The sequence below is a fragment of the Dunckerocampus dactyliophorus genome, chromosome 17, assembly GCF_027744805.1.
Source record: "Dunckerocampus dactyliophorus isolate RoL2022-P2 chromosome 17, RoL_Ddac_1.1, whole genome shotgun sequence".
In the NCBI taxonomy this organism is placed as follows: Eukaryota; Metazoa; Chordata; class Actinopteri; order Syngnathiformes; family Syngnathidae; genus Dunckerocampus; species Dunckerocampus dactyliophorus.
This window is the reverse complement of record NC_072835.1, coordinates 662,459-946,328: the sequence shown is the minus strand read 5'-3', so window position 1 is coordinate 946,328 and position 283,870 is coordinate 662,459. Positions and strand designations below refer to the sequence as shown.

The 283,870-nt window shown below is 45.0% G+C and overlaps 18 protein-coding genes across 45 annotated transcripts in view; 11 read left to right on the top strand and 7 right to left on the bottom strand.

Moving 5' to 3' along the window:
* LOC129169731 (membrane-associated phosphatidylinositol transfer protein 2) overlaps positions 1 to 1,827 on the top strand; it is a 49,185-nt gene extending 47,358 nt beyond the window's left edge. Inside the window, exon 26 of the mRNA XM_054756414.1 lies at positions 1 to 1,827. This exon is cut by the window's left edge and continues 1,328 nt beyond it. The gene's annotated coding sequence lies outside the window, so the exon portion shown is untranslated.
* Positions 1,828 to 9,427: 7,600 nt separating this feature from the next.
* Positions 9,428 to 24,530, bottom strand: LOC129169734 (kinesin-like protein KIF2A). The gene is made up of 21 exons (XM_054756420.1): positions 24,305 to 24,530; positions 23,062 to 23,156; positions 22,869 to 22,988; positions 22,724 to 22,778; positions 20,460 to 20,582; positions 20,069 to 20,169; positions 19,906 to 20,001; positions 15,813 to 15,867; positions 15,580 to 15,742; positions 15,416 to 15,506; positions 15,254 to 15,317; positions 15,098 to 15,189; positions 14,880 to 15,022; positions 14,586 to 14,790; positions 14,410 to 14,520; positions 14,262 to 14,329; positions 14,089 to 14,169; positions 13,220 to 13,364; positions 13,035 to 13,136; positions 12,831 to 12,966; positions 9,428 to 12,769 (listed from the first exon to the last, which is right to left on the bottom strand). The coding sequence occupies exons 1-21, from the start codon at positions 24,366 to 24,368 to the stop codon at positions 12,684 to 12,686; spliced, it is 2,196 nt and encodes a 731-aa protein (XP_054612395.1). The 5' UTR covers positions 24,369 to 24,530; the 3' UTR covers positions 9,428 to 12,683.
* A 5,709-nt stretch (positions 24,531 to 30,239) lies between these two features.
* On the bottom strand, positions 30,240 to 55,221 carry zswim6 (zinc finger, SWIM-type containing 6). Its single transcript, XM_054756419.1, has 14 exons — positions 54,373 to 55,221; positions 45,868 to 46,224; positions 45,649 to 45,797; positions 44,573 to 44,723; positions 42,592 to 42,771; positions 42,149 to 42,325; positions 41,934 to 42,080; positions 38,820 to 38,966; positions 38,039 to 38,302; positions 33,962 to 34,097; positions 33,641 to 33,798; positions 33,391 to 33,554; positions 33,245 to 33,326; positions 30,240 to 33,179 (listed from the first exon to the last, which is right to left on the bottom strand). Exons 1-14 carry the CDS (start codon positions 54,788 to 54,790, stop codon positions 32,317 to 32,319), a joined length of 3,393 nt encoding a protein of 1,130 aa, XP_054612394.1. The 5' UTR covers positions 54,791 to 55,221; the 3' UTR covers positions 30,240 to 32,316.
* A 4,711-nt stretch (positions 55,222 to 59,932) lies between these two features.
* Positions 59,933 to 72,947, top strand: lin54 (lin-54 DREAM MuvB core complex component). 5 transcript variants are annotated; one of them, XM_054758107.1, is made up of 13 exons: positions 59,933 to 61,532; positions 63,600 to 64,327; positions 67,437 to 67,539; positions 67,626 to 67,756; positions 68,381 to 68,539; positions 68,627 to 68,819; positions 69,214 to 69,287; positions 69,358 to 69,650; positions 69,724 to 69,795; positions 69,866 to 69,968; positions 70,035 to 70,172; positions 70,250 to 70,452; positions 71,914 to 72,947. In XM_054758107.1, the coding sequence occupies exons 2-13, from the start codon at positions 63,650 to 63,652 to the stop codon at positions 72,113 to 72,115; spliced, it is 2,349 nt and encodes a 782-aa protein (XP_054614082.1). In that variant the 5' UTR covers positions 59,933 to 61,532; positions 63,600 to 63,649; the 3' UTR covers positions 72,116 to 72,947. The 5 variants fall into 5 exon arrangements, with proteins under 5 accessions (XP_054614082.1, XP_054614085.1, XP_054614081.1 ...); XM_054758110.1 differs by having other exon boundaries at positions 59,936 to 61,532; positions 63,630 to 64,327; positions 68,384 to 68,539; XM_054758106.1 differs by having other exon boundaries at positions 59,940 to 61,532; positions 63,630 to 64,327; positions 71,914 to 72,946.
* Positions 72,948 to 73,186: 239 nt separating this feature from the next.
* Positions 73,187 to 94,379, top strand: sec31a (SEC31 homolog A, COPII coat complex component). Of its 7 annotated transcripts, none has more exons than XM_054758093.1 (30): positions 73,219 to 73,259; positions 73,369 to 73,569; positions 74,585 to 74,621; positions 74,844 to 75,444; positions 76,010 to 76,089; positions 76,170 to 76,293; positions 76,373 to 76,571; positions 76,660 to 76,755; positions 82,474 to 82,614; positions 82,680 to 82,822; positions 82,895 to 83,156; positions 83,493 to 83,645; positions 83,714 to 83,935; positions 84,368 to 84,442; positions 84,524 to 84,565; positions 84,630 to 84,803; positions 84,867 to 84,978; positions 85,722 to 85,900; positions 86,569 to 86,695; positions 86,756 to 86,901; positions 86,981 to 87,154; positions 87,223 to 87,429; positions 87,573 to 87,674; positions 89,067 to 89,172; positions 89,295 to 89,600; positions 91,984 to 92,039; positions 92,117 to 92,347; positions 92,405 to 92,524; positions 92,599 to 92,670; positions 92,833 to 94,379. In XM_054758093.1, the coding sequence occupies exons 5-30, from the start codon at positions 76,011 to 76,013 to the stop codon at positions 93,010 to 93,012; spliced, it is 3,828 nt and encodes a 1,275-aa protein (XP_054614068.1). In that variant the 5' UTR covers positions 73,219 to 73,259; positions 73,369 to 73,569; positions 74,585 to 74,621; positions 74,844 to 75,444; position 76,010; the 3' UTR covers positions 93,013 to 94,379. The 7 variants fall into 7 exon arrangements, with proteins under 7 accessions (XP_054614070.1, XP_054614065.1, XP_054614071.1 ...); XM_054758091.1 differs by having other exon boundaries at positions 74,585 to 74,625; XM_054758095.1 differs by lacking the exon at positions 73,369 to 73,569 and having other exon boundaries at positions 73,187 to 73,259; positions 74,585 to 74,625; positions 87,573 to 87,650.
* A 150-nt stretch (positions 94,380 to 94,529) lies between these two features.
* tmem150c (transmembrane protein 150C) lies at positions 94,530 to 99,611 on the top strand. Its single transcript, XM_054757698.1, is given in 6 exon segments — positions 94,530 to 94,714; positions 95,085 to 95,149; positions 95,151 to 95,173; positions 97,974 to 98,027; positions 99,120 to 99,371; positions 99,452 to 99,611. Coding segments are annotated over 5 exon segments (543 nt in total). The 5' UTR covers positions 94,530 to 94,714; positions 95,085 to 95,095.
* enoph1 (enolase-phosphatase 1) lies at positions 98,696 to 104,721 on the bottom strand. Of its 2 annotated transcripts, none has more exons than XM_054758113.1 (6): positions 104,486 to 104,721; positions 102,500 to 102,601; positions 102,180 to 102,382; positions 101,952 to 102,084; positions 101,749 to 101,872; positions 98,696 to 100,160 (listed from the first exon to the last, which is right to left on the bottom strand). In XM_054758113.1, the coding sequence occupies exons 3-6, from the start codon at positions 102,368 to 102,370 to the stop codon at positions 100,021 to 100,023; spliced, it is 588 nt and encodes a 195-aa protein (XP_054614088.1). In that variant the 5' UTR covers positions 102,371 to 102,382; positions 102,500 to 102,601; positions 104,486 to 104,721; the 3' UTR covers positions 98,696 to 100,020. The 2 variants fall into 2 exon arrangements, with proteins under 2 accessions (XP_054614088.1, XP_054614087.1); XM_054758112.1 differs by lacking the exon at positions 104,486 to 104,721 and adding an exon at positions 102,960 to 104,214 and having other exon boundaries at positions 98,699 to 100,160.
* Positions 103,753 to 112,321, top strand: LOC129170471 (heterogeneous nuclear ribonucleoprotein D0-like). The gene is made up of 7 exons (XM_054758111.1): positions 103,753 to 104,219; positions 108,935 to 109,103; positions 109,174 to 109,335; positions 109,402 to 109,533; positions 109,605 to 109,704; positions 109,761 to 109,907; positions 110,659 to 112,321. Exons 1-7 carry the CDS (start codon positions 104,047 to 104,049, stop codon positions 110,724 to 110,726), a joined length of 951 nt encoding a protein of 316 aa, XP_054614086.1. The 5' UTR covers positions 103,753 to 104,046; the 3' UTR covers positions 110,727 to 112,321.
* On the top strand, positions 111,791 to 130,005 carry LOC129170469 (aryl hydrocarbon receptor-like). 7 transcript variants are annotated; one of them, XM_054758100.1, is made up of 12 exons: positions 111,791 to 111,925; positions 112,521 to 117,742; positions 118,615 to 118,793; positions 122,821 to 122,915; positions 122,994 to 123,083; positions 123,255 to 123,366; positions 123,438 to 123,553; positions 124,004 to 124,191; positions 124,351 to 124,460; positions 124,540 to 124,681; positions 126,252 to 127,473; positions 128,763 to 130,005. In XM_054758100.1, exons 2-12 carry the CDS (start codon positions 117,684 to 117,686, stop codon positions 128,838 to 128,840), a joined length of 2,391 nt encoding a protein of 796 aa, XP_054614075.1. In that variant the 5' UTR covers positions 111,791 to 111,925; positions 112,521 to 117,683; the 3' UTR covers positions 128,841 to 130,005. The 7 variants fall into 7 exon arrangements, with proteins under 7 accessions (XP_054614075.1, XP_054614079.1, XP_054614074.1 ...); XM_054758104.1 differs by lacking the exon at positions 128,763 to 130,005 and adding an exon at positions 117,878 to 117,949 and having other exon boundaries at positions 126,252 to 128,734; XM_054758099.1 differs by lacking the exon at positions 128,763 to 130,005 and having other exon boundaries at positions 112,521 to 112,851; positions 112,960 to 117,742; positions 126,252 to 128,733.
* On the bottom strand, positions 112,092 to 114,399 carry si:ch73-234b20.5 (uncharacterized protein LOC449923 homolog). The gene is made up of 3 exons (XM_054758114.1): positions 114,194 to 114,399; positions 112,646 to 112,810; positions 112,092 to 112,564 (listed from the first exon to the last, which is right to left on the bottom strand). The coding sequence occupies exons 1-3, from the start codon at positions 114,194 to 114,196 to the stop codon at positions 112,427 to 112,429; spliced, it is 306 nt and encodes a 101-aa protein (XP_054614089.1). The 5' UTR covers positions 114,197 to 114,399; the 3' UTR covers positions 112,092 to 112,426.
* A 3,417-nt stretch (positions 130,006 to 133,422) lies between the features above and the next one.
* Positions 133,423 to 138,336, top strand: cops4 (COP9 constitutive photomorphogenic homolog subunit 4 (Arabidopsis)). The gene is made up of 10 exons (XM_054756668.1): positions 133,423 to 133,579; positions 133,982 to 134,061; positions 134,154 to 134,305; positions 134,865 to 134,968; positions 135,032 to 135,185; positions 135,421 to 135,571; positions 135,628 to 135,798; positions 135,866 to 135,981; positions 136,188 to 136,272; positions 137,983 to 138,336. The coding sequence occupies exons 1-10, from the start codon at positions 133,506 to 133,508 to the stop codon at positions 138,114 to 138,116; spliced, it is 1,221 nt and encodes a 406-aa protein (XP_054612643.1). The 5' UTR covers positions 133,423 to 133,505; the 3' UTR covers positions 138,117 to 138,336.
* Positions 138,337 to 138,961: 625 nt separating this feature from the next.
* Positions 138,962 to 140,657, bottom strand: LOC129169835 (placenta-specific gene 8 protein-like). Its single transcript, XM_054756670.1, has 3 exons — positions 140,382 to 140,657; positions 140,009 to 140,133; positions 138,962 to 139,284 (listed from the first exon to the last, which is right to left on the bottom strand). Exons 1-3 carry the CDS (start codon positions 140,464 to 140,466, stop codon positions 139,180 to 139,182), a joined length of 315 nt encoding a protein of 104 aa, XP_054612645.1. The 5' UTR covers positions 140,467 to 140,657; the 3' UTR covers positions 138,962 to 139,179.
* A 3,037-nt stretch (positions 140,658 to 143,694) lies between these two features.
* On the top strand, positions 143,695 to 233,702 carry adamts6 (ADAM metallopeptidase with thrombospondin type 1 motif, 6). 3 transcript variants are annotated; one of them, XM_054756666.1, is made up of 25 exons: positions 143,701 to 144,183; positions 144,995 to 145,414; positions 148,197 to 148,576; positions 157,289 to 157,457; positions 159,945 to 160,171; positions 160,270 to 160,353; positions 166,087 to 166,232; positions 167,336 to 167,379; positions 173,715 to 173,820; positions 176,464 to 176,610; positions 192,610 to 192,689; positions 196,331 to 196,434; positions 198,978 to 199,123; positions 201,489 to 201,552; positions 203,502 to 203,604; positions 203,712 to 203,845; positions 204,793 to 204,916; positions 205,104 to 205,184; positions 205,820 to 205,983; positions 206,398 to 206,536; positions 211,143 to 211,272; positions 216,802 to 217,006; positions 217,082 to 217,258; positions 226,590 to 226,746; positions 228,700 to 233,702. In XM_054756666.1, the coding sequence occupies exons 2-25, from the start codon at positions 145,315 to 145,317 to the stop codon at positions 228,807 to 228,809; spliced, it is 3,321 nt and encodes a 1,106-aa protein (XP_054612641.1). In that variant the 5' UTR covers positions 143,701 to 144,183; positions 144,995 to 145,314; the 3' UTR covers positions 228,810 to 233,702. The 3 variants fall into 3 exon arrangements, with proteins under 3 accessions (XP_054612642.1, XP_054612641.1, XP_054612640.1); XM_054756665.1 differs by having other exon boundaries at positions 192,548 to 192,689; positions 196,327 to 196,434; XM_054756667.1 differs by lacking the exons at positions 211,143 to 211,272; positions 216,802 to 217,006; positions 217,082 to 217,258; positions 226,590 to 226,746; positions 228,700 to 233,702 and adding an exon at positions 209,128 to 210,037 and having other exon boundaries at positions 143,695 to 144,183; positions 192,548 to 192,689; positions 196,327 to 196,434.
* Positions 233,703 to 238,664: 4,962 nt separating this feature from the next.
* cwc27 (CWC27 spliceosome associated cyclophilin) lies at positions 238,665 to 258,855 on the bottom strand. Of its 3 annotated transcripts, none has more exons than XM_054757897.1 (14): positions 258,460 to 258,851; positions 258,287 to 258,383; positions 258,073 to 258,185; positions 257,836 to 257,979; positions 257,669 to 257,767; positions 257,109 to 257,212; positions 256,950 to 257,019; positions 256,800 to 256,879; positions 256,689 to 256,719; positions 256,506 to 256,618; positions 247,417 to 247,517; positions 240,687 to 240,796; positions 240,446 to 240,555; positions 238,665 to 239,002 (listed from the first exon to the last, which is right to left on the bottom strand). In XM_054757897.1, exons 2-14 carry the CDS (start codon positions 258,375 to 258,377, stop codon positions 238,840 to 238,842), a joined length of 1,329 nt encoding a protein of 442 aa, XP_054613872.1. In that variant the 5' UTR covers positions 258,378 to 258,383; positions 258,460 to 258,851; the 3' UTR covers positions 238,665 to 238,839. The 3 variants fall into 3 exon arrangements, with proteins under 3 accessions (XP_054613872.1, XP_054613871.1, XP_054613873.1); XM_054757896.1 differs by having other exon boundaries at positions 258,499 to 258,843; XM_054757898.1 differs by lacking the exons at positions 257,669 to 257,767; positions 257,836 to 257,979 and having other exon boundaries at positions 258,499 to 258,855.
* Positions 258,856 to 258,946: 91 nt separating this feature from the next.
* On the top strand, positions 258,947 to 270,355 carry ppwd1 (peptidylprolyl isomerase domain and WD repeat containing 1). 6 transcript variants are annotated; one of them, XR_008566598.1, is made up of 16 exons: positions 258,947 to 259,147; positions 259,863 to 259,965; positions 260,072 to 260,175; positions 260,258 to 260,378; positions 260,454 to 260,901; positions 260,967 to 261,157; positions 261,221 to 261,410; positions 262,283 to 262,464; positions 262,535 to 262,616; positions 262,680 to 262,862; positions 262,946 to 263,157; positions 266,384 to 266,445; positions 266,968 to 267,089; positions 267,182 to 267,351; positions 267,496 to 268,837; positions 268,957 to 270,355. XR_008566598.1 is itself a non-coding variant. In XM_054757890.1 (11 exons), exons 1-11 carry the CDS (start codon positions 259,064 to 259,066, stop codon positions 263,087 to 263,089), a joined length of 1,869 nt encoding a protein of 622 aa, XP_054613865.1. In that variant the 5' UTR covers positions 258,947 to 259,063; the 3' UTR covers positions 263,090 to 266,870. The 6 variants fall into 6 exon arrangements, 2 of the variants coding, with proteins under 2 accessions (XP_054613865.1, XP_054613864.1); XR_008566597.1 differs by having other exon boundaries at positions 266,846 to 267,089; XR_008566596.1 differs by having other exon boundaries at positions 258,948 to 259,147; positions 262,946 to 266,445.
* trim23 (tripartite motif containing 23) lies at positions 263,154 to 269,349 on the bottom strand. Its single transcript, XM_054757895.1, has 11 exons — positions 269,207 to 269,349; positions 268,630 to 268,792; positions 267,478 to 267,599; positions 267,142 to 267,420; positions 266,890 to 267,072; positions 265,367 to 265,582; positions 265,168 to 265,302; positions 264,962 to 265,091; positions 264,772 to 264,882; positions 264,532 to 264,656; positions 263,154 to 264,455 (listed from the first exon to the last, which is right to left on the bottom strand). The coding sequence occupies exons 1-11, from the start codon at positions 269,303 to 269,305 to the stop codon at positions 264,276 to 264,278; spliced, it is 1,743 nt and encodes a 580-aa protein (XP_054613870.1). The 5' UTR covers positions 269,306 to 269,349; the 3' UTR covers positions 263,154 to 264,275.
* A 146-nt stretch (positions 270,356 to 270,501) lies between the features above and the next one.
* LOC129170405 (fructose-1,6-bisphosphatase 1-like) lies at positions 270,502 to 275,499 on the top strand. Of its 2 annotated transcripts, none has more exons than XM_054757899.1 (8): positions 270,502 to 270,737; positions 272,513 to 272,675; positions 272,739 to 272,831; positions 272,888 to 273,028; positions 273,092 to 273,229; positions 273,301 to 273,420; positions 275,110 to 275,299; positions 275,362 to 275,499. In XM_054757899.1, the coding sequence occupies exons 1-7, from the start codon at positions 270,568 to 270,570 to the stop codon at positions 275,296 to 275,298; spliced, it is 1,014 nt and encodes a 337-aa protein (XP_054613874.1). In that variant the 5' UTR covers positions 270,502 to 270,567; the 3' UTR covers position 275,299; positions 275,362 to 275,499. The 2 variants fall into 2 exon arrangements, with proteins under 2 accessions (XP_054613874.1, XP_054613875.1); XM_054757900.1 differs by lacking the exon at positions 270,502 to 270,737 and adding an exon at positions 270,774 to 270,953.
* A 3,662-nt stretch (positions 275,500 to 279,161) lies between these two features.
* Positions 279,162 to 281,894, top strand: LOC129170407 (growth arrest-specific protein 1-like). Its single transcript, XM_054757901.1, has one exon. The coding sequence runs from the start codon at positions 279,311 to 279,313 to the stop codon at positions 280,088 to 280,090; it is 780 nt and encodes a 259-aa protein (XP_054613876.1). The 5' UTR covers positions 279,162 to 279,310; the 3' UTR covers positions 280,091 to 281,894.
* Positions 281,895 to 283,870: the final 1,976 nt, after the last annotated feature.

Here is a 283,870-nt window from a genome sequence, read left to right as displayed (position 1 = left end):
AGGCTGTAAATGTCAGAGGGAGCCTACCTGACATGAGTAAGCCCGCCATTAGCTTGGCGAAGTGCTCCGGGCAAAATGCTCCCCGAGTCGCCCTTTAAAGTTAAAATATTTTTGACGACCGATTGTGGACAATGACACCGAAATTAGTGACGTACAGTCACGGCAAGATTGTGGACGGTGGAACTGCCAGTGGCGACGGTGGACTAGACGCCACCACTACTACTCTTAAACAGGTAAACATTTAATACATTTATCATGGCTCAGTGAAGTCTTAAGTTTTACCGGAACTAGCTTTCACACAAAAACATTTATTCGGTAATTAGAAGTAGCCGAGTTATAGTTTTTCACGTTGGCGCTGTCATTCTTCAGTATTCTTGCCTCCTATTGGTGGTACGATTATTGGCATCCCTCACGTGGGGTTTTCTCTAACAAGTCATTAATTGTTTATCCTACCGTCAAGTTATTTTTACTTTACGTTTTGTCACTCCCAGTGTGAAGGTGTTGAAAAACATACATATATAAACATTTCTGCGCCATCCCATTAAAACTGTCCAGACTGTAACGATTCACTTACGCTTTTGGAGTGTAATGTCTTAAAGTGCAATCATAAAGCACTTGTTGCATCTATCGCATAAAAATGTTACCATCAATGTATGTATTCATGCACATGTATTTATCCATTTTCTTCCACTCCACCTGCTATTTCCTCTTCCTCTTAAACCTCCATCCATTTCGCCCCACAATCCACAGCAGCCATCCCTTTAGCTTGCAATACCTCTGATCTACCTGGTGGTGGCGTTGTGCCACCTCCCTCCCATATGTACTGATTCTGCTGCTACTTATAGATTTGAATGTTAAACCCCTCCCAACATCTGCTTGCAAAACCAATAGCAAAACCATCTCAGTGATTACGCTGTTTGCGTGGTTGCACGGAACAAGCTAGCACCTTGTAGTTTACACTCCTGGCCAACAAGGGGCAGTAGCTTGCGGCTAAAGATGTGTTTGCGTTTGAGAAGTTGCTCGTCCCCCTGAGGAGAAAGGTGGTATTACGGTGCTAGCTTGTTCATACGTACGCAAACTTACAAAATGTACCTTTTTTAACGCCTTAAAAATGAATGCATTCCCTGCTCACTCCATCGAACAAGCCAAATGATTCCTCTGTCAAACTGTAGTTAAATCAACTGCCTAACCTCACTTTAAAAAAGGAATAATCGTTACATGTCTCTCGTGTAGCTTTGTTTAAAAAACACCTCTTGTAGTGCATGTCTTATTTACATTTATTTAGGGGCAGCAGGAGAAAAATAATGAATGTAAACGTGCCAAATAGTGGATATTTATTTGATTGGAGTTGATTGTGGACACGTTGCGTGTCAGAGTGTGTACATATGTGTAAAGATGTATAATGTTATTTGTTTACCTGTAACTATACCACGATACATTTCAGGTGACTATATAGACTGTATATATTTGAAATATGTAGCAAATCCCTTCCGTCTGTCCGTTAGAGCAACACACTGGAGGTAGCAGAGGTACCATCCTGACATTTTTTTACGGAATTTCACACAACTTTTCCAGTGTAAATCCGGTGCACAATGGAGGGAGAAGGCCTGCGAATAAAGCAGGTTGGACATAACCTTTAATGAAAATGTATCCCAACATGTGATGGATCATATGTGAGGCTGCTTTATTGCTTTACCTAAAGGTCTTCTCAGACAACACACTCAGTATTCCGACTGTTTTTACGTTCAAATGGGATTACAAGGTTACAAGCAAATACATGCTGAGAAAATCAATAAAAACACGTCCAACCACAGGAAGTAGCCTTTTTTATTATTTTTTATAGCAAATGGCATTTATGAGGGAAAGGCTTCTTGAGACGTCATCTGTACTTCTGTGAAAAGGTGTCGGACGTTTCGCTCCTCATCCGAAGAGTTTCGTCAGCGAACTAACAAGTGCTGGTAGCCTAGGCCTTAAATACAGTAAGAGTGGGCGGAATTGGTGTGCCAACACCCTCCTCCTATTGGTTCCTTACACTAAGACTGGGAGGAGTTATGGTCTAATCCTCTCCTGCTATTAACACCTCCGATCAAAGGGAAGTGTCGCTCCCTGTAGTTGGGTATGAATGACTCTGATACTGGCTCGTTAGCATCTATTGTTCTGTATTGTTCTCTTACTGTATTTAAGGCCTAGGCTACCAGCACTTGTTAGTTCGCTGACGAAGCTCTTCAGATGAGGAGCGAAACGTCCTTCTTCACAGAAGTAAAGATGACGTCTCAAGAAGCCTTTCCCTCGTTGGACAACTCCTGTACGACTGAGAGCCTACACAGACAAATGGCATTTATGTTCGACTCTTGAGTGTGAAAACGTTTGATTACAGCGACCCCCGGTGGCCAGTTGATGCAATGCGAGCCCTTCAGCTCATCATTGAGGTTCAGGATCAATGTAAACACAGTGGCTCTTACGGTTTTCCCTTTTTTGAATCCTCAGGGGTCCCTTTCATTTATTACCCTTTTGAGGTCCAGAGAGGACAAAAAACCCATCTCCCCAAAAATCCTAAAACAACAGATTTAGATTTTTTCAACTTTTTTGCTTAAATGTTCGATATGGTACCGATATCTTTTTTTATATCTACTTTTTGATTGAGGTGTAAGTGTAGCGTGTGCACACGTGGAGGTAAGAAGGACTGGAACAAACGAGGATGTGACCAAGTGTACCTGTTGAAATATCATGACATCACTACTATCAGGAGAACCAGAGTATAGAGGGGGAGGAGCCACCTGCTGTGGCCCAGCAAGGTGCACTGTATTCGGGCACATGCTCTGAGCGACCAGTGTGACGCCACGGAGGTCTCTGGCAAACCTTTTTGCACTTTTCAAACGCTGCGGCGCTGGCGTTTCAGGGGGCTGATAGGTTTTTTTGTTTACTCCATGGGGTTTTTCTCTCTTCATCACAGAGCATTTGGTAGGGGAAGTTATGACAGGCCGTTAATGTCAGGGGCAGGAGAAAAAAGGAGCACTTGATTGGTTCACTGGCACAGTACGGGCAATCTTGCCTCTTTTTTTTAATCTGTTATCAGAGCTATTTTTAATGTTATGGGATTTACCGGTATGACGTCATAATTCCCTCATAACGGCCCGATAATTACTGTGCACCCCGAAAAAAAAAATACTAAAAGTGTAATTATTTGATCTTATTTAGATGATGTCTCTGTGCCATATAATAAATGTTGGGCTGGAGATTATTATTATTTGTTTTTAGGACTGAAGGAGCAAGATCAGAGCAAAGAAAGTAGAAGAAAAAAATGTTATGTTTTTATAGCCGTTTTTAGAAGAACACTTTATTATCTGGTAGTCTATCGAGGGAAAGGCTTCTTGAGACGTCATCTGTACTTCTGTGAAGAAGGTGTCAGACGTTTCGCTCCTCATCCGAAGAGCTTCGTCAGCGAACTAATAAGTGCTGGTAGCCTAGGCCTTAAATACAGTAAGAGTGGGCGGAATTGGTGTGGCAATGCCCTCCTCCTATTGGTTCCTTACACTAAGACTGGGCGGAGTTGTGGTCTAATCCTCTCCTGCCATTAGCACCTCCGATCAAAGGGAAGTGTAGCTCCCTGTAGTTGGGTATGAACGACTCTGATACTGGCTCGTTAGCATCTATTGTTCTGGATCGGCCCTGGCTCCACCTCATTTGCATGACTAAGAGCTGTGGGTTTTGGTCTCAGTAACCTGCTGAACACAGGGTCCAAATTAAACCTCAAACCACCATTCTGATTTAATGATGGGTTCTGTTGTTTGACAAAAACAGCTTCCTTTACTCCTCTTTCAAACCATCTGTTTTCTTTGGCCAAAATCTTTACCTCGCTGTCCTCAAAAGAGTGATTGGTTGCTTTAAGGTGTAGATGTACTGCTGATTGAGGACCACTAGAATTGTCCCTGCGATGTTGATAAAGCCTTTTTTTGGAGCATTTGCTTAGTTTCCCCAATGTAGTGCTCTTTGCATTCCTCATCTTTACAGTGGATGGAATAGACCACATTGCTCTGTTTTTGGTTTGGAGCCTTGTCTTTAGGATGCACTCATTTTTGTCTCAGGGTATTTACTGGTTTAAAATAGGTTGGAATTTTGTGTTGCCATAAGATCCTCTGGAGTTTTTCGGAGACCCCAGCTACATAAGGGACTACCACTCCTCTCCTTTTTGCTTCTGTGGGCTTTTGGGTTTCTTTCCCTACTCTCTTCTTTTGACATTTGTTAAAAGCCCACCGCGGGTACCCACAGGTTGAGAGCGCTCTCTGGACATGTTGTGTCTCCTTTTTCCTTCCCTCAGCACTAGTTGGTATTTGTTCCGCTCTATGTTGGAGGGTCCTAATAACCCCTAGTTTATGTTGTAGTGGATGGTTTGATTCAAAAAGCAGGTATTGGTCAGTGTGTGTGGCCTTTCTAAAGACCTCTGGAAGTAGCTGTCTGTGCTCTCCTATAATTACCTTGCAGTCTAAGAAGGCTAGTTGGTTCTCTTTAGCGTCCTCGCGAGTAAATTTGATATTGGTGTCCACCGCATTGATGTGATCTGTAAAAGACTGAATTTCTTGTTTTTTGATTATGACAAAGGTGTCATCCACGTATCTAAACCAGTGCCTTGGTTTTGTTCCTGAGAAGGATGTGAGAGCCTGTTTCTCCATCTCTTCCATGTACAGATTCGCCACTATGGGTGAGACTGGTGAGCCCATAGCTCAACCATGAATTTGTCTGTAAAATTTCCCTCTAAACTGAAAATATGTAGTGTTAAGGCAAATTTCCAATAATTGGCAGATGTGGTCAGCACTAAGTTTTGTTCTCCGATGCAGAGTTGAGTCCTCGAGCAGTCTCTTCCTCACCACCGAGACTGCTGCTGAGGTGGGGACAGATGTGAAAAGTGAAGTCACATCATAAGACACCAAAGTTTCCTCTGGCTCCAATCTGAGGTCTTTGATACTCTCCACAAACCCTTTTGTTCTCTCTATATGATGATCAGTGTTGCCTACTAATGGGGATAAGACTGTTTTTACATATTTAGCTACATTGTACGTGGTAGAGTCAATGCTACAGACAATGGGTCTGAGGGGAAACCCTTCCTTGTGAATTTTTGGAAGGCCATAGATACATGGTGTAGCCTCCCCAGGGTATAACCTATGATACATCTGTCTGTCAATTAGTTCTTCCTTCTCTAACTTTTGGAGACAGTCTGATTTCTTTCTTATACCTATTGGATGGGTCCCTTTTAAGTTGCTCATATGTGTTGGCATCACTAATTAGACTTTTTATTTTTTCTTCATAGTCCAATGTGTTGAGAACCACTGTGTATCTGCCCTTATCAGCTGGTAAGATGGTGATGCTCTCATCTTTCTGCAGAGCCGCTAATGCTTTCCTCTCACCTACCGTGATATTGGACGGTGGTGGTTTAGCACTACTGAGAAGGGCCAACATTCTCAGACGAAGGTCCCCTGCCTCTGTTCTAGAAAGGTTATTGTTCCTGATGGCCGATTCAGCTGCTGTGACATACAGACCCTTTCCAAAAATTTAGAATGTCATGGAAAAGTTGTTTAATTTCCATAATTCCATTCAAAAAGTTAAACTTTCATAGATTATAGATTCAGGGCCCACAATTTAAACGATTTCAAGTATTTATTTGTTTATTTTTACATAATTTGGGCTTCCAGCTCATTAAACCCACGAAAACAGGAATTCAAAAAATTAGAATACTGTGAAGAAATCACCATTTACTTCTCAGTTTTTGCAGGAAAAAAAAGAAAGAAATTAGAATCACATCAAATCAATCAAAATATGGTACTTTCAAAACGATATGTCAATCTTCAATACTTGGTTGGGAATCCCTTTGCCTTAATCACTGCCTCGATGCCACGTGGCATTGAAGCAATCAGCCCGTGGCATTGCCTGGGAGTTATGGAAGCCCAGATTTCCTTGATGCTTGCTGTCAGCTCTTCTTTGTTGTTGGGTCTGGTGCCCCTCATTTTCCTCTTGAGAATACCCCATAGATTCTCAATGGGGTTTAGGTCCGGTGAGTTGGCTGGCCAGTCAAGCACTGTGATGGCATGGGCATTAAACCAGGTTTTGGTGCTTCTGGCGGTATGGGCAGGGGCCAGGTCCTGCTGGAAGATGAAATCTGCATCTCCATACAGATCCTCAGCAGAAGGAATCATGAAGTCCTCTAAAACATTCTGGTAGACTGTTGCGGTGACCTTGGATTTAAGAAAGCAGAGTTTACCAACACCTGCACCGGACATTGCACCCCAAATCATGACGGACTGTGGATATTTCACACTGGACCTCAGGCAGCTTGGGTTCTGTTCCTCACCCGTCTTCCTCCAAACCCTTGGACCTTGATTCCCAAATGAAAGGCACACTTTACTTTCATGGGAAAAGAGGACCTTGGACCACTGGCCAACAGTCCGGTCCTTCTTCTCCTTGGCCCAGTGGAGACGCTTCCTATGTTGGCTCAGGTTTAGAAGTGGCTTGACCCGAGGAACCCGACAGTGGTAGCCCATCTCCCGGATGCGTCTGAATGTGGTGGTTTTTGAAGCTGCGACTCCCGCCTCATTCCACTCTTTCTGGATCTCTGCCAGATTCTTGAATCTTCCCTTTTTGATAATCTGCTGAAGCCCACGGTCATCTCTTTTGCTGGTGCATCTTCTCCTGCCACATTTTGCCCTTCCTCTAGACTTTCCATTGATATGCTTGGACACAGCACTCTGTGAACAACCAGCCTCCTTAGCTATGAACTTTTGTGGCTTACCCATCCTATGGAGGGTATCAATGATGGTCTTCTGGCCAGTTGTCATGTCTGCAGTCTTCCCCATATTGAACCCAACTGAGACAATTGAACCAAACTGAAGCAATTTAATGACACCTGGGGAAGCCCGTGCAGGTGATTTGAGCTTAGTAGATGATTAGTGTGTGACACTCAGTTTAAAACATTCATGCCCTGCAAAATTTGGGCTGATTTCTTCACAGTATTCTAATTTTTTGAATTCCTGTTTTCGTGGGTTTAATGAGCTGGAAGCCCAAATTATGTAAAAATAAACAAATAAATACTTGAAATCGTTTAAATTGTGGGCCCTGAATCTATAATCTATGAAAGTTTAACTTTTTGAATGGAATTATGGAAATTAAACAACTTTTCCATGACATTCTAATTTTTTGGAAAGGGTCTGTAGTCTACTGTGGGTATTGTTTTAGGAGTCACTGAGAAGTTGAGACCCTTGGTTAATACTGCCTTCTCTGTCTCCGAGAGGCTTCTGTCTGACAGATTTTTGATCCAATTTTCTTTAGTATTGGTCTGATTTCCCCCCCCTCCTTAGTGTTTACGACAAGCTGTGGTCGATTTTCCAATAGAAGTTTCTGGAATTTTCCCTTATGCCTTTCTTTGGTTTTGCTAAGGTGCTTCATATAACCCGATTTAATAAATTCACAAACCTCCTGATAGATTTCGTGCGTCAGCTTGGTTTGCAATCTCTGATAGAAGGTTTCTACTTCAGACTGTTTATTTTTTATCTCTATGTTAAGTCTCCTAATTCTCAAATTCTGTATTTTTCTGATGTAGTTGAGTTGCATTTTCCTTGCCAAGTGTCCTTGCTCAAGGGACGCTTGCCTCATGCATTTGGGGATTAACCTACTCTGCCTGCATCTAAGATTGAATTTGAGGTGGTTCCTTAAATCTGCTAATTTAAGAGTGGCCTTTTCTAAGCTACGTACCAGCAGAAGGATGTCTCTCCCAAAGTTGGTAGCAATGCGTCTGTGTAGGCTCTCAGTCGTACAGGAGTTGTCCATCGAGGAAAAGGCTTCTTGAGACGTCATCTGTACTTCTGTGAAGAATGTGTCGGACGTTTTGCTCCTCATCCGAAGAGCTTCATCAGCGAACTAATAAGTGCTGGTAGCCTAGGCCTTAAATACAGTAAGAGTGGGCGGAGAACATCGGAGAGCATCGGAGAACAAAACTTAGTGCTGACCACATCTGCCAATCATTGGAAATTTGCCTTAACACTACATATTTTCAGTTTAGAGGGAAGTTTTACAGACAAATTCATGGTTGTGCTATGGGCTCACCAGCCTCACCCATAGTGGCAAAGCTGTACATGGAAGAGATGGAGAAACAGGCTCTCACATCCTTCTCAAGGACAAAACCAAGGCACTGGTTTAGATACGTGGATGACACCTTTGTCATAATCAAAAAACAGGAAATTCAGTCTTTCACAGATCACATCAATGCGGTGGACACCAATATCAAATTTACTCGCGAGGACGCTAAAGAGAACCAACTAGCCTTCTTAGACTGCAAGGTAATTATAGGAGAGGACAGACAGCTACTTCCAGAGGTCTTTAGAAAGGCCACACACACTGACCAATACCTGCTTTTTGAATCAAACCATCCACTACAACATCAACTAGGAGTTATTAGGACCCTCCAACATAGAGCGGAACAAATACCAACTAGTGCTGAGGGAAGGAAAAAGGAGACACAACATGTCCAGAGAGCGCTCTCAACCTGTGGGTACCCGCGGTGTGCTTTTAACAAATGTCAAAAGAAGAGAGTAGGGAAAAAAACCCAAAAGCCCACAGAAGCAAAAAGGAGAGGAGTGGTAGTCCCTTATGTAGCTGGGGTCTCCGAAAAACTCCAGAGGATCTTATGGCAACACAAAATTCCAACCTATTTTAAACCAGTAAATACCCTGAGACAAAAATGAGTGCATCCTAAAGACAAGGCTCCAAACCAAAAACAGAGCAATGTGGTCTATTCCATCCACTGTAAAGATGAGGAATGCAAAGAGCACTACATTGGGGAAACTAAGCAAATGCTCCAAAAAAGGCTTTATCAACACCGCAGGGACAATTCTAGAGGTCCTCAATCAGCAGTACATCTACACCTTAAAGCTACCAATCACTCTTTTGAGGACAGCGAGGTAAAGATTTTGGCCAAAGAAAACAGATGGTTTGAAAGAGGAGTAAAGGAAGCTATTTTTGTCAAACAGAACCCATCATTGAATCGGAATGGTGGTTTGAGGTTTAATTTGGACCCTGTGTTCAGCAGGTTACTGAGACCAAAACCCACAGCTCTTAGTCTTGCAAATGAGGTGGAGCCAGGGCCGAGCCAGAACAATAGATGCTAACGAGCCAGTATCAGAGTCGTTCATACCCAACTACAGGGAGCTACACTTCCCTTTTATCGGAGGTGTTAATAGCAGGAGAGGATTAGACCACAACTCCGCCCAGGCTTAGTGTAAGGAACCAATAGGAGGAGGGCATTGCCACACCAATTCCGCCCACTCTTACTGTATTTAAGGCCTAAGCTACCAGCACTTGTTAGTTCGCTGACAAAGCTCTTCGGATGAGGAGCGAAACGTCCGACACCTTCTTCACAGAAGTACAGATGACGTCTCAAGAAGCCTTTCCCTCGATGGACAACTCCTGTACAACTGAGAGCCTACACAGACATACTGTATCTGGTAGTCTGTTTGCCCCTGATGTCCGGTTGAACTATGAACAAATTTGCAATTACATTTTTGTGATTTTTCAAGATTTTTATGGGGAAAAAAATAATTCCATATGGAGTAACACAATCAAAATTATGAGTAAAGAATGAGCAAAAATTTACCTAAAAGGCCCTGGGGAACCTCGACGGTTAATCTCCCTCTCCCTGCACACTTTTTTTTTTTATCAAATTGGGCCAGTCATGTCTATAAAAGTTGATTTTAAATTTTTTTAAAAAAAGACACAGTCACACATAGCATCCATAAATACGCCCCTTTTCCACTGCTTGGTACCTGATGGTCACGGCTCTACTCACTATTGACCAGGTACTAGTTCTAGTTTATATAAGGGGATGGAAACAACTGCAGGTCCAGCACATTTTGAGGATACAAAAAATAACCCCCCATGTTAACATTAGAATTAAACTCCTAAGTCTCTGCTTTGCCGCAGCTGCCCTCAGATTCTCAAATAAAAAAAGTAATCTCCTGTCGAAAATCTCCTCTGTGTTTGGTGTGTTGCATTTCAATGCGGTTTGCTGTTTTGACACCCCCACCCCAACCAAAACCAACATCAGCCAGAAATCCAGTGGAGTAGCGTTAAAGTCTGCATTCAGTCATCCACATTTATCACACACGTGCGACTCAAACCAAGTGGGTTTTTTTATTCTAGCAAATTACATTTTTGTTTGACTGTGTGAGTGTGAAAATGTTTGATTACAGCGACCCCCAAAGGCCAGTTGATGCAATGCAAGCTCTAAGCTCATCAGTGAAGGACAGGATCAATGTAAACACAGCAGCTCTTTTTTAAAATGAGCCAAACTTCATGTCCCTCCCCTGCACACTTCTTATAAAATCAGCCCAAAAGTGACTCGAAAAGCTCACGTACCGTACATAAATACTTAAAAATACATAAATACGCCCTTTTTCCACTACCTAACCGACTGGTCACGGCTCTACTCGTTATTATTGACCAGGTACTAGTTCTAGCACAGGTGGGCCGAGTTGATACCATGCAGGGGACGTAAACGACTGCAAGTCCAGGAGGACAATTTAAGGATACACGGCAAAAAATGACCAAAAATTAGGGATGCTTCGATCAGGGTTTTATTTATTTATTATTATTATTATTCCGATACCGATCATCCTTGAGTGAGATCGGCCAATACCGATCACATGGATTAAGTGTAGATTTATCAATATATTTCTGATGGGTGGTATTGATCAGGGCCGCCGTTAAGACAATTCCAAGGACTTGTCTTGAAAAGGACAAATAGGTCATAAAAAAAAAAAAATTAACTTTTGGCCAAATTGTCTTTTTTTCTATAATATTAGAAAAGAATAGAAATAAGTTTTTATGGTGTGGTGTTTAAGTGAAAAGAGAATCAACACAAAATGATGACTGCCAACATTTCAATTAGGGATGTCCCGATCCACATTTTTTTGGCTTCCTATCTGGTCATTCCAATCCGATCCGGTAACGATCCTTGTTGGTCATCAGTATCATCCTGTGTTGGAGTGTGGCCCAGAGTTACCAACGTGATACGGCAATTGGATTGGCCCAAGCCCGTGGCGGAAGCTGATATTATCCGATCTTCAAAATACAGCGGCTCGGCAGCTGATCCCGATCCTGAAGATGGGATTGGTCCATCCCTAATTTCAACTGTACACTACTTTATCTACCAAGCACATCTCCATGAAAAAGAGTCTTTATGTTATTTTGTACTCATTTGTCATTATATAAAGACATCAAGTATGAGTTCAACACTTGTGATAAAAAACTACTAAGAAACAAATATTCTTAGAGCCTCATAAGGCTGGACACGCTACGTGTTTATGTTCATTTAACAAGCACACCCAAATAGCGTCTGGAGGACAAGACCTCATTAAGCCCTGTCCACATGGGAACATTCTTGGGATTTTATTTTTGGCGGGCTGAAAAAAGGTTGCGTGCACACTGTGCCAGATTAGTAAATTCCTGCATCCAGACGGGAACGGATAACTGAGTGAAAATGTCGTAAGGCAAGGCACACCTACGTGTGGCGCTGTGAACAGATACGCGGACGGAACCACGTGACACACCAAACCACAGAAGAAAGTGGATTTGTTAGTCCATACGGAAACGGCGAGCTGGCATTGTCAGATTTCCCCACTCTCCGTTTTCAAAAAATACTATTCCAGGGCGCCATTCCCGTGTGGATGAGAGGCTGAAACCATCATAAAACTTTGCCGCTGCCGTTGGATAGCCCCTTGGTATCATGACAACAAGATAGTCAAATTGTTCAGTGACACTTGAAAAAGTTAGTACGTACCCCATGAACGTGATTCACGTCCCCGTGGGACAAAAAGGAACACCCAACAAACCACATTGCTTGTTTGTTTTAAAAACAAAATGTCACTGTGCTAAAAAGTCACATTTGGAGTCCCAAGACCAGAAGATAGCTAGCTAGCTAGCCCGCAGCCAGTGACATCTAGGCAAAGCATGTCAACAAACATGCAAGAAAAGTCAAACAGCAACAAGTTTGATAAGGGAGAGATCAAGCACTCTGGCATAGATTGGTGTAGTCTGTGTCAAGCTCAATACGAGATGCGTCATTTTGTTGGCAGCGCTACGTGATACAGCAGACATGTAGGACTTGCCGCTGCACACCGATCTGTTTTTGTGATCGGCTGTGAAAGGCTTTTATTGGCAAACGCAGATCACGTGTTTTCTACGGAAATCGGCCGATACTGACGGGTGGTCTATCGATTGGAGCATCCGTACAAAAAAACCCCATGGTAACGTTAGCTTAACCCTGCTTACCTTGGCCCACAGTCTCCTCTGGGATAAAATATTTGTTTGTTTTTGACTGATATGTCCAATGCCGTTTGCAGTTTTAGCGCCCCCCCTAAATCGAGGCAGGTAGGGTAGAGCTGGTACTTTGCAATGGAAAAGTGACAAATGCAGTACTTTTTAACTTTCTTTTTTGCCTTATTAGATAAAAAAACAATACCTTTAAAATGTTAGGTGTGATGGGGGCTAAAAGGGGCAAGATGGCTGCAAGCCAGAAGACGCACGCAAGACGACGCACACAAGACGAAGAGGACAACTTGAGCTCTGAAATCAGGTGTGAGCATGAAGGCGAGGTTGTGGCCTTCCTTTGGATGTTTCACTGGCGTTCAGCGTTTGTGTGTCTAAAGTGCACGAGGCCTCTTGGGGGTGATTTGTTTGCTAGCTTGCTCCTCCTCCTGCAGTGCACAGCGGAAGGACTTGACTTTATCTGAAAGGGCAAAGAAGACAGCTCAAGAGATGCAAGACCAACACGGTCAACATGGTTTTACCTCTCAGTTCAGTCAGAATGTCGATCTTCTGGTCCAGAATCTGTTCCAGCTGCGTAGCGTAAGACTCCACGTCATAGTCCACCTCCTCTGTCATCTCCAACAGGACCTTCTCGTCCTCCAGGCAGCGGATGGACTCCTGGAATTTCAGACATTTAAAGCATTTACTGCATTTGTCCAAACACATGTGTCTTCACTCTTACTTACCTGGAAGACAGCCCTGTGGTCCTCCAGAACCTGCTCCTCCATCTCCACCAGCTGAGAGACGGCCTCGTGGAAGGTGAAGAGCTGCGGGGAGACCTCCTCCTCCTGCACACGCCACAAAATAACACAAAGAATTACATCAAGTGTCCTCACCCGGACTGCCACCCCTTGCCGTGTTGTTGACCCACGTTCTGTTCGCAGAGCAGCTTTAGGTCGTCTCTCTGCGGGGAACTCCCCACGCCCCACTGGGCCTCCAGGACCTCCAACTGGTTGATGTGTTCCTCATGGTGGGTGTCCATGGCGGCCGCTGGCTCCACCGTCAGCTCCTTCACCCTGCCGAAACAAAGCGGACAAACGTGAACGTCCAAATGTAAACTAGCCCGCATCGGGTGGGACAGAAAGTACCGGCGACACAGGACAGGAAGTAGAGGAAGAGGAGACGAGGTGCCAGTGACAGGAAGTGTCAGTATTATTGCACTGGACAGGAAGTAGCAGCAAGGTGAAACTACAGGAAGTGTCATGATACATAACAGGACAAGTAGTAGCTGTTAGCCAGGAAGTGCTAGGATAAAAATGATACAGGAAGTAGCAGCAAAAGGAGTCAAGATGCGGTAGAGTGACTGGTGGGATAGGGAGTAGCAGCAACACAAGTAGTACCAGTCAGACACGACCCGAAGTGGTATGAAACACGACAGGAAGTAGCATTGAAATGAGACAGGAAGTGCAGGGGAGAAACTATGTAGCAGTGATACAGTACGGGAACTACAGTAGCAGTGAGACAGAACAGCAATACCCGGTAGGACAGGAAGTGGCAATGTGGTGGGACGATACAGGAAATAGTAGCCAAGTGAGACAGGAAGTGCCACAGTAAGACAGGATATGACAGGAAGTGGCTGTGTGGTCAGACAAGAAGACAGGACAGGAAGTGCTGGGACACAGAACGGAAGTGCCAGTGAGGCGGGAAAGGAGGTGGCATAAGACAGGAAGTGGTCGTGTGACGGTACAGGACAAGAAGTGGCCTTGACACAGGACAGGAAGTGTTGCGTAGTTGTTGTACTCGTAAGTAGGAGAAAGCTCAGCGCGTCCACCGCTCTGCGAGAAGGGAATGTCGGAGGGACTGATCCCAAATTCCTTCACTCTGGAAGCACGGAAAGGACACGTGTTACAGAGGGACGACGACAGGAAAGTTTCGTCCTAAACTCAGTATCACTGATGTCCAAAACGCTTCACCTGTTGGCGTATCGGAGCGTGTTCAAGGTGTTTTCACAGGATGCCATCCCGGGAGAGATTGTGGCTATCTGCAGAGGAGGGACGACATTCCCAGAATCATTCATTCTGATCCCGTAATGAAGACTTTGAAGACAGAACCAGAACTTACCATGCATGTCCGAGAGTTCTCCCCGATGAAGGAGTCTCTGAGCACCTGGGTCAGCTTGCTGGCTCGGAAGGGAGTGTGAGGTTTGTTCCGACCCAGCGCTCGGATGCACTCCTACGGAACCGCAGAGTCAGTGTGTGAACATGATGTCTTTACGCTGGGGTGGGGGTGTTGCCTACCTTGAGGGCCAGTAGGCTCTTATTGATCTCAGCTCCTTCAAGACGGGTCTGGCGGTCGGCGCTGGACGTGTCGGCGCCCCTCTCGTTGCCCGCCAGGTCGATGAGGGAGAACTTTCCGTGCATCTTGCCCCGGCGCCGCAAGATGATCTGGAAGACGGCGTGGCTGCGGGAGGAGTGGGCATTGGCTGAGGTCTGACCGGACGTCCTGAAGAAGAAGTAGGGAGACAAAGGGACCAGCCCTCATTTAGCTGCTGTTCCCAGATGCTTGATAGGTTAACTGTGATGGCTTCGCACCGACAGCTGTTCCCCACTTCGATGAGCTTGAGGACGTCCTCCGTGCATTTGACCTCGCGCTCCTGCAGCCCCACCACCTGCACCTGCTGCTTACCGTCCTCCAGGACCCGCAGCTTGGCTTTACGGTTCAGCAGGTCGAACACCTTGGGAGGCAAAACAAACAAACACGGGACCAGGTTATCTTCATGGACTGCTGAAAAACGTCATCTTTCACTTGCCTTCCCGCTATAGATCTCGAAAAACGTGGCAAAGACTTGGAGGTCCAGCTTCTTGTAGATTGGCTTCTTCAGCATAAGAAAGACGTCTCTCGCTGACAAAACATTCCAAAGAAATTAGGGTGTGTCGTGATTACGGAAGCGGATAAGAGGCAGTACCCGACAAGGCGTAGATCCCTTTGGAGCAGTCTTGGTTTTTCCCGGAAAAGTCTCCTCCCATCGTCTACAAGAAGACACCAGTCAGAACATCAGTGGGAAGTCTGCGACCCATGGGCCATGTACGGTCCGGCAAAGAATTTGATCTGCGCTCAGGTTACTCACGTGCGTTTTCCCACTTCCTGTTTGCCCGTACGCGAAGCAGGTCGCCATTCCTCGCTCGAAGATGGTCTCCACCAGCGGCTGAGCGGTGAACCTGCAAGCATTTTAGCAACATTATTTATAAGCTGATCACGGTTCTGCAGAACATGCCTGCACTCATTACGAACCTGTACACCATTTCGTTGGTGGAGTTCTCGTCAAAGGCGTAGTCAAAGCGGAACGTCTGGTTCTCCAGGTAACGGGTCAGGTCCACTTTCTGCTTGGGCTCGTGTACCATCACCACATCCTTACTGGGAATGGTGATCACGTCCAAATCTTTGACAGACAACTCTAAATGGGGACAGACAGCTCTTCAAGTCTTGTGTTCAAACTGGAGGTTCTGACGCGAGGGTCCACGTACCTTTTTTGTTGAGGGGTCGTGCACGTACACAAACGCATATCCGATGTTCCTCAATCTGAAACAACAAAAAGGGTTGAAAAGATATGAAACATTCAGAAAACAGATCAGTGGGACAAATATCAATATTGTGATATCACATACCTATTTACAAAACCTACTTCCTTTCCTGTTCTATGGTTGTCATCACCTTTTCCCTTTTTGCCATCACTTGTATACATCTGTGTTGTATCACACAAACAATGCCAAAAAAGGCCAAAGGAAAAGCAAAACACCCTCGTGGAGGCAGGGTTTCCACTACATGTAACTTATCGTGGAGCGCCACCACGGCAAAACAAAAGCCGCCACACCTTAAAAATGAGGGTTTTTTTTATAACGTGAAAACAATGTTAAGTAATACGTTAAGTAATACATCGTATGAATGGATATGAACAGAGTAAGAATTTCATTGCTTAGTATAACTGTCCGTTTTACTATGCATATGACAATAAAACTCTTGAATATATTGTATATGCTACTGTATATCAGGGGTGCCCATTGTGGCGATCGCCAAGGGAGTGTAGTGTGGGTCCCACATCACCCACATCATAAATGTCACCTTGTAGATGTCATATGACATCAGTCGGCTGACATTACCCCCCCTCCCGATTTGCTCTTGTGCCTCCACGGCAAAGTAAGCAGATGTCCACAGTGACAGAAGAATAATGCTACTTTCATCTTTATTATTCCGATTACGAATAAACTAAATGAATGGTAAGATGCCTAATCTATAATAAAAGTTGTAGCGGCTAGTTATGTCGAAAAAGTCAATGGTTTGATGGCTTTGCTTCACGTCCTGAACTCCACTATGGAAATGTGTGTTTTCGACACTTCTGCCTGTTAGTTTCACGATGAATTGGAAAATGTGCCCATTGCTGAAAGCTTTTGAATATCTTGCCTTGACTTTGGCTGCATTGTCTTTTGCATCATTTATTTTCATTTCTTCTATATCTGTCATGTTTGATAGCAAATGCTAACATAACATACTACTCAGGTTATGTGAGGAATTAGGTGTAATTATCTTTATTGTCATATTGAATGATAAAGATTGAAACATTGAAACTGTGAGTGTAATCATTAGTATTTAGTATAGCAGTTTCAAAGTTTACTGGTTAGATTTTATACATGTTATACAGTAATTATTTTCATGCTGAAAAAGTGTGTGCACCGCTGATAGACATGTACATCCATCCATTTTCTATGCCGCTTCTCCTCTTTAGGGTGGCAGGGGCATGCTGGAGCCTATCCCAGCTGACTTGGGGCGACAGGCGGGGTACACCCTGGACTGGTGTCCAGCCAATGGCAGGGCACATTCATACCTATGGACAATTTAGAGTCTCCAATGAAGCTAATATTGTTTTTTGGAATGTGGGAGGAAACCGGAGTACCCAGAGAAAAACGAAGAAGAAGAACATGCAAACTCCACACAGAAATGTCCAACGGAGAATTGAACCCAGGTCTTCCTGATCTCCAGACTGTGACTGTGTGGCCAACATGCTAACCACTAGACCACCGTGTACAAAAATAACGTAAATATATATATTCTTTATGTTGACAGTCGGGGTAGATCTTTGGGACATGGCCGTATCAAAAGTAGCTTGAAGTAGGCTGAAAGAGTGTGAGCACCCCGGTGCTATTGTGCTGCATGGATACATACAGACCCTTTCCAAAAAATTTGAATGTCATGGAAAAGTTGTTTAATTTCCATAATTCCATTCAAAAAGTTAAACTTTCATAGATTATAGATTCAGGGCCCACAATTTAAACGATTTCAAGTATTTATTTGTTTATTTTTACATAATTTGGGCTTCCAGCTCATTAAACCCACGAAAACAGGAATTCAAAAAATTAGAATACTGTGAAGAAATCAGCCCAAATTTTGCAGGGCATGAATGTTTTAAACTGAGTGTCACACACTAATCATCTACTAAGCTCAAATCACCTGCACGGGCTTCCCCAGGTGTCATTAAATTGCTTCAGTTTGGTTCAATTGTCTCAGTTGGGTTCAATATGGGGAAGACTGCAGACATGACAACTGGCCAGAAGACCATCATTGATACCCTCCATAGGATGGGTAAGCCACAAAAGTTCATAGCTAAGGAGGCTGGTTGTTCACAGAGTGCTGTGTCCAAGCATATCAATGGAAAGTCTAGAGGAAGGGCAAAATGTGGCAGGAGAAGATGCACCAGCAAAAGAGATGACCGTGGGCTTCAGCAGATTATCAAAAAGGGAAGATTCAAGAATCTGGCAGAGATCCAGAAAGAGTGGAATGAGGCGGGAGTCGCAGCTTCAAAAACCACCACATTCAGACGCATCCGGGAGATGGGCTACCACTGTCGGGTTCCTCGGGTCAAGCCACTTCTAAACCTGAGCCAACATAGGAAGCGTCTCCACTGGGCCAAGGAGAAGAAGGACCGGACTGTTGGCCAGTGGTCCAAGGTCCTCTTTTCCCATGAAAGTAAAGTGTGCCTTTCATTTGGGAATCAAGGTCCAAGGGTTTGGAGGAAGACGGGTGAGGAACAGAACCCAAGCTGCCTGAGGTCCAGTGTGAAATATCCACAGTCCGTCATGATTTGGGGTGCAATGTCCGGTGCAGGTGTTGGTAAACTCTGCTTTCTTAAATCCAAGGTCACCGCAACAGTCTACCAGAATGTTTTAGAGGACTTCATGATTCCTTCTGCTGAGGATCTGTATGGAGATGCAGATTTCATCTTCCAGCAGGACCTGGCCCCTGCCCATACCGCCAGAAGCACCAAAACCTGGTTTGATGCCCATGCCATCACAGTGCTTGACTGGCCAGCCAACTCAGCGGACCTAAACCCCATTGAGAATCTATGGGGTATTCTCAAGAGGAAAATGAGGGGCACCAGACCCAACAACAAAGAAGAGCTGACAGCAAGCATCAAGGAAATCTGGGCTTCCATAACTCCCAGGCAATGCCACGGGCTGATTGCTTCAATGCCACGTGGCATCGAGGCAGTGATTAAGGCAAAGGGATTCCCAACCAAGTATTGAAGATTGACATATCGTTTTGAAAGTACCATATTTTGATTGATTTGATGTGATCCTAATTTCTTTCTTTTTTTCCTGCAAAAACTGAGAAGTAAATGGTGATTTCTTCACAGTATTCTAATTTTTTGAATTCCTGTTTTCGTGGGTTTTATGAGCTGGAAGCCCAAATTACATAAATAAACAAATAAACACTTGAAATTGTTTAAATTGTGGGCCCTGAATCTATAATCTATGAAAGTTTAACTTTTTAAATGGAATTATGGAAATTAAACAACTTTTCCATGACATTCTAATTTTTTGGAAAGGGTCTGTATATAGCCTATTATTTACGCACATATTGACCACAATTAGTTGGAAATAAAATATCAAAACAAATCATAAAAACGTTTCACTACGCTTTGTTTTGAAAAACGTGCACTGGAGTCGCCCGTCTGCCCTGGTGGCATTTGGCAGATAAGGAGAGGAAGAAAAGGCGGAGAAAAAAGGTAAAGTTAATGAATGTATTTCTTCTCCAAGCCTGTGAAAAGGATGCTAATGTTGACATTATTATTTGACAGTCAATTGAAATATATTTTTTTTTAAATCCCTGCCACAGCTGCTTCCATGCAGCCCACCACCACAGCTTCAAAAGAGCTGCAGGGGAAACCCTGTGAAGTTTCACAAGGTTCAAGTCTTTGACTTTTGAGGCATATTTTTCCAGAAAGTGTAGGTTGAACTCCAAATTGTACCACCTTTGGGTCATTTTATGTTGGATTGAACATATCAGCCCGTTATCAGATTATTATTGCGGAAATATTAAAAGAGAAAAGTGTACAGTATTTTTGCATGACATGCTATTGTGTTGTGTATGCTTAATGTGCGACTGGACTGTTTTTCCATTTACGTACTGTAGATATCAGCATGCATCTTTGATGTTTTTACCTTCCAGTATCGCATCGATATGGTTTGCGATATCATGCAATATCATATTGTGAGTTACTCTGTCTCGAGGTGTTCACATACATGCAAACGCTATTCGTTTGTTGGTTGTGCACGTTGATCGTACCAGATCGTTGGAGGTCAAAGGTCTGTAGTCCAGACTGGCCCGGAAGTCGCGGATCATGCACATGATCTCATAGTTTGGCAAGTTGACATCCACTTCCTGAAACAAGAAAGACATCCTGTGTTGGGTCATGCATTTGTGTGTGTGTGTGTGTGCGCACACTGACTTGTGCTCTTTTCTCCCGAAGTTCCTGTTGCTGAAGTCGGCGCTTCTCTCGCTTCTCCTGCAGCTTCTCCACTTCCTTCACGCAGTTGGACTTACGTCGTGCTGCAGAACCAAGAGCAGTGTGGTCATCAAACATTATCGGACCTGCCCGCCTCATCCCAGGTCCACTAAACACTCACACACTCTTCCCGATGAATGGGATTGCTATTGTGTCCATGATGAAAAGCACGTATGTCCCCGTTTATTCTTGCATGTGTGTGTGTGTGTGTGTGTGTGTGTGTGTCCCCACTTTCCCTAAAAGGCTCTTTTGACGCGGCCCCATCCAGCTGTGGTCATGACCTCACTGGTCGCTGCTGAAACACTGCGTTTGTGTGTTTGTGTGTGTCGCTTACCGTTCTGCTGCTGGATCAGCGATTGGTTGGCCGCAGGCTGGGCGGCGATGGACGGGGGAGGGGGCTCTGTGGGCTGGCTGTGCTGGCTCGGACGGGCCCGGGTGGTTCCCACACTTGTGTGTGCTGAGGGAACACACACAAGAATCTAAGGGACAACCAAGATATTTTGCAAATGATGTTCTAACAGTAACGTCCATCCATAGCGCCTGTTTATGATCTTGTTCGTCCAATAACGACAGCATGTCCATCCAATGAGGACATCCTGTTCGTCCAATACATCCCGTTCGTCCAATAACGACAGCATGTCCATCCAATGAGGACATCCTGTTCGTCCAATACATCCCGTTCGTCCAATAACGACAGCATGTCCATCCAATGAGGACATCCTGTTCGTCCAATAAGGACAGCATGTCCATCCAATAATGACACCATGTCCAACCAATAATGACATCTTGTCCGTCCAATAATGACATCATGTCCAACCAATGACATCATGTCCGTCCAATAATGACATCATGTCCAACCAATGACATCATGTCCATCCAATAATGACATGTCCGTCCAATAAGGACATCATGTCCGTCCAATAATGAAATCATGTCCGTCCAATAATGACATCATGTCCAACCAATGACATCATGTCCGTCCAATAATGACATCATGTCCGTCCAATAATGACATCATGTCCAACCAATGACATCATGTCCGTCCAATAATGACATCATGTCCGTCCAATAATGACATCATGTCCGTCCAATGACATCATGTCCGTCCAATAATGACATCATGTCCAACCAATGACATCATGTCCAACCAATGACATCATGTCCATCCAATAATGACATCATGTTCGTCCAATAACGACAGCATGTCCATCCAATGAGGACATCCTGTTCGTCCAATACATCTTGTTCGTCCAATAACGACAGCATGTCCATCCAATGAGGACATCCTGTTCGTCCAATAAGGACAGCATGTCCATCCAATAATGACACCATGTCCAACCAATAATGACATCTTGTCCGTCCAATAATGACATCATGTCCAACCAATGACATCATGTCCGTCCAATAATGACATCATGTCCAACCAATGACATCATGTCCGTCCAATAATGACATGTCCGTCCAATAATGACATCATGTCCAACCAATGACATCATGTCCGTCCAATAATGAAATCATGTCCGTCCAATAATGACATCATGTCCAACCAATGACATCATGTCCGTCCAATAATGACATCATGTCCGTCCAATAATGACATCATGTCCAACCAATGACATCATGTCCAACCAATGACATCATGTCCGTCCAATAATGACATCATGTCCGTCCAATAATGACATCATGTCCAACCAATGACATCATGTCCAACCAATAATGACATCATGTCCGTCCAATAATGACATCATGTCCAACCAATGACATCATGTCCATCCAATAATGACATCATGTCCGTCCAATAATGACATGTCCATCCAATAAGGACATCATGTCCAACCAATGACATCATGTCCATCCAATAATGACATCATGTCCGTCCAATAATGACATCATGTCTATCCAATAATGACATCATGTCCAACCAATGACATCATGTCCATCCAATAATGACATCATGTCCGTCCAATAATGACTCATGTCCGTCCAATAATGACATCATGTCCAACCAGTGACATCATGTCCGTCCAATAATGACATCATGTCCGTCCAATAATGACATCATGTCCAACCAATGACATCATGTCCGTCCAATAAGGACATCATGTCCAACCAATGACATCATGTCCATCCAATAATGACATCATGTCCAAACAATAATGACATCATGTCCATCCAATAATGACATCATGTCCAACCAATGACATCATGTCCGTCCAATAATGACATCATGTCTGTCCAATCAGGACATCATGTCCGTCCAATAAGGACATCATGTCCATCCAATAAGGACATCATGTCCGTCCAATAATGACATCATGTCCGTCCAATAATGACATCATGTCCAAACAATAAGGACATCATGTCCATCCAATAAGGACATCCTGTCCAAACAATAATAACATCATGTCCAACCAAATACGGACATCATGTCCGTCCAATAAGAACATCATGTCCATACAATAATGACATGTCCGTCCAATAAGGACATCATGTCCGTCCAATAAGAACATCATGTCCATACAATAATGACATGTCCGTCCAATAAGGACATCATGTTATCGTGATGATGGTGTGCTTCACATTTGCAATCAGATGTACCTCGGTTCTCCCGCGGGGTGTTCTCTGGTTTGGGTATGGCTGTGACTCGTCGGGTCTGTAAAAACATTCGGGGACACTTTAAAGCTACATTTTGGAAACCAAGCAAACAACAAAGATTGTTTAAGCAAAAGATGACAGAGTGGACCTTGGGCACTTTGCTGGTCTTGGCCACACTGGAAGGAGGAAGAGGAGCCTCTGGACTGGGTGGTACCTCCTCCTCAGGGGCTAGGTCTGGGTTCAGGGCAAAGATGCTCTCCAAGTCAATCTGCGGGGTGGAGGAATTAGCAAAGATTATCACGGGCTCACTCTTGAAAACGCCTCAAATCTGGAGGACGTACTTCCTTTCCTTTGGTGTCGCCGTTCTCAATCCACTCGACCGTCACGCTCTCGTTGTCTTCATGCAGTGAGGTGACCATCGCCTGGTGGATTCGTCCTGGTGGGGGGAGGGAGGACCAGCAACACAGACATTGATGAAAACACATTTCAAAATGAAAAAGTCACATCATATACATCAGCCCACTCACACTACGGGAAATATGGACGTCCTTGCTCGGCTATTCTATCCTAAAGGCACCTGCACCACCTGATCAAAGATCTTCTATATGACACCAGCACTCTGTTCTTCTAAAGGACCTATTACAAAAATGCCAGGCAAAGATCCCCTATATGACACGGGCACTCTGCTGTTTTTAAGAACCTACGTTCTCTATACTCATCTCATATAGACATGAATCACACATCCTCATTCTCACTGTAGAGCGTTTGACTGTCTGACTGGTGTTTTGGAATGTGCCGCAAAAATGCTCATCATAGAATGTCTATCTGGCAGAAGCACTCCGCTGTTGTTAAGAACATACTGCAAAAACACTCATCAAAGATCCCCCATCTGACACAAGCACTCTGCTGTTCTTTTGGAATGTGCTGCAAAACCGCTAGCCAAAGATCCTCTATTTGACGGCGCTATTGCAGGGACGTTCAAAGTGTGGCTTGTTTTTTTTTTCTTTTAGCCGTGGCACATTAAAGAAACAAAATGCAACCATAAAAATAGAAAGGGGGGGGGGGGTGGAATAGAGCAAAAATGCACAATGTAAGGAGAAAAAGCTGAACTGTAGTATACTATAGTTCATAGTATAGTATATTGTGTACATACAGAACTTGTATTTAGCATTTATAGAAAATAAAAGCATCATGGTGGATCTATGAAGCCCTCACTGGAAAAAGCTTGGGCACCCCTCCTCTAGTGTTTGTAACAGCAAAAATACGAGCCAAAGATCCTCATATGACAGAGTGCGCTGCTGTTTTTGGGAGTCTGCTGCAAAAATGTGAGTTGCCCCCATTACGGGTCCACCTGATGTCATACTTGAGCCAGATTTGGCCCGTGGGCTGCCAGTTGAAGCCCCCTGGCCTAATGGGGGCCAAAAGCCTCCAAAATTCCAAATGAATGAATGATCGTAGATGAAAAGAGGCAGTGAGGATGAGGATGCTTCGGAGGAGGATGGGAGGTTGTGTCCGCTTGTTAGCTGCGGTCATCGTTAGCTCGTCCATCCCAGCCGGACCGGCTCCCCGTTCGTCTGTACGTACCGTCACTCCGTTTGATCTCCACGTAGATGCCCACAAAGATCCTCCCGTAGATCATGGCGGCCATCGCCCCCTCCCGACTCTTGCCCCCGTCCTTTACGTATGTACGTATGTATGTATGTGTGAATGTGTGAAATGACAGTGCTATCCGGTGATCTTGCGCCTTTCAAGTTGCTACTGCAGGTCACCAGGCAGAGGCAGGGAGGGGCGGCAGTGCGCAGGCGCGGGTGTTGCCCACCCAACGTCACTGACTGACAGCACTACGTTTACATGTCATCCTAAATATAATATTGTGATTTCAAAATGATAATAGCGGAGTAGATGAATTCGCATTTTATTTCATGAAGTCATTTTGCCGTCTTGTGAAACAAAGTAGGAGAGCAAATGCATCAACGACGCTTCATTTCATTGACATTTACATCACACTACATACTTCATTTGCGCATTCATTTCATTGTTTTTAAATGATTTTTACGTACTCACTGGTTCCGTAATCCGTAAGAGAACGAAAACGAGGTCATTCATAATGAAAACAATCATAATAATAACAATAATAATCTGCTTCAACCTCCTCCTTTTGACCACAAGATGGCAGCAGAACACTGGAGAACACAACAATGACGTCACCTCCAAGCCTTAAATCACTCAATCAAACAACTGGGCAGTTCACCTATTCTTCTTCTTCTTCTTCTTGTGCTTAGAAATAAGAGTGTTTATGTGATGAATTGTGTGTTTGATTCTATTGAGTAAATACTGTACTGACCAGAATATATAATGGTATTTTTCTCCTCCAAAAAAGTGTGAAAAAGATGCAACAGTAATCCCTCGCAGTATCACCGTTCAATTATCGCTCCCTCACTATATTGAGTTTTTTTTTCCAAAAATGAATGAATGAATAAATGATCACTGTTTGGTGGTTGAATACAGCCTCTCATTAGTTAAAAAAATATCAATATTTAAGCAAATTATATTTAGTCTTGGCCTAAATGAAGCATTTTCAAGCATAAAAATGGCTGAATGATCTGGCCAAATGAAGTAAAATACAAAAACACGGCGGAAGAAGCGTTGTAATTGTGATTGTAGTATTCTACGTTGGCCACTAGGTGTCGGTGTTTGGTGAGACAGACACTAGACTCCTCATTGAGGTTTCCTGGGGAACACATTTACTGTGACACTGCTCCAGCTGGACTTTAATTTACGGCTTACATGGCTTATTTACTCTTATTCTATCTTCTATATTGGCTAGTAGGAGTCTAAAGCCATTAAAAGCCAACATTACAATACATGGACGAGGCAATAGCCACCTCAGGAGGTACACTGTCCAGAAAAAAAACAACAAGGAATTGCTGACGTTTGAGTCTGTTATCTTATTTATGCCTAATAAGTCTTATTTTCTCTTATTATGTCTACTATATTGGGTAAGTGGAGAGTAAAGGTGACCATAGGGGTGTTATGTCATGTCTAGAGGGCTCTAATTATGTTAAAAAGCATATTTAGAAGGTTGTAAACAGGTATTCTATGTCATAACTACAAAAATATTCTGTTTATTAATGTTGACTCCTACTTGGTGGAAATTCTGTTAGTGTTAGATGTTAGATGTGAAAAAGGGTCGCCCTTGATGGTTATTTCAGCTGAACGCGGGACAGCGCCTGACATCATTTGAACAAACGATGGAGGCCAAATGAGCGCGAAAAGAAATGAGTTGTTATTGCTTCATTTCTCTGTTGTCACTTCGTGAACTTCTGGATCTGTTTTTGCAATTTTATCTTGAATCTCTTTATTTATTTGGAATTTCTTTTATTTTTGTATTTAATTGTATTTTCTATTCATGGTATTTCTTTACATTTGTTATTTGTATTTTTAACACTTTTTTCTGTTGGAGAAGAGGCGGGGTTGAACAAGCGTCTTCCTATTTTTTTTTACTTCCTATTTGACTTATTTTTTTCAGCGTCTGCATTTGTCAGTGAGTTCAAGCCGTTGCAACATGAAACCATCTGACACGTTCAGCACAACCAGGCCAGCTCTTATGCAGATGACAGTATTTTTTGTTTTATGCGAAATTGTCACTTTCCGTAAAATGCTATCAGTTGGTTCCTACTAAGACATTTCTAAACCCATTCAACACTGAACGGGACATTGGATGCTTTCCTGCTCATTTTTGCTTTTTTCCCCTTCATCCCTTCATTCAGCTCACACATTCACACGCAATTTCTCCCGACATTGCAGTCCTCTAGTTCATTAGGAAATGATGAATTTATTTCACTGATTGAATTAGTGGTCTTGTATTCTTCATGCCATGTTCTGAAACTCGAACATTTATCAGACACAGTATCAGCATCAGTATCGCCGATACCAGCCTGAATTTTCTTCAGTATGGGATTGGAAACTAAATCATGTTCTACATAAATGAAACCATACGCCATAACCCCCCAAATGTGAAACCCCGGGCCAGAAAGGATGATATCATTTGGCTTGCCAGTGACCCATATGTTTTTGTTTTTTTTGTTGCATCCCTTTGTACGCAACAGAAGCCCATTTTTTCCATTTAATGGTGGAACGGCATCAAGAGGAGATATGAAAGTGCCAAAGTAAGCCTGGGGGGGTCTGTAGGGAGGGAGGTGGGTACTGTGGTCTTGCAGCTCCACTGAGCAGGACGAAGGGCCGCGTGCCTCGTTGCCACAAAGCATTAAGGCCAAGAAGATGCTGATTTCATTTCCAGGGTGGTCAGTAAAATAGGCCCTAATTTCATCCTGGTCCTTTTTGTGGCCTGCCAGAGCTCAGACCACCGCCCATCACACACACACACACACATTACATGTTTGAGACCTAAAATGAGGACAATTAGAAGCCACAAAGTCTTCTGCTTGTTAGTCAACCCCATGACCTTGGCTTGAACGGATTAGCAAGGTCATTAGTGCTGATTGCATCATCAAATCAACAATGAATGCTTGTGGCTGTTTTTACCTAAATGAAGAATCAAGTGAATTGACGCTTAACTTGACTGAGATCTTCTGTCCAGGTGGTGGGGTGTTGCGGTGGAGCACATTGTGGTGGGACACGGGGGCTCCTCCTTCCTTGAAGCCCCCACACGTGTGGAAGTTGATGCAGCCGCTTCAAAGTGCAACCTTTTACTTGCAGCTGCAGCGCACGGCAGACATGGATGGAGGAGGCGGAAGAGGGGGTCACGATGGCCCAATGACTTCGGCTGGTTTTGTCTCCAAGGACGAAACGCCAAAAGGCCACACAGGAGGGGCGGAGTCACGCATTCCTCATCAAGTGCTGGTGCTGACATTTAGAGGTCAAGGTGAGCCACTCTTCCTCCGTGTTCGTGTTGTTAAAGCGGGAGCCCGCCCCGACCCCATGCTTACAAATGTTTGCACGTGCACCCCTGTGTGTGTGTTCTAACGGCGACCCTGGGCCTGATCCCACCCATCAAGGACATCCGACCAGCACACCACCACAACTCTTATGTATAAAGCAGGGGGGCCATTACATCGATGGCGAGCTACCGGTAGATCGCCAAGGTAGTTTGGGTCGATGGCGTAAACGTCACTTTGTAGTTGTCATATGACATCAGTCAGCTGACATTAAGCTCCCCTCCTGATTGGCGCTCGCTCCCCCGCAGCGTTTCAAGCTAACAGGAAGATGCAACTTTCATCTTTATGATTGTGATGATGGATGAACTAACTCTGCAGTAAGATGTCTATATCTATAAGTTATCTATTCACTTGTAGCGGCTAGCTACGTAGAAAAAAAGTGTATTGTTGACTGGCTTTGCTTGGCATCATGAACTCTACTACAGAAATCAGTGTTTTCTACACGTTGGCTTCTTAAACTATTATTTCATGATGAAATTAAAAATGTGCCCATTAGTGGAAACCTTTTCAATATGTTGCCTTGACTTGGGCTGCATTGTCTTTTGCATCATCATTTTCCATTCTTGTATATGGATAATGTTTGATAGCAAATGCTAACTGGATGTAATACATGAAGTGTGTGTGCTAATGAACGTTACGTAGCTAATGTGACTGACATATTACCAGTACTCACTCACTAGTACACAACTATTTAGCAGTTATGTGGAATGATCTTTATTTCCATATTGAAGGGAATTATGATAGCAACTACTTTGATGACCTGGAAACTCTGAAAATGTGAATGTGAAATACTAATCATGAATGTTTACAATAGAATTTCACAGTTTACTGCTTACATTTTGTATGAAGAAAGAGGTAGATCATTTGGACTTGTACTTGCATGCTGAGAAAGTGCGGGCACTCCTGATATAGTACATGTATAACCTACATAAATACATACGCATATTTTATGAAATAAATATAGTAAATATATATACTTTCTATATTTAGAGTAGTAGGTAGATCTTTGGGACTTGGTCATTTTAAAAGTAACTCACAGGCTAAAAAAGTGTGAGCACCCCTGTTATAAAGGATCTTTGACTCGCCATTTTGCACTAGAGTGGTCCTGCCTTACACACTAGAGGATCTTTGATTAGCATTTTGCAGTAGGTTCTTCCAAACAGCACATCCTTCTCGTCAAATAGAGGCTAGGTCCTTAAATACAGTAGCACACTCCTGTCACATAGACAATCTTTGACTCATGTTTGTAGTAGGTCCTTCAAAACAGCAGAGTGCTCCCGTCACATTGAGGATCTTTGATTAGTCATTTTGATCCAGGTGAAAATGATTCATTGATTATATAAGATATTTAGAATTAAGATTATTGTTAAGGCAAATACTTCAATTTTATGCTACGGCTATAAAAAGAAATGGATTTAAAAATAAAAGCTACTGCAAGTGCTACTACGACTGTCGCTATTGTTATTATTAAGAGTTGTCGTGTGCAATGTGTTTCGGCATCATGATTGTCAACAAGAATAAGAAAATCCACTGAAGAGGTTCCTTGGTAGAGCATCAGGAAGAACAAAAAGGAAGTGGAATGAAAATCCAAATGAAGTAGTTTATATCAAAGAGTGATTTAATTCCATAAATAAAGTGAGCAGTGTATCAAATATCAGTTTCAAGGTCATGAGCATGTTGATGCCACGGTACAATCATTTCTTCAGCTAGCTTAATAAATAAAAGGATGTAAAAAAACACACGGAGAACATCAACATGAGCTTTTCAAGCTGAAAGAAAAGGTTTGCTTGTTTTAAAGCGTTAAGAAGACAAGGCAAGAAAGAAGAAGGCTGCTCCCGTGTGACCACAAGGACAGCGTAGGGGAAGTTGGACGTGGACGTGGAGCCACTCGTTTCCCACCTAGCACTTTGCTTGGCCGCTCACGTCCTGATAGATATGTTTTCTACGACATCATTCATTCCAAACACACACAAAGTACTGCAGCTTCAAGTATAAAGTCTTCTCATAAATTAACATACATTTCTTGACCATATACTTTCATATTTACACCGCCTGCAGCGCTTCCCTCCTCTTTTTGTCTTGCTTTGTTTTGTCCAAAAAAGAGACAGAAATCCCTGAGAATGTTTTGGTGACGAGCGAGCAGACCCGGACCAGGACCGGGACCGGGGCCGGGACCAGGACCGGGACTCGGAGTGAGGAGGACGAGGAGGAGGATGCGGTAAATCTGGATGAAAAAAAAAAGAAGACAAAAAGGTACTGGTCGCTCCATTTGGTTTAAAACTGCTCGTCTTGTCTTTGAGGCCGTTAGCGAAGGGGATGTTACGCAGTCAGTGTATAAAACAAAATGGCTGCCAGTCACATGCAGCCATGTCAAGCAGGGGTGTCCAAAATTTTTCCACTGGGGACCACATACGGACAAATGGAAGGATGCCGGTGGCGGGGAGGGGGCTACTTTTTACATTTTGCGCATGAAAGTTTCTAAGACCAATCCAATGTAGTGCTATATAGGCTAAGCTAACGTTAGCTTTGTGTGACAGGTTAGTGTAGTATATTGCAATTCATTCACAATACATTGATTTTATTTTCACAATAAGCCCAAGGACAACAGAGAAGGAGCTGCGTGCCGAAAGTGGCCCCCGGACCACGCTTTGGACACCCCTGATGTAGCGTTGTTATTCTTTCAAAGAAAAGTGCACTTTCTTTGGAATGTTGTCCATCAGCCACAATCCTCATGTGAGACATCAACACACGTTTCTCTTTACTGTGCCTTCTAAAGATATAAAAACAGGTAAAAAGAGGCAGCTAATGAATGCACGTAACGGAACACACCTATGAAAACACCTCCAACAAGGTTTAGTGGTTTTCCATCCATGCTGTGAGCGTGTAGTAACAGCTACGTTCATGGTAACATGTCATACATGTCATACTATTTTGGCAACTTCCTTCCTGGGGGCATTGATTTTTCTGTGGTGTGGTGAGGTGTCACTACACCAGTAAGGTAGTTCTTGGGTGTAACAATGTTAATAACAATAATAATAACACTAATGTGCTTCATATGCAGCTCACATGATGGACATGTAGACTTGTTGGTGCTTTTTGGAGGTTTTTTCCATTACGTGCATTCATTAGCTGCCTGTTTTTATATCTTTAGAAGGCACAGAAAAGAGAAAGACACCTCACGTAAGGATTGTGGATGATGGGCAACATTCCAAATAAAGTCTACTTTTCCTTTAAGGCTGCGTTCACACTTGTGGTTCGATACTCTGGTCTGGACCCAAAAACAAAACATACTTGTTGCGGTTCGCTATTTTCAGTATATAATATCATATGCTATAATATCAGCTTTTGTGACGTTAACTAAAGACTATTTTTTGACAGTCAAACCTTTTCATATGGTTCATTTTTTGTTGTACACACGTATGGTACGTAACAAACAGATCCGTTTGCCTGGTACTGTATCGCTCTGCCAAATGGAATGCCTAAACAAAGCATCCTGCGCAACTGCTAAATAATCCACCACGGGGCCAAAGAAAGTTGCACGTGACGTTTGATAACGAAGACGAGAAAAACTATTAACTTCCATCTCGCCAGGATGTACGGTAAATGCATCACATTGTTTTTTTGGCGATATCTACTTTTTTAAGTGTAGTGTGTGCACACGTGGAGGTAAGAAGGACTGCAACAAACGAGGATGTGACCAAGTGTACCTGTTGAAATATCATGACATCACTACTATCAGGAGAACCAGAGTATAGAGGGGGAGGAGCCACCTGCTGTGGCCCAGCAAGGTGCACTGTATTCGGGCACACGCTCCGAGCGGCCGCTGTGACGCCACGGAGGTCTCTGGCACACCTTTTGCACTTTTCAAACGCTGCGGCGCTGGCGTTTCAGGGGGCTGATGAGGTTTTTCCTCTTAAAGTGAATGTTTGTCTCCATGTGAGCTCAGGGGAAGGTACGACAGGCTGTTAACGTCACAAAAAAAGGAGTGCTTGATTTGCTCCCCTGCAGACTACGAGTAATCTCCCCTCATTGGAGCATTTTTTTTAAATGATTGGTTATTGGATCTATTTTAATGTTATTGGATTTGTTGGTATGATGTCCTAATTCCATCATAGTCTGGTAAGTATCGTGCAGCCCTGTAATAATTCTCTATAAATGTATTTTTTGTTCATATTTTTGGGTGTCTGGAAGGGATGAATTGCCTTTCGATGGTTTGCTTTTGGTATGTTTGGGTTTTGGCTGAGGTACCACTGTATGTTCTGCTATGGTTACCACATTAGATTTCATGAAAAGCTTCTAAAAGATACTTGGAAAGAGCGACGGGCAAGAGACAGCGTTTCCTCTTCCAAATTTGTGTTCTTTTTAAATACGTGTCTGTTCATGCGGCATTGACATGGGAGCTGACGGGAGCACCCCGAGGTTGGGATAATGGCGTCCACACGAGACCCAACGAACCACGCTGGTTCCTTTGAACCCGAGCAGACATGACAAGTGTGAAGGCAGCTTTTGGGGTCCCCGAGGCAACACAGTGGCGTCCCATCCTGGCTCGCTGGTGTGAAATGTTGAGTGGAGTAAGACTTTGGGTTTTCACTTCAAGTTAGCGGATACGAGCTCAAGTAAGAAGCGGCCGTTGTGGCGTCAGCCGAATCGTTCCCGCACGAGCATCATGAGTTTCTTTTTGCCCTTGTAGATCTGCTTGAGGTTGTCGATGAACTGCGTGAACTGCACGTGCCCGTCGTGTGCCATGAGGAAGGTCTCCCGCGCCTTGCTGAGGAACTCGATGAACTCGGCGTAGTGGCGTGGGCTGATGTGCGTCAGCCGCGAGTGTGTGGTGTTGATGTAGGCACCGATGGTGGCGTCCAGCAGCTGCCGCAGCGGCGCCTTGTCCAGCGACATCATCTTGCCGGAGTTCCTGCGGCCGTGCGGCGTCACCACGCCAGGCGTGGTCAGCGTGCATCGGCGCAGGATGTCCGACAGCACGGTGGCGCACTTGACGCTCTTCACCACCAGGGGGATGACGGCGGCCAGCTCGTTCTTGCCCAGCGAGTGGCTGAGGGCGCACGCCCACAGGACGTCGTTGATGGCGGGGTGCGTGTCCTGGTTGTAGCTGAGGTTCAGGTGAGTCATGGCCAGCGTCGCCAGCTTGTACGACCTCATGGGGTAGCTGCGGTGCTCCATGTAGCGCGCGATGGTGAACAACTGCGTGTAGTTCATGCCCGTGGCGGCGGCGTCCAGCACGATCTGGTAGGCCGTCTCGAAGGCGATGTGGTCCTTCTCGCAGAGCGTCAGCGCCGACAGGGCACAGTTCTGCGGGTCCTTCATGGCGCACTGCAGTGCCAGCGTGCGCGCCGAGTTGGCCAGGTTCTCCTGCTGGTGCGAGTCCAGGTGGAGGCGCACGATGGTGGCGTTGGACATGACGGTGCTCGCCACCACGCCGGTGGCCTCGGTGGGCGTGAAGAGGGTGAACCAGCTTTGCATGATGCTGTCCAGCGCAAACACGCCTGCAACACGCAAACAAGTCAAACATTTGGCACCTGCTTCGTCTTCTCCTTCAACGTCTACTCACCGACTTCCGTGGCACACGTGACGAGCCATCGCACCATCTCTCTTCTCCGCCAGTTGAGGGTGGACAGAGTCATCCTCATCACCTGGAAGACAGAGGCGGGGATGAGCTCTTCTCTGTAGGAGGAACATGGCGGCGGATGTTCTGACCTGGAGGCCCAACTCCAGCGACACTTTGAGCAGCATGAGGTCGGGCAGGCTGTCCATCATGGTGGCGATCTTGAAGGCGTCCTGTGCCAGTTTGAAGATGTGGGACGAGGAGTAGATGTTCTTCTGGATGGACTCCAGCACCGTTTGCAGCTTGTGAGAGTCGCCTGCACACACGCAGCAAACACCACGCTCACACTCATTGCCGAGGAGGCCGGGGGCACACCCTCACACCTGGGGGAGTCTTTCCCACCTTTGGCGGCGGTCAGCATGGTGGAGGCCAGTTCACACTGCTGGGACTCAATGTGGCTTAGCGTGAACCAGCGAGGGTAACGATTGGCCACCACCGACACCATGTGGTGCGAGCGGGACAGGTCGCCGGATGCCACACTGGACTCCAGGACGGGCAGCCTGGAACACACATGACCCTTCTCAACGCAAATACACTACGTCTTCAAGGAAGTGGTGCCCATCATCCACAACACACGTCCTTCTCTTTTCTCCAGGAAAAAGAGGGTCGGTTATTGACCAAAGCCCTTAAATCTGCACAATCATCATCATCATGGCCGCTCACCTCATGGCCCTCAGTGCAATCTTGTACGCCAACTCGGCGTCGTGAAGTAGCAGCGAGGTGAAGAGATACTTAGCAAAGGTGTGCATGGGGACGCTCTCCCTGTAGAGCAACTCGCCCAGGCCGCTGTAAGGACCAGCTGGAAGACACACACCACCAAAGACTGTGTCAGCACAAAACTAAAGATGTTTACTATTTCACTCATAGGTAATACTGCCACCGTCCACCAGGGGGGCTCACATTTTTTTCCACTGAGGTGGCATACAGAGAAAGTGTCAAGTGTGTGGGGGCCACGTCCTTCCTGTGCCACTGCACCACCTCACATATATATAGGACTTTGGGGGGTGGCCTGTGGTCGGGCGTGGTTGGGGAGGGGAGCTGCCTTGCGGGGCTCCTTTGCTCCTGCCGTGCCACTGACCTGTTGCCCCCCAATTTTAATCGCAGAGTAGACACTTAGGGTTTGGGGGGGCTGGTCAGGTGAGGGGCCCTCCGAGCGGCAGCTGTCCCCCGATTTTAATTGCACCATTAGCTATCATCCACATACACCCCATATACATGCACACAGATACACCATCCTCTTTTATTTTATTTCCTCTTTTATTTTATTTTATTTATTTTTTTTATTTTAAATTGCATTATAGACACAATCACACCTTATCACATACACGGGTGGGGCGGGCTGGATTGGGGTGCCTCGTGCACCTCGGCGTCTGCCCGCCAGGGTCGGCGGTGTGGCCGGGGGCCTGGCTGTCGCAGTGGCTCGCCTGGGGCGGCCTGGCCTGTGGGGTGCCCTTGTCTGGTTCGCCTGCCCTTCCCTGGGGTGGCCCTCTGGGGCCTGTTGATGCCGGGGCTTGCGCCAGGGGGGGCGGCTTGCGGTGCTTCCCCTGGACTGACACGTGCTGCGGGCGCCTCTGCGCTCTTGGGGCGGGTTCGGCGGTCTCCGGGGGGCGGTGCCGGTGCTGCGGGTGGCCCGTGTGCCGCCGCGGCGGCTGGTGGTTGCTGCACTGTGGCGGCTGCTGGGGCGCCGGGCCAGCTGGTGGGTTGGGGCTTGGTCATGCTTGCGGGTACTGTGGGCCTGGGTGGCTGGGTGGGGGTGGGTGGGCGGGTGCCCTGGGGCCGGGCCCGCTGGGGGGGGTTGTGCTCTGCCGGGCGCTTGGGCGTTTGTCGCCGTTGCGCTTTGTGCTCTGCCGGGCCGCTGTCTGTGTCCTCGCCTCCCCCGGTCTGTCTGTGGGCTTGTCGGGGGTGGGGCTCCGGTGCGCGGGTGGTGCGCTGTCGGCTCTGGTGGCATGTGGCTGGTCTGGCTTCTGGTGGTTTGTGGGGGCCGTCGGCTGGTCTGCTGCTGGTCTCGCCTTCTCGGCTCTGGTGCTTGGCCTCCCTGCGGCTTGGAGTGTGGTGCTCCCGCTCCCTCTTCCGGGTTTGCTGGCCCGCGGGTGTCGGTTGGTGCTTTGTGGTGGTTCGCCTGGCTGTTCGCCCGTTTTCCCGCCTGCCTGCTCAGTTTCCCGCTTTCCTCCTCGCTGGCGGCGTCCTAACCTTGGGAGGGTGTGGCCTGGTGTCTTCCTGCTCCCCGGCGGTCCGCGCTCTCCGCGCCTGGGTTCTGGATCGTATGTCTGGGACCCCGGGGTCCCCGGCTCCGCTGCTCCTTGGGTTACCAACGGGGGATAGGGTGGGGCTTCCGGGTGTCGGGCAGTCGACCACTGTGTGTGTGTGTGTGTGTGTGTGTGTGTGTGTGTGTGTGTGTGTGTGTGTGCGCGCGCTTGAGTAAGTAGGTGTGTGTATGAGCGTGCGCGTAGGGGTGTGTATGTGCGTAGGAGTGTGTATGTGTGTGCGTGTGGGTGCGTAGGAGTGTGTACAGTATGTGCGTGCGTGTGTGCACTTTTATTTATTTATTTATTTTAGTTATTTATTTTGGGGGGGGCATACAGGGGTTTGCTCCGTGGGGTCGGGTGCTGGGTGATACATCTCTGCCGCCCGTACCTCCGCCGGGTGGGTGGAGGGTGTGCCTCCTGCATCCCTTGGCGGGGCGGCCCTGTGTCGGGGGTCGGGCGGGGGTTGGCCCGGGGCGGGCTGGGCTCCGCTCCCTGGGGGTGTGGGGGGGGCGGTGGGCTGGAATTGGCGCTTCCGGCGCGGGCGGGCTTCTTTCCGGTTGTGGAGGCGTCTCTGGGCCTGCCGGTTTGTGGCCCCCGGTACCCGTCTGCCTTTGTGGGGTGTGATCTCTCGCTGGTCTCAGGGGTTGGCAGTCCTCCGGCCCGCTGGCGTCCTGTCCTTGGCTGGGATTGCCTCTCTTCGGCCCCTTGCTGGTCTTCCCGGGGGGGGGGGGGGCCCTCTGGGCTGGCTCTTGGGGCACTGATCTTTGTGCTGCCTGCCCCTATGGGCCTGGTGACCTTCTGGCGGCCGGGGCCCGGCCTGGCTATTTGGGGCGGGGCTCTCTGGGGGGTGAAGGCGGCCCCTTTCCTTTCATGCATTCTCAGTGACAATTACACGCCCACACATTTCTGCACCTTTACATATATATGAAGTCTTCCTATATGCACACTCACAGTACATACGTACTTCCCCACATTACTCACTGAGTTAACCAGGGTGTTATTATGTTGTTGGTTTTATTACAGCGACGGTGATATCAGCAGTATGACTATATATATATATATATATTTATTTTTTTTTTTACAATGATGTGCATTACAGTACTTTTCATTCTGTTCACTATCATGGATAATCATTTCATTACTACAATTATGTGTGACTGTTTCAATGCAGTATTGTCATTGTGATCACTATCATAGTTCATCATTTCATGACTGCTATTATGTGTGATTGTCATTGACAGCTTCGTCATTGTGGTTGTTGATATTGTTTTGTCCTTATGTCCTTGTTCGTCTTTATAGTTGTCACAGACATTTATTTGCTGATGTCGTTCTGTATGTTTCTGTTGTTCTGTCACTATTGTTGTTGTTGCTGCTGTTGTCCTTGTCTCTTGTCTCTTTTTTTGTTTTTGTCCCCCTCTCGTTCCCCCCCCCCCCCCACTGTTTCCTTTTCTCTTCTTCTCTGTCCCCTCCTGCTCCGGTCCGGTCGCTCCAAATATGCTTTATAACAAGCATCAAGGTCGAATAAATTTTGTATGACAGGGGAAGTGTATATCACACTTCTTCCTGGCAGAGTAAATCTGTTGAGCAGTGTGTGGGGGCCACATTTTCATTGACAAAACACAAGATACACGAAGCTGGCCACTAGGTGTCAGTCATGTTACTGTAATGTTGGCTGAGACACACAAGCACCAGACTTGATGGCTTTTATTGCAGCTTTCAATGATCTCACAACAGCCACAATAATCTAACACGGCCTACTGGTGCCACTGTAACTCAACTCTGCACCCTCGACGTCACTTCACGTCCGTCCCCCTCCTCGGCTCCCCGGGCACCAGAACACATTAACAGCCACACATGAGCACCAGTCTTATTTATGTCTTATTTTCTCTTATTATGTCTACAACATTGGGTAAGTGGAGTGTAAAGGTGACTATAGGGGTGTTATTTCATGTCTAGAGGGCTCTAATTACGTTAAAAAGCATACTTAGAAGGTGGTAAACAGGTTTTCTATGCCATAACTATGAAAATATTGAATCCTACTTTGTGGTGGTCTGTGGAACCAATGAACCACCATAAAGGAGGGATTAGTGTACACCATACAAGCTGTAGAAGAAGTGCCAAAATGCTGCATGTGACTCCGAGTGATTCCTCCTGAGGTGTGATATTAGATTATTAGAAGTATGGAAGGAAAACACCTTACGGCCCCCCCTCATAAGCACATCTTTATGTCACGTTGGGCATGGTGTGCTGATATCACCCCTGGTAGCAAGTGTTGACCTTTGAGAAAGGCTTTCATATGTCTTTGCCTTTTAACTGCATGAAGGCCACCCTAGTGATGCTTTCATGCACCTGTGAGTTAGAACAGGTGAGAACATCTGCAAGATGTCCTTCGGGACACATTGCATTCGTCTACAATGATGTTTTTTTCAGTTCCTCCCAGCGCCGCCCAGCTCATAAAGTCTTATCTTACGTACAGTAGCCAAGCTTCACTGACCCTCCAGCAGGATGAGGGCTTGCTTCCGGAAGACTCTGACCAGCGCGTCGTCCAGCTCCACCTGTTGCAGTTTGGCCAACAGCTGCTCTTCGTTGCGACACACCTTCTCCTGCGCGTACAGGCCGTCGGGCATCACCCTCTGCTGCCCCAGCCCCATCAGCGCCGTCTCCACCGCCAGCGCCGTCAGCGTCTCCCCTTCGTCCAGGAAGTGATGGGCGGGGACTGGGGCGGGATGCTCCGCCCGCCGCCCCATGGCTGGAGACCCTGGAAGTAGAGATGGTGAGTCCCTCTGGCATGCAGTATTGATCAGGCTATTGATCCAGTTCTTATCCTGGTGTTCAGTATTCAGAGTGTGTGCTCTCTGAGGGATGCCAATCATGCCTTTTAGTGACTTAACCACGCCTTGGCGGAGCTCACGCCTCATCCCAGGGGATATGATGGTGTCCCTCAGTAACACATACACACTCATTCACGCACGCATGCATGCAGGTATCAGACTTTCAATTGAAAACTTTCACAAGTTACTCCTTGGAAGTGATGTGTGAAATTCCTGCATAATTGATGCCTTTTAATTGGAGTGTTTTCCCCACCACATGTCTTATTCATGAGCTGTTATTGGAGCGCGACTGGAGGACCATCCCGCCCCCGCCGCAGCCGGAAGACATGTAGAGGGGGAAACCCCCACACGCTTTGCACTGTAAATAATCATCTCGTCTTTCTGAACTGATGTTTTCTTGTGCGTGACAGAGGGAGAGCATGTGCGTCATCGTCGTGTTCTCACCTGAGAGGTTGAGCAAGACGGTGGCTCCGTCCTCGCTGCTTCGCCCCGTCTCCATAAGGGTGCTGAAGAGAGTGCCGATGGGGTCCAGAGGGTGTCCCACCCAGCCTTCCAGGTTGGTTATGGATGTCATGCCCTTGTGAAGAACCTCTGTAAACACACACACACTTAACATATTTCATGTGTATATGTGCGTGTGTGCGCGTGAAAAGATTGCACCACTTATGTGTGTGTATAGTGTGTATGGTGTATATAGTGTATACGGTGTATATACTGCGTATGGTGTATATAGTGTGTATGGTGTATATGGTGTATATACTGTATAGTGTATACGGTGTATATTGTATGTATGGTGTGTATGGTGTATATAGTGCGTATGATGTATAGTGTGTATAGTGGGTACGGTGTATAGTGTGTATGGTGTATAGTGTGTACGGTGTATAGTGTGTATGGTGTATATAGTGTATAGTGTATAGTAGTGTGTATAATATATAGTTTGTATGGTACATATAGTGTGTATGGTGTATATATAGTGTGTATGGTGTATTTTGTGTGCATGGTGTGTTGTGTGTATGGTGTATGTAGTGTGTATAGCAGCACACCGGCCATGATGTTGCTTTTTCGTGTTTATTTATTTATTTATTTATTTTTCCCCAGTCCTGTCCAGCCTTTCAGGCAGATAGAATTGTAGATCTCAATGCCCTCAAGTGACAACAATAAGAGAAGAACAGAAACATACAGAACTACATCAGCAAATAAATGTCTGTGATGACTATATACACCCTGACGGAAAGGACAAAATAATAACAACCACAATGACAATACTGCATTGAAACAGTCACACATAATAGTAATGAAATGATGAACTATGATAGTGATCACAATGACAATACTGCATTGAAACAGTCACACATAATTGTAGTAATGAAATGATTATCTATTATAGTGAACAGAATGATAATTACTGTAATGCACATCATTGTAAAAAAAACTATAATCATACTGCTGATATCACCGTAGCTGCTTCCTTTGCTTTTATTTGTTTATAAATAAATAAAAGCACGCACACACACATACATACACGCACGCACGCACGCACACACACACACGGTGGTCGACTGCCCGACACCTGGAAGCCTCGCTGCCAGACGTCCTCCACCGGGGACCCAGGCCGCAGCGGAGCTGGGGACCCCAGTGTCCCAGACACACAACCCAGAACCCGAGGCACGGAGAACGCGGACCACCGGGGAGCAGGAAGACCCCAGGCCACCCCATCCCAACGCCAGGAGGCAGCAAGGCAGACAGAGGAGCCGGCAAGGAGGAAAGCCGGCAAATGAGCAAGCGGGCGGGCAACCGGGAGAGCAGCCAGGCGAACCATCACCCAGCGCCAGCAGACACCCACGGGGCAGCAAATCCCGGAGAGGGAGTGGGAGTGCCGCACCCCAAGCCGCAGGGAGGCCAAGCACCAGAACCGAGAAGGCAAGACCAGCAGCTGACCAGCCGCCGGACCCCACCAGCCACCGGGAGCCCCACCCCCGACAAGCCCGCGGACAGACTGGGGGAGGCAGGCAACGGTCCAGCAGAGCACAAAGACCAACAGCGACAAATGCCCAAGCGCCTGGCAGAGCGCCCCCACCACCCCCCACCCCCCCCAGCAGGCCCGGCCCCAGGGCACACGCCCCCCGCCCGTCACCCAGGCCCACAGTACCCGCGAGCAGGACAAAGCCCCGCCCCACCCCACCAGACAGCCCAGCGCCCCAGCCAGCAGCCATCACAAGCCCCCCGAAGACTGCCGATTCCGCCCCACAGGCACAGATGCTCACGGCCCATGTCAGTCTAAGGGAAGCACCGCAAGCCGCCCCCCACCCCACGCAAGCCCCAGCATCAACAGACCCCGACAGGTCAGTGGCATGGCAGGGGCAAAGGAGCCTCCGCAAGGCAACTCCCCTCCCCGACCACGCTTGACCGTAGACCACCCCCCAAAGTCCTATATGTATGTGAGGTTGTGCAGCGGAACAGGGTGGGGGCCAAGGACACATGATCGACAGGCCACCAACCGTAGCCCAGGCTCGGGCAAGCCACGGGCCGCAGGACACACCACAGGCCCTATCCGGCCCGCCAGGACGCCCAATCCGGTCCACCCAACCCCCCCAGAGGGGACACCCCCAGTGCCCCCAACACCGGGGCCCCATCGGAGGCAGCGTCCACAGCGCAACCCCCAAACACCCCACAAAGAGCAGAGCACGGCCACACCCACAAAGCACGCAAGCCAGAGGCACCAAGGAGGGACAGAGAAGCAAGCACCGCACGACAGGACCCACGAGAGGAGCGATCCCCCGACGGGCGTCGAAGCACACGCCCCCACCCACCCCCCGCCCATCCACCAACACGCCAAGGGAGATACCCCAGAGGCAGGCAGACAACCGCCAGCCAGGAAACAGAGACTAGCCAGACACCAGCAAGTAGCAGGGAACGCCCGCCAGCCCCCCACCAGACCCAACCCAGAGTAAGCATTCCCCCGCCGATCCCAGCCAGCGTCACGAAGAAGAACACCCCGCCCCCCGCTCCCAAACCAAACCACAGCGGCCCTGTCCCTGAAGGGAGAAAGGAGGGGATCCCCCCACCCCAGCACCACGCACCACCCATCCCAAGCCCAAACTGCACATCCGAGACCCCCACTTCCGCACACACCGGGCATCCCAGCATGCAGGCCACAAAGAGCCAGAGCAATCTGCGACGCCCAAAAGCTCCCAGTCACTGGGAGGATAGCCATAAGAGCTGAAGGGTAGCAAGCAGTCCCCACATGTCACACATACAATACATAAATAAAAATCGATAAAATACAATAAAATAAGTAATAAATTTATTTTAAAAATAATAATAATAATAAAATAAAACCGAAAAATTAAAAACCGCCCTCCCTCAACCCACCCTCCCATCCAGGGGAGATAGCTCCGCAGGGGCAGCTGGGCTCAAGCACCTGTGCCCCCACCGAGGGGAGAGGCCGCCCCCCACACCGGACGACTCCACACAGCAGCCTAGCAGGAGGGCCCAGGGCAGACCCCACCCCACACCCAGCTTTATTGTGTTTAAAAATCAACGAAATATTGTAACTACCTTTTTTTTGACTGCGGAAGACCTCCAGCTGTTTCTTCTGCTGCCGCCTCAGCGTGTTGACGATGGCCACGGCCAGCCGGAGCGCCTCCTTGGGGTACCCGTGCGACCTCAGCGCATCCACTCGGGCGCATGCAGTGGGGACGTGCTCTGCCCCGCATAACAGATTACAAATGACTTTAGTTGTTTTCTCTCGCCTTTTTTTGTTTTCCTCTCACCGTGCCACAGGGGCCACCCCTGGCCGTCGAAGAGGGTGGCGTCTGGGTCGTCGAGGTAACAGCGGTCGGCGTGGGGCTCTTCGGCGAGGATGTGCTGCAGGTGGGGGTCCTGCCAGTGGAGGTCGCAGGCCTCGATGGCTCGCGTGAACACCGTGCGGTGGCCTTCACTCAGTGGATCTTAGTGGAAGGAGGAAAAATAGACAAAATATTGATCGTATTGATCAATACGTTGTTGCAACCTAAAAACACAGTTGCCCCCTGTACTAGGGGGTTTGGGGTTTAAGAGTCAGCTGAGTGACTGAGCAACACGCCTGATTGGATTAGAAGCAGTGTTGAGGTGATGAGGCAGGAAGGTGCTGAGAATGAAGGAACTGGGCTTGATTAAATTGTGGGCGTAGGATGAAGACTTAATCGTGTCAATACGGGAGGAGGTGTGGTCTCACCTCGGTTGCCGGTGGGGCCGTGGGGCAGAACGTTGGTCAGGTGGGTCAGCTCGCCGCCGTGGTTACCGTCCTCCAGCGGGCACACGTCCACGACGTTCCACCGGCGAAGCTGCCGGAGCCATGAAGCCTTCTGGTCGGCCTTGCAGTGGGGGTTGAGGACGATGCACATCCACAGCGCCCCTGCAAACATTTACAGTCAACAAGGAGTTTATCCTGCATAGAAATGACCCGCATTTGACGAGAACAGCAGCAGGCTGCATGCAGGGCGGATGGGAGAACAATGGACCATGAGCAGGGATAAATAGAGGATGACAGATGACAACATGAAGTAAAACGCGGAGGTGATGACGAGGAGGACGGAGGGAAGGAGGCTGGTGAGATGAGCACAGGGAGGAGGGCTTCTTGTTTATCCCCCCCCACAATCTCTTTGTTAGGGCCGCACCAAGGACGACAACGCTGGAGTGGGGGTGTGGGGTGGGGTGTGATGTCAGGCACGAGTGACGAAATGCAGAGCAAGAATTTCCAAGGGGGTGGGGGGGTCGTTGTTGCCAGATAAGGTTACAAAAATAGGTTCTCCCCATTGATTCATGACTGTAAGATAAGAGCAGAAGATAGCATTTCCTTTCCAAACACCTCCCCTCCTGCTGTTTTGGGGGCTTAAGCACAAGGCACTAGCTTGTGAAATATGACTAGTGGGGTTGGGGGGGGGGGGGGGTATATAGGGGGGGTGTATAGTTGTACATCATAATATCACCATTCCATTAGCGCTCTCTCGTGTTTTTCAGAAATGAATGAATGAATAAATGATGGCTGTTTGGTGGTGGACTACGGCAGGGGTCACCAACACAGTGCCCGCGGGCACCAGGTAGCCTCCACGACCACATGAGGCGCCCGCAGGCCTGCTTTTCATTCAAGTTTTCAGTTAATCATGTGAGAACACTAGAAAGAAAAGTATTGTGAAACATAAAATGTGAGTTGTGGATACCAGAATTTTGTGAATGTTTTGGTAAAACAAGCATATTTGATTTGTTTGAGTTGAAATAAGCTATGAAAATCATTTCTACAAAAATGAGTAGCTGATGGCCATTTTCATTTTCTAAAAGTAGCTCTCGCAAGAAAAAACGTTGGTGGCCCCTGGACTATAGTCTCTAATCCAAGTGATATGTAGCATTGTGGTCACTAGGTGGCAGTAATGACACAAAACATGGAGACATTATCTTACATGACATTACCTTAACACTGCATGAAGGCAGCCATAGCATGTCCCACACCATAAATCATACCCTGCGTGGAAGTGCTAAGTGTTTGGCTTCTTAAGAAGAAATAAATTCAAGGCTAACTGGTTAGCTCGCTAGCTAGCAGCTATCTCAAGTCCCTGCAGCGTTAAGAGTTGCGCAATGTGTTGTAAACAATGAATTGGAGTGTAAAGGTGACTCTAGGGGTGTTATTTCATGTCTACAGGGCTCTAATCATGTTACAAACTATAAAAATAACATTGAATCCTACATCACGGAAATTTGCGTTCAGGTCTGGCACCAAACCACCGTTGTAAAGGAGGGACAACCGTATCTCCTCATAGGCTAATTTATAATTTCCAGTTAATGTTTTCCAAAACGTCCACATTAGCTAGGAAATATCTCTATGTCCCGCTAAAGCTAACTGAGGAAGCTAACCCAATTGAAAATGATGATACAATGTCAAGTTTTCCATTCAAACTGAAGGATCCGACTGAAATAAAGGCTAGGTAGGGTGAATACTTCATTATTTCTATTTATTTATAATACTCCATCTATTTATCAGTGCTCATGGCAAACTTTGATCAAATCTCACCATGCACAATCACATTTTTTTAACCACAATGACGTACTGTAAAACAAATGAACCAATGAATCATGTTGAATATTTCAAGTTAATGAAGATGAAATGTTTTTGAAGTGTGCAGGAGTGGGGGGGTCTACATGGCTGAAGGAGTTTAAAGTACCCAGTTCATCCCACAGCTGCCTGTACTTGTCGGTCATGGTGGTCCCCTGCTGTCTCCACAGCGCCAGTCTGGGGTCCCCCATGAACTGCTCCGTGATCAGTGTCAACATGCGGGCACCGTTGGAGTCCCTCATTTTCAGCATCTCTCTCACCTGCACAGACAAAGATGCCATTGTAGGTCAACTGCAGCCTAACGAGTCTAGTGGGGGCTTTAGGACACAGCGCACAAACTGGCGGACTGTGGTCCTAATCCAGACCCCGATGCCATCCTGTCCAGACCTGGACCTGCAGTCTAGAAATGATTTATGTTAGCTTTTCATGGGCCGCTCCTATTTTGAGAGGCGTAGCTTTTTAGATACGTGAGAGATACGGGAACGGAGAGAAACCACAAATAAGGAAAGGCGGCAGAGAGACAAGTGGGAAATGACAGCAATAGGGAAATAAAGGGGGGACACAGATGAGTGAGAGATATGAGGAAAGAAGACAAACCAGTTCGGGATACGCAGAGGGGACAGGTGGAGGGAAAGAAGACAAATGAGTGAGAGACACGGAGAGAGGGGACAGAGATGATGAAGAGAGGACAGAGGGACAAGTCAGCTGGAGGTAAGAGAAAAATAAATGGCCATGATGCTCTGTAAGAAGAGGAGGAGTTGACAGAGAAAATGGAGCTTTGGACCCAGAAGGGACTGACTCGTTTATGATCATCCTTCCCTCTGGAAACTCACAAGCCGTTTGTCTCGTGCTCACAGACATGAAACTGTCAGACAAAACAACGTTTTTAACCAAACATTCCCACTCAAGTCAGAGAAAATCAGCCGTCTCAGAGCCCAATATGAAGAATCCACCCCAATCCCAACCAACCCACCCAGCAGCTGCTCATGAACGTTCTCTCACAGCAACCCAGCCCAGGTTTCAAACCCTGGCGGGACAATGACTTGGTGATTCCATGCAGACGTTGATACTGCTACAATCTACAAAGCTACTTTGATATCACACATTGATCATCGCATCATCATGTCCTGGACCTTTGCTTGAGGACTGTGTCTCAATTGGACTTATTTGGATGTGGTCCCTCACCTTGCTGAAGAGGAGGTTGAGCTGCTTCCCTGACCCGTGGTAACCCCCCTGGGAGAGGAAGAGCTTGACCTGCTCCTGGACTTGCTCCTCGTCCAGATGCCAGCAGTTCTCGTCGTCCACGCTGGCGCCGGCTGTTGGATCGGGAGCGCCTGAGTGCATGAAATCCGGTAAGTCTACGTCCCAACTTGTGGCGCCAACCGATGTCACTCGTGCACTCACCGTGGACCTGGTTGATCTCGGAGTTCTGCAACAGGATCTCGTCGGCCAGCTTTTGCGCGGTGGGCAGAACCTCCGTGTGATGCACGGTGATCAGGTACTGAACAAACTTCTGCAGCTGGTCGCGGTTCATCTGGAAGAGCGTCTCCGAGATGGGCAGGCGCAGTTTGACCAGCTCAGGGCTGCGCACCCGGTAGAGGGAGAGCGCCACCACGTGTGCGCAGTAGAAGATGTCCTTGTTGCCGCAGCCGCACGTCACGGCCGTGATCTTGCAGCGATCAAAGCTGATGCTCACGTTGCATAGCGCCTCGGGCTCCGAGGACGTGGCGGGCTCACGCACGGTGCCGCTGAGGTGGAAGCCTGGGTAGTACAACAGAGAACGACTGTCAATCATCATTGGTAAGTTTCTGATGGCTGCTATTGGATCTCTGCTTTTTGCAGATGATGTGGTCCTGCTGGCTTCGTTGGGCCACGATCTTCAACTCCCAATGCATCGCTTCACAGCAGAGCGTGAGGCGGCCGGGATGAGAATCAGCATGGTTCCACCGGTCATCACCGTGTCAGGGATGCCACCTGTCCCAAGTGGAGGGGTTTAAGTACCTTGGGGTCTTGTTCACAAGTGAGGGATGGATGCAACGCAAGATGGACAGGCGGATTGGTGCGGCCCCTCCAGTGATGCGGACTCTGATGTTGAGCTGAAAGGCAAAGCTTTCAATTTACTGGTGGATCAACGTTTCTCCTATGGTCATGAGCTTTGGCTGGTGACCAAAAGGACAAGGTGGTGGGTACCAGCGGCCCAAATGAGCTTTCTCCGTAGGGTGGCTGGGCTCTCCCTTAGAGATAAGGGGGGAAGCACTGTCATCCGCATTGAGAGGAGCCACATGAGGTGGCTCAGGCATCTGGTCAGGATGCCTCCCGGACGCCTCCCTGGGGAGGTGTTCAGGGCATGTCTGACCAGGAGGAGACCTCAGGGAAGCCCCAGGACAGGTTGGAGAGACTATGTCTCCCAACTGGCCTGGGAACGCCTTGGGAGGAGCTGGACGAAGTCTGGGCTTCTCTGCTGCCCCCACAACCCCACCTCACATAAGCAGTGGAGGGAGGGGAGGGAGGGGTGGGTGGGTGGGTGGATGAATGGATGGATGGGTGGGTGGATGGATGGGTGTGTGGGTGGATGGATGGATGGGTGGGTGGATGGGTGGATAGATGGATGGGTGGGTGGATGGATGGGTGGGTGGATGGATGGATGGATGGGTGGATGGATGGGTGGGTGGATGGATGGGTGGGTGGATGGATGGATGGATGGATGGGTGGATGGATGGGTGGGTGGATGGGTGAATGGATGGATGGGTGGGTGGGTGGATGGGTGGATAGATGGATGGGTGGGTGGATGGATGGATAGATGGATGGGTGGATGGGTGGGTGGATGGATGGGTGGGTGGATGGGTGGATAGATGGATGGGTGGGTGGATGGATGGATAGATGGATGGATGGGTGGGTGGGTGGATGGATGGATGGGTGGATGGATGGGTGGATAGATGGATGGGTGGATAGATGGATGGGTGGGTGGATGGATGGATAGATGGATGGGTGGATGGGTGGGTGGATGGATGGGTGGGTGGATGGATGGGTGGGTGGATGGGTGGGTGGATGGATGGATAGATGGATGGGTGGGTGGGTGGATGGATCAAAGCTGTGTTTTGGTTTGTTTGTTAGGGATTGTGACATCCATCGAGTATTCATGTCGTGGGATACAACTACAACTTTGCAGCTTAGCTTCAACAGAAACGTACGTCACAGCAAAGGGGAACATGGCGTGTTGAGTTCACTTCCTGTCTATCAACACACTTCCTGTCTGTCAACCCTGTGTTGCTCCCCCCTGCTCGTCACAGCGGCCATGCTCCTCCAGTCACGCCTGGCCTGCAGCTGAACTGTTGATGTAACGAGCATGGAGGAGGCTGGGAGGAGGGGAGAAAAAAAACAGGAGAAAAAATGGGAATGCTCTCAGCTGAGCGCCGCGTCAGGAGGGTTGTCTTGGCGGCGAGCCAAAGCGCTGAGCTCAGCGTTCTGTCATGCACTTCCTCTATGAGTCGGCTTGCATAATACAACTGGGGTGCACCGCATGGCAACCCGACTTAACTCCTTCCTCCTCCCCTTCCTGACACGCCTCTCAATCGGTGATGCATCTCTTATTAACAGAGGGGGAGGACCCTCACCTGAGTTCAATGTCGGCCATTGCTGGCAATGTGGCCTTCATTTGAGGCACAAAAGGCCACATGGAAAGCTACTCCAAAGCATGCTAAGCACCCCAAAGCTGCCCGTTGAGGCGTGCAGCCTAGGTGTGCTTTGTGTGACTTGGCTCCAGTTCTTGTGATGACAATGGGGGAGGCTAATCTGTCACCCTTGGCAATGTGGAGGCACCTCTGGGGGGGCACTAGGAAGGAGACGTAAACAAGCAATCAATGGTCACGCTAGGCTGATTAGCGTCTTTCCTCTGTGGCTGCTTTTGCATCAGCGCTCCCAACATTTCACTTGCTCGTTATGCTAGCTGGTTGCCTCTTTCTGGGATCACATAAAACACCAAAAAAGCTAGGCAGCTGTTAGCACCTAAAAGCTTGGTGGCTAATTAGCTTGTAGCATCCTCCTGTTGCACTTTCACTGGGAAATGCTGTGAAATTAAATCTTTTAGACCAACTATTGAGCCAACAAATACAAAGCACTGTGACTGTGTAAGAAAATACCAAGCAGCAGGAGAATGGTGCTAGGTTACAAGCTAACATCACATCGACAGCGTGCCTCAATGACTAGCTAGCTAAAGGCTCGTGACATTTTATATGCCATGTTTAGCCCCACGTAATCAAGGAAGCTCATTAGATTGTAGCATTCTAGCAGTACTTTTCAGGCAACTGTTATTTATCAAGACAAAGCATAGCACCTACAAATAAAAACAACTATGACGTTACAAGAAAACAAAACAGTTAGTGGCAACATTTTGTCCCCTGAATAAGCGCTTGTGCTCGCCAGCTACAAGCTAACACAGCATTGACGGTTAGCTGACAAAAGGTTAATGCACTTTTATACTCAACTATCCATCCAGCTCCAATCACACGACATACACAAACACAACACGCAGCCATTTGATCAACAGTAAATAGTAGTACACAAGCTAGGCTAAACTAGGCTAATGTTGCAATCCAGCACCTTTCTGAATATATAACCATTTGTTATGAACAAATAGTACTTTTGACACTGTCAATGACACTGTATATTTATAAGAATAATGAAGATCGATGAACATAACACCTGGTGAAGATCTGGGTAAAGGTGTAAGTCAATCAAACACAAAAAATACAAGTTTTTCCCCACTTTTGTTAACAATTAGGACATTGTAGTGATAAAAGTGATAAATACACCCCCCCCCCCCGGTTGTTTTCCAGGTCTGTGATGAGCCTGATATTCTCCAGTGCAGGGGCCAACGTATGGAGGGGGGGGAGGGGTGTGGGGAACCAGTCAAGTGAGCGACGGTGCTACTAGTTAATGTGTGCTAAGGGAAGGGAAGGGGGCTGGGAAATTGAGGTCAGTGAGGATTTGGGTTAACTGGGTCAATCTGAGCTTCTTAGGGATGCTAGCATGCTAATCAACGTCATGGAACGCCACACTAACTCACTAGCGCTGTACAGCTACTTTATTGCCATTGAGCGTGCTGCGTTCAGGGACACCGGTGTCAGGTGACGCCTTGTTTGCCGACACAAAGAGGAAGTCCTGGACATGTGACAACACGTGCAGCCTCTTGTTTAAACGTTAAGATAAGACGTGTGGCGTGGCGTGGTGTTGTGGCTAGCATGCCGCGTGCGGCCCTACGAGGATTTTCCCTTCTCAGTCTTTCCTTTTTAAGAGCATCTGTAATCCTCCCCCAGGAGCGCCACACGGACGGGGCAGCCGGCACTCATCCATTTGTTTCCACTCCTGAGATCCTCGACGGTCGCGGCTAATGAGCGCCACTATTCCACAAAGGGGGTCAATAAAATCCTTTTAAGGAGTTGCTTGCGTATTGATCTGATTGCTGTTTTCCCCACTGATGACAGCACCGTGTTGCTTCTTGACTCCACTGCACATGCAGCTGGAAGTAGCTTAGCCTAGCATAGCATAACAAGAGCGAGCGAGCACTTTTCCTGTTTGTGTCATGGAAATGTCACGTTTGGTAAACATCAGTTTGAAGCATTGTCACAAGAGATGGCAGTTCAGCAAGAATTAGCATGATGGCGACAGTTTGACCCTGGAACAGACCATTTCCATGGAACAGACCATTTCCATGACTGAATGTGAAAATAGTTTCAAAGGCTGAACAGTCCCTTCGGGGGAGCTTAGAGAAGCTTGCTCTTTTCGGCTCTTCACGCACACCAGCCGAAAAACCACCATTGTGGTTTAGCATGTTAGCAATGTAGCCCTCGGTGGCCCCGCCCTGCATTACCAACCGTGCCAGTTACATCATGCCCGCAGGCCATGCACTAACGGGCAAAGTCAAAATGTAGGCGCCTGCCAGGCACACACCCGACAACTCAGTCACACTAATGACCGATTTATTCAACAATTCACTTTTAGGACGTTTGCTTTGGACAAAGTGGGCATTTCCTCTTCCTTGTTGACACAAAAACAAAGCACTCCCTTCTGTGCAGACAGCCAAGCTATCCTACCTTAACAAACGCTTTACGTCAACTGCTTTAAAGCAGGTTGGACTCGCAACGCAACAAATTAGACGAGCGGCGCCGCTTGCATGAGTCAACGGCGCGGGTCGGGACGAGCGTCCCGCCGTACCGTAACCGCGACGCGTGCGAAAGCCAGAACGATGAAAGTGAAACCCGTGGACACTTCATACCTTTGGTGTCCCCGTCTTCAAGCGGTTGAGGCAAAATGGATAATAATAATCTAGAATAAATCTACATAACTAGCAATGATGGCACAAATGAATAACGTCTACTAAACTCAGTCATGTCATATTTCTCAGCATTTCTGCGATCCAAATGTTAATCATGAAAAACAAAGTAATGTCTTGTTTCTTTGTATTATCAGAAAAGGCTAAAAATGATATGAAAATGCTAAATATAAAACTAATATCAATAGTTTCATTTGCACGGTGAATAAAATATATGAATAGTCGTGATTCTCAGTATTTTCTACCATCAAAGAATAATGAATACATGACATCATTTTCCCCCCATAGTAGAAAACAATGTGACTGCCCCCCTCCTTAGTGAACACAACGTGTCGGCCCCCGCCCTTCATGGAGGATAAAAACTTGAAGTTCACTCATGATTAGCTTGGACTTAGCAGTACTTCCAGGTGACTACAGACAAAGCATTGGGGAGGGGGGGACGTGCCCCTCAAGAAATGGCGGTGGGACAGGCTGTGACTTGCTGAGACAAAAGGATGGACAAGTCCTGAGTGAGTCCTCTTAAAGTGGTGGATGAAGTAAGCGCCTGGCTGGCGTCACAGCGTGTGAGCGCTGATGCAAATGAACACGGGGCTCTCGTCTCGCCCCGCCTCACCCCGTCTCATCTCATCTCGCCTCGCCTCGTCTCATCTCGCCTCGTCCCATCTCGTCTCGCCCCGTCTCGTTGCATCTCGTCTCGCCCCATCCCATCTAGTCTCGTGTCGTCTTGTCTCGCCTCATCTCATCTCGCCTCACCTCATCTCATCTCATCTCATCTAGCCTCGTCTCATCTCATCTCGCCTCGTCTCATCTCGCCTAGTCTCCGTGAAGAAGCTCTGAGGTCCAGGCCAGTGGCGTTCTGGCCGTGACAAGAAGCTGCTGGACTTCACGGTGTGGTGACGCTCTGCTCTGCTCGACATGTCACTCCAGATCTCCTTGCCGAGCAACAAGCGTCACTCTGAAGTCGGGCCAGGTTCTGTCGAGGCGGACTTGAGGGCCGGGTCTTAAATTCTGCACCTCGGTGCACAAAATGACAGCAATGTCCAACGTGACGTAGTGTCTCGCATAGGGACACGTTTCTACTGCTCCTGGAAACACAAACCATGACGCTGTGTCAACGCCCCTTTCCAATCTCCGAAGTCTGCTGTGAAGATTTTGGAAGCTCTTAGAGGAGCTTCCGAAGTCCCGATGCTCCAGAGTCCATTGTAGACCTTTGAGGTTGCTGCTGGACCCCTGGAAGCTGCTATAGAAAATCTAGAAACCACAACAGGAGCTCTTGAAGCTTTTGAGGAGGAGGTGGGAAGCTGTTTTATGGATCTACGAGGACTCTACTGGCCTTTGAAAGTCTGGAAGCCACACTACAACCTCCAGTCACTACTATGGACACTCGGGAAACTGAACAAGTTCTAAAAGCTGCTGAGGATGTAGGAACCGAGTGGGAACTCAGGGAGTATGGCTAAAAGCTCTAGAAGCTACTGGCCCTTGAAGCTGGCGAGTCTGTGGTACAAACTCTGGAAGTGAACAGCGGAGGACACTCTACAAGTTTGTCTGAAAGTTGTAGAAGCGTCTGGAGGCTACTCAAGAGGTGACTATAGGAACTCCAGTAGCTGTTCTTTCAACTCTGGAAGCTGATAAAGCTCAAGAAGCTACTGGCACGCCTACCTGTTCCAGTAACGTACGTGATGCAATGCTTATTCCTAAACAGGCTGTGCAAACTCAAAGCTGCTCTAGAAGCTTTACGAGCTGTTATACAAACTCTCAAAGCTACCATGTCTACTCCAGAAATTGCTTGACAAAGTTTAGAAGCTGGAGAGGGAGCTCTAGACACTGCTGTGGACATTCAGGAGCTTTTGGAACCCTGGCACCTCTGGATGGTGCTCCAGGAGCCAGTGAACAAGGAGCTGCTGCACGTGTTCTCCAAGCTGCTGCGGAATCTTAAGTTGCTGCTGCTGTTTACAAATCTACCACCCATACTCATACTCCGGACACTGCTAGACACCTTTAGAAGCGGTTGAAGGAGCTCCAGAAGCTGTTGTGGCAATTCGGGAGCTTTTTGGAGACTGCTCAAGAAGCTGCTGTACAAACTCTACAAGCCGCTGACTTGAGGCTGCTGAGGAATGACTGGATGCTGCTCTAGAAGATGCTGCGCCAACTCTACAAGCAACTGTTTGACAAGTTCTACAAGTAGTGGATTGAGCCCCCCCTGCCACTCAAGGCAGAAGTGGTTCAATCAGCAAAAATTCAAAAGCTTTTTGGAGCTCTGCAAAGCACTCTGGGAAAAATGTGAAGGCTGCTCTAGAAGGCGGAACCCCGCAGAGTCAGAAAGCGCTCAATAAACAAGAAGTGAATTTAGGAAAAAAAAGTGGTGCGGCGTAAGCGTCTCCGTGGCGACTAGGTGCCGACTCACTCCCCCCCCCCCAATGCTGTCAGACATGACATTTTTTATTTATCACGGCTTGGCTCGGTTATCAGCCAGGAAATCCTCGCTATGCTTCGTGCGTTCTTATCCTTCCACTCGCTGGAACACTTTGCTAATAAACCAGGAGATAGAATACTAGCACGTAGAAGCTTTAGGACATTCAAACGTGTATTGGGGGGTGTTGCTGAGACTACATTAGAATTGTAATGAAGTGTGCAGAGTAATAGAGTAATGGGATTACAGCGGCATGAAGGTGTCCCAGGTGACACAATCAAAAGAGCGGCGTCTGAGTGTGATGATGAGGCTGCAACCCAAAGGCCTTCCCTTAAAAAAAAAAAGTCAGCCACTTCTCCACGTCTGCTGCTTCCCTCCTAACGCTATCCCGTGTGACACACAAAAAAAGACTCCATCCCAAACCAGACTGGTGTGAATCACGACCCCTCTTAAGAAAGAAAAGAGAAGCTTTGTGCTCAAGACGCTTCTTCCTCCTCTCCAAAGAAAAAAGTCTCCCGTCTTCAGTGAAAAGGTGTTTAGCGGCGACAGGAAGCGGCAAAGACGCCAACGGACGTGGAAATAGGAGCGAAGGAACAAGCTCACAGTGGGCGGGGAAGGCTGAGTGATGACAAACATGCTGAAATAGCAAACTGCTGGTGCATCCCATGGCTTTCTAGCATGTAAACATGACTGCCTGACTATTCCTGCTCATAAAACACAACTTAGCTCATAGTAAAAAGTCCACACACAACACTTCAAGATACTATTCCACGTCTCTCTGAGCTGACACGTGACGAACGTATGGCGCTGCCACAGCCTTGAGCAGCCCAAATGTCTTCAAAATGTGCAAATTCAACATCAGAAGCACAACCAATGTCACTGAAGTTGAAGAAATGTGTCTCTGGGTTGCATTTTCATTCTCTTTAGGGCCTTGAAGGCTACACTGAAAATGCAAACTGCCTCCAGCAGAAGGAGCTTTAAAAAAAAAAAAAAAAGTCCCGGATACACCGTCCCATTGAGCGGATTTAAAGCCCCATTGTCGCCTCTCAGTGTGGCTGCACCTTTTGTGTCAGCTCTCCTCACACTTGGTCTACAATTCCACCTCAACTACAAACCTTGCTTATTCTTTTTTGACGTCCATAATTAAACTTTAACTGTCCCAACTCACCCACTTGCAGGACGTTGTCCACGCAGCCGCCCTCCAACAGAGCGACGCCGCGGCGGAAGGGCAGCCGCGTCTCGTCGCCGCTCTCCGGGCCGCCTCCGAGCTCCTCCGCGCCGCCGCTGAACGACGAGTACATACAAATCTCTCGTTCGCTCCTCGGGAAAGACCAGTACACAATCCGCCTCTGCACGGGCTCCGGGATCCGCTCGAAACGCTCCTCCACCCGCTGGAAGGGCCACTTTTCCGCCACCCTCCTCGCCGCGATGTCCAGCAGCGACTCGGGGCTCTGCGTTTTGCCCGACGACTCGCCATGACCGCCCGCCGGAGCCCCGGCTCGCTGGCCTTGCCGACACGTCGAGACGTAGCCAGGCCTGCAGCAGAGACGCTTGGCCGGGGGCTGCTGTGCCCCGCGCTCCGCCATGATAGCTCCGGAGGAAGTCAACGCACCATATGAAGGGGACGACGGGGAAGCGAGAATGTTGGCCAAACCATCCTTTTATGGCGGCGTGGGGGAAGGGCTTCAGCGGGCTTGTCAAACCCCTTTGTTGACAAATGAAGAGAAGGCGGGTCGCTCCGGTTAGCTCCCTGCTAAATGCGGACCACAGGCGCAATTCCCGCACGGCCGCTAAAGCCTTTTGTGATCCGCCGAATTAAAACGCTTTGAAACGGGGGGGGGTTATAATTGCCACTTCTCCCCCCGGTGGGCGTCGACAGAAGATGACAAGGAAGGGCGAGGAGGGACGCCTTTGTCTCGGCAGGGAGCTTCCTCGCTAGGCCGGGCCTCGCTGCCTGCCGCCTGCCTGGAGGCGGCCTGTCAACACCGGAGCCTCATGGTGTGGAAGTCGGGGGAGGGGCATTGAACGCAACACCGCCCCGTGTGACGTTTAGGGTCCACTGGAATGTCGGACACGTCCACTACATCCCGACTAATATCAATCACTCGGCATTAGGGGGCAAATCACCATTCTTTTAAAATCTTTAATTATCCATCCATCCATCCATCCATCCATTTTTTGCCTTTCTTCTTCTTCTTCTTCTTCTCTTTATTGTTATTATTCTTATTAATAATTATTATTATTATAGCACTCCTACAGCGAAAATGCTAGTCAAAGATCCTGACAGGAGTGACCTGCTGTTTTTAGAAATTTACTGCAAAAATGTGAGTTGAAGCTCCTCTATATGACAGGAATGATCTGCTGTTTTTAGGTGTCTGCTCAAAGAAATGTGAGTCAAAGATCCTCTATATAACAGGTATGCTCTGCTGTTTTTAAGGATGGACTGCAACATTGCTAGTCAAAGATCATCTACATGGGAGGAGCACTGTGCTGTTTATTGCAAAAGCATCATCAAAGATGGTGTATGTGACAGGAGCGCGGGTGTCCATGTGAGTGTAAATGGAAGGTGTCAGCTGGGTGATTGCGTTTGCCAGTGGGACGTTTGTGAATAAGATTTTAGGCGTTTGCTTCACGTAAAATCATACAGTTTGTCAGTGTCAGTAATGAGCTCACTGGTCTTTCTGCACCACCGCCCCCGCCCCCCTGCTTTGTGTGTGGGACAGAGTCATCAGCGGCATGCCGGCCCCCACGCTGTGTCAATGATTTAGACTCCCCGCTTGAATATCTTGGCTATTGTCTCTTTTTTTCCTTTGGCAGTGCAGGAGGGGCACAGTAATGGCTGAGCCTGTTGGCCCAGCATGCCGGTGACAGCGGGGGGGGGCTCAGAGAGACGGAATATCCCCTCTCACTGATGGCATTTACTCTCTTTTTCTTTTTGCTTTCCACGAAGACGGGAAAGAAGTAGTGATGGAAATCTGTTGATGGGAGATGATTCCATATGCAGACGCAGCATCCAAAACATCAAACAGCACCATTGCACAGCGTCTGTAAAGCATGCCATTCAAGACCATACCGCTCTATGGTTCCATTTGTACACAGGAACCTTACGCGGAGCAGTAAAGATCCTGTCCCCAAATGCTGTAAATTCTAAAAAAAGTAAATTCTAAGAAAAGAAAAAAGGAAATCATCTGGAAATAACTGCATCAAATTTGATGGAAACGGATATCAATTTTGGAAATATGGGGCATTAATTTGTTCCAAAAATATTACACATTTAGAAATCCCACACTTTTTGCATGTTTAATGCGAGTGGCAACTTGTCCCATGCGGTTGGACAGTCCTTGAACGCACCATGTAACTTTGTCCCACACTGCACAGACAGACAGACATACTGATCAATCTGACAACATTAAATAAAAAGCTCAAGTAATCATCGATAATAATAAAAAAAAACAAAAAACAATGAGGTGAGATTACTGTGCGGGAGAGCAAATCAAGCACTCCTTTTTTCTCCTGCCTGTGACGTTACAAACATTCACCTTGAGAGGAAGGACATTGTACCAAATGCTCCACAATGAAGGGAAAGCACACAAAAAAGCTGATCAGCCGCCTGAAACGCCAGCCCCGCAACGTTTGAAAAGTGCAAAAGGTTTGCCAGAGACCTCCGTGGCATCACAGCGGCCGCTCGGAGCGTGTGCCCGAATACAGTGCACCTTGCTGGGCCACAGCAGGTGGCTCCTCCCCCTCTATACTCTGGTTCTCCTGATAGTAGTGATGTCATGATATTTCAACAGGTACACTTGGTCACATCCTCGTTTGTTCCAGTCCTTCTTACCTCCACGTGTGCACACGCTACACTTACACCTCAATACAACAAGTAGATATCAGAAACTTACAATGAGTCTCTTCCAGCGCTGGGGAGGAATTTAGCAGAATTGTTGTCATTCAGCCGCATTGGAGGCTTTTCCTTTTGAAGGTCATGCCACAGCATGTCAGTAGGATTCAGGTCAGGACTTGGACTAGACCACTCCAAAGTCTTCAGTCATTCATGCTGGTGTGTTTTGGATCATTGTCCAAGCTGCTTTCAGCTTGAGGTCACCAACATTCTTCTTCAGCAGAATTCATGCTTCCATTTATCACAGCAAGTCTTCCAGGTCCTGAAGACCATCACGCTACCACCACCATATTTTACTGTTGCTGTGATGAAATGCGATTACTTTTACGCCAGATGTCATGGGACACACACCTTCCAAAAAGTTCAACCTTGGTCCCATCAGACCACAGAGTATTTTCCCAAAGGTCTTGGGGATCATCAAGATGTTTTCCTGCCTGAATGTTGTTTTTGTTCAGCAGTGGTTTTGGTCTTGGAACTCTGCCATGCAGGCCGTTTTTGCCCAGCGTCTTTCTTATGGTGGAGTCATGAACTCTGACCTTCACTGAGGCAAGTGAGGCCTGCACTTCTTTGGATGTTGTCGTGGGGTCTTTTGTGACCTTTTGTGACCTGTGGCTCTATAACCTTTTCCACACTGATAGATCTCAATTCATCTCACTTAAGTTATGTTTTAACAGGGGGGGCACCACTGTACATATGTATCTTTGTCAATGCAAACCGAGAAGTGAGGATGTGGGTAGGCCATGCAGGGGCACATATGATTGGTCAGCCAGATGACACGTGTGTTTGATGCGTGGATTGGCGCCATGGCAACATGAGGTAGTCCTGGAGGATGTGATTATCCTTAAAGCTACAGACACATGAAACAGTGTGCTCCCAGTGGACGTGCGTTCAAGCAACACACTTCCAATACACCATTGTGGCACCTCTGAGACTTATTTAAAATTGTTAAAAAATACAATAATAAGACACCTCTGACTTGTGGATCTTTCTACAAGCTTATTTTATTTGTCTAATTAGCAAGATTCTATGTACGAGCTGCTGTGCTCTGTGTGCTATATGCTATACCGTCATCTCTCCTGGGCATCACACACACACACACACTCATCACCGTGCACGCTCATTTGCATTCTCATCAGCATGCATGAACTTTAATAGCCTAACAGCCTCATAACACACTTTAATGAGCACAGAAGTGTGAGGACCACAATTAAACCTGACATTCAATCAGCCAGCACCGACGGGCGGGGCTGCAGAGTGGTGGGTGGGTGTGTGCGTTTGGGTTGGCGATGGCTGACGTTAGCAAAGGAAGAATGGAAGAAAGAGGATACAACGCCGCCACGGAAACAAAAAATGCAAGAAATGACGCACACTATCAAATGTTTTGTTAGTGTTTATCCTGCTGCCTGCTTCATGAAGCATGACCGCATGTCATACTTGGAGTATTTTGGCAACTTTGATTTCACATAGCAACATAGAAAGGAATGCTACACCTAGCATCAAAAACCAGCTCCAATATGTAGCATTACCTTGATGAAGCTAGTGGCTAGCCGGCTGGTAGCTAGCCGCTGTGGTGAGGTGTCACTACGCCAGTAAGGTAGTTCTTGGGTGTAACAATGTTAATAACAATAATATTAATAATAACAATGTGCTTCATATGCAGCTCACATGATGGACATGGAGCCTTGTTGGGGCTTTTTGGAGTTTTTTTCCAGGTGCGTCCCAGTACGAGCATTCTTAGCTGCCTCTTTGTGTCTGTTTTTATATCTTTAGAAGGCACAGAAAAGAGGGAGACGTGTGTTCATGTCTCATGTAAGGATTGTGGATGATGGACAACATTCCAAAGAAAGTGCACTTTTCCTTTAAAGGACTTGGAGTGTTGGCCTTGGTGGAGGTATCTGCTCTAGTATAGATTGTTCATGTGTTGTCCTTTTTGAAGTAGTTGATTAAAAATCTGCAGACTTACTTGTGTTTTGGAGCAAAGGAGTACATGATGAAACATTAACAGGGGTGTCCATGGGGTGGGGGGTGTTTATGGTGAATAATGAACATTACAGTGAGAAGGAGTGCTCATTTCAATGCACACGTCTTCAAGTGTGTGAAAAATAATAGAAGTGTCCGCACGCTGCTGAATATTTCATCTGCCCCGCCTGCCTGCCTCTTTCCCCAAATTTCACGGGCTGACGGATGACTTTTTCACCCCTCCCTTACCAAAAAACCCAGCAAGAAAATTAAAATTTGATGCATTTTTAATAATGAAGCTGAAAAGTGTTTGGGGTGTGAGTGTTAAAGCAATGCTAAACTGATCTGAGGGGAGGAAAAAGCCTGAGAGGGACATTAGGAATTTATTATTTTATCAGCAGCTATTTATTATTAATACAGAGCAGCAGCATTACCATTCATAGACATAAAAAGCAGGGACTCCTGGGGGGCTGCTTTTCAAGGTGAAACATTCAAAAGAAGATATTAGCATTAGCTTTGGGTGTTTTTGTGACACCGCCCTAGCGATGCTAACCATAGCACAGGAAAGCTGCGCATGCGTCGCTGTCCTGGCTGCTCAGTACAACATGGCAGAACACAAGCAGAATATGAAGTCATCTTAACTTATTTTTACACTTGTTAATTAAAAATTAAAAATAAAAATGTCTGGGCCGCCACCGTGAGAAACCAACCTGCTGTCTCCTTGACCTCCACCCGCCACGCACATGAAGAGCAGAGGATGACTGGGTAACGCCCGCGGGCCGCCGAGGCTCCTCCGCGGTCTCACATTCATCGCCGCGCGTCGCCCGCAAGCAATCCATTAATATTTCAATTGACTGCAAATAAGCCCCGGAATGATGAATAAATGCCTCGTACCCAAATTCAATTACCGCTACAAATTGCTGAGGAGGAGGAGGGCAAAGATGTGAGAAGAAAAGGTGGAATGAAATGTACTTACTTGATATTGTAGCCCTTTCCACCTTTCCAAGTTATTTAGTTACTTCCCTGCATGTTGAGTCTGCTAGCATCCATTCTTTGTTCAACAAAAAGCATGAGAGTGCTTCCTAGCTTTGAACTGCAGTACTATTTTCTACCACATGGTGGAGCCAAAGCTCCCAGTAAAACTACAGTACAGTGGTGGTGGTGGGACAGTAGGCCACATGTACAGGTATTCTTCTTGTAGTAATAACAGCTTGTTGGATAGATTGGATTTTGCCATAAAAATGTGCTTTATTTCATTTTATATTATTTCATTTCGACCTAGTAAAAGTATCAGACATACAGTACATACAGTTTGCATTCCTGACAATTCTAATGTTCCTCCCCGTTTATGGCCGTTCATTGCTTCCAGACCCGACAAAGTAGGCTTCATTATTACTAAGTGGAATATTGTCATTACAATCTTCTAGAGAGCTCTCGAGACATGAAATAACACCTCCATAGTCACCTTACATTTGTATTACCCAATGCAGTAGATGTAATCAAAGAAAATATGACGTAAACATTACACATAAATAAGATAACGTAGACTCACACGTTAGCAGTTCCTTGTTGATGTTTCTGAACAGTGTAGTTCCTTGCGGCTTTAAATGGCTTTACACTGGTATTAGCCAATATAGTAGACAGAATAAGAGTAAATAAGCCACGTAAAAAGCAAAACTCCTGCTTGCAGTGTCACAGTAAACGTGTTCCCTAGGAAACTTTCGTGATGAGTCTCATGCCTGTCTCAGTGAACACCGACACCTAGTGGCCAATGTGGAATACTACATTCTTAATTACAATGCTTCTTCGGCCTTGTATTTGTATTTTACTTCATTTACTTTGATCATTTGGGTATTTTTAGGCTTGAAAATACTTCATTTAGGCCAAGAATAAGTACAGTCTGCTTAAATATGCTTTTTTAAAACTACTGTAATAATAGGCCGTATTGAACCACAAAACAGTGATCTTTTAAATGATTCATTAATTTCTGAAAAATAGATATAGCGAGGGATTGGTGTACAATGTTGCAGCAATTAGCTTGCCAGCTAGCAGACACATTAACAAACAAACATTTGATTACACAACTGTGTGGTATTTGTCAGTGTATACATCCATCAGTATATCTCATGTGGACGCAACAAGCTGATATTTTGGTGGTTTTGATTTAATTTTGTTTTTTTAAGTGAGTTTTTAAGTTTTATGTGTACAACCTGGGTGTTAATGTAGGTGTAACGTACTGACACTAACGCTCAACAACAGAGGACCTTCTGGACTGTTTTTTTCGTAAACAGGCATGGTGAAGAACGGCGCTTCCTGTACCTTTAAGCGTGACGTGGTGATGACGTGATGGGAAGAAGGCGTGACCGACCTGTGAAATGTCAGGGAGGAATGGCGCTCGGCGCGGTATTTTGAACAATCCCCTTTTTGCTCTCCTCGGTTTGCCCGCAAAAGCTGGCCTGCGTGGAATAACTAAGGTAAGCGCCGCTTTATGTTGGACTGTTCCGCGGGTTTGCTGCATTGGAGCCCGCGGAAAACATGAAAAGGTGTTTAAAGTGGAGGAATAACGTAGTGCTAGCTAGCTTGGGGGGTTAGCAAGCTCAGCAAGTTTGCTAGTACAGTTGTCCGGATCGCCCAGCCTGCTGATGGGTAGACACCCATGTGGGTGTCCAGGGCCTCCCAAAACTACAAGTTCAAGCATTGTGTTATATTAAGTATTTATTATGATTATGTCATTTAATGTCACGATTAAGTTAGCAAAGTGAGGGCTAACGCTCCGTAGTAGCAATGGGAGAGTTGTTTTGTTTTGGCGATGTATTATAAGTGTAACTCTACTCTTGTATGCTTGGAATCTACACACGTATTTGAATCTTTTACATTTTTCCCACCTGTTGTCACGATTATGAACACCACAACAGACCTCTACATTCCATATTTAGATGAGCTGTACCCCTTGAAATATGTGCGTGTGTTCGGCCCAATGTTTATTTTCTTTTCTTTTAGTAGCCAAAAGCAAAGCTGAACATGCCTAATGTCAATTCAAAAAGAGTAATTGGAAAGGGTGTATTTGCATACATGTCTTAATGGAAGCTGCCTACAGTCGTGTTTATGCTAGCTAAGACTTATGAACACGTAGTTACTGGCATTGTTGGTGGCGTAATTACGTTTGGTCGTGTCTTGGAGGTCTTATGTAGTTGCGGCCGATTCATGTGATATTTCATTAAGAATACAAGCACTGCTCCTCCTCTTCGTAGCACGTCTCCACAGCTCGCTGTTAGCCGCACAACTAGCTTGCTTGCTAGCTGGGCTTGATGACGAGATAAAAATGGCGGATCTTTCGAAATCCGAAGCCCGGCCCGAAATAGTAAACGCAGCTCTCTCTCTCTCTCTCTCTCTCTCTCTCTCTCTCTCTCTCTCTCTCTCTCTCTCTCTCTCTCTCTCTCTCTCTCTCTCTCTCTCCTTCTCTCTCTCCTTCTCTCCCTCTCTCTCTCTCTATCTCTCTCTCTCTCTCCTTCTCTCTCTCTCTCCTTCTCTCCTTCCCCTAGCTGGAGCCTCTCTCCTTCCTTCCCATTTGATTTTTCCCATGCATAAAGTAATGTACCTCCACAACATTCCCGCTGGCTGCTTTTTTTGCGGACACCAAGACGAGGGGGCGATAAAGGGAGAGATCTCGGTCAGGTCGGCGGTGGGGCACACAAAGGTGCAGTGGAGATGAGCTTCTACTTAGCTGTCAGTCTTGGTTGTAAACGAGGAGAAGTGAATTGTCACATTTAGGGCCTTTCTTCTTGGATTTTATTGAAAATCTATGTAGTAATCGCCCACTTTTAAGTCAGAAAAGAGGGCGAATCCGGGTGCTAATACGCTAGCTGGTTTGTTTACTTTCTCCTAAAAGCTTCTAAACGGAACCATTTTTAAATCGAACATGACATTATTCCTCAATTACTATACTTGAATGCTCGCATTACAACATGAACACCATTGTGTACTAATAACATTGTGTTCCAGGCATAATAACATTCCTGTTGCTTGCTTTCTACTGCTTCTACTACTATTACTAGTACTGTTACTAGTACTATTGCTGTTACTGTTACTACACACCGTTGCAATGATTTGAAATATCTGTGTGAAAAGTCTGTGAGAATGATTTATGTAACAATTTAGGAATTTTGCAGTGAGCTGTTTCCAATGTTTTGATCATCTTTTGTACCTTCATTAGGTAACCAATATATTAGAAACAGCTCTTATTATGATGCAGTACTTAAAATACAAGTATGGATATTTGGGACTGCACACTTTTTACACTTTTTAAAATCAAACGAGTCATGTAATAAATGGAAAACAGCATCGTTTGCACACAGGAGAAGAAATGAAGCTGGAAAAAAGGAAGATATTTCTTTGAGTATTGGCTAAAGCGTGAGACATTCAAGTGTAATGTGTGGTGCTTTTAAAGGTGTACCAGAATGTTGTGATGATTTTATGAAGTGATTTTACCCTTCTTGTCTGTAAAGCACTTTGAATGACCTTGTGTATGAATTGTGCTCTAGAAATCAACTTGCCTTGCCTTGCCTTACCAGGCTGCTGAGTCCTCGCCAACATGGACGTGGTGCCGCCTGAGCTCAACAGCCTCCTTCCCGATGAGATCATGGACATGGAGGCCATTGAGGAGGTGGCTCACTCCCAGTCGGAGTCCGGTCAAGACACGTCTGTCCCCATGGAAACGGACACACCGCCAGCGCCCGAGAATGTGGGTGTGTCCACCTCCGCGGAATCTCAGCTTCCCGTCTCAGCCCCCAGCTTGACCTCCCAACTCCTTAACCTGAAACCGGCGGCGTTGGCCACCTCCATCGCCGTCACCAAAACCACAGACAGCGTCACAGGGACGACGGTCTCCACGAGTGGCTTGCAAAAGCTCACGGCGCCGTTCACCATCTCTGCCGCCAACCACCAGATCATCCTAAATAAGGTGGCTTCGTCGCAAGCCACGGAAGCGGCACGCTCGGCAGGGGTGGCGGCCGCCCCGCAGATCATCAAGCAGGACGGCCAGAAGCTCTTGGTGACCACCATTGGGAAGGCGGGACAACCCATAGTGCTGCAGCTGCCCCACACGGCGGCCGCCAAGGCGGGCGGGGCTCAGGGCGCGGCCGACGGAAAGTCGCCGGCGCCGCAGATCAAGGTGGTGACCATTGGGGGGAGGTCGGACCTGAAGCAAGTGGTTGGGACTGCAGCCGGGCAGATGACTGCACTACAAAGCCAGCAGCTCAAGACTGTGCAGGTGACTCACACCAGGACAATCATACGCTAATAAGGGTGTATACTCACACCAGGACAATCATACGCTAATAAGGGTGTATACTCACACCAGGACAATCATACGCTAATCAGGGTGTACTCACACCAGGACAATCATACGCTAATAAGGGTGTATACTCACACCAGGACAATCATACGCTAATAAGGGTGTATACTCACACCAGGACAATCATACGCTAATAAGGGTGTACTCACACCAGGACAATCATACGCTAATAAGGGTGTATACTCACACCAGGACAATCATACGCTAATAAGGGTGTACTCACACCAGAACAATCATACGCTAATAAGGGTGTATACTCACACCAGGACAATCATACGCTAATAAGGGTGTATACTCACACCAGGACAATCATACGCTAATAAGGGTGTATACTCACACCAGGACAATCATACGCTAATAAGGGTGTACTCACACCAGGACAATCATACGCTAATCAGGGTGTACTCACACCAGAACAATCATACGCTAATAAGGGTGTATACTCACACCAGGACAATCATACGCTAATAAGGGTGTATACTCACACCAGGACAATCATACGCTAATAAGTGTATACTCACACCAGGACAATCATACGCTAATCAGGGTGTACTCACACCAGGACAATCATACGCTAATAAGGGTGTACTCACACCAGGACAATCATACGCTAATAAGGGTGTACTCACACCAGGACAATCATACGCTAATCAGGGTGTACTCACACCAGGACAATCATACGCTGATAAGGGTGTACTCACACCAGGACAATCATACGCTAATCAGGGTGTATACACACACCAGGACAATCATACGCTAATCAGGGTGTACTCACACCAGGACAATCATACGCTAATAAGGGTGTATACTCACACCAGGACAATCATACGCTAATAAGGGTGTACTCACACCAGGACAATCATACGCTAATAAGGGTGTATACTCACACCAGGACAATCATACGCTAATAAGGGTGTATACTCACACCAGGACAATCATACGCTAATAAGGGTGTATACTCACACCAGGACAATCATACGCTAATAAGGGTGTATACTCACACCAGGACAATCATACGCTAATAAGGGTGTACTCACACCAGGACAATCATACGCTAATAAGGGTGTATACTCACACCAGGACAATCATACGCTAATAAGGGTGTATACTCACACCAGGACAATCATACGCTAATAAGGGTGTACTCACACCAGGACAATCATACGCTAATAAGGGTGTATACTCACACCAGGACAATCATACGCTAATAAGGGTGTACTCACACCAGAACAATCATACGCTAATAAGGGTGTATACTCACACCAGGACAATCATACGCTAATAAGGGTGTATACTCACACCAGGACAATCATACGCTAATAAGGGTGTATACTCACACCAGGACAATCATACGCTAATAAGGGTGTACTCACACCAGGACAATCATACGCTAATAAGGGTGTATACTCACACCAGGACAATCATACGCTAATAAGGGTGTACTCACACCAGGACAATCATACGCTAATCAGGGTGTACTCACACCAGAACAATCATACGCTAATAAGGGTGTATACTCACACCAGGACAATCATACGCTAATAAGGGTGTATACTCACACCAGGACAATCATACGCTAATAAGTGTATACTCACACCAGGACAATCATACGCTAATCAGGGTGTACTCACACCAGGACAATCATACGCTAATAAGGGTGTACTCACACCAGGACAATCATACGCTAATAAGGGTGTACTCACACCAGGACAATCATACGCTAATCAGGGTGTACTCACACCAGGACAATCATACGCTGATAAGGGTGTACTCACACCAGGACAATCATACGCTAATCAGGGTGTATACACACACCAGGACAATCATACGCTAATCAGGGTGTACTCACACCAGGACAATCATACGCTAATAAGGGTGTATACTCACACCAGGACAATCATACGCTAATAAGGGTGTACTCACACCAGGACAATCATACGCTAATAAGGGTGTATACTCACACCAGGACAATCATACGCTAATAAGGGTGTATACTCACACCAGGACAATCATACGCTAATAAGGGTGTATACTCACACCAGGACAATCATACGCTAATAAGGGTGTATACTCACACCAGGACAATCATACGCTAATAAGGGTGTACTCACACCAGGACAATCATACGCTAATAAGGGTGTATACTCACACCAGGACAATCATACGCTAATAAGGGTGTACTCACACCAGAACAATCATACGCTAATAAGGGTGTATACTCACACCAGGACAATCATACGCTAATAAGGGTGTATACTCACACCAGGACAATCATACGCTAATAAGGGTGTATACTCACACCAGGACAATCATACGCTAATAAGGGTGTACTCACACCAGGACAATCATACGCTAATAAGGGTGTATACTCACACCAGGACAATCATACGCTAATAAGGGTGTACTCACACCAGGACAATCATACGCTAATCAGGGTGTACTCACACCAGAACAATCATACGCTAATAAGGGTGTATACTCACACCAGGACAATCATACGCTAATAAGGGTGTATACTCACACCAGGACAATCATACGCTAATAAGTGTATACTCACACCAGGACAATCATACGCTAATCAGGGTGTACTCACACCAGGACAATCATACGCTAATAAGGGTGTACTCACACCAGGACAATCATACGCTAATAAGGGTGTACTCACACCAGGACAATCATACGCTAATAAGGGTGTATACTCACACCAGGACAATCATACGCTAATAAGGGTGTATACTCACACCAGGACAATCATACGCTAATAAGGGTGTACTCACATTTTCACCAATAAACTTAACAGAAAAAAAGGGGAGGAGAAAAAAACCCAAACAACACCTCCTGATTGGCAGTTGTCTTGTTCACCTCAAAGAGCTGATGATTCACCACCACAGTGAGATGCTTAGATGCAGGCATTGGGCCGTGACTGCCATCATCCACCAGTCAATGCTGTGAAATTGATTGTTGATGAATTGATGGTTTGATGCAAGGCTGTGACAAGTGTGGACGGGGTTGTTTGTCATAACAGCTCACAAAGAAAACACCAGCGTCCTCGGCTCCGCCCATCAAGTTCATCATCACAAAAGCCGTCAACAGCAAAGCTCAGACGTCTGGAGCTCCTGTCATCGCAGGTGAGGCCCTTTACCTTCATTTCAGTTTTTTATTAGCTGTTTTGTCCCCACCACTCACGCGTGCATTGTATCCCCTTCAATCTTAGGACGGGTCCTTGCCCAGAATTCGCCCGTGATGCCTCAGAGGACCATCACGCTGTCAGAGACCCACAACGCCAGCATCCAAAGCATCGCCGGCAAAAAGATCGCCATCTCTCCGCTCAAGACTCCCAGCAAGGTTGGTGCTTTGCGCTTCATCGACCGTTTTAACACCACTTGGAAATCACAAAACTCTTTAACACTACACATGACAGCCGTATCCTTGAGCATGTTATCTGGTCCTAGGAAAGTGACAGTAATAACGAGGGACGTCACGAGATCTTGCGAGACTAAAATGTGACAAGATTTCTGGTTCAGAAAAAACTGTCTCGTGGGCACCACAATAATCCCTAACATGGCCTACTGCTGCAGCTGTAACCCATACCAAGATACAGCTCAACTCTGAACCCCTGATGCCACTTACTCTCCACTCCCACTTTCTGCTCCCCTAGCACCACAACACATTTACAGCAACACTCACAAGTACAAGTCCTTTTTATGTCTTATTATGTCTACTATATTGGGTAATAGGAGTGGAAAGGTGACTACAGTATAGGGGTGTTATTTCATGTCTAGAGGGTTCTAATCATGTTAGAAAGGATATTTAGAAGGTTGAAAACAGGAAAATATTCCATTAATAAATAAGTAATCCTTGTTGTCTGGCACTAATTACTGCAGATTACTGCAGTACTAAACTGTACTACTAACTTTGGCAACTTGAAATCCATCCTCCCATTTTACCGATATGAGTGGACCCCTCCAGCAGGTGACTGTGGTGTCTGTGGCTTCGCCGACCTCCAGCGCTTCCCAGAAGTCCGTGACCCTTCCTGTCAGTGTTGCGCTGGGCCAGCAGATCCTCTCAGTCCAGCAGCCCACCTCTGTGTCGCCGGTGAAGGTGGCCACCAGCCAGTCTACAGCACAGGTGGGAGCCCATGGCGCAGCAGGAACCTATGCTAGACTGTACCCGAGGTACCATCTCTGACCCTGTATTCCACTTCCACTCCCTCAGAATATCAAACCAGTTCAGTCTGTGGCAGTGGGCGGCTCCCAGTTCAAGACCATCATCCCGCTGGCGACCCAGCCCAACGTGCAGCAGATTCAGGTGCCGGGAAGCCGGTTCCACTATGTGCGCCTGGTCACGGCCACCACGGCGAGCGGCGCGGTGCCACCCAGCGCCCCCAGCACCAGCACCATGCAGACAGGTGATGCTCTTGTGGCTTTGTCATAGTTAGGGGTTAGGCTTAACCCATTGGTCAACAGATGATATCTTTTGTAATGCACCTTGCTTGTCCCATCGCTCCTATTCTGCTGTATGACTGCAATTTCACTGGATTATTTCCAGTCTTATTTGGAGTAGTTGTGAGTATTTGTATTGTGCAAAGTGGCAACGGTCATGAATGACTTGAGAGGAGAAATCGTATGCGTGAAATGACATGTCTTTTTTGCGCACACAAATGTAGTTGCAGGTGAGCGAGCATGTGTACTGTAGGTTATCATTCAGAACACTAGAACAGCCATTCTGTGACTCGGCTACGCTGTGCTGGAATCAGAAACGGGTGTTCATTTGACATGGAATGATGTTTAAATATCCCACAGCCAAACCCATGGGGGTCAGTACAGGGGCGGTGAGGATGTCGGTCCCCATTGTGCCGGCACAAAGCGTCAAGCAGGTAAGGGTTGGCGTCAGCGCCTCTTTCTTCTCTGTTGGAAGGGAGCCTCACTTCAACGTTTTCGCCACAGATGGTGGCCAAGTCGCTGACGCCGGGCACCCAGGTGGTCACCAGCACGCCCACCCAGCAGCGCCTCATCATGCCCGCCACGGCGCTGCCCCAGATCCAGCCCAACTTCACCAACCTGCCGCCGGGCACCGTGCTGGCCCCAGCCCCGGTTGGAGGGAACGTGGGTTACGCCGTGGTACCGGCGCAGTACGTCACGCAGCTGCAGCAGGCGCCGATCGTGACCATTGCCAACAGCTCCGGTTATCCCGCCTCCACCGCCACCATCCAGACGCAGGCCCGGCTGCCCCTCAATGGGTGAGCAGCCCACTTTCTCTGTCGTATTTTTCGTATTTGTTCATGGCTCATATTTGGACTCACCCGTCACCAGCATGTCGACGGTGGACGCGAGCGCCAGGCCGAGGAAACCCTGCAACTGCACCAAATCTCAGTGTCTAAAGCTGTGAGTACGACCCTTCTGGATTGGTTTGCTTGGTTGATGGATGCTGCATGTGTGTGATGTTCCTGTCCAGATACTGCGACTGCTTTGCGAACGGGGAGTTCTGCAACAACTGCAACTGCAACAACTGCTTCAACAACCTGGAGCACGAAGCCGAGCGCTCCAAAGCCATCAAGGTCAGTGGGAGGTTTTTTCGTCTTTTAGTTGAGTCAGGCGCTTCATCGGAGGTGCTGTGTTCACAGACGTGTTTGGACCGCAACCCCGAGGCCTTCAAGCCCAAAATTGGCAAGGGCAAAGAGGGCGAGTCGGACCGGCGCCACAGTAAAGGCTGCAACTGCAAACGGTCGGGTTGCTTGAAGAACTATTGCGAGTGCTACGAGGTGGGCCCTGACTTATGCTTCCTGAGGCCTCAAAAAATGAGCAATTGTCCCGCTCACATCTTCTCCTCCTCGTCTAGGCCAAGATCATGTGCTCGTCCATCTGTAAGTGCGTCGGCTGCAAGAACTTCGAGGAGAGCCCGGAGAGGAAGACGCTGATGCACCTGGCCGACGCCGCCGAGGTGAGAGTCCAGCAGCAGACGGCCGCCAAGACCAAGCTCTCCTCGCAGATCTCGGACCTGCTCATGAGGACCACGCCCGTCATCGCAAGTGGAGGCGGCAGGTAGGAAAAACATCTATTACGCCGTGCTTGCACTACACCGGTCGTACCGCGGGAGTGCTCTCATCCACGCCTAACTAAGCACACTTCCTGTCCTTTGGCACCACTGGACCACGTGGGCCAGCACAGACAAGTCATAGAACAGCCAGAGCCACATCGTGAAAAAGCATTTTATTCATATCAACTTCATTCTTTCATCTTTTATTCCCTTTTTTCTCCATTTTCACCTTTCAACTTTCTTCGTAAGTCATTTTCTTCTCAGAATATTATGACTTTGCTCCCATAATAAATTGCCTGCATTTTTTCATAATATTGTAACTTTTTCCCCAACCAAATTTTTCAAAAATGACAACTTTATTTTGTTTTGTTTATTGACTTGAAACAAATGTCTTAGTTTTTCTTTAATATTTCAACTTTATGCTCCTAAAATGTTATTTTCCCACATAACATTACAGGTTTATGCCCATAAAATTGCAACTTTTTTTCCTCATTAGATTACAACTTTTTTCTTTTAATATTTGACTTTATTCTCGTAAAATGACTGTTTTCTCCATTTTTGCTGTATATCAACTTTCTTCTTGTAAATGTTCTTGTTGTAATATTATGATTTTATTCTCATATTATTTATTTCCCACAATATTCTAACTTTAATATTTCAGTTTTATGTTACTAAAATTATGTTACTTTTCCTCATAATATTATGACATTATTGTCATAAAATTACCACTTTTTCTTGTTAAATTACAACTTTTTTTTGTTAATATTTTGACTTTATTGTCGTAAAATTACAGCTGTTTTTTCCATTTGTGCTGTTGGTTTTTTTGGTATTTTTGGTATTTTATTCCCATGTTATTTTGACTTTATTCCCATAATGTTAGCTTTTCCCCATCCTAATTTTCTGAAAATTTCAGCTTTATTTTGTTTTGTTTTTTTGTTTCTCATAACTTAAAAAGTGTTTTTCTTGAATATTTCAGTTTTACGATACTAATATTATTTTATATTTCCTCATAACATTACGACGTTATTCTCTTAAAATAATGTTTTTTTTCTCGTTAGATTACAACTTTTTTCTCTTAATATTTTTGACTTTATTCTTGGAAAATTACTGCCAATTTTTCTATTTTGACTGTTATTGTTAGTTTGTTTTTTTATGTTAGTTGTTCTTTTTTTAGTTCAATTATATTTTTAGAATGTGCTGCAGGCCACGGGTCACTGTTGAATGACTGTAATGCAACCGTTCCTCGACACATTTGATAGTGGAATATAAAATGATCCATAAGTCTACCCCACTGCATGCTTGCTCACCTACATTTCACCTAGCGACCATATTTGTGTGCGTAATAAAAATGCGATCGCTCCTCCAGCTGGTAATGAATGACAGCCGCCACCTTGCAGAACAGGAATAATCAGAACGACTGGTGATATTATTTGAAACACATTCTCCCTTTTGCTTTCTTCCGCCAGGCTCCCGTACACGTTTGTGACGAAGGAGGTGTTGGAGGCGACGTGCGATTGTCTCCTAGAGCAGGCCAAGTGGGCCGAACAGACCCGGCAGCCTCACGTGGAGGCTGAGCGCAGGATCCTGGAGGAGTTCGGACACTGCCTCATGCGGATAATCAACTCGGCAGGCAAAGCCAAAGCGGACTGCGCATCCATCAACAGCTAGGTGGTGGTCTCCGGCTCTTCCCTCAGTCACGCCAAATGCGTCCCATACCCTCCTGTGGGTGGGCGGATGAGGTAAAAAGGTCACCCTTCCCCCACGCTCGACAAGAACAATGAGTGGACGCCTGAGTGAGCTGGAGCCAGTCGCAATATAAACTGAAGGACATCAGAGCATATCCGCCATCCACCCTCACACTTTTATTCCCCACTTTTATACTCTTTTCTGTCTTTTTTTTCCTATCTGATGACAAAAATTGGTGTCTAATGGTATATTTGTTCTCCGAGTAGACAAACAGGACATGTATCTTTTGATATTTATTTTGACAAGTATTTGTAATTACTGTTTAGCACTAATCTTGTGTTGCTTCCACTGATGATCATTCTTAACCAAGGCTAGGCTACACTCATTCAGTTCAATTGCTTATCTCACACAACACGCACGCATGCACGCATAGTATCAAGACAAATTCCTCAAGAAATAGTGCAGTACTGCTCCCTCATATTTGGGCATGAATCAAGAAATTGATTGACAGCAGCTCAACCCCATACAATCAAACATCACCATTCTGTTTGTGTGTCTTTTTTACAAGGCTGAATACGACACAAAAGCATTTTAACTGCTTCACAAACTTTATGGGACTAGAAGGAAGTACAGAAACCTCATTGTCACCAAGATACGGTCACCTCTTATTCAATCATTGCACAGCAGTGGGTAAAATACAAATCATTCACAAAAAAAATCTTGGGAAGCCTCATGAAAATTGTGTACAATTAATCAATTGTACAAAAATAAAGCTATTTAGCTATGTATTTCATTCAAACGCAGATATTTTCGCTTTTCTCTGCACGTGAAGTGTTATTTCTTGGCCTGTTGGTGGCGGTAAGGAGCACGAAATCTCGCGAAAATCTCAACAGGTGACGAAAAGAAGCATTACAGGTGATTTCTTTACTTAAAATTGCAGTGACCACATCGAGTAGGGAATTGTGTGGTGTTTTTTACTCTCAATAATCAAGTAACGTACTAAATTGGAGGCGTTTATGACCCGAGTGAGGTGGGCAGATTAAAATGGGGGGGGGTTAAAACAGTCGAAGAAGAAGAACGGGAAGCGGAAGTACATGTGAGTCGGTTGGAACACGTTGTAGCGGAGGTAAGTAGTTAGTAAGTTTTAGTGTGTTGTATTGCAATTTGATGTTAAAGTAAACTTGCTGTGGGTGTGTGTTGAATTTACGTTTATTATTATTCTAAATATACGCTAGAACCAGAACCAGATTTGGTCGCCGAAGACCAGGTCACTCAGGCGCCCGCCCTCGACCGCCACCCAAAACGCATAGCACCGGACTCTTCATGCTTGCCCCCGCAGGTGGTGGGTCTACAGGGGGGAGATCCTGTGTGGCTTCTCGGGCAGGGCTCGGCCGGGCCTCACGTGTGAATGCCCCTACCCCGGGCCTGCCTCCAGGGTGAGGCCCCACTCGGCACAACACCGTCCCCCCTCTTGTTATTAGTCATAGGGGCTTCTGATCACTCTTGGTCTAGCCCGGCGCCTAGGACCTGTTTGCCCTGGGAGCCCCTACCAGGGGCATATAGCTCCAGACAACAGGCTGTAGCTCCTCGGATCACTCGGGCACTCAAACCCCTCCACCGCGATAAGGTGACGACTCACGGAGGAATTGGGAATGAGGTCCTGCCCCAGGTGGAGGAGTTCAAGTATCTCGGGGTCTTCTTCACGAGTGAGGGACAGGCGTATCGGCGCAGTGTCTGCAGTAATGCGGTCGCCTTACCCGACCGTCGTGGTTACCGTCACTTTACCGGTCGATCTTTGTCAGGGGCGGATCTACCTTTTTTGGAAAGGGGGTGTGTGTGAGCCGGAGTTGGAGCGGGGGTTCGGGGGCCCTCCCCCAGGAAAATTTTTAAAATTAGACCTCATTTCCTGCAATCTGGTGATATCTGAGGCCAATTTTATGTCCTTAATTTCAAGAGTTTGTTGCTATTTTTATCCTTGAATTCGCGCCTGTTTGTCCCCCTCCCTCACCTATGGTCATAAGCTATGGTCGTGACCGAAAGAACGATATCGCGGATACAAGCGGCTGAAATGAGTTTCCTCCGTATGGTGGCTGGACTCACCCTAAGAAATGGGGTGAGAAGCTCAGTCATCTGGGAGGGGCTCAGAGTAGAGCCGCTGCTCCTTCACATGGAGAAGAGCCAGTTGAGAGGGCTGGAGGGATTATAACTGACAGCTGGCCTTGGTGTCTTCCTGGTGGAGCCGGAGGACGTGCCCGGGTACCGGGAAGTCTTCGCTTCATTACTGAGACTGCTGCCCCCGCGACCCGGACCCGGATAAGCGGAGGAAGATGGATGGATGGATGGATGGATGGATAAACATAGACTATGTTTACCACTACACGCGGTCACAATGAGCCGACATGACATGTCTTTTTGCTGTACATTTGTGATGTTTTCAATCTTGCTTTGCAGATGCAGCGATGGAGAGCGCAATCGCTGGATCGGATGAGTAAGTAAGTATACATTACATTTCTGGCATGATGATGATGATTATTATTATAGCGCCTATTATAACCTAATGATTATAGCAATCACTACCCATCTGATCCATTCGTACGTATGGGGAAGATTATCCATCAAGTATTGATGAGGGTTATGGCATTCAGCTCCCAATGAAGTAGCGTCAAATAAAAAAAGAAATGTTTTTAATCAGTTTTTTTTTCCCTTGCAGGGCCGCACAGGAGTGACTGCAGCTTGACCAGCGTGGTTTGCATTGTTTCAAGTGGAGGAATAAATTGCTTTTGTAAAACTGTTGTATGCACCCCATCGTATTCTATACACACACACACACACACACACACACACAAAATCTATTTGTATTCCAAAAATAACATGATTTTAGATTTAAGTTAAATAATTGTCTATTTTTAATCAACCACCTCTATATTATTTTTCAATATAATTGGTTACTAAGTTCTTCATGGCCTTACTGATGTACAGTACACTTTTATATAAAGTATAAAATAAAGAATTTTGTTCCCATTATTGACCCCTGTGTAAACTATAACTAAGCTTGATATTTAAGACGTGAAAAATAAAAGCAAAATGACTGCGCACCAAACTGCTGTACGTAAGGATTGTATTTTTCTGTAACGGTTGCTTTTTTTCCCTAAAGTAAGCTGCTGGCGCTAGCATGTTATGCCAGCAGCAAGGCCCTAGCACCGGAAGTGGCTCTTCTTCGTGGGTGGAGTCTTCCCCAGCCGCTGAGTGCCACGTTGATGGAGACCAGTGGAGACGTGGAAACTAGCAGTCGGGAGATATCTGCCCTGCAGGTGAGGCCGGTGCTTTCCTATTTTTGTGTGTTTTTCTGCTCGGTTCGTCGTTAGAAAGATGAACTTGTGTTTTACTGCATTTGTTTTGTTTGTTTTTGCTCATTGCAATCGCGTGCGTGTATGAAGGAACAAGATGGGCAACGTTTGTGGACTAAGAATCACTCAGCCAGGCTACAAAATAGTATTAATCATTACTATGATGCATTTAACAGCCTGTCAATCATACGCTGCTCAGTTAATGCGTCATTATTATCACTTGCCACACGTGTCAGTGTGATTTTTGTCGTCCTTTTGTGCCACTGAATCAGCTGTTAGCTTGATGCTAACTTCCTATGGTCTATGCTAGTTTTATGGCACTGAGGCAGGACAAATACAATCTCAGGACAAAAATATAATCATAAAAAATATATACTTGCACAACAATAAAAATATGTGAAAAATTATGGAACAGATAATATTTATCGCTGTGCTAAATGTGGCATTTACTGCAATTTATTGCAAGTCCATGAATATGCACGGTCCCACCCAAATAAACATGTGTAATACATACTGTGTTACCTTGCAGGATGAAACTAAAAGAGATCAACCGGACGGCCATCCAGAGCTGGAGCCCGGAACACCACCACCCCATCTACCTGGCCACAGGCATGATGAGCATGTGCCTGCCACTTTTGGTTCCCTCCATCACACTAATCTGTGTTTTCATATTTCAAATTGAACTGCAGGAACGTCAGCCCAGCAGCTGGATGCCTCCTTCAGCACCAACGCCTCCTTGGAGATCTTTGAGTTGGACTTGTCGGACCCGTCACTGGACATGAAATCATGCGGCAGCATCTCTTTGTCTCACAGGTGCAAAAAAAAAAAAAAAAAAAAAAAAGAGGATGTTTTTACTGACGTGAGTGATTCAGGGTGTCTTCTGTCCCAAAAGGTATCACAAGCTGGTCTGGGGTCCTTTCGGAACAGACTCTCAGGATCACTCGGCAGGTGTGATTGTTGCCGGGGGAGAGAACGGCAACGTCATCCTCTACGACGCCGCCAAGATCATGGCCGGGGCGAGCGACGTGATTATTGCGGAGAGCGACAGGCACACGGGGCCAGTGAGAGCTCTGGACGTCAATCCCTTCCAGGTATGACAACCGCAACGCCTTCTCGTACCGCCTTTCACCTTCTGAAGCGCTCTCCAGCTCTTCTTCTCGTTCTTCTTCTGTGGTGCAGACTAACCTTTTTGCATCCGGTGGGAACGAGTCTGAAATCTTCATCTGGGATATGAACAACTTCACCTCCCCCATGACACCAGGACCCAAAACTCAGGTACGATTATCATAGATTCACCACACATAGTGGCCTCCGGTCCACATACGTGTACATACAACGTAAGGCTAGTCTCATTCACTCAGATTAGATTAGAATAGAATTACAATATGATATTTGTGGGTATAATACGTATTGTAAAAAAATACAAAAAAAAAAAATAAAATAAATTTTATATATATATATATATATATATTGTTCAATTGTCTCAGTTGGGTTCAATATGGGGAAGACTGCAGACATGACAACTGGCCAGAAGACCATCATTGATACCCTCCATAGGATGGGTAAGCCACAAAAGTTCATAGCTAAGGAGGCTGGTTGTTCACAGAGTGCTGTGTCCAAGCATATCAATGGAAAGTCTAGAGGAAGGGCAAAATGTGGCAGGAGAAGATGCACCAGCCAAAGAGATGACCGTGGGCTTCAGCGGATTATCAAACAGGGAAGATTCAAGAATCTGGCAGAGATCCAGAAAGAGTGGAATGAGGCATTCAGACGCATCCGGGAGATGGGCTATCACTGTCGGGTTCCTCGGGTCAAGCCACTTCTGAACCTGAGCCAACGTAGGAAGCGTCTCCACTGGGCCAAGGAGAAGAAGGACTGGACTGTTGGCCAGTGGTCCAAGGTCCTCTTTTCCCATGAAAGTAAAGTGTGCCTTTCATTTGGGAATCAAGGTCCAAGGGTTTGGAGGAAGACGGGTGAGGAACAGAACCCAAGCTGCCTGAGGTCCAGTGTGAAATATCCACAGTCCGTCATGATTTGGGGTGCAATGTCCGGTGCAGGTGTTGGTAAACTCTGCTTTCTTAAATCCAAGGTCACCGCAACAGTCTACCAGAATGTTTTAGAGGACTTCATGATTCCTTCTGCTGAGGATCTGTATGGAGATGCAGATTTCATCTTCCAGCAGGACCTGGCCCCTGCCCATACCGCCAGAAGCACCAAAACCTGGTTTGATGCCCATGCCATCACAGTGCTTGACTGGCCAGCCAACTCACCGGACCTAAACCCCATTGAGAATCTATGGGGTATTCTCAAGAGGAAAATGAGGGGCACCAGACCCAACAACAAAGAAGAGCTGACAGCAAGCATCAAGGAAATCTGGGCTTCCATAACTCCCAGGCAATGCCACAGGCTGATTGCTTCAATGCCACGTGGCATCGAGGCAGTGATTAAGGCAAAGGGATTCCCAACCAAGTATTGAAGATTGACATATCGTTTTGAAAGTACCATATTTTGATTGATTTGATGTGATTCTAATTTCTTTCTTTTTTTTCCTGCAAAAACTGAGAAGTAAATGGTGATTTCTTCACAGTATTCTAATTTTTAGAATTCCTTTTTTCGTGGGTTTTATGAGCTGGAAGCCCAAATTACGTAAAAATAAACAAATACTTGAAATCGTTTAAATTGTGGGCCATGAATCTATGAAAGTTAAACTTTTTAAATGGAATTATGGAAATTAAACAACTTTTCCATGACATTCTAATTTTTTGGAAAGGGTCTGTATGTATGTATGTGTGTATATATATATATATATATATATATATATGTCTTAGCAGCCTCGTTTTATAGAACGGCCACCTGCCTATAGCAGCCACTGAAAAATCCCCCGCAGCAAATTGATGAATACATGTTATAGACCCTGTGTATAGCAGTCACCTGTCCAACGCGGCCAGCGGCCACCCATTTTGTCTCCCTTGGTCAATATCTGACCGCATATAGCGGCCAAATTACCAACTCAAGTAGAAGCTTCATGCACGAAAAAGTTTAGTTTTTCAATCAATGAAGCCGTCGTGTGTAGACTTTAATTACTGAGTCCTAGCTCAGTCACAATCATTCACAAGATCCACACAAACTGTCAGTTGTTCCACATAAAAAAGCCGTCTTCTTTTGAGCTTGCTATTTCCTGGTCAAACATGTAACTTTAAGAGCATTTGCACCAAAACAGGACGTGCTCCCAGCGACGCTACAATAAAAAAAAAAAAACATACGCTAGCATGCATGCGGCAGCGGGAGCAAAACTGAGTTGGGTTGTACTTAATTGAAGTATTTTAGAATGTACTCACGTTATTTTTCATCAATCCTCATCCACAAATCCATCAAAGTCCTCATCTTCTGTATTCGACACAAACAAAGCCGTCTTCTTTTCCGTTCGCTACTAGTCTGTTAACTTGTCAGTGTTATTCAGCTCCGAAGCAAAGAAGGAAACTTCTCCTGTTGCTTCTGCCAACTTTATTTCTTGAACGCGGCCACCAGACAGCAGCTCAGAACACACACACATCTCTCAGCATCGTCTCTCCTTCCTGCTTGCCCACAAGGCAAAGGTTAAACAAGCCCCACTACATAGCTGTCCAGCCAATGCCTGTAACATTTCGGCTTAGCACGCACTTCACCACAACAGGCCGATGTAAAGTCCGCATCACTGCAGACGCCGCGCCAATCCGCCTGTCCATCTCGCATTCCATCCTTCCCTCGCTTGTGAACAAGACCCCGAGGTACCTAAACTCCTCCACTTGGGGCAGGATCTCTTTCCCCACCCAGAGATGGCGTCGGACTTGTGGGTGCTGATTCTCATCCCGGCCACTTCACACCCGGCTGTGAACCTATCCAGTGATAGTTGAAGGTCATGGCTCAATGAAGCCAGCAGGACCACATCATCTGCAAAAAGCAGAGACTCAATCCTGCAGCCACCAATCCGGAACCCCTCAACGCCCTGGCTGCACCTAGAAATTCTGTCTGTCACCAATTCTGTTCATTATTTTTACAAAGGGCAGCCCTGGCGGAGTCCAACCTTCACTGGAAACGAGTCCGACTTTTGCCGGCAATGCGAACCAAACTCTGACACCGGTTATACAGGGAACGAACAGCCTGAATTAGTTGGTCCGGTACCCCATACTCCCGGAGTACTCTACATCAGAATTTCTGTAGGAACACGGAATGCCTTCTCCAAGTCCACAAAACACATGTAGACTGGTTGGGCAAACTCCCATGCACCCCTAAGGACCCTGCTGAGAGTGTAGAGCTGGTCCACAGTTCCCCGACCAGGACCAAAACCACACTGCTCCTCCTGAATCTTAGATTCAGCTATCCGGCGGATCCTCCTCTCCAGAATAGACCTTACCAGGGAGGCTGAGGAGTGTGATTCCACGATAGTTGTAACACACCCTCCAGTCCACCTTCTTAAAAAGGGGAACAACCACCCCGGTCTGCCAATCCAGAGGTAGTGCCCCTGATGTCCACGCGATGCTGCAGAGACGTGTCAACCAAGACACGCCCACAGCATCCAGAGCTTTAAGGCACTCTGGGCAGATATCATCCATCCATCTCCTGCCAACGAGGAGCTTTTTGACAACCTAAGCAACCTCAGCTCCAGAGATAGGAGAGCCCACTGTGGAGTCCCCAGGCTCTTCTTCCTCATAGGAAGACGTGTTGGTGGGATTGAGGAGGTCTTTGAAGTATTCTTTGCACCGATTCACAACATCTCGAGTTAAGGTCAGCAGCACAGCATCCCCACCGTACACTGTGTTGACCGTGCACTGCTTCCCCCTCCTGAGACACTGAATGGTGGTCCAGAATTTCTTTGAAGCCGTCCGGAAGTTGATCTTCATGGCTTCTCCGAACTCCTCCCATGTCCAAGGTTTTGCCTCAGCTGCTTTGTCTGCTGATACCTGTCAGCTGCTTCCGGAGTCCCATGAGCCAAAAAGGCCCGTTAGGACTCCTCCTTCACCTTGACGGCATCCCTCACCACTGGTGTGCACCAACGGGTTCTGGGATTACTGCCACAACAGGCACTGACCACCTTACGGCGACAGCTCCGATCAGTTGCCTCGACAATGGAGGCACGAAACATGGCCCATTCCGCCAGCTCCCTGGGAACATGGTCGAAGCTCTCCCGTAGGTGGGAGTTGAAACTGCTTCTGACAGGAGACTCTGCCACATGTTCCCAGCAGACCCTCACAATGCGTTTAGGCCTGCCAGGTCTGACCGGCATCCTCCCCCGCCACTGGAGCCAACTTACCACCAGGTGGTGATCAGTTGACAGCTCCGCTCCTCTCTTCACCCTAGTGTCCAAAACATATGGCCGCAAGTCCGATGATACGACCACAAAGTCAATCATGGAAGTGCGGCCTAGGTTGTCCTGGTGCCAAGTGCACATGTGGACACCCTTATGCTTGAACATTGTGTTTGTTATCGACATTCTGTGACGAGCACAGCAGTCCAATAACAAAGAACCGCTCGGGTTCAGATCAGGGGGGCCGTTCCTCCCAATCACGCCTCTCCAGGTCTCACTGTCACTGCCAACGTGAGCGTTGAAGTCCCCCAGCAGAATATGAGCCCCAGCAGAACAAGGGAATCCCCTGAGGGAGCACTCTCCAGTACTCCCTCTAGAGACTCCAAAAAGGGTGGGTATTCTAAACTGCTGTTTGGTGCATAAGTGCAAACAGTCAGGACTCATGCCCCCACCCGAAGGTGGAGGGAAACTACCTCCTCGTTCACCGGGTTAAACTCCAACATACTGGCCACAAGCCGGGGAGCAACAAGATTTCCCACCCCTGCTCGTCGCCTCTCACTGCTGGCAATGCCAGAGTGGAACAAAGTCCATCCCCTCTTGAGAGGACTGGTTCCAGAGCCCTTGCTGTGCGTTAAAGTGAGTCCGATCATATCTAGCCGGAACTTCTCAACCTCGTGCACCAGCTCAGGCTCCTTCCCTACTAGAGAGGTGACATTCCATGTGCCAAGAACTAGTTTCTCTAGCCGACGATCGGACCGCCAAGGTCCCTGCCTTCGGCTGCCACCCAGCTCACTATGCACATGACCCCTTTGGCCCCTGCCATGAGTGATGAGCTCATGGGGGGGGGGGCATGTCATCTCTTTGGGCTGTGCCTGGCCGGGCCCCATGAGTGTAGGCCCAGCCACCAGACGCTCACCATTGTGCCCTTCCTCCAGGCCTGGCTCCAGAGGGGGGCCTCGGTGACCCGCATCCGGGCAAGGGAAAACGTGGACCAATGGTTTGTTTCATCATATGGGTCTGTTGGGCCACTCTTTGTCTGGTCCCTCACCAAGGACCTGTTTGTCATGGGGGACCATCAGGGGCATAAAACCCCCGACAACTTAGCTCCTAGGATCATCGGGACATGCAAACTCCTCCACCATGATAGGGTGGTAGCTCAGGGAGGAGTTAGTTGGCCTCCAACTTATTTATTCTAAACTTAAAGTGTTTCAAAGGGAGTGGGTAAGGAGGACAAAGTAAGAAGCAAAAAAAGGTACCACTTCCACACGGAATGGGAGAGTGGCATGGCTGACCTCATGCGGTGTTAAGGTAATCTAACCGAAGATAATGTCTCATCAGTATAACGTTGCTGACACCTAGTGACCAGAATACTACATATAACTTATCTTTCAGTATTGTGACTAATAATAGTCCATAGTCAGCCATGAAGCAGCAGTCATTTATTCATGAATCCATTTTCACAAAAGCGTGATATCGCGAGGGATGACCTCACTATTGTAGAAATATAATATATATATTCACGCAGTGTATATTTGAATTTGCTTGATATATTTATATCATGTGTGTAGTATTATGAGAAGTAATAGTGCTCATAAAGGCCTCACCTCTAGTAAGTACGTAATGGTCTGAGCAGTTGAGGGTATTTTGCGGATGTGTTACGTACAAATGTTGAGGTACTGTACGTGAGGCAGTGTGCTGGTGTGTTGCAGTCTGTGGAGGACGTGGGCTGCGTGTCGTGGAACAAACAGGTCCAGCACATCCTGGCCTCAGCCAGCCCGAGCGGCCGCGCCTCCGTGTGGGACCTGCGCAAGAACGACCTCATCATTAAAGTCAGCGACCACAGCAACAGGGTACATAGGGCGCTTGTTTCATCCTTGGATGGATAACGGAGGTTCTAATGAGCCTTTGCTTCTAGATGCATTGCTCTGGCCTGGCTTGGAACCCGGAGGTGGCCACCCAGCTGGTCCTGGCCTCTGAGGACGACCGCATGCCCGTCATCCAGATGTGGGATTTACGTTTCGCTACCTCCCCTCTCAAGATTTTGGAGAATCACACGAGGTGTGGACGTCCTTGCTGAACACAAGCCAGATTTAGTCTCGCGTGTTCACCCGTGGCGTTCTTCCCCTGCAGAGGCGTCCTCGCCATCGCGTGGAGTCGGGCTGACCCAGAGCTGCTCCTCAGCTGCGGGAAGGACGGCAGGATTCTGTGCTGGAACCCGAACACGGCAGAGGTGGTCTACGAGCTGCCCACCAGCAGTCAGTGGTGCTTCGACATCCAGTGGTGCCCAAGGAATCCCGCCGTGCTGTCGGCCGCCTGCTTTGACGGACACATCGACATTTACTCCATCATGGGCGGCAGCAGCCACGCACATGGCCTTAGACACGCTGACCAGGTGACAACAACTCCTCCTCCTCCTCTTCCATCATCAACTTCTGCTTACTTTCACTTCTACTTATGTCAGTGGGTAGACTCTTCTTTACTTTGGATGGGAATGGACAGTCATGTGTTTATATTGTGTTTATGTTTGAATGGACAGACAATGGACATTTACTCCAAGTGTGCATGTGAATGGAAAAGAATGTTTATATTATATGTATGTGTGAATGGACAGGCAGGTGTTTACATACTGTGTGTATGTGAATGGATAGACATGTTTATGTTATGTATGTTTATGTATTGTGTCTACAGTACGTGAATGGATAGCCAGATGTTTTGCTGTGTGTTCCAGATCAGTAACTTGTTTGGCAACTTGGATCCTTTCGGTACGGGACAAACGTTGTCCCCGCTGCAGGTGCCTCAGCGCTCCGCCACCTCCACTAACGTCAACCCCCTGAAGAAGCCCCCAAAGTGGATCCGCAGGCCCGTGGGGGCATCGTTTGCTGTGAGTTTGTGGAGGTGATGGAATGCTTGGCTGCTCTGATGATGACGGTGCTTTTTGTGTCCTGGCAGTTTGGAGGTAAGCTGGTGTCGCTGGAGAACGGCGCACCCAACCCCCAGCAGACCAGTGTGCACGTGGTGCACATCAGCCAGGTGGTGACGGAGACCACCTTTTTGAGGCGCTCGGAGCAGCTGCAGGCCACTCTCAGCACCGGCACCTTCCAGGACTTCTGCCAGGAGAAGATCCATGCAGCGGAGAATGACTTGGACAAAACTCTTTGGTCTTTCCTTAAGGTAACAACACCTCTACGTGCTTTACTACCTGAATGGACACACGGGTGATGACACGGCATGTATGTGAATGGACACACGGGTGATAGCACGGCATGTATGTGAATGGACACACGGGTGATAGCACGGCATGTATGTGAATGGACACACGGGTGATGGCACGGCATGTATGTGAATGGACACACGGGTGATAGCACGGCATGTATGTGAATGGACACACGGGTGATGGCACGGCATGTATGTGAATGGACACACGGGTGATGGCACGGCATGTATGTGAATGGACACACGGGTGATGGCATGGCATGTATGTGAATGGACAAAGAAGTGAAATGATAGTGTTTCCAGATGAAGGTGAGTGTGTACGTGTAGTAAAGATATTGGTAGATTTACTTTGGGGATTTTACATTTTTTTTAATGATTGGATGTCTGCAGGCCAACTTTGAAGGTGATGCTCGCAGTAAGTTCCTGGAGCTTCTGGGCTACAGCAAAGAGGATGTGGTTTCCAAGGTGACACGTGCACACGCGTAGCAGGGTGTAGTTTGATGTTTGTACAGCAAGGGCGTGCTAAAGGTGCGACTGTGTTGGCAGATTTCAGCAGCTCTGAAGGTCAAGCCTGCTGAGGCTGTCCTGGTACGTATCCAGCTCTTCAGAAACACATGCTTGACTGTCAGCACCTGACTTATCTTATCTACAGGAGGATGTGTCTGCTCCAGCTAGCATGCCAGCTGACAATGCAGGGGCTGCCTTTGACATGATGGCTGCTACAAACCTGGATGCTGCAGGAGGTCCAGGCCAGGCTGGGGCGCCACAGGAAGATGAAGAGGAGGAGGAGGAGGAGGAGGAGGAGGAGAAGATTTCCTTGGAGGAGGTACGTATTGGTGCCTATGGAACCTCACACAAAGTCACGTCTGAATGTCTCTCTGTGGTTCAGGACGTCCCACTGGAGGAGGAGCAGGAGGAGCTGTGTCCTGCAGAGACCCCATCCCAGGTGGGGCAGCCCGTAGAGGCTCCTACAGGAGGAGTCAGCCTCAGCATCAGTCAAGGTGATGATAACCTTCACCAGGTTGTGGAGTGGACGGCTGTGTTAAAGATCAGATCCTTGTTGTGGCTCTTTCACTCATAACAAAATAAGGTGTTTTATTCATGGAAGTATTATCTATGTATTGGCCTGTCACAATAACATAATTGTGCTACAAATTATCATCTAATCGATTTTATCCACATTTTTGAGCCCATTTATCATTCATTGTCATGAGAGGTGTAAATCAATGAATTGATTCAATTAATCAATTTATCGGTTATCGTAATCTATTTGACTTTACATCTACAGGCCTATTTTACTTGGTTGATTGTAGATCTTTGAGTTTGAAGTGAAACTTTAACATCAAATGTTTAAAAATGTTTGTTTGGCTCTTGCTTTTACCTGCCAGCTTCTTGAGCGTACAATCCCTGTGGTAAGATGTTAAGATAACCATGAATACATCCCAAAAATAATCCTTCATCAATATGGCTGTGAGTCCCGTGTGAAGAGCAAAGTCTGATCTTACTGCCCCAACAAAGGAAAGCATCTCAAACACAAGTCATTTTCAACAGATGACAACACTAGCATTCAATGCCTAATTAGTTATTTGTCAGAAATAAACACACACCCGTCAAACATTCCTAAATTTATGTTTACTTTTTGTCAAAAAGTCATCATCTTGCACTTTTTTATCAAAAGTGGCTCATTTGATAGTAAAGGTTGCCGACCCCTGTCATACATAAATATTATTTGTCCCTATGCAAGATGTGGACGGGCTGATCACACAGGCCCTGCTGACCGGCGACTTTGAGGCAGCCGTGGAACTCTGTCTCCATGACAACCGCACGGCCGACGGCATCATCTTAGCCATCGTCGGTGGGTCCGAGCTCCTGGAGAAAACCCAGAGGAAGTATTTTAGGAAAAGCCACAGCAGGATCACCAAGGTAAGCCTGCCCCCACTCTTTTTGGAATGTTGCCCATCATCCACAATCCTCATGCGAGACATGAACACACCCCTTCTCTTTGCTGCGCCTTCTAAAGATATAAAAACAGGTAAAAAGAGGCAGCTAATGAATGCACATAACGGGACACACCTATGAAAACACCTCCTAAAAGCCCCAACAAGGTTTTCTGGTTACCTTTGGCTAGTGGCCTGAGGCGTTGTGAGTGTGTAGCGAAGCTAGTGGCTAGCCAGCTAGTAGCTAGTCACTGTGGTGTGGCAAGGTGTCACTACGCCAGTAAGGTAGTTCTTGGGCGTAACAATGTTAATAACAATAATAATAATAACAATGTGCTTCATATGCAGCTCACATGATGGACATGGAGTCTTGTTGGGGCTTTTTGGAGGTTTTTTCCAGGTGCGTCCCAGTACGAGCATTCTTAGCTGCCTCTTTGTGTCTGTTTTTATATCTTTAGAAGGCACAGAAAAGAGGGAGACGTGTGTTCATGTCTCACATAAGGATTGTGGCTGATGGACAACATAAAAAAAGGTGTACTTTTCCTTTAAAGCTGAGGGATGAAGCCAGTCACACGCTGCTTGGGTTCACTTCACACCTCCCACCTGTGCTGCTTCTCCATGACATTTGACGCATTTTTTGTTGTTGTCCCGCAGCTGATCAGCGCCGTGGTGATGAAGGACTGGCACGACATTCTGAAGACGTGCGACCTGCACAACTGGAAGGAAGCTCTGGCGGCCGTCATGACCTACGCACAGCCTGAGGAGTTCTCTTCGCTTTGTGGTGAGTTTAGCAACACACACTCGACCCCCACCCTTTTAACTCCCAGGTTATGCTGCTCAGATCTCCTCGGGGCCCGGCTGGAGGCGGCCAACGAAGCTCAGCTGCAAGTGCACGCCAGCCTGTGCTACATCTGTGCCGGCAACGTAGAGAAGTTGGTGTCATGCTGGACCAGAGCACTGGAGAGACACTGTCCGCTTTCCCTCCAGGTGTGGTTGCCTCCTGCAAGCTCATCGTATCTAATCCCCCTGCTTTAACTCCCAATAATACCGAATATCCGACACTCAGGACCTGGTGGAGAAGGTGGTGGTGCTGCAGCATGCGGTGGAGCAGATGCAGCGCTCGGGCCCCGCCGCCATTGGCGTCCTGCTGGCTGAGAAGATGGGCCAGTACACAGACCTTCTGGCCTCCCAGGGCAGCCTGTCCACCGCCATGGCCTACCTGCCTGACAACAGCAACCAGGTGGCTGTCGTAGCGTGAGATCAGCTACACTTTAAGAACGCGCCTAACACCTGCTCTCCTTCCGCCAGGTGGCCTTGCAGCAGCTCCGCCAGCGCCTTGGCCGGGCCCTGGGTCAGCAGCAGATTGAGACACACAGAGCTCAGCCTTCTTCCCACGGAGCCACTCAGCACCGCCATCCCTTCGCTCCGGTCCAGCCTCACGCCACCACCCCAATTCCCCCTGTAATCGCACCTGCACCCGCCTCTGTCCCACCAGCACCGCAGTTTTACCAGCCCGTATGTGCCACTTTGTTACTCTTGTCCTGTTCAACTTCATTGTGTTTGTGAACCCCCCCCCCCCAAAAAAAAATCCACCATCAACAGCGCGTGTGTGTGTGTGTGTGTGTGTGTGTGTGTGTGTGTGTGCGTGAATGCTTCAGGTGAGGGCTGCCTCCACTGTCACCTCCTGGAGTAACCAAACTCCAACAGCCCTCCCCAGTGCCCCGCCTCCACTGCAGGTGGGCCCCGCCTCCGAGCAGAAGGTACTTCCCATCCATGACCCTCTCAATGTCATGTGACCTGTGAACACATCCTCTTTGTCTGGCATCCCCGATTTGTTTGCTAGCACTGTACAAGCTTATGAAGAGGCTGTAAGGTACACATTTATTTCATTTTTCACCAAAACTAATACCTACCTTGCTACCTACCAAGTAACATGCTTAGTAAATCAAACATACACGTGTTAAACAATACTGTTTTATACTCCATGACCCCCTACACACACTTCCCAGCATGCCTTGTGGGTTATCAATGAGTTAAAAATGCTATTGATTTGCATATTTAATATTTGATTTTAATACTTGCATAGTCCATGTGGTGCAGTTACGTTGTGTGTCGCATGTTGATCTTGGTTGCACCGAGAGGGAGGGAGGGAGGGAGGGCGGCATTTGGTTTGATGACCTCCTCCTGTCTTAAAATGTACATTCTTATGGGCACCTCAGTCCTTCTCACATTTTGGCTGTTAGGCTTGGAAGGTAATCCCCGTGAAAAGATGTCAGCTGGGTTTCTAGCAGCTGTGGTACATTTGGGCATGGCTCGAGGGTTAGCGCTTGTAAGGTACACCGTGCTGTAAAAAAGTCAGGCTTTCAAAACCAATAAAATTGTGCGTCATAGTGTTTCTACGATGATATGAGAGACAGTGGGGGTCCGGCCACGACATGGAAATACTTTGTCACTTTGTCCTGTCTTATTCCTCACAGTCGGAACTAGACTGTGATGTGTTGAAACGAAAGATGCACCGTGTCCTTTTTGTTCCAAACCGATGATGCTAGTTCATATCAGATGATAATTATGGTGCACCCCTACTTGAAGCCTCGTTAGCACTGAGCGGTGCCGGTACGGCCGCGGTGTTGTGGGTGGACGTGTTGCACACGTGGAGGGAGGGTGGCCAAGTGTTTGGATGTGATGGGGAGCAGACCGGACTGGAGGATGCGTGCTATCAAACAACAACTGATAACAACCTCTCACTGGTTTGTGGAAAAATATGAGCTGCCACTATGAAATAAACTTTACGAGGTTGCCACCTTCTTGGGTCAATGGATTGCATTTATTAGCATTTTGATTTGTTTTTTGAACTAATAAAATACGATTAGCCACAGTAGACTGCATTGGATTTATTTGCAAAGAATTCACTTATTTCTTGAAATGGTGTCATATTATATTCTCCTTTCAATAAATATATTTGAAAACAAGACATGTTAGAGCTGTAGTGTTAATAATACAAATAATAATTGTACTGTGAAACCATGAAATGATATTTTGTCCCAAGGTTGTCCTAGCGTCCCATGTGTAGTTGCATTAGCATGTTAGCATGTCATTAGCCCATCTTGTAAAGTCTTACTGTGTTTTTTTATGTGTCATTTTTCCCTGGGCAGGTGGAGCCGCCAAAGCCTTTGTATGGGATGCCGGCGTCCAACCCCGCCGCCGCCCCGCTTGCGTCCTCGGCGGCTCCTGCGTACATGTTCCCCCAGCAGTACCAGCGTGAGTCTTTATCAGCAAAAACACCACCTGACAAGAAAGACAAGCATTTGGCTCTGGAAATGTTTGTGAGCATGTGGACGTGACTACTTCCGGGTGTACTAACAGCATGTGTTGGCTGTCAGCCCCCCAGGTCCAGCATTACACACCTGGAGCCTATCAGCCCCTTGACTACTCCTCAGCTCCTCCTCTTCCTCTTCCTGTGGAGCCCTCCTCCCCTCCTCACCCGCCCGGCTTCCTTTCTCATTACACCCAGCCTGTACCCCCCCGCAACCCGTGCCTGCCCCCGCCGTCCTCCTCTCTTCCTCCTTTCTTTCCCTCCTCTGACCGCGCTCAACATCCTCCATCCTCGTCCGGAGTGTCTTTCCAGCACGGCGTGCCGGGCTCTCCTGGGTCCTACGCCCCGCCCCCTCCGCCGTGCGGAGTCTCAGGTACGCAGCTTGACTCTGAGCTGACTCCCGCCTCGCAGATAACAGGTCCAGGTTGGCTCCCATCGCCCTGGCTCGTTTTCCTGTCGTTAATCACTTTCACTTCCTTCTCCGCCTCAATCAGCTTCTCTTTCATTCTCTTTGATTTCTGTTTTATTTCTTCATTTGCCAACTCAGCCCCCTCCTGCCGTACTGCCATACCTCCTCAAACAGGTGGCATTTATGTACTAAAACACAACAGAAAAGGAAAATGCTAATACATGTTATTTTTTATGTATTATTTGTATATATAATATTCATATTAATATATAAATAAAATCTATATATTTTTATATATATACAGTCAAACCTGTCTTAGTGGCCACCTTTATAGGACGGCCACCTCCCTATAGCAGCCACTGAAAAAAAATTCACCTGTCCAACGCGGCCAGCGGCCACCCATTTTGTCTCCCTTGGTCAATATCTGACTGCATATAGCGGCCAAATTACCAATTCAAGTAGAAGCTTCATGCACAAAAAAGTTTTGTTTTTCAATCAATGAAGCCGTCGTGTGTAGACTTTAATTACTGAGTCCTAGCTCAGTCACAATCATTCACAAGATCCACACAAACTGTCAGTTGTTGCACATAAAAAAGCCGTCTTCTTTTGAGCTTGCTATTTCCTGGTCAAACATGTAACTTTAAGAGCATTTGCACCAAAACATTACCGCAAAGTATGCTGGGAACAGGACGTGCTCCCGGCGACGCTACAAAAAAAAAAAAAAACATACGCTAGCATGCATGCGGCAGCGGGAGCAAAACTGAGTTGGGTTGTACTTAATTGAAGTATTTTAGAATGTACTCACGTTATTTTTCATCAATCCTCATCCACAAATCCATCAAAGTCCTCATCTTCTGTATTCGACACAAACAAAGCCGTCTTCTTTTCCGTTCGCTACGAGTCTGTTAACTTGTCAGTGTTATTCAGCTCCGAAGCAAAGAAGGAAACTTCTCCTGTTGCTTCTGCCAACTTTATTTCTTGAACGCGGCCACCAGACAGCAGCTCAGAACACACACACATCTCTCAGCATCGTCTCTCCTTCCTGCTTGCCCACAAGGCAAGGGTTAAACAAGCCCCACTACATAGCTGTCCAGCCAATGCCTGTAAGAAATGACAGCGTTTATTTCCTGGTGTGCACTGGTCAATACTGTAATGCCGCTTGTTGTGGGGAAGGAGAGACTCACGTCGCCGATGCACTTTAATGGCTTTATTAACAGCGGAGAACACTGCAGGACTTTACATCCACGCCAACATAAACACACTTCCCAACTCTCTCCAAACTCACAGCTAGCACTGAGCCTAGCTCTCCTGCTCGGGACGCCCACCGTCACTTCCCGTCACTTCCTGATGAACTAAAGCTGTAATGACACTGTGCCGTATAAAAAGTAAAATATTAAAAACAAGCGTAAGACATTACTAGCACAGCTTTGTTCTGTGGGTGGTGGATATATTCTATCAGTTATTATTAAGCCTCTAGCTTCCTTTTAGTAAGTAAAAACCTTGGCTATGATTGCACTACATTGTCATGTAGACCTACAAAGTACACTTGGAAGAACAAGAGGTGAATAAATGTATTGCAACTGATGTGAAACTGATGAGGGGTAGGATTAAATAAGCTTTGCTTCTTCCTACTCCTTTTTGGACATGCAAAATTGTGAATTGTACTATGTGATGTGCTACTGTTTGACTCATATGCATGTTCAGGATTAAAACCATGAACCATGATAATAACAAGCCTAGTAGTGCTGTACAACTTTTATCCGCAGTCCGCAGTGCCCTCTACTGGTCAACATTATTATTATTATTTCCCCTTTTTTTTTCTTTTTTTTCCTCTACTGGTCAACATTATTATTTAAAAAAAAAAAAATTCCCCCTTTTTTTTCTTTTTTTTCCTCTACTGGTCAACCTTCAAACTGGACGCCAACCTGTCTATAGAGGCCACCTGTCTATAGCGGCCACTTTTGCAGACTCCCTCTAATGGCCACTATAGACAAGTTTGACTGTATATATTAATATTTATTCTTTTATTTAATATAACATAAATAATTATGATTTATTTTATTTATAATTTACTTTTTTAAAAATTCATTTGCACAAATGAAGAGCTTTTGCCTTACCCCTCATAGACGCTTGGCACTCTCTGCAGTTGAGTAAAGAAAACACCCTCGGACTCTGTATAAGGACACTAATGCACGCATGAAGCAAATTCTTTCCTGTTTCCAGCATGTTGCATGCTATAATTTTATATTCATTATTCCATATATTCATTATTATTTTGCATGTATTTTATATTATTTTCTATATTAATCATTTGATATTATTTTGCATGGTGATGTTGTGAGTGTAGGTCCTCAGAATGGCTGGAATGACCCCCCAACCCTGAGCAGATCATCAAAGAAGAAGGTGACTACTTGTGCAAATGTATTTGAGAAAGAATGATTGACTAAACATTTGAAGTGAACGTGTCCACCTCTCCGCAGATGACGGACAACTTTACCCCGCCCACCCCCATCACTGCTCCCATCATGGCCCCCCTGGGCGCCGACCCTCATGTCCAACCCGTAGCCCCGCAGGGCGCGGCACCGGGCCCGCGCGGCATCCAGGCCTCTTACTCGGGCGTGCAGCAGATCCCGCCACAGCCCATGAACCCAACCGTGCCCAAGACCAGCATGGAGGGAGCACCCGGGGCCCCGACGGGTGACGCCACACAGGTACACCCTGCGTGATACATAATTGAAGAGAAATGACTAAATGTTGGCTCCATCCAGCCTCTGCACTCCATGCCTGCCGAGAAGATCCTGAAGAAGCCCATCCCTGACGAACACCTGGTACTGAAGACCACCTTTGAGGGACTCATCCAGAAGTGCTTGGTCGTGGCCACAGACCCGGTGAGTGAGGACGAGGGGGTGCAGCTTTGTTATGTCCCAACAGCAAGCTCATCTGCATTTTCAACGCTTTACAGCAAACCAGGAGGAAGCTGGACGACGCCAACAAACGCCTGGAGGCGCTCTACGACAAGCTGCGAGAACAGTCGGTGAGTGCAGAGTGTTGGTTACTCGCTCTAGGAGAGTCGTAGTACCTAATTACTATATTATTTTATATTTATGTGTTATGTAGTCATTATTATGATGCCTTGTATGGAAGTGCTGGTCCACACCTGGTACCAGTACGCCCTAACATGCTTTCTCCTCCCCAGCTCTCCCCCACCATCATCGGGGGTCTGCACGACATGGCGAGGAGCGTGGAGTCGCGCTCGTACGGCGAGGGCCTCAACATCCACACCCACATCGTCAGCAACAGCAACTTCAGCGAGACGTCAGCCTTCATGCCCGTCCTCAAGGTGGTGCTGACGCAGGCCAACAAGCTCGGCGTGTGAGCGGTGCCGCCTTCCTCCGCCAATCCACTGCTGGTTCGCTTCCTGTTGGTGCCGTCCATTTGAAAGGAAAAGTGCACTTTCTTTGGAATGTTGTCCATCAGCCACAATCCTCATGTGAGACATGAACACACGTTTCTCTTTTCTGTGCCTTCTAAAGATATAAAAACAGGTAAAAAGAGGCAGCTAATGAATGCACGTAACGGAACACACCTATGAAAACACCTCCAACAAGGTTTAGTGGTTTTCCATCCATGCTGTGAGCGTGTAGTAACAGCTACGTTCATGGTACCATGTCATACTTGGAGTATATTGGCAACTTTGATTTCACATAGCAACATAGAAAGGAACGCTACACCTAGCATCAAAAACAACAACACAACTCCAATATGTAGCGTTACCTTGGTGAGGCTAGTGGCTAGCCGCCGTGGTGTGGTGAGGTGTCACTACGCCAGTAAGGTAGTTCTTGGGCGTAACAATGTTAACAACAATAATAAGAACAATGTGCTTCATATGCAGCTCACATGATGGACATTTTTGGAGGTTTTTTTAGAAGGTTTTATAAGTGCAATAGATGCGTCACATTACGTGCATTCTTAGCTGCCTCTTTTTACCTGTTTTTCCATCTTTAGAAGGCACAGAAAAGAGAAAGATGTGTGTTCATGTCTCACATGAGGATTGTGGCTGATGGACAACATTCCAAACAAAAAGGGCACTTTTTCTTGAAGTGCGATGGCAGGCCGACCAATGAAGGGCTATTTTGAAGTTCCACTCCCAATCACTCTGATAACGTGATAACACACTTTTAAATCATTTTTTTATGAAGTGAAGCGCAATCATTTCAAACAAGGAACGCCCACACTGCTGATCAGGAATTAAAAAGGGAAGTTCAGGAATCCTGTGGGCATTTCCATCATCTAATGTAATAAGAGAATAGAATTAGGCTGATTCCCTCCCCTTCAAACTGCGCAATTACACGTTCATGTAATCCCTTTTGTTGTTTCTTTTTTTAACATCGGCGTTATTGCTTGTCTGCATTTCCTCCCACAAGCATGAATGCCAAAAATAAAGCAGCTAATCTGACGTGGTTAGCACCTTTTTTATTACACTCACGCTTTCTGTGCTCAATCACACTCAACGGACCACAGCACAGCAATGCAATCCCAGACTTTCTTTTATTTCATGATGCTCCGCTGAGTGCAATGGACTAGAATGAAGAAAACAACAAAGGTGTTGAAAGTGCACGCTTAAACACCTACCAGGCCAACATTCAGCGATGAGTCGGCCCGTCCTTCAGTTTATGTTGAAAAGGAAAACAAATCTGTTGTAGAACCACATGCAATATTTTCAATAAATAGTATTTATTTACATCGTGACGCATTTCATTTGGATGAATGTATGTATTTCTATCAACTGTACTGTACTGTAGCGTTGATGTATCATGTTAAACTTAATGATTACATTTTTTTACAACGTGCTCTTATTTCTTCACTCGCACTTTCGTCTTCTTATTTTGGAGGAGCCCCACCCACTGATCAGTGGCCCCACCTCTGCTTGAAGTTGTCTGACTGACGTCTGTGCTACGTAGTCACCGTAATATGTCCAATAAAGACACAAACGACAAAAGAAAGGTGCTTTAAAAAACGACGACGTTGTGGGACACATCCAACGAAGACTGCAGACGCCAAACGGGTGTAATTGACAGGTGAGCTTTGTGAATGAAGTCGACCATTTTTTAAGAATACTTCCTGGATTAGCTGCGCGCATGCGCGGAGCATGTGTTGTATGGTTGAGTCGCGTTAATCTTGGAATTCTACAGGTACTTTGACGCACAATCATCTAAACTATTGGACTCTGGAATATATATATATATATATATATATATATATATATATATATATATATATATATATATATATATAGCGGGTTTTTGACATGACACAATTATATTAAAATGATTAGAGAAATGCACTTAAATTTGTAAACACTACTTAGTAAGCATTTTTGCCTGGATTCATTTGTGCTGAAATGATGGAACATATGATAAATGTAAATTGTAACACTATTATTTCCAGAGGAGACCACAATGAGGACTCTCTCCTGGTGGGGTCTCTTGCCCCCCTTCTTCACTCTCTCCACCGACCGCCTCGGGACTTTGGCTGGTGTAAGTTCACTTCCTCCTGTGCACCTCATTTTTTAGTCTGGAAGCTGGCTGAAGTTTAATTAACATGGAAGGTGCAAAAGGTTTGAGGTGCTGGGGGTGTAGTACTACCCGGCCCTTACACAGAACTGCCATTCTTACGTTCTGCAGGTGGTGGGTGTGGTAGGTGGCGCCACCTGAAACCCCCCCAAAATTGGATTTAATAACATGAGAGGTGCAAGTTCCATTTTTATGTCAAATGATTTCAGGCACACACTAAATGCAAATCAGAAACGTAAGAATGGGAATTCTGGTGGAAAGATCACTAAAGAACGACGCTAATTAGCACAAATTAAGGTTTTAATTAACATGAAAGGTGCATGTACAAACCCAACTCAGGAATGTAGAGGGCAGCTGTCTGATTTAGAATCACTAACATAAGAATGACTATTGTGGTGGTTAGATCACTCAAGAAGAGGTCAAAGGTCACTAATTAAAATGGCCGTATCTCTCGACTTGCATCACACAGCAAGTTGTAATTGGTGTCAAAATGAAGAGGGTGTGAAGATGCACCACTGGGGTAGCAAAGGTTTCAAAAATCAGATAAAAAATGTACCAAATTGACCCCCTGGCCTAATTAGCAACTTAATTAACATGAAAGGTGCACGTACGAAACCACTGGGGATTTGTAGAGTGTGGATACCTGAATGTAAGTTACAGATGTAAGAATGGAAATTGTGGTGGAAAGGTCACTTAAGAATAGGTCAAAGGTCATACCACACCCAATGATCCCTAATTAACATGTTAATTAACATGGGAGGTGCACACTTAGAATCACACAGGTATTGTTGAGTGTCTCGCCCTGATCCAGAATCACTAACAGAAGAATGGAAATTGTGGTGGCAAGGTGACTTAAGAATAGTTGGTAGGGCAGAGTGCTCTCAGTATGAGCACTTAAAAAGGGCTGGACGAACATCATTTCAAATAAAATTGGCAATATTATTGTGAATGGTCTCCATTACTGTTAAGAGAAATGTTAATGAAGGAGTATACATCTCCCTCCCCCCATCCTAGTCATCATCCGATTCTCTTTGCTCATCTGATGAAGAAAGATCCTCCTCTTCAACCTTCTGTAAGTCAGAGGAATCCCTCTTGATTCGTGATCTGAGCAATTCTGCAGTTGTGTCTTCACGATTCGACATGCCGGCCAACTCCTGGGCTGTGGCAATGACGGCAGCACGAGCAGACTTGGTTATCATGCATCCAAGGTGTGCGCTGTAGTTGCTGGTGGAAGATTCAAACCTGTGCGTCTAGAAGCTGCGTCAGCATTCACCGTCTGCTCCAATGTTAAATCGACAGGAGATCTACTGAAGGCCTTTCCTGTTCTCTTGGCAGGAAAGGCACCATTCCGTAGGACAATGCGAAGTCCAGGGTGCGTGTTGTTGATGTTCACCAGGTCCAACTAGAATTTAGACAACCAACGGGAATAGTTGATGTGGTTCGTTGCAAAGAAGAGTTGGATCATTGGAGTGAGAGCATGTGTGGACAGGTCAATGTCATTTGTCCTAATAGCATGTTGTAGATTGTGCAAGTCATGGATGTAGTCAACATAATGAATCCAGAACTGTGCTGCCGCCCTGTGTACCCCAGAACGAGTCTCCTGTGTGTACTCCTCGTACCTTGTAATGCAAGAGGTAAAGATCTCAGAAGACTGTACTGCTTTCCATGTCTCCTCATCTGGGGTTGTGTCATCATCTGGAGCTCTCTCAAATGAACGCAACAAAGCTAAAAGTTCTTCATTCCCGTCAAGTGTTTCAAGAAACGCCTGGAAATGGAGAATCTCGAATGCCAATGCAAGAATGGGATGGACCCGTTTGCACCTGTTGAAGTGTTTGCCCGATATCAATCTATTCAATGAACCAGGGGCCAGGACATCACAATCAGTCAGAATTTGGGACCTCCCGACTCATCAATCACCTTTAAAATGGCTTTAAAAAAAGCCATTTCGACATGAAATGAGCCCAACATGACAAACACATCATCAAACCTTGGAGACTCTGTTACCTGGATCTGCATGGCTGGCTTGGCTGCATTTAGGTCATCTGATACCACCCCATACTGGGGTCCACACTCACGGGCACATTTTGTGTTGTGACGAGCGTTTCTTGTACGACATCCAGGTTTGTGATAGTTTGTTTCAAGTTCTTCATGTATAGAACAACCTGTTCAACTGAATTGTTGGGTTCTATCAGGGAATTAAATCCGACCCACATCGGTATGTTGGACATCCCCAACGCATGACACATCATCCACACCAAATCCTTGTTTCTGGCTTGGGGTCTGTCGTCAGGACGACTGCCATCCACTGTCTTTATGGCATAGTCGAACGTGCTCATACGTGGCTTCTTCCTGTAGGGTTCTAAGGGGTGCTCATGGACCTCTAGCTTCCGTTTCCGTGACCTTTTATCCGATGTGTGCTGCTGTGGAACAGTGTCACCTGATGCAGTCTGCAGTCTGGCTTGGATCCACTTTATTTTGGTACAAAATACCCATTGTGTCATGGAGTGTGTACGCTCCGGACAACGTCTCCGCCATTTCATCGAAATTGTCAAAGGCCAAACCCACGACCATCCCTTCAACAGTTCCTTCTGGACAAGCCTGTTGCTTATTCTGTATGGCCTCACCCAAAGATGTTTCAAGCTCTTCTATTGTGCTGTAATCTATGATATGCCCAAACCTGTTCAACAGCTGTACAATCTTTTTGCTTCCAGTCATATTTATTCATTTTCCCACCTGATATTCACTAATGTGGACGCTCCCGCAGATACTATGTCGCCGTCCAGGAGAGAAGGATCCTACTGCTGACTAGTAATCACTGGTAAGTAACACTTGTCACTTGAAGCAACATATTTATATTATATTATAAATAGCTACTATTAATAGTAGATATTTAAACCCAAACGTTATGTATCTATTGTGATGTATGCAACAATAAAATCCCCAAACTAATGATTGATTGTTTTCAGGAGAAATAATGGCTCCCTCCATCCTCCCTTACAAAAATGAGTAGCTCTTGGTCATTGTCATTTTGTACAAGTAGCTCTCACAAGGAAAAACCTTGGTGACCCCTGTTCTAACTGGTGTCCTGAGGTACCTCCAGCTGAAAGGTAGAACGGACACGCCACGTCTCAACTTGTGCAGCATGGCGGCGTTCTCGGCAGGCTGCTTCGGAATGACTCTGCTGGGAAACTTCCAGGTAAAAGCGCCCCAAAGTGTGCTTATTTCCAGTTGTGTGCCTTCAGTTCGGAAGTGTCACCAGTAGGACGACGTGCTAAAGTAGGGGCGTCAAACTGGTTTTCACGGCGGGCCACATTGCAGTTATGGTTGCCCTCAGAGGGCCGCCTGGAACTGGGAAACCATGTCAGTTCATAATAGCCTCATGATGTTATATTTACTTCCATTATTTATTTATTTGCTTACATTCAAATCACAAGTCAAGGTGCCAAGCAGAAATGGAATTCTGTTAAACGGGCTTTGACAAAAACAAAAAAAACAACTCCAAATTGCATGCGGTAGAAATGTTCTGTCAAAAAGGACACAAATAAATTTAATCAAAAAATACAAGAAAGGTTTCCAACTCTTTTGGATGGTTTAAAATTTAAATGATTTTTTATTGTAATAATACATAAAAGAAATAATCATATTAATGAAGATACAATCATTTAAAAATATATATTTTTTAAAGTGTTTTTTTGATGGGAGTAATTTTCAGGCTTTCTTGGGCCAAATACATTTAATTAAAAAATATACAAGAAAGAATATATTTGGGATTTTTTTTAATCATTTGAATTATTTATGTATATATGATTAATAAAAGAAATAATCGTAACATCTTTTTGATGTCTTTAAAACAATACGACGGACCGAATCTGGCCCCCGTACCTTGAGGTTGACACCTGTTTTATTAAAGGGTTTGGTTGCCGTTGCAGATGTTCACCGCAGAGGGCGTCCACATCCTTGGCACCGCCATGACGTTCGGCCTGGGCGGCGTGTACTGCTGGCTGCAGTCCTACATCACGCTCAGGGCCAACCTCAATGGCGAGGGTGAGAAGGTTGGCGCCATGCGCTTCCTGCTGTCTGCATGCATCACCGTCTGCATGATCCTGTGTATCCTTCAGCTGCTTCACTTCTTTTTACACTTGTACCTTTTTTTACATGCACAGTAAGGAAACAAGTTTGAATCTTAACTTGGCATCTCCAGACTTGTCTCATGTTTCAGCAGCACATCCACGCCGCATGAAGCCAGTGGACGCTGGTCATGCTCTTCCTCGTCTTCATCGGCACGTTTGCTGTGGAATTCCGTCACACGCGTTTTTATCTGCTCTGCACAAAAACCCCTGGCTCCCCTGCGGCGTTGAGGCATCAGCACGACCGACTCATCCAACGACAGGAAACATTGTGAGACGAGACGTTTATTTGGACTATACACTCGGTACGGCGCGACTATGAATATGAGAGCCGTTATGAGCAGGGTAGGCTAGCTTGTTTCATTTTGGTTGCAGTTCCTCTCCAGTCCTGTGGTGGCAGTGTTGCTGCCAATCAAATGAGAGTTGCTACAGCGCTTGGACCGGATGGCACATTTGAAAGAAGATGTCACTAGCATGAACACACAACAACAAACTAGTGAGGTTTGGACGTAACCAGGTTCCTTTCCAATGTCGAATAATAATATTAGTTTGAGGCAATGGTAGCCCCCGCCAGCAGGTGTCCCCACACCACGGTCACAGCATCTCATGCACATGGGACACACCCAAGGTGAGGCGTAAACGGTCGGGACACGGGGTGGGGGCGCTCTGCTCATTCATTTGCCGCTAAGTTCGTCCCGTCACTTCCAGCTGGCCAAAGGACGCGATGAGGTCGTAGTGAGCCCTCTCTTCGTCCGTCAGCTCCATGTTTCCCGGCCGCACCACCACCACCACGTTGACGCCAGCATCTTCCGCCGCTTTGGCCTCTGTTAAACACATCAAACATGGTACAATCACATGCTGGTCATGAAATCACGGCCTCCATGCCTCAAATAGAACGTGAATGTGATGAGCACATTTCATCAAGCAACACCATCAAATCACCTGACTTAACCCTTTAAGCACCAAATGCACAAAATAGCGACAAGCAACATTGCTGAATTGAAAGGGGACCTATTATGCTCTTTTTGGGGCCTTTGTGTTGAATTGTGGACTCCTACAGAGCAGCCACAAACGGTCTGTGTCATTTAATACACCCCCGGCCGTCCTCCAGGTACGCCTCCCGCTGAGCCCGCTCGGCTGTGATTGGTCACGCTCCTGAGGACTTGCAGACGGCTGTTGAACCCCTTTTGTCCTATGACTTACACAAAATAATCACAGTTTGGATGCTGATAAATTGTTACTTACAATTTGCTCTTCTAACTCTTCGACACGGCCAAGTAATGTTGGAAAGGCGTCGGACCTCAGCAGCAGTTTGGCGGATAGTCCGGCTTCGTATCGGTCCATGTTCACAACACAGTCCCGTGTGAAATGCCGTTGACACATGAGCATATTTTTCTCTTGCTGGCCGGGAATCAGCGACTCCAAGCACTTCTGCCTGATGCTCGCCTCTTTAGGCGCACCCCGACAAACATTTCCTGGGAGCCATACGTGCTAACACCATGAACAGAGCGAAGCAGAGCGGGAGTGCTGGGCATGCCCATATAAGGAAGTCCGGGTTGCACTGATGTCAATGGAACTTCGTGTTTGAAAAACTCTGTAAAACACAGCGTGCAGAGCGTCCAAAACTGCTTTCAGGTCTCACTTCCAAATGCAAACCTCATTATCGTTAACACCATAACACCAGAATGCAACATTTCTAGGACAGAAAAGAGGAAAAGCATCATAGGTCCCCTTTAACGAGCCATTTCTGCAAATATGTCACCTCTGCTGTACACCAGGAGATGGTGGACATCCGGAACTTCCATCTCAGCAACATTTGTGGGCGTTTCTATGCAAAGTTTACAATTTATAGACTTTGAAGCCCCGTGTGCGCGCGGCAGCACGTCGCTTGCAGCTTACTGGAGATGATGCTTTGCTTCACCGTGTTGGGGGTGGCAGGAGGGGATGTAGTTGGTTGTCAAAACACCGCTAATGGTGAGGGGGGGTAGCGGGAATGCAAAAAAAAAAAAAAAAAAAAAAGACACCTCAGCAGAAAACGCACTTCGATTTGCTGTCCTTGACACTACGGGTAATCTCACCTGAATGGAGCCTTTTTTCATGTTATCAGATTTATCAGTATGATGTCATAATTCCCTGATATCTGTCCGGTAATTTTATTTTTATACAATTTAATTTGAGTGTTTGTCTTTTACGTAATTACCGTGGACCCCTAATTTGAATATATGGTTCTTAATATTTGAATACATGGTTTGCTTGTGGGAACAAATGATGCAAAAGCATGACAGTGTTCATTGTTATTCATAGTACAAATAAAGGCAAAATACCTTACTCCTATGGATGCCAGGTACTCTCTGCAGGTGAGTAAACTAGCTCCCTTCATGTGAGGAAATGTGTGAAGTAAAAGCTTCAAACCTCGAGTGACATCTGTCAGAAATGTGATTTCCTCCGGCGGGCAGCCGATCCTCTCTGCGATTCTCTCGTAGCTTTTGGCGTCCACTTTGGCGCCGATGGCCGTGTCGAAGTGGCCGTCGAATAACTGGGAGGAGGCGGTGGTGTGAAAGGAGGATGTGATGTCACCAACAAAAAAATAATAGAGTGCGAGTGCGTGTACTCACATCCAAAACGTCGCCCTCGACAGAGTGTGCAAAGAGCAGCTTTTGGGCCTCCACACTGCCAGAGGAGTAGATGAAGACCTTGAGGCCCTGATCTCGCCACCTTTTGATGGACGGTGTGACGTCCTGGTAGATCCTGTTGGACACCAGCGAGACGTCAGAGCACGTGGACGCATTTTCTACATTTAAAGACGACGCTGCGGCGCCTTCAAGAAGAGCGGATCCACTTACTCGCCTTTGAGTCTCCCAGACGCGTACGCCGACCTCCACATGTGACCCTGGAGCTGCTTGAGCGCAGTCGACTTCCTGTCAGCCGCCATCTGCCACAGCACGTTGTCCACCACTTCCCTGATGGCCTTCTCCTCGTCCGTGTGAACCGTCTGGTCCACGGCGTGGATGGGACACGCCCGGTTCTGCCTCATGTCCTCTTCAATCTGCCGCACGCCACAGAGAAAATGAAAGATCTTGTATTACTGCAGTGCCTTTGCATGGAAACAGGGATGACCTGACTCAATAATAGCTTGAAATATGAACAATCAATACAAGCAAACCTGTTTTTTCAGAAGATGAACATCTTGCTTGCACTCGTCTTCCTCCCAGTGAGTGGACAGGTAGTCCTCAAGATGCTCCCTTATGTATGGAAATAGAATGTCCTGGTGGGGGCAAAAGAAATGTGCACATGTTTAGGTGTCACCGAGTTCAAAGTGGGTTTAATAATCCAAATATCTGGCTTGGTTTTGGGTCCAGTGACAGCTTTCCGGATGGAATTTGTAATCAAGGACGTAAATGTCGTATTTTCACGAGGAATGTAGTGGGATGGATCTTGTACCGATTTCTAACAGCTGCATCAAATGCCAATATAAACAACAACAGTGTTTACGTTTTCATCAACAAATCCCAACCTTTGCTAGCTCGTTGCCACCTGCCGGAGGATAGCTTTCCACAATTAGCAGCTCAACAAGTTAAGTCAAATTCACACAAAAAAAAAAACAACTGCCAACAAAAACCTACCTTTACAAAGGTTATTGGCGTCGTTGTACCTTCGATGTCCAGCAAAAGAGCGCTGGTGCATGCAGGAATCACCACAGTGGCCATTCTTATTCCTCAACAGATGCTGCTAGCGTTAGCTTAACTAGCTTCCACGGAAAGCTCGCTGTGATTAGCCGCTCCACCGAAAGCTCATAAATCAACTAGGAATAGCCAAATAATAATTTCAATTATTTATGTTTCTCTTTAGAGCGGATGTGTACTAACTCACTTTTAAAACCATAGCTTATGCCGCTAACGTCGACGAGCATCCACACATGTTGTGGCAGCACCCTAGCCAACTCCTCAGTAAGAAAAGTAGCTATTGGCTGTTTTTTAGAAGTCGCTAGATGACGCCATCGGCTAATTTGCATATGACTAACAGGTGCTGTAGGAAAAAAGTATAACATAGAGGGACAGAAAAAGCACCTTAATTACGTTCAGAACTACAAATAAACGTGATTGTCGAGAAGCTGACTGTGCACTGACGGCTTGTGATGATTTGGAACCGGCCTCTCAGCAGCACCCCCTGCTGCTCAGTGAGAACACAAACTGCTCAACAATACGTGCTTACAATTTTATGTTCCCAAATACCAGAAAACTCTCTAACGACACCAGAAAAACTCGCTAGATTTATCGCTAGTCGCTTTTGAGAATATGTCACCAAGAGGGTTTGGAAAGTCGCCAGATTCAGCGACAAAGTCGTCAGGCTGGCAACACTTGTGAGTTGGCAGGACGTCCTCCGATGCTGATGGTGGTGCTGTGGCACACTTGATGTTCTCCAACGAAGAAGACTTGGGATACAGGAAGAGCGGAAAACTGCTGCAAGGAAGGCAGGAAATTCGGAGTAAAAATAAACGAATTAAAAATTAAAGAAACGGATAGAAATTAGCCTCTTTTTTATACAAGCAATCGAATCAAAAGCCACGGCTTAAACATCTTAGGCGGCTAACCCGCTAGCTTCTCGTCTTGTAGTTAACGCGGTTGACTTGATTTTTTAGCTAGTTAGCTTAGCTTACGCTAACTCACGCGACGCCATCTGCTGCCAAATAACGCTAAAAAAGGAGCAAGCATGTCGGACGATTGCGAGTTCAGCGAAGACATGACCATCATGAGGATGGAGGAGGACGGCGAGGCGTACAGCGACGACCCCATGACGACGGCGGCGGCCGGCGACAGCGGCCTGACTGGAGGCGAGGCCGAGGGGGCGCGGATCGACGCCAGTAAGAATGAGGAGGATGAAGGGTAAGATGGAGTCAACTGGTAGACGTTATTGCTGTTGCTATAACGTTAAGGAATTCCGAATCGCCCATTTTACCCTCGCACAAAAACATAAATTTAGTGTGACTGTTAAAAAGCATAATTTCCTATCGTTTCTATGTCCACAATTTGTGGTCCTGCATCAAATTGTTGAATGGCTTATAGTAGCTCTTAAAGGGATAGTTGGGATATTTTGATATGAAGTTGTATGGCATCCCCATCAGCATTGTAGTCCAATAACAGCGACTAACCTCCCCTTGGTCTCCTAAATCCAGTTCTGGTCAGATTTCCGTGATGAAGAACGTAGTTCCACTTAGTTGCTGAGGAGAATTAAGTAAAGACTTTGGTTTCTCAGAACAATTTGCCTTCAAAAGATTAAAACATTTGCATCACAAAAATGCCTTCTCAAAAAGTCAAAGCCACATCCATCTTGTTAACGTGTGCGTGTTCCACAGCGGAAGAAGATGCGAGCGTCTTCATCACATTCACATGAATGCACAGGCGACAGTGCGCGGGGCTACGGTGGGAGACGATGTAACGCCGAGCGTTTCGTGGGGGAGGGGGGGGGGGGTTTAGTCGCTGTTATTGGACTACAGTGGTGATGGGGATATCATACAATTTATGTCAAAAATCCCAACTATCCCTTTAATGCGAAATGCTAAAATCCATATGCAACTCAAAATACAGAATCTGTACTTTTGATACTTACTTTTGATACTCATTTGAGGTAATATTTGCCAGAAACAATGGCCCATGGTAAACTGAGTCATGTGTGAATTGTAAACAAATGTTTCACTCTTAGAGTAGTTCTTAATAATTAACGGTTTATTTTAATGGTTTTATTATTTTACTTTTTTTGCTGTTTAAAATACCATTTTCACATATTTTACATGATTTTGTGGTCTTTTCTGTGGTTGCATTTTAGCTTGGCTACTCAGCTACCGCAATATACTTCAGGGCTTAAAATACATCAATACATTTGTAATTTATTACTTTTATTATTTGCATTAAGAATGTATTTAAAGTAAGTACTGAAATAATACATTAATTTAATTAATCAATTACTTATAGGTCTTGTATTTTTGATACTATAATATGAAGTACGCTACTTTTAAAAAATTTACTGGACATTCCATTCCATTTTCCTCCGCTTATCCGGGTCCGTGTTGCGGGGGCAGCAGTCTCAGTAGGGAAGGCCACACTTCCCGGTCCCCGACCACCTCCTCCAGCTCCACCGGGAGGACACCAAGGCGTTCCCAGGCCAGCTGTGAGACGTAATCGCTCCAGCGTGTCCTAGGTCTTCCCCAGGGCCTTCTCCCGGCAGGGCCTGCCCGAAACACCTCACTAGGGAGGCGTCCGGGAGGCATCCGGACTAGATGCCCGAGCCACCTCAGCTGGCTCCTCTCGATGTGAAGGACCAGCGGCTCTACTCTGAGCTCCTCCTGGATGACCGAGCTCCTCACCCTGTCTCTTAGGGTGAGTCCCGCTACCCTATGAGGAAAACTCATTTCAGCCGCTTGTATCCACGATCTCGTTCTTTCGGTCACGACCCAAAGCTCATGACCATAGGTGAGGGTGGGAACATAGATCGAACGGTAAATTGAGAGCTTTGCCTTCTGGCTCAGCTCTCTCTTCACCACGACGGTCCGGTACAGCGACCGCATTACTGCAGACGCTGCGCCGATCCGCCTATCGTCCTCACGCTCCAACCTTACTTGAACTCCTCCACCTGGGGCAGGACTTCATTCCCAACCCGGAGGGAGCAATCCTCACTTTTCCGACTGAGAACCATGGCCTCAGATTTGCAGGTGCTGAGTCTCATCCCAGAAGCTTCACACTCAGATGCAAACCGTCCCAGTAAACGCTGGAGGTCACAGCCCGATGAGGCCATCAGGACCACATTGTCTGCAAATAGCAGAGACGAGATCCTAAGGCCCCCGAACTGGACTCCCTCGACACCTTGGCTGCGCCTAGAAATTCTGTCCATGAAAATTATGAACAGAATCGGTGACAAAGGGCAGCCTTGGCGGAGGCCAACGTTTACCGGAAACAAGCTGGACTTACTACTGGCAATGCCAACCAGGCTCCTGCTCCGGTTGTACAAGGACCGAATGGCATGTAATAGCGCCACCAATCCGGTACTCCCAGAGCACCCCCCACAGGACACCATGAGGGACACGGTCGAATGCCTTTTCCAGGTCCACAAAGCACATGTAGACCGTTTGGGCAAACTCCCAAGTACCCTCCAGGACCCTTGCAAGGGTGTAGAGCTGGTCCAGTGTTCCGCGACCAGGACGAAAACCACATTGCACCTCCTGTAGCCGAGGTTCGATTAATGGTCGTACCCTTCTCTCCAGCACCCTGGAATAGACTTCCCAGGGAGGCTGAGGAGTGTGATCCCCCTATAGTTGGAACACACCCTCCAGTCACCCTTCTTGAAAAGGGGGACCACCACCACAGTCTGCCAATCCAGAGATACTGTTCCCGACTTCCACGCAATGTTGAAGAGACGTGTCAGCCAAGACAGTCCCGCAACATCCAGTGACTTGAGGAATTCAGGGCGAAACTCGTCCACCCCCGTAGCTTTGCCACTGGGGAGCATTTTGACTACCCCAGATACCTCAGCCACGGTGATGGAACTGTCCACGTTCATGTCCTCAGCCTCTGCTTCCTCTATGGAAGGTATGTCAGTGGGTTTGAGAAGGGCCTCAAAGTATTCCTTCCACCGTCCAACTATATCCTCAGTCGAGGTCAGCAGGCCCCCGTCCCCACTGTAAACAGTGTGGACCGGCCACTGCTTCCCCTTTCTGAGGCGCTGGACAGTTTGCCAGAACCTCTTCGAGGCCGACCGAAAGTCGTGTTCCATGGCCTCACCGAACTCCTGTGTGAGAAAGGGTGATGGGTTTGTGTTGTTCTGAACATTCATTTCCCAGGATACGAATGTGAGAAAGGGTTTGTGTTGTTCTGAATATTCACTTCCCACTGTATCTTGTTATTGTTATCTGCTGACCTTGCCTACCAGGTGCTTGTTATGTACTGAGGAAGACAGGACACTCATATAACCAAACTAGGTTGCCTGGTGCCTGTTTTGTTAAAAACAGTAACTCTGTGTGCGAATGCCTGAGTTTCGGGGCCGGCCACCCCGTTCTCACGCTCGCACGAACAGACTGGCATAAAGAGGGGTGAGCGAAAACACCTAGACAGTCTGCTGCGGGTTGTGATCGAACGCCCAGCCGATTGATGCGAACTCTTCCACGGGTGTTGGCTCTCCACTCTGTTGGTGTAGGTAAGAGGCTTTTTCGCTGCAATCATATATCTTGTGTGTTGATGCTTAAATAAATACGCCCTTGTTTAGGCTAAAATACCTTGATGTGTCTGTGTCATTCTGTGTGCCGACTGAACACGATCCTCTAAAAATATTCTAAAACATCCTCCCACACCCGAGTTTTTGCCTCGACCACCGTCGAAGCCGCGTGCCGCTTGGCCTGCCGGTACCTATCAGCTGCTTCAGGAGTCCCACAAGCCATCCATGCTCGATAGGACTCCTTCTTCAGCTTGACGGCAGCCCTAACCTCTGGTGTCCACCATCGAGTTTGGGGCTTGCCGCCACGACTGGCACTAACCACCTTGCGGCCATAGCTGCAATGGGCTGCCTCAGCAATGGAGGTACGGAATAGAGCCCATTCGGACTCAATATCCTCATCCTCCCCCGGGATGCAGGCGAAGCTCTGCCGGAGGTGAGAGCTGAAGACTCGATGAACAGGAGACTCTGCCAAACGTTCCCAGCACACCCTCACTACACGTTTGGGTCTCCCGGGTCTGTCCGGCATCCTCACCCGCCATCTAATCCAACTCATCACCAGGTGGTGATCAGTTGACAGCTCAGCCCCTCTCTTCACCCGCGTGTCCAGAACATGCAGACGCAGGTCTGATGATACGACTACAAAGTCCATCATAGACCTGTGGCCTAGGGTGTCCTGGTGCAATGTGCACTTATGGACATCCTTATGTTGGAACATGGTGTTTGTGATAGACAAACTGTGGTTCGCACAGAAGTCCAACAACATCACACCGCACGGGTTCAGATCTGGACACATTAGGTGAATTTGAGCTAAGTATCGGATGGGTATCACTGTTACCAGCCTAAATTTGACTCAGTACGGGATCGGAAAGGAAATGAGTGCTATGGCACATGACTAGCTTGTAGCATACATGGCAGGATGTGAGGAACATTTGGTAACATTGTGACCCCTAAAGGCTGGTTTATTCTCCTCCCCTGTCCAAACCCTCCATTTTTATGTATTATCTCCTGTGTGTCACGTGCGGTCATGTCATCGTGAAAATGAAATGAATAACATTTTTACGAATGGTATCTGTCCATTGAGCTATTTGGAATGTATTTTCTGTCTTTTAATGTAAGTGTGACATTTATTTATTTACAGTGGCTAGTTGTGCAATAAACTGTCATATTAATAAATTAAGTTGGAATGACTCTAACCTTGCCTGCATAAACTGTTGAGTATTATGAAACAATAAGCGAATAATATTGAAGTGCTTTGTTAAAATGTCTGTGTATGCAAGCTTCCGTTGAAGAATGTGTGGATGCCCCTGCTGTAAAGCGTGAAGGTGTACTTAATGAAGTGCAGTAATTAGCATCACAATCTGCAATGGGCAATTCTAACTTGCTGTTTGGACCAAAGGAAGGTGTTTGTCGGAGGTCTCAGCTGGGACACCACCAAGAAGGACCTGAAAGATTACTTCACCAAGTTTGGGGAGGTCATAGACTGTACCCTGAAACTGGACCCCATGACGGGCCGCTCCAGGGGGTTCGGCTTCGTGCTGTTCAAGGACGTGCAAAGCGTGGACAAGGTAATGCAGCGCGTGAGGCGAATTAGTCACTTACCAACGCTGACAATGACTGTATTGTCTTCTGACGCAGGTCACCTCTCAGAAGGAACACAAGCTCAATGGAAAGGTCATCGACCCCAAAAAGGCCAAGGCCATGAAGAGTAAAGAGGCCGTCAAGAAGATTTTTGTGGGCGGTCTCTCCCCGGATACCCCCGAGGAGAAAGTCAGAGAGTACTTTGCTGCCTTTGGAGAGGTTGGTCTCTTGCTTTTGTTTTTGTTCTTAAGCGTATAACGACACAATCGTGTGTGCTGCCGCCAGGTGGAGTCCATTGAGCTTCCCATGGAGAGCAAGACCAACAAAAGACGCGGCTTCTGCTTCATCACCTTCAAAGAGGAGGAGGCTGTGAAGACCATCATGGAGAAGAAGTACCACAACATCGGCCTGAGCAAGGTTCCTCTGCTTGCCGCGGTACCATGCATGAGCGGCTTGTGAAATAAATGACCTTCTTGGTTCCCCACCAGTGCGAAGTGAAGGTGGCCATGTCCAAGGAGCAGTACCAGCAGCAGCAGTACTGGGGTGGAAGAGGAGGATACTCCCCCAGGTCTCGAGGAAGAGGCAGCGGTGAGTCCACAGTGAATGCATCATGTTAGTACCGTACTAAAAGCACGTCCTCCCAGGTCCCGCTCAACATTGGAACCAGGGTTACAGCAACTACTGGAATCAAGGCTATGGCAACTATGGCTATGGCAACCAAGGATACGGAGGATACGGTGGCTACGATTACTCCGGATACGGCAGCTACTACGGATACGGTGACGACGGCAGTAAGTCAACCGCCCCTTTCATGTTGCCTGTCAAAAGCCATTTTGTCATTCAGTACACACAGCGGGGCCACCCAAGTGCCTCGCCAATATTTTGCCTTTGAACGGTAGGATAAGAGCGGTTGAAAACAGACCACTCCTGTCTACATCAGTCCTTTGCGTTTTTCTGTAATCCCTCGTTTATGGTGATTAATTGGTTCCAGACCCGTCCACGGTAAGTTCATTTCGGCAAAGTCGGATTCCTTATTCATAAATGGACTATTTTGGTAGTTACAGCATAGGAAATGTGTTTACCACCTTCTAAATACACTTTTTGACATTATTAGAGCCCTCTAGACATGAAATAACACCCCTGTAGTCACCTTTACACTCCTATTAGCCAATATAGTAGACATATTAAAAGAAAAAAAGACAAAAATAAGACATAATGCAGACTCCCACTGCATTAGCTTTGGGAGAGTTCCTTGTTCTTTTTTGTTTTTACTTTCTGCTATGCACAGAACTTCCTGCAGTAGCTGTTGTTTCATCAATGTAACATTACTGACACCTAGTTGCCACTGTAGAATACTGCATATCACCACAACATAGTCTTCTAAATGCCTTACATTTGTATTTTACTCCATGTATTGGTACCATATTGGTCTTGAGAAGCAGAAAGTTAACGGTATGGGTTTGAAAAAAAAAAAAGATATGGCGCACGCAATAGATATGGCGTTTTTTGTACGTGTTGTCTAATTTTGTATTTCCGCGGTAGATCCGTCTGCTGGCTACGGCAAGTCGCCACGGCGCCCTGTTCACAGCAACAGTTACAGGCCGTACTAAAGTGCGTGTGGAAAGCTTCCCAAGACAACAAGCAGGTATGCACAGAGCAAAGTTGCATCCCTCTCTGTAAAACGTAACCTAGTGACATTAATTAAGTGTTTGGTAATGTAATGTGTAATTTATACATTTTCTTTTTCTCAGCACCGTGAAAGTGCTTTACAGTAGTGGTAACATAGAGGCTAACCCCTGCAGCCTCTTATTGCACCAGTTTTTTTTTTGGTCCTTTTTTCTTTCTCTTTTAACTGTAAAGTTAACAGGTAAAGCACTACTACTACTACTACTACTACTACTACTACTACTACAAAGTTAAGGATGTACAAGGAAAGCGAAAAGGAAGTATGTTGTCTCCTAACTCTGACATACCTTGTTTGTACCTGCCAGCGGAGCTTCCTTGCAGGCCATGAGCTGACTCCCAGATACTCTCAGGGCCCGCTCAATGCGGACCGGGTACGAGAAGCATACGCTCTCGATTGCTGCCGTTTGGTATGGTCTCACAACATCCCTGTATCCGCATTTCTAAACTCAAACCATATGGGACAATACGTGCAGCTTTCACCTTCCTTTCCCGTTTTTGCTGTTTGGTTTTTGACTTGTTTACGAGTGTACAGTAATGTTGGTGTAAAGGTTAAATTCACGCACATGTAATGGTCATTCTTTACAGGCCCTTACTCCCCCCGACAAGTAATCATAATGTTATGCTCCTTAAAGGTTACTACAGCTGGACTTAATATTTGCACCGGTGATGTAAGCTGCTTGTTTGTTGTCCATGAGCTAACAGCTTGTATGGACGCTGCCGTTGTGTTGGGGGAAGAAGTGCTTTACGTTGTTCAACATGTCTTCTCTGTGTAACTGACTCCTGTAACCTTTTTTTTCTGATTAAAAAAAAAAAAATGTAACGCAAGAAGAATTGCAAGCGCATTTCGCAGAAACTTGCACGGAATGTTCCTTTTTTTTTTTTTTTTTGTAAATGTGCATCTTTTGACCAAATGTTTCCTTCTAGTTCACCTCCAGAACTTTGCTATTTAAAGTGTTTAAATGTTAATATATTTACTCTTTTACATGGTACTTCCTGTTAGCTTGTGGTATAAAGGTTGTCTGTATGAGCTGACGTGTGCGTGTCTTTTCTCAGGTGTCAGAGCAACGAGGCTGGCTGGCTGGCGGGTGGGCAGGGCTGCAGCAAAGATGCCCTCGTGCTGATTGTAAGAAAAAAAACTGAAGCGCACTGTCCCACATGTCTTCTTTATTTACCAGCGCTTTTTGGGATTATTATTATTATTTTTTTTTTTTAAGAAGAGTTTTAATACCCCCCCCCCTTTTTTTCTTTTTTTTTTTTTTGTATTTTAACATCGTCCCATGCTGTTTGTGAATCACTTCATTTATTAGAGACATAGAGACAGCACACACTTATTACAGCCCTGCGGTAGCATAGACACACATTAGGTTATGTTCATCAGTCCTATATAAAACATATATACAGTACATACATATATATATATATATATATATATATATATATATACACACACACATACACATGGATAATGTGTTCAACATAGGCAAGTGTGATAAAACAATAAAACAATTTGCTTTCTGAACCTTGGTAAAGGGATTCATTTAGTGGGAGAATGTGGCGTGGAGTGTTTACACAAGCAATCAAAAAGCATCTACAAGGCATAAACATTCTGCTAAGACTGCGTGAGTTAAATAACATTAGTAGCAAAGAGGATGATGACGATGAGGATCACCAGCACGACCACACCGATTAGGATCATCATTTTGATGTTTTTCCACCAGTACTTCCTGGCCACCCGTGTGGAGGTTCTTTGGAAGGAGTCGGCCTGGTGGAAGAACACAGGATCAAAACTCAAATCCAAACCTTGTGGACTGATTTCAAATAGCCAATGATGGTGGAAACTCACTGAGGCCTGCAAGTCGTCCGTCTTGCCGATCAGATCGTCCAGCCGGTCGCCTCTCTCCAGCACCTTGTCAATGTTGTCTTTCAGGATCACCTTCACCTCGTTCACCTGACCCTGCACGTGGTTCAGCTTGGATGCCGTGCCGGACGGCTGGAAGTTTGGGTTATCCTGCGAGGGGTTCAAGAAAAGTGGCCTCAAAGTACCCAAAAGTACAAGTTCTTGTACGCATTGACTCCTCAGCAAAGCCAACGTGCAATGTTTTCCCAAACATTTAGTCTTACACTAAACCTTCTGCTATTCTCTATTACTTCCTTTAGGATCACGGCTAAAGATGCTGGTCTAATAGAAACCAACGGAGAGCTGTCCTGTTACTCTATTGTTCTCTATTATTTTCTGTCATGCCCCCACTAGAGGACACAAATGTTTTCACGCCCGTTTCACGCACGTTGAAATATTATTGAGAAACTGACATCTATTTATCTGTACAGACTGAACTCGAAACTGAAACCAGCGAAATGCAACAAAATGGACAGCATTGAAGCATACAAGCGTATGCAAGAGTCAAATTGCATGCCGAGTACCACAAATTCAGACATGTTTGGCAGGTCTGCACTGATATTCAAGTTACTCCCTGGCCCCCCAGGGGACCTACCCCACTATTTGAGAAGCACTGCACTAAACTAACGTGCAAAGATCAAAGATAAAAACTACTTCTTAAAGGGATAGAGTTGCATGACATCCCTATCAGCAGTGTAGTACATCAATGGTGACTCCTCCCCCCCCGGCCACCCCTTGGTTCGTGAGCCCAGTTCTGATCAGATTTGGGGGATGAGGAACATAGTTTGGGTTAATGTTTTGAGAAGCTAAAGTCTTTACTTAAGTGTCCCCAAGTGGAACTGATCACCACCTGGTGATGAGTTAGTGGAAAACACTATTGTATGTTTTCATACATTTGGGGTACCAGTTTGAGTCTTCAACGGAACTAATGTACTTATTTGTAGATGCTGAAGACAATTCAGTCTTCAGCTATCCTACCGTAGACTTTGGTAGCACTTTAGTCTTGAGTCAACATATAAATTGTATGACTTTTCCTAAGCATTGAAGACAATGTAACACTAAAGACAATTTAGTCTTCACTTTCAACGTAATGTATGTTTTTGTAAACATTGAAGATAGTCCCTTCAGTCAAACGAATAGGTCAACCCGGAACCTTCCTTCTGCAAGGGTACAGTGCTAAATAACCGCACAACTGCTGCAACCTGATGACAGTGACCTGAATATAAAGTAATCTTTATGAAGTACCATAATCAAGAGGGCATGTGTCGCACTCCAGGAAGTTGTTTGTATAAGTATGTCAAACTACTCAAGCAGGGTCGATGGACCTCCTTGGCGGAAGCAGCTAGCACCAAAAAGTGGCGCTACTCTCACTTCCTTCAACTTTGTCAGCAGAATAGCGCTATCAACTAAGCCATGTTGCTGTCACATGAAAAGTTGTCATTAAACGGAGAGAAGCCACCTACCTACCTAACCTACCTGTGTGACATAACTCACCATAGTAGCGCTGGTAGGTGGTCCAACACAATAGGACCACCAATGGAATGAAGAAAGGCAGAGATCTTTTTGCTTCTTCTTGTGACTTCTTACTGAGTCACACAAACGCCCGCTGAAGGTTGCACCTCTGCTGGGTTACTCATTAACTCCCCCCATGGAAAGTCTTATTGGCTTCAGAGGAGCTGTCACTGGGGTTGGCCTGAATTCAGTCGCTGCACTTTCATTTCCTTGTTTCCTGAGCAAAACTCAGCAAAAAAACTACCAAGAAACTTTTGATTGTTTTAGCAACTCCTTGTGACTGCTCATCCAGGGGGAAGAATGTGTGAGGTCAAAGGTGCTTGAGACAGCTGATTGCGTTCTCTTGATTGCCTCTGTGAGCTTGATTACATTTACTTTTGCAACAATGCTCAGCATAGATAGTTGTGTGTTGTTTGGGGTGGTGGCAGTGTGATTTATTTCCACGCATTGGGGCCCAGAATTCTTGGTGGTGCTCCTGCGGTACAAGTGAACAATGTATCCTGGAGAAAACGATCAAGTATCCTACAGAATTCTACATTTAAAACTGCACATTTTCAAGATTCAAGAGTTTTATTGTCATGTGCATAGTAAAACAGGCAGTTCTTCTATGCAATGAAATTCTTATTCTGTTCATTCTCCCAAGAAAAGAAAGAAAACACAAGAAAATGAATAAGAACATAAGAAACATAAATACCAATAAATTAAGCAACAACAACAGAAGAGACATTAATACAAATAAATAAATAAAGTGCTATGAGTGTGTGCGTGCTTCGTTGAGAAGCCTGATGGCCTGTGGGTAAAAGCTGTTTGCCAGCCTTGTGGTCCTGGACTTCAAACTCCTGTAGCGTCTGCCTGACGGTAGGAGTGTGAATAATGAGTGTTGTGGATGTGTGCTGTCCTTGATGAGGTTGTGTGTTCTTCGTAGGACTCTAGTTTTATAAATGTCTTGCAGTGAGGGGAGGGCTGCCCCAACAATGTTCTGTGAGGTCTTGATCACCCGCTGGAGTGCCTTCCTATCACGTGTTGTACAGTTACCGTACCAAACAGTGATGGAGGCGGTAAGGACACTTTCCATAGTGCATCTGTAGAAGCAACTCAGGATTGTGGTGGACATGCCAAATTTCCTCAGTCTTCTCAGGAAGTACAGTCTCCTTTGGGACTTCTTCAGAATTTGTTGGGTGTTGTGAGACCAGGTGAGGTCCTCGCTGATGTGTGTGCCAAGGAACTTGAAGGTTTTCACCCTCTCCACCTCAGTCTCATCAATAAACAGGGGTCTATGCGGCTCCTTTTCCCTTGTTCTTGGGTCAATGATCATCTCTTTAGTCTTATCTGTATTGAGAAGGAGATTGTTATCACGACACCAAGCTATGAGGTCCGCCACCTCTCTTCTGTATGGTGTTTCAACACCACCAGTGATCAGGCCGATGACTGTAGTGTCATCCGCAAATTTAATGATGCTGGTGTTCTGGGAGGCCACGCAATCGTAGGTGAAGAGCGTGTAGAGGAGCGGACTCAGCACACACCCCTGTGGGGTCCCAGTGCTCACAATTCTTGAGCTGGAAGTGCGATTGTGGACTCTGACTGACTGGGGCCTGCCTGTTAGAAAGTTAAACACCCAGTTACAGAGGGAGGGTGACAGGCCAAGTGTGAGGAGCTTATTTGTGAGTTTGTGGGGGCTGACTGTATTAAAAGCAGAGCTATAGTCTATAAATAGCATTCTGACATATGTGTCCTGGCCCTGTAGGTGAGAAAGGGCTGTGTGGATGGCAGTGTTGACTGCATCATCCGTGGACCGGTTCTGGCGGTATGCAAACTGTAGAGGGTCCACAGTTGCCGCCGGGATGCTCTTTTTGATGTGGGTCATGACTATTCTTTCAAAGCACTTCATAACAATAGGAGTGAGTGCTATAGGGCGATAGTCATTCAAGCAGGTCACGTTGCTCTTCTTGGGTACGGGCACTATGGTGGTGGACTTAAAGCAGGTCGGTACAGATGCTTGTGCAAGCGACAGGTTAAATATGTCAGCAAGCACATCAGCTAGCTCTGATGAGCAAACTCGAAGTGCACGTCCTGAGATGTTGTCTGGGCCTGCTGCTTTTCGTGGGTTTGTTTTGTTCAGAACCCTGCGCACATCAGCTGATGTCACCATGAGAGGTGAGTCCTGTGTGCTCCCCAAGTCCAGCCACCCTCTCTGCTCATCAGGAGTTTGGGTGTCAAAGCGGGCGTAGAACTCATTCAGCTCATCAGGAAGTGTGGTTTGGCTGGACGTGGCTACGCTACTCCGCTGTCGATAGTCTGTGATGTGCTGGAGCCCCGCCCACATGCGCTGAGGGTCTGAGGTGGAATAGTAGCCCTCCAGCTTCTGTCTGTACTGTCTTTTGGCCTCTCGTATGGACCTCCTCAGGTCATATCTGGCCTTTTTGTAGTCCTCAGCGGTGCCCATGACAAATGCAGTTGAACGAGCGCGTAGCTTAGCCCTTACACCACAGTTCATCCACTGTTTTTGATTGGGGTTTTTTTGTAATACTTTCGGCCTTTCCAAAGTGGGGTCTTGGAACAGCCTTTCAAAGCACCTTTCATGTTGCTGTAAACTTGAAACTCTCGTGGGAAAGCTTACATGCTGGTAATATTTAGGGAAAACAGTCCTGAGGTTGCAGTGGTTGAAATCGCCCGATATAATGAATACAGCGTCCAGGCGTTTGATCTCGTGTTTATCAATGATGTCATGCAGGAGGCCCAGCGCGTTAGCTTGTGGTGGAATGTAAACAGCAGTTAAATACACAGCGCTAAACTCACGAGGTTTATACAATGCTTGTATAAACAGAAATGTGTTAATTAAACTATGTAGTATATTACATACTGTATTATAAAGTGTAGGCCTCGTTATTCAGATTGGCATCGGTTTTGACCTGCCATGAATACCCACTGCCACTAGGGGGAGGTATAGGCAACACTCCGCTCAAGCAGGCGGCAGGAAGAAGCGTCACTGTCGTAAAATCTACCCGAAAGGTTCCGCGGTTACTGTGGCGCAAATGTACAACATAAACTAAAAGGAACCGTTGGAAACTACTGGGGAAAAGACGGCATCGGGTTTAATGTGTACCTGTGACATTGGCTGATTTACGGGGACAAACAAAGGTGAGAGTTTGCACCAATCAGAGGCCGTGGCACAGCCTCGTGTTCGAGTATCGGGTGATGTGATTGGCTGAAGCGGGGGGCTGTTGCGCATTCACGAGCACATCAACTGAAAAAGTTAGCGAGATATTTTTCAAATCTTCTTTTTGTGCAAAGTACCGCGCGTCTTGAATTTGGATTATTTGCTCTTTTGGGTCGAAGGAAGAAGCCTACCGAGTCGGGAGCGCGTTATGATACCCTGACATCGACGTTAAATGCGAACTTATTTTAAAGGACATTATCAGCCTTCCTCCCCCGCTGAACCGAAGAGAAAGTTGACCGAAATCAGAGCGCCACCATGCTGGGAAATGTCGGCGTTTACACCGTGAAGAGGAGGAAGAAGCCCGTTCAGAAGAAGTATGTTCTAACGAGAGGTTCTAGTTTGGTGAAACGCGGCAGAATCAGCACCGTGTTGATGGATATTGTCCAGCAACACGGCTCCTTCAGATGAAATATTAGATTTCCATGTCATACTTTCCTGTTGTTATTTAGCCACTTCCGGACTACAGGTCTGGCAGGTGGGTGTCTGTTGCAGAAGGCCTTGACGTCACGACTATAGATAAGGTGGGCAGGTGATGGTGGTTGTGATTCAGGTCAAAGGTTACCTCGACTGACTAATGTCACAAATGCTAATCGTGTCATGTGACATGCGTTAATCACTGTCTTAGCACATAAAAATACTTTAGAGTAGAGTCAAGCATTCATTTATTATGATTTTATTCTGTCGGAACACTACGAGTGCCTTGTATCATTTTGCCAGGAGGGATGCATATTTGCATGGTATCTTGGGGCTCCTATGATGTGTGGTGATGTATTAACCATTGGTTATCGTTATAACAATAAAGCACAGCACACTCAAGACAAAACAGCCTTTTGGCGTCCCAAGCACAGTGTTATGATACCTAAAAGGCGGTCGTGTGAATTGCAATCTCTAGAGCACATGTGTCAAACTGGTGCCCTGGAGGGCTGAGACGCTGCAGGTTTTCTCTCCAACCAGTTTCTTCAGCAGGTGATTTAATTGATGAGCTCCTTACCTCAAACTGAAGGTGTTGATCATTAAGATCACCTGCTTTAGTGACTGGCTGGAAAGAAAACCTGCAGTGTCTCGGCTCTCCATGGCACCAGTTTGACACCCCTGCTATAGCATATTACATAATAGTACATCAGTGCACATACGCCTGCCTGTGTCCTTACATCTGTGTTTGGCGCTCCTCTGTGTTGTCATCCAGCACCCTGCAAGCGCCCACGAAGACCAACCCATCCAAGCGGCACCGGGACCGGCTCAACATGGAGCTGGAGCGCCTGACCTGCCTGCTGCCCTTCTCTGAGGAGGTCCGCAGCCGCCTGGACAAGCTGTCCGTGCTGCGGCTCAGTGTGGGATACCTCAAGGTCAAGCGCTACTTCCATGGTCAGTGTCACGCAGTCTTTGGAGCTTCTGCATTAGAGTGCCTTGATGAGCAAAGGTGTCCAAAGTCTGGCTCCCGGGACATTTGTGGCTCTTTTTTTCTGCTACTAAGCCACATTGTGAACATGAGCACATCCTGCATCAAGCATTTTGATTTACGCTGGGTTTCAGGGTGCAGGATTGTGCAGGTGTACCTAATGTTGTAGCTGTGAGTGTTGATTTGTACGTCAGGCCCGGCGATGCCACGACACGCATTTGCGCCATTGCTGGCGTGAATAATGGATGTGTGCCCTGCGTGGTGGAACGTGAGCTGGTAGCTGGGATGCGGCACCTTTCATGTCCAACAGAGCAAAACATAACTCCGCCCACATCCACTTGCTTCCCCTTTGACCTCAGACCACCACAACCCGATCGGTGGAGTATAGTCCCCATTTAGGAGGAATTTCCTGATGCATATCACGTGACTAATCGAGCGGTGTGGTTGACAGTTGCAGCTTTTTGGATTTGATGCAATTCTACACAAAGGATGCCACAGCATTGATGCTACGGTTGTCATCACCACTCTCCCCTAGCAACTACTTGCATCCTCCTGATAGTGCTAACGCTACGCTATTATGGTTCTATCTGGACGTATCGCAGCCAATTAGCGGTCTATCGTGACTATATCACAGCGATCTCATCACAAGTTACTTTGGGATGACCAACGTACTGTAGCTAATTCCAGTGTGTGAGCTCGCTAGGAGGTTTTACTGTATCTATACATCTATAGCACATCTATATCACGTACTCTATATCATATCTATACCACATTTATTATTTACTACACACTTAGCAAAGTGATGCAGTGATATCGTATCTAAAGTTACTAAGTGTTTCCCAACCCATTGTGATGTATTGCGAGGATATCGTTGGCAAGTGCCGCAGTGATATTATGTCCAAAGTCACTTAGTGCTTCCCAACCAATCATGCCGTAATATGATATCGTCATGCTGTAATGTGATGATATTGTTATGTCATTCTGTACTGTGATATCGTTATGCTGTATTGTGATGATATCATTGGTACAAATACCACACCTATACCACATTTATTATTTATCACACACTTAGAAAAGTGTTGCTGTGATATCGTATCTAAAGTTACTCAGTGATTCCCAACTGATCATGATGTATTGATGATATTGTCCTTCTTTATGATTCTTTATGATGACTTTGTCCTGCTGTATTGTGATGATAGTGAATCAATATATCGCATTGAAAATGGCGTGCACTTTCTCCTGGGTTAAGTTCTGGCTGATTCCAACAGATAAAGTTGTAGTAGAAGTGCGGGGGGGGTTGATCCCAAAGCTAGCTCCCTCTGCAATAACAAGTTGAAGGTTCTTGCAGTCATGTGACTCTCTCTCTTGACCAACATGTCAGGGGAAATTCCTGGGTTTTGCGGGGGGAGACGAGCGGCAGATCCAGTGGGTTTGTTTTGAAAAGTGAGGCGTAGGGAGGGGTCGAGCGCTTGGTTAGCATGCCATACAGTCATTACTGTAAGGAAAAGGAGGCTTTGTAGAGCCGATCACAGATTAGATTCAGGAGTGAAAGGTCACCTCGCTTTTCATTTCTTTCAAATATGAAATGCTGTCATGGGGCAGTGTGACCATGACCAACCCGCCGACCCCCTTTGCTAACATGCTGCACATGTTTTACTCTCACTGAAGCACATTTGAAGCTAGGTCACGTTTCAGCCTGCATGTTAACTCTGTGTGCACAACCTGAATCCAAACTCACAGTGACTCATCAATTTACTAACTAAACTGCTCTCCAGCTTTGCTTCTTCATCTTGAAGATGGCATTCTTTTAGCTCTTTGGCTTTAGAGCTTGATATTGAAATCCCACCGCAGGGAAAATGCTTGGCAAGCTTGCATACGAGGAGAGTAACGCTACACCGTAATCATGGTTCCGTACTACCCCCGCCAAATACACTGCTACCTCACTTTTCCTCATCAACCCCTTCCAAAAGGGCAGGCACCAACCAAAACGTACAAAAAACAAATCCACTTTCTCCCATAAGACGCCCAAAATATGAACAAAAAAACATTTGATAGAAAACAAAAGTACATACACTACCAGTCAAAAGTTTGGAGGCACTTTATCATGTTGGTGTATGACAAAGTGTCTCCAAACCTTTGACTGGTAGTGTATAAATGAGGAATGAAATGTATAAATGAACATTTACTATGACTCAAAGCTAAGGATGCAGATAAGGATAGATACAAATAATCACAGTGGCCCCTTTGATATTTTATAGACAGTTTTTCTTTTTATAAAACTTATTAAAGTTTTTTTTTTACATCAATTTAAAGGCAAAGCCTTTTTTTTTTTTTACATTATGACGTTTTTGCGCTCTTTTTTTCCCATGTTTGCTGGTTTTTTTTTTTGTTTTTTTAAATTTTATTTGTACAAGGTGCCGCTGGCCAATAATAACTGAGTCTTTGAGTCGCATGCTGCTAATGGCCCCCTGCCACGCTGTGGCCACCGCTGCTGTAATGTGTCTCTGTTAAAGCGTTCCCCCTGCAAACTCTGTGAACTAGGAACCTTTCCAATAGCATCCGCTCCCTTTATACTTTGCTACGAGTTCTTTCTTGAAGGCAGTGTTTCTCACCTTCTTCATCAAAGTTCTGGCACTTGCAACTTTTTTTTTTTTTTTTAAATCTAAAAAAAGCACAGATTCCTCTAACACTCACAAGTACACTGTGTACTTGAACGCATCACCAGCAAATAGTGCCCTGTCGTTAGGACAAAGAAAGGAGACAGATACGAGTTGTTCATTGTTGAGTGTGTGTTCTATGAACAAATAAACCACACATACATGGTAGCAATGATTAAAGGATTCCCTGGCCAGAATCTGTCTTTAGTGTCCCAACTGTAAAAGAACTACTATCCATTCTTCACAGAGACTGGTCGATGAACAGGTGAATGTAGGCCTGTCAAGATAACTAGTTGTGCTACAAATTATTGTCGATAATGGATGTTATCGACAACATTTTTGAGACAATTTTTTCATTAAGTATGGCATAAAATTGGTGCCATATAACCGTATTGAATGGTTGCATTTCTTTTACAATGTAGCGAGCAACACTGTCTGTGTGCATGCACCGTTTTGCACTATTTTGTTAACATCTACATTGCTGACCAAACACCTCAGTAAGTGTTGGCTGTCAGGACGAAGGCTCTGCTGCACCTCCACCGGTAGTTGTCTTTCCCAGTTGGGAAAACTGCCAAGGATGTTTGCTTTTCAGGTGTGTGTACAAGTTGGTTGTGTTCCTCATCTTCCTCCGCACTACTTTTGAACAAATGCGCTCACCTTGTTCATTCTGTTTAAAACCTAAACATTTCCACACTGGGGATGTTGCGTTCCCCTCAGAAACCATCGCTTGTGTGCCTTTGTTCAAGTTAGCCTGTGCTGGCTCACGAGGTTAACTGCTAGCACTCTATAGCCACTCACCAGGAGCCACGCCTCCACAAAGAGGCTGAATGAGAGGATAGGAGGGCTCACTCTCTCCGTTCATTCCACTACAGACCCAATGCGCACAGACTGATGCAGAGACGCGCATGAAACACGCATGCATGCACATGTCAATTTATTGAGGCCGGCATGATTATCGGCTTTGTTTTCTGATCGTTCCATTAAAGGATTTATCTTTATTGATTATCGTGACAGGCCTAGGTGAATTCCTTTTTTGGCCACTCAGCTTAGGTTGTTAGATGTATTTTTTGCAAGAAGCTTTTCAGGCTCTGGCCTTTCCTTGGCAGTATCACCAGCCATGACTCGTGCTAGCCAAAGGTTGGGCTGCATTGTATTTGCTTCCAGAGGAGACATGTGACTAGTACGTGTACTGTGTAGTGAGGCACTTACACTTCCTGTTCCTTGCTTGATGTGTTCCGTTTGGGTACTAATTGGGTACGCCTGTGTACCGTACCTAATGTACCGTACCCAAGAATCCAATTAGTAATACGTGTAGCGTTATTTTTGCATCTTTCAGATGGGTTCCACAGCAAAAGCACCGCACTCCCTCCTGACGCGGAGGCAGTGTCCCTGGACGGCGTCAGGTTCTCTGAGGGCAAGCTCCTCCTCAAGGTAACGGGCGGGACACACAAGCAGAAAAGTGCTTTGTCATTGTGACGATTTATTATCATCTTTGTTGTCATTTCCAAGTCTCTCAGAGGCTTCGTCTTGGTGGTGACGAGAGACGGCACCATCTTCTATGCATCGCCTACCATCCAGGACTTCCTGGGCTTCCATCAGGTAAGACACACCCACTGCACAGTCGCTCCTCGCCATCAATGCTTTTTGGTTGACAAACGTGAACGCTAACAGGCCTAAACCTGAGCATTCAAGGACAAGATTAAGCACACATAGAAATAATAAAATGGCTCTTCTTAAGTGGTGCACATCTTGTCTTTTGTGTGTCCTCAGTCTGATGTTGTGCAGCAGAGCGTGTTGGACCTGGTCCACATCGACGACAGAGAGCTGTTCAGCTGCCAGCTGCAGCTCGGCATCCACCTCAGTGACACGCAAGCCGTCCCCGGTGAGTGTCGGGGTCATGTGATGACAACCGTGATGATTGGCCTACATGGCGCTGATGTTTGTTTTTTTCAGGCTGTAAATCTACCAGCAGCCCCCACAGTCTGCTGCTTCCGGAGGACTCCTTCTTCCTGGAGAGAAGTTTCTGCTGTCGCCTTCGCTGCCTCCTGGACAACACATCTGGATTCCTGGTGACTAAAATCACAGAATAATACTTTGCTTTAGTTGTTCAGTTGGGTGTCATAAGAATTGCCCAATGTGTTGTAAATAAAGAATAATAAGAGTGTAAAGGTGACTATAGGGGTGTTATTTTATGTCTACGGGGCTCTAATCATGTTAAAACCTGTATTGTATTAACATTGAATCCTATATTGCGGAAATGTATTCATTGCAGTTGGGTCTGGAACCAATGAGCCGCTATATACGAGGGACGACTGTAAAAGTTTTTTTTTTTTTTTTTTTTTAAAAAGGACAAAAATGACGTAAATAAAGTGTGTTGCACCTTAATGGCCATTGGACAATGTGGGTCCTATGTAGAGACCCTTTTGAGAACCCCATCATCCATGCACTTTTTTACCTTTTCGATGCTGATGCCAGCATGGGAGCCTAACAGCCTTCCTCCTCCTCCTCCTCGTCTTCAGGCTCTAAAGTTCTCCGGCCATCTGAAGTACTTGCAGGGGAAAGCTGGGGCCGATGGGAGTCCTCGGCTGGCTCTCTTTGCCATCGCCACGCCTCTGCAGCCGCCCTCCGTCATGGAGATCCGCACCAAGACGCTGATATTCCAGACTAAACACCGCATGGACTTTGCTCCCATGGCCATCGACACCAGGTGAGCAATGTGGGAGTTCTCTAGCTACATGTTTGGAGCCAAGTTTGCTCAGGTTAGAGTAGGTTTTGGTTTGAGTTGGACCTCCTGGAATGGATTAATGATGCTAACCATTGTTCTCCTGTTGCTAGCATTCATCAGTCCACTCTTCTTGTTCTTCAGGGGCAAGCTGGTGTTGGGCTTCTCTGAGACAGAGTTGATCACCACGGGATCGGGATACCAGTTCATCCACGCCGCAGACATGATGTACTGCGCTGACAACCACCTCAGGAGTATGCCCTTTAAATGCTTCCCGCCTCACTTTCACATCTTCCTCCTCTCGATGTGTTTTGTGACGCTTCCCTCCCGCAGTGATCAAAACCGGAGACAGCGGCTTCACGTTCTTTCGTCTGCTCACCAAGACGGGACGATGGCTGTGGGTTCAGGCCAACGCCAGGGTGGTCTTCAAGGATGGAAGGCCCGACTTCATCATCGCTCGGCAGAAGCCTCTCACGTACGCATCCTTTCCTTCCTGAATCCAAAACCTCAACCCCTGTCCAAAATCTGCATCTGCGTTATGATTGTAACACAAGCATGCCTTATGCATGTACTTTGGTACCGCCCGAAATCTACATCCACATCATTGCTGAAACAAATGCCATTCAAATCCAAATTGTTTTATGATATATTTATCTGCAACTGGGCTGATATCAGCAAAAAAATTAGTATCAGCTTATTTTGGCCTGTGTCTAAAATGTCTGATATTGACACTCCGATACAAGTAGTCGAGTCCAGATTCCGCCTCGGCACGTCAGCCCACGTGATCACAACAGCGTGTGCTAACGTGCTAAGCGAGGAGTAGGAGTGATGTCAGCTGCATGCATTTTTCCTTAAAATTTGAAGACTACGTTGTAGCTGAGTGCAAAACTTATCATGCACAAGTTTCCCGTGGTGGCACAGAACCGGGGAACGCTTAATACGACCAACCTCATTGTGCATTTCAAACAGCATCACACGGGAAACTCTGACGGGATGACAAGAAGTCACTAGCTAGAACACTAGCTGTCGGTGGTGAGTAATGTCGGCTTGAAATGTTTAAACCTTGCTATATGATGCCTAGCTGCCGATACTATACAGGTACACCACATGCATAAGAAGTACACGTGTGACTTTCTCAAACCTACTGTTGCTGGTTATTGTTTGACTAATATCACCTGATCAAGCCTTTTCTGTTAAGATCGGCGAAGCTGTGAACTGGAGTCCAGCGCAGAGGCGAAGCAATTCATAACAACAAGTTTATTTAAACACAAGGTGTCCACGTAGTGGAAAAAGATACAACAAAGCTACAAAGTATAACAGAAAATACCTGGACCTAGTCACAGGGAAAAACTACACAAACTAAGGGTGCTGCGGAAAATACTAGCAGAGAGGGAAAAATACAAAACACAAAAACCAGGCAGAGGAAAAAGCTCAAAACTCAAAACGCTGCTGAATAATCAAGCAGGAAATGGCATATGAAAAAACTCACCGCTGCAGGGAACAACACAACTGCAGGAAGACAAAAGGCATACAAGGCTAGGCGAGACCAGAGAGTAGCAATACAAGAAACTAGATGCTGGGAAGAGCAGGCAGCTGGCGCAGGCTTGGCAACAATCTGGCACTGGACTTGCATCTGGCTGCAGCTTAAGTAGGCAGCCAAACTAATTGTCTGCAGGTGTGCCCAATTAGTCCCTCCTGCAGACTCAGAGGTGTGCTGCAAAGAAAAGCAGCCAGGGGGCAGCAGAGCAGCACACAGATCATGACATTTTCTAACATTCCACACTACTAAGGCATGGAATAGAGTAGGTATAAATGTATGTTTTGGTAAGAGAAGGTGGAATAGAGCAGGTATAAACGTATGTTTTGGTAAGAGAAGGTGGAATAGAGCAGGTATAAACGTATGTTTTGGTAAGAGAAGGTGGAATAGAGCAGGTATAAACGTATGTTTTGGTAAGAGAAGGTGGAATAGAGCAGGTATAAACGTATGTTTTGATCCACAATGCTGGATGTTCATAGGAATGATGGTTGCACTTTGTCCCTCACAGAAATGAAGAGGGAGAGGATCACTTCCAGCGGAGAAGACAGCAGCTTCCATTCAACGTGTCCACAGGAGAAGGAGTCCTCTATGACCTTGATACCTTCTCCATCCCTGCCCCTCCCAGTCCCCAGGACCTCCCCACAGACAAGCCACTGGATCCCAGCTCCATCCTGGGGTCCTTACACCACCAGGACCAGTCTCTGCACTCTCAGCCTCAGCATTGCGCCCCCCTACTCCCCATCTTCTCCCACGTGAATGATCGGGAGCCTGACCAATCCCAGCAGACTTTGGAGCGGGCCTTCCTGGACAGCCACGCCCTTCTCAGCGTGCCGGGTCAGCTGTGTCAGGAGGAGAGGCCCGCCGTTGGAGACTTCACGTCTCAGGCCATGCTGAACTCGCTGGAGCAGATCCTGGGAGACATCGGGGACGGGTTCCTGGAAGGTCTGGAGGTTGAGCAGAGCGAGCTAAGAGATTGGGAGAGCAACATCCTCAGGATGAATCACGACAGGGAATTCAATCACATCCTGGCCAATGACGTGTTCTCCTACGTGGAGGAGGCGCTCAGGAGAGAGTCGGGAGGAGAAACCTCAGGGGAAAGACCTCAGCTTCCTGCTTCCACAACCTTAGACTCGCCACAGCAGACTTCAACACACTTGGACAGTGGACAGGAAGTTCTGTCTCATCCAAACACTCACCTGGGCCGCATCTGGCCCGCCAGCGGCGCCACTCACCACGCGGTTCCTGCACACTCCTGCCATCTTGAAACGCCCACCCTGACCCATCAAACTTGGCTTCCTTTGGGAGCAAGCTCCACTTTTACCCACACTGGGTCACACGCCCACCCTCCCCAACGCACGGGGTCACACCCCCACCCTTCCCAACACACGGGGTCACACTCACATCCTTCCCAACAGATGGGGTCACACCCCCACTGTACCCAACGCACGGGGTCACACCCCCACCCTTCCGCCTCCTGGCCTCAGAGTCACAATGACAGCGTCACGCCACAGTTGTCCAGCAGCTGCGTGTTTGACCCTCACCTCCCTCAGGTGGGTTCAAACTCCGCCTCCACACACCCGCACGCGGCGGGAGAAGCTTGGAACGCCACTGCAGCTGAGACGCAGATTGACAGTAGTGCACTCAATCACGTGAGCGGCGAGATCCCTGGACGGCCTTTTGGAAACGGATCACTGCAGTCCACCTTCTTCTGCTGGAACGGTCAAGCTCAGGTAGCGGACACCAGCAGTCACCCAGCAACGCCATCCCTCACGCCAAAGTCACTCTTTGATCACCTTCCACCATACCTGCCAACATTTGCGTTATAAAACATGGCACATTTTCCACCAAAATAAAGACAGTTGGGATCTTCCACAATCATTTCCATTTGTATTCCTTTTGTGAGATCTCTAGGACTTAAAAAATACTCAAGTAATCCCTCGTCACTTTGCGCTTCCAATTTCACAGATTCACTCTATCACGCTTTTTGAACAATACATGAATGAATAAATCATGCTGTTTCATGGTTTGGTACAGGCTGCTATTAGTCTTAAAGTATGCATGTTTAAGCACCACCTTCTAAATACGCTTTTTAACATGATTAGAACCCTCTAGACATGAAGTAACACCCCTATAGTCACCTTACACTCCTATTACTTAATACAGTAGACATAATAAGAGACAATAAGACATAATACCTGTGTTCCACTTTTTGTACAGTACTTCCTGTGGTGGCTACTGTCTCATCAGTGTAACATTACTGACACCTAGTGACCGGTGTAGAACACCACATATCAAAACGGGTGCATTTTCTGAATGCTGTTGTTTAGTTCATTTAGCCATTGTTATTCATGAAAATGCTTAATAGAGGCCAAAAGGATATAAAATGTTCTTAAATATGCATTTACTAACAATAGGCTGTAGGCAACCACCAAACAGCCATGAATGACTAATTCATATTTACGGAAAAACCGTGATTTGAAGCCACAAAATTCTAAGTGCAATGAGGCGAGGGACGACTGTACACTGGCCACTAGGTGTCAGTCATGTTACTGTAGTGTTGGCTGGCACACACAAGCACCAGACTTGATGGCTTTTATTGCAGCTTGAATGATCTCACAACAGGCACAATAATCTAACACGGCCTACTGTCGCCACCGTAACCCACACCAAGATAAAACCCCCAACCTCATTTCATGTCCACCCACCACTTGCTCCCCTAGCACCGGAACACATTTACAGCAACACACACGAGCATGAGTCTTATTTATGTCTTACATGTCTTATTTTGTCTACTATATTGGGTAATAAGCGTGTAAAGGTGACTATAGGGATGTCATTTCGTATCTAGAGGGCTCTAATAATGTTAAAAGCGTGTTTAGAAGGTGGTAAACAGGTTTTCTATGCTCTACCAAAATATTCCATTAGGGGACCTTTAAACTTGACCTCAGTTTAACCAACCTCCTCCAGAACTCCAGATGGACCCACTTGTAAAATCTGTGCACTTTTCCTGCCTCCACAGATTCCCAAAGTGCCCCTGAACCCGTACATCTTCCCGGGTCATCCCGCGGGGAGCGTCAACTTCTCCCAGAACCCCTAGCCTCCTGCCTGAAGCGCTAAGCTGACCTCCGCCAGGAAAAAAAAAGCCTTCTCATTTCAAAGGGACTGTTGCTGTTTTATTTTTTTTTCTGGAATTCTGCTGAAGTCGTCATCTCCATCACGCGGATCAGGAAGCGCATTGGAGCCAACAGGACCTGTGGCGGTCAGGTTTTAGAGTCCAGAGCAGAAGGAAGCCTGTGATGACGTGATGTGGTTTGGTTCTGTGAGGTGTTATATGACTCGGCAATGTGCTTTTATCATTTTTTAGGCTGAGCCAGGTGGTTTTGTTTGAAACTCTGCTTGTTAAATTGCCAGTTATCTGGCAGATGTGAAATAGTCTAATGATAATAGCATATGTATCGTATTCAACACAGTGAGATGCATTTACAAGCCAAGTCATACTGTATCAAGACTTTCTATGTAATCTAACAAAAAGAAAAGATTATGTGGCGTGTGGAGGAAGACCATCCACTCAAAATGAAGCTTTGCTTGGTTTTCTTGCCACCATGTTTTATATTAAACCACTCCAGACCCAACATGGCAGCCATTTTTTACATGCACACAGGCCATATATGATTACGTCCAGCCAAACCACACTTCCTGATGAGCTGAATGAGTTCTACGCCCGCTTTGACACCCAAACTCCTGATGAGCAGAGAGGGTGGCTGGACTTGGGGAGCACACAGGACTCACCTCTCATGGTGACATCAGCTGATGTGCGCAGGGTTCTGAACAAAACAAACCCACGAAAAGCAGCAGGCCCAGACAACATCTCAGGACGTGCACTTCGAGTTTGCTCATCAGAGCTAGCTGATGTGCTTGCTGACATATTTAACCTGTCGCTTGCACAAGCATCTGTACCGACCTGCTTTAAGTCCACCACCATAGTGCCCGTACCCAAGAAGAGCAACGTGACCTGCTTGAATGACTATCGCCCTATAGCACTCACTCCTATTGTTATGAAGTGCTTTGAAAGAATAGTCATGACCCACATCAAAAAGAGCATCCCGACGGCAACTGTGGACCCTCTACGGTTTGCATATCGCCAGAACCGGTCCACGGATGATGCAGTCAACACTGCCATCCACACAGCCCTTTCTCACCTACAGGGCCAGGACACATATGTCAGAATGCTATTTATAGACTATAGCTCTGCTTTTAATACAGTCAGCCCCCACAAACTCACAAATAAGCTCCTCACACTTGGCCTGTCACCCTCCCTCTGTAACTGGGTGTTTAACTTTCTAACAGGCAGGCCCCAGTCAGTCAGAGTCCACAATCGCACATCCAGCTCAAGAATTGTGAGCACTGGGACCCCACAGGGGTGTGTGCTGAGTCCACTCCTCTACACGCTCTTCACCTACGATTGCGTGGCCTCCCAGAACAACACCAGCATCATTAAATTTGCGGATGACACTACAGTCATCGGACTGATCACTGGTGGTGTTGAAACATCATACAGAAGAGAGGTGGCGGACCTCATAGCTTGGTGTCGTGATAACAATCTCCTTCTCAATACAGATAAGACTAAAGAGATGATCATTGACCCAAGAACAAGGGAAAAGGAGCCGCATAGACCCCTGTTTATTGATGAGACTGAGGTGGAGAGGGTGAAAACCTTCAAGTTCCTTGGCACACACATCAGCGAGGACCTCACCTGGTCTCACAACACCCACCAAATTCTGAAGAAGTCCCAAAGGAGACTGTACTTCCTGAGAAGACTGAGGAAATTTGGCATGTCCACCACAATCCTGAGTTGCTTCTACAGATGCACTATGGAAAGTGTCCTTACCGCCTCCATCACTGTTTGGTACGGTAACTGTACAACACGTGATAGGAAGGCACTCCAGCGGGTGATCAAGACCTCACAGAACATTGTTGGGGCAGCCCTCCCCTCACTGCAAGACATTTATAAAACTAGAGTCCTACGAAGAACACACAACCTCATCAAGGACAGCACACATCCACAACACTCATTATTCACACTCCTACCGTCAGGCAGACGCTACAGGAGTTTGAAGTCCAGGACCACAAGGCTGGCAAACAGCTTTTACCCACAGGCCATCAGGCTTCTCAACGAAGCACTCACACACGCCGCACGCTACACACGCACACACTCATAGCACTTTATTTATTTATTTATTTGTATTATTTATTTGTATTAATGTCTCTTCTGTTTTTGTTGCTTAATTTATTGGTATATATGTTTATGTGTTTATGTTTCTTATGTTCTTATTCTTTCTTGTGTTTTCTTTCTTTTCTTGGGAGAATGAACAGAATAAGATTTTCATTGCATAGTATAACTGCTGTTTTACCATGCACATGACAATAAAACCCTCTTAAATCTCTTGAATCTCTTGAATGATAATCATACATTAAAGAACATCACCTTTCCACTTTACACCTCTGGCGAAAAGACAAGAAGTCCCCTTATTTTCAAATGCAAATGTTGACAGGTATGCTTTTTAAATACAAAAAGGTGATCAAATTTATGGAGTTTGGCGTTTTTACAATAATAAAATCAGAGTTGACGGAACATTGCTGGGTAATAAATGAGTACAGAAGGTGTAATAATACCTCAATGTTAAAAGAATGAAAAGGAAATAGGAGTAAAATGAACGTAAACATTGCATAATAGACAAATAAATACAAAATGCATCATCACTAATACATGACATTACATAAGGCTAAAATGAAAACATTATGCACATAAAACATTGTATAATGACTAAATACAAAATGTATAATAGATGAAAGTGACAGAAACATTGTAAATAAGTAAATATAAAAGAGTAAAGTGGCTACCCACACATTCCCGACTTACAATGTATGCTGACTTTTTTCTCCTAAAATATTTTTTTTCACAGAAATCTCATTAACCATAAGTCAATAATTTTTTTATAAAGAGGTGATAATTTGTGCCAATGTTAAAGAAAAAGTTTATATTTATGCTTCACTGATACATTTTTAAAAACATTTTGAATTACTTGTTAATTAATTTAAATAATTTTATTTGGTTGGGTCCCGGGAAGCAATACGTTGGAACAGCGGGGATCGACTGTAAATATGTGATAAATGGTAAATACTACTACTAATAATAATTAATTTCAGAATGAATGGTACACAACATAAGCACAACAAAATCCAACATAAAAGCGACAGTTTTCCTCCTTTTTTCCTGGCGTTTATTATTAGTGTTATTCACTGGCCTTGTGATTGGTCGCCTGACTGTATGATGTCACATCCGTCACCGGAACCCCGGAAGTTTGTTGGCCGGGGAAAGCGGTGCTGTTGACACACTGATCTGTATTATATATCTGGATAGCTCATACGTCGAACCCGCCCGTGCAAACTGCTGAAGCCAAAGAGACGCCATCTTATCACTCACATGTCGACTACATTGGCACAGCGTACATAGTGTACAAAGCAGATGAAGAGGCTAACAGAACATCTATATTTGACATTAAAAAGCGGGGAGATTCTCCCATTCCTTCAAGTAACGCAACCTTCGTCCCTTAAAAACCATTTGATACGTTATTCTCTATCTTTTGGCTATATTAAATGTACTTTTTCCCTTCCAATTCTCATTGCCTTTGGGACTAAATTGTACTGTGCACCCTGGCTCAGCACTCCCCTATAGCAATGATAGTTTTACTCCTCTAGAAAGAGATTTTCATTTGAACTGCATATCCCATCCCTTTTTTCCACTAAAATCCATGGTCATGATCCTTTACTTTTTATTCTTACTTTCATACAATTCACTATGCTCTCGTCTGTACAAAATATGAATCATAAAAGAGACAAGTTTTAAAATCTTTGTTTGTGTTATGAAATAGAAATAAGCTCTTTTCTGATAAAGAAATATATTTGAACAAAATTCACAGGAATAATATGTGATAACCATAATGTGTAATAACCATAAACACACACACACAGAAAAAAACCACAACACTGAAACAAAACCATATGCTTCGGGTAAGACAATACGTTGTTTGCAATCTCAAACATACCGGTATGCATGTTCAGTAATATTATTTTCCAGAACATATCATATGAATGAATCCTTTTACGTCAGTCATTCAGCATTGTTGTTTATCCAAATGAAGGGTCATGCCGGGTCAACTGTATGCAAACTGACTTGCTAACTGCACTGTATACAATGCCTGGTAAGCATCATGGAAGCACTGAGATTCTCCTTCCTTCAATAACGCAACCTTCGTCCCTTAAAGAAATACATTTATCATGATATAACAAAAAAGTAGGTACATTTCCTCTTAGCTATTATAGAGCTATATAAACCTATCAATTCTGGACATACATTTAATCAGAGGAATTTTACACGATCGAAAATATCTGAGAGATCAACAGTGCAAAACCCTTAAATGATCAATCATAAATCTACATTTCAATCATACTTACACGTGAAATGTTCGTCCACAGCCTTTGAACTGGCGATTTGTGCAGTTAATAGCTGCACATGCAGGCATCTTACGTCGAAATGTGTGTCCAATCCGAATTAATAAAAGTTCACCACGAATGCAAAAGCTTGTCCGAGAAGTGTTTCTTGCGAGTGGCAATATGGCGGCCATGTGGCTTCACAAGTCATCGCCAATGAGCTATCCAGATATATAATACAGATCAGTGGTTGACACTCGGACGGGCGACCATGGCTACCGACGTGCGGCAGGAGCTTGCACAGCTGATGAACTCCAGCGGCTCCCACAAAGATCTCGCGGCGAAGTGCGTGCCGTCTACTGTAGAAACACTTTAGTGAAACATCAGCAGTACTTTTAGCACACATGGAGCAGATATATAAGCGGATATGACAAAGCTAAGCTAATGTTAGCGCCTTGCTTAGCTAGCTGTGTTTTGTTTGTATTGTCTGCTGTACTGTATTTATTTAAGAATAAAACAAGATTATAGATTGTGGAAGTGTAACGTTATCGATACGGACAAGGAGTTACGCACACGTTAGCATGTTTTGGTTTTAAAAGTAGCTAGCGGATTTGTCTTGTGGTAGAGTATAGTAACACACACGATATCAGCATTCAATGTCTCTGGAATTGTTTATTGGTCCATGTAATGTCAGTTAGTGTCTTAGTTTTGATTTGCTGTTGACTGAATGAGTGGAACATCATCCAGATATCGACAAATCTTGGAAAAGGCGGTCCAGTTCACAGATGCAGATCAGCTGGAGTCCTTGAAGGCCTTTGTTGAAGCAAGTATGCAACGCTTTCATTCTGTCTTCACATGTTGACAGTCCACACGGTCGTCTTTTTCCAGAAGAATATCATTTGCTTGTTTCCAAACCCAGTGGTCAATGAAAACGTGAGCCTGGTCATCTCCAGACAGCTGCTCACCGACTTCTGCACGCATCTGCCCAACCTACCTGACGCCACAGCCAAAGCCGTGTACCACTTCACCTTGGAAAAGATCCAGCCTAGGGTCATTTCCTTTGAGGAACAAGTAAAGCCTTCACGTGCTTCTTGTGAAAGGGATAGTTGGGATTTCTTGACAAGAAGTTGTATGACATCACCATCAGCAGTGTAGCGCATCAACATGACTTAGTTCTGGTCGGATTTTGGTGAGGAGGAACGTCGTTGTGGTTAGTTGCTGGGGTCACTTAAGTAAAGAGTTTGGCTTCTCAAAACAATGCGTTCAAGATCAGTAATACATTTGCATCACAAAACCATTGCTAACAAAAAAGTCAGGCTGCTCGTTAGCTTGTGTGTGTTGCAGTGTGCAGCAGTCTCCATCTGCACATGGAAACACACAACAATGGACAGGCAAGAGCACGTAGTGGTACGAACGGAGAGAAAAATAATGCTGAGCGACTGAGAGGTTGGACTTTTTTGTTAGCAACTGTTTTGTGATGCAAATGTGTGACCCTTTTGAAAGCATACTGTTTTGAGTCACCGTTGAGACACGACACCGCTGATGGGGATGTCATACAACTTCATGTCACACTGTCCTTTTAACGCCTGCGTTAGCTCAATGTGAACGCCATGTTCTTAACCGTGCACAGGTCGCCTCCATCAGGCAGCACTTGGCCACCATTTACGAAAAGGAGGGCGACTGGAGGAACGCTGCCCAGGTTTTAGTTGGCATCCCTCTGGAGACGGGACAGAAGTAAGCAAGCTTTAAGCACCGACATCCTTTCTTGTCACTCAGCTTGTTTTCCCGCCAATTCAGGCAGTACAACGTTGACTACAAGTTGGATACGTACCTGAAAATTGCCCGCCTCTACCTGGAGGATGACGATCCGGTGCAGGCTGAGGCGTACATCAACAGAGCCTCATTGCTTCAGAACGAATCCTCCAATGAGCAGCTGCAGATACACTACAAGGTCAGCATGCTCTCGTGCCAGATGTTTGGCTCCTGTTTGCGCTCAGTTAGCATGCATCCCCTTTCTTGGCGCGTTTGGAAGAGGCGGGCCAGGACAAGTAAGTGTACAAGTGTTGGGACATGCAAATGGGCGGAGGCACGAATGCTGACTGTGAGTGCAGGTCAGCGGGGGCCTGGAGAGGGAAGGGCTCTAAGTACGTCCTCTGTGCGATGTCACGTTCTGTCTTCTGGCTCAGGTGTGCTACGCCAGAGTCCTAGATTTCAGGAGGAAGTTCATTGAGGCGGCGCAGAGATACAACGAGCTGTCCTATAAATCCATCGTCCATGAGAGCGAGCGTCTGGAAGCTCTCAAGCATGCGCTCAACTGCACCATCTTGGCATCGGCAGGTAGGACCGATACGGGTGGCTCTACCACGCCGAGGCTTATTTTGCGGATGTTCCAGGCCAGCAGCGTTCCCGCATGTTGGCCACCCTCTTCAAGGACGAGCGCTGCCAGCAGCTGGCCGCCTACGGGATCCTGGAGAAGATGTACCTGGACCGCATCATCAGGGGGAACCAGCTGCAGGAGTTTGCCGCCATGCTCATGCCGCACCAGAAGGCCACCACAGCGGATGGTGAGTCAGGCTGTAATATTAGGCACAGATGAAGTCATGGCGCTGTAAGTTTGCCTTCCTGTCTCAGGCTCCAGCATCCTGGACAGAGCCGTGATAGAACACAACCTGCTGTCTGCTAGCAAGCTCTACAACAACATCACCTTCGAGGAGCTGGGAGCGCTTTTGGAAATCCCACCAGCAAAAGTGCGCAATGTGGATCAAATTCATACTTTATTGCCATGTCAGCACCTTTTGTTTTAATGCTTTCAGCTCAACGAGAGAGCAGAAGAAAGCAAAATGTTCTGCTTGTGAACTAGATGGAATTACTAACTTGCTAATGATGCATCATTCTGTACACTTCTGTACACAATGCATTTCTGGATCTTTTATTCTTTTATTGATGCTTTCAGGCGGAGAAGATTGCCTCGCAGATGATCACCGAGGGCCGCATGAACGGCTTTATCGACCAGATCGATGGCATCGTGCACTTTGAGAGTGAGTGGAGCCACTTTTGACATTTTACAGTCAAACAATACACAATACACTGATAAAATACTTTATTCATGTTTTGGGGTTTCTGGACTGGATGAAATGGATTTACATGAATTCTTATGGCAGAAAACGCTTTGTTTTTTGTACGATTCGCTTTTTGTGTTAACTAATGAAAACCAAAGTACAGTAATTAATTGGTTAATTGGTTTTACACCAGACTGTCAAGGCAATTTCCACAAAGTAGGATTGTTTATTTATAAATGGAATATTTTGGAAGTTAGAGCATAGAAAACCTGTTTACCACCTTTTAAATACGCTTTTCAACGATATTAGAGACCTTTAAACATGAAATAACACCCTTATAGTCACCTTTACACTCCTATTGCCTAATATAGTAGACCTAATAAGAGAAAATAAGACTTATATGATGTGGAAAACGTGTTTACCACCTTCTAAATATGCTTTTTAACATTATTAGAACCCTCTAAACATGAAATAACACCCCTATAGTCAGCTTTACACTCCTATTGCCCAGTATAGTAGACATATTAAGAGAAAATAAGACATAGAAAACTTGTTTACCACCTTCTAAATAGGCTTTTTAACATGATTAGAGCCCTCTAAACATGAAATAACATCCCTATAGTCACCTTTACACTCCTATTACCCAATATAGTAGCCATAATATGATAAGACATGTAAAACATAAATAAGCCTTGTGCTCGTGTGTGTTGCTGTAAAGTGTTACCTGGGGGACCAGAGTGAGTGGCAGACAGGAAGTGATGTTGGAGGTTCAGAGTTGAGTTTTGTGTTGGCGTGGGTAAAAGTCACAACAGTAGCCTGTTTTGTTATGAGGGATTATTGTGGCTGTTGTGAGATCATTCAAAGCTGCAATAAAAGTCTGGTGCTTGTGTGTCTCAGCCAACATTACAGTAAGATTACTGACACCTAGTGACCGGTGTACAATACTACACATCACCACAACCTCTTTCAATGTGTCTTCTGAATGCCTTCTAATTTGGATTTGACTTCATTTAGACATTTTGCTTCATGTAGGCATCAAATATGCAACATTTGCTAATGTATGCATATTTTGAAGTAATAATATGCAGTATTCAACCATGAAAAAGCATGATTTATTTATTATTATGCTTTATTATTTATTAATCATAAATTATGAGTAATAGATAACATTATTATTATTTATTATTCTTATATGTATTTGATAAAAATTGAGCTAGAGTGAAGGTGTGAAATTGGAAGGCAAGGTGGTGATAGATTACTGGACGCATGTAGTGTGTGTAGTGTGTACGCGTGTAGTGTGTGATGTGTATGTGTGTGGTGTGTATGCGTGTACGCGTGTAGTGTGGTGTGTGGTGAGTATGCGTGTAGTGTGTACGTGTGTAGTATGTGGTGTGTACATGTGTAGTGTGTGGTGTGTACGCGTGTAGTGTGTGGTGTGTATGCATGTACGTGTGTATGTGTACGTGTATGTGTGTACACGTGTTGGGATTATAATAATTCATCTTTTTTTTGTTTATTATTACATATTTCTATTTATTATATATATTTCTGGAGGTATATCTTTGCATAAATTGTACCACTTGTAGAGGAAACAGTAACTAAAACAACATAATCAATGTCATTATACTTGTGGCCAGTAGGGGGCTCCCTCTTACTAAATGTGTGATGTGTGTGTGTGCGTGTGCACAGCGCGTGAGCCGCTTCCCACATGGGACAAGCAGATCCAGTCGCTGTGTTTCCAAGTCAACAACCTCCTGGAGAAGATCCGACAGGCGGCTCCTGAGTGGGCGGCGCAGGCCATGGAGACCCAGATGAGTCAGTAAAACGTCTTCCTGCTCAAAGGCATCGTCTCTCTGGTGCGCCAAAGGTCATAAATCCCTCCAGCGTTCGCATCCAATTGGCTGATATTCCCAGAGTTTGTGCGGACTTTGTTTTGATGGTGCCCACCAGCACATGTGATCTGTTAACATTTGACCTTTTATTTGCTACTCGTGTCATAATGCAGCCAATCTGACTAAACCATTAAAGGTGCACGTAACTTGACTTCTACTAAATAACCTCTTGGTTTTACACACATGGAGATTGTTTTGGGTGGTGTTGTCTTGGATTTAGGGTCCAGTATGATACCCAGAACTTTTTACAGCTACTATTTGTTTAGGATGTGACCAAGTGTCCCTGAGTACTACCACATCACTATTATCAGGAGAACCAGAGTATAGAGGGGGAGGAGCCACCTGGCGTGGCCCGCAAAGGTGCACTGTATTTGGGCACACGCTCCGCGCGGCTGATGGGACGCCATGGAGGTCTCTGGCAAACCTTTTGCACTTTTCAATTGGCGTTTCAGGTGGCTGATAAGGTTTTTTGCCCTTCATTTGGTACAACGTCCTTCCTCTTAATGTGAATGCTTGTTTTCAAGTGAGCTCAGGGGAAGTTACGACAGGCCGTTAACATCACGGGCAGGAGGAAAAAAGGGGCGCTTGATTTGCTCACCCACACAGTACAGATAATCTCACCTCGATGGAGCGTTTTTTAAAATGATGATTTATCAGAGCTATTTTTAATGTTATGGGATTTATTGATATGATGTCATAATTCCTTCATATTGTGCACCCCTAAAAAAATAAGCTGATAAAAAAAAGAGTTAAAGTGAAATATGAAGCCAGTTGAAATGTATTTTATTGAAAGACAGTCAATGATATGACACAGTGGGTGTGTCCTTATCACAGGTGATTATAGTTGAGAAAAATGTGTCATGTGTTTCCATACTTCATATCTCACTAAGGCTGTGGTCCATGACTGTAAATCCAGCATCACCACTGACTAATGTTTAACTGGAAAGGTCAAAAAGCCGCAACAGTGAGGGGGGGCACTTTGATCCCCCTTTTTTCAGAAGATGCCCTGTTCCTTCCGCCGGTCAATATCCCTCTTCAGCTGGCAGGTGGCACAGACCAGGCAGCATGTGGTCGCCATGAAGTCCCCACACAGGGAGCCCTGCAAACACAACAACGCTTTGTTTGACTTCTCAGGACGGGGTGGGGGGAGAACAATGGCGATACAATGGTATCACCCTCACTGAGCAAACACTCATTATGAGGAAGTAGCATTTTATATACTCATATGGACATGTCTAGTCACACTTCCTCTTTCAAACTAACTTTAATGTGGACTCATCCACCTTTACTTAGCTTCTGTTCATCCGTACACATAACCTAGCTAAACCTAACTTACCATGCTTTCCTAAACCTAACTTAGCTCGTGTTCATAAACAAGACAGTCGGAGAGGCCGTAGGCGTGAATTGGCAGCCACGTTTCCATCAGACTACCCCAGGGCAGCTGTGGCTACACACTCTTTCTCATAACTGTAGAAGACCGTTTCAAGTCTTTAACAAACCTAACGTTCGTGTTTTATTCGACATTGAAGATCATTTTGAGTCTTCAACGTTCCTAACTTACGTGTTTTCGCAAATACAGTCTTGAAAGAAACCAACCTCTGCCTTTTTGTAAACATTGAAGAAAATTTAGCGTCTTGGACGATCCTAACGTTCATGTTTCACAAACATTGGAGACAGAAATATGTCTTAAATGAAGCTAACTTACACTTTTTCATAACCATTGAAGGCAACTTACAGTCTTTAACTAACATACATGATTTTGTAGAACTTGAAGACTATTATGAGTGTTTGATGAAGAGAAGAAAAGTTTAGAGAGGGCATACGTTGATGTTGTATCGGGTGCGGTAGACGCTGCGGATGGCCATGCTGTGGCCGCACAGGCAGCACTCGTCCATGTTGTTGGCGATGGTACAGCCCAAACACGGGAAGCACCACAGGCCGTAGCAGCCTGCAGCGGGATGAAGATCACATGAGGACACTTGCACATACTGTACCGCCATAAGACTTACTATCCTTTTTTTCATTGGCTGACGTATTGCCATGTGACTTCTATCTGTAACTAACTCTAATTGTACTTTCAAATATTGTTTTAGTGTTTTTCCACCACACCAAAGATGGAATGATAAGCACAACACTTGATGGCCAAATCACATATTTGCATATTGACGCACTGCTAGAATTTTCTGCAGCACTTACAAGTTCCACAGTCGTCGCAGAAGTCGCAGAGGTTGGTCTGGAAGTCAGAAGGAGGATATCTGCCTGGTTGGTTGGTCACCGCCATGATGATGCCTTCTTCTCTGTGGGAGCAGAAGCATCTTACATTCTTCTGGGTTTAGGTACACCTCCCTTCCTGCACTGGAACATCATAATGCTTGCAATCTAAAAATATATTTATCTTCTACTGCACCCACCACAGTAAACATATTCTTGAACATACAGTATACTTGGATGGTGCAGTGTGGAGGCAGGGAATGTACTACTAACAGTGTGGTGTTGTCAGGCAAATCTTACCGTTTCCTGGCAGAGTTGGAGTGAAGTGACTAGCAAAGAATGTGTGCTACTTGACTTTGTCAAGGTAGGTTGCTTTTATTGATGCAAGGTCCCGCCCCTGCCTTGTCCTTACTGCTGCAACAAAGCACCACTAAACTAACCATGACACACAAAATTACCTTTAAAAATATATAGGGTTTATTAGGGCTGGCAAATCATTCAAAACTGTAATCAAATTAATCAGTTTTCAAATGAATTGATCGTGATTAAACACCATTTGCCACGATGTGTGAAATTTGCACATTTTTGGAGCATTTTATGAACAGAAAGGTAAATGACAGGACACAATTACGCAGTGTAAGCATGTATTAACAGCTCCAAACGAACAGGAAACTTAAATCAAGGTAAAAAGAAAATAGCACACATGTCTGAAAATATATTTGCCCAACACTAGTCACTTTAACATTTCTCACACTTCAGACCACGCATACTATACACGCATAATAGAGAGGTTGTTCTGTGATGTTCGGAGTGTCCTTGAATGCACCTCGCGGTCGTCTGGTGACAATGAGGAAGTGTGGTTCCGAGGCTGGACTATAGAGATGTGTTTGTGAGTTGTAGGTACATATATGCTGTTGAATGAAGTAAAAAAAAAAGAAAAAAAAAGCTTCAGGCTCTGTGTGACTGGGTGGGGGTGTAACAAGTGCCTCCTTCTGACGTCAGAGCGGATGTGTTCCTTGCCACGATGCGCATGCGTTAGTTACACTAAACTTTTTAAAGTAATTAATGAAATCAGTTAGTAATGAAATAAATGAAAACGCTATTTTTGACAGCCCTATACATTGACATGTAACGCATACATAAATGCAGCAAATTATACTTTTCTAGTAAGAGTTACGTTAGTGAGTGATAATAATATCCACTTATTGTTTTTATTTGTCTTTCTGTCTATTTAGACCACACATACACGCATAATGAAAACATTTTTGTGGCTTGGGAATGTCATTGAATGCATCTCGCGGTGGTCTAGTGACAATGAGTAAGTGTGGTTCCGAGTAGTGATGGAAATTTTGGCTCTAGTTCAGAGCCGGTTCTTTCGTCTCACTAAAAAAAAAGCCGACTCTTTCGGCTCCCAAGTGGCTCCTCAGATTTTTGTTTGTTTAAATTAAATTAGTCTTAAATTAGTATCTTACCAAATTATGTGTATTGTGTAAAATGAATTACTAATGTAAAAAATACACTATATCAAATGTTTATTGTTTAAATGGGTTTATTTAAACCTCAGTGAACAGCTACAAAAATTTAAGCCACACATTTTGACCAATGACGTTCCCCTACAAGGGAAAAAAAGACGAGGGGAAAATTAATCTGCTCCCAATTGGCTCCCAACTACGCAAACTGGCTCCTATCCTTCACTTCAAAGAGCCGGCACTTTGTGCCGATTCGTTCGCGAACCGACACCTCAATAGTTCCGGAGGACTAGGGAGGTGTTTAGTGAGGTGGCAATGCATATACACTGGTGATGTGTTCAGGTCAGAATAAAGTTATTAAAGAGCGGCAGGCTCTGTGTGAGGCTGTGTGCTGTCATCACAGAGAGGTGGCTTGACATGATGCGTTCATTGTGCTAAATAATCAGTGAAATAAATGAGTTGCCGCCATTAACGTGCTGGTTTTTGACAGCGGTGGTATTACTGCAATATTATTTATGGTTACGTTGATCAGTACCCTCCTTTCACTTGCTGTCATCACTATTTCTATATGGCTTATGGATAGCTTGATAGCCTTTTATTGCTTTTCCGTTATCAGGGGCATGAATTTGATACGGTGCTGATACCACGCCTTCACGAGTTCCCAAGGTTCACCCTTGTTAAAGGGAACTTCCACACGAGCAGTGATGAACATGTAATACACATGTATACACATACATTTTGGAGAGGCCTTTTATTGTGGCCAGTTGTGAAATAATCTAATCAGCATGAATGACGAATTCTTGCTAAGTCAAATTCAGAAAGATTTGGGAGAAACAGGTGTTCTGTGTGCATAGATGGGGTTTCCCTCCCCATGGCGGAACATTTGGTTCAACGTCCTTCCTGTTTGTTTACAAGTGAGCTCAGGGAAAGTTAATGTCACAGGCAGGAGAAAAAAAAAGGAGCGCTTGATTTGCTCACCCGCACAGTACGGGTAATCTCGCCTCATTGGAGCATTTTTTTGTTCACGTGTGTGTATCCTGTAGTATGATCATGTAATGTCTAACTAGTAATAGTACTTGCTCACGTGTGTCTATCCTGTAGTATGATCATGTAATGTGTATCTAGTAGTAGTACTTGCTCACGTGTGTGTATCCTGTAGTATGATCATGTAATGTGTATCTAGTAGTAGTAGTAGTAGTACTTGCTAATGTGTGTAATGTGTATCCTGCCGTATTATCATGTAATGTGTATCTAGTAGTAGTACTTGCTCACGTGTGTGTATCCTGTAGTATCATCATGTAATGTGTATCTAGTAGTAGTAGTAGTAGTAGTACTTGCTAATGTGTGTAATGTGTATCCTGTCGTATCATCATCACGTGCTCGTTAGGGACCAGTCCAGTTGCAGTTCCTCATTGGGACGCTGGGTGTCACTGCCGCCCGCACGTGGTCTGGCGTCGCAGCCACGCAGTTTTTTCCTTTTTTTTCTTTTTTACGGTGATGGAGGTTCCCCACATAATGAGCGGCTGTGTCTGCTGCAGCTCAGCAACAAGTCTGCGGAGGGAAATAAACCTGAAATATTCAGCAGGCAACCTGCTCATCAAACACGTGCAAATGTGGTGTTTCTACTTTTGTATTTCTATGAATCACGTGAAAGTGTACTTTTCCCTGCAGTTGTGTTCATTTGAAGTCAATGTACGACGAGTGACATGTCAGTCAACAATCACCATGGCAACTATGTCATCACGTGACACTGACGCTGATGCCTTATAATAAGTTTTGTATGGTTTTGTTATTTCATGCCAGCACTGATGGACATGCGCAAAGAGCTTTTTTTTTTTTTTTTAAAGAGAGGCACATCTGCCGTGACATCACACCTCCCTTAAAAAAAGAAGCTGGACTAGTAGTGGGACATACCCTGTCAGGGCGATGTGGAGGAGCAGCCAAGTCGTGCTTGCTTCTTCTTCTTCTTCTTTTTGCATGCGCTCCCCCACCCCCTCCCCCTCTCCTCTCCCCTCTCTCTCTCTGCAACCTCAGCTCACTTTTTAAGCCAGCCTGAGTGAAGATTATAACGGCGGCTGAAAATACAGCCTTCCCCGGGACACAACAACAGAGTTATGAAGTAATTAGGTTGTTTTTTGTGGAAGGGATGGAGAGGATGACAAAGCCCGCCAGGAGATGAGCAAAGAGGAGCGGCTGGGCCGGTGCTTCGTGGGCGGACAGCGAACACTGCACAAGTCTGCATGCAAGTTTCTTCTTCTTCTTCTTCTTTCTCTGCCTCCTCCTCCTGCACGCTTGGACCGGAGCTGACCGTGAAGATGGTAAATATCAGCACTCAGCACTTTTCACCTCCCAGTTGGACTCTTGTGTGAGACAACTTCGCAGTGACAAACTTGCAGAAAGTCCTGCACATGCTTCCTGCATGATGGCCACTTCATTAGGCACACCTGCTCTGAAGCTCCATGCAAATTTGCACAATAAATGTGAGATGCTGTTTGTAATATTTAGACCCTGTGATGAAGTCAAACAGACAAAGAGCTGCGAGCGTGATGCAGCCCAGCGCCTCCTGACACAGCATGCGAGCCTCTGCACGTGTACCTAATGATTTGGCCGGGTGAATGTCTCGGATTACATAATAAAAGCTCATTTCGTCTAAGATCCTGAGCCGTTCATCTGGAGGCAGAAAGTGAGCATCTGGAAGCGTCAAATGGCAGCAGAGCTCCTCGTTCATTCATTCATTCTTTGAGAGAATGACCGAGCAAACGATGTTACTTATGACAAATGAAATGACAATATTGACATCTACACATCACGTTGTTGATGTTTTGGTGGAAATGTCCCATCAGGACTCAAACAACCTCTCTATGGAAGCTAACCTCCCCAAAACTGAAGAGGTAGCTGGCTAGAGGCTGTCAAAAGGCATTTTTGTGAAGAGTTAACACTGACTTAATCTTTAATAATGTTATAGGGTGTATGAGAAAGTGGACCATTTATATAGAAGTATATTGGCCAACAGAGCAGCAACAGAACCAATGTTGTAATAGCAGTAAGGAGCTAAAATAGCTGATTTCAAATGAGTGATGTTGGACCAAGAAAAGAAAAACTTAACTCCTGCTTGCTTTCCTTTGGCAGGAATGCAGATGGACGGGCCGGGGCGAGCGTCCCATCTAGAAGCCTTCAGCACGGCACCTGAGCAGTCTGATGGCTGGCGAGCTGCGGACATGACTCCTAAGGCGTCCCAGACGTGGATGCCGCACTCGGGATAAAATCTCAGCATCCGGGCAGAACTTTTTAGTACACAAACCATGAAGTCGTTATGGTTTGGCCTCAAACTGAGCGCATGTTTGTAATCCCACTGTAGTGCCCTCATCCCCTCCTCCTCCTCCACCCTCCCGCCACCCGCCCTCATCCCCCCATCCCCCCCGCCCCATGTCACAACTTTCCCCAGAATTATGGAAATTTTGTGGAGGACGCTGACTTGGACGTTGAGCCTGGTGGTCATGGCTGCTCCCCAATTTCAGAGCGTCGAGCGACTTTCACACAACTCACAAGGTAGGATGACACGCTCTCTTACCAATATGCCTGTAGTATCCAGCACAGCATTACCGATACCGATATCAACCGATACCAATATAAGCAGCCGGTTCTTTGACTGGATGGATTATAATACAAATATTTAATAATACAAAATAATAGAAACACAGTTGTTCCACTTCACACTTCCAATGTCACGGCTTCATGGTCTTTAAAAAAATATATTCATTCATAAATCATCCTATTATTACTCCAAAACTATGCCTATTTATACAAATTTTACATATTTGATGCCTAAGTGGGGAATTTACAAGCATAAAAATGTCTAAATGAAGTAAAATCCAAGCATTGAAAGAGGTTGTGGTGATGTGTAGTATTGTACGCTGGCCACTAGGTGTCAGTAATCTTACTGTAATGTTGGCTGAGACACAAAAGCACCAGACATTTATTGCAGCTTTGAATGATCTCACAACAGCCACAATAATCCCTAACACGGCCTACGTTTGCTGCCGTAACCCACGCCAAGATAAAACTCAACTCTTAATCCCCAACGTCACTTCCTGTCCACCCACCACTAAGTTCCCCTACACATTTACAGCAACACACGAGCAGAAGTCTGATTTATGTCTTATTCTTTATTATTTTGTCTACTATATTGGGTAATAGGAGTGCAAAGGTGACTATAAGAGTGTTATTTCATGTCTAGAGGGCTCTAATCATGTTAAAAAGTAAACAGGTTTTCTCTGCTCTAAGTATGAAAATATTCCATTTATAAAGAAGGAATCCTACTTGGCTGAAATGGACTTATCGCAGTCGGGTCTGGAACCAATGGAGCGCCATAAATAAATGAGAGATTACTCTACTGCAAAGAAAACGTGCCAAAACACTGTGTGTGATTGTTCCTGAGGTGTGATAGTCGATTAGAAGTACTTCCTGACTACCTCCTGGTGTTTGAACCACAGCTTTATGTCAGGTTGTGACAGGTTGGACTTTTCACATTGCTTCCTGTTTTGGGCTCTTTTTTTGCTTTTGTCTTTCTTGTTTGGTGCAATGTGCAGATGCTTTGCTTTGCAAGGTCCCCACTCTTTCCTGGAATCATTTTCCAGACAGGACTGCTGGAGAGCTCTAAGGTCATATGGATCAATACTCTCAATATTTTGTCAACTTCCAATTGCTGGTGTTGTGTCGAGGCGCTCGGTCCTTAACGGTCTGAGAAGTGGCTAATGCTGGCAGCAAAGTCAGTGGGAAGCACTGGGTTGCAGAACTGCTCAACTGCGACTGGCCGGTAGCGTCACGTAGGGCGCTGTGCCGGGCCGAGAAGATAAGGGGACAACAGACATGCACGCGCTTCACTTTCAACACGTTCACATTCACAAAGCAGGGAAGGATAAATCTTTTCCCAGAATTTTTCCACGACGTTTTTCAATTCTCCATATGTTTTCAATGACTGGAAAATTTGTCAAAAATTGTCCAGGTTTTCTAGGACGTATGGGAACCCTGGTACATGAGTCCGTGTGACTATTTATTATCTATTGACTATCATGACACCCTGTAATGCTGATTTCTTTTCTTTAGTTTTTCTTGGTTGTGGTTCTTTGGAGCGCGTTGCTGTGGCAGAGATACTCAACGATCACACCACTGAAAAGTGTTACAAATGATATGAAAACATTATCAGCAATATGTCTGCTCACAGCGCCGGACTCTAGCATCAGTGAGGAAGAGAAAGTGCAGTCCATGACAAGTTGCCACGCCCCTCTAGAAAGTGAAAGTCAAGTTTGTGTAGAAGTGAAAGTTAAACTTGTGTGAGTGGGGTCACCATTTAAACTGCCCATTCATTTTCACAGAAAAGATTAAGTTACACTAAATCTGGAAATATTTTGAAGTCTGAATTGGTAGCACACTTGTCCCAAGTGAGCTGAACATTTTGATGTTAGATTATTTTGAATTGGTTAAGAAATGGAGGAGGAGTTAGCCAGCAAAAAATGAGGCGGAAGAAGAAGAAGTGGGAAGAAGAAGCGGAAGAATAAATAGATGAAAAATGGTGCACAATTTTATGTAATAATAATAGTAATATTAATAAAGTATCTAACAGCGCGAAAAGCTGAACATGTCTGCCGATGTCATTATTGGCAGAAAACCCATCCCAATACGATCCCATATCTCATTTGTATGCCAATATTGGCCGATAACATGGTTTGTTCAATATGATCGGATATCTCTAGTGTAAACACTAACGTTTCCTCAACAGCTCAAATGGTTTCAGAATACATACAATTCCCAGCAAAGGTGGTTTCTAAAGTCAAACACAAATCCAAATCCTTGTTGGTTCCTAGAGTCAAAGAAGAATCCAAACTCTGGTTGGTTCCGAGAGTCAAAGAAGGATCCAAAAGCTGGTTGGTTCCTATAGTCAAAAAAGAATCCAAAAGCTGGGTGATTGTTTTCAACACAGTGAGGTTGAAGTGTCAAATCCCGATTATACAGTACACAGGCATTGTCCCGCCTCTGTTGCGGCTCTGCTGCTGTTTCCAAATGCAGAAAGCTTTGTGCAATTGGTGGAGCTCATACAGAAGAGCGATACAACATAGGCAGGAACATGCTGGCTTTTCCAGGCTGTGTGAAAGTAGCTTTTTGTTCCATGAATCCAGTACTTGGTTTTTTAAACTTTGCGGCCACCGTAGTTTCTGCTGGTGTTTGGAAATGAGTCTGGCATAGAGGGATTGTGTTGGACTGGTACAGATGCTAAATGTAGCCGTGCTGTTGGAGGTAGGATCCCGTCCAACGTTCTTCTCTGCCTCCACAGAGGAGTTCCTGTCCTACCTGCAGCACTACCAGCTGACTGTCCCGGTTCGAGTGGACCAGAACGGAGAGTTCCTGAGCTACACTGTGAAGCACCACCGGCCCGGCCGACGGCGACGCGGCACGGTGGACCCCTCCCTGGGCCTGGAGGCACCGGAGGCGCCGGAGTCCCGGCTCTTCTACAGACTGTTCGCCTACGGCAAGCACTTCCACTTGAACTTGACTCTCAACCCCCGCCTGGTCTCCAAGCACTTCACAGTGGAGTACTGGGGCCGCGACGGGCTGGAGTGGCGCCACAACACGGTGGACAACTGCCACTATGTGGGCTTCTTGCAGAACCAGCACAGTGCCACCCGAGTGGTGCTCAGCAACTGCAACGGCCTGGTGAGTTCCCCGCTCCGCACAAAGGCGCCCAGCGGACGCCATCCTCACCTCGGCCAAGCGTAGCGGCACACAACACTGAGCGATTGTTGTGTGCCGGACAGAACCTTGGCGGGAGGAGACGCCGCTCGAAGGAGGTCATCTTTTAGTGTCGAGCATCACGGCTTTTACCCTCCGTAAACGTCAGACGTTCATCCCTCCTATTTCTCCCGGGCGAGTGAAGAATTGGATCAAATCTTAACAGGCTTCAAAGCGAGCGCGGGAGGTCCGGCTGCACACAAACGGACGCTTCACGTGGAGCAAACATATTTAAATCTCCGAGCCAAACGTGTTGGCAGCGGCGCCATAAATTCAATTAGTGTTTGCTCTTGCTTCTTTCTCACAGCGCCAAACATGGTCAACATCCAGGCTCTGCATGCGCTTTAATGCAATCACACGTCTGCACTATTTGACTCAGCCTTTCTTCGTGCTGCTTTTGTACTGTAGGTGCCATTGTTGTCTGCTTTCCAGTAATTGTTGGAATGTTAGTCTTGGTCTTCATTGCTTGTTTGACTTCTGCTAATGGATGACTTATTTTACATACTTGACTCCCGCTGTTAGCATCCCTCTCACACATGCTCAGGAATCTTGGAAGATTCAAGATTCAAGAGTTTTATTGTCATATGCATAGTAAAACAGGCAGTTCTACTATACAATGAAATTCTTATTCTGTTCATTCTCCCAAGAAAAGAAAGAAAACACAAGAAAATGAATAAGAACATAAGAAACATAAATACCAATAAATTAAGCAAACAACAGAAGAGACATTAATACAAATAAATAAATAAATAAATAAATAAAGTGCTATGAGTGTGTGCGTGTGTTGCGTGCGGCGTGTGTGAGTGCTTCGTTGAGAAGCCTGATGGCCTGTGGGTAAAAGCTGTTTGCCAGCCTTGTGGTCCTGGACTTCAAACTCCTGTAGCGTCTGCCTGACGGTAGGAGTGTGAATAATGAGTGTTGTGGATGTGTGCTGTCCTTGATGAGGTTGTGTGTTCTTCGTAGGACTCTAGATTTATAAATGTCTTGCAGTGAGGGGAGGGCTGCCCCAACAATGTTCTGTGAGGTCTTGATCACCTGCTGGAGTGCCTTCCTATCACGTGTTGTACAGTTACCGTACCAAACAGTGATGGAGGCGGTAAGGACACTTTCCATAGTGCATCTGTAGAAGCAACTCAGGATTGTGGTGGACATGCCAAATTTCCTCAGTCTTCTCAGGAAGTACAGTCTCCTTTGGGACTTCTTCAGAATTTGTTGGGTGTTGTGAGACCAGGTGAGGTCCTCGCTGATGTGTGTGCCAAGGAACTTGAAGGTTTTCACCCTCTCCACCTCAGTCTCATCAATAAACAGGGGTCTATGCGGCTCCTTTTCCCTTGTTCTTGGGTCGATGATCATCTCTTTAGTCTTATCTGTATTGAGAAGGAGATTGTTATCACGACACCAAGCTATGAGGTCTGCCACCTCTCTTCTGTATGATGTTTCAACACCACCAGTGATCAGGCCGATGACTGTAGTGTCATCCGCAAATTTAATGATGCTGGTGTTGTTCTGGGAGGCCACGCCATCGTAGGTGAAGAGCGTGTAGAGGAGTGGACTCAGCACACACCCCTGTGGGGTCCCAGTGCTCACAATTCTTGAGCTGGATGTGCGATTGTGGACTCTGACTGGCTGGGGCCTGCCTGTTAGAAAGTTAAACACCCAGTTACAGAGGGAGGGTGACAGGCCAAGTGTGAGGAGCTTATTTGTGAGTTTGTGGGGGCTGACTGTGTTAAATGCAGAGCTATAGTCTATAAATAGCATTCTGACATATGTGTCCTGGCCCTGTAGGTGAGAAAGGGCTGTGTGGATGGCAGTGTTGACTGCATCATCCGTGGACCGGTTCTGGCGGTATGCAAACTGTAGAGGGTCCACAGTTGCCGGGATGCTCTTTTTGATGTGGGTCATGACTATTCCTTCAAAGCACTTCATAACAATAGGAGTGAGTGCTATAGGGCGATAGTCATTCAAGCAGGTCACGTTGCTCTTCTTGGGTACGGGCACTATGGTGGTGGACTTAAAGCAGGTCGGTACAGATGCTTGTGCAAGCGACAGGTTAAATATGTTAGCAAGCACATCAGCTAGCTCTGATGAGCAAACCCGAAGTGCACGTCCTGAGATGTTGTCTGGCCCTGCTGCTTTTCGTGGGTTTGTTTTGTTCAGAACCCTGCGCACATCAGCTGATGTCACCGTGAGAGGTGAGTCCTGTGTGCTCCCCAAGTCCAGCCACCCTCTCTGCTCATCAGGAGTTTGGGTGTCAAAGCGGGCGTAGAACTCATTCAGCTCATCAGGAAGTGTGGTTTGGCTGGACGTAGTAGCTATGCTACTCCGCTGTCGATAGTCTGTGATGTGCTGGAGCCCCGCCCACATGCGCCGAGGGTCTGAGGTGGAATAGTAGCCCTCCAGCTTCTGTCTGTACTGTCTTTTGGCCTCTCGTATGGACCTCCTCAGGTCATATCTGGCCTTTTTGTAGTCATCAGCGGTGCCCATGACAAATGCAGTCGAACGAGCACGTAGCTTAGCCCTTACATCACAGTTCATCCACTGTTTTTGGTTAGGGTATTTTCTGTAATACTTGGTGGTGGTAACAGTCTCTATGCATGTGCTAATGTAGCCAGTAACAGCAGAAGCATATTCATCCAAATCAACAGTACAATCTTTCCTCCCCGCTGCAGTTTTAAACACATCCCAGTTTGTGCAGCCAAAGCAGTCCTGAAGTACTTGATCAGTTTCTTCATTCCACACTTTAACTGCTGTACTTACAGGGGGAGCTTGTTTGAGAAGTTGTCTGTATGTTGGATAAAGGAATATGGTACGTCTTCGTGTAGACCATTCCGCATCTACATAGATACACACGTTAACATACCATTCAAAAAACATCTTTTAAAAACACAACCATTCCATATACTGCACAAACGATACGATTCCATGTGATACCAGTCAAGGCTATTTGTTGATGGAGACATGAATTGTACATCATCCAATAAAAAAAACAACTGTATAAAAGTGTCCTTCTTGTAAAAGAGCACATCATGTCCCCAAGCATGCTGGAAGGCAAGGGGTCCCCAACCACCCACATTTTCAGGTGTAATGATTAAAAAAAACACTGTAATAACTACATCAAATTTGACGTAAATGGATATCAATTTTATTTTGTTCCAAAAATAATATACAGTTAGAAATCTCTCAGTTTTTGCATGTTTATTGTGAGCAGCAACTTGTCCCACTTTGTTCGACGCTCCTTGAAGGCACCATGTAACTTTGTCCCACGCTGCACAGATAGACTACTATACAGCATTTTTAGCCTTTTTTCTTTCACCTCATATTTGCTCCCAAATGCTGATACTCTGAACTTATTAAGTGCTAATGTGTATATTTGTTCTCTGAAAAACAAAGTCCTGGCTGGTACTGGTGGATGGTGGCTCTGTATTCATTTAGTGCTTTTAACTTGATTTCTTCCTGTCTTACTTTTACACAATACATCATAAATAAGATCAGTGTGATGGCTACAATGTACATATGTTTTGCTGATGTGTTGAAAATCTTTCCCAGTGATTAGCTAGTGTGTTGCTAATGCTAGCACTGCTAATGCTATTTACTGCTGTGTTCAGTCATGCTAAGCTACGAAGCATGCGCCACAATCCTTTCGCCAGCAGCCCAGGCGCTCACATTGTTTAAGAGACGGACTGTCAAGCGCTTGCTAGTCTTGCGATACCCGGTGCATGTCTCAACAATCCAGTCATCTGAGGATTTATGGATGATTCTTATCCATCCAGGAGGCTGATACCCATGCAGCCTCATCTCTTGCTTGGCAAATTGGATATCCACTCACATCGTTTATCCTTCACAGCCCTAATATACACTTATCTAGTGTATATACAATTATATAGAGTATATAATATACTGTAGTTATATAGTGTATATACAGTTATACAGTGTTTATAATATACAGTTATATAGTGTATATACAGTTATATAGAGCATATAATATACAGTTATAGAGTGTATATACAATTATGTACAGTATGCCAAAATATATAGTGTACATAAAGTTATATAGTGTATATACAATTATATACGGTATGTACAATTATAAATATGTCAATATACAGTTGTATAATGTATATAATATACAATTATATCATGTATATACAGTTGTATAGTGTATATAATATACAGTTATATAGTGTATATAATATAGTTATATAGTGTACATACAGCTATATAGTGTATATAATATAGTTATATAGTGTATATACAGTTATATACAGCATATAATATACAGTTATAGAGTGTATATACAATTATGTACAGTATGCCAAAATATATAGTGTACATAAAGTTATATAGTGTATATAATATAGTTATATAGTGTACATACAGCTATATAGTGTATATAATATATTTATGTAATGTATATACAATTATATAGTGTATATAATATAGTTATATAGTGTACATACAGCTATATAGTGTATATAATATAGTTATGTAGTGTATATACAATTATATAGTATATATAATATAGTTATATAGTGTACATACAGCTATATAGTGTATATAATATAGTTATGTAGTGTATATACAATTACATAGTGTATATAATATAGTATATACAGGTTGAGATGGTATTTCCTGCTGGACATTTTGCCTGTCGCACCTCCTCCAGTGCACTTGGGTCAGATGCAGGGTCGTCAGCTGGTGCCACCTTTCACTGATGTTTCGCCCCCTAGCCAGTACATCTCCAGGTGGGGGCAAGTGGCATCTTGGGATGTCTCCCTACCACACCCTGCATCTGACCCTATTGGGCTCTTTGCACTCTGCTGCCAGCTCGGTGTACTTGAGCCGCTTGGTCTTGTGTGCAGATGGTATTCCCTCTTCTCACGGCACGGTTAACTCAATGATGAGGACGCGCTTGGCAGCTGTGGACCACATCACGATGTCTGGTCTTAGGGTTGATTGCACAATCTCGCTTGGGAAGATGAGCTGCCTGTCCAGGTTGACACGCATCTCCCACGCCTTCCCAGGGGTTAGCAATGATCTTGCCTGACTGCCCTGCGGCTTTTGCTGGTTCTCCCCTGGTTGTACAAAGGAGATGCTAGTCGTTTGGCTGCTTGCTGTTCAGTTAGCAGCTGTTCTGCCACTCGGCTGGGATGGACTCCTTCTTCCAAGCCACCCTCATAAGCCTCCACAAGATTTTGGACACTTGTGGGCTGTTCTTGTCGAACTTATAGGACAGCCCATTTGGTCCGGGTGCTGAGGCTGTTCTCTGTAAGCTCTCTTATTCTTGGTGGAGAGGTGTCAAAGGCAATGGTTGGTGGTGGCGGCCGTGGTATGTGGCCTGGGGAACCAAGTGGTGTGTCTCTGGCTGCATCGGTGTAGTGGGTCTTTGCATATTGCTCCAGCTCTTCCTTGGAGATGTCCAGCTCTACGCTCCGTTTCTCATCCAGCAGCTGTCTGGCATACCTGTATGGATCCTGGAAAAAGGCTCTTCTTTCCTTCTCCTTTCTCTTTCTCCGCTTCCTGATCCGGTCTGCGTGGCGCAGTTTTGCAAGTTTCTGTTTGAGCTCATCCCAGAGTAGCTTTAGACCTGGTTTCTCCTCTGGGGTTGCTTTCCTCCACCTTTTCCGGAGTTGGCATCTGTCGCATAGGAGCTCCTCGATCTGTTTCTCCCTTCGCCCTTTCTGGGTAGGAAGTGGGCGTGTGGCTCGTTTCCCTGTGATTTCTCCGAACCTTTCTTTACACTCCTGGAAGCAGATGTTACTGAGGGCCCTCAGCTTGTCCTCAAATTTGCCTCGCAAGGCTTGCTCCAGGATGCCGCTCAGGTCCCTGTCAAGTTTGCTCCATGCCCCTCTCTCCTTTGCAGTCGGCCACTTGATCCTGCCGCGCTGCTCTCGCTGCTTGGGCATACTTCCTGTTTGTATGGCTGAAGTAGAGACAGTGTGTCCACCATCTAGGCTTGCTGTCTCCATCTCTTGCCCCGTTTCCTCTGCTGTTGCCCTTCCTGCACGGGTCGGGTCCTGCTGCACTGTGGTTTGCTCCCTAGCTTTGGGTCACTTTCGTCTGACCTGCCGAAGCAGTGCAATTGTGCTGTCTGGGCTGCCTGCCACACTTCATCTTTCCTTGATGGATATGCAAGCCTCTGAGTTAGGTCACTTTCTGCCACCCACAACTACATTTCGGAGGAACTTCTCGTAGTCATTATCCATTCCGTTTGTTACCGTTTGGTCCGTCCTGGTGGGCCCTTCTTCCACCCCGCCTCTCGGAGGGCCCTCAGGTTGTAATATAGTTGTGTAGTGTATATAATATAGTTGTATAGTGTATATACAGTTATATAGTGTATATATTATAGTTATGTAGTGTATATACAGTTATATAGTGTATGTAATATAGTTATATAGTGTATATAATATACAGTCATATAGTGTATATACAGTTATATAGTGTATATACAGTTATATAGTGTATATATTATAGTTATGTAGTGTATATACAGTTATATAGTGTATATAATATACAGCCATATAGTGTATATACAGTTATATAGTGTAAGTAATATAGTTATATAGTGTATATACAGTTATATGGTGTATATACAATTATATAGTGTATATAATATAGTTATTTAGTGTATATACAGTTATATACTGTATATACAGTTATTTTGTGTATATAATATAGTTATATAGTGTATATACCGTTATATAGTGTATATAATATAGTTATATAGTGTATATAATATACAGTCATATAGTGTATATACAGTTATAAAGTGTATATACAGTTATATAGTGTATATATAGTTATATAGTGTAAATAATATACAGTCATATAGTGTATTTACAGTTATACAGTGTATATACAGTTATATAGTGTATATAATATACAGTAGTTATATAATGTATATACAGTTATATAGTTTATATAATATACAGTTATACAGTGTATATACAGTTATATAGTGTATATACAATTATATACGGTATGTACAGTTATATAATGTATATAATATACAGTCATATAGTGTATATACAGTTATATAGTGTATATAATACAGTTATATAGTGTATTTACAGTTATACAGTGTATATACAATTATATAGTGTACTGTATATACAGTTATATAGTGTATATAATATACAGTTATATAGTGTATATACAGTTATTTTGTGTATATAATATAGTTATATAGTGTATATAATATACAGTTATATAGTGTATATACAGTTGTATAGTGTATATAATATACAGTTATATAGTGTATATACAGTTGTATAGTGTATATAATATACAGTTATACAGTGTATATACAGTTATATAGTGTACATACAGTTGTATAGTGTATATAATATACAGTTATATAGTGTATATACAGTTATATAATGTATATAATATACAGTTATATAGTGTATATAATATAGTTATATTGTGTATATAATATACAGTTACAGTATATAGTGTATATACAGTTGTATAGTGTATATAATATACAGTTATGTAGTGTATATACAGTTATATAGTGTATATAATATAGTTATATTGTGTATATAATATACAGTTATATAGTGTATATACAGTTGTATAGTGTATATAATATACAGTTATATAGTGTATATACAGTTATATAGTGTATATAATATACAGTTATATAGTGTATATACAGTTATATAGTGTATATACAGTTATATAGTGTATATAATATAGTTATATTGTGTATATAATATACAGTTATATAGTGTATATACAGTTGTATAGTGTATATAATATACAGTTATACAGTGTATATACAGTTATATAGTGTATATACAGTTGTATAGTGTATATAATATACAGTTATATAGTGTATATAATATACAGTTATAGAGTGTATATACAGTTATATAGTGTATATAATATACAGTTATATAGTGTATATAATATAGTTATATTGTGTATATAATATACAGTTATATAGTGTATATACAGTTGTATAGTGTATATAATATACAGTTATATAGTGTATATAATATACAGTTATATAGTGTATATAATATAGTTATATTGTGTATATAATATACAGTTATATAGTGTATATACAGTTGTATAGTGTATATAATATACAGTTATATAGTGTATATAATATACAGTTATATAGTGTATATAATATAGTTATATTGTGTATACAATATACAGTTATATAGTGTATATACAGTTATATAGTGTATATAATATACAGTTATATAGTGTATATAATATAGTTATATTGTGTATACAATATACAGTTATATAGTGTATATACAGTTATATAGTGTATATAATATAGTTATATTGTGTATATAATATACAGTTATATAGTGTATATACAGTTGTATAGTGTATATAATATACAGTTATACAGTGTATATACAGTTATATAGTGTATATAATATACAGTTATATAGTGTATATAATATAGTTATATTGTGTATACAATATACAGTTATATAGTGTATATACAGTTATATAGTGTATGTTGTCTTAGTGGCATTTGTAAATTAGATTATACCAACTGGAAGTATTTCAGTAGCGCTTCTTATGAAAACCGTAGCAGGCTAATCCCAAAGTACCTTTGTTCTATTTCAGGTCATTTTTGGTGAATGTTTTCTTTTTGTCTTCCCCGACAAGCACGGCGTGATAACGACGGAGGAAGAAGAGTATTTAATCGAGCCATTAAAGAACGTATCCTCCATCAGCGCCTGGAAGCTGGAAGAAGCACAGCAACATGTTATTTATAAAGTGTCCGCCATCCCTTCGTCCAAGGAGCACAGCCAGGAGTTCAGCTGCGGCATTTCAGGTGGGTCAGCCTCCGACTCGGCTCGGCCCGGGTCCAAAGAAGTGTTGCATTTTGTGTCCCGACCTGTAAGAGCAAGTCTGTGTGCAACGCTAATCAAACGCCTCGCAGCGCATACGCTGAGTTTGTACATTGTTGCACACAAATCAGGATCAGGATGTTGCATTTTTGAGACCTCGCTTGCTCAATGTGTCTCCCGTGATGGGACAAATTGGTGAAAGGGGGAAAAAATGAACCATGTGGATATTTGGGAAAAGGTCTTATAAGAAACACCAAAAATCTTGCCAGGAAGCTAGCATGCCCTGACACGTAGCATCTTATAGGTTTTTCCCAGAGCATCTGGGTCATAAAGCAAGAAAGACTGGAGCTGCAAAGTTGAAAGGTGCAGGCTCCACGTTGTTTCCATGCAGCCTGCTTGCTAGCAAGCACGCAGCTTCTTGTTTGCTGTACTACTTCTCTACTATTTCAAACAAGTGTCACAGGTGCCACACTGGAAGTACTGGAGGTTCTGCTTTTCGTAAGCCCTACTTTATGTGTCTGGAGCTTTAAATCAGGGGTGCCCATTATGTCCATCGCCAGCTACCGGTCGATTATGAAGGTAGCTGACATCAAGCTCCCCTCCCGAGTTGCTCTTGCTCCCCTACGGTAAAGATTAGCTGGTGCACGGACATCTCAAACTACGCACGGAGATGCAACTTTCATCTTTTTTATTGTGATTATTACATAACAAAAGTTATGTGTTGACTTGTAGCAGCTAGTTATGTAAAAAAAAAAAAAAAAAGGTAGATCATGTCCACTTGTAACTTGCATGCTAGTTAGTTATATAGTGCATGCATACAGCCCTGACATACATGTGCAATGCACATAAACACTCATATTTCTAAATATGGTAAAAATATGTGTTTTCTATATTTCTAGTAGTGTAGAAAAAGTAGCTGGCAGACTGAAAACGTGCTTTAAATGCTAAAGAGCTATATTTGTGCTATCATACACTTACTGTAGCTAACGTGACCGATGACATATACTTTATCACATACAACAACGTAGTAACATTAAGGAGTGGGACAGGAGGACACAAATGTTATCAACACTAGCATAGCTATGTGAGGCGAAAGTGCTAACATTACATTTTGACAGCAACATCATGCTAGCTTAGCCTATTCAATCTATCCATCCATCCATTTTCTATGCCGCTTCTCCTCATTAGGGTCGCGGGGGTATGCTGGAGCCTATCCCAGCTGACTTCCGGCGACAGGAGGGGTACCCCCTGGACTACATTCCAAAAACATGCATGTTAGCTTCATTGGCGCCTCTAAATAGTCCATAGGTATGAATGTGCGTGTGAATGCTTGTTTGTCTATACAGGTATGTGCCCTGCCACTGGCTGGCCACCAGTCCAAAATGATCAAAGTTACAGCTTCATTGTTTGTGTCTGACTGATGGCTCCGTTTCTCCTTCACGACTTGAAAAAGTGAGCGTGTGAGTGCCTCGTCTTTCAAAAGTGGAGCCAACAAACGAGGGAGATGATGGATTTTTCTCTCGTGCGCACCGAACTCTAGAGACACACATTGCTGTCAGAAATGTATCAAGTGAATTGAGCATCATAGGGGACCGTTCAACCCCGACTGCAGCGTATGTTAGCACAGGTATGCCACAGTATGATCACCACACACTTTTATTGAACTTATTTATTTATTGATTGATTTATTACACTTTCTTTAAGTCATTTTTATTTCCAATATATTTATTCATTTGTCTTTTTAAAAAAACAAAAACAAAACATTTTTAATACTTTTATTGAAGTCATTTTTATTTTTTATTTGTTTTTATTTACTTTCTTTAAGTCACTTATTTGTCATATTTTATTCATTTTTTAATGTGTTAATTTATTTTTATTCATTTTTTAACACATTCTTTAAGTCACTTTTATTTGTAATATTTTAATTCATTTCTTCATGTATTTGTTTTATTTATATTTTTATACTTTGAAGTCACTTTTCTTATTTATTTTGCAATTTCTTTAAGTCACTTTTATTTGTAATATACTTTTTGTAACATACCTTTTTCATGTTATTGACATTATTTATACTTGTATTTAAGTCAAACAAAGCCAATGTATTGTTTTTCTGAAATAAATGATCATCTATTGGTGACCTGTTGAAACATGAATAGAGATGGTGACAAGTTCATTAGAGGAAATATTGAAGGCTTTTTGTCCAGGAAGCAAGGAAAGACATAAGCGCACGCAAAGAAAGCATCAACCAGATGAAACAAGCAGATTCTAATTGCACCCAATGGGATATTTCATTGGTGACTCAAATGTTCCATGTCAGACAAGGCTGGTGTATGCGTTCTGTGCTTTACCACCCAGATCCACCAGTTGGAAAGCACCGTCCTACGTGACCCCCTACCCCACATACTCCCAACCCCCGACACCCCCAACCTACTGACTCTTTGTGAACGACTCTGCACTTCACCCTTGTTGTCCAGACCTCATTAAAAGCAACGCACCCCGCAGTCTGCCGAGCGCCCCCTCCTCGGTCCCTGCAGCCCCCCACGGGCGCGACGACACCAACGGGCGGAACGTGACGCACAGAAGCAGGCGCTCCGTCAGCACCGAGCGCTTCGTGGAGACGTTGGTGGTGGCCGACAAGATGATGGTGGGTTACCACGGACGCAAAGACATCGAGCACTACATCCTGTCCGTCATGAACATTGTAAGTTTCATCCTGCTTCTCGCTGGTGGGGGGTGGGGGGGCGTGGTGACGCCACAGTTTGTCTGACTTTGTGTCTTTTCTTCTTTTCTGGAGGTCAGGTTGCCAAACTTTACCGCGATGCCAGTCTAGGAAATGTTGTCAACATCATCGTGACTCGGCTCATCGTCCTGACGGAAGATCAGGTAAAGAAGAAAACTTTCATTCATCAAACTTTGTTGCAACTTGCAACACACAAGCAAAGCTCATCACACAAATGATCTGTTCCAGGGTCAAACTGTTGCCAAGATCAACTAACCTTACAGGCTAACAAGTCAGAGTTCATCTGTCATGCAAGTGTAAAAAGAAGTTCACCACTATTCAAAACTATAGTTAACTACTAAATAAGTTAACCACGAAAGAAGTTGGATGTTGAGGAAGGTCTAAGTTAGACGTTGAGGTGGTTGTAAGTTGGATGTCGAGGAGGTTCTAAGTTGCGCGTTGAGGAGGTTCTAAGTTGGATGATGAGGACGTTCTAAGTTGGATGTTGTGGAGGTTCTAAGTTGGATGATAAGATGGTTCTTAGTTGGATGTTACAGAGGTTCTAAGTTGGCTGTTGAGGTGCTTGTAAGTTGGATGTCGAGGAGGTTCTAAGTTGCACGTTGAGGAGGTTTAAAGTTGGACATTGAGTAGGTTCTAAGTTGGATGTTGAGGAGGTCCTAAGTTGGATGATAAGATGGTTCTTAGAGAGGTTCTAAGTTGGCTGTTGAGGGGGTTGTAAGTTGGATGTCGAGGAGGTTCTAAGTTGGACGTGGAGGAGGTTCTAAGTTGGATGATAAGATGGTCTTAGTTGGATGTTATAGAGGTTCTAAGTTGCACGTTGAGGAGGTTCTAAGTTGGACGATAAGGACATTATAAGTTGGATGTTGAGGAGGTTCTAAGTTGGATGTGGAGGAGGTTCTAAGTTGGATGTTGAGGAGGTTCTAAGTTGGATGATAAGATGGTTCTTAGTTGGATGTTACAGAGATTCTAAGTTGTTGTTGAAGAGGTTCTAAGTTGGCTGTTGAGGTGGTTGTAAGTTGGATGTCGAGGAGGTTCTAAGTTGGACGTTGAGGAGGTTCTAAGTTGGATGTTGAGGAGGTTCTAAGTTGGATGATAAGATGGTTCTTAGTTGGATGTTACAGAGGTTCTAAGTTGGCTGTTGAGGTGGTTGTAAGTTGGATGTCGAAGAGGTTGTAAGTTGGACGTTGAGGACGTTCTAAGTTGGATGTTGAGGAGGTTCTTAGTTGGATGATAAGATGGTTCTTAGTTGGATGTTACAGAGATTCTAAGTTGGTTGTTGAAGAGGTTCTAAGTTGGCTGTTGAGGTGGTTGTAAGTTGGATGTCGAGGAGGTTCTAAGTTGGACGTTAAGGAGGTTCTAAGTTGGACGTTGAGGAGGTTCTAAGTTGGATGTTGAGGAGGTTCTAAGTTGGACGATAAGATGGTTCTTAGTTGGATGTTACAGAGGTTCTAAGTTGGTTGTTGAAGAGGTTCTAAGTTGGACGATAAGGAGGTTCTAAGTTGGATGTGGAGGAGGTTCTAAGTTGGATGTGGAGGAGGTTCTTAGTTGGATGATAAGATGGTTCTTAGTTGGATGTTACAGAGATTCTAAGTTGGTTGTTGAAAAGGGTTCTAAGTTGGCTGTTGCGGTGGTTGTAAGTTGGATGTCGAGAAGGTTCTAAGTTGGACGCTGAGGAGGTTCTAAGTTGGACGTTGAGGAGGTTCTAAGTTGGATGTTGAGGAGGTTCTAAGTTGGATGATAAGATGGTTCTTAGTTGGATGTCAAGGAGGTTCTAAGTTGCATGTTGAGGAGGTTCTAAGTTGGACGATAAGGACGTTCTATGTTGGATGTTGAAGAGGTTCTAAGTTGGATATTGAGGATGTTCTAAGTTGGATGATAAGATGGTTCTTAGTTGAATGTTACAGAGGTTGTAAGTTGGCTGTTGAGGTGGTTGTAAGTTGGATGTCGAGGAGGTTCTAAGTTGCACGTTGAGGAGGTTCTAAATTGGACGATAAGGACGTTCTAAGTTGGACATTGAGGAGGTTCTAAGTTGGATGTTGAGGAGGTTCTAAGTTGGATGATAAGGATGTTCTAAGTTGGATGTTGAGGAGGTTCTAAGTTGGATGATAAGATGGTTCTTAGTTGGATGTTACAGAGGTTCTAAGTTGGCTGCTGAAGAGGTTCTAAGTTGGCTGTTGAGGTGGTTGTAAGTTGGATGTCGAGGAGGTTCTAAGTTGGACATTGAGGAGGTTCTAAGTTGGACATTGAGGAGGTTCTAAATTGGATGTTTAGGAGGTTCTAAGTTGGATGATAAGATGGTTCTTAGTTGGATGTTACAGAGATTCTAAGTTGGTTGTTGAAGAGGTTCTAAGTTGGCTGTTGAGGTGGTTGTAAGTTGGATGTCGAGGAGGTTCTAAGTTGGACGTTGAGGAGGTTCTAAGTTGGATGTTGAGGAGGTTCTAAGTTGGATGATAAGATGGTTCTTAGTTGGATGTTACAGAGGTTCTAAGTTGGTTGTTGAAGAGGTTCTAAGTTGGACGATAAGGAGGTTCTAAGTTGGATGTGGAGGAGGTTCTAAGTTGGATGTGGAGGAGGTTCTAAGTTGGATGTTGAGGAGGTTCTTAGTTGGATTTTACAGAGATTCTAAGTTGGTTGTTGAAAAGGGTTCTAAGTTGGCTGTTGAGGTGGTTGTAAGTTGGATGTCGAGGAGGTTCTAAGTTGGACGTTGAGGAGGTTCTAAGTTGGATGTTGAGGAGGTTCTAAGTTGGATGATAAGATGGTTCTTAGTTGGATGTTACAGAGATTCTAAGTTGGCTGTTGAAGAGGTTCTAAGTTGGCTGTTGAGGTGGTTGTAAGTTTGATGTCGAGGAGATTCTAAGTTGGACGTTGAGGAGGTTCTAAGTTGGATGTTGAGGAGGTTCTAAGTTGGATGATAAGATGTTCTTAGTTGGATGTTACAGAGGTTCTAAGTTGGTTGTTGAAGAGGTTCTAAGTTGGACGATAAGGAGGTTCTAAGTTGGATGTGGAGGAGGTTCTAAGTTGGATGTGGAGGAGGTTCTAAGTTGGATGTTGAGGAGGTTCTTAGTTGGATTTTACAGAGATTCTAAGTTGGTTGTTGAAAAGGGTTCTAAGTTGGCTGTTGAGGTGGTTGTAAGTTGGATGTCGAGGAGGTTCTAAGTTGGACGTTGAGGAGGTTCTAAGTTGGATGTTGAGGAGGTTCTAAGTTGGATGATAAGATGGTTCTTAGTTGGATGTTACAGAGATTCTAAGTTGGCTGTTGAAGAGGTTCTAAGTTGGCTGTTGAGGTGGTTGTAAGTTGGATGTCGAGGAGGTTCTAAGTTGGACGATAAGATGGTTCTTAGTTGGATGTTACAGAGGTTCTAAGTTGGTTGTTGAAGAGGTTCTAAGTTGGACGATAAGGAGGTTCTAAGTTGGATGTGGAGGAGGTTCTAAGTTGGATGTTGAGGAGGTTCTAAGTTGGATGATAAGATGGTTCTTAGTTGGATGTCAAGGAGGTTCTAAGTTGCATGTTGAGGAGGTTCTAAGTTGGACGATAAGGACGTTCTATGTTGGATGTTGAAGAGGTTCTAAGTTGGATATTGAGGATGTTCTAAGTTGGATGATAAGATGGTTCTTAGTTGAATGTTACAGAGGTTGTAAGTTGGCTGTTGAGGTGGTTGTAAGTTGGATGTCGAGGAGGTTCTAAGTTGCACGTTGAGGAGGTTCTAAATTGGACGATAAGGACGTTCTAAGTTGGACATTGAGGAGGTTCTAAGTTGGATGTTGAGGAGGTTCTAAGTTGGATGATAAGGATGTTCTAAGTTGGATGTTGAGGAGGTTCTAAGTTGGATGATAAGATGGTTCTTAGTTGGATGTTACAGAGGTTCTAAGTTGGCTGCTGAAGAGGTTCTAAGTTGGCTGTTGAGGTGGTTGTAAGTTGGATGTCGAGGAGGTTCTAAGTTGTACGTTGAGGAGGTTCTAAGTTGGACATTGAGGAGGTTCTAAGTTGGATGTTGAGGAGGTTCTAAGTTGGATGATAAGATGGTTCTTAGTTGGATGTTACAGAGGTTCTAAGTTGGCTGTTGAAGAGGTTCTAAGTTGGCTGTTGAGGTGGTTGTAAGTTGGATGTCGAGGAGGTTCTAAGTTGGACATTGAGGAGGTTCTAAGTTGGACATTGAGGAGGTTCTAAATTGGATGTTTAGGAGGTTCTAAGTTGGATGATAAGATGGTTCTTAGTTGGATGTTACAGAGATTCTAAGTTGGTTGTTGAAGAGGTTCTAAGTTGGCTGTTGAGGTGGTTGTAAGTTGGATGTCGAGGAGGTTCTAAGTTGGACGTTGAGGAGGTTCTAAGTTGGATGTTGAGGAGGTTCTAAGTTGGATGATAAGATGGTTCTTAGTTGGATGTTACAGAGGTTCTAAGTTGGTTGTTGAAGAGGTTCTAAGTTGGCTGTTAAGGTGGTTGTAAGTTTGATGTCGAGGAGATTCTAAGTTGGACGTTGAGGAGGTTCTAAGTTGGATGTTGAGGAGGTTCTAAGTTGGATGATAAGATGTTCTTAGTTGGATGTTACAGAGGTTCTAAGTTGGTTGTTGAAGAGGTTCTAAGTTGGACGATAAGGAGGTTCTAAGTTGGATGTGGAGGAGGTTCTAAGTTGGATGTGGAGGAGGTTCTAAGTTGGATGTTGAGGAGGTTCTTAGTTGGATTTTACAGAGATTCTAAGTTGGTTTTTGAAAAGGGTTCTAAGTTGGCTGTTGAGGTGGTTGTAAGTTGGATGTCGAGGAGGTTCTAAGTTGGACGTTGAGGAGGTTCTAAGTTGGATGTTGAGGAGGTTCTAAGTTGGATGATAAGATGGTTCTTAGTTGGATGTTACAGAGATTCTAAGTTGGCTGTTGAAGAGGTTCTAAGTTGGCTGTTGAGGTGGTTGTAAGTTGGATGTCGAGGAGGTTCTAAGTTGGACGTGGAGGAGGTTCTAAGTTGGATGTTGAGGAGGTTCTAAGTTGGATGATAAGATGGTTCTTAGTTGGATGTTACAGAGGTTCTAAGTTGGTTGTTGAAGAGGTTCTAAGTTGGCTGTTGAGGTGGTTGTAAGTTTGATGTCGAGGAGGTTCTAAGTTGGACGTTGAGGAGGTTCTAAGTTGGACGTTGAGGAGGTTTTAAGTGTGATGATAAGATGGTTCTTAGTTGGATGTTACAGAGATTCTAAGTTGGCTGTTGAAGAGGTTCTAAGTTGGCTGTTGAGGTGGTTGTAAGTTGGATGTCGAGGAGGTTCTAAGTTGCGCGTTGAGGAGGTTCTAAGTTGGATGATAAGGACGTTCTAAGTTGGATGTTGAGGAGGTTCTAAGTTGGATGATAAGATGGTTCTTAGTTGGATGTTACAGAGGTTCTAAGTTGGCTGTTGAGGTGGTTGTAAGTTGGATGTCGAGGAGGTTCTAAGTTGGACATTGAGGAGGTTCTAAGTTGGACGTTGAGGAGGTTCTAAATTGGATGTTTAGGAGGTTCTAAGTTGGATGATAAGATGGTTCTTAGTTGGATGTTACAGAGGTTCTAAGTTGGCTGTTGAAGAGGTTCTAAGGTGGCTGTTGAGGCGGTTGTAAGTTGGATGTCGAGGAGGTTCTAAGTTGCACGTTGAGGAGGTTCTAAGTTGGACGATAAGGACGTTCTAAGTTGGATGTTGAGGAGGTTCTAAGTTGGATGTTTAGCAGGTTCTAGGTTGTATGATAACTCTGTATGATAACCCAACCAAATGTTTGGTTGAGTTGTGAATAGTTGGATCTGCGAAGTAGAACACGTAGAAGCGAGAAGAGTGGTATGGTTACTTGTTTCTCTTTAGAGCTAATCACCATGGTAACCAAAGTTGCACAAAACAAGCAAACTGTGTTGCGTGCGTGTTTTCCCGCAGCCCAACCTGGAGATCAACCACCACGCCGACAAATCTCTGGACAGCTTCTGCAAATGGCAGAAGTCCATCCTGTCCCATCACAGCCACGGAAACAGCATCCCAGAGAACGGCATGGCTCACCATGACAACGCCGTGCTCATCACACGGTGAGTGGGGTGGGGGTGGGTGGGGTTTACCCTGCCTGGTGATGACAGATGGAAATAGAACATGCATGCCGCTAGCGTGTTAGCTTGCACAAGAGAGCCAAAACACTGTGGTTGTTTTTGTTCGCAACTAAGTGTTGGCTGGAAGACTCTGCTCTCCATAGCGCCACCTGCCTGCCACTCACGCTCACATCTCCCCCTTGACTTGATTAGTGGATAGCTAACATCCACAACCCCCCCATTTAGCGTATATAAATAGTCAGATATCTGCAGTACCAGCAGCAAATGGACAACGTGTATGGAAGTGTAAGTCTAATACATTTGTGTTTATTTCAATATGAATTGAATTGAATAAGAATGTAAGAAATGAATACAAATCAAATCGTTATGCTCCACATGATGTCTGGCGGGACAGCTTGTTGGTTTCTGTTTTCTCCTTGTTTACGCTTTCCGTGCTCTTATTTTGTCATACTCCCGGTTTGTTGTGTTCTGGTTCACCTTTACTTTCTTAATCACGCGCACCTGCTGCGGATTTTAGTTTTGGGCTATTTAGTGAGCCCGTGGCATGATCCGGCGTCGCAGCGTTTTGTGCTCGTTTTGGTTCCTTGTTGCTTGTCTACATGTCTGTTACCCTCCTGCATCTCCTTCACGTGCATTCTGAAAGCTTTCCTGCTTCCTCCTTTCATTTGGAGTTTGCATGAAAGACTTTTGCCTGAACTCATGTCCTGAAGTCATCACCATCATCACAAAACAACATCAGAAAAATACAGAAATAAAGAAAATAAAGGGAAGATGGAGGGAGGATGCAGGGAAGGCGGACAGGATGATGAAATGAAATTAGCAGTGTCCTTGGTTTTAGGAGTATATGAAAGGGTTGCTGAATGATTATATGGTTGATTGTTTATGTCTGAAGTGTTCTGTATTGGATTAGCCACACGGGGGTCACCAGGGTTATCAGTCTTGGCCAGTGAAGTCTTTCGTGTTGTCTTTGCTGAAGTACGGAGACAAACATGATGGAGAACATGTTGTGTTGTGCTAACGTACTTCATTGTTTTCATGTGCAGATTCAAAAGCTCATCATAGTCGTCTCTCTTTCCTGTGTCTAGGTATGACATCTGCACCTACAAGAACAAACCCTGTGGAACTTTGGGTGAGTACAAGAAAATGATGGGGAAAAGTCTGAGCAAGCTTTCATGTTTGTCTCTCTCACACACACATACACACACACACACACACGCACGCGCACACAATGATGCCGGAATTTAGACACTTAGTCAACCCTCCCTTTATGCTCATATCTCACACACTAGCATAGCTATGTCATGCTAAAGTGCTAACATTACAGTCAGTATCTTAAGACGTGTAGTGAAGCCTGTGTTGTTTTGTTTTTTCATCTGGGGCGGGTCCGAGGTGGACATCATGAAAAGTAGCTCCACTTGTCTTGTCTGGAAAGTAATGTGAGGGAGATGATGGATTTTGTAGGGACACGAATGAATATTAATATTAGTGGCAGAACATCATTGAAAATACACTTTGACGTCATTTAGCAGGCAATGTGAAAGCGTTTAAGCAATTAAATCTGCAGGAGGCTGCCAGACGATCTGATATTGGCTGAAGTTAAAAAAAAAAAGGACTGCAACAAAATGCAGCACTCTTCTACTCGGTCAGCTCAAAGCTTGTCCGTCTGTCTTGTGAGTGCAGCAGGCCTGCAGGCACCGCAGTATATCTTGGAGGGAATATTGTGACTCCAGGGGTGCTTTGACAGATTGACCGCATTCGTCACATTCCCCCGCTCGCTTTAATTGCTCTGGCATCTGCTTGGCTTCCTCGTTGTCTCCGACCCCCCCCCCCCCATCTCCCCGCCTCCCCTTCCCTTGTCAGGGCTCATGCTCCAGGGTCACATCTCTAACCTTTGGGGTCACGGAGTAATCACGGGGCTGGAGATAACACACAGTCCAAGCTGGTGTTAACAAAACAAGCCACAGTGCCGACACACACACATACATTCTTGTAACTAATGGCAGAGTAGCCACCCGCCTTCCTTTCCCTCCCTCTCCACCTTCTTTCTTCACCTTCAGGCTCCCCTTCTTCCCTCCTGTCCTGTCGGCCCTCCTGATTTGCGAGTCTATTCTTGTTTAGCCTCTTAGCAAAGAGGATACAAAGGCTGTGCCTCTTTTAGCCACCGCACAGCAGGACCTCCATGCAAACAGGCAAGCAGGAGCGAGGGAGCGGTGCAGGCAGGTGTATACCGCCCCGCTGCTGGGAGTTTGGTTTAAAGGGATTGAGCACCTGAAATCTAAACAACGGCAAACAAAGATGCTGCCTTGCCAAAATAGCAACACCAATTTATTAGGTACATTAGCACTTCTGGCCGACTACACTTGGTTTCTAATTGCAAACTCACTTAAAGGTCCCCTGTGATTTTTAATGATGTTCTACCAGTATTCATTAGGGCTGTCTAAAATAGCATGTTAACTTATTGAATGAATTGCGTTAACATTTTTTTGCGTAATTAACTAGACGTCCCTCTCTGTTGTGACGGCACACGGAGGCACCATAGTGTCCCCACAGAGTCTCACGCTCTTTAACAACTTTATTCTGACCTGAGTGCAAGTCCAACACTGTATATGTATCTCCTTCTCACAAACACGTCTGTAGTCCTCCTTGGAACGACACAAGACAACAGTGAGGTGCATTCAGGGGCACTGGGAAAATAACAACAATGTCTTTGTTATGCATGCATGTGAAATCAACAGAAAGACAAAGAAAAACAGGAAGTGGATATTCTTATCACTGACTAGCGTAACTCAGACTGCTGAGGTACATATTTCTCGGAAATGCCCGGAAATTCCAGAAAATATAACTACACTCAAAACACTGAAAATTCTGTGACGTCTTTGAACGCAACCCATCATGGCTCATAATAACGCGGTTAAAGTGTGATTGAAATGTTCTGCTACTATTAAAGAAGCTGGTGTTTCAGATTTTCAGACATGTGTAGTATCTTTCAGCATGACTTCAATTTTCAGCTCATTTTGAGCTGTTAATACATACACATGTATACGTAAGCATATGTAAGCTGTTAATACATACACATGTATACGTAAGCATATGTAAGATGTTAATACATACACATGTAAATGTAAGCATATGTAAGATGTTAATACATACACATGTATACGTAAGCATATGTAAGCTGTTAATACATACACATGTATACGTAAGCATATGTAAGATGTTAATACATACACATGTAAATGTAAGCATATGTAAGATGTTAATACATACACATGTATACGTAAGCATATGTAAGATGTTAATACATACACATGTAAATGTAAGCATATGTAAGATGTTAATACATACACATGTATACGTAAGCATATGTAAGCTGTTAATACATACACATGTATACGTAAGCATATGTAAGATGTTAATACATACACATGTAAATGTAAGCATATGTAAGATGTTAATACATACACATGTATACGTAAGCATATGTAAGATGTTAATACATACACATGTAAATGTAAGCATATGTAAGATGTTAATACATACACATGTATACGTAAGCATATGTAAGATGTTAATACATACACATGTATATGTAAGCATATGTAAGATGTTAATACATACACATGTATACGTAAGCATATGTAAGCTGTTAATACATACACATGTATACGTAAGCATATGTAAGATGTTAATACATACACATGTAAATGTAAGCATATGTAAGATGTTAATACATACACATGTATACGTAAGCATATGTAAGATGTGAATACATACACATGTATATGTAAGCATATGTAAGATGTTAATACATACACATGTAAATGTAAGCATATGTAAGATGTGAATACATACACATGTATACGTAAGCATATGTAAGCTGTTAATACATACACATGTATACGTAAGCATATGTAAGATGTGAATACATACACATGTATACGTAAGCATATGTAAGATGTTAATACATACACATGTAAATGTAAGCATATGTAAGATGTTAATACATACACATGTATACGTAAGCATATGTAAGATGTTAATACGTACACATGTATATGTAAGCATATGTAAGATGTGAATACATACACATGTATATGTAAGCATATGTAAGATGTGAATACATACACATGTATATGTAAGCATATGTAAGCTGTTAATACATGCACATAGTGTATATATACACATACACAGTATACAGTATACTGTAACTGTGTCCTGTCATTTATGTTTTTCACCATAAAATACAGTCAGTTGGGTATATTTACACAATACGAGACACACACTGGTGAACAAACACAGCTCATTAGCATTAAAGCCACACACACACATACACGCATGTTCCCAGCAGGGCAGGGGTGTCCAATGGCAAATGACACACGGCTTTTTTTTTTTTTGGCAAGCAGTGCATTCTAAAAATATATTATTATTAGTTTATTACTAACTAAATAATTCAATTAATGTATATTTATTATTATTGTTGAATAATTAATTAAAGTATTATTAAATTACTTAATATACAATTCAATTATCTATTATTTAATTAAAACATAATTATATTTGTTGTGTTATATATTATATATTTATTATAGTTATTTACATTAAAACTTAATTAATTTATAAAATTTAACTACAATTGAAACAAAAAACAACCCAACAACAGTAAAAATGGAAAATCAGCAGTCATTTAGAAGATAAATAAAATAATAATTTTATATTATAAGGAAAACTAATGTCATGTAATAAAGTTGAATTTGTGAAGAATAAATCTCTTTTTTTAAGATACAGCATTATGACCAACAAACTAAACAGCAAATAAAGTTGTCATTTTCGGAACGTCCGGTTGCGGAAAAAGTTGTAGTGTTACGAGAATAAAGTCAAAATATTATAGGAATGAAGTCATAATTATGAAAAGAACATTTGCAAAAAAACAGCAGCAAAAAGTCAAGTTGGTATTAATAATATCACCAACATGACAACCAGCTTCTTTCTTCATGGTGATAGATTGGCTGGTGGTCCTGGGAGGTAACCCCCAAGGCTAGCAGAGGAGATGTCATCTTAGACTGCATTTCTTCACAATGAAAGCATGTGTGCCAGATAGTAGTTCATGAATGCTCTCTTTATCAATGGTTTTTCTTGATGTTTGCTAGCTTGTGTTATTTCCCGCCCCCCAGCCAATCTCACTATGAATCATTTCATCAGCGTTTGGCTGAGATTTGTATGCCTCGCCGGCCGATTAGGAGGCTGCAATCTGGCAGAACACTGGGTTCTCCTGAAATGTTCTTCATTTTTCACCAGAACGTTGCTGATGGACAGAAAGAATAAATACGCGCCAAATTCCTTCCTCATACGTTCATATTTCTTTCTATCTTCTACCCCACGTTGGATTTATAATCCAACGTTGGCAACTTTGGTGGCTACAATTTGATTTGGATCTCCTTCATAGCTTGCACCACCATGTGAGATCATCCCTAAATCAAACCTCTTTCTTTTTCATCAACCTAAGGCCTTTTTTGACCTTTGGTCCTGAAGGACATGCATGTTACATACTCATGCATTCTCATCAAACTAGAATGCAAGCTTCATATGAGTTGCTCTACACGTTCAAACACAAACACAAGCCTGGCCTTTCTTTTACACACACACACACACACACACACACACACACACACACACGAGCACCCAACCTCCAGCAAACACACACACCTGCTTTGTGCTGTCACCCGATCCACCGTGCACTCACCTGTAGATATAATCTGTGAAGAATTGTCTCCTGTCTCCTGATTTGACCTCTTGAGTTTTTTGGGAAGAAAGGACGTATGACACCTGGATTGCAGGGGGGCTTCAAGTTGAAACACCCCCTCCCTTTCCCTCATCTTCCTTCTCTTCTTCTCTTTGGGCAGCTAAGAAATGAGGAAAACATCTATTTGTTTCTTTTCATGACAGCTTTTGGGGCGGATGGACATTAACCCATTCAATCCCAGCCATTTCCCAAAAGACAACCCCTTCAGTAGCAGCCATTTGGGCTGATCTTTCAAGGCACACAGAGTATTGTGGTGTAAGGCTACATGAACATGGAAGCTACCACGAGACACATTACACTCCCGTCTTTCATCAGAAAAAAAAGTTTGTTTCCACCTTTTTGCATTCTTTAGTAATCAGCAGTAGAACATAGCTAAGTTTCAGGAAAATAACCGTTCCCAACTAAAACAGGGAGAAAAGCAGCCTTTGTGAAAAGATACACTTCAAGCATAACTTTCACTTTGACACAAATATTTTTTTGCTTTTGTGACAGCTGAAATATCTAAACAACTATACCAACATAAACAACACAAAAAACATCAAAATAATCATTTATTTACGAATGGAACACCATCAACTAGTTACAAATCTCGCATTTGGAACTAAACTGTGTGTGTGTGTGTGTGTGTGTGTGTGTGTGTGGGCATGTGCATGTGTGTGGGCGTGTGCGTGTGTGTGTGTGTGTGTGTGCATGCGTTGAAATGTCCCTACAATGCGTAACCTTCTGCACGCTACACTTCTCCACGCTCTTCCACTTCCTCCTTGCTGTTGAGTGTGTTTTTACCTGCAAAAGATCCATGCCGAGCTCTGATTCAAATGCACTTCTGCCGCCTTGTGGTGTTTTGATGGCTTAAAACTGCTTGAAAAGTCACCTCCTTTATTGTGCACTCGCATCATCACCTCTTCTTGCCTCTCGCGCAGAAAAACCTAAAAGACGTATAAATAGGTATAAATACGTCTTTGGTATTGAATGATTTAAGGTACCGTGAGTGTGAATGGTTGTTTGTCTATATGTGCCCTGCCATTGGCTGGCCACCAGTCCAGGGTGTACCCTGCCTGTCGCCCCAAGTCAGCTGGGATAGGCTCCAGCATGCCCCCGTCACCCTAGGGAGGATAGGCAGCATAGAAAATGAATTAATGAACCTGGATTGTGTTGCAAGTGAACAATGGCAATTAAAGAGAGAAGGGAAGGGTTCTGGAGCTGAATCTAATGAAAATTAAAAAGTATATAAAGCTAATAAAATAAATAATACATAAAATAAAAAAATATATATACAACGCTCACTTTTATTGCAAATGTTGATGCAAAATCAGAGGAGAACATCAACATCGAGCTAGCAGGAGGCTTGGGAGGGGGTGGAGTGAGCCATGTGTCAAGAAGAGACATTTTTCCGGGCGTGTCATTGACTGGTTTTTCAGCATTTGCTGAACCCCCACAAAAAGCAGGACTCTACTGCATATCAAAGGAATAGGCGTCATGTTAGCTAAAAGCAAATGAAAATGACTTTCCTTCTTGGAAGACGAATCTTGCTGGAGTATGTCAAGAAAGCCGCAGCAGTGTAGAATTGTAAATGTTACATCGAAACGTTTGTCTGTAATGACTAAACTTCACGACTCCAACATGTTGTTAGTTTTTCCAACGCTGTCTTTCATTGTTTTGTCCAGGCTTGGCCTCCGTGGCAGGAATGTGCGAGCCGGAGCGGAGTTGCAGCATCAACGAAGACATCGGACTCGGCTCCGCTTTCACCATCGCGCACGAGATCGGCCACAAGTAAGTGTGGTGTTCAGGATCATCGGGAAGATCCAAGTATGATAAGAAAAATGGTAGGACATGAGGAAAACCACTTCCAAGCTAGATTTCTCCCACTGTCGTCATGTGATCACCTGTTGCCGGGCAGAATTTGTGGAGTAATTGTGTCACGGTGACAATGACTTTCAACACAACGGGATGTTTAAATCGCTATTCTTGTTCTGCCTTCGTGAAATACTCCTACGCACCGCCGTCGTCCCGCTCCTGTTACAGCTCTGCTCCTATCTCCACAGTCAGATAACCGCCGGGTCCACTTTGTCCCCAATATTCCATATACACAAAGAAAAAGTCTGCTTTTATGTGCACTTTGAAAGCAGCCGCTGCAAAACTGCAAGGAAATTAGTCCTACTCTGCATTCATTATAAAAGTGCCAGTGCTCTATGAAATGCATCCAACTTTGTTTTGTTTTTAATTTTAAAAAAACAACAACAAAAACAATAATTTGGGGATTTTTCCTGCTTACTTTAGCAATTCATCATCATCCTGTCAGCCAATGAAAACCTGTCTAAATAGTAGGCGTGTCGCCAGACACCAGGTTCACGAGACGAGATTTGAACTTTCCTTTTAAGAAAAGTACAATGAAAAAATATATGAGGATATCTTGCAATCTACAATTTTCATTTCCACTACGTTACGCTTTTCTGCACTTTGTGTGTATGCAAGCGGCCCAGCCTCCACCCACCCACACAAAGAGACTGTATGACTGACAAGAGGGCTCACTCTGTTCATGCCGTTGTTCTATGGAACAAACGCACCAAGGTGCTGAAAGCAATGCACAGAGTGAACCCGCTTCCTGCCTGACACGCATGCACGTGGCAATACATTGATTAGCCACTTCCTTTGCATTTATTGTGTCATTCATTTATTCATTCATTCATTTATTATCTTTTTTTTTCAGAACAAGAAATCTTGTCGTGTTTTAATCTTGTGACTACTAGCCCTACTAAGTAGCCTCTTTCACGGAGAGACCCCGCATGATCGCCATGACAGCACGGGCCAGCCACAAGAGGAAACTAGACCTATTCTGTAGCTGTTAGAACATTCTCACAAATCTATGGAAACAACATTAACGTTATTATAAATTGTTATAAAATTCATCTGTATGAAAAGTATCCAATTAAAAAGTAAGCAAAGGTAGTTTCTAGATAAAAAAAAAAGAGGAACAGATTTAGCTTGGATTTTTCCTGATCACATTACATGGTCACTTGTTGCCGGGCAGAAATTGTCAGAGCACAATTATTTGTTCCCTGTTGGCCGATGAAAACTTGTTTCACAAAGAGATCCTGCAAGATTGGAGCGAGTAGAGCCAACCTTTATTCATATCAAGAAACTAATCCTACTCTGTATTCATTATCGAATGATCTTTTGTGCTTTTTGTAGGGTTATTACAGGTTTAATAATAATCTATATAAATAATTGTTAGAATAAAAAGAATAAAAAAATAACAATGATTGTTGATAGGTGAAAAGCATCCAATTTTTTTGTCTTTAATTAAAAAAAAACAAAACACAATAATTCTGGATTAAAAAAAATGAAATGAGCAGAATTAGCTTGGATTTCTCCTGGTCACGTTAAATGCTCACTTGTTGCCGGGCAGACATTTCGGAGCACAAATATTTGTGCCCTGTTAGCCAATGAAAACTTTTTGAAATAAAACTGCTGTACTAGTACTTTGTAGAAACCTCAATACTCAATACTCAATTATAAAGTATTGATTGCTCTGTATTGATTATGAAATGAAAAGCTGGAGTGAGAAATGTTTAGGTTCATGTTTTGGTTTGTCTTGCTGTATTTTCAACTAGATTGCTGACTCGGCGTCTGGTGACTCAGTGTCATGTGACTCGTATTGCTTCCGAGTACCTTTAAGCGTTCTTTAAAAAAAACTCACCCCCTGGTTGGAGGGAGCGCTTTAAAAGCTGGAAGGAGCGCGGCGTGCTCATCCCCGCGTGCTTCCTGGTCGGCGAGCACGAGGCTCAGTAACGCTGCTGCTGCTGATGATGTATGAGCGTCTCCAGAGAGGCGGGCAAAGATGGAGATTTCCTTTTATTATGTCTCGTGTCTGCTGCTGTTGCCTTGTAAAAATACAAGATGGAGAAGAAAAACACAGCAGCCGGCCTGATTTCTTTCCCCAGCCAGCTGAAATGTCACACACACGCACGCACACACACGCACACGCACACACACACACACACAGCAGCGCTGGGTTTGTTAAAGACATTAAAGGTCATGTGACCTTCTCTCTCCAATTATACTTCAATTGATTGTTAAGATCATTGCTTTTCTTCGCTTGGCAGGGAAATAAATTCTACAGCTCGGGTGGGGTGGGGGGTGGTGGTTGGGGGATCTCCAGTAATTGATCCAAAGGACTCCCCCCCAGCCTGGCAGCCTGCTCAGACGTGCCGGCGCTGATTGACAGGCGAGGCATCAGAGTGGTGATTAGAACTTATTCATTCCTGCCGAGCTCCAGACAGGGGTCGACCCCTGACCCCTGGCTCTCCTCCACACAGCTGTTTCACAGCCCCAGAGCTAGATCTTTACGGGGGGGGGGGGGGGGGGGGACTCCAATGCTTTTCTTGTCGTCATCCATCTGCTTTCTCCTCTCAGCTTCGGGATGAACCACGACGGCATCGGGAACTCCTGCGGCACCAAAGGCCACGAGACGGCCAAGCTGATGGCGGCGCACATCACGGCCAACACCAACCCCTTCTCCTGGTCCGCCTGCAGCAAGGACTACATCACCAGCTTTCTCGAGTAAGTGGATGATGTGTGTGTGGGACCAGGCTAGTCGAGGTGTTCTAAGCAGCCATTAGTTGTTTCTTCTTCCCTCAAATGGACGGAAAGGAAAGGAAAAGCCATCCACTTGGGGGTCTCCACCTCACATTCCATACCCTAGGGGGCAGACTACTTAGCCGTAGGGAAGTAATAACAATAGTTCATCTTATAAATAGGGTGTTCCCTCGTTTATCGCGGGGGATAGGTTCCCAAAATAGCCCGCAATATGTGAAATCAGCCAAGTAGCCAACTTGATTTGTTTCCAATGATTCTATATGTTTTAAGGCTGTAAAAGCCCTCACCACACCCTTTATACACTTTTCTCAGACAGGCATGAACATTTTCTCACATTTCTCACTTGTTTAAACACTCTCAAAGTTCACATTTCCTTGGAATTTTAATGATCAACTTACGAAGTTGGACACAAGAAACGATGAAGTGACTCACGCATATTTCACTCCCCTGACTGTGCCTCTTGGTCCTGGCGCCATTCGGGTGAACCGTAGTGTTTTTGTAACCTTGTTAAAACATATTGCTCCTGCCGTCATATTTTACTCCTCCTCCTTGTCCCCCATGAACCGAAGATTCATTGACAGTATTCCGTGATGGCGCCCTACAGCCGCGTAACTTCAACCTTCCTTCAGCGTGTCCACAAGTCCAACTTTTTGTGCAGTGGCTGGATTCCTCTGCCTTTTGGGTGCAGGACGTTTCATCGACATTGTGGGTTTTGTTGGGGAGAAAACCATACAGCGTTCAGAGTCACACGATTAGCTTCTTCTGTTTCCTCCATTGTTTACAGTATTGGTGGTTAGCAAACAGCTCAGACGGTTAGCTTGTTTGCTAGCCATGACCACAACAAGAGACAGCATGCAGGAAATTGATTGACAGTGGTCTACAGCCAATCATGACACTGAAGACAACGGGCAGTGCAGACAGAAGAGAGAAGCACAGAACTACAACACTCAACTTCCCACAATGCAGTTCTTAAAGGGCCAGGCTCAGCCTGTTACAGAGTTCATACGCTGTAAAAAAACCCCCCAACAAAAAAAGCACTAAAATTGCACTGCAAAAGGTGAACTGTGAGGGAAGACCGTACATGAATGCTATATGGCCACAACATTAGGTACACATTCTAATCAAAGCCGATGACAACAAGAATTAGTAACTAAAAGAGGTAATGAATTACTTACTTGTGTTTTTGTAATTCTGTCTTTTTTTCTGCATTCTTTATTTTTGTAGTATTTCTACAAAATCTGTCATTTTTTCAATATTGTGCTTCCATTCTAAATCTTATCCCTCACTCAGTTGAAAAACAAAAAAATCAAAACAGATACATAAATAACAATGACGAAGGATGAAATTATATATAAAAAAGGTGAATGATCAGCAGGGCAACCACCTGCTTTCACTGCAAAAAGTGTTTTGTACAAAAAGCAATGCTTGACTTTCTTTTTATTTGGCCCTCATTGGTAGTGATCCATACTGAAACATCGATACTTCCGATTCCAGCTCTTCATGCTTTCAAATATGGATACAGTGTTCCCTCGCTTCATCGCGCTTCACCTTTCGCCTTCCTGTGCACTCCAGAATGCGTTGGGCTTGCCAGATGTACATAAATGCTGCATCGCTAGCAGTGTGACTCTGAAGTGTTTTATGTTTGCAAGTTTTATCCTTGACAACACCCACAATGTCCACAAAACCTTCTGCACCGTCAAAGACACCTGCGGTCGCACCCAAACGGAATAGGGAGGAAGCCATTGGACTTCTGGACATGCTGAAGGAAGGTAGAAGTTGCAGCTGTAGGGCGCCCTGATGGAATACTAAATTAGGGGTGTAACCATTCCTTTTAATAACGATTTGATTTGTATTACGATTCGTGGTTGCCGATACGATTCAAGAACAATTTTGGTTCATTTAGAACAGTACGATCCGAAACGATTCAGTAACTTTAAATGTATTCTGTAACTTTTTAGCCAAAAAATCAAACAGTGTGACTGTGAAATAGATACCTGGATGCAGGACAGGGCAGGTGAAGTTGTGTTTTGTAAGGGAAACAGGTGTAAATAATTAATAATGCTGAAATACTCAAGAATAAATGATCAATGAGTAGAAAAAATGCAATAGAAAATCAGGATGAAGAGAGGGTGGTATAGCTTGCCATGATGAACGACTGACTTGAAACAGTGCAATCCAAACCTGCACTTTGCACCCAATGAGGAACATTATGCAAATGATTGTGGTGTCGTATCTTCAATTAGCTGTTGAAACTTTCTCAACTGTATGGGCCGATGGCTTTTTTGTGCTGATGATCCTCCTGATCAGAGCAGCCATTTGAAGGAACGGTGCAGCAACCAGCAAGTAATGCGGCCTCCTTGTACCTTTTGCCACTGAGAGGGTCGGGATGGGTCCTCTGTCTCAATGATGCGCTTAACAGAGACACTGGACAGGATGCCGTGGTGTGGTGGGTTGATGACCATAGGTTTTGCTAATGATGAGAGCAAACAGATACTTGGCATGTGACGTGATGGCAGATGGTGTGCAGCAGTGTAAGGGAACGTTGTCATGCAAAAGAAGAACACATGAGAAATGCGAGTGGAAATGTGTGACGAAAGAAATAAAGGCTCAACAAAAATGACGGCTTCCCAGCCTTTCTTCTCTTCTCCTTCCTCCGAATTAAATGTCTTGTATTCTTTATGCTATGATATGAGATACCTTACATTGTAAAATGTACCAGACACATTAGGTGAATTTGCTCTCTCTCTCTTTGAGTGTCATGCCAGTTCCTGGCTCTGACGACACATTGAATGTATGTGGTGCTGATGTAATTGATGATTTCTTGTAGCGTTCCAGATTTCTTTCATTGTTCATAGTCCAGATGCCTCTTTCAGTTGTTGTAAAAACAGGATCCTTTGTCCTCCTCTAGCTTTTTTCCCAGGAATCCTGCCGAAAAGACTTCTTCTATCTTCCCTTTTCGGATGACGTGTCCAACAAAACTGAGCTGCTGGCATTGGATGATGTCGAGAAGTTGTTGATTTTGGTCCATTCATTGCGACACTGCCTCGTTTGTCTCGTGTGCCGTACACGGAATGCGTAGCATACGCCGATAAAGCCACATTTCTGTGGCGTCGATGTTGCGCCTGGTTTCCGCTGTTATTGTCCAGGACTGACATCCATAAAGTAGAATTGGCCATGTTAACATTTGAGAAGCCTACATTTTAGCAGAAGGGACAGCTTGCAATCTTTGAAAATGGAGCTCATCTGATTGAAGCTACATTTCGCTAGAGCTATTCTTCATCTTATCTCTTGGCGGCAGCGACCATCTGAGGTGATTAAGGACCCTAGGTAGTTGAAAGACTCGACCTGTTGAATCGTTTTGTCATCACATTTGAGATTGCATCTCGGCGGGGGAGACTCCTTGGGGACAACCATACAGAAAGTCTTTTTGCAGTTTATCTCAAGACCGAGTTCTTGCGAGGTTTGAACGGTCACGTCGAGTAGCCTTTGTAGCCCTTCTTCGCTTGAGGCCAGCAAGGCTGTAACATCGGCATATCTGATGTTGTTGATGAGCTGTACAGTAAGTGCTACGCCTTCCTCCACCTCTTCAAGGTGACCAAGGATCTCCTCGCTGTAGAGGTTGAAGAAGTCTGGGCTCATTACACAACCTTGCCGGACACCACGATTTATCTCAATCCAGTCTGTCAGTCCCTCAGGCAGTTTGTTGGCGGCTTTTTGAAACCGATAGAGATTTTAAAAAATTCGATAGTCTTTGTCATCTATTTCAATGTCCTTGAGCAGTTGGAGAAGTTTGCTATGCCGAACCCGATCGAAAGCTTTTTTGTAGTCAATGAAGCAAATGTAAAAGTCTTGTTGATGTTGAATGCTTCTTTCACTCAGCATTCTTAAGATAAAGATTGCGTTTCTGGTCCCTCTGTCAGGCATAAAGCCATACTGGAACTCTGGGATTTTGAAGTGAATCTTCTTCCGGCACCTATCCAGCACGATTTTTAGCATCAGCTTCAGGGTGTGTGACATGAGACTGATGGTTCGGTGATTCTCGCAGTCGAGGGTGCTTGGTTTTTTTGGCAAGGCAATAAAAATGGATTTCAGCATGTCGTCTGGTATGTCACTGATATCATAGATTTTGTTGATTAGACTGTGTAAGAGGTCGATTCCCTCATCACCTAGCGCGAGGAGCATTTCAGTGACGACCTCATCAGGTCCCGCTGCTTTGTTGAGTTTCATTCTTCGAAGAGCCCAGCGGATTTCATCCTTTAAGATGGAGGCACCCGTTGTTGTTGGCATGCGCTCTGGGTCTTCTAAAGCCTCATCTTCAAAGAGTTGGCCGAGGTATTCTGGTGAATTTGCACGAAGTATCGGTATTGGATCGGTACAGCGCCGATAGCAGCCTGAATTTTAGTCAGTATCTGATCAGAAACAAAATCAGTGGTATTGCACTTCACTAGTCATGAGATTGTGCAGATGTACCTAATATTATATTTTGTCTGGCGTCACAGTGACGGCAGATGTTTCATCATCATTGCCCGTCATCCCGCGCCACTCGGCCCTGTGTCGACCCGCTACCGCTCTGGTATGCTCACCACGTTTCATCAGACCTCCTTGACAGCACCCTCATCATTTAGCTAATGTGGCGCCCCTTGCTGTTTGGAGGACGGGTCAAATGCTGGGACAGAAAGAGAGAGAGAGAGAGGTGGGGTATTTGCGAGATTGAGACCCCCACTCACTGCCAGCCTGACAAGGTAAAAATGTGCACGGGGCCCAAAGTCAGATGAAGCCAGACAAAACATCTGGAGTCGGCCTTCGCCGTCTGGCAGAAAGCTGATACTCGTGATCCTGACGGGAGCTCCTGGCCCTGGCCTCGCACGTCACGGCTGCTTCCCGACCAGAACCTCTGCTCTGACGTCACCAACGCGGCTCCAGCGTCGCTTCTTTCCGTTTGGAAAAAGCACACAATTAGGACTACAGTTCCTAATGAAGGCTGGGCCGAGGTAGAACCTGTTCAACTTTGGATTGGATCTTTAACAAACATAACTGTTTACAAACCCAACAACTACTCTGTTGGAGCAAATATAAGATGGCTCTACGTAAAAGACCACCCCTCTTTTTCAACACCTGTTTTTTGATAAATATGTTTGTCCAAAAGACATCATCAATTCTTTTTGAAATCATCTTCTTCATGTTGAACGCAACACAACACAACGCTGTTGGTTTGCTTGCATAAACCTCCACACCACAAATATAAGACAAACGCCATGCTTTCATGTTTTCAATGCAGGGTGAAGCATGTCCAATGCTCTAAATATAAGACAACCTTGAATATACGATAACCCAGCTTTTTGTAGCACAGTATTTGGAAGTGAAACACAATTTTTAACCCTGTTTCCAGATGTGCACACACTACACTTACACCTCAATAAAACAAGTTGTAGGTTATTGGTTTAAAAAGAAGATATTGTGCATCTGATTGATGTCGCAGTTAGTAGTTATTGAGAGAGAGTGGTATTAATAACGAGCCTACGCAGGGAAGGTTCTGTCTAGTTCTGCTTAGACGGGAGGTCAGAATCAGTTCAAAGCATCAAAGGGGGGGTGGTCCCGTGCATTCGTTGCCCAGCTGGGTTTGTGTGCACTCTTGTGTAGCACGTGCAAAGCGGACTAGTAGGTGGAAGAAAATGTTGAGCATATTTCCAGTGTCCAGTCAGCCTGGACGGCGGATGAACGTGGTGAGGATCCAAGTGGGGGGGCACAATGTGTCCGTGTGTTCTTGTTGAGCGGATAATAGTGTCCGTGCTTGTCAGAAGATGTTTCCGGCTGAAAGCTGTGAGCCGAGCAGCACATGGGACGAAGATGACAGCGGGACCCGCCGGCCTCATCCTGCGGAACAAAGACACGCTTCTCTGTTGCTCGGCAGGACTCAAAGGACCCGCTTCTGGCTCGGGTATCTGAGGCCTGGCCGAGCCCGTGCACATCTTCTCTTATGTTACACCTCCTTCTACATTAGCCATGCTTTCTGGGTTTTCATTTAGTTCTTTATGCCTTGGTGTTTCCAACAAAAGGGTTTTGTTCATAAACTCCAATTACCCTGCCTTACCAATCTCCCCCCACCCCACCCTCCCAGCACTCAGCTTGGATATTGCACTCACGTCTCCCTGCCAAGTAAACAAGTTTGGCGTCACGTTGGCCTAGATTCACTTTCTTGCGAGAGCAATTGTTTGGCTTTTTAAGAAATGTTTTATGACGGCACTCAGCAGAGTTCAGGAGGAGTTTATTAGTCTGCAGCCGACTTGAAGGCAGCACTTGGCATGTTTTGTAGCCCTAAGAGCCTCCGACAAGAGACGGATCACACGAGAAGTTGTACCTTGTAGCTCTTTTTTTTACATCCATGTGACATAATCCCAAATGACTGTGCTCAATCATCACACCCGAGGCAGTGATGACGTCATTAGCATAGCAGCTAACACCCTCCTTCCACTCCTTCATTAATCATTTCCAGTCCACTTTACTTCAGCCACCTTCCCACACACAGTCCAGTTCAGTTCGCCACATTACGCTTCACATTACGACTGCTAAATCCTGATCATGTTTGCGTTTCCACTGCAGGGTGTGCAACCACGCAAATAGCAGCACAACAGTGTGGAACTAAACAACACAAAATCATATCGTTGTAGCATTGCTTGGGTAAACCACCTGCTTCACCCAGCCCTGCATTCACCCAGCCTTGCATTCACCCAGCCCTGCATTCACCCACCCTTGCATTCACCCAGCCCTGCATTCACCCAGCCTTGCATTCACCCAGCCCTGCATTCACCCAGCCTTGCATTCACCCAGCCCTGCATTCACCCAGCCCTGCATTCACCCAGCCCTGCGTTCACCCAGCCCTGCGTTCACCCAGCCTGTATTTACCCAGCCCTGCATTCACCCAGCCCTATGTTCACCCAGCCCTGCATTCACCCAACCCTGCATTCACCCAGCCCTGCATTCACCCAGCCCTGCGTTCACCCAGCCCTGCGTTCACCCAGCCTGTATTTACCCAGCCCTGCATTCACCCAGCCCTATGTTCACCCAGCCCTGCATTCACCCAACCCTGCGTTCACCCAGCCCTGCATTCACCCAGCCCTGCATTCACCCAGCCCTGCATTCACCCAACCTTGCGTTCACCCAGCCCTGCATTCACCCAGCCCTGCCTTCATGCATCTGGCATCTGACAAGCAGACAAGCAACTTAAATAGCCTTACAGATCATACTGTACCACCTTGGTACCACCCTGGTACCACCATTGTACCACCATACCACTAAGACTGCTACTACCATAACAGTGTGAGTGGTACCAGAGTGAAAGGGTTCTGAAACAGTATGGTTGGCCTCTTGCAATGAAAAGAGTAAATTGTGTAGTGTTTGCTGGAAACAAGTAATGTGTCGGGACTTATTTAAGATCGATGCATAGATACTTTCTTCATCTTCCAGACAAAGTCACCTGATCACAGTGGAGGAGTTTTCTTTGCGTGTCCAAAGTTGCTGGGGGCTTTTATGCCCCTGATAGGGTCACCCATGACTAAAAGGCTCTAGGGGAGGGACCCGACAAAGAGTGGCTCAAATGATCCGAATGAAGAGAAAAAAGGGTGGACCTAGTTTTTCCCCACCCAGACCCGGGTCGCCAGTACCACGCTCTGGAGCCAGGCCTAGAGCTCAACAGCAAGCACCTGTTGGTCAGGCCTGCACCCATGGGGCCCAGCTGGGCACAGCCCGAAGCGGTAACATGGGTCCCCCCTCCAATGGGCTCACCACTCATGGGAGGGGCCAAAGGAGCCGGGTGCAGTGTGAGATGAGATATGTGGCCAAGTTTGGTTTGGTTTAATTTGATTTGAACATGCATGCAAGTTCGAATGGAATACATCGCATGATTCATTTCACAGTTCCACATGTCCAAAAGAAGTAGGAAGAAGCAAAGCTTATTTAATCCTACCCCCCATCCATTCTACATCTAGTACAGTACATGTTGTTCACTTCCTGTATTCCATATGTGATTTTTAATACATAATAATAAAAATAATAAGAACAAGATATTTAAAAATATGATGATGTCATTATTAAGATTTTTTAATATAATAATCAGTATTATAACAAATAAATAATAGTAAATAGAAACAAGCATAACAGAACAATAAATATAATAATCAGTATAAATAAAATAAAGACAAGTATAATAAAGCAAGTTCAAGACTGTTCTGCCTTATATTTAGCAAACATCACCTGCTTGTATTGTTTTTTGAATTCGTTCATCTTGGTGCATCGTTTGAGTCCTTTGCTCAATCCATTCCATAAATTAGCATACTTACAGTAAATGCTGTGGGTGTTTAACGTTGTTCCCACATGTTATATGAGTGTTTCAACTTTAGTTTTTCCCTAAGATCATATTTCTCCTATCTTATGACATTTTTGGGTAGTTATTGTTAACTTTATGCATTATTTTAGTGGTTTGAACATTTATTAAATCAGCAAGTTTGAATATGTGTGATTTTACAAATAAAGGGTTTGTATGTTGGCATTATGAATGATCCTCACCATCTTTTTTGCAGTACAGTGAGTGAGTGAAGATTGCTTTTGTAATGATTACCCATATCTCCATATCTCCACACAATGAGTTAGACATGCTCATACTAAGGAACAGTAAAGAGTGTGGAGGGATTTTTGATCAAGAACAAATTTTGCTTTATTCAATATTGAAGTATTTCTCGCCACCTTTTGTTGTATATTTTTGATGCGAGATTTCCAACTCATTTTTTTATCTATTATGTTGGTAAATTATAGCGATCTAATTTATTTTATTTATGATGTATTGTGTAAAACTAAGACATGAATAACATCACATTAAAAGCACAAAATGAATGCAGACCCCCCCATCCACCAGTTCAAGCCTGGAGTTTTTCCAGAGAGATGATGACATGGCTGTTTGACATGTGTTCTAAAAGGCAGTGCTAGCATGAATTCACTTGAGACAAATGTGCACATTAGCACTCAATAAGTCATCAAACGTACCTTTATGCATTCCCACATAGTATCAGCATTTACACCAAATATGAGGGAAAGAAAAATGGTACAAATACAGCAGCAGTAGAGAGAAAGTTAGCACACCCACAATGGACATGCGTCAAGTGAGATGGAGGTAACAGAGAGAATCCGGACACTTTTCAAAATAAAACATCTTGGAAATTATTTTTTCTTTCTTTGCAGCCCGGTACCAAATGACTCACAGCCCAGTACCGGGCCACGGCCCGGGGGTTGGGTATCCCTGGTCGATAGCATGAGTCATTTCCTCCGTGATTTCTATCAGTGCCATAGAAGTTGAAATGTTAGCTCTGTATGCGTATTGACTACCTGCTAGTACTTCATTCTTATTCATACATTTGGCCAACCTGTTATTAAATAACTTCTCGCTAATTTTAGAAAATTGGGGTAATGAGGAAACTGGTCGGTAATTTGTAAATTGATGTTTGTCTCCATTTTTAAAGATTGGAACCACTTTAGCAATTTCCATTTTGTAAGGAAATGATAAATTACTAATCTATGTTAACGCTTCTACAATCTCACTTTTGATTGGTTCCATTTCAATTCCATTCCATTCCATGAATTTTTAGTTGATGTTTTTGCCTTAAAATTGTTGACAATATCAGTGATTTGCTTTTTTAAATGCATCAGTGAGAAACATTGAATAAGTCCATGGTTTCATTCCTTTCCTCCATTGTCCAGAATTTTGGAATTTCTTCTTCCAGTTTTGGCCCAATATCTACAAAATAGTTGTTAAACATTTCAAGTAGCTCATTCATATCATCCTTATTAGTGTTTCCAAGCATAAAATGGTCTGCTTTCTTGGTGCTGTTCCTTAGAACACTATTTAAATGCCCCGGGTTGCTCTGATCTTATTTTTATTCTTATGTAATAATTGACGATAACATTCCCTCTTACACACTCTCAAGATTGTTGTCAACTTATTTTTATATATTTTTATACTTATTTTTATACTTGTTTCTGCTTCTGTTCCTTAGTTTGTTGAATGATACATTTCCTGTATCATGTATTCTTCTTACAGGCGTTTTTTTGTCATTCAGTGGCAAGTGTGTCATAACCTTTCATGCTGGTACTGTACATGATAGGGGGTTTCAAAGTTTTAGGTGCAGTAGCTCGAGAAAAATAAAGAAAAACACACTTTTTCAAACCTGCTGAGCTAAAGAGACTTGGTGAAATATTCGACAATAAAATTTTAAAAAGGATTCTTTTTAATATGAGAATGAAAGGGACATTCTTGGCCGTGCACTCGAGCAGCAGGACGCTTGTCTTGTGTCTGAGCGCTCGTCAGTACGTCAGGGAAAAATGTTTGTGACAAGAACAGAAGAAAAACACTGCTCCTTGTGTTTAACAGTATTTGTGGCCGGTGCGCCTACAAGCAGAGACTGTTCTTGTCGTCACCACGAGTCGTTTGTCACCGCTTTTCCTGACCAGGGATGGGAGCGTTCCACTGCAGCTGCCACTGCTGGAAAGTACAGCCTGTTTTCCTGAAGAAGTGTGTTGTGTGGTGGGAAGACAGCTCCAAAATGAAATAGTGTTTTAGCCTAATTGGATAATTGTCTGATGTTAGCTGCTAGCTGGTGTCTGAAGAGGCGCAGCGTGTTTGCTCCCAGAGTAAACACCAACCCATCAACTGCTTTTTCTTCACACTGAGTGCTCTCTATATTTCTCAGACAAAATAGACATGATTACTCTATATTTGTCTGGTCTTCCTCCATGTTTCTGGCTGACTTGCCATGTACACCATACTCATTTAATCTAAAATGGCAACCTCAATGATCATTTCATGGTGCTTGACATATTTGACAAGCCTCCAGTCTGTTTGTTGGCTAATCCACGTGCAGAAACCAAGTGGAAGGAGGTGTGTGTGGGTACGTACTTACTAGGCTTGTGAAGGATAAACCAATGCAACTGGTTATCTGGTTTGACAAGCGAGAGTTGCGGCTGCATGGGTATCAGCCTGCTGGGTGGATAATATTCATCCATAAAGCCTTAGATGAATGGATTGTAGAGACATGCACCAGGTATCGCAAGACTAGCAAGCACTTGACAGTCCGTCTCTTAAACAACGTGAGAGCCTGGGCTGCTGGCGAGCACCGCTAGCATTAGCAGTGCACTAGCTAGTCACCGATCTTATTTATGATGTATTGTGTATTGTATCGTTTGTACACTGTATCAAATCGTTCTGGGTAACATTTTACAATGAGGTACACAAAATTACAGTAGTTAATGAGGAACGACCTAACCCGAACCACTACTCATTAGTTCCTCATTAGTTCTGCATTAGTTTCTCAGTAACTACTCTACTCATTAGTTCCTCATTAGTTCTTCATTAATTCCTCAGTAACTACTCTACTCATTAGTTCCTCATTAGTTCTTCATTAATTCCTCAGTAACTACTCTACTCATTAGTTCTTCATTAGTTCCTCAGTAACTACTCTGCTCATTAGTTCCTCATTAGTTCTTCATTAGTTCCTCAGTAACTACCCTACTCATTAGTTCCTAATTAGTTCCTCAGTAACTACTCTACTCATTCGTTCTTCACTAGTTCCTCAGTAACTACTGTATTTGTGTGTATGTTATTGTAAAGTGAGACCTTGATCTGTTTTTAAAGTACAGTGGTACCTCGGTTAACGTCTGCCCTGTTGTTTTCCGGTTGACATCCAAAATTTTTGCTAAAATTTTGCCTTGGCTTGCTTGGTTAGCGTTAAAAATATCGTCTGGTTTGTTTACACCACCATCTTGGATCACGCTCTGAAGACAAAATTGTGCAATGCATTGTGGACTGCGGGCGCCATTTTAGAGCAACAGTGTTTGTTTATACAAGAGTTGCTGCGCTAGAGAGAGATACACCATGTAACAAACACAAGGGCCGCACAAAACAGAGAGGCGATGGACCGTACCGAGACAAGGGATGCAACACCTCCCAGTTTTACAAGTTAAAGAGAAGAGCGACATCATTTCCGAGGTATGTAAATGTGACGGAGTGGCTTCATCACACACATCCATGCATCCACATGCATCTACTCCACTTCCCACGTAACAGTCTATCAACCCGGTGGCGCATGGAGGGTGACACTTGGTGTTTCTGTCTCATTTCACATCCATCACACTCATTTCTGCTTCCAGGCATTCAAACTCACTGCAGCATGATCACACCATCCATAGTCCAAGATAGCACACGTCACCACACACCTCAGAAGGCATCCTCACCAGCACACTTCCACCACGTCACTGCCACCAGCCATGGTTGTTGTTTTTATGTTCTCTATTAAAGGGCAACGTACGTGTTTATGGGTTTTAGGAGGTTGATATTTAGTTTGATACATTTTTAACATTTTTGCACATTGTAGTTGTAGCAGAATAATGTGTTTATTTTGTTTATTGCCGTTTTTTTTGGGGGGGGGGGGGGGGGGGGGGGGGGGTCCAACAAAACTACGTAAAAGTGATGTTAAATGTTCAGTTGTCCATTCATTTGTCATTATTTTTGCTCATTTTCTGCATGTGAAACCACAATTGGTGTCTATAAAATGTTGGGTGTCTGGAACATTCCATTCCATTCCATTTTCCTCCGCTCATCCGGGTCCGGGTTGCGGGGGCAGCAGTCTCAGTAGGGAAGCCCAGACTTCCCGGTCCCCGACCACCTCCTCCAGCTCCACCGGGAGGACACCAAGGCGTTCCCAGGCCAGCTGTGAGACATAATCCCTCCAGCGTGTCCTAGGTCTTTCCCGGGGCCTTCTCCCAGCTGGGCATGCCCGAAACACCTCACCAGGGAGGCGTCCGGGAGGCATCCGGACTAGATGCCCGAGCCACCTCAGCTGGCTCCTCTCGATGTGAAGGAGCAGCGGCTCTACTCTGAACTCCTCCCGGATAACCGAGCTCCTCACCCTGTCTCTTAGGGTGAGTCCCGCTACCCTACGAAGAAGACTCATTTCAGCCGCTTGTATCCGCGATCTCGTTCTTTCGGTCATGACCAAAAGCTCATGACCATAGGTGAGGGTGGGAACATAGATCCAACGGTAAATTGAGAGCTTTGCCTTCCGGCTCAGCTCTCTCTTCACCACGACGGTCCGGTACAGCGACCGCATTACGGCAGATGCTGCGCCGATCCGCCTATCGACCTCATGCTCCAACCTTCCCTCACTCGTGAACAAGACCCCGAGATACTTGAACTCCTCCACCTTGGGCAGGACCTCATTCCCAACCCGGAGGGAGCAATCCACCCTTTTCTGACTGAGAACCATGGCCTCGGATTTGGAGGTGCTGAGTCTCATCCCAGAAGCTTCACACTCAGATGCAAACCGTCCCAGTAAACGCTGCAGGTCACAGCCCGATGAGGCCATCAGGACCACATTGTCTGCAAATAGCAGAGATGAGATCCTAGTGCCCCCGAACTGGACTCCCTCGACACCTTGGCTGCGCCTAGAAATTCTGTCCATGAAAATTATGAACAGAATCGGTGACAAAGGGCAGCCTTGGCGGAGGCCAACGTTCACCGGATACAGGCTTGACTTACTACTGGCAATGCGAACCAGGCTCCTGCTCCAGTTGTACAAGGACTGAATGGCACGTAGTAGCGCGCCACCAATCCCATACTCCCGGAGCACCCCCCACAGGACACCGCGAGGGACATGGTCGAATGCCTTTTCCAGGTTCACAAAGCACATGTAGACCGGTTGGGCAAACTCCCAAGTACCCTCCAGGACCCTTGCAAGGGTGTAGAGCTGGTCCAGTGTTCCGCGACCAGGACGAAAACCACATTGCACCTCCTGTAGCCGAAGTTCGATTAACGGTCGTACCCTTCTCTCCAGCACCCTGGAATAGACTTTCCCAGGGAGGCTGAGGAGTGTGATCCCCCTATAGTTGGAACACACCCTCCGGTCACCCTTCTTGAAAAGGGGGACCACCACCCCAGTCTGCCAATCCAGAGGTGCTGTTCCCGATTTCCACGCAATGTTGAAGAGACGTGTCAGCCAAGACAGTCCCGCAACATCCAGAGCCTTGAGGAATTCAGGGCGAAACTCGTCCACCCCCGGAGCTTTGCCACTGGGGAGCATTTTGACTACCCCAGATACCTCAGCCACGGTGATGGAACTGTCCGCGTTCGTATCCTCAGTCTCTGCTTCCTCTATGGAAGGTATGTCAGTGGGATTGAGAAGGGCCTCAAAGTATTCCTTCCACCGCCCAACTATATCCTCAGTCAAGGTCAGCAGGCTCCCGTCCCCACTGTAAACAGTGTGGACCGGGCACTGCTTCCCCTTTCTGAGGCACCGGACGGTTTGCCAGAACCTCTTTGAGGCCAATCGAAAGTCGCGTTCCATGGCCTCACCGAACTCCTCCCACACCCGAGTTTTTGCCTCGACCACCGCCGAAGCCGCGTGCCGCTTGGCCTGCCGGTACCCGTCAGCTGCTTCAGGAGTCCCACAAGCCATCCATGCTCGATAGGACTCCTTCTTCAGCTTGACGGCAGCCCTGACCTTTGGTGTCCACCATCGGGTTTGGGGCTTGCCGCCACGACTGGCACCGACCACCTTGCGGCCGCAGCTCCGATCGGCTGCCTCAGAAATGGAGGCACGGAATACAGCCCATTCGGACTCGATATCCTCGTCCTCCCCCGGGATGCAGGAGAAGCTCTGCCGGAGGTGAGAGCTGAAGACTCGATGAACAGGAGACTCTGCCAAACGTTCCCAGCACACCCTCACTACACGTTTGGGTCTCCCGGGTCTGTCCGGCATCCTCCCCCGCCATCTAATCCAACTCATCACCAGGTGGTGATCAGTTGACAGCTCAGCCCCTCTCTTTACCCGTGTGTCCAAAACATGCGGACGCAGGTCTGATGATACGACTACAAAGTCGATCATAGACCTGCGGCCTAGGGTGTCCTGGTGCCATGTGCACTTATGGACATCCGTATGCTGGAACATGGTGTTTGTGATGGACAAACTGTGGTTCGCACAGAAGTCCAACAACATCACACCGCACGGGTTCAGATCGGGGAGGCCGTTCCTCCCAATCACGCCCCTCCAGGTCACACTGTCATTGCCCTCATGGGCGTTGAAGTCTCCCAGTAAAACGACAGAGTCACCAGTTGGGGTGCTCTCCAGCACCCCTCTGATGGACTCCAGGAAGGCTGGGTACTCTGAACTGCCGTTTGGCGCGTACGCACAAACGACAGTCAGAACCCTTTCTCCAACCCGAAGGCGTAGGGAAATGACCCTCTCGTTCACCGGGGATGACTCCAACACAGAGGCACCGAGCCGGGGGGCTATTAATAAGCCCACACCAGCTCGCCGCCTCTCCCCTGCAGCAACTCCAGAGTAGAACAAGGTCCAGCCCCTCTCGAGGAGTTTGGATCCAGAACCCAAACTGTGGGTCGAGGTGAGACCGACTATATCTAGTCAGAATGTCTCAACCTCTCTCACAAGTTCGGGCTCCTTCCCCGCCAGAGAAGTGACGTTCCATGTGCCAAGAACCAGATTTGGCCGCCGAAGACCAGGTCGCCTAGGCGCCCGTCTTCGACCGCCACCCAAAATGCAATGCACCGGACCCTTATGCTTGTGTCTGGAACAGATGAATCGGATTTACATGATTTTCTATGGGAACATTTGCTTTGGTTAGAGTCCATTTTGGTTTGAGTTGGAACTTCTGGAAGGGATTAATGATGTTAACCAAGGCACCGGTGTATATGCTTGTGAATGGTGTGTTAACTGGTGTATGTAGATACGTATGGAATGGTCGACCACAAAGAGATCTCCATGCCTGGTACTTACTAGTACTTACATGGTTCAGGTTTATTTGTGCAAGAAACAGTCCTATTGTAGGTTTGTGTTTCTGACAGCTCAGGTCGGGGGACGTGTCTGGACAATGAACCTCTGAAACGAGACTTCCTGTACCCAACAGTGGCTCCGGGCCAGTTGTACGACGCCGACGAGCAGTGCCGTTTCCAGTACGGAGCATCCTCACGACAGTGCAAGTATGGGGTAAGAAAGAAAACGCTCCTGCTTCCTCTCGACCCGCGCCGTATTCTGTTCAAGTCAGACAAGTCAGCCTCACCAGCCGTCCTTTTGTGTTCTTCAAGTAGACGTGACCTGGAGTGGCCTGAAGGAAGGCATAAACTAACGCTAAGCCCTACATTTTCCACATATTTAGTCCTGTGCAGGCTGCCTGTCCCTTTGGGAAATGAGGTTTATATTTCCTGTTTGAGAGTAAGGAGGGGGGAGTAGATAACGGTTTAATTATTGTCCAGGCGGTGGGGAGGTTTCTCTCAGCACCAAGAGGTGTAGAACTGAAGGACTGATGCTGCCATGCTTGTGTGATGAAATCCAGGACAACAAGCCGAGAGAATGACCAGTATGACCAGTAAACATAAAGGTTCATGGTGGAAATGGGGAGTAGTGTCAACCTGCTTCCAGTTGGTAGTTGGTAGCGCTTCTCCTCAAGAGGGATCAACCCACCGGGCACCCTGGGGGGGTGGGGTGGTGGTGCCTCCATGTTGGCTTTTGACTCCATTCAAATCTTCCAATCATCCAAGTTAAATCAAGATGAAGTCGTCGTCAATAATTTGACTCCAGCGATGCGTTACGCTGCAAAAACAACAGTGTTGGTGACGACTGCTGGCTTTTCATCGGTGCCGCACAGAACTGTGCTTGTCACATGCGCTGGCTTTATGGGTTTAGTACTTGGGGGCAACCCAGGGATGCCCATTACGTCAATGGCGAGCTACCGGTAGATTGTCAAGGTAGTTTGAGTCGATGGCGTAAACGTCACTTTGACAGATGTCATATGACATCAGTCAGCTGACACTAAGCTCCCCTCCTGATTGGCTCTTGCTCCCCCGTGGCATTTCAACACCTGGAGATGCAACTTCCCTCTTTATGATTCTGATTAGGGATAAACTAACTGAGCGGTAAGATGCTTATATCTATAACTAAACGTCTGTGTTGACTTGTAGCGGCTAGTTATGTAGAACAAAAGTGTATTGTTTACTGGCTTTGCTTGGCGTCATGAACTCCGCGACAGAAATCAGTGCTTTCTACACGTCCTCTTCTTCAGCTGTTACTTCATGATGAGATGGAAAATGTGTCCGTTGCTGAAAGCTTTCTCATACGTTGCCTTGACTTTTGCATCATCATTTTCATTTCTTATATTTGGGTAACGTTTGATAGCAAATGCTAACTGGATGTAAGTGTGTGTCCTAATAGACGTTACGGAGCCACTTTGACTGACATGTTACCAGTACTAGGTACTGGTATACACAACTATTATTATATGAATATGATGATGATATCTATGACTTTGATGACCTTTAACTTTGAAAATATGAGTGTGAAATGCTAATCATGAATATGTGCAATAGTACTTCAAATGTTAGATATGATATATGTTCCATGTTTTCTAGAAAGAGGTAGATCATTTGGACTTGTAACTTGGTGCGTGCCCCCCTGATATACGTGTACAACCTACATAAATACCTACTCAGATTTTGTTACAAATATAGTAAATACAGTACACTCAAACCTGTCTACAGCCGCCGCTGAAGGGAAACGGCAAAAGTGGCCACTATAGACAGGTTGGCGGCCAATTTGAATTTGTGCGCGCACATATTAACATGTTCACAAAAATTAAAAATTTTGTGTTTAAAAATAATTTTATAAATTAAATCAAAGAAGGTAATAAAATTATAAAAATATAAGTAGTGGAGAAATATTTTTAAAAATTAATTTCCATCTTTGATTTTTTTTAAACACGATTTTAAAAGCAAGAAATAAAATTTTTGTGAACGAGCCTGAGAAATGGGATCTAACAGGATGCGCGTGAAGCAGTCATGAACGGGTGTGTGCGTGAACAATTGAGTGCGGAGGAGGTGCGAAGATTGTAGTAAACTAACAATACCATCGCTCCTTTCTTATTGAATGGGCTTCTAATCTCTAATTAGTCGGCAATTAAGTGAAATTGTAGATGTTTTATTCAGGTGTTTTGGCCATTTTAGAATCAATTCACGGCATTGAAAAGTGGGAAGATTACCGTTTTGGCCGTCATTGAATCTTTTCAGGGCGGCATTGCAAAGTAAGAAGATGGCTTTTTTATGTGGAACAACTGACAGTTTGTGTGGATCTTGTGAATGATTGTGACTGAGCTAGGACTCAGTAATTAAAGTCTACACACGACGGCTTCATTCATTGAAAAACAAACTTTTTTGTGCATGAAGCTTCTACTTGAGTTGGTAATTTAGCCGCTACATGCGGTCAGATATTGACCAAGGGAGACAAAATGGGTGGCCGCTGGCAGCGTTGGACAGGTGACTGCAATACACAGGGTCTATAACACGTACATTTGCTGTGGGGGATTTTTCAGTGGCTGCTATAGGCAGGTGGCCGCTATAGGCAGGTGGTTGTTCTAGACAGGTTTGACTCTATATACATTTTCTAGATTTATAGTAGGAGGGAGATCTTTGGGACTTGGTCATTTTAAAAGTAGCTGGCAGGCTGAAAAAGTGTGAGAACCCTGTCCTAGATCACGCACTGTAATTACCGCCGGCCCACGGAACTGTTTGGAAAATAGCATTGAGTTGGCCTTCCTTGCGGACCTTATGGAGCAAAGTGCGTAATTAAGCAATTGCTGCGGTGTGAACTACTCCTCTGGAATTTACATTTTAAAAGTGTAAACAATATTTTATATAGCACAAAATTCTCAACCATTCTAAAAAGATGCAGATGCAGACCAAAAGTCAAAATAATGAAACTTTGCACAACTAAAAACGGCAGTACTTGAACTATTACACCCTGTCTGTACAAAATAACACCTTACAGTAAAGAGGCATAAGACAGTCAAAAGTCATCATTCGAACACAGCAAAGCATGCTGGGAAATGCGTAATCTGCCCATTCCACAGCTGCAAACTCTTGGGGGTTACACATGTCAAAGATTGTGATGTTTTTGTGTTGATATAAAAGAGTGTAGCTTTTGCCCGGACATTGAGAGAACGAGGAAGAGATGGTCCACCAACAACCGCTTAATTGAAACCAACAAGCCAAAACAACCCTCGTTGTACATCCGCTGACTATCAGAAAGTGGATATTTCAGGCAGGAATGAATGGACACAAAAAATGCATGTTTCCCCCACTATGATGTAAAACAAAATGTCCATGTTGGTGGGGGGCAATGGCCCACAACCTAGAGTAGGCTTTGAGTTTTGACCCCCCTGTTCTAGAAGGAGTCTGGTCTAGAGTCTAGAATAAATACAGACACGCAGTCAGACTTAAGATATTTGCTAGGCCTTGTGGGTCATCTTTATCTGAGACCTGGGGGGGCCCCATTGCTCACTTGCCATTTTCCCCGGGAATCGGGATTCCGTGAAGTGATGTCACAACGCCGCACACTGAGCAAACGTTAGTCATGCTGTTGATCCAGCTGACTCGTCATTTCTCCTACGAGGACACCCGATGACCTGTTGGCGTCTCTCGTGATCCAAAGCATATGGCCGCTTGCAATCTCGTCGAGCAGGCTCTGATTGGATGTATTGCGCCGTTTCTTTTGTCGCTTGGGCTGCTGGTGAATCACGCCCCGAGTCAGCGGAATGAATTTATTCTGACCAACTTGCTTTTGCCTTCTTTCCTAGGAAGTGTGTAGAGAGCTCTGGTGCCTTAGCAAAAGCAACCGCTGTGTCACCAACAGTATCCCCGCCGCCGAGGGAACGCTGTGCCAGACCAGCAGCATCGAGAAAGGGGTAAGCCGCCTCTTGCCAAACGTCCGACGTTTCCCAACCTGGCAACACGGCTAAGCTTTGCCACAGCTAATATGTTAGCTCCCTTCTCTAGTCTCACTGGAACCACTTACACACGTGTTGGAATTGTACTTTTTGCCAATGCCGTTTCTCACAGTTGAACTTGTGTACTTTGGCAGCCGTAAGCTGACAGATGGATATCTAGAAACACCACGCGCACGGCTACGTGCTCCGCATAGAGGGAAATGACAACATAGATATTTTATTTCCATCTTTACATTTATGGGGTCAGGTAGTAGAGCGGTTGTCTCCTGACCTGATGGTTGCTGGTTCAATCCTCAGTCACCAGGTGACCATGTTGAAGTATTCTTGGCAAGATAAGCTAAAACTAGCAATTCTGTTAGCTTCTGGTACTAGCTCCAGGATGGATGGGGAGTACTATTCCCACTGTGGGCGCTACCACGCACGCACGCACACACACACACACACACACACAGGCTTTAGGTCATCAGCCTGTTGTCGATGGCAGCCAGGTTAGAGAGAGACAGTTTTAACGTGGATTACGGCGGCCATTGTAGTGGAATGGTCCGAGGTCTAAAAGGGAAGAATGGGAGAGTGTCACGAGCTGTCACCGGCGATTAGCATTAGCTCAGTGGAGCCTTTGAGGGTCGGGGCCCGCGGACAGGGTCCTGGACAACACAGGGGGCCCCAGGTTGAGCCAGGGGGGCTTTTGGAACAGCTTTTGGAGCAGTTTTAGGAGAGCCGCCGGCGTACCCTGTCTGCCCCGGCCCGCACGGCTTCAAAGGAACATGACTGTCAGCCATTTCTCACCCGCCGTGTAATGAAGAGAGGCCCGTCCAACAGGCTCGGTGGGGGGCAGGGGGGAAGGCAGAGAGAGACAAAAAGTGACCTAGTGAACTGAGCTTCTTGTGTGTGCTCTCACCTTCCTGAAGGTTGTTGTATAATGTAAACCACAGCCCTCCCCCTGCCTCTGCAACATAATCTTGTTTCAAGAGACACTTTAGGACGTGAACGACAAAGCGACAGAAAGAGGACAACGACCCCACGTCGTCCTCACCTTGAAACTGCCGGTCGCTCTGGGCTCTTAACCTACTGACACAGTTAGCCAAACAAAAGCTGCCTCTGATCCACTGCCCCCCCAGCTCGGACTCCCAACAGGCTTAACAAACATCTTAACGCCCTCCCTCCCCAAGCAGCAGTCTTCCATCTCAGGATGTGTTGGTGATCATGTGCAGAAAATAAACATGTCTTCCCATCAGATAAAAAAGCATTGAAGCGGACAGCGTATAACTTCTTAGCTGGGGAGTAGGATGCGGCCCACTCGGACCTGACCAGCTTTTGACCTGTCTCGATGAAGGGAAGCCAAAACATGAACAAGAAAACCCGATGAGGATGAAGCGTGGTCTAGCAGTAGAGCTTACATGATGTTAGCGTGTCACACCATTCCTTTTACTGACCCACCTCACTCCAGTCAACCAAGCACATGAGTCCCTTCAGCCACCCGTCACTCAGCAAATGCACAAAAACGTCTTCAACAAGTCACAAGTCTTTGTGCCAGTGAAACTCGAGTCTTTGGTGGGCACCCACGAGTCAGTGAAACTCGAGTCTTCATCGAATTCCTGTGAATCAGTGAAACTTGAGTGTTTGTGTCGTGCCCGTGATGTAGCTTGGGCAGCAAGGGAAAGAAGTGTTGATTTGAGGCAAGGGGCACAGGGCTAACACTTATCCAAATGCAATAAGAGTAACTAACAGAGGGCTAACACTTATCCAAATGCACAGTTAGAGTAACTAACAGAGGGCTAACATTTATCCAAATGCACAGTTGGAGTAAGAGTTGCTTGGTTTCCTATTTTCATTTAGCTAGCATGAGGAGCTAGCCTGAGTAGTAAGCCGGGAAGAGCGGGACAAAGTAGTGGCGGAAAGGGAGGTCTGGGCTTCTCGGGATAAGTGGAATAAGACGGCTTGATGGACAGATGTAGTAAGAAAGATAACGTGACAAACTGACAGCGTTTATCTTCATCAAGTGGTCAGCTGGGAGTCGTAAATGCGTTCATACTGACCCACAAAACGACTGTCGGTCAGTCTTAGTGCTACATTCTGAAAGAAAAGCAAAGAAAGAGATCTTTTCCCTGGCGACAAACACGTGACGATGAAAAGGACGTGAGTGAGCGGAGTCATGCGAAGCCTCGGACATTAAAGCCCTACAAGGAGGAGAAGGACAGAATGGAAAATGAGGCGGGGACATAAGTGAGGACAAATGAAATAACGGGCTGAGTAATAGCGTGATCAGGAATTAGAGTGTGTTTAAATAAGGAGGGAAAAGAAGGACAGTGCATGTGTTCCTAAAGCAAAAAGTCATCACTCAGGTGCTGTATAGTCTACATTTCACCCAGCACTAATTTACAGCTTGGACGTGACGGCTGGAAAACAGTAAAACTGACACTGCCGTTGTCCCGGCGTGTAATAACTCGCAGCTTATGGTGTCTTTCACTCACTCACCTTCCTTTTCTCACTCCTGCTCCCAGTGGTGCTACCAGGGCGAGTGTGTGGCCTTCGGGAACTGGCCCCAGAGCGTGGATGGCGGCTGGGGTTCCTGGTCGGTGTGGGGGGAGTGCAGCAGGACGTGCGGGGGCGGTGTCTCCTCCTCCATGAGGCACTGTGACAGCCCAGCGTAAGTAGGCAAAGTAAGCCAACACACACGCGTCCACGTGCCGCCCACAGGTGTGTGCACGTTTGAGTGTGTAGTGAGTCTGGGGCAAGTGTTGGGACACATTTCACGATCAGGATGTGGAAAAAGAATGGACAGTGAGAAACTAAATCCAGTGTCTGTCGTCAATACAATCTGATGTAGGCAAGTCACGTGACAAAATGACACCGTTTGGCGTTTGTGTAACATCTTCTTGCAGCACGTTTACACCACAACAATGTCAAATGTGAAAAGTAGTTGTTTTCATGTGATAACATTGTCAAAACAATGACTGGATACACTGTAATATGCACGCCAGGCCAGTAGGTGGCCAATTTTGCAATGCAACACAACATAAAAACTGTTGAATAACTGTTGTCTGATTCAGTGGCGATTGCGATGTATTTATGCAAATGTGCATTGGTCAACTTAAATGTGTAGATTAAACATTACACTGCAAGTGTGCTAGGGTGTGCTTAACTTGGAGAGTATGCTGATTAATCTGCCGTTGGGTGAGTTTGCTCTCAGACGGGAACTCTCTTCCCTACGGTAAATCCTCATTGGAGCTCTAGCTTCAGCATAAGTATGGAAGCTCACAGCGAGCTAGCAAGGCCCTGATTGGATAAAATGGCAAAACATGTCACTTCCAGGGAAGCTAAGCAGAGTTTTTTTCCCCCTTGCGACACAGTCACGCAGATTCAAGGCTCAGAGTAGATGTAAAGTCTCTTTTCCTGAGTGAATTATTTCACAGCAATTCCATTTTACAGCTATGTTCTGACTTTGCACATATTACATTGTAAGTAAATGACATCATTGTAGTGTTTCTTTGGTTGCTTCATTAAATCATCACCGTCACTGTTTTGGGAGGAGTCGTTTGCTAGTCAGCCCAATCATTATGGCAGCAGACAGCGTTGCTAAAATCATATTCAATGTGTGTCAGACCCCAATGAGCTTCCTGTGTTTCAAAGACCAGCAGGTCTGCACACAGCTAATACAAGCTGTCATACACAAGAAATGTGACAGAATGATACAGATTGCGTTTGTGTAACATTCCATTGCAACCCTCCTGTCATGCTTACATCACAACATTGCACAGACTGTAAAATTGTCGTTTTTTTGAAAGGTTTCAAAAGTTGCGGTATGGTCAGTACAGTCCCAGAGTGACTGAAAAGACTGGAATAAGCATGCCAGGCCAGTAGGTGGCCATGTTTGTAATGAAACACTACACGCAAGAGTCTTTCCAGTAACCACCTTCTAGTAAGAGTTGAAATATGCAAGAAACGTTTGCATTTGTGTAACATCCCATTGCGATTTTCTGGCAGTACGTTGACTTGGCAACAATATAAAAACAGAAAAGTTGGCGTTTCCATCCAATAACATTGTCAGAACAATCAATGTAATATGCATGCCAGGCCAGTAGGTGTCCATGTTTCCAATGAAACACTGTGTGAAGTATCCGTCATCTACATCCATGTCAATACTATATGATGTACGCAGGACGTGATAAAATGACACAGTTTTACGTTTGTGTAACATCTTGCATTATGTTTAAACCATGGCAGTGTACAAACTGACAAGTTGTCATTTTCATATGATAACATTGTCAGAACAATCCCCGAAAGGCTGGAAACCCTGCAATATGCATGCCAGGCCAGTAGGTGGCCATGTTTGCAATGACACACTATGTGCAATACCGTGTGAGTGGTCTGCATGTACAGTACTTGTATATAGCAAATAACATCCTGTACCAAGTCTACAGCAACATGAAAGGTCTTTGAAGGCTGTTCCAAGTCCCCATTTTGGAAAAGCAAATGTCTCTTCTGTTGTTGTTGCTTAATTTATTGTTATTTATGTTTCTTCTGTTCCTATTCATTTCTTTTTTTGGGAGAATGAACAGAACAAGAATTTCATTGCATAGCAGAACCACCTGTTTTACTATGCATATGACAATAAAACTCTTGAAAACTTGAGTATGTCAATAAAATGTGACAGAGACAGCAGCAAAGTCAAGATTGGTGTGGATGTTGGTCCATTTGTCATGTCAGGGGTCACTGATGTTGCTTCTTCCTCACCAAATTCATCCAAGCATGCCTTCAATGACCTTGCTTTGTGCGCTGGGAGCAGGCGAGGGTCTTCCCCAAGGTGTTCCCACAAAGTTGTAAGCATAAAAGTGTCTTGGTGAAGATGATGACGATGAATAGCTGTCTCCCAAAATGCTTGTATTGAGTTTTCATGAGGGTCTTTGTTCCGGTGGGCCCACCTGCAACCACACACATCAGGTGTTGGTGTCAAATCTGCCACGCGTGTGAAGTGATGTCACCTCTCATTCAAGTGTCCTTGTGTCCTTCAGGCCTTCCGGAGGAGGGAAGTATTGTCTCGGCGAGAGGAAGCGCTACAGGTCCTGTAACACCGCCGTGAGTTTCTCTTCTTCTTGGCTTGGCTTTGTGCAGCAAACAGGCGCGTTTTCAACCGCTTTCCAAGCAGACGCTTGGTCCCGTGAAGGTCAGCGAGCAGCGAGGCCCTCAAAGTGACGTGCTGTCTCGCTGGAAGGCCTGATTGAAAACGTTCAGGCGGTGATTCAACACGGGTCTATAAACATATTGTCTGTGACACTTCCTTGGAGCGTGCCTCGACAACAGCTTCACACTTTACTGCATGAAAAGCAACAGGCCAAGGCTTTGGAGCCATGCTTTGAATAAATATTTAACATGGACGTGCATCCAGAACACAGCTTCAACTATTTCTAGGTGGCTCTTTATGCTTTTTCTTGTTTTTTTCATGGGGTGAAAATTGAAATGGTTTGGCCCCAGCCAGGGTGGACGTTCAGGCCTTCAGGAGGGGAGCAGACAATCCAAACGCTGCGTGTGTGTGAAAAAACAGACACACAACTTCATGTTAATATGTCAGCTCATAATGAAAGGTCCCCTATGGAGTTAAATGACGTCTTAGCAGTAATGTTTCATTTCCATCACTTGTTTGCTTCCCTTGTGAGAGAAGAAACGCTCGCTTTAAAAAAAACAAAAAACTTCATCCTCATGGACATGACCCGCCCCTAGCGACATAAGCATGAAAAGGCTTCGCTACACATCTTAAAATGATGCCATCTGTGAGCTACAAATGTGGGAGCTGTAAGTTTGATCGTTTTGTTTTCCTTCAGTAAATTGGCTAACCTAGAATGATGTTGCTGTAAAAATGAGTGCAATGTAAGCACTTTAGCATACACATAGCTATGCTAACGTTGCTAACGCTTGTGCTGTTCATGTTACTATGTTGTATGTGACATATGGAATCTATTCTGTTGGGCATGTGTAGCACTACAGTGCATATGTCAAAGGTGGGGCCACATGGTGACCGAGTTGTTAGCATGTTGGCATCACAGTCTGGAGATGGTGAGTTTGTATTAACACTTTTGTGTTGAGTTTGCATGTTCTCCCCGTGTGTGCGTGTGTTCTGTCCAGGTACTCTGGCTCCCTCCCACATTCCAAAAATATGCATGTTAGGTTGATTGGAGAGGTGTGAAAGCTTGTTTGTCTGTACGTACTCTGAAACCAGTCTAGGGTGTACCCAAAGTAGTGCTTTTAGACTGTGTCAAGATTTTGGACAACACACTTCCAAAAAGTATGGTTTCACTGCATAGGGTGACCAAACGTCCTGTTCAGTTCTGTGCCACCATAGGAAACTTGTGCATAATAGGTTTTGCTGATATCACTCCTGCTCCTTGCTACTTTGGTAGCATGCTAGCAAACACTGTTGCGCGCTGGGGCGCAGTCTGGAATCGACTGCTTGTATCGGAGTGCCAATATCGGAGATTTTTACATGCAGGCCAATAAAATCCGATAAGTGTTTTTTTTTTGCTGATATCGGCCCGATATCTGATATCAATATCGGATCAGGACATGGGTAAATATTTAGTAATATACTGTAACAACTTGTGTCCATACAGAGGTGCATATGTTTACCATCTTTGAGTAAACTTAGTGTGTGACCAGGCTATGACTATGTGACCAGGCCAAGTGTGGCTTTTGGTAATGAAAATATGATTGATCCATCTCATTTATTTAAAATTGCTAAACAATACAATCATATGAGACCTTCAACTAATCTTTTCTGATGCTAATCATCAGTGGGTGTGGTTAGTTGTTGGTTGGTTGTTAGTCCCAAGCCAAGTCAGGTGAAGTGCGTTGCAAAGACAGCAGCTGAGTCGTGTGAAGTCAAATCCTGTTTGGTTTATTTCTAGACCAGGTAGCGTCAGGGGAAGTCCAGTCAGATTAGAAGTGCAATCAGGTCAGTTCATGCCCCGCCCCTTCCCCGTGCAGGTTGCCCACCAGCACAGCAACATGATCTGTGATTGTGTGTGTCGCAGGCCTGTCCTTCGGGATCTCGTGACTTCCGAGAGAAGCAGTGCGCCGACTTTGACAGCATGCCGTTCCGTGGGAAGTACTACAACTGGAAGCCTTACACTGGCGGTGAGTTCTTACCATTTCACCTCAGCGCTGGTTCCCGGAAAGCTCAGGTGCTTACTTTTTGTAGCGCAGCAAATTAGTGACTAAACAAAGGGTTCTGCCTGACCCAGGTGGCGTCAAGCAGTGTGCCCTCAACTGCCTGGCAGAGGGCTACAACTTCTACACTGAGCGTTCCCCGGCCGTCATCGATGGCACCCGCTGTCAGGCCGACTCTTTGGACATATGCATCAACGGCGAGTGTAAGGTGAGCTGGCCCACTTCTTCACTCATTAGACACCGGACTTGCATGTGATCACGTGTGAAAGGGACAGGGGTGTCCAAACGGGCCAGACTTAGGATCACGTGTGAAAGGGACAGGGGTGTCCAAACGGGCCAGACTTAGGATCACGTGTGAAAGGGACAGGGGTGTCCAAACGGGCCAGACTTAGGATCACGTGTGAAAGGGACAGGGGTGTCCAAACAGGCTAGACTTATGACACTGGTTTTTAGTCCAATCAATGTGATTGCATTTGATTGTGTTTCCATTGGAAAGCAACCCTTTCAATGGAGCTCATCGTGGTACACTTGTGGACGGTGGAGTGGACTCCAGTGGCACCAGAACCCACTTCAGCTTATTAAGCGAACCCAAGTCGGATGGAGCCAATGAAATGCATTCAAATCAACATTCTTACGGAGCGCGTAAACACAAAGCAACAAAGATCCAAACATCCTCCAACACAATTCTACTCGGACTCTTATCAGAACTCCTCAGGTTTTGGCAGGATTGTTTTGTCATCATCCCTCCATCCATTTTCTATGCCGCTTATCCTAATTAGGGTGTTTTGTGATCATGAAAACACAAATTCATTGTTTAATACACGGGTGTAAAAATACAACCACTTGGAACTATGAAACCATATTCATGTATAAGGTGCCATGGAGTGGGGTTTACCAACATACTCAATGTCCAGCGCGACTCTTAAGGTGCCAGGGAGTGGGGTTTACCAAGGTACTTTTGCACAAGCTGGGATCTTACACTAGCATGTCTTCCAAAGCACTTATTTTAAAATTGTAACACCATGGGACGTCCAAATGTTTTCCCATAAGTGCATATGTAAATAAAGTGTGTGTTTGGAAGTGTAACTGTGTGTGACAATACTGTATTACCCACCAAAATAAACATGTGAATTCTGCGTTTTTCGTCCCTTTTAGCACGTGGGTTGTGATAACGTGCTGGCGTCAGACGCCAAGGAGGATCGTTGTCGCGTGTGTGGAGGTGATGGCAGCACCTGTGAAGCCACCGAGGGACTCTTCAACGAGTCTCTGCCCCTGGGAGGTGAAGCGCTTTGAGGCTCACATACCACATGACCTTACATTCTTTGTCCTTCTATGGGGGGGCCAGTCCAGCATCTACGAATACCAAGTGCGCCTGTTGTGTCTTCTGTCCTTTTTTGGACCATTTGGCCTTCTATTCTATACGTCTCCACGCCAAAGACTTCATAGTTCTCTCACATCTCCTGCAGGCTACATGGAGGTGGTTCACATCCCCAAAGGCTCCGTTCACATCGAGATCCGAGAGGTCACCATCTCCAAGAATTACATTGGTAAGTTTCATACTTCTTTTGTGTCAGCGCTTTGGAAGACTTTGTTGTTGTGTTGATTGTTTGCATGATGTAGGTGGTTGTGAATCAACCCTATGCCAGATGTGTCCAAGCTGCAATGTTGGAGTAGTAAACATGTGTAAGCCAATATGAACATGAGCCAGGGGGACGGCACGGCGAGCCTTTGGACGGTGTCGCGTCTTGTTCTGGCGCAGAGAAGGTGGATACTTTACATGTGTGTTGTGCTTGGAGACCAGGCTTTGTTTTGACAACCAGACAGGACGCCATTCACCAGATTAGTCTGGGATTTCACCTGAAGCGTTTCGCCTCTCTTCCAAAATTAGACGCATGTACATGTCACAGCACGTGAGCGTCCTCATACTCTATATAATACAGTATATATATATATACGTGTATATATATATATATATATATATATATATATATATACACACACACACTGTGTGTGTGTGTGTGTGAGGACAGAGTGTGGCCATGCGGTATGAAGGTGAAGGAGGCCAATGACATCACAGCCAATGATTGACTCCACCTGCTGTTGCCTGGTCGGGCTACCGTTCACATCTGCTTCTCATTTTCAGCCTTTTTTTCTCTTTTCTTGTTTTTCTGTGATGACGCAGCTTTGAAATCCGAGGGGGACGATTATTACATCAACGGCGCGTGGACCATCGACTGGCCGAGGAAGTTCGACATTGCCGGCACCGCCTTCCACTACAAGAGACCCTCCGACGAACCCGAATACTTAGAAGCTCTCGGGGCCACCACAGAGAACCTAGTTGTCATGGTAACACAACACTTTCTTTACTGTCATTGATCTTGGATTATCAGGATTATTACAAAACACAAGTACTAATCCATGACTGCATTTCCCAACATTTCATTTCATGGATTATTTGTTGGGGTTTTTTTGTGTAGAAATTATATTTACTTCAGAAGATGGCCAATTTAACTGACAAAGAAATATTTACTTTACTTTTACTTTTTTGGGACCGGGACAGTCCTAATGATCAACCTTTATTAACATAAAAACACCAAAGGAGTCAGTGCCTCACCAGCCGTGAACCTCACCACACATCGCTGGTAGCGCCTCACCAGCCGTGAACATCAACAGCAGTCAGAATGTAGAAGTTGACTATACAGGAAGGCGTGGTTGACTGGCTTTGGAATGTATGGTAATTCTTCACATCACCGTCTGCAGATCCTCCTCCAGGAACAGAACCAGGGGATCCACTACAAGTTCAACGTGCCCATCCAGCGTACAGGCAGTGGCGACAACGAGGTGGGCTTCTCCTGGTACCACCAGCCCTGGTCCGAGTGCTCAGCTACGTGTGCCGGAGGTAAGTCCACCTGGGCGTCTTCGGACCCTTACAGAGGACCTGCTATGCTGCGTTTGGGCTCGGGTGGATGGGTCGACCCCAATCACCACGGTGCTGCTTTCTGTGAATGAGCAGCTGGTGTCCTACAAACGTCAAACACACAACCCCCACCACCGCAGCCAAACCTCAAGAATGACTAAACCAAACCTTCTAGGGTGTCGAGTAACGCGAGCTTCTCCACGGCTCTCCGAGGATGTGAAGGATTTCCAAGCGTGAAGTAGAATTGTGTACTCGGGAAGCGTGCATGGATCCAGATTGTGCGTCTGTAAGATTGTGTGAGACGACAAGTCAGCAGCAGTAGTTTGACACCACTTGACACTTGTACATCTCATTACTGCTAGCAAAGTCCACACCAGCGGGATGTGCCAGACCATACGGGAGCGCTCACTCTGCTCACGCATTAGCAGCCAAAGTAAAGACGTGGCTGAGGTAATGCCACGTGCCAAAGAAGCAATGAATGCGCTGGTCTGGATGGAGTGCCATTCTTTACTCTTTACGCTCGTTGCGCTAACCAGCGCATGTAAACACGCTGACTGGAGTTGGCATATAAAGCAGATTTTTCTATGATACACCCTATCACACCAACGTGTTTGTGACAAGCTGCTGTACTGTAGCGTCCTGACAGCTGGCTAGCTAGTGGGTAAAATATACCCATCCACGGTGCAAAGTTGCTCCTCAAGGTTACTAATCCCCGCCTCCAAATCAACCACAGTTTTTACAAGTATCATTGGCACTGCACAACTGGCTAAGCGGCAAAATTACTCAACAGAGAAGCCATGCTTCTCAAAACAATATGTGTTCAAAAGAGAAATACATTTGCATCACATCACTGTCAGACCTCTCTGTGGCTCGCCATTATTTTCTCTCCATTCCTGCTGCTTGTCCATTGTTTTGTATGAAGGCCACCGCAACGCGAGAGTTAGCATCGCATCTCAACTATGCCTTTAATACTACGCTGTGACCGCACAGGAAGCAGGAAAAGCAAAAATACATAATATGTTACCGCATACGCCTGCAGCAGCCAAAAGAGGAGCCTTTGTCATTTCCAAGCTGTTTTGAAATGCTTCTATTGTAATTTACATGCTAAAGAAATGATACAGTTTATGGGTAGAGTGTTCCCTCGTTTATCGCGGGGGATAGGTTCCCAAAATAGCTCGCAATAAGTGAAATCAGCGAAGTAGCCAACTCTGAAGAAACTGATCAAGTACTTCAGGACTGCTTTGGCTGCACAAACTGGGATGTGTTTAAAACTGCAGCGGGGAGGGAAGATTGTACTGTTGATTTGGATGAATATGCTTCTGCTGTTACTGGCTACATTAGCACATGCATAGAGACTGTTACCACCACCAAGTATTACAGAAAATACCCTAACCAAAAACAGTGGATGAACTGTGATGTAAGGGCTAAGCTACGTGCTCGTTCGACTGCATTTGTCATGGGCACCGCTGAGGACTACAAAAAGGCCAGATATGACCTGAGGAGGTCCATACGAGAGGCCAAAAGACAGTACAGACAGAAGCTGGAGGGCTACTATTCCACCTCAGACCCTCGGCGCATGTGGGCGGGGCTCTAGCACATCACAGACTATCGACAGCGGAGTAGCGTAGCCACGTCCAGCCAAACCACACTTCCAGATGAGCTGAACGAGTTCTATGCCCGCTTTGACACCCAAACTCCTGATGAGCAGAGAGGGTGGCTGGACTTGGGGAGCACACAGGACTCACCTCTCATGGTGACATCAGCTGATGTGCGCAGGGTTCTGAACAAAACAAACCCACGAAAAGCAGCAGGGCCAGACAACATCTCAGGACGTGCACTTCGGGTTTGCTCATCAGAGCTAGCTGATGTGCTTGCTGACATATTTAACCTGTCGCTTGCACAAGCATCTGTACCGACCTGCTTTAAGTCCACCACCATAGTGCCCGTACCCAAGAAGAGCAACGTGACCTGCTTGAATGACTATCGCCCTATAGCACTCACTCCTATTGTTATGAAGTGCTTTGAAAGAATAGTCATGACCCACATCAAAAAGAGCATCCCGGCGGAAACTGTGGACCCTCTACAGTTTGCATATCGCCAGAACCGGTCCACGGATGATGCAGTCAACACTGCCATCCACACAGCCCTTTCTCACCTACAGGGCCAGGACACATACGTCAGAATGCTATTTATAGACTATAGCTCTGCTTTTAATACAGTCAGCCCCCACAAACTCACAGATAAGCTCCTCACACTTGGCCTGTCTCCCTCCCTCTGTAACTGGGTGTTTAACTTTCTAACAGGCAGGCCCCAGTCAGTCAGAGTCCACAATCGCACATCCAGCTCAAGAATTGTGAGCACTGGGACCCCACAGGGGTGTGTGCTGAGTCCGCTCCTCTACACGCTCTTCACCTACGGTTGCGTGGCCTCCCAGAACAACACCAGCATCATTAAATTTGCGGATGACACTACAGTCATCGGACTGATCACTGGTGGTGTTGAAACATCATACAGAAGAGAGGTGGCGGACCTCATAGCTTGGTGTCGTGATAACAATCTCCTTCTCAATACAGATAAGACTAAAGAGATGATCATCGACCCAAGAACAAGGGAAAAGGAGCCGCATAGACCCCTGTTTATTGATGAGACTGAGGTGGAGAGGGTGAAAACTTTCAAGTTCCTTGGCACACACATCAGCGAGGACCTCACCTGGTCTCACAACACCCAACAAATTCTGAAGAAGTCCCAAAGGAGACTGTACTTCCTGAGAAGACTGAGGAAATTTGGCATGTCCACCACAATCCTGAGTTGCTTCTACAGATGCACTATGGAAAGTGTCCTTACCGCCTCCATCACTGTTTGGTACGGTAACTGTACAACACGTGATAGGAAGGCACTCCAGCGGGTGATCAAGACCTCACAGAACATTGTTGGGGCAGCCCTCCCCTCACTGCAAGACATTTATAAAACTAGAGTCCTACGAAGAACACACAACCTCATCAAGGACAGCACACATCCACAACACTCATTATTCACACTCCTACCGTCAGGCAGACGCTACAGGAGTTTGAAGTCCAGGACCACAAGGCTGGCAAACAGCTTTTACCCACAGGCCATCAGGCTTCTCAACGAAGCACTCGCACACGCCGCACGCAACACACGCACACACTCATAGCACTTTATTTATTTATTTATTTATTTTTTTTTGTATTATTTACTTGTATTAATGTCTCTTCTGTTTTTGTTGCTTAATTTATTGGTATATATGTTTATGTGTTTATGTTTCTTATGTTCTTATTCTTTCTTGTGTTTTCTTTCTTTTCTTGGGAGAATGAACAGAATAAGATTTTCATTGCATGGTATAACTGCTGTTTTACTATGCACATGACAATAAAACTTTCTTGAATCTCTTGAATCTCTTGAATCTCTTGAATCTCTTGATTTGTTTCCAATGATTCTATAAGTTTTAAGGCTGTAAAAGCCCTCGCCATACACTTGATACACTTTTCTCAGACAGGCATGAACATTTTCTCACATTTCTCTCTTGTTTAAACACTCAAATTTCATATTTCATTTGAATTTGAAGAAATGATGACATGACTTACGCATGTTTCACACTTCTGCCCATGCCTCTTTGTGCTGGCGCCATTCTGCTGTACTGTAGTGTTTTTGTATCCTCATTAAAACATACAGTATTGCTCCTGCCATCGTATTTTACTCCTCCTCGTCTTCCCCCTCCAACCGAAGATTCATTTATTCTGTACATGTCTACCGTCAATCAACATGTCCAGAAGTCCAACTTTTTGTGCGATGGTTAGCATTTCATTGACATTGTGGGTTTCGTCGAGGGGAAAACTTGCCAACATGCAGAGTTCAGAGTCTCTGCATGGTGTTTGCTAGCGATCATAAAACAGGAAACACGGCAGTTCGTCACGAAGGGGATGGATTGACAATGGTCTATAGCCAATCAGGATGCAGAACACAATGGGCGGGTTGTCCCTTAGCCGATAAGGACGCAGAACACAATGTGCATTCATACAGTGTAAAAAAAAAACAAACTAAAATTGCTGTAAAAATCCTGTAAAACAACGAAACAGCGAACCGCGCTGGAGTGAGGGAACACTGTATATCAATATGATAGTTGATCATAAATATGGTAATGGACGTGCTAAATAACATAGGGCTGTGTATACAGTACAGTAGTGTATATACTGTAGAGCAGGGGTCACCAACGTGGTGCCCGCGGGCACCAGGTAGCCCCCACGACCACATGAGGTGCCCGCAAGCCTGCTTTTCATTCAGGTTTCCAGTTAATAATGAAAGAAGAGTAGAAAGAAATGCATTGTGAAATACAACATGTGAGTTGTGGACACCAGCATTTTGTTCATGTTCTGGTAAAACAAGCATATTCACTTTGTTTGGGTTTAAAATAAGCTCTGAAAAGAAATGTTACAAAAATGAGTAGCTCTTGGCCATTTTCATTTTGTAAAAGTAGCTCTCACAAGGAAAAACGTTGGTGACCCCTGATGTAGAGCATGATAGGCAATGTGTGGCAACATGGATTTGATTGAACCCTTTCCATCCTCAGGCTCCCAGAAGCAGGAAGTGGTGTGCAAGAGGCTTGACGACAACTCGCTGGTCCAAAACAGTTACTGCGACCTGGAAGGCAAACCTCCCGAGAAGCAGCGAGACTGCAACACCGAGCCATGCCCGCCAGAGTACGTAACGTTGATGTCTGCATCATGTGACGCCTTTCAGTCTGTGCTGCACTTTAGAACAAAAGTGAATTGTTGAAAGTGTCAGTGGTCCCAGTATGGTGTACTGGAAGAGTCTTTGCTAAGCCCTACTGGGAACACAGCGTCGTGTGCGTGAGCGTAGCTTTAACGCTAATGTTGTACTTTTACACACACACTATAGGAGGACAGGAGGACACAAAGGTTAGCAACACTAACATAACCATGTGCTGCTAAAGTGCTAACATTACAGGCACATTTTAACAGCAACATCATGCTAGCTTAGTTAGCATAGTGAAGCTGTGTCCAAACTTGAAAACTTGAAAACCTTCCCATAAAAGTGACTTGTGATATCAGCTCCATTTGCTCGTAAAGAAAGTGTTTGGAGGAAAATAATAAAGAAAACTGATTTATAACTTCACATGCAAACTATTTTCCGCGCTCGCCTCGTGCCAACAATAAGCTCTGGAGAGCGACCACCTGTGTTTGATTGTTTTGGCGGCGTTTGGCGGTGGTGGGAGGCGTACACGTGTGCAGGTGCAGGTGCAAGGCAACATGGTGGCCAAATGCACACACGCTCTTCAATTAGGACACTTTATTCCTCATCTGGATTCACTCGCCGTGTCTTGTTTTGTTGTGTTGTCTGAGGAGCTCGCACACGCACGCACGTACACAAGAGCAGGAAGCAAACACTGTTGTTTTAGAAGCTTTTACAGGCAAAGCCAGATGTTTGAACACGTCGTTAATGCGTATAGGATGATGTCATAACAAGCAGGGGTCAAATTTTGTAGAGGCCAGATACTGAAAGACGTTATTGTTTTTTTTTGTTGCAAGTGGAAAACTATGAACCCTAGCATGATGCATCACACCAGCACTGATGAGGTCAACCCAGGTTTCCCTAAATGGAATGAATAGATGAGGGGTACATTTTAAAGCAAAACATTACAGAAATCACAGAGTTAGAGACTTGACAGCAGACCTCCGCCAAGCACCATAGTTCCGCCATATTGTGATTCACACTAAAATAATAATCCTACATGTGTTGGACCAGTCTTTGATATTTTGTACAACCTGTTGGAAACTTTTTTTTCCAAGTGCTCTGACCAATGGTCCTATCTCGCATGTTAAAAAGAATGCTTAAAAAAATTCCTGGATCCTCACCACCAAAATTTGATCACGCCTTCCATATCCCATTTCCTACAGTTCCTGAAAATTTCATCCAAATCCATTCTTAACTTCTCAAGTTATTTTCAACACAAACAGACAAACAAACACATAAATGCCAGCAAAAACATAACCTCCGTGCTGTGCTTGGCGAAGGTCATAAGGTTGAAAATATTAAACTTTCTTATGCATTTTAATCCATTTTCCAGTGCAGTGGGGGTGGGCAGAGCCAATGCCAGCTGTCCTTCACATATTTTCTGGGCCAAGAAGATGGCGAAAACAAAGAAAGTTACAAAACCATGCAGCATTGATTTATTATTGGTTAGCCTCAGTATATCAATCTTTTTAAAAACAATACCTTCACAGACTTATTATATTCTAAAATTGTTGATCTTGCTTAAAAATGCAGGCATTTCTTTGTATTCAATGTTAAAAATATGACATGGCTCTCATGGAAATCCATTTTCAAATATGTGGCTTTCATGGCTCTCTCAACCAAAAAGGTTCCCAACCCCTGGAATAGAGAATAGAATATGTTTGGCTGCTCCTGCAACTTATAGTCAGGTGCAACTTACATATGAAAACATGTAAGTTCATAATGAATGACATGAACAAAGGAGTGACTATTACCATCAGCTAGTGACAATTACTGTATACTGTCATAGGTATGAATGTGAGTGTTTGTCTATATGTGCCCTGCCATTGGCTGGACACCAGTCCTGGGTGTACCCCGCCAGTCGCCCAAAGTCAGCTGGGATAGGCTCCAGCATCCCACCGCGACCCTCATAAGGAGAAGCGGCATAGAAAATGGATGGATGGATGGATGGATGTATACTACTCCTGACATTCTGGCATGTGGAATGAGATCGGGAGCTCGGTGAACTTGCCTAGTGGTAACATGCATGTTGGACTCGCTGGTTTGTTATGTTCATTTAGCCTTTTCAGCCTCCCGGATGTGTTGTTTATGCTACTGCAAAACTGAATAAGAGTTAATGTGCTACGTTAACACACCCGACATCCGGTCAGCCTCTTGTGTCTACTTGTGGAGGCGAATGACTCGCCTTTACGCATGAAATGTCTCCTCTTGCACTTCAATTTTGTCAAATACATTTCTAAATAAATGTGATTTATAATCCCTCCTTTATCACAGTTAATTGGTTTCAGACCCAACCGTGATAACATTTCTGACAAAGAGGATTCTTTATGTATAAATGAAATATTTTTATAGACAGAGCATAGAAAACCTGTTTACCACCTTGTAAACACTTTTTAACATGATTAGAGTTCGCTAGACATGAAATAACACCCCTATAGTCACCTTTACACTCCTATTACCCAACGTAGTAGACATAAGAAGAGAAAATAAGATTTTGCTGTAAATGTGTTCCAGTGCTAGGGGATCTGAGTGGGGGCAGTAAGTGAGGTCAGAGTTGAGTTTTAGCTTGGCGTCAGCATCCCGTGTTAGGGATTATTATAGAGATCATTGAAAGCTGCAATAAAAGCCTGTTGTTCCGCCCATCAAGTCTGGTGCTTGTGTGTCTCAGCCGACATTACAGTAAGATTACTGACACCTAGTGGCCAGCGTACAATACTACACATCATCACAGCACGTCTATGAATGCGTCTTCTGAAGGCCTTATACACTAAGTCCCCAACTTACGAACATCCGACTCGCCAACATTTGCGGATACGAACACAAGCCGACTATATTTTATTTTATTTTGCCTTGTAGTCGCTCCATCAGTATTTATACTGTACATGCTAGACCAGCAGAGGGCACTGTGACACTGCTAATGAGACCAACAGACGCTGGTGAGAGAAAGCTAAATGGAAGGCTAAGAGCTGTATGATACAACCGGGACAGAGCGTGTGATTAAAGTTGATGAAGAGTTAATAGGCCTGCTTAATTCTACACCACCCACAGAACACTACCTCTTTTAGAAGAGTCTAACCACCACCACCATTTGTACTTTTTTTCAATATCTCCTCCTCCTCCTCCACAACGACGTATGCTCGACCACTCCTCTTCAAAGGTAAATAACATTTATCATTACGTATTATTATATCACTTTTATTATTGTTTTTTTCATTAATGATCCTGGTTTAATATTACTACTGCATCCAAACTCATATTTACATACATACACATATACTGTATATGTATACACGTACATGTAGTACCTATATCATTGGTAATAACATACATACACATATACTGTATATGTATACACGTACATGTAGTACCTATATCATTGGTAATAACATACATACACATATACTGTATATGTATACACGTACATGTAGTACCTATATCATTGGTGATAACATACATACACATATACTGTATATGTATACACGTACATGTAGTACCTATATCATTGGTAATAACATACATACACATATACTGTATATGTATACACGTACATGTAGTACCTATATCATTGGTAATAACATACATACACATATACTGTATATGTATACACGTACATGTAGTACCTATATCATTGGTGATAACATACATACACATATACTGTATATGTATACACATACATGTAGTACCTATACCATTGGTGATAACATACATACACATATACTGTATATGTATACACGTACATGTAGTACCTATACCATTGGTGATAACATACATACACATATACTGTATATGTATACACATACATGTAGTACCTATACCATTGGTGATAACATACATACACATATACTGTATATGTATACACGTACATGTAGTACCTATATCATTGGTAATAACATACATACACATATACTGTATATGTATACACGTACATGTAGTACCTATATCATTGGTAATAACATACATACACATATACTGTATATGTATACACGTACATGTAGTACCTATATCATTGGTGATAACATACATACACATATACTGTATATGTATACACGTACATGTAGTACCTATATCATTGGTAATAACATACATACACATATACTGTATATGTATACACGTACATGTAGTACCTATATCATTGGTAATAACATACATACACATATACTGTATATGTATACACGTACATGTAGTACCTATATCATTGGTGATAACATACATACACATATACTGTATATGTATACACGTACATGTAGTACCTATATCATTGGTGATAACATACATACACATATACTGTATATGTATACACGTACATGTAGTACCTATATCATTGGTAATAACATACATACACATATACTGTATATGTATACACGTACATGTAGTACCTATATCATTGGTAATAACATACATACACATATACTGTATATGTATACACGTACATGTAGTACCTATATCATTGGTGATAACATACATACACATATACTGTATATGTATACACGTACATGTAGTACCTATATCATTGGTAATAACATACATACACATATACTGTATATGTATACACGTACATGTAGTACCTATATCATTGGTAATAACATACATACACATATACTGTATATGTATACACGTACATGTAGTACCTATATCATTGGTGATAACATACATACACATATACTGTATATGTATACACGTACATGTAGTACCTATATCATTGGTGATAACATACATACACATATACTGTATATGTATACACGTACATGTAGTACCTATACCATTGGTGATAACATACATACACATATACTGTATATGTATACATGTACATGTAGTACCTATACCATTGCTAATATTACCTTTTACCCTACTTAAGAACAATTCCACTTAAGAACGGTCGTCTGGAACCAATTGTGTTCGTAAGTTGGGGACTTAGTGTACTTGGATTTGACTTCATTTAAACAATTTTATGTTTGGAAATGTTTCATTGAAATAAAATAGGTTAAAGTATGTGAAATATATTGTATTATTTTGATGTCTAACAGGCTGTATTCAACCACGAAAAAGGATGACTTATCAATGAATCTAGTTTTGAAAAACCGTGATAGTGTGAAGCTGTGAAAAAAAAGTGCAATGCGGTGAGAGACGACTGTGACTGTTTTTAAAAAGGTCTTCTGGGTTTTCAAACTTGTTTTCCAGGTCAAAAAATAGTGTAATGTTTGGCAAACCTCCGTCCAGCATCGTTCATCATGAATGCTCAGCACTCAGTCCTGACATGCATCCACCAAACTTTGTCCTTTCTTTTTTCTGAAAAAAAACTCACAAAGTTAAAAAAGATGTTTTCATTGGACGCTGGCGGAATTCCAACTCCAACATTCCTTGTCCAACTGAAGCCGAGCATGTCAACTTCCAAACTACACAAAATCTTCTCCAGAATCCTGGTGACTTTGGTTCACACAAAGCCAGTCTTTGGAACTCAAGCTGTCCTCCCCCAGGTGGTTCATCGGAGACTGGTCGGAGTGCGGTAAGACGTGCGATGGTGGAATAAGGACGAGGACAGTCCTATGCATCAGGAAGATCGGCCCCGCCGAGGAGGAGACGCTGGAGGACACCCACTGTCTGACCCACAGACCCGTAGAACAGGAGGCCTGCAACAACCAGTCCTGCCCACCCAAGTGGGTCACTCTGGACTGGTCTGAGGTGAGCCAGCATAGTCATCTCCTAGCAAGTCCCGCTTCCACCTGCAATCCTGACGCCCCTCCGGTTTGTCTTTAGTGCACACCAAAATGCGGGCCAGGATTCAAGCACCGCATCGCCTTGTGCAAGAGCAGCGACCTGACTAAAACTTTCCCGCCCGCCCACTGTCCGAGCCACAACAAGCCGCCGGTCCGAATCCGCTGCAGCCTGGGTCGCTGTCCTCCTCCACGCTGGATCCCCAGTGAATGGGGGCAGGTAAGACACACCCTGGAAGTTTCTGTGTGCGATTCCACACCTTCAGTATCTTGTACATCTACATCTTGTACACCTTCAGTATCTTCTACATCTTCTACACCTTCAGTATCTTCTACATCTTCGGTATCTTCTACATCAGGGGTCACCGAGGTTTGTCCTTGTGAGAGCTACTTTTACAAAATGAAAATGGCCAAGAGCTACTCATTTTTGTAACATTTATTTTTAGAGCTTCTTTTAAACCCCAAAAAAGCAAATATGCTTGTTTTACCAGAACATGAACAAAATGCTGGTGTCCACAACTCACATGTTGTATTTCACAATGCATTTCTTTCTACTCTTCTTTCATTATTAACTGGAAACCTGAATGAAAAGCAGGCTTGGGGCACCTCATGTGGTCGTGGGGGCTACCAGCATTTTGTTCATGTTCTGGTAAAACAAGCATATTTGATTTGTTTGGGTTGAAATAAGCTCTGAAAATCATTTCTACAAAAATGAGTAGCTCGTGGCCATTTTCACTTTCTAAAAGTAGCTCTCACAAGAAAAAACGTTGGTGACCCCGTTGGTGACCCCCGTTGGTGTATCTTGTACACCTTCAGTATCTTCTACATCTTCTACACCTTCAGTATCTTCTACACCTTCAGTATCTTCTACATCTTCTACACCTTCAGTATCTTCTACATCTTCTACACCTGTGGTATCTTCTACATCTTGTACACCTTCAGTATCTTCTACATCTTCTACACCTGTGGTATCTTCTACATCTTGTACACCTTCAGTATCTTCTACATCTTCTACACCTGTGGTATCTTCTACATCTTGGCTCATGTGGGCTGCAGGATGAACTTTGCTGTGCACACCTTGGAGCGTTTGGTGGCGGGTGGACGGCTCGTGGCTGCTCTCACTTATGCGTGAATGCTTAACAGACACAACATCACCAGATATCTTTGAGATATCTTCCATGTGTCGCTGGCTGCTTGATATCATTTACACCTGGATGACATACCAGCAGGCCTGGGATGTGCACATGGGCTTGCATATGTGTGTGTGTGTGTGTGTGTGTGTGTGTGTGAGTGTGATCAGTGGCAGTATTAGCCACCCACCCCCCCTTCCCTCCTCTGTCCCCCTAGGCTGTTTGAAGTTTATCTGTAGCTCAGAGCAACCCTCTCTGACGCTTCCAGGAAAGACGTTTAGAAGAAGACCAAGCAGCAGCAGAAGCAATTCTTAAACTCAAACTGACATGACATGCATGTCCACCCACCGCGCGTTCCTCGCAAAACTGTTTGAGGGCATTACACTTCGGTGTACGCATGCTTACTGCGGTTAACACTGTGAATATGTTTCCAGCTTTACCACAGTCGCTTTTGCGTTCTGTTGCAAAACTGTTTTGCGCAGAAGTTCGTTCTTCTTTTAAATTTTTTTTTTTTTTTATCCATCATATTTTTTTTCTCCATGTCCCCTGCGGGGCTCCGTACTACAGCAATGGCACGGCTCTACTCTCTATTGAGGCCTTTTCTCAATGGGGGGGTGTTCCCCAACTCTGTGTGAGTTATGTGACCAAATAAGTATGTTTGATGGTCATGTTGTGCATTAAGAGTGTTTAATGAAAGACTTTTTATGATGGTGGGTAGTCGTGCACCACCTGGGGCTCTGCCCAGGGTGCTAGCTTAGTTCTGTTCTGAAGGTCTGAGGTCCCAAGTCAGGCCATCTGGATCTCAGGCCTCCCCACATGTGCACCTTTTACATTTCAATCATCTCAGCAGAGCAGACTGACAACCTCGGGTGGTCCAGCAAATAGAGGTTTGAAGTACATGTCACTAATCACAAGCCTTTGGGAATAGTTAGCGGCCGCTGAGCACTCGCTCTGCCAGGGACGGTGAGGCTACAGCATGAAATCCCACTTAAGTCTTGTCACTGACGTATGCCATCTGCCACGAGCCGGGCAGCAATAAGTCCTGATCAAGACTTGGGAAGGATCATCAAACGTGACACAAAGCCACCACTTGCCTCGCCAGCCAAAGCTCTCATGGAGCTGTGACTGACAGCCGTGTCGCACGAGCGTCCGATTTTGCAGCGCTGCCCTGCTGAGGAGGCGGGACCTGAGAGTCACTTGAGACTTTTTTGGTCTTTAAAACATGTTTAGCGGCTGTGACCTATGACCTCCTGAAGGTCAGAGTTCAGGAGGAGTTGCTTTGTTGTCAATGAGCGGCTGTCAATCAAACACTTTAGACTGCGCATGTTTATGGTGTCTGGATATATATTTATATTTATGACCTTGGTGGTCATCATTTACTCTTCACATTCAGCCAGATAGCAACAAACTCACATGGTTACATTGCACACTACAGACCCTATTTACACTAGATCAACACAAACACTAAATCAATACACACACTAGATCAATACAAACACTAAATCAATACACACACTAGATCAATACAAATCAATACATACACTAAATCAATACATACACTAGATCAATACATACACTAAATTAATACACACACTGGATCAATACATACACTAAATCAATACAAATACTAGATCAATACATACACTAAATCAATACATACACTAGATCAATACAAACACTAGATCAATACAAACACTAGATCAATACATACACTAGATCAATACAGATCAATACATACACTAGATCAATACAAACACTAGATCAATACATACACTAGGTCAATACATACACTAGATCAATACATACACTAAATCAATACAAACACTAAATCAATACATACACTAGATCAATCAATACATACACTAGATCAATACATACACAAGATCAATACAGATCAATACATACACTAGATCAATACATACACTAAATCAATACAAACACTAAATCAATACATACACTAAATCAATACATACAGTAGATCAATACATACACTAAATCAATACAAACACTAAATCAATACATACACTAGATCAATACATACACTAAATCAATACATACATACACTAGATAAATACATACACTAGATCAATCAATACATACACTAGATCAATACATACACTAGATCAATACAAACACTAAATCAATACACACACTAGATCAATAGAAATCAATACATACACTAAATCAATACAAACACTAGATCAATACATACACTAAATCAATACATACACTAGATCAATACATACACTAAATCAATACAAATACTAGATCAATACATACACTAAATCAATCCATACACTAGATCAATACATACACTAGATCAATACATACATACACTAGATCAATACAGATCAATACATACACTAGATCAATACAAACACTAGATCAATACATACGCTAGATCAATAAAAACACTAGATCAATACATACACTAAATCAATACATACACTAGATCAATACATACACTAGATCAATACATACACTAAATCAATACAAACATACACTAGATCAATACAAACACTAGATCAATACATACTATTTACACTTGATCAATACATACACTCAATCAATACATACACTAGATCAATACATACACTAGATCAATCAATACATACACTAGATCAATACATACACTAGATCAATCAATACATACACTAGATCAATACATACACTAGATCAATACATACTATTTACACTTGATCAATACATACACTAAATCAATACATACACTAGATCAATACAAACACTAGATCAATACATACACTAGATCAATACAAACACTAGATCAATCCATACACTAGATCAATACATACACTAGGTCAATACATACATACACTAGATCAATACAGATCAATACATACACTAAATCAATACATACACTAGATCAATACAAACACTAGATCAATCAATACATACACTAGATTAATACATACACTAGATCAATACATACACAAGATCAATACAGATCAATACATACACTAAATCAATACATACACTAGATCAATACATACACAAGATCAATACAGATCAATACATACACTAGATCAATACAAACACTAGATCAATACAGATCAATACATACACTAAATCAATACATACACTAGATCAATACAAACACTAGATCAATCAATACATACACTAGATCAATTCATACACAAGATCAATACAGATCAATACATACACTAAATCAATACATACACTAGATCAATACATACACTAAATCAATACAAACATACACTAGATCAATACAAACACTAGATCAATACATACACTAAATCAATACATACACTAGATCAATACATACACTAAATCAATACAAACACTAAATCAATACATACACTAAATCAATACATACACTAGATCAATACATACACTAAATCAATACAAACACTAAATCAATACATACACTAAATCAATACATACACTAGATCAATACATACACTAGATCAATACATACACTAGATCAATCAATACATACACTAGATCAATACATACACTAGATCAATACAAACACTAAATCAATACACACACTAGATCAATTCATACACAAGATCAATACAGATCAATACATACACTAAATCAATACATACACTAGATCAATACATACACTAAATCAATACAAACATACACTAGATCAATACAAACACTAGATCAATACATACACTAAATCAATACATACACTAGATCAATACATACACTAAATCAATACAAACACTAAATCAATACATACACTAAATCAATACATACACTAGATCAATACATACACTAAATCAATACAAACACTAAATCAATACATACACTAAATCAATACATACACTAGATCAATACATACACTAAATCAATACATACATACACTAGATCAATACATACACTAGATCAATCAATACATACACTAGATCAATACATACACTAGATCAATACAAACACTAAATCAATACACACACTAGATCAATACAAACACTAAATCAATACACACACTAGATCAATACAAATCAATACATACACTAAATCAATACAAACACTAGATCAATACATACACTAGATCAATACATACATACACTAGATCAATACAGATCAATACATACACTAAATCAATACATACACTAGATCAATACATACACTAGATCAATACATACACTAAATCAAAACAAACATACACTAGATCAATACAAACACTAGATCAATACATACTATTTACACTTGATCAATACATACACTCAATCAATACATACACTAGATCAATACATACACTAAATCAATACATACATACACTAGATCAATACATACACTAGATCAATCAATACATACACTAGATCAATACATACACTAGATCAATACATACTATGTACACTTGATCAATACATACACTAAATCAATACATACACTAGATCAATACAAACACTAGATCAATACATACACTAGATCAATACAAACACTAGATCAATCCATACACTAGATCAATACATACATACACTAGATCAATACAGATCAATACATACACTAAATCAATACATACACTAGATCAATACAAACACTAGATCAATCAATACATACACTAGATTAATACATACACTAGATCAATACATACACAAGATCAATACAGATCAATACATACACTAAATCAATACATACACTAGATCAATACATACACAAGATCAATACAGATCAATACATACACTAGATCAATACAAACACTAGATCAATACATACGCTAGATCAATAAAAACACTAGATCAATACATACACTAAATCAATACAAACATACACTAGATCAATACAAACACTAGATCAATACATACACTAGATCAATACAAACACTAGATCAATACATACACTAAATCAATACATACACTAGATCAATACATACACTAAATCAATACATACACTAGATCAATCAATACATACACTAGATCAATCAATACATACACTAGATCAATACATATACTAGATCAATACATACTATTTACACTTGATCAATACATACACTAAATCAATACATACACTAGATCAATACATACACTAGGTCAATACATACATACACTAGATCAATACAGATCAATACATACACTAAATCAATACATACACTAGATCAATACAAACACTAGATCAATCAATACATACACTAGATCAATACATACACTAGATCAATCAATACATACACTAGATTAATACATACACTAGATCAATACATACACAAGATCAATACAGATCAATACATACACTAGATCAATACATACACAAGATCAATACATACACTAGATCAATACAAACACTAGATCAATACATACGCTAGATCAATAAAAACACTAGATCAATACATACACTAGATCAATACATACACTAGATCAATACAAACACTAGATCAATACATACACTAAATCAATACAAACACTAGATCAATACATACACTAAATCAATACAAACACTAAATCAATACATACACTAGATCAATACATACACTAGATCAATCAATACATACACCAGATCAATCAATAAAAACACTAGATCAATACATACACTAGATCAATACATACACAAGATCAATACATACAATTTACACTAGATCAATACATACACTAAATCAATACAAACACTAGATCAATACAAACACTAGATCAATACATACACTAAATCAATACATACACTAGATCAATACATACACTAAATCAATACATACATACACTAGATCAATACATACACTAGATCAATCAATACATACACTAGATCAATACATACACTAGATCAATACACACACTAGATCAATACAAACACTAAATCAATACACACACTAGATCAATACAAATCAATACATACACTAAATCAATACAAACACTAGATCAATACATACACTAAATCAATACATACACTAGATCAATACATACACTAAATTAATACACACACTGGATCAATACATACACTAAATCAATACAAATACTAGATCAATACATACACTAAATCAATCCATACACTAGATCAATACATACACTAGATCAATACATACACTAAATCAATACATACACTAGATCAGTACATACATACACTAGATCAATACAGATCAATACATACACTAGATCAATACAAACACTAGATCAATCAATACATACACTAGATCAATACATACACTAGATCAATCAATACATACACTAGATCAATACATACACTAGATCAATACATACACAAGATCAATACAGATCAATACATACACTAGATCAATAAAAACACTAGATCAATACATACACTAGATCAATACATACGTACACTAGATCAATACAAACACTACATCAATACATACACTAAATCAATACATACACTAGATCAATACATACACTAGATCAATACATACTATTTACACTTGATCAATACATACACTAGATCAATACATACGTACACTAGATCAATACAAACACTACATCAATACATACACTAAATCAATACATACACTAGATCAATACATACACTAGATCAATACATACTATTTACACTTGATCAATACATATACTAAATCAATACAAACACTAGATCAATACATACACTAAATCAATACATACACTAGATCAATACATACACTAAATCAATACATACACTAGATCAATCAATACATACATTAGATCAATACATACACTAGATCAATACATACACTAAATCAATACATACACTAGATCAATACATACACTAAATCAATCAATACATACACTAGATCAATACAAACACTAGATCAATCAATACATACACTAGATCAATACATACACTAGATCAATCAATACATACACTAGATCAATACATACACTAGATCAATACATACACAAGATCAATACAGATCAATACATACACTAGATCAATACAAACACTAGATCAATCAATACATACACTAGATCAATACATACACTAGATCAATCAATACATACACTACATCAATACATACACTAGATCAATACATACACAAGATCAATACAGATCAATACATACACTAGATCAATAAAAACACTAGATCAATACATACACTAGATCAATACATACGTACACTAGATCAATACAAACACTACATCAATACATACACTAAATCAATACATACACTAGATCAATACATACACTAGATCAATACATACTATTTACACTTGATCAATACATACACTAAATCAATACATACACTAGATCAATACATACACTAAATCAATACATACACTAGATCAATACATACACTAAATCAATACATACACTAGATCAATCAATACATACACTAGATCAATACATACACAAGATCAATACAGATCAATACATACACTAGATCAATACAAACACTAGATCAATACATACGCTAGATCAATAAAAACACTAGATCAATACATACACTAGATCAATACATACACTAGATTAATACATACACTAGATCAATACAAACACTAGATCAATACATACGCTAGATCAATAAAAACACTAGATCAATACAAACACTAAATTAATACAAACACTAGATCAATACATACACTAAATCAATACATACACTAGATCAATCAATACATACACTAGATTAATACATACACAAGATCAATACAGATCAATACATACACTGGATCAATACATACGCTAGATCAATAAAAACACTAGATCAATACATACACAAAATCAATACATACATACACTAGATCAATACATACACTAGATCAATCAATACATACACTAGATCAATACATACACTAGATCAATACATACACTAAATCAATACATACATACACTAGATCAATACATACACAAGATCAATACATACACAAGATCAATACAGATCAATACATACACTAGATCACTTGGATTCCTTCCGTTTAACAGCAGCATTGCTTCAATCCAAACAAACAACAAAATATGAGGCTTACTGAGGCAACCAGCATATCATGCACTGTCTTGACTAAATAAAGTTAGATGTGTTTGATCATTTGTCCCCAGGGTGTGTTCCGGCTCCTGTGTCTTCTTTCTGCTTTCTTTCGACTTCAGCGAGGCATAGTAGCAGTGCGGCATATCATGCTGTGTCTTGACTAAAGATATGAAGTGCTGTATTAGTGGAAGCCAGCGCTTGTTGGGATGGTAACACAGGACATATGAGACACACCATTACAAGTGTAAAAGGAAGTCAGATCAATGAGGTGCACATGGAAGGTGTTTGTTGTGGACACCATGTGTCAGGTGTCTGCTGATTGGATGGATGAACGGATGGATGGATGAATGGATGGATGATCAGATGGATGAACAGATGGATGGATGATTGGATGGATGGATGAACGGGTGGATGATCAGATGGATGAACAGATGGATTGGATGGATGATCGAATGGATGAATGGATGGATTGATCGGATAGATTAATGAATGGATGGATGGATGCAGTGCGGATACTAGTAAAGAGCGAACTGACGTCACCTTTGTGGTTGCAGTGCTCGGCCCAGTGCGGCCTTGGCCAGCAGATGAGGACGGTGCAGTGTCTGTCCTACACGGGACAGCCGTCCAACGAGTGCGCCGAGACCCTGCGACCCACCGCCATGCAGCAGTGCGAGAGCAAGTGCGACGCCACGCCCGTCTCCAACGGCGACGGTAAGAGACAAGCACAGGAGCCGGGATCCGGGTCACGTGTCGAATGGCGCGTATTTGACTTCACGTCCCCCACGCTTTGCCAGCCGTGTCCACCCCCCCACCCACTGGCTCCATATTAACTTCCACATGATGGATGGTCATGCACATGCACGCTGAGCTAGCGTGGAAAACGTGAGCAGCGCTAATGGGATTAGCCTGAGGCTAATTGTTGCTTTATGGACGGCAGTGAGGCAACGTCTCGTTTGATTTGGCCGGGCCCAGGCGGGGGCCCGAGCCTAATAAGGGAAGACACTCAGATCACGATAAGGCATTTAGAGTGCGGCCTCTCTGCCTTACAGTCGACATCGTGAGCTTTGTGTGGGTGTGTGTGAGTCGTGGCAGCGAGCCCAGCTAGCAAAGCGGGCCAAGATCTTTTTTCAGGTTTCACCTTGGCGGCCAAGTAGAGTTGCTGTGTTCCCTGAGGGAGGTATCACAATTACATGTGAGTCACAGCATCAGGCCGTCATCCTCCAAAGTATTTTTAGCCTTCTAATTTTTTCATCAACTTGGTGATGGAGTCCAGCAATTACATACAACGTATCTCACAAGAGCCAGCACACCCCTCCCATCTCAGCATTTCACCCTACCTTCACAAGGGACGAGACAGCCGTACTTGTGGTACCTCAGTGTTTGTTCCGAAAAGTTGGAGGAAAACCAAAATGAAATGAATGAATGAATGAAAACCCGGAGGAAATAATGTCAGTTCAATGAATCCATTGTAGAGACCCACAAATATGAAGAAAAATAGACAACTAGAGAAATACACTTTATAGAGAATAATTCTAGTTTTACATGCAGAAAAAGAATAAAAAAGAGGAATGGACGGAAGTGGACTTCCATACATCCTGGTGAGATGGAATTCAGTGGTGTTCCTCACCTTCTTTATCAAACTGCAGACTTTCTTTGACATGGGTTTTGTCAGCTCATTAAGACTTGAATTTCGATCATCTGATCAAAGATATTTAAGGTTGTTTTTTCTTGGAATTTCCTGTGAGGATAGCCAACACCTGACCTGAAAAATGGCGTGAAGGCTCCAAAAAGATAGAGTATCGCAGATCGCTATTTCAGCTAGCAGGTTCCACTGTGGGGAACATCATGAGGAAATGTACGAGCACAAACACTTCAAGTGTCAAAGACCACCCAAACAGCTACAACATCAACTTGCACTTCATGGCCTGAGGCAAGCAAAACAACATTTGGACATTTTGGAACATGCATATTGCACATCCTTTACTCATCCAATGTGAAACGTTACTCTGTCCGTCACTTATTTCATACTCTCTGATGACACCCAATGATTTACAAATGAAACTGATGGAAATGGTCAGGGTGCCCAAACGTTTGCATGTATCACATGAGTGCTGCCGGCACCGGGGAGCTGCGGTTCACTGAGGGGAAACATGAATTCCAAAACCTGACAGTGAACATGTCCAAAGTGCGTCCTTGGTGTGAATACTTAGTGTGAGCACTTGTGCAGCCTTAATCCTCTTGGGCATGGACTTGAGCAGGTTGTTAGCGGAATCCTCTTCCACTCCTCCATGATGACGTGACTGGTGGAGCTGGTGGATGTTACACATCTTGCAGGATGCCCACAGGTGCTGACTTGGGATGATCTTCCCACCCCATCACCTTCACCTTCAGCATCTTGGAGGTGTTTGTGCTCTTTGTCGTGTTTCCCAAAGGGTGCATGTTGGAATTCAAGTTTCCCCTCAGTGAACCGCAGCTCCCCCATTGCCAGCAGCACGCGTGCAGCCCCAGACACTACCACTATAACGACCTTGTTGTTGGCTCCTTTTCAGTGGCGCATAAATCGAGCTGCTTTGTGTAGTGTGCAAACTCTGTCTTGATGGTATTTGATGTCTTTATGGAGTACTTGTGGACTACATTCAGCCCCGCCATCTTGTGTGCGTGCAGAGTGCAAAGACGTCAACAAGGTGGCCTACTGCCCGCTGGTGCTCAAGTTCAAGTTCTGCAGTCGGGCGTACTTCCGGCAGATGTGCTGTAAGACCTGCCAGGGCCACTGAGCCCGGCAAAGACCCGTCCAGACGGAAGGGCCGACTGACTCGGGAGCAGCCGAGGAAAAGACGGCGAGGTTCTCCAGAAGGAAGCCAAACCGCTGACACAAAACTCTTCACTTCTGTGAAGTGGAGCTCGGAGGAGGGCGGGTTGGTGATGTTATTTTATTATAATAATAATTCCTGATATCCTTGGTAGTCCTCCGAGTTTGATCAAATCCAAAGTGCTGGACACACATCCCAGCACCCCCCTCGTGAGGAAGGACACTGCGAGTGCTGTTGCCGGGAAGACTTTTGGCTTGGCTGCACTTTTTGTGTAAATACTTTTTGCCAAGAAGATACGACAGACATCCGTGTACTGTATATTTATTGTACTACATGTCACATAGTAGCCTACTGTCTTTCCATGTGAGTCTCTTCCTATCTATATGATGTACGAATGATCATTTATCATCTTCATCCACACCTGCTGACTCGAAGGGTGCCTTGATTGCTCACCGAGATCAATTCAAGACGAGTCAGCGACATTTAAACAATTTACCAGATTGGCCTTTTACAAAAAAAACTGACAATTTAGACGTTGCGTTCACACTTGTCGTGTTTGGTTGGTTTGAAAGGAATCTGGTGTGCTGGTACGCTTTGCTTGGTCATGTGTGAACCCAAACACGGACCGCTATTAAAGTGGCAGCATGCACACATCATCAAATGTGTTGGATGCTCTGCTCTCTCCCTCTGGGTGAGTGACAACGCCACTCTGTAAAAGTATATGAAATCTAAGCTGGTAAATATAGCTGAATATAAAATGAACCTACGTGTTCAACCCGGCAGACGGAATAACTGAGTTACGTCACAAAAGTTGCCCAATCAAGTCCTTACTTCTCAAATAGTGTGGCGAGCCACCCAGGGGGAGACGGAAGAGGCAGAGTTGGCAGGTCTGTTGGTCTTTATTCATGCTGATCCACGCCCATACAGATAAATGAATAAATAATACGAGCTTCTCAATAGTACTTCAGTACCCCGTCTGGTACAGCCTGCACACGCACTGGGCTCCCAACACGCGCCGCCCAGGGTTGAGGGCACTAGGCGTCGAGCTAAAAGCCAGAGCTGTAAACTCGATGTCCAGTGTGACTCAAGGCGTCGGCAAGAACACGAAACGAAGCGCACGTGAGTACACAGCGAGTATCTTTTTGACATTTCGCTGTGGACCACAAGTGTGAACGCAGCCTAAATGAAAGCTGAGTCAGCAACGTGACCGGATTGACACCTTCTTTCGGTTTACTCCTGACAGATGGACTTTGAAGAAGCGTTTCTTTTTTTAAGATCAGGATGGCGCCACCTAGTGGACATCTCACATGCTAACAACGGTGCTTCCCCCCACCATCATCTCTCTCTGGCTCTTAAAATGTTTCCTCCCGCTCTGCCCCCCCAGGCTTGGTGCTACAAGGCGGGATGCCCCCATCACCTCCTCCCACCATGCTTACAAGCCAGGCTGGATCCAAACAACATACGTATCATAAAAATAATAATACTAATAATATTAGCTCTCTTTGCTAAATGCTGCTCACGTCCTCGTCTGTCTGTTTATACCTCACACTGGGATCGTTTTTCAGTATCGTCTCAGCAGCAAAAGGATGCTGACGCTGTAAAGTGATCCCATTACCCACAAGCCATCACTGCTGGAAAGGGAATACACCTCAAGTCATCCCATTTATTTCTATCTTTTGCTGCTGCTACTTTTTTGTTTGGATTTTTATGGCTGGCTCCCAAACCTCGAAGGAGGTCGTTGAGGAGGGGTGGGGGCGGGGGGTTAAGGACAGCAGAGGTTGACGACAATCCAACTAAGAAAAGTGAACTCGATGCAACTGGTATTGTCATTGCTGTGAACATCAGAGTGCATCATGTGATCATATCATTGATATTCAGTATTAATAATTCATGTCGTTACTCATTTTTCCACGTGTAAATGATATGCTAATTTATTGCATTGTCTCGTGTGTGCATTTCTTTCAATTTATGCAAAGTTGACATTTGGCAAAGTGAAAAAAAATGCAGTGGTGCAGACCCCCCCCCCCGACATTTTTAAAAGGTAGACAAGAGACAATAAAAAGGAGCAGCTTTTAAAGAGACCACTGTGTCACTCTGATCATTTCACTTACTTGGCTCATCAAAGCAGCATATCATGCAGTGTCTTATTGTATTATTATTCCTTAGTTTGGCCATAAAACAGTGAACATTTCTGGTCCAATGACTTTTTTCCCTCTTGACCTCAGTGAGACATAGGAACAAGCAGCATATCATGCACTATCTTGACCAAATAATCTACTTCACAGTTTGACATTTTTTCTATAGATTGTTGAAAATGTCAATGTCCATTGACATTCTGTGCAGCCTATCATGCACTATCATGACTAAATAACCTACTTCATAGTTTGATCATTTGTCGGTAGAATAGTGACATTTTCAGGCCCAGTGTCTTTTTTTGTTGCTTTCTCTTGACTTCAATGAGACATAGCAGCTAGCAGCATATCATGCACTGTCCTGACTAAATAATCTACTTCATAGTTTAACAACTTCTCTGCATATGTCAAAATTTCAGGGTCCAGCGTCTTTTCGCTTTTGAGTCGAGTGAGACATACAGCCTGCAGCATATCATGCAGTGTCTTGACAAAAGAAGCTCCTCCAGTTTTTGTGTCCTGCATTTTGTTTTTGCTTTGTCTTGATTAAAGGAAGGCATAGCAATAAGCAACACGTCATGCACTGTCTTGCCTACAGAAAGTACTCCGTCATTTGCTTATTTGTCTGCAGATCTGGGCAGGTTTTCGATCCCATGTCTTCTTTTGTTTTTTCACTTCCTCTCATGAAGTGGCAACGCAGCGTATCATGCACTGCCTGATAACAGAAACTAAATATCTGTTGGCTGCATTTGAAAAAGGACCGGTCAATGGGATCCATGCCTGAATTGATACAAGAAAGACAAAAGTGACAGGTTGTGTTGTTGTTTTCTGGCACTGACGGCAGCTGATTGTTGTTAGCATGTGAGCATTAGGACATGCTAGGCCAGCGGAGGTGATTCCGGTCCAGTGTGCAGACACATGAACGGTCTGCTGTGTGTTGGGCGTCAGAGGGGGAGGCGTGAGGCTCACGATAACAGCACACTGTTGCTCTGTCTTGAATCAAAGCCGCCGCGCTTGTATGTCGTTAGCGATGAAAGACCCGAGTGTTCTGGACACTTTAGGGTTTGAACAAAGCACAGCAGGATGAACAGCTCCAGATGGTGTGGCTGGACACAGAGCATGCGGGGCTCCCGATTTGGGTCTGACAGGCATGGAATGCTGCGCCTGGGATGGGAAGGTCACAGTGCCAAGCACCTGCTATCTGGGCTGAAGCCCTGTTAAGTCTGGCCAGAGTTTCCCACAGCTGAGGTCCAGTGTGGACTGCTGTGGACCAGATGAAAGCCTCAGAGGACAAAGGTCGGCACAATAATGTCCAGCAAGAGGAAGCAGCCATGTGAAGAGAAACTCTTCAGCTGGGCCGGGCTGGCCCTGGACTTTCTTATCTGCGATGCTGCAAAGCCTCAGCTGCTGGCAAAAGTACTGCGTTTGTGTCGTTTCCCTACTTTCTCTTGGGTTCAGCAAGACATAGCAGCAATCAGCATATCATGCACTGTCTTGACTAAAGACCCTAATCCAGGGGCGGGGCGGGGGTGGTTTCGTCTGCAAGTAGCTGGGTCACCTTTAACAGGCTCCAGTCCTCAGTTAAGAGCAGGCCAAAGAAGGCAGGTAAGTGGATTACACATCAGATCTAAACTGGGGGAAAATGATGTTGAATATGTTTCCTGATAATAAGTGGGTGATGTATTAGTAACAAAATGATGCCACATCATTTGATAGAAATGAAAATGATCACCCTATAGAGGGGGGAAATCAAAGACACCCCAAAAATGAAAGTGAAAAAATGATGCAGCACACTGGTCCATTTTGCTAAAATGTCATTGTAGCAACTCAAAATGATTCTCAGTAGTTTGTGTGGCCCCCACGTGCTTGTACGCATGCCTGACAACGTGGGGGCATGCTCCTAATGAGACTACGGATGGTGTCCGTAGTGTCCTGGGGGATCTCCTCCCAGATCTGGACCAGGGCATCACTGAGGTACCTGGACGCATGGAGGAGATTCCAGGAGACAGGTAGTTACTCTGGTTACTCTGGTTACTCTGGTGCAGTGGGACCTGGGTTCCTCCTGGTCCACGACAATGCCCGACCTCATGTGGTTAGTGTATGCAGGTAGTTCCTGGAGGATGAAGGAATTGATACCATTGACTGGCCCCCACGTTCACCTGACCTAAACCCAATAGAACACCTCTGGGACATTATGTTTAGGTCCATCTGGCACCGCCAGGTTGCTCCTCAGACTGTCCAGGAGCTCATTGACAACATCATTTTTCCCCCAGTTTAGATCTGATGTGTTTTCCAAGTGTTCCTCTAATTTTTTTTGTTGCAGTATATATATATATAATAAATATAAATAAAAAAAACAAACAAAAAAATAACAAACCTGACAGAACATCATTGTGATGATCAAGACTCTTCTGCTTGTATTTAGCAAACATCAACTGCTTGTATTGTTTATGAATGTGCTCATCTCTGTACTTTGTTGGACTTCCTTACTCAATCCCTTCCATAGTTTCATTCCACACACGGGAATGCTGTGGCTTTTCAGTGTAGTTTTCACATATCAATGTTTTAAGTTTCATTTCCCTGTAAGATCATATTTCTCCTCTCTGATTGAGAAATACTGGATGAGGTTTTTGGCTAACAAGTTATTATTAACTTTACACATTTCTCCAGCAGTTTGAAAGAATACTAAATCTGCTAATTTTAATATGTGTGATATTAAAAATAAAGGTGTGTATGTTGTCTATACTTGGTATCATGAATGATACTAATATGTGATATTAAAAATAAAGGTGTGTATGTTGTCTATACTTGGTATCATGAATGATACTAATATGTGATATTAAAAATAAAGGTGTGTATGTTGTCTATACTTGGTATCATGAATGATACTAATATGTGATATTAAAAATAAAGGTGTGTATGTTGTCTATACTTGGTATCATGAATGATACTAATATGTGATATTAAAAATAAAGGTGTGTATGTTGTCTATACTTGGTATCATGAATGATACTAATATGTGATATTAAAAATAAAGGTGTGTATGTTGTCTATACTTGGTATCATGAATGATCCTCAACATCTTTTTTGCAGTACAGTGAGTGAGTGAAGATTGCTTTTGTAATGATTACCCCATATCTCCACACAATACATTAGATATGCTAATACTTTGGTGGTTTTGAAAACAATTACTGGAAACAACCTGAGAAAGTCTTTCGAAAGTTTCACAAGAAATCCGAAACCCGGCGGGGTCCATTTGGCAATCCATGTCTGACCTGCTAATCTACTTTTTTGTTATTTTCATCCTTCATAGCATTCATGTGTTGTCACAGCAGAGGTCTGACCCTCGCCCTCGCCCTCCAGGGTCCGTGGCAGGAGGAGAGGAATCCTACCCGCCAAACACTCCATCTTCATCCGTTCATAGAGTCTGCAGGCGCTTTTTCACAAAGATGGTGAGAATGAGATTCCTGCGTTTTTTTCTTTCTTCCCGCTAGCAAACAACTTGACCTACTTCTCCAGTCGCTGACCCAATTTTCTCCAGTTTGCTAGCTAGCTAAAGCAGCGGCCAGCACAGATTCTCCAAAAACGTCATCAGAAACAGTCGGGATGGTATGGGCTACGGGCCTGTGGGCTCCCGTACTCGCAGTACTTCGTCACGTCCTGTGTTATTCCTCGCAGTCGGAACAGGGCTTGATATGTTGAAACCACGGGCGTGGGTGTGCTGGCGTTAGCTAACTGGTTAGCTTATAGCGGCGCTGGCACGGTCTCGTTGTCTCTGTTGTCAGTCGACGTTTTTACCCACATCGTGGATCACCAAATGTGGAGTTGCGATTCACAACGAGACAGGAGTGGAGGTAGGTGGCACCAATCAGCCTACTCTCCACTCAACTCAACAACAAGCTACAACTGTTTAGCAACAGCTAAGTGACTACAACAAACTCATGACCCGGAAGCGCAACATGGAACTGGACGGTATGACCGCATCAGTTTGGGAAAACATTGTTGCAAACTGCTGGATTTTGGGCTTGCTCAACTGCTGCTGCAACTCATTGACAAGACTTACTTTCCTTCTGGTTATGTCTGCGTAAATTAGACTAAAATGCTGTGGATTGGACCACGCTTGCTGTGCATCAGCAAGACTGTCCTTCCCCGGCAATTTTACCCATCTGCGGGTTCTGTTTAAACAGCACAGACAAAGAATGGGAAGGAGATGAAGTCACCCCAGCAATTTTCCACCTTCTGTGGAACCCTCGGAGCCGTAACAGAGGCGGGACGACACCAAGGCCCAACACTCAGGCTTAAAGTTAGCCTCGCTAACTCGAATGGGCAACAGGCGGCTTCGCTTCTTAAAAAGTAAAGCATCACGTTTGGCGGTTTGGGGGAGGCACTGTAGACACTACCACCGGTGGGGCTCCGGTGTTGGGGGGCGCTGGGGGTATCGCCTCTGGGGGGTTGGGTGGGCCGGACTGGGCATCCTGGTGGGCCGGGTAGGGCCTGTGGTGTGTCCTGCGGCCTGTGGCTCGCCTGAGCCTGGGCTGTGGTGGGTGGCCGGTCGGTCATGTGTCCTTGGTCCCCCCCTGCTCGGTTTGGGCGGCGTTGGGGTATGGGGCCCCCGTCCTTCCTGTTCCACTGCACCACCTCACATACATATAGGACTTTGGGGGGTGGCCTACGGTCGGGCGTGGTTGGGGAGGGGAGCTGCCTTGCGGGGCTCCTTTGCCCCTGCCGTGCCACTGACCTGTTGCCCCCCAATTTTAATCGCAGAGTAGACACTTAGGGTTTGGGGGGGCTGGTCAGGTGAGGGGCCCTCCGAGCGGCAGCTGTCCCCCGATTTTAATTGCATCATTAGCTATCATCCACATACACCCCTATCATATACATGCACACAGATACACCCCTCAGGGACACAGAGACCAGCTCTTCATAGCTGTCCTCTTTTATTTTATTTTATTTATTTATTTATTATTTTTTTAAAATTGCATAATAGACACAATCACACCTTCTCACATACACGGGTGGGGTGGGCTGGATTGGGGTGCCTCGTGCCTGTTCCGCGGCGCCTGCCTGCCAGGGTTGGGGGTGTGGCCGGGGGCCTGGCTGTCGCGGTGGCCTGGCTTGTGGGATGCCTTTGTCTGGTTCGCCTGCCTTTCCCTGGGGTGGCCCTCTGGGGCCTGTTGATGCCGGGGCTTGCGCCGGGGGGGCGGCTTGCGGTGCTTCCCCTGGACTGACACGTGCCGCGGGTTCCTCTGCGCTCTTGGGGCGGGTTCGGTGGTCTCCGGGGGGCGGTGCCGGTGCTGCGGGTGGCCCGTGTGCCGCCGCGGGGGCTTGGGGTTGCTGCGCTGCGGCGGCTGCTGGGGTGCCGGGCCGACTGGTGGGATGGGGCTTGGTCATGCTTGCGGGTACTGTGGGCCTGGGTGGGGTGGGGGGTGGGGGCGTGTGCCCTGGGGCCGGGCCCGCTGGGGGGGGTTGTGCGTTTTGTGCTCTGCTGGGCCGCTGTCTGTGTCCTCGCCTCCCCCGGTCTGTCTGCGGGCTTGTCGAGGGTGGGGCTCTGGTGGCATGTGGCTGGTCTGGCTTCTGGTGGTTGGTGGGGTTCGTTGGCTGGTCTGCTGCTGGTCTCGCCTTCTCGGCTCTGGTGCTTGGCCTCCCTGCAGCTTGGGGTGTGGTGCTCCCGCTCCCTCTCCGGGGTTTGCTGGCCCGCGGGTGTCGGTTGGCGCTGTGTGGTGGTTCGCCTGGCTGCTCGCCTGTTTTTCCGCCCGCTTGCTCAGTTTCCCGCTTTCCTCCTTGCTGACTCCTCTGTTTGACTTGCTGGTGGCGTCCTACCGTTGGGAGGGTGTGGCCTGGTGTCTTCCTGCTCCCCGGCGGTCCGCGCTCTCCGCCTGGGTTCTGGATTGTATGTCTGGGACCCCAGCTCCGCTGCTCCTTGGGTTACCAACGGGGGATAGGGCGAGGCTTCCGGGTGTGGGACAGTCGACCACTGTGTGTGCGTGTGTGTGTGTGTGTGTGCGTGCGCGTGGGTGCGTAGGAGTGTGTATGTGCGTGCGTGTGTGTACTTTTATTTATTTATTTATTTTAGTTATTTATTTTTGGGGGGGGGCATACAGGGGTTTGCTCCGTGGGGTCGGGTGCTGGGTGATACATCTCTGCCGCCCATGCCTCCGCCGGGTGGGTGGAGGGTGTGCCTCCTGCATCCCTGGGTGGGGCGGCCTGGGCTCCGCTCCCTGGGGGTGGCGGTGGGGGGGGATTGGCGTTTCCGGCATGGGTGGGCTTCTTTCCGGTTGTGGGAGCGTCTCTGGGCCTGCCGATTTGTGGCCCCTGATGCTTGTCTGCCTTTGTGGGGTGTGATCTCTTGCTGGTCTTGGGGGTTGGCAGTCCTCCGGCCCGCCGGTGCCCTGTCTTTGGCTGGGATTACCTCTCTTCGGCCCCTTGCTGGTCTTCCCGGGGGGGAGGGCTCTCTGGGCTGGCTCTTGGGGCACTGATCTTTGTGCTGCCTGCCCCTGTGGTCCTGGTGGCTTTCTGGTGGCGGGGGCCCGGCCTGGCTACTTGGGGCGGGGCTCTCTGGGAGGTGGAGGGCGGCCCCTTTCCTTTCATGCATTCTCAGTGACAATTACAGGCCCACACATTCCTGCACCTTTATATATATGAAGTCTTCCTCACATACAGAGATACCTGTACACATGTACATATGCACACTCACAGTACATACGTACTTCCCCACATTACTCACTGAGTTAACCAGGGTGTTATTATGTTGTTGGTTTTATTACAGCGACGGTGATATCAGCAGTATGACTATAGTTTTACAATGATGTGCATTACAGTAATTATCATTCTGTTCACTATCATAGTTCATCATTTCATGACTGCTATTATGTGTGATTGTCATTGACAGCTTTGTCATTGTGGTTGTTGATATTGTTTTGTCCTTATGTCCTTGTTCGTCTTTATAGTTGTCACAGACATTTATTTGCTGATGTAGTTCTGTATGTTTCTGTTGTTCTGTTCTTGTTGTCACAATTGTTGTTGTTGCTGTTGTCCTTGTCTCTCTTTTCTTTTTTTTCTCCCCCCAACTTTTCTTTTCTTTTCTTCTCTGTCCCCTCCTGCTCCGGTCCTGTCGCTCCAAATTTGCTTAATAACAAGCATCAAAGTCAAATAAATTCTGTATAACAGGGGACGTGTATATCACACTTCTCCCTGGCAGAGTAAATCTGTTGAGCACTTGATGGCATTTAGATCTACAATTCTATCTGCTTTAAAGGCTGGACAGGACAGGGGTAAAAAAAAAAAAAAAAAAGCATCAAACATCTCCATGACACATTTGACAACTTGTGTCTCGCTAAGACGAGGTCCTGCCTCCAGGCCGCTTGGTGGCACCTGTTTTCCATTAGCGGCAGCTAATGTAACATTAACTCTGCTTCCTGTTCCACATGCGCATTTAAGAATAATCCCACAAGTGTGGTTAAAACACAGAAAAAAAAAAAAAAAAAGAATAGTGTGCTTGCCAAAGGCAGCTCCTGGTCACACGCGGCGGCGTTGCATTTACTCCAAAATCAGCAAAGTCTTTGGTTTGGCCTGACCTGGACAGAGCGAGCGTGTGGGGGTTTTGTGAGTCATGATAAGAAATGGAGGAAAAAGATCACAGCTCAGCAACGAACCACGCGGACCACAACTAAGACAGAAAACAATCATTAGCTCGCTGGTTAGCAGGCGTGTTTATTTGTCACAGGTTGCTCACCAACATCATCACATGACGACCAACAACAGCTGTTCAAAACCTCCCGCCATCACCATGACAGTCCGCATCCTAAATCCTGACATGTGAGCCATGGGATCTGGCTTCCAGCCCTGGACCCCAACCCGCCACATCCTCACCTCTTGGCCTTCTTCTCCTTCATGATCTTCTTGCTCTCCTCCCGCCGCCGCTTGTTGACGGGGTTGCGGGGGTCGTAGATCTCGAAGGTGTCCTCGTCCTGCATGTTGGCGTCTTTGACTTTGTGGGTCTGCTCGTCACACTGCAGAACATGGCCCAGCCTGGACGGGATGGTCAGAGGTGGGGCGGTTAAAGGGTGGCAGCAGCGGTGGTGGCAATTGGATTTCACAAATCCAGAGTGTTTGCTCCAATAACAGAAAACTGTTAATTCCACTGAATCCATTCCTCTCCTCATATAGCTGCTACATTAGCATGTAGCTTACAGTAACCACTTTAGCTGCTACTTTAGCATACTTTGGCACAGGGGTCACCAACGTTTTTCCTTGTGAGAGCTACTTTTACAAAATGAAAATGGCCAAGAGCTACTCATTTTTGTAACATTTATTTTCGGAGCTTATTTTAAACCCAAACAAAGCGAATATGCTTGTTTTACCAGAACATGAACAAAATGCTGGTGTCCACAACTCACATGTTGTATTTCACAATGCATTTCTTTCTACTGTTCTTTCATTATTAACTGAAAACCTGAATGAAAAGCAGGCTTGCGGGCACCTCATGTGGTCGTGGGGGCTACCTGGTGCCCGCGGGCACCACGTTGGTGACCCCTGGTTTAGCACATAGCTTCGAGCAACCACTTTAGCTGTTACTTTAGCATGTAGCTAAGAATGATGAAGTTGGAAATGCTACAGAATATACTTTCCTTCTACTGCCGCCCGTTTAGGCAGCAAATTATTTGTGCCAGAATTACTGGCATCCACGTTGCAGTTGTTAACATCTTTAATGGCGAAATATGCATAAAAATGTCTGATGCTCATTGGCTGGTGGCTGTCTGGGCTGCGTTAGCCAACTAGGAATATATTCAACGTCACAGGCGGGCTGCCATGCAAAGCTACACAAGCCTTCTCCGTGTTGATTTTCTTAGCCTTTCCTCACTCAGAGTGGGTGGAGCTACAGCAGAGGCGGGGCTTTCGGGGTGAGCGTGTTGGGGGGGCACAGACACAGATGGAATAGTTTACCTCCTGTGGCCCAGACTTGACTTCCAGTGTCTGACCTGTTGTAACCCACACGGAGTGGCACACACTTCCCACTGCTGTTTTTTTAGGAGCCCCCACTACTCCTTCCTCGTCTGCCCCCTCTTCACCTACCTGGTGGGAGAGGCTGCCAGCGCCAACCGAGTCCCCCCCCCTTGCACTCACACACACTCCTGGAGACTAATGGCAACAACAGATTGTGTTATTGTAAATCTCGGGCTCCCACACATGGTATTCATTTCAAACTGGACTGGCCGGCGCTGCACACTTTCAGATCTGTGCTGAAAACCAGAATATGAGAGCAGAATGCAGCGTCAGGATCCATTTCCTGGAGGCGCGTACGTACTGTACGTACCCCTGAACTTTGGCACACATTTAGCCGCAGACGTAACGTGAACGGAGGCAACGCTAGTCTCTGGAAAGACGGCAGGTGCAGGTAATGAGCCCCCACTAGAGAAGCCGTGAGGGTTTGCTGCGAGACGTTCATGGAATGTTAGTCGCTCCGTCACCTACCAGCCTTTGTCATCGTCCTCGGCCAACTCCTCCTCGTCGTCCTCCACCTCGGGAGCATCGTTGATAGCCGACGACAACTTCGACTTAAAGCGGTTGAGCAGATCCATCGTCTGGCGAAGAAGCAAAGACTAGAATTGTTGAACCTCACGACCCGCTGGTCCTTCCAGCCACTTACGTTCGTATCAAAGCTCTCCTGACACAGAAGTGCATAAGCGGCGGTAGAAGATGAAGACTTCTTTACCTGCTCTTCTCTCCCCGAGCCTTTCTTCTTCTTGCCTTTCCTCCGCTCCTCGTACTTTTTCCTCTCCTCCAGATACTCAGCCACGGCCTCGCTGGTGGGCTTTTTCACCTCTGGAGGAAACAGGAGACACATCAAGACTACGGTGCGAAGCATGTCAGCAGCAAATCTGCTTTGGTTATCTTTATTAGCTGAGAGATCCACTCAGTCATGACTCAGCATATCACAATGAAACACTGAACTGCGGCACCGTGAAGTTCTCCAGCGCTTTGACAGATGAGCTCAGCCAGACATGTCCGGCATCACCATCAGACGGCAAAGATAAAAGGAGGACCGCCATCTTGCTGATCTGTGGCAGCCATCATAGGAGAAGCGGCGCGGGTGGAAGTGGTCTCATCTGGGATTGACATCGCTCTGCGGGAATCCACTGGCGCTTGCCAAAGCCGTGCCTGAGATGAAGATGTAGTGGGCTTGGGCCTCAACAGAGTAACCTCTCACTTCATCTTCCTCCACACTTGGCTTACATTGCAGGAAGCAGCCGCTGCATGCATGCCTCACTCTCTTAAAAAGACACGTCAGTCATCCCTCCTTTACGGCAGCTCACAGGCTCCACACCCGACCACGTTACATTGATTTCTGCAATGTGGGATTCAATGCTAATCAATGCAATATTGTCATAGTTAGAGCATAGAAAACCTGTTTACATCTTTCTAAATATCCTTTTTAACATGATTAGAGCCCTGTAGACATGAAATAACACCCCTACAGTCACCTTTACACCCGCACAGCAGGCTAGTGAGCTAACCAGCTAGCCTTGAATTTATTTCTTTGAAACTTAAGAAGCCAAGAACTTACCGCTTCCACACGGAATGGGAGGAGAGGTGCTTTTCTGTGTATCATGTGGGACATGCCATGGCTGACTTCAGGCAGCATTAAGGTAATGTCATGTAAGCTAATGTGTCATTACTGCCACCTAGTGACCACAATGCTACATATCACTTGGATTTCCAAATGCTTTGGCTAATAATAGACCGTAGTCTACCACCAAACACACATCATTTATGAAAAACCACGAGGGAGTGATCACCGAACCACCATACTGTGAGGGATGACTGTACAGTGGAACCTTCGTGAGTGTCATTCATTCCTTCCAGAAGGTCCGACTCTAACCCAAACGGACGCTAACTGAACCATAAGAAATCATGTCAATCCAATTCATCCCTTCCAGAAAGCTGAAAGTGTTCAGGCAAAACATGCTTTTATGATTGTACACGCATGTGTAAATGCATAGAAATGATAAAGGATAAACGACCATTGAAGGCTACATTGACCTTCACGGAAGACGTGATTGTTGATGTGAGTGTTCCCAAAGACATAGCAAGACACCACACGGACAACACCTTCCTGTTTTGCCATGACTTATTTCTAAAATAACCCAAAATGGAGCCTATTGACTATTGAATTGAAGTCACTGAGGACGTCATAGACGGGCTACGTACTGTAGCTGACTTCCACGTCCAGCCGCCATTTTGTTAGCAAGGTAGCTTCTTTGTTAGAAGCTAAGCTGAAGACGTTTTGCGATAAAAATGCATCAAGACTCATGCTTTACTCATGCAGTGTATTAACACAACAAAACATGTGCTGTATTGTATGCTAACTGGAAAACATACGCCAACCGGGGCGGAAGCAAACAGAGGGTCCACTGTGTTCTGCAAAAGTGACGTTCTAACGGTAACGTCTCCCTAGGGCTGTTTATGTTCTGAAAAAAGGTAAGCTTCACTACACATCTTAAAATGCAGCCTGGTCCTCTACCAACTATCCAACAGTCAGATCCACAGGTGGGAGCTGGAAGTTGGAGTCTTTCTTTTTTCTTTAGCAAACAGGCTAGCCTAGCATGATGTTACTGTTGTGTAATGTTAGCACTTTAGCTACAGTATAATATAATAGCGTCTCACAGCTGGCCTGGTGGAACTGGAAGAGGTGGTCGGAGACCGGGAAGTCTAGACTTCCCTACTGAGACTACTGAGACTGCTTCTCCTGTGACCCGGCCCGCATAAGTGGAAGAAAATGGATGGACGCAATCAGCAGCGCCTCTGCTGGTTGCGCACTCCAAGAGACTGATGATCCTATTCACATCTCTTCTACTGTTCATCCTGCTCAGCACCAAACCAAGCCACTGGGTGGGAATGTGAAGTTGGCTACAAAGTCGTGGACTGTCTGCAGGTCCAGTGGAGAACAAGAAGAACATGTAAACACACAATTCATTTCCCGCCAATGCTGAGTGTAGTTTTCCAATGGATGTCTGGTGAACAGACTCACCGGTCGTGAAGTCACCAAGTAGCAAAGTCTGTTGGCCTGAGGTGCCGCCTAATGGCCCAGCAGTTTGTCACCCCGCAAACCTTCAGCTGCTCCAAACAAATGAGCTAGCAGAAACAACACTGAGGCTCCATGTCGGCTTGGAGACTTCAAGGTGCCCATCTACCTGCCTTGCACAACAGAAGCTCAGTCTGTAAGGACGTCGCTTTGACATCGGAACTGACCCAGACAAGACAGACATGCTTTCTGAAGCTTCCGCTTCATTGCCGAGGTGCCCTTGAACAAGAACTGTGCAAAGCCACTGGAAAGAGTGATGGGTCGTCCAAAGTTGCAGCAAACCAGAGTGCATGACCTGTGACCTCAAGCTACAACGATCCTGAGGAGGTGACCAGGGACTTAATCACAGAGATGACAAAACATCTCCATCATCACTCAACCCTGGCTCTCGCTAACATGGACGCTGCTCGAGGGGGTGCAAGCTTCTTGGGCTTCCTGATTTATACGTGTGGCAAGTGATCGCCTTCCATCAGACACGATGCTGGATGCTGAACGATGATGCCCCCGGGCCGTGCCCAGCGAGCACACATCAGCCTCTCCAGCTGTTGTCCCAAACCACTATCTTTAGCTTTCTCGCTACATTCCTCCCCTCTCCTGTCACCTGGGATCCGTCGGGGAAACAAATCACGAAGTCGGTGTTGTAGTCTTCATAGGACACTCTCCCCGCGCCCACCTCTGCAGCTTTTTAAGGGCGCCCATCTCTGACGCAACCTTGCTGCCAATCATCAATCAAGAAATCATTTTGGATGGTTTATGCTTTGAGGCCCAACCATTATGACACTAATAAGAATTAAATATAAATACAGTGTTCCTTCTCTTATCACCAACCATAGGTTCCCAAAATAGCCCGCAATAAGTGAAATTTGTGAAGTAGCCAACTGTATTAGTTTACAAAGATGATATACTGTATGTTTTAAGGCTGTAAAAGCCTCACCTCGCCACACCCTTTAGACACTTTTCTCAGACAGGTATGAACATTTTCTCACACTTGAAACAATGTCAAAGTTCAAGTACACTAAGTCCACAACTAACGAACACAATTGGTTCCAGACGACCGTTCTACAGTAAAGTGGAATTGTTCTTAAGTAGGGTAAAAGGTAATATTAGCAATGATATAGGTACTACATGTACGTGTATACATATACAGTATATGTGTATGTATGTTATCACCAATGATATAGGTACTACATGTACGTGTATACATATACAGTATATGTGTATGTATGTTATCACCAATGATATAGGTACTACATGTACGTGTATACATATACAGTACATGTGTATGTATGTTATCACCAATGATATAGGTACTACATGTACGTGTATACATATACAGTATATGTGTATGTATGTTATCACCAATGATATAGGTACTACATGTACGTGTATACATATACAGTATATGTGTATGTATGTAAATATGAGTTTGGATGCAGTAGTAATATTAAACCAGGATCATTAATGAAAAAAACAATAATAAAAGTGATATAATAATACGTAATGATAAATGTTATTTACCTTTGAAGAGGAGTGGTCGAGCATACGTCGTTGTGGAGGAGGAGGAGGAGATATTGAAAAAAAGGACAAATGGTGGTGGTGGTTAGACTCTTCTAAAAGAGGTAGTGTTCTGTGGGTGGTGTAGAATTAAGCAGGCCTATTAACTCTTCATCAACTTTAATCACACGCTCTGTCCAGGTTGTACAATTTATCTTTCCACTTAGCTTTACACTGTATCTCCCCAGCGTCTAACTCTTCCTCTGTTGGTCCCATTAGCTCTAAGGTGCATTAGCAGTGTCACAGTGCCCTCTACTGGTCAAGCATGTACAGTAGCAGTACAATAGACCAGTCGGCTTGTGTTCGCATCCACGAATGTTCGCTAATCGGGTGTTCGTAAGTTGGGGACCTAGTGTGTATATACAGTATATATATACTGCTCAAAAAAATTAAAGGAACACTTCAAAAACACATCAGATCTAAACTGGGGGAAAAATGATGTTGAATATGTTTCCTGATAATAAGTGGGTGATGTATTAGTAACAAAATGATGCCACATCATTTGATAGAAATGAAAATGATCACCCTATAGAGGGGGGAAATCAAAGACACCCCAAAAATGAAAGTGAAAAAATGATGCAGCACACTGGTCCATTTAGCTAAAATGTCATTGTAGCAACTCAAAATGATTCTCAGTAGTTTGTGTGGCCCCCACGTGCTTGTACGCATGCCTGACAACGTGGGGGCATGCTCCTAATGAGACTACGGATGGTGTCCTGGGGGATCTCCTCCCAGATCTGGACCAGGGCATCCATGAGCAAGTTCAACCTGAGCACATGCGACAGACGTGAAAGGGTGTGGAGATGCCGTGGAGAACGTTATGCTGCCTGCAACATCATTCAGCATGACCGGTTTGGTGGTGGGTCAGTGATGGTTTGGGGAGGCATATCCCTGGAAGGATGCACAGACCTCTACAGGTTAGATAATGGCACCCTGACTGCTATTAGGTATCGGGATGAAATCCTTGGACCCATTGTCAGAACCTACGCTGGTGCAGTGGGACCTGGGTTCCTCCTGGTCCACGACAATGCCCGACCTCATGTGGCTAGTGTATGCAGGTAGTTCCTGGAGGATGAAGGAATTGATACCATTGACTGGTCCCCACGTTCACCTGACCGAAACCCAATAGAACACCTCTGGGACATTATGTTTAGGTCCATCCGGCACCGCCAGGTTGCTCCTCAGACTGTCCAGGAGCTCAGTGGTTGACAGACTACAACACTTCCCACAATGCAATTCTTCTTAAAGGGCCAGGCTCGGCCTGCAACAGTGTGCATAAACACTACTGATGACATAACAAACACTCCAGGACAAAGTGATGCGCCCCCTCCACTATTTGAGAATGGACCAAAGCCTACTTGTGGTTACCAACTACCACTAAGGAAATGCTAACTTCCTTAGCATCAGGTTTCCTTATTTATTTAATGGCATAGGTGCAAAGTGGAAGATATGGTCCCAAGCTTCCATCCGAGCCTGGATGATATCTGGCCCTGCCCCAGTCTGGAGATTCACAAAAATATGACATTCCTTTGGTTCCACGCTCTTGTTTGCTTGGTTTTGCTGCTTCACTTCAAAATCTGGTCTGGAAGAAATAATCTCCAAGAAACATTTTTAACTTTTGATGTTTCAAAGACAGAAATCATTTGTCAATGACGTGAGAAAATAACCAAGCCATGATTTGCTGCAGTCCACCCCAGCCCACTCCCACCCTGCAAAACTTGCCAGGTCACTTGAAGTGAACGAGAATGGAGAATCTGAGATTTAAAGCTCGGAGGGACGAGCGTGTCCACGCTAACGTGCAAGCGTGCTCTGCAGCGCAGCGGCGCTTGTGAGATAAAACAAGCGTTGGCTAGCAGAGAGAGTTTAAAGTTGTCTTGCAAGCATCCATCTTGCCTGCTGTGGCCACAGGCCCATGTCATGGAACAATTCACTGTCGTGGATTTCTGCTCCTGGCGCAGCAGTAAACCCAGCAAGGCCTTAAAGCAGTGAGGACCACATACTGAAACAAAGGATGCAACTTTGCCACTCTGATGTTTGGTCAAGATATGCTAAGAAGTAGAACATATTCATCCTGGGATGTACCAAAAACCTCCTCCCTCTGAGAACACAAATCACCATCTACAGGGCACACATATGACCACTTATGGAGTATGCTTCTCCTATTTGGAGTGGAGCAGGCGCCACAGCAGTTATACACTCTTGGCAGGCTGCAGAGGAAAGCCCTCCCATTACTAAAAATCGAGGAACCACTCGAACACGGGAGGAGAGTCGCATCCCTTTCTTCATGAAACCCTCCATTGAAATACTGTAGCTCCAATCCTGCCTGAGGAAGCAACAAAGCATGCATAGCGGATGATGGCACAATTCCGCTTGTACCTCTGTGTAAGTGGCGAGTAAAGGCTGATTCTGATTCTGAGAACTCAATCTTCTGCATACGTAACCAATATTCCCAAGTCCGACACCCAGTGTCATCTTTCCAGCCAGGTTGTGGAACTCCCTCCCACTGAGTATGCTTGCAGAGACTCCTCACATGTATTGTTTCAAGTCAGCAGTTAATGCACATATTTAACGATATTAATAGTGAATGAAATACAAATGGGCTTTTTTTTGTGTTGTGGCTATTTATACCCACGACATTTTAGGGCCGTTTTTCATCTAATTGATGGCACCACCAGGCCTTGAACCTAATAAAAAAAGAAAAAAGTGCATCCCCATCGTGTGGTTTTGAAAGAGCATTAAAATACGCCTTGCATTAGCCACTTAATTACAAAAAAACAATAAAAGACCCAAAGAGCAGCCCACATACCCTCCTTGACTTCCTCCACAGCAGGCTTGGATCCATCTTCTCTTTGCTTTAAAGCCTTCAGCTCCTTCTTCAACTGGCGGACTTCTTTGCGCAACTCTTCACTGCGGAGGGAGAAACATGTCCAAAATGTTAACCACACAAACAAACTCCAATTTGCATTCTGAGCTTGCGTTAAAGGACAAACGCTGCAACCGAGGAAAGCTTCAGGATGGGTTCCCCGAGTGGGAATCTTGACAGGAACTGACCAGGCAGGGACAACATACGACACACACGACCCGTCAGAAGCTTGGGAAGTGTCTCCAAACTTTGGACTGAGTCTCTGTCCTGGCTGGCTGACTGCAAAAATGCTAATAGAGTGTGAACCCTTGCCTGTCCTGCTTCACTTGCTATGGGACCAGCATGCTATACATATACTGTATACTGTATCAGCATGATTGTGATTGATTATGGAGCCCGTGTGATCATCCATGCACAGAAGACCAGTGTTTGGATGCATCTTTAAACTCTTGACACCTCAGTATGGATGCTAGTAAAACTTGTTTACACTCTCCCGTGTTCCAGCCCAAGCAAGGTGGGGGAATCCATCAGGCCTCTGTTACCCACACGGCCGAGCCACTTGGCAGGCGGCCCGAAAGCCGGACTCCTGCAAAGTCCAGAAGGGACGTGGATTCCTGTCTGCCTGGCATGACGCATGGTCGTGCGGCCCGCCCGGTTGCAGGTGTTCTGCTGAGGCCTGATGGTATTTGTCTTCCTGGAGAGCCTGACACCTGCACCTTCTCTTCTGCACGACCAAAAAGCTCAGGTAAGCTGCGGCATCTGGGCCCCTGGAGGAGAAACATGTGAAGCATCTCCAGACTAAACAATGACAGCCTTTCTTCCTGACGTCTGCTTCTCCACTCTGACCTTAATGTCCTCGGGACGTCCCATTCCTGGTGTAAGTCAGCCACATTGTGTGCTGCAACTCCACTACGTAGAAATGTTTCAGGCCTGCGTGCACGCCCCAACTGTTCGCAAGTCATTGGCCGGTCTACTCTTAACCTGATCAGCTATATATACATATATATGTGTATACACACACACACACACACACACACACACACACACACACACACACACACACACAGTATACAAGTACATGCACACACTGTGTGTGTATACTTACACAGTACAATATAGATTTTTTTGTCCAGCTTTCCTTTTCCTTTCACTTTTCCCCCCAACAAGACTAAACAAGTTATAAATTCTATTAGAATATGTACTAATAAAATATTGGTTCATAAAATACAATAAAAACTTAGCATATAAGAAAATACTGTATATTGTATGGTGATATATATATATATATATACACACACACACACACACACTGTATATATATATATATATATATATATATATATATATATATATATACTGCCTATAGATAAAGTTCAAATAAAATATTTGAATTTTAATGATCAACCTACTCGGTTGGACACAAGAAATGACAAAGTGACTCGCGCATATTTCACTCCTCTGACGGGCCTCTTCGTCCTGACGCCATTCAGCTGTGACGTTTTTGTATCCTTTTTAAAACATATTCCTCCTGCCGTCATATTTTAATCCTCCTCGTCATCCTCCTTCAACCAAAGATTACAGCTGCAACCTCTACCTTCCTTCAGCATGTCCAGAAGCCCAACGTTTTGTGCGATGGTACCCACGGTGGGCTTTTAACAAATGTCAAAAGAAGAGAGTAGGGAAAGAAACCCAAAAGCACACAGAAGCAAAAAGGAGAGGAGTGGTAGTCCCTTATGTAGCGGGGGTCTCCGAAAAACTCCAGAGGATCTTATGGCAACACAAAATTCCAACCTATTTTAAACCAGTAAATACCCTGAGACAAAAATGAGTGCATCCTAAAGACAAGGCTCCAAACCAAAAACAGAGCAATGTGGTCTATTCCATCCACTGTAAAGATGAGGAATGCAAAGAGCACTACATTGGGGAAACTAAGCAAATGCTCCAAAAAAGGCTTTATCAACATCGCAGGGACAATTCTAGTGGTCCTCAATCAGCAGTACATCTACACCTTAAAGCTACCAATCACTCTTTTCAGGACAGCGAGGTAAAGATTTTGGCCAAAGAAAACAGATGGTTTGAAAGAGGAGTAAAGGAAGCTATTTTTGTCAAACAACAGAACCCATCATTGAATCGGAATGGTGGTTTGAGGTTTAATTTGGACCCTGTGTTCAGCAGGTTACTGAGACCAAAACCCACAGCTCTTAGTCTTGCAAATGAGGTGAAGCCAGGGCCGAGCCAGAACAATAGATGCTAACGAGCCAGTATCAGAGTCGTTCATACCCAACTACAGGGAGCTACACTTCCCTTTGATCGGAGGTGCTAATGGGAGGAGAGGATTATACCACTACTCCGCCCAGGCTTAGTGTAAGGAACCAATAGGAGGAGGGCATTGCCACACCAATTCCGCCCACTCTTACTGTATTTAAGGCCTAGGCTACCAGCACTTGTTAGTTCGCTGACAAAGCTCTTCGGATGAGGAGCGAAATGTCCGACACATTCTTCACAGAAGTACGGATGAAGTCTCATGAAGCCTTTTCCTTGTGTTTCAATATGTTTTACTGTGTTTCAATATGTTTTACTGTGTTTGAATATGTCTTATTATGTTTGAATATGTTTTACTGCTTCAATGTTTTACTGTGTTTCAATATGTTTTACTATGTTTCAATATGTTTCACTATGTTTTACTATGTTTGAATAAGTTTTACTGTGTTTCAATACGTTTGAATAAGTTTTACTCTGTTTGAATGTTTTACTGTGTTTGAATATGTTTTACTGTGTTTCACTATGTTTGAATACATGTATGTTTTACTGTGTTTGAATGTTTTACTGTGTTTGAATGTTTTACTGTGTTTCAAAATGTTTCATCATCATCATCATCAACTTTATTTCAGACATATGCATGGTCCATAGAACAATATACAGTATATAAAACAAAAACAAACAAACAAAAAAATCCACACAATTAAAAATGGCTATCTCTTGCTATATAGATTAAGGCGCCAGTGTTTTTCTACAAACTAGAAAAGAACCTGACTGAGCTTTGTTCAGGGTTGGTCAGTACACTTATGATGCTGTTTGCAGAGGATGTTAGCCTACACATACATCTGTACATGAGGTTCCGTAACACAGCAGCACAAGTTGGTACAGCAGCCTGGACAAACATTTGACTGGCACTAGTCCAGCGGGGCACCTTAAGCAGCATCCTCATGCCATCCTTGTATGCCACCTGAAGCTTATGTATACTGCTTTTTTTATAATGCTGCCACAAGTGGGCAGTATACATAGGAGTACAATATGCTTTAAAAAGTGCAGTTTTAACAGATACTGAGCACATAGAAAACTTACGAACAAGCATATTAGTTTGTGCATATTGCATACAACATTGTCTATAAATGTCTCTATCATCTGTCAGGTCAGTGGATTTGTAATGACCCAAATATTTCACCTCATCATAGACTTTTAGGATGTTATCTGCCAGTGAGAAGTCAGGGAAAGTTAATTTCATGTCCTTGTTACTCCTGACAATCATAATATTGCTCTTTTCTGAATTATATTTAATATGAAAGTCTAGGCCATACTGTGAACAAACCCTTAACCACTGCTGTAGACCAGCACTGTATGGAACGAAGATCACCAGATGGTCAGCATACATCAGGTGGTTTGTGGGAGTATCACCAACCCGACAGCCAGTCCTACATTCATTCAGCAGCTTAGATAGATCATCCATATCCGTGTTCAAAAAACAGGGAGACAAAATCCTGCCTTGTCGCACCCCATTCCCAACATGAAAGGGAGATGATGCAGAGTTTCCCCATTTAACAAACATAGACTGCTGAGCAGACCAAAACACTAACATTCTTATTCAATATTTTGGGACACCTCTATTATACAATTTGTGAAATAACCTTTCATGATTTATATGGTCAAAAGCCTTTGAGGTGTCAGTAAAGCAAACAAAAATGGTAGTATTGGGCTCATAGTAATGTTTCTGCCATAACTGAGTAATTTCATGTGGTCCGTTTGCCCCATCAATATTTGTTGGCAAAGACGTTTTAAAAGTGTTCAATCTTTTGATTTCTTTCCAAAATTCAATAGGACTATTGTTTTGTCATTTTTCTGCAAGTGAGTCTGATCTCAATGTATTTTCATTCCTCTTAATAAATCGTAGGATATATTTAAAATTTGCATTTGCCTGTTTCTTATAGTCAGATAAGGGACCATGTTTAGGTTTTCCTGCTTCAACCCACAGTTTAAAAGCTCTTCTGGCCTCAGCATGAAGCTCTTCTGCATATTCATTCCAGCCTGGCCTGGCTTTATATTTTTTTTGTTCCATTGACAGACTTGCTTGAGATAATAAGGGATTCTACAATTTTCTCATACAGGGAGCACAACTCTAGGTAGGCCATGTTGCACATTCTTACAATTCATATCACGACATGTAACTGTACTTTTTGACAATTCAATTTTACTCAGTAAAATATCAGACTGGGTACTGTAAAGATGAAAATCTTGCTCGGTCAAATTGGCCCAATTTATTTTCCCTTCTTCTGAGTTGTCACTCACAGGCAAGAGGGCTGGCAAATTGCCCATATTTATGGATAAAGAAAATGGTACATGATCAGATGTTGCGAACTCATAATTGATCCTGAAGGCCTCTATAGAGTCATGTGCATCTTCAGTGCAGATGCAGTGGTCTAACCATGATGAGTGCCATGCTTCACTAATGTAAGTGTAGCTATCCAGTGGCAAGAGTACTTCACTGGACAGAGTCAACCCATTATTGGAACAGAATCGCTTTAAATGATCAGCAAATGCAGATTTTGAATCTGACACATCAGCATTCATGTCACTCACGATGAAGAAACAAGTAGAAGGGTTGTCCTGAACATATGATAAAACATAGGCCAACCTATAAAGGTATTCATACTCATTGTGGGGACTTTCATAGGGTGTGTATACGTTTAGTATAATAAAAATTTTACCCCCACAGCTGAACTCTATTCCTATAGCCCAATCAACATCAAGTCTAACCACTTTAATCAATTGATCATATCTTTTATGCCTATCTTTTATATATAAATAAGGACATCAGTATTTAAAATGTGATTTGTAGAATAATAAATATGAAAAGGTAAGTCAATTGATTAGCTGTAAAAATAAATAAATAAACTTCATAAGTCATCATATATTTGTCATCAATTCCATTTAAATGCAATTTCTTCACCATTTCAAAGCATAATAGAATAATGGATTAATATAAGCCTGCAATGAGTAAGTCCAAATGTGTCCTTGCTACTGTATGTATCATTTTGGGTACAAGTGTATGTGAGATGATAAATGAAGGCCTGAAGCTTGCTGGGTCATATACCAGGAGAAGCCTCCAGTGGTCAGAGAAGGTGATGGTCCATGAAGACCAGACAGCCATAGAAGCGTCCCTAAAGGGAGATCATATAAAAGTTTAGGAGAGGCTGTGCAGCTGTGGCAGGCCAGCTGCTGTCCTTCTCTTGGTCAAACGAAAAAGGAGTGAAACCTAAAAAGAGCTGCGGATGATTCACTTTTCATCAAGAAAGCATATGAGGTGACTGGCAGCGGCCCAACGAGTCTCTCGTGATTCAGAAGCTCCAGAAGACTCGGGTGTCTGGCAGGAGTCTGAGGCTGACACAGGAATTTGACAATGCCTTAAAATAGCCATGTGATGACTGTTTGCCTCCTCAAAAAACTCTGAAATACATCAGCATGGGCCTACTTGTCCTTTTTGGACTTCTACAAATTCTGGCTTTACAACCTTGGAGTGAGACATAAAGAGTTAAAGGTATATTCCAAAAAGTTCATTGAACACCTTGGTGCTACCACAAGGATGCCTCTAAGTGATGCGGACCACTGTGCTGGAATAACAAGACGGCCGGGTGAACTCGCCTTGGAAGGGGGTGGTGGTGATTGGGGGGGGGGGGGGGGGGGGGGGGGGGGCACTCTGCGGCTTGGGCCGGGGCCAAGCAGAACTGTGTGCTGCAGAGGCCAGGAATCCAAACCTCAACGCAGGAATTTGCATGACTCTGCACAGCGATCCAGACCGACGCACACAACCCACCAAGGGTCCCGGCTTTTACAACACCGTCTGTCTCGCAAGGACCCCCCCACACCCCACACCCCAAAAACGCTCTGGTCGCTATGACGCCAGACATCAAAGCATCTTGGAGAATGCAAAACATCTGATAGCAAATGCTAAACAGTTAGCTATGGCGCTCCTTTTATACCCGTATAGTCGGGATAGACTTACTGTAGATAGACATGCACTGTCAAGCGCTTGCTTGCTAGTTTTGCAATACCGGTGCGTTCATCCTTCACAAGCCTACCTTATACAACGTGTATAAGGCAACACATTCGTAACTGTTGTTCAAGTGTAAAAATAAGGTCAGCCCTGTTAAGAGCAAATAAAAATGTCTGAACTTGAATGACAAACAACTAAAGTGCAATGCTAAGTTGCCTTTCATCACAGACGTGGCCCACATGTCCCATTCATTAGCAAGCAGGGGTGTCCCAAGTGTGGCCGGTGGCCATTTTCAGCCTGCAGCACCTTTTAAAATTAATTTGATTAAAAAAATGAATTCATTGTTCATGAAATACATTATTTTAAAATTATTTTCTAATATTTATTATTTTTAGCCATGGTATTTTTATTATACATGTTTTAATGATGTACTATTTTTATTATTCTTCCATAGTCTTATTATTTTTAGTGATTTATTAAGTATGAATTTAAATGATGTCTAAATGATGCTATAAAGCGTAAAAGGAGGTGAACCAGTGTTCATAGTAAAACATAAGTCTTGTCGACAGCCAACAGTCTTGCTTCAGCCTCGATGGAAGAAAACAGCCAGAAAAAGCCAAAGAAAGAGCAAAACACACATTCCTCACATCCTTCCTTGCGGAGGTCTCGTGAGATATGCTGACTGTGCACGGTTCAAACTGGCTTCCAGTTTAGAAGCCAGAAATTGTTGGTCAAATTCCAAATTGTACAACCTGAGCACTTTCGCTGCATTTCCGAGACTCCAAACTCGACTGTTCCAGACGTGCACGTCTGTCTGGACGCCTTTCCAGCCAGCCAGCGCCCCATGCAGGGTCGATGTGCTGCACTGGGCCCTGAGTTCTGTAAACCTGGCAGCTTCCAAACATACACAATCCTGTAGCCAAGCGCTGGATTATCTCAAGTGGTTTTCCACACGCACACACACACACACACACACACACACAGAATAACTTGTGAATCTCTGCAAGGCCTCAGTGTGTGAGCGTATGGGCTTGTGTCCACAGAAGCCATCCAGTCCTGGTGTGGACCACGCATGTCTGATGACCCACTTAGGATGGGTGCATGGATGATGATGCAATACTATAAAACAATAAAGATTGTCGGATGCCATGTCGCTGTGTAAAAGTGTGTATAGGGTTGGATCTGACGTAGCTACTTTGGACACACCTTATTAGATGCGTGCAGGTGTACCTATTATTCTGACTTGTGACAGCGCCCCCCTCCACAGGTGTTGGTCCTCCTCCCATTCAGAACACTTGAAAGCCCTGATGGAACACAAGCGCTGGCCAGGCAGGAGTGGGGTAGGGATGGTTCATGGTGGGGTGTTAGGACCCCCCCCCCCCATACAACAACGTCCCCTTTGTGCAGGACTAAGAGTGTACCTTGCAGCCTGCTCTGTGATGGCCTGCCAAGACAAACCACTGTGTTGGGTTACACTTCTTGTAGCAAAACAATCTGTGCTTGTGTTTAATAAACTACACTCTGTCGGCTCCATGCCTGGCTGTCAGTCAAGCGCACGCACGCACACACACACACACACACACACACACGCACACACACACACACACACACACACACACACACACACACACACACACACACACACACACACACACACACACACACACACAGTTTATCCCATTAGCGCTAATGAGAGGGGCAAGCTTGATGATGCATGTTGAAAGCTACCTGTTGAGGAGACGACCGCTCTCTCTCCAATCAGGTGTTTTTTGTTAGGGTTTTTTTTTACCCCTCGCACATTATCGCCTCTCATGCACCTGCGCTGCCACCCGCTTCCACTTCAGCACGCTCAGTCATTAAAAGCATCAGCACTTGGACACTCCACAAACGTGCTATGCTGCTCTTTTTTTGGTTGCTATGTGTTTGTTATATGAACAGCTTTTGGACATATAGGGTGTTTTATCTCTGACATGGTAGAACCACATAAACCATCTCGAGCTCTGAGAAGGTCCGCTGCTGGTGCCCAGAGTCAGGACTAAACACGGCGAGGCTGCATTTCAGTTTTACGCTGCCAAAGTCTGGAACTGTCTTCCAGAAGATGTGCGACAATCCTCAACTTTGGCAACGTTCAAATCCATCTCTGCAACCTCAAATGTCCGATCCAATCCAAACTCTTCTACTCAACTGTGCACATGACAACGAAAACTATTTTATCTGCTCTCTCCATTGTTAGTCTTTTTTGGATTTTATGGAATGATTTCTGGAATTTTGTGTCATGATTTGATGTTTTTATGGAATGATTTTATGAAGTGATTTTACTCTTCTTTTCTATAAAGCAATTTGAATGACCTTTTGTATGAATTGTGCTCTAGAAAGGACCTTGCCTTGCCTTATTTTTTTGGATGATTTATTACTTAATTTAATTATGATTTATTTTATTCACATTCTATTTACTATATATTTTCATCATTATTACTCATTTTATTACAAAATAATGTACATTATTTCTATATTTGATTATATTCCCTTTAAAACAACTCATCTTAATTAGTCAATTAATTTGTCATATTAATATAATAATATTACAATTTAAATTGTGCTGTAGAAATGTTTTAAAAATAATGTGGTAATGATCAGCTAAATACTGAAAAACTATTTCGAAGTTTAGTCTAATTGAAGGAGGAGGAGGAGCTGTGGTAATACGAAGATCAACAGCGCCCCCAGAAGGGAATCACCGTGTATTACAAGTGTTTAGATGTGCTACCTCCGGCTGCTCTTCTTCCCCCTTTCTTCTCCATCCTCAGGCACCCTCGCTTTGTCTGCGCCCTTCTGCAGCTTCGCTCGGACCAGCTCGCTCGCCTTCTCGCCTTCGTCGTCCTGGAGGAACACGGCCATGATCCACCCGTAAGACAAGAGCTCCAATTCAGTGTCTTCAGGCCTGACTTACCTGGGATTCATCTCCAGATGCCTTCTCTGCTCTTTTAAAGGGAAACGTGTTTCAATATCAAAGCAGTAAAGCAGAAGAATTCAGTCTTCATCACTCGGCCACTTTGCTTACTTATCCACAACCGGAACGGAGCTCAGTCTGGGATCGTCCTTCAGGAGGTCGTGACTGCTTTTGCTTTTCCCCTTCAGGCTCTAAGGAGACGAGACACGACGGTGGCGAGACGCTGACGCAAACATGGGAGCTTGTGTGACGGATTACTACCTGACTAACTTGGTTGACCATCTCCTCGTCCTCTTCGGCCTCCTCCCCAAATGACAACAGACTGAAATTCCTACAAAGAAAAACCCCAAACAAATAATAATCAAAGATGCCTGGTCCTCTCTGCAGTTGAGTACATAAATACACTTTGGTAATACTGACTTTGTGGCTTTTGACTGCGACTTCTTCCCTTCTTCCTTATCTTTTTCTTTTTTTCCCTTCTTTGTTTCCCGCGGTTCAATGTCATCAAAAGGTGAATGCAACACCTAAAAGGGCAAACAAGAAGATACACCCCATCAGGTGAGCATCCCATCCATCCATCCATTGTCTATACCGCTTCTCCTCTTTTAGGGTCGCGGGGGCATGCTGGAGCCTATCCCAGCTGACTTCGGGCGACAGGCGGGGTACACCCTGAACTGGTCGCCAGCCAATGGCAGGGCACATATAGACAAACAACCATTCACACTCACATTCATACCTATGGACAATTTAGAGTCGCCAATTAACCTAACATGCATGTTTTGGAATGTGGGAGGAAACCGGAGTACCCGGAGAAAACCCACACACATGCAAACTCCACACAGAAATGCCCAAGGGAGAATCAAACCCAGGTCTTCCCGATCTCCAGACTGTTACTGTGTTGGCCAACATGCTAACCACTAGACCACCGTGCGGTCCAGGTGAGCATCCCAAGATGTCCAATATGCAATAAAACGTCTTACTTCTGTACTTTTGATCTTGTGGGGATTTAATGGCCGTTCATCGCCGTCACACTCCACCTCTGCCAGCCTGAGCATGTTATACACAGTGTCGCCTGTCACCTGAAAGGGCACTCGTTTAGGACGGATGTGGTGCCCAGCACAAGCATGTAAAACTCAGCGTCAATCACCTTGCCGAATATGGTGTGTTTGTTATTGAGCTCGTCTGCACGGCCCAGTGTGAAGAAGAACTGACTACCGTTATCATGCGGCCCGGCGTTCGCCATGGCAACTAAGCCTCTCCGGTTGAAGCGCAATCTGGAGTGAAATTCATCCTGAGGGTGGAAGTGAGGACAAACATTACAGCCAATACACTCTGTGTTTAGCAAACAAAGCTTCATGTGTGCTGTTTGAAACACCAGTCCAACCTTGAACGTCCTCCCATATATGGACTCTCCCCCTGTCCCGGTCCCAGTTGGATCCCCACCCTGGACGATGAATTCAGGCACCACTCTGTGGAACTTGGTCCCATCGTAGTAACCTTAGGACATCAGGAGAGTAGAAAGCATTACTAGTGCAAACATATACTGCATGCATTTCTTCATCTATTCCAAGATAACTGTGTCTTTTGGACATGGTCACCTTCCAGACACAGTTGCACAAAGTTCCTGCATGCTTTAGGAGTTTCCTTGGACCACAGCTCGATGTCAATGTCACCTGCAGTGGTCCTCATCAAGACCTTCAACAGATAATAAAGTGAATTAGTGGGGAGATAATGGGCACACTGTAACACTTTGGAATACTCAGATAATCACAGTTGAGCGTGTTCACCGCTTGTAGAAAAAGGCGCTAACCTTTCCATTCGTGGGTGGTTCTTGAATATAAATATTGCTCATTTTCCCCACGAAGAATGCTGCTTTTCTCGTTGGAACGTACGTTAATGTTCACCGAAACGTTGCACAATAGCAACAATGAATGCTTAGTTAGTTAGCTCGTCCACAGACCTTAAGATTCTCGATTATGTGCGCGTCCCTGTTGTTTACGTCCTTTAGGTCTACTCCCTAGGGGGAGTCGACCATAGAATCGCTGATGATTATCTGCTTTTCGAAAATATATAAGCGTATAAATTGCTTTATTTTTTTAAGGAAACGATTTATGTTTATGCTTGACTTATATGAGTATCTCCGTGTAATTGCTTAACAGGCTGTTAGCAAGAAGCAATATCGTAATGCCCCCTGAAAAGATGAGTTGGTTTTACCCAAGTGCTCTGTGATAATCGTCCCCTGTGAAACATCGAAATAAATGAGTTCCGCAAGTTTAGGCGCCGAAAGGAAATGCCGCCATTCGTGGCGAGACAAGACGGAAGCTGGGCAACAATGGCGGCAGCTGAAAGCAATGTCGAACTGAAACGAAAAGCCGATGAAATACAGGGTGAAGATGGAGATGAGGAGGAGTGGGTCGGGCCCATGCCGAACGAGGCTACTAAGGTCAAGAAAAGGAAAGGTCGGTGTGTTTATTTACCCACGACATAATGGTTCCGGTGAGTAAACAGTGTTACTGCATGAAACGCGGTATATTGTAACTTCAGTGATGACTGTACGTTTAACTGTACAACACGTGATAGGAAGGCACTCCAGTGGGTGATCAAGACCTCACAGAACATTGTTGGGGCAGCCCTCCCCTCACTGCAAGACATTTATAAAACTAGAGTCCTACGAAGAACACACAACCTCATCAAGGACAGCACACATCCACAACACTCATTATTCACACTCCTACCGTCAGGCAGACGCTACAGGAGTTTGAAGTCCAGGACCACAAGGCTGGCAAACAGCTTTTACCCACAGGCCATCAGGCTTCTCAACGAACCACTCACACACGCCCCATGCACACACCCATAACACTTTATTTATTTATTTATTTGTATTATTTTTCTGTATTAATGTCTCTTATGTTGTTGTTGCTTAATTTATTGGTATTTATGTTTCTGATGTTCTTATTCTTTTTCTTGTGTTTTTATTTCTTTTTCTGGGAGAATTAACAGAATAAGAATTTCATTGCATAGTATAACTACCTGTTTTACTGTGCATATGACAATAAAACTCTTGAATCTTGAAGTGCACAGTGCAGCTAGTCTCGCCTCTTTAGAGCATTCGCCTGACAGGATATTTACAAAATAGCCACAAATGTTTCTAACGAGCTGCTGGTTTCCCCTCAGTGCTGGAATACGAACGCGTCTATTTGGACAACCTCCCTTCAGCTACTATGTATGAGAGGAGCTACATGCACAGAGATGTTATCACACACATAGTTTGTTCCAAGTAAGTCGTGGCACCTTCGTGACTGTGCATCATCGATGCAATTGCGAACATCCCCACAACCTCAAAGCATAACAGACAGAATGGAAACCAGTGTTGATCTTTTCAGGACAGACTTCATCATCACGGCCAGCCAGGATGGCCATGTCAAGTTTTGGAAGAAGAACGAAGGCGATGGAATTGAGTTTGTCAAACACTTCAGAAGCCACCTTGGTAGGCTTTTGTTGGTGAATGCTTTTAGAGTCAGTGGGGGTCCAGTTGTTAAGCGTACAGCTCGTGTTGTTTTTGTGTGAAGGCATAATCGAGAGCATCGCCGTCAGTGCTGAAGGAGCCCTTTTCTGTTCTGTTGGCGACGATAAGGCCATGAAAGTATTTGATGTGGTCAACTTTGACATGATCAACATGCTGAAGTTGGGGTGAGTCCAAGCTACACAAAGCTGAAGCTTAAAGAAGAGAATGTTTGCATTTGTTTGTTTGCTCCTCGGCTGTAGCTTCCACCCCGGGCAGAGCGAGTGGATCTACAATCCCGGGGATGCCATTTCTACGGTTGCCTGCTCGGAAAAATCCACAGGAAAGATCTGTGTCTACGACGGACGGGGGAGTAACGAGCCCCTCCACGTCTTCGACAAGATGCACTCCTCGCCGCTGTCCCAGATCCGCCTTAATCCCAAATTCAGGGTCATCGTCTCTGCGGACAAAGCGGGAATGCTGGAATACTGGACCGGTCTTCCCAATGAATTCAAGTTTCCTAAATATGTGCAGTGGGAGTACAAGACAGACACAGATTTGTATGAGTTTGCCAAACACAAAACCTACCCCACCAGTCTGGTGTTCTCACCCGACGGGAAGAAGATGGCCACCGTGGCGTCTGACCGAAAGGTCCGAATGTTCCGCTTCCTCACGGGAAAACTGATGAGAGTTTTTGATGAATCCTTAACGGTAAGCTCTTGCAGCTTCTCAGCTCTGCTGCCAGCGAGGCTTCATCGCACGCTCGCCTGTCCCAGATGTTCACAGAGCTCCAGCAGATGAGGCAGCAGCTGCCTGACATGGAGTTCGGTAGGCGCATGGCGGTGGAGCGAGAACTGGAGAAGATGGACGGGATCCGTCTGACCAACGTCATCTTTGACGAGACGGGACACTTTGTCCTGTACGGCACCATGCTGGGCATCAAGGTCATCAATGTTGAAACCAACAGGTGTGTCTCCTGATGATGCTCAAAAACACCAGCCCAAATCTGACATGTTGTTTTTGCCCCCAGATGTGTACGGATCCTCGGGAAGCTGGAGAACATCCGCGTGGTCCAGCTGAGTCTCTTCCAGGGCGTGGCAAAGGCCATGCAGGTGGCGCCCACCGTGGAGATGAAGGCGTCGGATAATCCCGCTTTGCAGAACGTGGAGCCGGACCCCACCGTGTTCTGCACCGCATTTAAGAAGAACCGCTTCTACATGGTAGGAAATAGATGATGATACAGTGCTTCTCCGAGCGTGATATTACGGACAGATATGCCGCTATTTGTTTGCTTAAACACAGTATAATGGGACTGTCTGTGGTGTAGCTTGTTGTCGTGGTATGGAATGGATGGTAACGCCTCATACACACCCACCCTGCCAGACAATAAGAAGACGTTGCAGGAGGGATCTATGTTACAAACTATGGCAAGCTTGAGTCACACAGGAACGAGTCTGAGGCAAATTTTGGCTTGCATATGGAAGTGCTCTTTATCAGCTCAGCAAACACTTTTACACTGCACAAAGGAACCCCACCTAATTCATGGTGCAAACCACAATAACGACAAAGTTAACACACGATGCAACCTTATCTACTGACATCAAAACAATACACAAAAAAATGAGGCATGCTGGATAAACTGCAGTACTCTTTTTCCAAAATGCAACTAGTGCCTAGCAAGATAGAACGAAGTATGGAAAGTGCCAAGGCGGTTGTCGTGTTCCTACATCATGACATGTATGTATTTGCATATGAACGTGTGTAAATTAGCCAAAATGTTAAGAGCAGGCATGCTCACGCCTAGCAAGTTAGCACTATACACCAAAAGTGCCAAGACAGTTGTATAGTGTGCCTACATCATGCCATAGCTGTATCTAGAGTACATGTGGAAATGAGCTAAAATACGAACACTTAAAATGCTAGCACCTAGCAAGATAGCAATATGTTCAGAGAGTGCCAAGGCAGTTGTATAGTGTCCTGACATAATGCCTTAGCTGTATGCACATGTGGAAATTAGCTAAAATGCTAACAGCAGAGCTCTCAGTTGCAGGCACGCCCATAATTATGTTTTTTTTTTTTTTTTGTCTCAAAGTTCTCAAAGAGAGAACCCGAGGACACAAAGAGTGCCGACTCGGACCGAGACATCTTCAACGAAAAGCCCTCCAAGGAGGAGGTGATGGCCGCCACGCAGGCTGAGGGCCCCAAGAGAGTGTCGGACAGCGCCATCATCCACAGCACCATGGGAGACATCCACATCAAGCTGTTCCCCGTGGAGTGGGTGGCCATGAACAAGCTATCTACGTTGACCATCTCGAAGTCATTTTAACAGACTCTTTGCTAACAGGTGCCCAAAAACGGTGGAGAACTTCTGTGTTCACAGCAGGAATGGCTACTACAACGGACACATCTTCCACAGAGTCATCAAGGTGTGTGCCCCCCACTACTCGTAATCTCCCAAATGGCAGGCCTGACCCAAATCCTGTCTGCAGGGCTTCATGATCCAGACCGGAGACCCCACAGGCACCGGCATGGGCGGCGAGAGCATCTGGGGGGGCGAGTTTGAGGACGAGTTCCACGCCACCCTGAGGCACGATCGGCCCTACACGCTCAGCATGGCCAACGCAGGCCCCGCCTCCAATGGATCGCAGTTTTTCATCACCGTCGTGCCCACGGTGAGTCAGCGCAAGCTCTCCAACAAACACCACCACCCTGCTCGAGTTTAACCGCCGCCGCCGCCGTGGTGTTTTACCTGCAGCCTTGGCTCGACAATAAGCACACGGTGTTTGGGAGGTGCACCAAAGGGATGGAGGCCGTCCAGAGGATCTCCAATGTCAAAGTTCACCCCAAAACGGACAAACCGTACGAGGACATCAGCATCATCAACATCACCATCAAGTGATATCCTGCATCCACACCCTTTCTTTGTAGACATCCAAAAACTACTAAACCATCAGGCAGACAAATCTGGTGAATGCCTTTATTTTCCATCATCAATCATTTACAAAAGTCATCAGGTCAAAGGTTTTCATCCAAGCGCATTGTGCTTCGACATTGAAGTATTTTTTTTCTTTTTTTTGCGATCTATATACAATGTGTGTGTGTGTAGCAAACATGACAATGATTCAACTCAAACAATGCATCTTGGCTAATGAGACAAAGTGTCATTTCACATTACGTCACGGAAGGCTGCGGCTTGATTTGAAAGGTTATCCCATTTTGTAGTGACATTAATACTGGGGTGGGGGTCCACTTAGAGACAGCAGAGTTCCACTGGATGATGGCCAGGCAGCAAACACGTGCACTTGACCCGTTTCACGTGCAACAAAGAACAAAAAAAGGGTGAGCTGGCGTGTAAAATTCCCTCAGCCTCATAAATATATACAATATGAGTAATAACAAACATTGTTCTGTAACAGAGCACATCGAGACCAAGCATGCTATGCTAACATCCCTGCAAATGTACCAATGAAGACGTGCACTACGTGTGGGTGGTGGTATAGAAATACACGTTATGATAACATGACTGTCCCCTATGGAGTTCTTTGGGCCAAAATGAAAACTATTCAATCAAATGAATGAAGGTAACAAATCTATTAAATTGTCATTCATTCATTAAATTGCAATAGAAATAATTATATTCAGCCTACCGGTATTCTACATTTTTATTTCCAAAATGTATGCATTGATTGGTTTATTCATTATTTATTATTCACCTTGATGGCTGACTGATATTTATTCATTTAAATGGAATTACGCAAGTAAAATCATAAATGACTTAGAAATAACTTATTACTATTTTTCAATCTACATTTGAGTTGACAATTTAACGAATTACTCATTTTGGCACAAAAAAACTCCTCCCCTGTCCCACGTGGTGGTTATGATGAGTACATGGTGAAGCTTCTTGGGGGAACAAAGCGTCAATGACTTACTGCCCCCCCCCCAATCGGTAGTACGTGTTGTGGCTTCTTCCAAGCATACCTTCACGTGTGGGAGCTGTTCACAGATGAGCCCTCAATCTTTGCAGAGACATCAAACCAGCGATGTTGCATATGGCGGGTGGGGGGTTCAGACTTGTGGACATTTTAGGCAACGTCAAGTACGCCGGCAGCCACCAGCTGCCTGGAGAGCCAATCCAGCCCCTCGTGGAGGCCCATCCCGCTGCGGGCGTCGCAGCCCTGGATGTGCCAGCTCCTCCCGCAGCACAGCTTATGCAGGCTCAGCAGCTCCGTCATCTCCTCCACAGACACCACGCCAGGCACGTCCTGCCAAAGTCACAACCACAAGTCCTGACCGAGGCGCTCAACTCCCCAGTCTGCCTAGCGACAGCCTCCCTGGTACCTGCTTGTTGGCGAAGATAAGGAGCAGGGCGTCTCTGAGCTCCTTCTCTGTCAGCAGCTTGGCCAGCTCGCTGTGCGCCTCCATGAGACGGTCCCGGTGGCTGCTGTCAATCACAAACACCACGGCTGCGCACACAGGAAGAAAGATCAGGCTTGGCTACACATCTTAAGAATAAAGAACACATTGGCCAGCTACGGGCATGAGAATAAGGTTGGCAGCGTTAGCTGGCACAGATGCTACCTTGCGTGTTGAGATAGTAGTGTTTCCACAGCGGTCTCAGCTTATGCTTGCCTCCCACGTCCCAGATAGTGAACTTCAAGTTCTTATATTCCACCGTCTCCACGTTGAAACCTTGTTTAAAAAAAAAAAAACAATTGACTTTGGAGAAGAGGATTAGGAGAAATAAAAAGCAGCAGGTTCTGCGGCGTACCGATGGTGGGAATGGGCTGCATGAACTCATCCTGCTTCAGCTTAAAGAGGATAGTGGTTTTTCCGGCGCCATCCAGCCCAAGGGTCACCACACGGATCTCCATCTTGGGGCCAATGTGGACCCGGTTATCCTGAGGAGAAAACACAGAGAGAGAGAGGGAGAGAGGGAGTGGATTGTCGTGGGTTTGCCCAGACGACCTTGCCTACCTTGGTGAAGGTGACCGGGATGCCGGCGTCCAGCTGGATGTGGTCTGCCAGCTCTGTGAACTGATGCTGCTGCTTCTGAAGCGTCTCCAGCAGACAGTTGATCTCCTGCTTGGCCAGCACCACCCTGCAGTCGTCCTGCCACAGTGGGAAGAGGATGTTCAATGAAGCGTGTTTCCACGGCAATCTGCTATCCTCCCACCTGCTGGAGCGTCTTCTCACAGTGCAGGCAGGCGGTGGACACCTGAGACAGCAGGATGGTCATGTCCTCCTGCTGCTGCCGCAGCCAGATCAGCCTCTCACGCACGTGCGCATCCACCACGCTCAGCGCCATCTCCTCCTGCCGACACAGCGTCTCGTGGAGGTCTGCAAAGTAGGCGCGCACGCAGGAGCGAGCGCTCTCTGCTGTGCCGGGAACCTGAACAGGGAATAAAGAGCGGGAAAACTAGGAGATGCATGATGGTGGATGACTGCGATGCATCTAGGGCCCTATGAAATCCCAAATTGAATGAAATGCAAAACTCCTTACATTTATTGATGCTAGACATCATTGGCCAATGTAGCCATGTAGTAACTGAGGAATGGATGAAGCCCGGCTAACGTTTGTAATGGGATGTCAGCCTCTGCACACACACTGCTACTACATCTTCAACAACCTGTAATGCCCGTCATCAAGGAAGATGTAGTCACCCATGCAATTCTACCTGCGTGTTAATGGAAGCTACTTAATGACACCCTTGTTTTCTTTACACAATTAGACCACATGTGGCATACAGCGCTCCTATTTTGAAGGCCGGAAGTGTGCTGAGTGTCTGTTGACGGTTAAGACAAGCTGTGTGCCTCTCGTCTCTTTCCCACTCAGACCTTGCGCGACGTCAGTGGGCATCGTAAAACGCTCGTTTGCATTGAACACCGTGTCAGCTCTCACACACACTAGAATGCACTGCTAAACTAAGCTAACCCTGCTAGCATCCCTTCACGCTCCGTAAGAGTAGTTTTCTGCCAAAGTTTGCTGCTGTTTCAGGTCGCCATTTGGACATATTTAGTTTGGGAGGGGGCGGGTTAGTGTTTGTGATGAAATCCCGCCACGACTGAGCAGTCCGCCAGGGAAATACGACTGTTCATTGTCCTCACGATGACATCATTTCATTCACATGATGTCCATTTCTGTGAGATTGTGCCTTTAACAGTAAATTTCGTGTTTATTGGCCAATTCCAGGATTCTGCTAACAGAGACATGCTAGGAGTCTAATGGACATCTTCCAGTGCAGTGCCTCTCAAGTAAGCTGCTCAAACGTGTTTGCTTTGCTTTGCTTTTAAAAAGCTTATGTTGCAAAAACACCTGATCTGAACTTCCATGATGATGTGCTGGATATTCTGGTCACGTGTGTGCCTCACACATTTCATATGTAAAAAGAAGTTAACTATTGTTAAATTGGGGAAAAAAGCTGTCGAACATAATTCTGATTAGAAATTAGAAGACGTATAGTGACACTTTGAACGTGTGTATATTCCTACGGTCAGGCTTTGCTACACATCTTAAATTGAATCGGTCAGTGAGCTGCAGGAGATGGAAGTTTGATCTGTTTGTTTCTTTTTGGGTAAATAGGCTCACCTAGCATGATGTTGCTGTTAAAATGTGAGCGCAGTGTTAGCACTTCAGCTCACGTAGCTATGCTAGTTTCCATTAAAGGGTAGTGGCTCCACCTAGTGATGGATTCTTACGTGTTCCGTGTGGGCCATGCCAACGCCGTCCTCCACTATCTGCTCTCCGCCTTCTATTTGCTGAACGATGCCCACCAGCTTCCTGGAGTACTCGGACACTTCCTCCGTGAAGGTGCGGATGCAGTGCGCCATGTCCAGAATGGACGCCCGGATCTGATTGGCCTCCGTCTCCAGGACGGCGTGCTGAGAGCAAAGAAAAAGTAAGTTGTGCAACATGTGGAGAGTGACGGTAATGAGGCTGGCATGGATGACCTTGTGTCCTTGGTGCTTGCCGTACTCCTTGCACACGCAGCACATGAGCGGCCCCGGCTGACACGCCTCCTCCAGGCACACAAACTCGATGGCGTGGACCTGGTGCTGGGGGCACAGCGTCTTCTCGTGGGGCTTGTCGGCCAGCGGCACGCGGCGGTGCTTGGCCAGCGTGCGGGTGGAGTGGGTGAGCTGCGAGCACTCGGCGCACAGGTGGGTGGCGCACACGGTGCAGTACATGGTGGCCGTGTGGCTCTCGTCCTCGTCGCAGCGGATGACACACTGAAGCCAGAGGGAGGATGAGGACGGGGCGCTTCCTGGCCATTTTTAACGTCTTACCTCTCCCATCCCTTTCAGAGCATCCTCGGCCGTGCCCGGCTGGTTGCTGGTGCCATTCTGCAGTCGCTCCAAAAGTTCAAGCAGGGCAAAGTTCTTCTTTAGACCCCACACTCCAGAGTCCCCTGGACACACAGAAAAAACTCTCTGTTAGCACCAAAATCTATCATCTCTCTCCTTTGTTTACTTTAGCCAGAAGTGGAGCTCAGATGTGTGCTTTTCAACACGTCAAGAAGAAAAAACACGAGCTAGATGAGCCCGCCCCCGTATGCGCCCACCACTTTACCGAGGACTGCTTGGTAAAAGAAAAACGGGGGGGAAGCAAGCAGGCTTCACTACACGTCTTAAAGTACAGACGTGGGAGATGGAAGCAAATACGCTAACCTGACATGATGTTGCTGTTAACATGTGACTAATGTTAGCACTTTAGCATCACATAGCTATGCTAGTGTTGCTAACCTGTCCCACTCCTTAAAGGAAAAGTGCACTTTCTGGGGGGGAATTTTGCCCATCATCCACAATCCTTATGTGGGACATGGACACCAGTGATGCTCCCATCAGGGCTTTATGATTAGTGATCACACGGATTAAGTGTAATTTATCAATGGAGTTACGATGAGTGGTATTAATCAGGGCTGCCTTGAGATAAATCCAAGGGATCCTGGTCAATAGGTCATTATTTAAAACTCAACTTTTGGGTGGATAGTTTTTATTTGTGTACAAACAATGTAATGTGATGCATGCTTTGGAGTAACACCAGTTGTAAGGATAAGGGACAAGGGAGTAAGGGAGTGATCAAACACTCTGGCATAGATTGGTGTAGTCTGTGTCAAACTCAGTATGAGATGCGTCATTTTGTTGGCAACGCTACGTGACGCAGCAGACATGTTGGATTTGCCACCACACGCCCAAGGCGCTTATTACTGATCACGTGTTTTTTTTTTACGGAAATTGGCGATATTGATTGGTGGCTGATCCACCGGAGCATCCCTAATGAACACGCGTCTCTTTTCTGTGTCAGGACACTACTGTTGAAAAATACTGTAGTACTTCCGTACTATATTGTAGTACAGGTTGCTTAACATTAAAATGGTGCATTATTTTGAAGGACAGCACAGCATCTCAAGTGGAGGGGGAGTGGAAGGGAAAGCTCACCCAGCTCAGTGACCTGCCTGTCGAAGGGACAGCGGACCGCTCGGCCGTGGAGGGGCAGCCGGGTCAGGCAGTCGTGGCACACGGTGTGCCCGCACAGCAGGAGACGGGGGACCTTGTCGCCTTGGAGGGAGAAGACGTCCTCGCAGACGCCACACTCCAGCACCTGAGTGAACACACAAGGTCAACCACACTGCACCGTCCCATCAAGGTATTCACGCCACCTTTCACTCTCACGTATGACTCTTGACAGCATTTACAATCATTCCCACGTATTTCCTTTGCGACATTGAACACAGATTATGGTCATCATATGTGCCAATCTTTCAGGATGCAGGATGCCACATCGCTTGCTAAGACGCCAACTAGCATTGTTAGCATGTAAGCATACACAGTACATCTCACTGTGATTCACTATTAACACGCATTTAATCATTCATTGCAAATGGAAGCGAGATGATCTCCATTATAGCCTCAATAAGCAGCCACGAAAGCAAAACAACAACAACAAAATCCAGCCAACGCCATCCTTGTTGCGTGATTGGGTTTCTTTCAGTTCCAATTTGAAAAACCTTCCGACCTTGACTGTGCCTCCATTCGCACCCCTGCCGTGCCGGACGCAGGGTTCCATGGTGGTCACGGCGCCCTGCTTGTTTATTCCTGCAGCAGAGGCGGCCATTGTCCGACAGCTGCGCGGAGCCGACTGAGCATGCGCGAAAGGAGCAGCTCCATACTCCCATGACACGCTTCCGGTTTTGCCTTTTTAGCGACACAAATAATAACAATAATAATTCTTTCTGTGCACACAGTTTTTATTTTAGATTTCAGACGGAAACTCCAAGGTTTAAGCATAGTTTGTGTATGTATATTTCTAATATATACTGTGTGTATATATATATATATATACACACACTATACTATACAAGGCTAGTCAACACTAGGTCCTTAGAAACAGCATCCAGAGGATTTTTAACTTGTGTAAACATGCTGCTTGTCTTTTAATGTGTTCATTGATTTATAACCATATCATGCATTTGTTGGGGTCAAATGTGAATTGACGTTCAAATTCAGCACGCTGCTGACACCAAGTGGACACTGCTGAACTGCAGGATTTAAAGGACGCATGGTTGTCTTGACCTTCCAACATTTCAAAGTCTACATGCTGCATTATTAAGATGACAACTAAAAGACAATAAAAGGTGAAAATACACTAATAACTCAACTTTTATTTAACCTGTTTCTGTTTTGCTGATGCTATCATTTATCATTAACCAGAAAGAAAACAGTGAATGTCTGGTTGTTATCATGCGTGCAAACCTGTGAGGGTCAAAGGTCAGCTTGTTGCAAAAGACCAGCAGATGTCAGGTGACCTTTGAAGACCCTCAGTGTTTGTCACGGATGAGCAGAAACTTGTCAAAGATGTGCCAAACATATTTGTTAAACCAATGAAAACATGCACATGCAAATGTCACATGACATTTCTATTTCAATTGAACAGTACGAACTAGCCAAGCTAACATCTAAGAGAAGCCGTTCATGAACATCTAGTAACAACACGAAGAGCATGAAGCTGGTTGTTTTTGTGGGCAAAAAAAAAAGAAGTGATTCCAGCTCACAAAAGCTTTGTGTTTGCTGAGTGTATTCAAATACTGAGGTCAGCAGTCCTTTTTGTTACATTTGAAAAACAAGACTTGAACGAAGGCTAGTTTGTGAAAGTCCAGATGTTAAGTGAAATAGAAGTTAAAATGCAGCAGTTGAAGGGAAAAGAAAATGTTCATTATCTTTTGAACTTTGCTCCTTCAAACGCACGGCCTCTTGTGATTGGCCAGCGGAGTCACACACCCTGCCACCCTACACCGTGTCACTCAGCTCTATAGTCCACCTTTAACTGCGGCCCCCGCTGACACTCGAGGCACAAGGTCCCCGCACCTGACGGCAAACATGTCCGAGAAGGGAGCCTTCGACACCAACGTGCTGACCCTCACCAGGTTTGTGCTGGAGGAGGGCAGGAAGGCCCACGGCACGGGCGAGCTCACCAACCTGCTCAACTCGATCTGCACGGCCGTCAAGGCCATCTCCACCGCCGTCAGGAAGGCCGGCATCGCCAACCTGTGAGATGTTCCCCTTTCTTTCTCAAGTTGGAAAACAGTCCATCTTTCCTTCTCCACAATGTTGGCTGAAGGCACCTACAGTACGTCCTCGTAGGTGAATAGTACAGGGCGGTGCCACGCAAAAACTTCTTCAAAAAACGTTTTGCTTTGTACGTACCACCCATTTTGCTACCACAGTTCAGCTGCAAACGTGTAGCTCGTACTCGCAGGTAATTGGTAAGTTCACCAACAATACTTCAAATAAATATACAATATACATTTCTATGCTTATTTCATCGCATTGTTTTTTCCTAGATGAGTACCACCAGTGGTGCTCATGCCATACTTTGGTGGACTTTTTATCAAGTTCTACCTCAAATAGTAGCAAATCTTTGGTCCAAACATTTGTAGAATTATTTCATGTAGAGTGTTTCATATTTTTGCTAGTGTTCATGTGCAACGCAGGATGTGTCACGATGGAGGGGCTGTTGAGTGCTTGACCCCTCCGGTATGCACAGACAGGAGGCAGAAGTGTCCAAATAAAAAATATGTCATAAAAAAAAAACACTACTCACTGTAGTACAGCAAAACAAAACAAAAGGTGACGGAGAAAAAGCTCTGTGACTTTTGGTTCACGTACGTGATAGCACAGGCCAAGCGCTGCAAGTCAACAGGCAAGGAGACAATGACTGTTGCTGGGCCTTTAAACCCCGCAAGCTGCAATTGCTGCCAGTTTGCAACAAACCACTGGGGTGAAGCGGTTCCCCCCAGCAGGAAGAGCAGCACACCCAAATAAGAGTGCAGGACAGGAAGTGCTCACTCCTGTCCTGCAGAGCATGACAGGATGGATCCCAAGTACCACCGGTGGCATACGGTTCTGTATAAAAAAAAAAAAGCAGGGCTTGTTACGGAAGTCCTACCTGATGGCATGGCAAGCACCGCCGTTTTCGCTGCCTCTGCTCGCCATCAGGATTTAGCTGCACACATGCGGCTTCACTGGCAGGGATCTTGTGAGTTAAACAACAATAATTTAGTAAAGGAATGTTTATTTTGAATGAATCATTGGTTAATACAGTTGTATAATTATTTCCATACAGATTTGATGTGTTTCATGTTCTTGCATACCACTAGATGGTTCTCACGTACCAGTTTGACAATATTGGCAGAGAACATTTTGTACTACAGGTTTTTTACCCTACGGTTCTGTATAGAAAAGCAGTGGACTGCCTAAAATACGAATCGCATGGCAAGCTCCGCCATTTTTGCTGCCTCTGCTGGCCATCGGGATTGATCTGCAAGCATGTGGCTTGGACTTGCAGGTGTCTGATGAGTTTCCAGTCAAGGAATGTTGATTTTGAATCCACACATTGGAAATACAGTAGTATGATGATTTCATGTATTTCATGATTTCGTTGGTGTTCCTGCATACCACAAGATGGATCCCGTGTACCACTAGTGATACTCGTGCTACAGTTTGAGGGTGGGTGGTTTTGGATATCAGCGTGTGGTTCTTGATGCAGTATAGAAATGTGGAATTTTTACACAAATTTGACATTTTAGTGATGCAAAAGCCTCAGCAGGGAGACGTTTTTGGGAGAGACTGTCAAGCCGAGGTTCTACTAAACCGTATCAGTCAGAAGCTCCGTGGAAGTGCACACAATACGTCTGTTGTATTGAGTTTGCAAGTAGCGTGTCCTGACAGTCCTGTCCTATGTTAACAACACTGGGGGGGTCTGACGTCAGTCAATCAACCACAATGAGAACATCTCGGACCAACGTGGTCCCTCTCCGAGCAGGTACGGCATCGCCGGTAGCACCAACATGACAGGAGACCAGGTGAAGAAGCTGGATGTCCTCTCCAACGACCTGGTCATCAACATGATCAAGTCGTCCTTCACGTCCTGTGTGCTGGTGTCTGAAGAAGATGAGCAGGCCATCGTGGTGGAGCCAGACAAGAGGGTGAGGTCATGTGTGGTGTGTGCAGGCCAATATGTGAGAAGATGATATTCATTTCCCTTTTAGGGGAAATACATCGTCTGCTTTGACCCCCTGGATGGGTCCTCAAACATCGACTGCCTCGTCTCCATTGGGACTATCTTTGCTGTCTACAAGAAGGTGAGCATGGACATTGAAGACTATTTGACCGGTGTGGTGACGTGGTTCCTCCACAGACCACAGACGATGAGCCCAATGAGAAGGATGCTCTGCAGCCCGGGAGGAACATCGTGGCGGCTGGTTACGCTCTCTACGGCAGCGCCACCATGATGGTGCTGTCCACTGGCCAGGGAGTCAACTGCTTCATGCTGGACCCAGTAAGAGCGAGACGTGTCCAACGTCGCCATTGTGAAAACTCATCAGTTGGTTTGCCCCTTCAGGCCATTGGGGAGTTCATCCTGGTGGATCGAGACGTGAAGATAAAAAAAAAGGGCAAAATCTACAGCTTGAACGAAGGCTACGCACAACATTTTTACCCTGATGTGACAGAATACCTCCAGAAGAAGAAGTATCCCGAGGTACACGCATGGCGTGGTCATACTTGGATGTTAATGGTCACATCAAGTCACCTGTTGGCTGGCTTTCCTAGGATGGCTCTGCTCCGTATGGAAGCCGCTACGTCGGATCCATGGTTGCTGACGTCCATCGCACTCTGGTATACGGCGGCATCTTCTTGTATCCCGCCAATGTCAAGAGTCCAAAGGGCAAGGTGAGCAACGTATCACACTGTAACGTTTGTGGAACAACAGCTGTTGTTGTAATGTACTGGAGCTGGAACAACATCACTCCCTGGAGCGATCAGGTCGGTTTTATCACATCAGCGTAACATCGCTGCAGTGTAACATGACTGCAAGGTAACATGGCTGATGTAACATGACTGCAAGGTAACATGACTGCAAGGTAACATGACTGATGTAACATGACTGATGTAACATGACTGCAAGGTAACATGACTGCAAGGTAACATGACTGATGTAACATGACTGATGTAACATGACTGATGTAACATGACTGCAAGGTAACATCACTGATGTAACATGACTGCAAGGTAACATGACTGCAAGGTAACATGACTGCAAGGTAACATGACTGATGTAACATGACTGCAAGGAAACATCACTGATGTAACATGACTGCAAGGTAACATGACTGCAAGGTAACATGACTGATGTAACATGACTGCAAGGTAACATGACTGATGTAACATGACTGATGTAACATGACTGATGTAACATGACTGATGTAACATGACTGCAAGGTAACATCACTGATGTAACATGACTGCAAGGTAACATGACTGCAAGGTAACATGACTGCAAGGTAACATGACTGATGTAACATGACTGCAAGGAAACATCACTGATGTAACATGACTGCAAGGTAACATGACTGCAAGGTAACATGACTGATGTAACATGACTGCAAGGTAACATGACTGCAAGGTAACATGACTGCAAGGTAACATGACTGCAAGGTAACATGACTGCAAGGTAACATGACTGCAAGGTAACATCACTGATGTAACATGACTGCAAGGTAACATGACTGATGTAACATGACTGATGTAACATGACTGATGTAACATGACTGATGTAACATGACTGCAAGGTAACATCACTGATGTAACATGACTGCAAGGTAACATGACTGCAAGGTAACATGACTGATGTAACATGACTGCAAGGAAACATCACTGATGTAACATGACTGCAAGGTAACATGACTGCAAGGTAACATGACTGATGTAACATGACTGCAAGGTAACATGACTGCAAGGTAACATGACTGCAAGGTAACATGACTGCAAGGTAACATGACTGCAAGGTAACATGACTGCAAGGTAACATCACTGATGTAACATGACTGCAAGGTAACATGACTGCAAGGTAACATGACTGATGTAACATGACTGCAAGGTAACATGACTGATGTAACATGACTGCAAGGTAACATGACTGCAAGGTAACATCACTGATGTAACATGACTGCAAGGTAACATGACTGCAAGGTAACATGACTGATGTAACATGACTGCAAGGTAACATGACTGCAAGGTAACATCACTGATGTAACATGACTGCAAGGTAACATGACTGCAAGGTAACATGGCTGATGTAACATGACTGACGTAACATGACTGACGTAACATGACTGATGTAACATGACTGATGTAACATGACTGCAAGGTAACATGACTGATGTAACATGGCTGACGTAACATGACTGACGTAACATGACTGACGTAACATGACTGATGTAACATGACTGCAAGGTAACATGACTGATGTAACATGGCTGACGTAACATGACTGATGTAACATGACTGATGTAAGGTAATGATTGCAAGGTAACGGTAACATGAGTATGATATGTGTCACATGATTGTAACGTGTCGTAGCTGCGGCTGCTGTACGAGTGCAATCCCATGGCGTTCATCGTGGAGCAGGCGGGTGGCTTGGCCACCACGGGGGCTGGGAACGTTCTGGACATCCAGCCCAGCAGCATCCACCAGAGGGTTCCTGTGGTCCTGGGATCGCCCTATGACGTGCAGGAGTACATTTCCATCTACAAGAAGCATCACAAATGAGGTGAGGCATCAAACCATCCAGTTTTTACTTTGTGTTGATGTTTCTTTCTGTCTTCATTGCAGGGCCGGTCGGGTTCCTCCACTCTTTCCCTTGACTGCACTGAAACAGCATTGAAGAATCTTTAGGACACGCGTTTGCATCTGTCCTGACTTAGTGTCCATTTCTTGAAAAAAAGACAAATAAAAACACCCTCAACGCTCCATTCTTCGTCCAAGTGTCCATCACGTGAGGAAAGGTTGTGATTGTGTTGTTTAGCGAGCCATAGGAGAGCTTTCGGGTCACAGACGCAGGACATGAGTTTAGTGGACGGCACCTTTAAGAGCAAGTTTCCACATGTTGTCTTTTTTTCTCCAGTAGAATCAGACATTTTCTGGACTTTGTCACCTAATGATGACAAATGAATTTAAAAAAAGAAAAGAGGGCTGAGGGACACAAGCGCCTGTTTCATTTCGTAGGAGTGAAATTTCATTGGGCTTTTGCAAAAACATTACAGCACAAAGCTGGCGGCCCTCGCTAGGAAACTTGGCCTTGTCTTTAAACTTGGCAGCTTGTGCACGTGTGAAGTGTTCACGTGAATGAGCAGCAGATGTTTGACACGACTGCACGGCTTTGATACAAACTTCTTTTCTACGTGAAGACAAATCCTGCACGTTACTGTCCAGAAAAGAAAAGAGCAAAAAGTGAACCGCTTCCTGTTCCAGAGCGTCTCCGGCGGCTGCGGGAAGCCCTGCGTTACGAACCGCGTTTATTGCGCCTTTTTCAGATGGGATATGATTATAGGTTACTGAGTCAATATTCAGATGTTGCAGAAAAAGCAAAAAGCCACCCAGTTTATTTTTCCCTCACCGCCGTGTGTGGTGTGCTGGCGAAGGAGCTGACACGACAGACATCACCGCCCCCACAAAGCAGCAAGACCTCAGGCCTCTCATGTCCGCTGGTGTGCAAAAGTGACTTTTCAATCATGTGCTAACAGCAGTATGTGTCCCTACGACACTAAACATGAGAAAAAATGCTCATCTACCTCACTCCTTGAAAAACCTTCTTTCCCAGGCTTTGCTACACATCTTAAAACCCTTAGCTCTGCCCGCTATCTGTCAGTCATCTGCAGACGTGGGATCAGTAAGTTTGATCATTTCGTTTTTCTTCAGCAAAAGGCTAAGCTAGCGTGATGTAGCTGTTGAAAAGTGAGTGTAATGTTAGCACCGTAGTGCACTTAGCTAGGCTAGTATCGCTAATGTCTGTTCCCAGTTGATTGAAGGAGAGCTCATCCTTCCTGCTGCTCTCAGTCAATTCAACTGTTGTTGCCCAAGTAACTGATTGGACCGCAGCACTCTGTTGTTACACAGGCAGAACTTCATGCCGACAGAGTTTTAGGATCCCCAAGAAAGCAAAAATGGACTTTTGAATGGAGGTGTAACGGTGATGTGTTTCCTGGGAGCGAGCATTTCATCTCCCTAGAGGAGGCACTCAAACCGTCGCTTTTAAAGTTGCGGCTTTCCATGACGTCGTGAAGGAAAACCCACCCTCCTCGTGCACGTGACACTGCCTCTGACTCACCCCTGGCTAGATAAGACCGCCCCAGGTGTACTCCCACTATTTCATGGAGGACAGTTTAGGAAACAAAACATTTTTTAAAATATCAGGCTTCGCTACACATCTTAAAATACAGTCCAGCACTCTGCCAACTATCTGTCAATACTTAAGTTTTTCTTCAACAAATGGGCTAAGCTAGCATGATGTTGCTGTTCAAATGTGAGTGTTATGTTAGCACTTTAGCATGACATAGCTGTGCTAGTGTTGCTAACGTTTGTGTCCTCCTGTGCCTGAAAGTTACTACATTGTATGTGATATATTACGTTGTATCACTTTGGACCGGTGCAGAGTTATCATTAGCATTCAAGCTACAGACACATGCAGCAGAGATGACTGAAAGCATCTTTAAACTCCTGCATCACGGCTAATAACACTTCCAAAAGGCTGTTGTGGAACTTTTCAGACGTCTTTGAAGTAGTTGGAAAAGACGAGAATATGCCAATCTTTTGTCTTTGTGCGTGTGATGAAGTGGACCTGCCTTGTCTTCTTTCCTGATCGGCCACAGAGAGGCTTCATGTTTAAGTGCAACATAAACTCTCCCTGCTGGACCACCCGGGCCGACGCCAGCCGCTAATCCAAATATGACATATTTGGACCTGCTGCCATCACACACACGCTCCAACCGTCTTGTGTCACTGCTTCTAATCCTCACACAAAACACTGAAAGCCACACCGTGATTCAATCCACAAGCACACCACAGCCTAAACACGCCTAACTCTGCTGGAGCCAACGTCTACATTTCTCTTACGCTAGCAGACAAGCTAACGTTGTAGCACCACGCATGCATCCATGCAGCACGCCTCAGGTGGGAGAGTAGATGAAGTTTGCTGCACGCTACTGCGACCTTGTTGCAATATCCTTACACATACTGATGCTGCATCATGGGGGGGCACATGTCACTGATACATGTGCCTACATGTTCGGGGGCCCTTGCTAAATGTACAAAACTATGATGATACATTATATTATGACCACTTGTAGGTTTTAGTAGAAGTAAAACCTTCAAGGAGTGTGTACTGTCGTTCGTATACCAGGAAAAAAGCTCGTTAGGTTTATTTACCGTGGCTTGACAGCTGCAAGGGTTTCCCCCTCCCCGTTTATCAAACATATTTTCTAGTGCTGGTACTTTCCCCAAGCACACATCTTGGAAGCTTCTTAGGACGACATCACCACAGCATTAGCCGACTTGGCTGAATGCTATAGACCTTGCATGTCTTCTTCACAGCCCGTTGCTTGCTTTGCAGGATCGCACCACAATAACACGCAGCTTTGGAGATGTACAGCACACGCAGCAGGGAGGTAAGTACACACCTCCGTGATAAACACAAGCGTTAGCAACTTCTATAATATGACATGCCAATGCAAGGAAAATGGTGGAAACAAGTTTTGTGATTAGTTGTACTTCAGTAGTACTTTCATGCAGTATCCCATTGTTGAAAGGCATCATGTAGTATTTTCAGTAGTTTTAAAGAAGTGTCAGAGTCAATAAATCATGGATTGGAAGCCTCGATGCTGGACTTCACACGTTCAAAGTGCTTTTAGTGTGTGTGTGTGTGTGTGCGTGTGTGTGTGTGGCTTTAAGGCTAATGACTTGTGTACTTTGTCCTGACAGAGTGTGTTTGTCCAAGTAGCGCTATTGTGTACTCATATATCACATACTATTTAAAAAATATATAAAAATGGACATGAATAAATCAATTTATAGGTTTGTATTATTTGTTAATACTGAAAACAATACAAAATGAAGTTTTTCCAAACATGTTTTATTACTATCCTACGTATGTAACCCGCGTTGATTCGCGCTGCCCGCACCGGGCCGCGAACACACGACCTTTTTAATGGGAGGTGAGGGTGCTGACCACGCAACGAAAAGCCCGGACTGTCGGCCGTGTGACCAGCGTAGCTCTTGAGGCAGAGGAAGTGAGGTTTACCAACGTACACTCGCACAGCCTCACAGGCTGGCATCCGTTACATATATGAAAATGAATGTATTTAAAAAGCAAGAATTTTAGCAAGAACTTTATCGTGATAAAGTTCAAATACTCTGTGTATATATAAAATATACTGTATATGTTTGAAATAAGTGTGTTTTTGTGCATTATTTCCAGTGTGGCCCCCCGGGCCTTGAGTTTGACTCGTGTGTCATATATTCTAAAATGTTGTGGTTGCTTGCGTCACCGCCCACCGTGACGCCAGAGTGATGAGGTCCAATCAGCGTGTGGGGCGTGTCTTGAAGTCAGCAGTAAAGTTTTTGGATGGAAGGAGGAACACTCCTTGAAAAAACACACTTGGGACATGACTTGGACTTGAACTTGGACTGACACGGGTTCGGCGCCACGTGACGCAGATAAAGCAGAACCCCCCCCCATGAGGAATCCCACTTCGCACATCGAGTCTGCGTGGGAAGGGCAGCTTTGATGGAGGTGAAACCTTGGAGGAGAACATGCAAGGTGTTGCTGCTCCTCGTCCTCCTCTTCTGGTTTTGCGCCGGAGCCCCGAACCGGAAGCACCGGCTGCTGTGCTGGAAGGCCACCCTGCGGTGCCACGGAGAGCCGGACTGCCGCTATGCCTACGACCAGTACGCGCACGCCTGCTCGCCCGTCCTGAACGGAGAGCGCCGGAGGTGTCCCAGCCACTGCATCTCCTCCCTCGTCCAGCTCAACCAGACCCGCGGCGGACCGGCTCTGGAGGACTGTGACTGCGCTGCGGACCCGGTCTGCAGGCGGACCAAGCAGGCAATAGAACCGTGCGTTACCCGGACTCACGCGCTGGGCTGCACGAACGCGCGCCGCCGGTGCGAGGCCGACCGGGCGTGCAGCGCCTCCATGCGGGAGTACTTGTTCCGCTGCAGGATGCTCTTCGGCGGGCAGCGCTGCTCGGCGGGCTGCCGGGCGCTCATCGCCCGCATGCGAGACATTCCCGCCGCGCAGCAGCTGGATTCGTGCGTGTGCGACGGCGCGGAAAGGAACATCTGCGAGTACATTAAAGTCAGCATGAAGACCTTCTGCTCGGACCAAGCAGGAGGACGAGGGGGTGCAGGGTACGCAGGGAGCGGCTACTCGGAGGAGGACTCAGAGGACGACTACCTTGAAGTGGACCGTCACGCACAAGGGGACACCACAGGGGGATCCATGTGTCTCCAGAGCGGCCTGGTCCTCATCACCATGTTAGCTTTGACCGGTGCTCTTGCTTCATGAAGACAGAAAACTAACTTGCCGGTGAGGGTCTGGATAAAGGTGGAGGTGTTTTCACACTTTCTGGGCAGCATGGGAAGACAACCAGGAAGTGGACACTTCATGATGTCACTTGTTGTTAGGCAGAATTCATGAATGATGTCACTTGTTGCCAGGCAGAATAAAAAAAACATGTTGCTACTTTTGTGTGAAATGATCACATGAGGATTGTGACTAGCTTACTCTGTATGAAATGTAAAATGGATTTAATGTATAAAGTGTTTGCGTGGCGTGGAAGTTCTGAAGATGTCCACACAAGGTGACAAGATTACATTTCCTCTTCCACCATTGTGTGTTCTCATCTCCATGACGGCCACGTTCTAAAACGTCTCTACTTCATCTACTAACCTTTCAACCTTTCTTCCTCCTCCAAAACTGCATGGCTCAAATCTCCGCTACAATCACTGGAAACATCCTCTGACTCGTACATGCTACTTGATATCACTACTTCATACTACTACTTTATTCTCCTATTATCATTACGTAATACTCCTACTTTATTCTCCCAATATCACTACTTAATACTACTACTTTATTCTCCCAATATTACGACTTAATACTACTACTTTATTCTCCCAATATCACTACTTAATACTACTACTTTATTCTCCTAATATTACTACTTAATGTTACTACTTTATACTCCTAATATGACTACTTAATGTTACTACTTAATTCTCCTAATATTACTACTTAATGTTACTACTTTATTCTCCTAATATCACTACTTAATACTACTACTTGATTCTCCTAATATTACTACTTAATACTACCACTTAATTCTCCTAATATTACTACTTAATGTTACTACTTCATTCTCCTAATATTACTACAGAGTGGCCGCTATAGACAGATGGCCTCTATAGACAGGTTGGCGTCCAGTTTGAATGTTGACCAGTAGAGGAAAAAAAAGAAAAAAAAAGGGGAGGAAAAAATAATAATAATAATGTTGACCAGTAGAGGGCACTGCGGACTGCGGATAAAAGTTGTACAGCACTACTAGGCTTGTTATTATCTTGGTTCATGGTTTTAATCCTGAACATGCATATGAGTCAAACAGTAGCACATCACATAGTACAATTCACAATTTTGCATGTCCAAAAAGGAGTAGGAAGAAGCAAAGCTTATTTAATCCTACCCCTCATCAGTTTCACATCAGTTGCAATACATTTATTCACCTCTTGTTCTTCCAAGTGTACTTTGTAGGTCTACATGACAATGTAGTGCAATCATAGCCAAGGTTTTTACTGACTAAAAGGAAGCTAGAGGCTTAATAATAACTGATAGAATATATCCACCACCCACAGAACAAAGCTGTGCTAGTAATGTCTTACGCTTGTTTTTAATATTTTACTTTTTATACGGCAGAGTGTCATTACAGCTTTAGTTCATCGGGAAGTGACGCGAAGTGACGGTGGGCGTCCCGAGCAGGAGAGCTAGGCTCAGTGCTAGCTGTGAGTTTGGAGAGAGTTGGGAAGTGTGTTTATGTTGGCGTGGATGTAAAGTCCTGCAGTGTTCTCCGCTGTTAATAAAGCCATTAAAGTGCATCGGCGACGTGAGTCTCTCCTTCCCCACAACAAGCGGCATTACAGTATTGACCAGTGCACACCAGGAAATAAACGGTGTCATTTCTTACAGGCATTGGCTGGACAGCTATGTAGTGGGGCTTGTTTAACCTTTGCCTTGTGGGCAAGCAGGAAGGAGAGACGATACAGAAACATACAGAACTACATCAGCAAATAAATGTCTGTGACAACTATAAAGACGAACAAGGACATAAGGACAAAGGTGTCATGTTCTGTGTTTGTTTTGCACTCTGCTGCCGCCTCTGTTTTGTCCTTGCAGTGTCATGGCTGCACTGATGAGTAATCAGGGACACCTGTGATCAATCTTCAGCTCCCCATATATACTTGTACCTCTGCCTGACCACTATCTAGTTGCCAGTTATTCCCTTGCCAACCCTGCTTCCTGTTCCACATCCCTTGGCTCCCAACTGGTCCCTTTTGCTCGCGTATCTTTCTGCCATTGTGATTTTGCTACTGCCACTTACCTGTTCTGCACCTTTTTTCCTGCAGCTCCTTTCGTTCAGTGAGTACCTTTTTCCTGCCTTGCAGTGTTTTTTGTTCTTTGTATTTTTTGGCTCTAGCCCTGTGTTCCTTAGTTATCTTTTGGTAGTTATTTTTGTATTTTTTTTGTCATTATTACTTTGTGTAATAAATTGTATTTCTTACTAGCGCTGTGTCTATCTGCATAACGGGTTCCAACCTTTTGGCGTAAGCCACTCCGTGACAGAATAACTGGCCAATGATACACACAATGATAATAATGTATTGAAACAGTCACACATAATAGTAATAATGAAATGATTATCTATGATAGTGAACAGAATGATAATAACTGTAATGCACATCATTGTAAAAAAAACTATAGTCATACTGCTGATATCACCGTCGCTGTAATAAAACCAACAACATAATAACACCCTGGTTAACTCAGTGAGTAATGTGGGGAAGTACGTATGTACTGTGAGTGTGTATATGTACGTGTGTACAGGTATCTCTGTATGTGGGGAAGACTTCATATACATAAAGGTGCAGGAATGTGTGGGCGTGTAATTGTCACTGAGAATGTATGAAAGAAAAGGGGCCACCCTCCACCTCCAAGAGAGCCCCACCCCAAATAGCCAGACCAAGCCCCCTCCGCCAGCAGGCCCACAGTGGCAGGCAGCACAAAGATCAGCGCCCCAAGAGCCAGCCCAGAGAGCCCACCCTCCCGGGAAGACCAGCAAGGAGCCGCAAAGAGGTAATCCCAACCAAAGACAGGGCGCCGGCGGGCCGGAGGACAGCCAACCGGGGGATCCCGTGGTCCCAGACATACAACCCAGAACCCGCTGCGCGGAGAGCGCGGACCGCCGGGGAGCAGGAAGACACCAGGCCACCCCATCCCAACGGTAGGACACCGCCAGCAAGTCAGACAGAGGAGCTAGCGAGGAGGAAAGCGGGCAAATGAGCAAACGGGCGAGCAGCCAGGCGAACCAGCACACAGCGGCAGCCGACACCCGCGGGGCAGCAAACCCCGGAGAGGGAGTGGGAGTGCCGCACCCCAAGCCGCAGGGAGGCCAAGCACCAGAGCCGAGAAGGTGAGACCAGCAGGAGACCAGCCGACAGACCCCACCAGCCACCAGAAACCAGACCAGCCACATGCCACCAGAGCTGACGGCGCACCACTCCTGCACCGGAGCCCCACCCCGACAAGCCCGCAGACAGACCGGGGGAGGCGAAGACATAGACAACGGCCCAGCAGAGCACAAAGAGCAGCGGCGACAAACGCCCAAGCGCCCAAGCACAACCTCCCCAGCAGGCCTGGCCCCAGGGCAGTCAGGGGAAGGCAGGTGAACCAGACAAAGGCATGCCACAAGCCAGGCCACCCCGGGCGAGCCACCACGCCACGACGGCCAGCGGACAGGTCCACAGCCACACCCCTGACCCTGGCGGGCAGGCTCCGCGGAACAGGCACGAGGCACCCCAATCCAGCCCGCCCCACCCGTGTATGTGAAAAGGTGTGATTGTGTTTATTATGCAATTAAATAAATAAAATAAAATAAAAGAGGACAGCTATGAAGAGCTGGTCTCTGTGTCCCTGAGGGGTGTATTTGTGTGCATGTATATCAGGGGTCACCAACGTTTTTTCTTGTGAGAGCTACTTTTAGAAAATGAAAATGGCCACGAGCTACTCATTTTTGTA

What these genes read in the sequence shown, in the direction of transcription:
- trim23 (XM_054757895.1), bottom strand. Translation starts at nt 269,305, where the DNA reads ATGGCCGCCTCTGCTGCAGGAATAAACAAGCAGGGCGCCGTGACCACC. An exon ending in CAGGCAGGTCACTGAGCTGG is followed by an intron (nt 267,600 to 268,629) that starts GTGAGCTTTCCC and finishes CTGTGTGTCCAG; the next exon opens with GGGACTCTGGAGTGTGGGGT. An exon ending in GCATGGCCCACACGGAACAC is followed by an intron (nt 265,583 to 266,889) that starts GTAAGAATCCAT and finishes TTCCCTGTTCAG; the next exon opens with GTTCCCGGCACAGCAGAGAG.
- cops4 (XM_054756668.1), top strand. Translation starts at nt 133,506, where the DNA reads ATGGCTACCGACGTGCGGCAGGAGCTTGCACAGCTGATGAACTCCAGC. An exon ending in CACAAAGATCTCGCGGCGAA is followed by an intron (nt 133,580 to 133,981) that starts GTGCGTGCCGTC and finishes AACATCATCCAG; the next exon opens with ATATCGACAAATCTTGGAAA. An exon ending in TCATTTCCTTTGAGGAACAA is followed by an intron (nt 134,306 to 134,864) that starts GTAAAGCCTTCA and finishes AACCGTGCACAG; the next exon opens with GTCGCCTCCATCAGGCAGCA.
- zswim6 (XM_054756419.1), bottom strand. Translation starts at nt 54,790, where the DNA reads ATGGCGGAGCGCGGGGCACAGCAGCCCCCGGCCAAGCGTCTCTGCTGC. An exon ending in TCAACCTCCTCTTCAGCAAG is followed by an intron (nt 44,724 to 45,648) that starts GTGAGGGACCAC and finishes TTGTCTGTGCAG; the next exon opens with GTGAGAGAGATGCTGAAAAT. An exon ending in CACGTGTGCCACGGAAGTCG is followed by an intron (nt 33,180 to 33,244) that starts GTGAGTAGACGT and finishes TGCGTGTTGCAG; the next exon opens with GCGTGTTTGCGCTGGACAGC.
- LOC129169835 (XM_054756670.1), bottom strand. Translation starts at nt 140,466, where the DNA reads ATGGCGGTGACCAACCAACCAGGCAGATATCCTCCTTCTGACTTCCAG. An exon ending in CTGCGACGACTGTGGAACTT is followed by an intron (nt 140,134 to 140,381) that starts GTAAGTGCTGCA and finishes ATCCCGCTGCAG; the next exon opens with GCTGCTACGGCCTGTGGTGC. An exon ending in GCACCCGATACAACATCAAC is followed by an intron (nt 139,285 to 140,008) that starts GTATGCCCTCTC and finishes TTGTGTTTGCAG; the next exon opens with GGCTCCCTGTGTGGGGACTT.
- lin54 (XM_054758107.1), top strand. Translation starts at nt 63,650, where the DNA reads ATGGACGTGGTGCCGCCTGAGCTCAACAGCCTCCTTCCCGATGAGATC. An exon ending in AGCAGCTCAAGACTGTGCAG is followed by an intron (nt 64,328 to 67,436) that starts GTGACTCACACC and finishes TTGTCATAACAG; the next exon opens with CTCACAAAGAAAACACCAGC. An exon ending in GCCCGGCTGCCCCTCAATGG is followed by an intron (nt 69,651 to 69,723) that starts GTGAGCAGCCCA and finishes ACCCGTCACCAG; the next exon opens with CATGTCGACGGTGGACGCGA.
- si:ch73-234b20.5 (XM_054758114.1), bottom strand. An exon ending in CGGACGACTTGCAGGCCTCA is followed by an intron (nt 112,565 to 112,645) that starts GTGAGTTTCCAC and finishes TTCTTCCACCAG; the next exon opens with GCCGACTCCTTCCAAAGAAC.
- LOC129170469 (XM_054758099.1), top strand. Translation starts at nt 117,684, where the DNA reads ATGCTGGGAAATGTCGGCGTTTACACCGTGAAGAGGAGGAAGAAGCCC. An exon ending in GGTCAAGCGCTACTTCCATG is followed by an intron (nt 118,794 to 122,820) that starts GTCAGTGTCACG and finishes TGCATCTTTCAG; the next exon opens with ATGGGTTCCACAGCAAAAGC. An exon ending in CCCATGGCCATCGACACCAG is followed by an intron (nt 124,192 to 124,350) that starts GTGAGCAATGTG and finishes CTTGTTCTTCAG; the next exon opens with GGGCAAGCTGGTGTTGGGCT.
- LOC129169734 (XM_054756420.1), bottom strand. Translation starts at nt 24,368, where the DNA reads ATGGCCGCCATGATCTACGGGAGGATCTTTGTGGGCATCTACGTGGAG. An exon ending in TTCGGGAGAAAAGAGCACAA is followed by an intron (nt 20,002 to 20,068) that starts GTCAGTGTGCGC and finishes TTCTTGTTTCAG; the next exon opens with GAAGTGGATGTCAACTTGCC. An exon ending in CAGGAAGTGGGAAAACGCAC is followed by an intron (nt 15,318 to 15,415) that starts GTGAGTAACCTG and finishes GTCTTCTTGTAG; the next exon opens with ACGATGGGAGGAGACTTTTC.
- sec31a (XM_054758090.1), top strand. Translation starts at nt 76,011, where the DNA reads ATGAAACTAAAAGAGATCAACCGGACGGCCATCCAGAGCTGGAGCCCG. An exon ending in CACCAGGACCCAAAACTCAG is followed by an intron (nt 76,756 to 82,473) that starts GTACGATTATCA and finishes GGTGTGTTGCAG; the next exon opens with TCTGTGGAGGACGTGGGCTG. An exon ending in TGCCTGACAACAGCAACCAG is followed by an intron (nt 87,155 to 87,222) that starts GTGGCTGTCGTA and finishes TCCTTCCGCCAG; the next exon opens with GTGGCCTTGCAGCAGCTCCG.
- LOC129170405 (XM_054757899.1), top strand. Translation starts at nt 270,568, where the DNA reads ATGTCCGAGAAGGGAGCCTTCGACACCAACGTGCTGACCCTCACCAGG. An exon ending in AAGGCCGGCATCGCCAACCT is followed by an intron (nt 270,738 to 272,512) that starts GTGAGATGTTCC and finishes CTCTCCGAGCAG; the next exon opens with GTACGGCATCGCCGGTAGCA. An exon ending in TCTTTGCTGTCTACAAGAAG is followed by an intron (nt 272,832 to 272,887) that starts GTGAGCATGGAC and finishes GTTCCTCCACAG; the next exon opens with ACCACAGACGATGAGCCCAA.
- LOC129170407 (XM_054757901.1), top strand. Translation starts at nt 279,311, where the DNA reads ATGGAGGTGAAACCTTGGAGGAGAACATGCAAGGTGTTGCTGCTCCTC.
- ppwd1 (XM_054757889.1), top strand. Translation starts at nt 258,979, where the DNA reads ATGCCGCCATTCGTGGCGAGACAAGACGGAAGCTGGGCAACAATGGCG. An exon ending in TTTTTGATGAATCCTTAACG is followed by an intron (nt 260,902 to 260,966) that starts GTAAGCTCTTGC and finishes CGCCTGTCCCAG; the next exon opens with ATGTTCACAGAGCTCCAGCA. An exon ending in ATCAAGCTGTTCCCCGTGGA is followed by an intron (nt 262,465 to 262,534) that starts GTGGGTGGCCAT and finishes CTTTGCTAACAG; the next exon opens with GTGCCCAAAAACGGTGGAGA.
- cwc27 (XM_054757896.1), bottom strand. Translation starts at nt 258,540, where the DNA reads ATGAGCAATATTTATATTCAAGAACCACCCACGAATGGAAAG. An exon ending in TGGTCAACCAAGTTAGTCAG is followed by an intron (nt 256,880 to 256,949) that starts GTAGTAATCCGT and finishes TCGTCTCCTTAG; the next exon opens with AGCCTGAAGGGGAAAAGCAA. An exon ending in TGTGGAGGAAGTCAAGGAGG is followed by an intron (nt 240,797 to 247,416) that starts GTATGTGGGCTG and finishes TGTTTCCTCCAG; the next exon opens with AGGTGAAAAAGCCCACCAGC.
- LOC129170471 (XM_054758111.1), top strand. Translation starts at nt 104,047, where the DNA reads ATGTCGGACGATTGCGAGTTCAGCGAAGACATGACCATCATGAGGATG. An exon ending in ACTTTGCTGCCTTTGGAGAG is followed by an intron (nt 109,336 to 109,401) that starts GTTGGTCTCTTG and finishes TGCTGCCGCCAG; the next exon opens with GTGGAGTCCATTGAGCTTCC. An exon ending in ACAACATCGGCCTGAGCAAG is followed by an intron (nt 109,534 to 109,604) that starts GTTCCTCTGCTT and finishes GTTCCCCACCAG; the next exon opens with TGCGAAGTGAAGGTGGCCAT.
- adamts6 (XM_054756665.1), top strand. Translation starts at nt 145,315, where the DNA reads ATGGAAATTTTGTGGAGGACGCTGACTTGGACGTTGAGCCTGGTGGTC. An exon ending in TCAGCAACTGCAACGGCCTG is followed by an intron (nt 148,577 to 157,288) that starts GTGAGTTCCCCG and finishes TTCCCCGACAAG; the next exon opens with CACGGCGTGATAACGACGGA. An exon ending in AACGCCGTGCTCATCACACG is followed by an intron (nt 166,233 to 167,335) that starts GTGAGTGGGGTG and finishes TCCTGTGTCTAG; the next exon opens with GTATGACATCTGCACCTACA.
- enoph1 (XM_054758112.1), bottom strand. Translation starts at nt 103,043, where the DNA reads ATGGCCACTGTGGTGATTCCTGCATGCACCAGCGCTCTTTTGCTGGAC. An exon ending in TTCATCTTCTGAAAAAACAG is followed by an intron (nt 102,383 to 102,499) that starts GTTTGCTTGTAT and finishes GGCGTGCGGCAG; the next exon opens with ATTGAAGAGGACATGAGGCA. An exon ending in TCTGGGAGACTCAAAGGCGA is followed by an intron (nt 102,085 to 102,179) that starts GTAAGTGGATCC and finishes GGTGTCCAACAG; the next exon opens with GATCTACCAGGACGTCACAC.